We start from the raw sequence: 216546 nt of genomic DNA on the forward strand, positions 1-216546 counted from the left end.
TTGACTTGCTGCCCAACAAGAAAAGACTTACATTTTAATTGAGTCTTGCACTGTCTTAGGGTGTTACAAATCACCTTACACCAGAGAAGTGTTGGTGAAGTTTATTAAAGTTGTGTCCAGCCACCTGTTATAGAAACCAACACTTCCTTTCTCCCCCTTTTGCATTAATTTCCGAATTAGGTTGTTTCCAATTCAACAACATAGATTTTAACTTCTAGTCTGGGCATGAAACTATTAATATTTTCAGAAGACTCTTCTGTACCAGAAAGATCAGTGATTAAAGCCGCCTAAACACATTTTGGGGGGGGGGGGGGGGGGGGGGGGGGGGGGGGGCCATAGTGCACATGACTTTCAATAAATGGGTCATAGGCTCAAGGGTCAGCAGTGCCAGATATTCCCGATACAGTCCATCAAAGTGATAGCTTATCATTTTCACACCCACAAGATGCAAGCTGACTAGCCAGGGTGCCAGGAAGGATTTAAACATTTAAAATATCTTGAAACAGGAATTATTTTGTTTCAGTACGTATTATCGCAGGCACAAATGGCTTAAACTAGTAAGTATTTCCATAACTATTTCTATTACAAAACTTAAAACAAGGCTCACAGTAGTCTCAAATTCGCCCTTCAGATACATCTGGCGAGTTTATCGATGGGAGTCATATACAAACACGAACCTGGAACATTTACAGAAGAAAACTTGTCAGTGCCATCTTTTATTCAAAGAAAATAATTCACTCCTGTTTTGTTTTATTGTACCAGTGCATGGATCTTTGTACGGCTAGTTCCCAGTTTTCTACGGTGGGTTTATAGTGATGTAACACATCTTGTGGTTTGTAAATCTTTTCCACAGATCTTATAGTCTTCAGTTCTTCTCTGCTGCCCCAGTACCCTGCAACAAAATTAAACATTTTCTCTTAAATGTATCAAGAAATATACAAAACTTCATGAATAAAGATACAAATCCATCATGTATGAATATCCAAAGTTGTGCGTCAGAACAGTAAGAATGTGATCTGTGCTCATTGTCTCATCATCATAAGGGATAAATATAAGAACAAATGTCAAGAGAAACCTTAAGAATCTTAAATAATAATCAAGTTATTATCACGCATAGTTTCATTGCTAGACACAGTGTCCAGTTACCCACTTTGTAATAGATTGGTATTAAAGAGTCAGACGTACAGCGTGGAAACGAACTCTTTGGCCCAACTTGTCTATGCTGACCAGATATCATAAACTAATCTAGTCCCTTTTGCCAGCACCCAGCCCAGATCCCTCTAAACCCTTCCTATTCATATACCCATCCAGTTGCCATTTAAATGTTGTAATTGTACCATTACCTCTGGCAACTCATTCCATACACATAACACACTGCGTTAAAAAATTGTCCTTCAGGTCCCTCTTAAATCTTTCCCCTCTCACCTTCAACCTATGCCTTCTAGTGCTGGAGTCCCCCACCGAGGGGAAGATCTTAGCTATTTACCCTATCCATGCCCCTCATGATTTTATAAACCTCTAAAAAGGTTACCCTCTCAGCCTCTGATGCTCCAGGGAACAGCCCCAGGCAATACAGCCTCTCCCTATAGCTCAAACCCTCCAATCCTGGCAACATTAACTTAGAAAAGCTGCAACAACAATGAAGACAGACAATAAATTAAAAAGGCGAGGAAGAGGGAGGGATTGGGAAACATTAAAATAGATAAATTGGAGAGTGAGGGAATATATATTAAAAAGGTACTTACGTTCATAAAGTTGTTCCTAAAATCAAATATAATTTCAAACTTTGTTGTCACATTTAAGAACTCGCAACAGAAAGTCATGTTACAAAAAAACTGATTTCTGAAAATAATTGAAAGAATTTTCTCTAATGAAAGTGAACATTGAAAAGCCCCTTATTTCTGACATACCAATTGCAAGGCCAGCTAAAAAGGCTGCTCCGAGACTGGACATATCCACACGTTTCGGTTTCTCGATGTCACACATGAGCAGATCTGTAGTCAGCTGCATGACAAACCGATTGCTGCATATACCGCCATCTGCCCTGTACACAACAAACAGTTCACCAGCATCAACTACATAAACATAATCCAAAGTGCGTCAGGAAAACTTTGCCAACGATGAGCCATATCAATTTTTCCAACCCCAGCTATTTGCAATTTTCATTGGTTAATTATAAAATCCAGTCTTTTAATTAATGCAAAATACTTCACATAAATGAACGTTGTGATGATTAAGTGACAGATACCTGATGCATTTAATTGGAATATGGATTTCTTTCAGCATTGTGTCATAAAGTTGTTTGTTCCTAAATGAAACAAAATGTGATCAAAAATACTTGAAATACAAAGTGCTTAAATAAAAAAGTTACCTTGAACTTACAAACACAACAGTTGCAAATTTATGGAGTTCATACAGCTTGTGCTGCTCGGGATCAAAATTTATGAAGTACTTTTAATTCTAAAAAGAAACTTACAGAAGTCTTAGCGGTTACAAGAATACAGGTCAGAAACAGAAACAGAAATTACTAGAAAATCTCTGTAGGTCTAGCAGCATGTGTGGAGAGAAATCAGAATTAATCTTTCAGGTCCAGTGACCCTTCTGCAGAATTCATGGTAACTGAGAAAAAGTCTGTTTTTATGCAGAAGTTGTGGGGAGGTTGAGAAGCAAACAGTAGGTAAAGGTAGAGCCCAAAGAGTGAGAAGATCAGTTAAACAGACAAAGGAGTGGAGAAAGATCAACCAAAAGAGAATGAATAGCTGCTAATGAGGACTATTAGTGACTAACGATGGACAGTGTGTAATAGCAGACCATGTGATCACAAGGAATGAGGCTGGTGTGACAAGCAGGCTGAGATAAAAGGGTAGGGGGGAGGGAATATGATAAGTGGAAGGAGGAGAGGGTAAGGGTGATAGGCCGGAGAGGGGGTGGAGGCGGCGAGGTCGGGAAGACGACAGGGCAGCACGGTGGCACAGTGGTCAGTACTGCTGCCTCACAGTGCCAGAGACCCGGGTTCAATTCCCGACTCAGGCGACTGACTGTTAGGAGTTTGCACATTCTGCGTGGGTTTCCTTCGGGTGCTCCGGTTTCCTCCCACAGTCCAAAGATGTGCAGGTCAGGTGAATTGGCCATGCTAAATTGCCCGTAGTGCTAGGTAAAGGGGTAAATGTAGGGGAATGGGTGGGTTGCGCTTCGGCGGGTCGGTGTGGACTTGTTGGACTGAAGGGCCAGTTTCCACACTGTAGGTAATCTATTCTAATCTAAAAAAAGATTGCAGGTCAAGAGGGCGGTGCTGAATCCAGGGGTTGGGACTGAGATAAGGTGGGGGGAGGGAGAATGAGGAAGCTGGAGAAGTCTACATTCATCCAATGTGGTTGGAGGGTTCCTAGGCAGAAGATGGGCGCTCTTCCTCCAGGCTGTGTGTGGTCAGGGTCTGGTGATGGAGGCAGTCAAGGACCTGCATGTCCTTGGCGGAGTGGGAGGGGGAGTTAAAGTGTTCAGCCACGGGGGGGTTGGGTTGGTTGGTGTGGGTGTCCCAGAGGTGTTCCCTGCGAGTCTGTTTCAGGGGAACAGGGCAGAGGAGATGACCTTGGGGGGGGTTGCAGTGAGAGAGGGACTTACTGAGATCGTTGTAGAGGGAGGAGGAGAGCTTCTTCAAGGTAGGCACCCTTGCAAGAGGATTTGCAGTAGGTTAAGATCAACTAGGAGAAAGTGAGGACTGCAGATGCTGGAGGCCAGAGTTGAAAAATGTGGTCTCCAGCATCTGCAGTCTGTTTTTCCAGCACCACATTTTTCGACTCTGGTCTCCAGCATCTGCAGTCCTCACTTTCTCCATGTGATAACAAGGCCTGGAGCCTGGGGGTCAGGGTAAGGACATGGGAGAAGGTCACTCAAACCCTAATAATGTTGAACACGATGTTGAGTCCAGAAGGCTGTAAAGTTCCCAGATGAAAATGAGGTGCTGTTCTTTCAGCTTGTGCTAAGCTTCACTGGAGCACTGCGGCAAGCCCGAGACAGAGGTTAGTCAGTGAGCAGGGTGAGGTGTTGAAGTGACAGACCATTGGAAGCTCAGGGTCTTTTTCAAGGGCAGAATATAGGTGTTCTGCAAAACAGTCACCTTGTCTCCGCTTTGTTTCCCCCAGTGCGGAGGGGACCACATTGTGAGCAGCAAATGCAGGAGACCAGATTGTGGGACGTGCAGGTAAGGTGCTGCTGCATCTGAAAGGTGTGTTTGGGCCCTTGGATACAGAGGATGGAAGACGTAAACAGGAAGGTGTTACGCCATTGGTAGTTGTAGGGTGTGCGTGCCTGCGACTACAGAGCCGAGGAGTGGACCAGAGTAACCCGGATAGAAGGCAGACAAAGGAGGGGAGGGGAATGTGTCCCCGAGGATCGCATCTCACTGGAGGTGGCAAAAATAGTGGCTAATAGTCCTCTTGATGTGGATACCGATGGAATGGTAAGTAAGGACAAGGTTGACCCTATTGCTAACAGTGAGAGTTGGGAGGGAGGGAAGGTGGTGAGGGCTGAAGTGTGGTAGATGGTACGGATCCTGCTGAGGGCCCTGTCTACTGTGGTGCTGGGGAATGCTCGGTTGAGGCAGGAGGTCTGTTTGTGAAACATGCCAAAAAAATCACTGAAACCCCAAACTACAAAAAGGAACAAATGATTTAAGTGGTGTAGTGTGCATTTGTGCTTCAGGATGTATGGCCATTGGAACAACCACTGAGTGGTGGCTGGATATACTCATCTACTAGTCTGTTTGTTGCCTGCCCACTATTTATCTTTCCAGAAATACAGTTCACCATAAATACAAGCAAGTTCGCCAGCCATGAACAGACAAGGTGGCTTCAAGCTTACATTTGTTGGGTTTAGGAATGACTCTTATCAGCTAACCCCGATACCAGCAACAAGTCTAAACTGAAAATGCTCAAAACCAAAACCTAAAATTGATACACAAGAAAACTTTCACGTCTTGGCTACGTTTCTGTAAAGAGGCCCAACAAATGTAGGGGTATGGGTGGGTTGCGCTTCGGCGGGTCGGTGTGGACTTGTTGGGCCAAAGGGCCTGTTTCCACACTGTAAGTCTAATCTAATCTAATCTAATCTAATCTCTGTACAACTGTTTGCACAATTTGCATCAGTCTAGCTTCTTCTCCACAATCTGTTCATGTACACAACAGACTGAAGAGGGCAGACTCTCATGACACGGAGGTAGTAATGTTTTCATGCACGACATAGTATTCAAATAATATCTGTACCACACACCTGAAGGCAATGGACTCCAGTATTGCTCGCACCAGATGAATTTTGGTGGTTGAAGGTTTCAGTCCCAAAAATGATGCACAAGCATTTGGGTCATTTAAAGGAGCCTGACCAAAACAAAACATTTTTATTTCATTAGTAGAAATACACACTTCAATACTGTGCACATAAGGTATATTGGATTATTATATTTTTAAATATGACTTACAGAAGACGGTGAGAGGCAGCGTAAAAGGAGGAAAATGATGTCTTTTTGTAAAGGCTGTCACTTCTGTAATTGACAGGGTGGATCAGTTTACATTCTTACCGTGTGTTGAGAATTAAGGTGGCTTCATTTATACACAATCCACACATTATTAATTAGTTCTCAGCAATCTGCTTATAGTTAGCTGTGTAAACTACAATGAAGTATATGATTCAGTGGCAGAAGAAACTACAATGCAATGTTCCATAGCACTTTGGTGGGTAAATGGTTTACTTGATGTGGCACTGAGCAAGGTCAGCTTCAGACCTGACTACTGATCTAGGTCAAGCTCAGCCAGGGCAACATGTGGACCAGCACAATAGGCTGTGTTCACATGCTCACAGGGGAAGGAAAAGTGAAGCGAAGTATACTACGTTTGTCACGGATCAGAACCGAGTTCTTCTGTGGACATGCTTGTATATTACCCAAGATAGTGGTTATACTTCAAAAATCAAACAACAAATAGAAGCCGATAAATATCCATTTAATTATCATCAGTGGGTCCACACACTTTCAGATTCATTTTTTCTCCAAGTAAGAAAGTCAAAGAAGGTTTAAGAAAAGGATTATAAACTAAATGTCTAATAGACGTGCAATAAATGTTAGAATTGGTTCCAGCATGACTATGGGATTACATACACTGTTCAAACAGGTTAAAACTGAATGCTAAAAGTAATTTAATACTCTGCTGAAGTTACACAATCTCAAGACTGTGAGCTCAATTGCAGTTATCATGTAAAACAGATTGTAATTTCGCTTCAGATGTGAAGATGGGAGATTGGACAAACTGAACAACTGCTGAAACAAAACACCTCTGCCTGCTGCACACCCACAAACCATGATCCAGTTTAACGCTGATCAGACATTTAAATGCACCACAACTGGCCAAGGTTTTCGGTGGCTTTTGCAACCCAACTTTTGAAACTCAATAAATAGCATAAGCAAGTCAATTATTTGCTATTTTTATGAAGCCACCATTGCAAAGAAACATCAGTTATTTGATAAGTCAATTGTATTTAGTAAATAAATAATTCTCTGATTCTGAAGTCTGACTATAAACTGATGGCTAATGATCAGTTTTATTGGGTAAACTGTACGAGAAACATGACCTTGGAAGCAGCATTTTAATGCACAGTTTCCATGGAAGGCTGTAAATGTTCTTACTAAAATTTATGCACTTATAAAATTATCTTTTTCCATCCATTCATTTGGATCTCGATGTCCTTGTTAGTAAATATTAAGCAGAAACACATCCAATCCATGCAGAACATTTTAATATAGAGTCCTATCAGTTATTAAAGGGACTATAGTTGCTGTGTAAAACAGTTGAAAGTAATTCTTTAACCTACAGAAAATATATAAATCGTTTGGAATACGGATTTAAAAAGAAAAGCAGGTCCTGACTACCAGGCAGCAAAAATTAGGTTTACCAGGAAATCCACTTATACATTAGTGGGGGCATTAGTGAGCATCCATGCCCTAGTTGATTTTGAAAAAGGTAAACAAATAATTGCCATAAATGAAATACCATAAAAAGGTGGGCTCCTGCTTTCAGGCTATTATAAAGAAGTGCTAAGTAAAGGCATTGTAAAGACCAGAGACAAATAAAACGCATAGTTTTCATGATGCAAAGTTATTCATTCCTTAAAAGGATTAAAATACACTTGAAATACAGAAATGTTCTGGGTGGTTTCTGGTTGAATGACCCTTTGTCAGAACTCAGGTCACTGGACCCGAAATGTTAACTTCAATTTCTCTCCACAGATGTTACCAGACCTGCTGAGCTTTTCCAGCAATGTGTCTCTCAGATTTACAGTATCCAGTCTTTTTGGTTTTAATATAGCAAAGGTCCCACTGAACAGTTGAGTAATTTTACGACTGTATATTAAGCTCCTATTCTGACAGAGGGTCATTGGATCTGAAAAGGTAACTCTGTTTTCTCTCCACTGATGCTGCCAGCCCTAAGCTGACCAACAATGTTTGGTGATGGAGCTGCATTAATCATCTCTGCTGAAAGGAGGGAAAGAGGGGTACTGTAACTACTGAAGTCAGAGCACAGTAGTAAGTCACAAGTAAATCTGAGGCTTCATATTGATGAGCAGCTTTTGTTCCAAAAACATATGGCAAATAAAAAGAGAGTGAGACTCTCTTACACAATGCTTATAATGACCATCAGGTCTTCTGTGTTACAACCCAGAAGCAAACAGCTGAACCACATCAACCTTCCTACCTTGATATTTGCAACCCAGCCAAATTAAACCGAAGACCCCAAATAATTGCCGTGATGGTTTCTAACGGGATTGGATAACCAATCCAAGACTTTGTGAAAAAGTAATTTCCAGACACAGGTTTTGTATCTTAAATGAAAGATTGATTATTTATGAGATAGAAAATAACTTTTGCAGAAAGAATATTAACCAGCTTACCATTCCCTCCCTGGCACCCCCTTGTTAGGTCCACGCTCCCTCCCCACCCTCATCAATCCACACTCCACAATTACCCTCCACCTGCATCCACCTATCGCCTTCCCAGCCCCCTCCCCCCTCCACATTCCTGATGAAGGGTTTCTACCCAAAATGTCGACTCTCCTGCTCCTCAGATGCTGTCTGACCTGCTGTGTTTCTCCAGCACCACACTTTTCGACCCAGGTGACTTATATCTCCTTCACCATATAGTATTTCAAAGTCAGAAATGTGAACTCCTCAGTCCCTTTCCTGAAACATTGATCAGGGTCACTTTCTTAGTTCACCCAGGCAACAATATCTTTTACTCAGCTTTCTACTCTTTGGGATTCTGGAAGCCTGTGTTTCAGATTAGGCAGGGAGCTTTTACATCTTCATGATGTCTCAGCAGTAGCTCAGAACCATCTCTCAGAAAAGAATTAAAAAAAAACAACTTAAATCCGGCTCCACCCTGAGAGCCTCCTCCCAAGGCCCCAATTACCATCCAATAACAGCGGCTCCTCCAGACTTGCCGGATCCAATTTGCAGGCACTGACCTTGTTAATAGCCAACTTCTGCTATCTACTTAAAAATGCTCTTCCTGGGTTCATTGTTAGAACATTTTTAAATCAAGACCCAGCCTGCAATTAACCTCGAAGCCTCACCTCACAAACAAAGCTCGCTCATCTGGTCAGTTCTTTGCCTTTAACCACAGGCTGTCCCCAAGTCATTTTCAGCTCAATGCAAAACTGATCAAAGAATAAAAATAATGAAAATCAGTGGAAATTTAACACTTGGCTAATCAAAGCCCAATGTTTTACAAGGTGTTGTAGAGGTCCATCCAGGAACACAAAATATATCATTCTCCCACACTGGACTTGTCTCTTAATTCACAAAGTTCAACATTAATAAAAATAAGTTTCAGTTGCCAGTTATTAGCTAGTGATATTCAGCCTGCAGTTCAGAGGACTGCGTATTATGGTTTGTGTGAGGTAGCTATGTAGACCCAATGTTGTAAGTGTTCCTTTGAATGTTTTCTTTGAAAAGTGAGATTGTTAAAATAGTCTTCACTCTAAACTTTCCAAACCTTTGTGACAAAATAATTTGAGAGATTGGTAGTTGCTGAGTAGACATTTAAAATGACTGTTCTCTCTCTTTCAAAAGATGAAGGTGATGTGTTCGCAACTCAAAAAATGTCATTGTAATATAATCCTGATCCATAGAAGGGAGACATGAGCCTACCCAGCACATTCTGACATCAAACAGCACTTCTACAAAATTCCACTCTCTCCATCGTCAACATACAGTAGCAGCGTGTATCATTTACAGGATGCACTGCAGAAATGCATCAAGCATCCCGAGACTGCACTTTCTAAACCTATTGGCCAGAATGTCAACTGGACACATCACAAACACAGTGGCTACAAGAGCAGGTCAGAGGCTGGGAACGCTGCAGCAAGTAACTCACCTCCTGACTTCTCATAAACCATCCATCACCTACGAGGCACAAGTCAGGAGTGTGATGGAATATTCCCCATTTACCTGGATGGGTGCAGCTCCAACAACAGTCAAGAAGCTCAATACCATCCAGGAGAAAGCAGCCTGCTTGATTGGCACCACACCCACTCCCTCCATCACGAATGCTCAGTAGTAGCAGTGTGTATCATCTACAAGATGCACTGAGAAATGCACCAAAAGATCCTCAGACAGCACCTTCTAAACCTATGACCACTTCCATCTCAAAGGACAAGGGACAGAAACATGGGAACACCAGCACCACCAGAAAGTTCTCCTCCAAGCCGCTCACCATCCTACTTGGAAACATTGCACTTCCTTCAGGGTCACTGGGTCTAAACCCTGGAATTCCCTCCTGAACAGCATTGTGAATCTACCTATAGGACATGGACTGCAGAGGTTCAACATCACCACCTTCCCAATGGCAGCTCGGGATAGTCATTTAATGCTGGACCCAGTCAGAGATGCCCACATCCCATGAGTGAACGTTAAAAACAAAACACCACAGATGTGTAAAACACACAAAATAAATGTTGAAACAGGATGAGAAATATCAGATGGGGAAATCACGGTGTGGGTGAGATATCAGTGAACCAGCAATCAAGGAATAGGCTAATATTCTGTGGCGTGGGTTCAAATCCCAGTGAGATGGTGAAATTTGAAGTCAATAAAAATTTGGGATAAAAAGCTAGTGTAATGTCAATCTGTCTGGGTGAAAGTGAGGACTGTAGATGCTGGAGATCAGAGCTGAAAATGTGTTGCTGGAAAAACGCAGCAGGACAGGCAGCATCCAAGGAGCAGGAGAATCGACGTTTCGGACATGAGCCCTTCTTCAGGAATTCCTGAAGGGCTCATGCCTGAAACATCGATTCTCCTTCTCCTTGGATACTGCCTGACCCGCTGTGTTTTTCCAGCAACACATTTTCAGCTAATGTAAATCTGTGACTATCGAATGTTCGATAAACACATCTAGTGTACTAATGTCCCTTAGGAAAGGAAATCAAATGATTACAAATTCGCACTCATGTGGGAGACTCTCAACTACCTTCTGGGTAATTAGAGGAGGAATAAATGCTGGTGCAGCCAGTGATACCCGCATCTCATGAACAAACGGTTTAAAAACTAGATCGACTGACAAAAAGGCTGGTCAATAGACAGAGTTCTAAGGAGGTGATAACATAGCCACAGAGTCAGAGAGACATACAGCATGGAAACAGATCCTTCGGTCCAACCCGTCCATACGAACTAGATATCCCAACTAAATTGAGTCCCACCTGCCAACACCCAGCCCATATCCCTCCAAACCCTTCCTATTCATATACCCATCCAAATGCCTCTTAAATGTTGCAATTGTACCAGCCTCCACCACATCCTCTGGCAGCTCATTCCATACACGTACCACCCTCTGCATGAAAAAGTTGCTCCTTAGGTCTCTTTTATATCTTTCTCCTCTCACCCTAAACCTATGCCCTCTAGTTCTGGACTCCCCAACCCCAGGGGGGACTTTAACTATTTACTCTATCCATGCCCCTCATGATTTTGTAAACCTCTATAAAGGTCACCCCTCAGCCTCTGACGCTCCAGGGAAAACAGCCCCAGCCTGTTCAGCCTCTCCCTGTAGCTCAAATCCTCCAACCCTGGCAATATCCTTGTAAATCTTTTCTGAACCCTTTCAAGTTTCACAACATCTTTCCGAGAGGAAGGAGACCAGAACTGCACACAATATTCCAACAGTGGCCTAACCAATGTCCTGTACAGCCGCAACATGAACTCCCAATTCCTATACTCAATACTCTGACCAATAAAGGAAAGCATACCAAACCCCTTCTTCACTATCCTATCTACCTGTGATTCCACTTTCAAGGAGCTACAAACTTGCACTCCCAAGGTCTCTTTGTTCAGCAACACTCCCTAGGACCTGACCATTAAGTGTATAAATTCTGCTAAGATTTGCTTTCTCAAAATGCAGCACCTCGCATTTATCTGAATTAAACTCCATCTGCCACTTCTCAGCCCACTAGCCCATCTGGTCCAGATCCTGTTGTAATCTGAGGTAACCTTCTTCGCTGTTCACTATACCTCCAATTTTGGTCTCACCTGCAAACTTACTAATTGTACCTCTTATGCTCACATCCAAATCATTCATGTAAATGACAAAAAGTAGACGATCCAGCACCAATCCTTGTGGCACTCCACTGGTCACAGACATCCACATGAAAAACAACCTTCCTCCACCACCACCCTCTGTCTTCTACCTTTGAGCCAGTTCTGTATCCAAGTGGCTAGTTTTCCCTGTATTCCGTGAGATCTAACCTTGCTAACCAGTCTCCCATGGGGAACTTTGTCGAATGCCTTACTGAAGTCCATATAGATCACACCTACCGCTCTGCTCCCATCAATCCTCTTTGTTACTTCTTCAAAAAACTCAATCAAGTTTGTGAGACATGATTTCCCATGCACAAAACCATGTTGACTATCCCAAATCAGTCCTTGCCTTTCCAAATACATGTACATCCTGTCCCTCAGGATTTCCTCCAACAACTTGCCCACCAGCGTCAGGCTCACTGGTCTATAGTTCCCTGGCTTGTCCTGACCACTGTTCTTAAACAGTGGCACGTTTGCCAACCTCCAGTCTTCTGACACCTCACTTGTGACTATCAATGATACAAATATCTCAAGCAAGAGGCCCAGCAATCACTTCTCTAGCTTCCCACAGAGTTCTCTGGTACACCTGATCAGGTCCTGGGGATTTATCCACCTTTACCTGTTTCAAGACATCGAGCACTTCCTGTTCTGTAATATGCAGATTTTTCAAGGTGTCACCATCTATTTTCTTACATTCTATATCTTCCATGTCCTTTTCCACAGTAAATACTGATGCAAAATACTCATTTAGTATCTCCCCCATTTTCTGCGGCTCCACACAAAGGCCACCTTGCTGATCTTTGAGGGGCTGTATTCTCTCCCTAGTTACCCTTTTGTCCTTAGTGTATTTGTAAAAACCCTCTGGATTCTCCTTAATTCTATTTGCCAAAGCTATCACATGTCCCCTTTTTGCCCTCCTGATTTCCCTCTTCAGTATACTCCTACTTCCTTTATACTCTTCAGGATTCACTCAATCTATCCTGTCTACACCTGACACATGCTTCCTTCTCTCTCTTAACCAAACCCTCAATCTCCTTAGTCATCCAGCATTCCCTATACCATCCAGCCTTTCCTTTCACCCTAATAGGAACCTACTTTCTCTGAACTCTCGTTATCTCATTTCTGAAGGCTTCCCATTTTCCAGCCGTCCCTTTACCTGTGAACATCTGTCCCCAATCGGCTTTCCAAAGTTCTTGCCTAATACCGTCAAAATTGACCTTTCTCCAATTTAGAACTTCAACTTTTAGATCTGGTCTATCCTTTTCCATCATTATTTTAAAACAAATAGAATTATGGTCACTGGCCCCAAAGTGCTCCCCCACTGACACCTCAGTCACCTGCCCTGCCTTATTTCACAAGAGTAGGTCAAGTTTTGCATCTTCTCTAGTAGGTACATCCACATACTGAATCAGAAAATTGTCTTGTACACACTTAATAAATTCCTCTCCATCTCAACCCTTAACACGATGGCAGTCCCAGTCTACGTTTGGAAAGTCAAAGTACCCTACCATAGCCACCCTATTATTCTTACAGATAGCTGAGATCTCCTTACAAGTTTGTTTCTCAATTTCCCTCTGACTACTGGGGTCTATAATATAATCCGAATAAGGTGATCATCCCTTTCTTATTTCTCAGTTCCACCCAAATAACATCCCTGGATGTATTTCCATGAATATCCTCCCTCAGCACAGCTGTAATGCTATCCCTTATCAAAAACACCATCCCCCCCACCTCCCTTGCCTCCCTTTCTATCCTTCCTGTAGCATTTGTATCCTGGAACATTAAGCTGCCAGTCCTGTCCATCCCTGAGCCATGTTTCTGTAATTGCTATGATATCCCAGTTCCATGTTCCTAACCCTGCCCCGAGTTCAGCTGCCTTCCCTGTTAGGCCCCTTGCATTGAAATAAATGCAGTTTCCTGTATTAGTCCTACCTTGTCCCTGCCTGTTTGGTACAGTCGAGAACAGAAGCGAGTCAATCTCAGATTGATCCCTTTCCCCACTGTACTTCCTGGGTTCCACCGCCCCCCCATCTTACTAGTTTAAATCCTTCAGAGCAGCTCGAGCAAATATTTGGGTTTTGGGAGGAAATTAGGATTGAGTTTGATGGAAGACATGCCTGCATTTGGTGAGGCAAATGTAAGGAAGCAGATATACAAACAAGATTATTAGGAATTAGTGCTTGGTGGGAAACAGAGGTAAAGCGACCCTGGTAAACTTGTGACATGGAGGTATTGGTGTTGGACAAGGGTGGATAAGGTTAAAGATCACAACACCAAGTTTAGTCCAACAGGTTTATTTACTATAAATTCTCTGCCCTGCCATCCTGCCCCAACAGTACCAAAGCTAGTGCTTCCAAATAAACCTGCTGGGCTATAACCTGGTGTTGAGAGATTTTTAACCTTTTAAAGTTGATAGAAAGAACATATGAAAACTTATATTGCTGGAAAATGCACTTCAAACTCATTTGAGTAATGTTTAAAAGTCAGCTCTTGCCCATAGTGGTCTTATCATAGAATTCCTACAATGTGGAAACCGGCCCTTCAGCCCAATGAGTTCACACTGACCCTCCAAAGAGTAACCTACCCAGACCCATTCCCCAACTCTATTATCGTATATTTACCCCAGACTAATGCACCTAACCTACATATCCCTGAACACTACGGGCAATTTAACATGGCCAATTCACCTAAGCTGCACATCTTTGAATTGTGGGAGGAAGCTGGTGCACCCGGAGGAAACCCACACAGACACAGGGTGTGCAAACTCCACAGTCAGTCGCCAGAGGCTGGAATCAAACCTGGGACCCTGGCGCTGAGATGCAGCAGTGCTAACCACTAAGCCCCGTGGAGAAGGTCAGCAACAATCCCACTACCTCTTGTATCCTCAGCATGTGCTCCACCATTTGATCTTGTGAAAAGGACTGATCAGTTCCCAGAATGTGTCAAAATAAGTGAGAATTACCACACCCGTTATCTAAAATTACCATAAGTTCTGCATTTCTTCACTTTCTTTTTCCAATTTAGGACCAAAGTTTTATTTCTAATGAGATATAATCATTTGTAAACATAACTCCGGAGAGTGGAATGCTTTGGTGTACACACATTTTGAGAGTTGGATGGAGTTGGTTTTATAGCCCTCGGTCATCAGTTTAAGGCAGGGGTTTATTCAACGCAAAAAGTCCAGCTGGTCTATCGCCCAACTTACTACAGAGTCTTATCAATGGCAAGAATGGCATCTACTGGTTTGTTTGAGGGGTGGGGGTTAACCCACTGCCTGTGGGTTAATTGAGGATCTTCAATGAATGATGAACACCCATGTAACAGCCTCATTCCAGCAGACCCACATCAACATGACCAGCCTGGCAACTTTTCCAGCAATGATTGTTGGGGGCTCCCTGCTTACTGTGTGCCAACCATAACAGAAATTGCTGGAAAAACTCAGCAGGTCTGACAGCATCTGTGGAGAGAAAGCAGAGATAACACTGAGTTGAGTGACCCGTCCTTGGAACATCGATTATATCCATTTGACCTGTGAAATTGACCCTTCGAGAGTCCCTGCTGTATTACTGCTGAGGGTGCTCCTACAACAGTCCCTCGTAAGAAATTCGAGGATATTGACCCAGCAAGCCTCTCAGAGACGGGGGGGGGGGGGGGGGGGGGGGGGGAGGGAGGAGGAGAGAAGAGATGGGATTTTCAGGCCTTGCATGGTGTGCTAGCCAGTCACTCGGACTGGGAAGTTTCAGTGTTACACTGCAGATTTCACAGGAACAGACAGCTAAGAAGAAATGAATCAAGTGTGTAGATGTTTGCAAGTACAATTTCCCATCCTACCACTCCACACCACTGAGCGGTACACCTCCAAAGTATGGTACCTCAATACCAATCTATTGGGCTGGTTCCTTGCAAGTATCTATCATTTGAAGTACAATTTGAGGAACTGGAATTTTATTGACCACAATGATGACATGCTCCATTATCCCCTCTGAGTAAAGATAATTTGGCGTATTCAGACATTTAAATAGCTCCAAGGGTTCCCACACACCAACTGGAGTGTTGATGTGTTAGCTTCTCATTCTCAAAGCCATGGACCTCGGAGGCTCATGCAGTAGAAACAAAATGAGGGGGAATGTAGGTTAGAACATGTATCTCATGTCAGTACTGAGATTTGGCCACGCTAATCAAACAAAGGTAGCATAGCGTTTGCCAAAGGCAGACTCATGCAAGTTAGAAGCAAAGCCCATCGTCCTAGTCAATGATATTGAGAGAATTTGGTGTCAAAGTGAAGGAGGTATACACTAATCACATCGTGACAGTTGTAGTGTAAAAATGAACACACTTCTGAAATCAATCATTACATTTCGTTTCAATAAAACAGTGCAATGCTCACTAAACAAAGTTATGATAAAGGTATTGCACTGAATTAAATTAATCGCATGGATTTTGCGACTGTTGTCAGACAAAACACACAACATATCCATCGTGCACATTTACCTGTAATCCACTGAATGATGGGACAAAGAACACACCATCTGAACTGGGGACTTCTTGTGCTATCTTTTCAGTTTCAGCAACATCAGAGAATAAACCTGGAAAAGACCAGACCAAGTGAAGCAGGATGGATTGAGTGCTTTAGGACATTAAAAACATTGTCACTTAATTCACATTGTTCTTGCATCTTTTGCCAAAACCTTCAGCATCCCTTAGCTCTTGTACCACCTACCAAAAGAAACACTTTTTCTTCGTCTCTTTCTCCAAATCAAGACAGTCTTAGAAATCTCAACCTCAGCATAGAAACAGGCCCTTCAGCCAATTATAGACCAGTGAGCCTGACGTTGGTGGTGGGCAAGTTGTTGGAGGGAATCCTGAGGGACAGGATGTACATGTATTTGGAAAGGCAAGGACTGATTAGGGATAGTCAACATGACTTTGTGCGTGGGAAATCATGTCTCACAAACTTGATTGAGTTTTTTTGAAGTAACAAAGAGGATTGATGAGGGCAGAGCGGTAGATGTGATCTATATGGACTTCAGTAAGGCGTTCGACAAGGTTCCCCATGGGAGACTGATTAGCAAGGTTAGAAATCATGGAATACAGGGAGAACTAGCCATTTGGATACAGAACTGGCTCAAAGGTAGAAGACAGAGGGTGGTGGTGGAGGGTTGTTTTTCAGACTGGAGGCCTGTGACCAGTGGAGTGCTACAAGGATCGGTGCTGGGTCCTCTACTTTTTGTCATTTACATAACTGATTTGGATGTGAGCATAAGAGCTACAGTTAGTAAGTTTGCAGATGACACCAAAATTGGAGGGTGTAGTGGACAGCGAAGAGGGTTACCTCAGATTACAACAGGATCTGGACCAGATGGGCCAATGGGCTGAGAAGTGGCAGATGGAGTTTAATTCAGATAAATGCGAGGTGCTGCATTTTGAGAAAGCAAATCTTAGCAGGATTTATACACTTAATGGTAAGGTCCTAGGGAGTGATACTGAACAAAGAGACCTTGGAGTGCTGGTTCATAGCTCCTTGAAAGTGGAGTTGCAGGTATTGAGTACAGGAGTTGGGAGGTCATGTTGCAGCTAGACATTGGTTAGGCCACTGTTGAAATATTGCGTGCAATTCTGGTCTCCTTCCTATCAGAAGGACGTTGTGAAACTTGAAAGGGTTCAGAAAAAAAAAAGGATGTTGCCAGGGTTGGAGGATTTGAGCCATAGGGAGAGGCTGAACAGGCTGGGGCTGTTTTCCCTGGAGAGTCAGAGGCTGAGAGGTGACCTTATAGAGGTTTACAAAATTATGAGGGGCATGGATAGGGTAAATAGGCAAAGTCTTTTCCCTGGGGCCAGAGAGTCCAGAACTAGAGGGCATAGGTTTCGAGTGAGAGGGGAAAGACATGAGACCCCCAAGGGGCAACTTTTTCACACAGAGGGTGGTGCGTGTATGAAATTAGCTGCCCGAGGATGTGGTGGAGGCTGGTGCAATTACAGCATTTCAGAGGCATTTGGATGGGTATATTAATAGGAAGGGTTTGGAGGGATATGGGCCGGGTGCTGGCAGGTGGGACTAGATTGGGTTGGGATATCTGATTGGTATGGTTGAGTTAGACCGAAGGGTCTGTTTCCATGCTGTACATCTCTATGACTCTATATCTATGATGACTAACTGACACCAAATTACACTAATCCCATTTACCTGCACTTGGCATTTTAAGTGCTCATCCTGATGCTTCTTAAATGTTTGCGAGAGTACCTACGTTTAACACCCTTACGCAATACCTTCCATATAGCCACCACCCTCTGGGTGAACCAAAAATTCTCAAGATCTCTAAGCTGCTTGCTCCTCGCCTTAAAGCCATGCTGTCTGGTCTTAGACAGGTCTACCATGGGGAAGGAGATTCTCACAACCTACTGCCTATGACTCAGTTTTGTTCAAGAAAGAGATAGAGAGAGAGATGACTTTAAAACACATCAAGTGGTAAGGAGAGACAGTGGGAGTATGGTAATGAGATAGAGGATCACCTGTGACCACACTGAATGGAACAGCAGACTCAAAAGGGCCAAATGGCCTACTCCTGCTCCCAGTCTCTACGTTTCTAACAAGGATGGGGGTCCTGAAGGCAGATTTCAGGGAATTAGAAAGGAAATATTTAAAAAAGGCAGATCCTTAAGCAGTAATCTCAGAATTAGTCCCAGTGCCATGTGCCATGTGCCAGTTACAGGAAGAATAGAAGGATTGAGCGACTGAACATGTGGCTGGAGAACTGGCATGGGGACGGGGGTGGAAGGCTACCGAATCTGGAGGCATTAGGATCGGTTCTGGGGCGGGTGGTACATGTACAAACTGGATGGGTTACATCTCAACAGGAACTGGGACTGATATGCTCCCAGGGAGATTTGGGAGCGCTAAAGGATCTGGTTTAAACCAATTTGTTGGGGGAAATGGGAACCAGCAGGGTAACCGAAATTGGGTGGGAGCTTAGCTGGAAATAGAAAAGTGTGTAGGAGATGTGAAGACAGGTGAAACAAAATTAATCATGGAGCATGCCTCAAAATGAGGCATGATGTCAAAAAGACAAGCTTAGAGCTTTCTACTTGAGTACCGCATGGTCTAAACACAGAGATACTGGTGTATGATCCAAGTGTCATTACAGAAATACTGCTGCATGGTGGCCAGAACTGGGAACAGAACAGCCTTGAATATTCAAAGTTTAGGAAGGACAGACGAGAAAGGAGAAAGCAAGTGGAGTTGTGACGATAGTAAGAGATGGGATTAGCACGCCAGTAAGGGAGATCTCATATCTGAACAACAAGGTGCAGAATCAGCTTGGGTGAAACTAAAAACAGTAAGGGTCAGCAGACACTGTTTAGAGTGATTTATAAACCACCCGTGATTGTGTGGGGCATTAATCAGGAGATGAGGGAAGATTGTAGCACATGTAACATGTGCACCAGCTAGCATGGATCACTTTAATCCATATACAGACAGAGTAAGCCATTTAGGCATTAAAATGGAGGACAGGTTTCTGGAATGTGTTACAGATGGTTTTCTAGAGCAGGATATTGAAGACCGAATTAGAAGATATACTATTTTAGCTCAAATACGATGAAATTTTTTTTAAAAAGGCCTAATTAATAATCCTATAAAATAATCTTTAGGGATAAGACCATTATACAATACAATGTTAGAAAATGAGGGAATTTGATCTGAAAGATGGATTTTTAATTTGAAGAAAGCAAACTAAAAAAAGGCATGAGGCACAGATTGGCTGAGCTGGATTGAGAAGAATATTAAAATGTATAAACATACACAGGTCAATGGACAGTATTTTAAAACTATCATACAGTTTACAACAACTATATTTCTTCAAGGGGCAAAACATCAGAAAAGGAGAGTTAACAAAGGCGGCGAAGGAAAGTAGTAAAGTTAAAATCAGGCTTAAAAAAAGTGGGCAGAAAATAAGTCATAAATCTGAGGATTGGGAAGTTTATAGAGTAATATGAACAAAGACTAAGAAACTGACAAATAAAGGAAGCAACTGAATACAAGCACAATCTAGCAAAATACAGAAAAAACTGTAAAAGCTTCCAGAGATACAGAAAAGAGAAAAAAATTGTTAAACCGAATGTGGGTCCCCGCCCCCACCTTCATTCTGCTGACCCACCCCCCACAGATCCCATTGTCACCATCCCCACTCCCCCCCCAAACAGAGGGGAACACCACCCCTGCTCATGACTCCACCCCCATTCCCCCCCCCCACACCACACCCACTCCAGTTACAGGCCTGACCCCCACTCCCAGCTCCACACCCACACCAGGCCCCACCTCCCTGCCCTGCTGAGTTTTCACCATTCTCCCAGACCTCCCCCTCTCGGAGGACTAACGATCAGTCCTCAGCAAAGGACTCACCTTCATCCCCCTCCGCCCACGCGTCAATGAATTTAATACACGCCGTGACGTCGAACACTTCTTCCACTGCTTCCGAGCTTACTTTCACAATCAGGATTCCCGCCCACCTTCCGAGGACCCCTTCGCCCACCTCCAACACACTGCATCCACCTGGACACCCCGCACTGGCCTATTACCTGCCCTCGACCTCCATTTCCAACTGCCGCCGGGACATTAACCGCCTCAAACTGTCCAGCCCCCTCCCCCAATCCAACCTCTCACCCTCTATGCACTGCCCTCCACTCCCACTGCTCCAATCCCAACCTCACAACCAAGCCAGCAGATAAAGGGGACGCAGTGGTCATCTGGCGCACTGATCTCTACACCGCTGAAGCCAAATGCCAACTCGAAGACACCTCCTCCTCCCGCCCCCTCAACCATGACCCCACCCCCCCCATCACCAAACCTTCATCTCCCAGACCATACAGAACCTCATCACCTCAGGAGATCTCCCACCCATAACTAGTCCATCTTCCATAATTACAAAGGCACCACTCCCCTCCTCTTCCTCCGCTACATTGATGACTGCATTAGCGCCACCTCGTGCTCCCGCGAGGTGGTTGAGCAATTCATCAACTTCACCAACACATTCCACCCCGACCTTAAATTTACCTGGACCATCTATGACACCTCCCTCCCCTTCCTGGACCTCTCCATCTCCATTAATGATGACCAACTTGACACTGACATTTTCTACAAACCCACCAACTCCCATAGCTACCTGGATTACACCTCTTCCCACCCTACCTTCCTGCAAAAATGCCATCCCATATTCCCAATTCTCTGCTGTATCTGCTCCCAGGAGGACCAGTTCCAAAACACAACACACCAGATGGCCTCCTTCTTTAGACACCGCAATTTCCCTTCCCACGTAAAAATGCCCTCCAACACATCTCGTCCACATCCCACCCTCTGCCCTCAAACCCCACCTCTCCAACCGTAACAAGGACGGAACCCCCCGTGCTCACCTTCCACCCTACCAACCTTCGCCTCAACCAAATCATCCCGACGACATTTCCGCCACCTCCAAACGGACCCCAGCACCAGGGATATATTTCCCTCCCCAGCCCTTTCCGCCTTCCGCAAAGACCGTTCCCTCCGTGACTATCTAGTCAGGTCCATGCCCCCCCCTACAACCCACCCTCCCATCCTGGCACCTTCCCCTGCCACCGCAGGAACTGCAAAACCTGCGCCCACACCTCCTCCCTCACCTCCATCCAAGGCCCCAAAAGGAGCCTTCCACATCCATAAAAGTTTTACCTCCACATCCACCAACATCATTTATTGTGTCCGTTGCTCCCGATGCGGTCTCCTCTACATTGGGGAGACTGGATGCCTCCTAGCAGAGCGCTTCAGGGAACACCTCCAGGATACCAGCACCAATCAATCTCACTGCCCCGTGGCCCAACATTTCAATTCCTCCTCCCACTTTGCCGAGGACACGCAGGTGCTGGGCCTCCTCCACCACCACTCCCTCTCCACCCAACGCTCGGAGGAGGAACTCATCTTCCACCTCAGAACACCATGCCAGGGCATCAATGTGGATTTCCCCAGTTTCCTCACTTCCCCTTCTCCCACCTCACCCAAGCTCCAGCCTTCCAGCTCAGTGCCGTCCCCATGACCTGTCCTGATCCAAGATGGCGGCGACCTAGCAAGTCTGAGTCTGTAGTAATCCACCCAAAACTCGGACAAAGTGGGCTACCCCCCTTCATTACACCTTCCAAGCCTTTCAAAATAGCTTCTAATTTTTTTTTGATTACTTACAGTGTGGAAACAGGCCCTTCGGACCAACAGGTCCACACCAACCCGCCGAAGCGCACGCACCCAGACCCATTCCCCTACATTTACTCCTTCACCTAACACTACGGACAATTTAGCATGGCCCATTCACCCGACCTACACATTTTTGGACTGTGGGAAGAAACCGGGGCTGCAAAAGCACGACCGAGATATTGAAAAAAAAAATCGAACATCGCAATGGAGGTGCAGAGCTAAAGGCCGCGACCTCAGAAGCTGCTCCAGAGTTGGCCGTGGGCTGGGTCCGGACTCTCAAACACAGAGTCCGGGCCTTAGAAGAATACATCGATGACCTCGAGAATTGGGGTCGCCGAAAAATTATTAGTTTGCTAGGCCTTCCCAAACGGGAAGAGGAAGGCCAGATTGCAGTGGTTCCCTCAGATGTGAAAGCTGCAGGCTGGATCAGGCCAGGTGCGGGTAGAGTGGGCCCACCGGGTTGCTATACGCATGTCCGGATTGGACCAGCGCCCCCACCCTGTTCCGGCTTCAGTGTTACAGAAAGCAGCAAATGCTTCTGGAAGCCTCCAGAACCCTTGGGAAGGATCCGCAAGCCATGACATATAAGGAATCTAGGAATATGCTGTTCCAGGATTTCTCCACAGCTTTGGTCCACAAGAGGAGGGAATTTGATGAAAAGAAGCAGCGTCTAAGGGACTTAAGCATCCATATTCCTTACGTTTCCAAGCCTCGCTGCGTTTTAGTCACGAAGGATCTGTCTATAACTTTGGATCGCCGGAGAAGGCCAAAGAATGTTTGGACTCTCTCAAATAGACTAAGAATTAATCCGTGTGGTCAATGAGGCTGTTGTGACCCCCTTCCCCCAGTCTACCTTTTCTTTCTTATTTCCTTTATTGTTTAATATCATCTCGGGAGAGGGTGCTTATTTACTGTCCAGTATGCGATTTACTTTTTATTTATATAAGCCGGACGGTTTAGTTGGTGTGTGTGTGTGTATGTGTATGGGGGGGGGGAGGTGGCGTTGCTCTGTCCTACCTCATTTCTTTCTTCGAGCAGATTTTTCTTTTTCTGTTATCATACTTAGTTTTTATATGCTTATACTTGGTATTACTTTTAGTAAATGTATCTAGGCGTTGGTGTGGGTGGGGAGCTCCCTTTCAACTTTAGCTTTATAGCACACTTGATTTCTTTACTTTACTACGTGGTGCCTGGGTTGAGGGTGGGGTGCTGGTTGGGACAGGATACGATAGGTTTACTGATAGGAAGAGATTTCCCCCTGGGAGCAAGGGGAAAAGTCTCCTTTTAAAGGTGTTTTATATTTTTCTTATTTAGAAATAGTTTTTTACTATATTGTCATGAGTGCATTAAAGAACTTCTATTTTTGTGAATTTTCGACAGTCTATGCTCGGGGTATTTTGGGTGGGGTTCTTCCTCCTGGGTGGTCTTGGACTTGCCTGGGCGACTATGGTTAGTCATTCGATTAAGTGGCGCACCTGGAATGTCAAGGGGAGTAATTCACCAATCAATTGGAAGAAAATACTATCAAATCTCAAAAAAGGGTTGATATAGCTCTCTTACAGGAGACACATTTACTGGATAAAGAGCACTTGAAATTACAACAGGGAGGATTTGATCAGGCCTTCTTTTCATCTTTTAGTTCAAAAGGTAGGGGAGTAGTCATTCTCATTCAGGAGAACCTTCCTTTCAAAATCTTAAGTCAGATAAAGGATGAATCTGGATGGTATATACTGACCAAAGCCCTTATAAATGGAGAGGAGTATGGGATTTTTAATCTTTATTGTCCTCCAGCGCACACTTTCAAATTTATAACAGAAGCATTCTCCAAAGTGATAGCTTTCAGAGCTTGTTACACAATTATAGGAGGAGATTTCAACTGTATTATGTACCGGGAGGTAGACAGGATATCCAGGAGTACTGTGGGTATATCTCCTAGATCCAGACAATTTCCGAATTTGAATAAGGAGCAAGGATTAGTAGGTGTGTAGGTGCCTTCACCCGCGAGGCAGAGACTTTTCTTTTTATTCTAATCCACGTAAGTGTCACACTAGATTTGATATGTTTTTTGCTCCCTCTGTTTTTCTGAATTCCACACTATCCTGTAAAATAGGTTAATATAATAATCTCTGATCATGCTGCAGTGTAAATGGAAACCAAGACTAAGAACAATGAAACGACCCCCCGACATTGGCGTATGGATTCTTTTTTAATGAAGGATAGTAAATTCGTAAAATATTTTTCTCAAGAATTCAAAACCATTTTGGAAATTAACTCGGGTCGCCCAGTAACCCGTCGGTGATGTGGGAGACCATCAAGGCCGATGCGCGGGGTCTAATTATTTCATACATGGCGACCCAAAAAAAAGGGAGAACAGCAGCACCTACATGAGGCTCGCTTGGAGGCAGCTGAGGTAATGTATGTAGCGGAATTAATGGGCTGAAACTTGATAGTCTCCATCCCAGAGTGTGGCTGGAGTTGATGCATTGGTAACTATCTGCCAAAATCCCGTACAGCATGGATTTATTTGATTCTATTTACTACTGTTGCATGTAATACAGTGAAAAGTAATGTTTTGCATGCTGAATGGATTGATTCCTGCAGATTAGAAATTTACAAATGTTATCCCATAAGAAAGGAGCAAGGGGAAAGGTCAGGGAAGCAGATCCAGCCAGACTTGTCTCAGGTTGATGCAAGGAAGTTGATGAAGGACTGTTGACAGAGGTAGTATTTTTATATTTGCAAAGGGCTTTTTGGTTCCCCATAGGAGGTTGGTCATCAAAATGAAAGCACATTGCATAGGAGGTACCCTACTGACACAGATCAACGATCAGAGTCAAAATGAGAGTGGTGCTGGAAAAGCACAGGTCAGGCAGCATCCGAACAGGAAAATCGACGTTTCAGGCAGGGCAGGAACATTTCCTGATGAAGGACTCCTGCCCAAAACGTCGATTTTTCTGCTCCTTGGATACGTCTGACCTGCTGTGATTTTCCAGCACCACTCTAGTCTTAACTCTGATCTCCAGCATCTGCAGTCCTCACTTTTGCCACAGATCAACAAACAGTTAATGGACAGAAAAGGCAGCAGGAAGAAATGGGTCAGTCTCACACAGTCAAGCTGACTGGTGGGGTATCATAAGGAACAGTACTTTGGTCCCTGCTGTTCACACCACACTAATTTGGAACTGGGAAACAAACCAAATGTTCCAAAATTTGCAGATGGTACAAATCTCAGCTGGAATGTGCGTCATTAGGACGACAAAACATTCTAAGGAACATTTGGACGGGTTTCGAGAATCAGCAAGAACATGCAGATGGAATAGAATTTGGAAAAATGGGGTTACTTACTTTGGTAGGAGAGAAACAAATGTGCAAAATATTTCTTTGGCAGAAAGGTCTGACACTCAAATCCTTAAGTCAAACAGTAAGCACCTCAAGCACTGAACAGTTTTAGTCTCCTCATCTCAAGAAAGAGATCATTGCCACAGACAGAGTGCAACTAAAGTTCACCAGACTGGTTGTCAGGATGCTGGGCCTTTCTTATGGAGAGAGATTAGACAAACTGGACCTGTACTCTCGCGAGCTTCAAAGAACGAGAAGCGATGTTGAAAACTACAAAATACTTTGAAGGGATATAGATGCAGCTAAGACGTCTCCCCTGGTTGGGAGCCTGGAACCAGTGGGCACAGTTAAAAAATAAAGGGGATGCTATTTAGGGCTGAGAGAAGGAGAATTATCATAGAATCCTTACAGGCAGGCCACATAGCCCATTGAGTTCACATCGGCCCTCCGACAGCATCCCTCCCGCCTCACCCCAACCAACCCTATCCCTGTAACCTGGCAATTTTGCATGGCCGATCCACCTAACCCACACATCTTTGGGCTGTGAAACTGGAGCACCCGGAGGAAACCTACGCAGAGACCGGGAGAACGTGCAAACTCCACACCAACAGTTGCCCTCGGCTGGAATCGAACCTGGGTCCCCGGCACTGTGAGGCAGCAAATGCTAACCAGAGAGCCACCACGTTGCCCAATTATGTTCTTAATCTTAACGAAGGATAGAATTCTGAAAGATCTAGAAGATAATCAGAACAACCAAATGGAAATGAAGAATCAGATTGTGCCCAACAAACCAGGTAAGAGTTTGTTGAAAGAGGTAACTGGCGTGAATTAAGAAACAGAATATAATGTGACTTTTAAACCCATTGCCTGTGACACATATACATCCCATGAATGAATTTTAATAAAGACATTTGGGGTTTGGGATATAGATGTTAAAAACATCTCAATTTGATAAAACAACAAAGATGCTATAAAAAAGGGATCTATGGCCGGGGTATATGATATACAACATGAACATGCAATAAGAGCTTTATTTAGCTTCATTAAAAGTCCACGCTGGAGAATTATGACCAATTATAGAGTCATGCAGCTTGGAAACAGACTCTTTAGTCCAATTCCTCCATGCAGACCATAATCCCAAACTAAACTAGTCCACCTGCCTGAATGTCGACAATATCCCTCCAAACATTTTTTATTCACATACTTATCCAAACGCCTTTTACAATTTGTAACTGTACCTGCATCCACCACTTCCTCTGACAGTTAATTCCACACATGAACCACTGTGCAAAAAAGTTTCCTCCATGTCATTTTTAAATCCTTCTCATCACTTTAAAAATGTGTCCCCATCTTGAAATCCCCCACTCTAGGGAAAAGATACCTGCTATTCACCCTAACCATGTCCCTTAAGATTTTATAAACCCCTACAAGGTCACCCTTCAACCTCCTACATTCCAGTGAATGACATGTCCCAGTGTATCCAGCCTCTCCTTATAACTGAAACCATTCATTCCCAGCAACATTCTGGTTAATCTATTTTCAACTCTCCCCAGATTAATAACAACTGCTTTCTTAACAGTACACAGATAATACATCGCAAATTCATCAACATGATATGATCACATACAAACGTGATCAATGACTTGAAAAATTGGAAGGTACAATTCACAACACCAGGTGATAGTCCAACAGGTTGAATTGGAAGCACACCAGCTTTCAACACACTGTGCTTCCAATTAAACCTGTATCCAGACTATAACCTGGTGTTGTGTGATTTTTAACTTTGTACACCCCGTCCAACACTGGCATCTCCAAATCTGGATAAAACTGAACTATTTTTTGCTGAGTTGGGTTGATTTTGTGGAGGTGGAGTAGAAACACAAAGGTCAAAATGCAGTTGTGTTCACCTATTAACGTGGTGGCAGTTTATGAGTCAAAGGGTTGTAGAATTAAATCCGACTCCAGCTTTGATCATGAGCAGCACAGTACTGACAGCGTGCGGCATGGTCAGTGGTTTAGTCTTTAGGTCGGACATGTCTAGTGTAAAAACAAAAAGGGAGTTCTCACAGTACTGCTGGCAACCTTCTTCCCTGAAACAGAAAGGGATGCTAACCTGCTCATTGATTCTCCGAGCGTAGGAACTTGTGCACAGCTGTGTCTCACATCTATCTACATAATATTGACTCCACTAAAAACAAAATCCATTAGTCAGGAACTGCTTTAGGGCATCCTGTGCCTTAAAAATATCACTGCAAATTTGTTCTTTAGATTGAACAAAGGATAAGAAAGGGATCATGGCTCTGCTTTAACCCTTTCAATACTAGAAATGGGAATGCTTGATAACTAGAGGATGACGAAAAAATGGCCAGCACTTAAAATACCTTATCGTGCAAAAATGATTTCACAAAACAAAAAGTTGGTAAGGGAAACATAGTCTTGCATCACTTCATTAAAGAAAAGTTGTTTTTATTGACATCCAGGTTGTGCTGCTAAAACGCATGTTTCATTAACACAAATTTGCTCTAACACGACTGACAAATTGGGGACACTGTTTCTAAAGTGCAAAGTTTTAAAGCATGCATTGTTTATAACAAGATTCCAGCCCCATTAGTTTAAATGGTGATATTATGCAATTTTTTAATAACACTGGATTGTACAAGAACGGAATCACAGAATCCCTACAAAGTAGGAACAAGCTCTTCGGTCCAACAAGTCCATATTGACCCTCCAAAGAGTATCCCACCCAAACTCATTCCTCTATATTTACCCCTGACTAATGCACTTAAGCTACACATCTCTGAAGTCTATGGGCAATTACATAACTTGCACATCCTTGAATTGTGGGAGGAAACCCATGCAAATTCCACACAAACAAACAGTCACTAGAGGCTGGAATCGAACCCTGGTCCCTGGCACTGTGAGGCAGCTGTGCTAACCATTGAGCCACCACACCTTCCTGGAACTACTGCATTATAGCGGAACAGGAAGTGACTAACAGATATTGCTCAAACAGAGTGTGAACAAGAGGTAGTAATAGTGAACTCTAAAACAAGATTTAAAGATGTGTTCTCTAAAGACAGGAATAAAATGCACCTCAGTCCAAACCCTCCTTACCTAGCTGCTGGGCCCATTGGATTACTTTACCGGTATCAGAAGCATTGCCTTCTGCTATGTATGTAATTTCAGACCCAATCTTCCATCCAACCAATGGATAAAGGCCTGCATTAATAAAATTATACAATAAAAAGATTGATTCAATAACTGAACAATTCTCATTCTGTTGTGCTCCACATTTACATTTTACTTGAAGAGGTAATACAGCCGTTACCAAACTTCTAGCATTTGCTTCAACTAATACATTTTCCATCCTCACAGTCACTTCAATATCTGTCCACAATGGTCACCACTCTTATCAGTCTACACTGGCTTTGTCAAACTAAATGGTGTTATCATAGACTCTGGTGGAATTAAAGGTCAGTGAGTAACTGAAGCAAACAGCACAGGGTATGGAGGTGCTGGTGGGGAGGTCTCCTCGAGGAGGGCCCCTGGCTGTACCCTCACCCAGGCCGGGCCAGGCTGACGGCACAGCCTCTGGCTGTACCCTCACCCAGGCCGGGCCAGGCTGACGGCACAGCCTCTGGCTGTACCCTCACCCAGGCCGGGCCAGGCTACCAGGTCCTTTGGCACCCCAGCCTATTGGATGGCTGCCTTCAGGTACTAGACCTGCCCACATCAGAGCCACCTCGACTCCACCCCACAGCGGTGGCCTGGCTATTTGTTTTTGAGCGTGTTTTATTTTAAATGAGTGCTGTGATGATTGGGCATTTTGTTGGTGAGGTGTTCTCAGTGACTTTTACTAAAAACAGGTGCTGCTCTGAAGGTAGAAGGGCTCTGATTGGCTCTCCAGCCCCAACAACCTGCCAATTGTCACAGGTTTAAGGAGAGAGGAGAAAGATTTAAAAAAGGGACAACTTTTTCACACAGAGGGTGGTGCATTAATGGAATGAGCTGCCAAAGGAAGTGGAGGGTGCTGGTCTAATTATAACATTTAAAAGGCATCTGGAAGGGCATGAATGGGAAGGGTTTGGAGGGATATGGGCCAAATGCTGGCAAATGGGACTATATTTATCTAGGATATCTATTTGACATGGATGAGTTGGACTGAAGGGTCTGTTTCTGCGCTGTACATCTCTAGGGGTTGTGTGTCCATTAATTACTGAATCATTTATGTGGAGGTCTTGTCTTTAAGTTTCAGAAGAGGGAGGGAGGAGTGCTCCTGGCCACAAAACACGCCCGACTCCTGTCTTTCCCCTCTGTGGAGTGAGCTCAGCCCATTTTGCCAGTAGCATTTGTTGCTCCATCACAAATGTTATTTCTCATTACTGAAGACAGGATTAAGGCCAGGGTTTACCTCCTGGGCGTTGGAATGGAAAATCCCAGGTTAATATTCTTACCAAGCCTAGCACCCACTTTTGGAGGTTTGGCAGCCTACTTGGACCCACTTTGGCCAAACCAGGAATAAGGCTGGCTTCACATTGTGTCTTTGTTTGGAACTTCACACAGCATAGAATCTAAACATCACCACCAACATACAATGCCACAACTTCGACATGTTTGTAAATTACAAGGTTGTCCCTGAACGATTGAATGATGATAATAAAATAAAGAACTGCACAATTAACGATAGGTTGCTTGCTCTATATAACTGTCATACAATAACTTTCACACCAAAGGATTGCTGACTGATTCATGATAACATGACTGAGTCTGAGTTGATGTGATGAAAGAATTAAAACAGATTGCTGTACCTGTTACAGAAGCATGTGGCTTGGTTCCAGTATTGATAGACATGAAAGTGCCTGTTCCCATGGTGAGCTTCACATCTCCTGATTCAAAGCAGCACTCCCCAAACATGGCTGCCTGTTGATCTGCTGCCTGGATATAGTAAAAGAATGAGTGACACCAGGACTGACATACAACTGCTTGACAAATCCCTTTTATTTGCCTTGACAATTCAACTCTTTCACAATCCACACAGCTTCCTTATTCTTCGGCTGGAAAGCTCACATATCCCCTAAGATACCATCAAATCCATGGCACAGTGGCCTCTCAGCGCCAGGGACCCAAGTTCAATTCCACTCTTGGACGACTGCCTGTATGGAGACTGCACATTCTCTTCATGTCTGTGTGGATTTCCTCCCACATCCCAAAGATGTGCAGTTTAGGTGGATTGGCAATGCTATGTTGCTCACGGTGTCCAGGTTAGGTGGATTAGCCATAGGAAAACGCAGGATTAGGGGAATTGGATGGGTCTGGGTGGGATGCTGTTCAGAGGGTCTGTACAGACCCACTTGCCTGTTTCCACAGTACAGGGATTCCATGATTTTATCCTGTCTCAAAGCCAATTAATTTCTTTTCCATTCTCCTCTTGCCAACTTTAAATGTCCCCCAGTCACTGGCAGGAAGAGAGACAGGAAATACGAAGACCAGTGAGGAATGTTTGAGGACTCTTGGAGTATACTCGATGGAGTTTAGGAAGATAAGAGAGAGTATTTAATTGAAACATACACAATACTGAATGGCCTGGACAGAGTGGATGTTGGGTGGAGTGACCAGGACCCGAGAGTATAGCCTAAGAGTAAAAGGAAGATCTCTTAGAACGGAGATAAAGAGAAACTTCTTCAGCCAGAGAGTGGGGAATCCATAGACTTCACTGCCACAGAAGGCTGTGGAGGCCAGGTCACTGAGTATGTTTAAGACTGAGATAGATAGATTCTTGAGTATCAAGGGGATCAAGGGTTACAGGGAGAAATTGGGAGAATTGGGTTGAGAAACTTATCAGCCATGATTGAATGGCAGAGCAGAGTCAATGGGCCGAATGGCCTAATTTCTGCTCCTATGTCTTATGGAAATCCTACTCAATGGGATAATGACTTGGAACACAACAAGCACTAATACTCAAACAATGTGTGTGCCATCTGCAGTTTTCAGGTAAGCATTTCTGTCATGCAAAGAGACAAAACATTTAAGTTGCTAATTTCGAGACAGTTCCAAGATTGGGTGAAATGAGGAGGAATTTCAACTCAGATGGTTGAGCGCCTTTGGAACCCCTTACCACAGATAGTTGTGGAGGCAGAATCCTTGTGTATATTCAAAGCTGAGACAAATTCTTGATCTCAAGGGAATCAAGGGTTATGGGGAAAGGACAGAAAAATGGACAGGAGAAACATTGGATCAGCCGTCGTGCTATTGAATGGTGAAGCAGATTATACCAATTGACCATCACAACAAACAAACGTCACTTCAAAATCTATCCTTGGAAACATGGAGAATGCATGAAATTTTATTCATTTCTCTTGTCAAATGTCATAAGATTATATTCTACGCCTTTCCAATTTTTTAGGGCTCAGTAATAAATGCACAGCAGCTGCTGACCAGAAAACACATTCTATACACATCTGCAAAACTGCAATGAAAACAAAGAATCCAGAGCAGAGTCCTTAGATATTACACTATTTGGCACTCTGTACAAAATCATAAAATTATTTCAGAATATTTAATATTCTGCAGCACTTACCAAAGCCATTATCGGAATAGGGATTCCAAATATGCTTTCATCGGTGTATCCAAAATTGCAACTAAAATATTAGGAGAGAAAATACATTGCTTTAATTGCATTATTTTTTTTTAATGTACAAGAGTTTAAGTATCAAGTTAGTTACTGAAATGTCACTCAGTATCTTCTCATTTATTCAGTCATGGCACATGGGTGTCACTACCTGGGCCCAGCATTTACTGCCCATCCCTAGTTGCCCCCCTAGCCTTGCGATGGTGGAGATGAGCTGCCTTCTTGAACAACTGCAGTCCATGTGCTGTGGGTTGACCCACAATGCCTTTAGAGAGGGAATTCCAGGATTTTGACCCAGCAACACTGAAGAAACAATGATAAATGTACAAGGCAGGATGGTGAGTGGCTTGTTGGGGAACTTGCAGGTGGGTAGTGTTCACATGGATCCTTCGCCCCTGTCAGTCTAGACGGTTAGGGGCCATGGGTTTGGAAGGTGTTATTTAAAGAATATTTGGTGAATGTCTGCAGTGCATCTTATAGATAATACACACTGCAGCTACCGAGTGTCAGTGGTGGAGGTAGTAGATGCTGGTGGATGTGGTGCCAATCAAGGAGGCTGCTTTGTCCTGGATGGTGTCAAGCTTCTGGAGTGTTGTTGGAGCTGCCCCCATCCAGGCAAGTGGGGGAGCATTCCATCACACTACTGACTTGTGCCTTACAGATGATGGACAGTCTTTGGGGAGTCAGGAGGGGAGCTACTCTCCATTGGTATTCTGGGCCTCTGACCTGCTCTCATAGCCACTGTATTCAGATGGCTATTCCTGTTCAGTTTCTGGCCAATGGTAATCCCCAAAATCTCGATAATGACAGATTCAGTGATGGTAACACCACTGAATGTCAAGGGGTGGTGGCTGGATTTGAGATTGTTATTGCCTGGTGTTTGTAGAGCATGGTTATGGATACTGTCCATATCTCGCACCATTTGGACAGGGGCTGCTTCAGTATCTGAGGAGTCAGGAGCTGTGCCGAGACGTTTGACATGTAACATCCTAGGTTGGATGAAAGAGGACAATTGTAAATTACAATCACCTCAGGGGGAAAAAAAAAATCACAAAGGCACTAGTACACATTTGCCTAAACTCATGTCACTGATTTAAAATTATGGATGGCATGACATTCAGTGAGGTACAAAGAGGTGCAAAAAAAAAGAACTTATTTTTCCACTACAGGATGAAGTTTCTCCCATCTTATCCATGCCTCTTTAAAAATCAGGTATTTCTTCAATGCCATACTCTCTCCTTAAACCTCTCGATAGACACGCGAGGAGTACCTTAAGATACAGGGAGTACCACCGAATAGGATTTATTTTAATATCTTATCTATTGGCATCATCCTTTTATTTGATTGGAGACAACTGTATATTTATTCCATCTTAGAGCTACCAAGATAAACTGAGATACGGATACAAAAAATTAGTTTCTTCAATTTCTCCTATACACGTTGCTCAATTGCACAGAAATAGAGGAGTAGACCATTCGACCCCTCGTGACTACCTCTTTCTCAAACACAATGTATTGGCCTCAACCACTTTGTGGTATTGAATTCCACAGGTTTACTGCTATTGTACAGAAATTTGTCAGCTCAGTCCTAAAAGGTCCACCCTTGATCTTTAAAAGCATGACCCTTTTAAAAATCCTGTAACCCTTCTTCAGAGACCTTTTGAAGTATGGTCACTGGACTCAAAGCATTAACTCCGCTTTCTCTCTCCATAGACGCTACCAGAACTAGAGTTTGTCCAGGAATTTTTATTTTTGTTTCAGATAGTCACAGATGTACAGCATGGAAACAGACCCTTTGGTCCAACTCATCTAGATATTCTAATCTAATCTAGTCCCATTTACCAGCACTTGACCCACATCCCTTTAAATCCTTCCTATTCCTACGTCCACATGCCTTTTACATGCTGTAACGTACCAGCCTCCTCCACTTCCTCTGGAAGCACATTCCATACACACTCGCGAAGAAGTTGCCCCTTAGGTCCCTTTTAAATCTTTCCCCATGAGATTTGGGCTTGACTATCCTTGATCTTCTTCATCCAGTTCTTCATTTGAATTTCATGAAATAATCAAGTTCTGTGCTATCAACATCTATTTGCCCTTCACTCCGCATGCAGTTAATTTTGCAACTGCAACTTTTTAATTCCACTCAATTTTCAGTCAGAATCACAAAATCTGTCAAACGTCAGGCAATGATTTTAACTAGTCTGCAGTATAGCAGTAATACAACATTGGTGATACTTAGTTCAGGATTCTTACCTGGTGTCCTTCACTGGAGGGAGGATGGACACAGGCACAGAAAGAAGGTTTGCAAGGAATTTACTCCAACACAACTAAAATGATAAACACCAACTGTTATAATCTTGCATGTTGCCTTAAATTAGAGACTGTTTCTTCAGATGAAGAAATTTCGATGCAATGTACCTTTAAAAATAGCATAATTGAACACCTATAAACTGAAAATTATGTTCAAATTAGAAATATTCCTCATGAAATGAAAATGAATTTTTAGCTTAGAGAAAAAAAAAGTCAAAATACCTGATAAGGATCAAACAGTGCTGTAGTACTTGCATTGGAGTAATCTGTAGCATAAACAGCACCTACATATAAGGAACAGCACAAGGAATATAATTAAAATGGAAATAGTCAGCATATTAACTTTAACCTTTGATATTAAAGAAACATCTTATAATAACTCAATTATTTGTCATATAGGATGCGCACCGAAGCATAGATTCAGCTCAAAGGCTTTAACACAGCAACACTCTTGAGAAGGAGCTACAAACTGGTCATTATCAGAAGTTTATTATGGATTAAATAGTCTTTAGAAAGGACTGGAAATGGGGAGAGAGAAGGTTAACAACGATGAGAGAAATGATTACAGATGGATAAACGTAGACCAATAAGGATGAGCAGGCAGTGGAAATGTTCCAGTAAAATCAAGGAACAGAAAAAAGGGACTGCAACAGTTAAAGCACCAGCTCACCACCACCTCCTTCTCAAGAGCAACCAGAAATGGGCAATAAACCCACCATCACCCACATCATAAAGTGGTTTGTTTTTCAGATGTATCTTGTCTGACTAAATGTAGATTTTGAGGAAATCTCTAATAAGATAGATATTGATGTATTTTTATATATTATGGGAGGGATTGGTTACTTCAGTTGGCTGAATGACAGGTTTGTGATGTAGACCATCACTGGTGTGGGTTCAACGGATTTTTCACTGTATCACAGAACATGTGAAGTGTTGTTCTGGGTGCTACACGGACAGACTGTACCAAACAGACTGCTTCTGGGTGGCAGAACTGACTGCAGAATACCGTGTTATAGCTGCAGAAGGTGCAGAGACAGATCAACATTAACATTGGACAGGTCCATTCAAAAGTCTGATAACAGCAGGGAAGCAGCTCTTTGTACACTTATTCAAACATTTATATCTTCTGCCCGATGATTTAGGGTATAACTCGGGTGGCCGGCCCTGACAATGTTGGCCGCTTTCCCAAGACAATGGGAAATATAGATGGAGTCAGTGGATGGAAAAAGTTGGTTTGCACGAGGACTGGGCTGTGTTCACAACTCTCTGTAGTTTCTCACAGCCTTGGGAAGAACAGTTGCCAAACGAAACCATGATCCATTCAGACAGGATGGTTTCTATCGCACATCTATAAATATTGGTAAAAGTCTTTGTGGACATGCTGAATTTCCTTAGCGTCCTGAGGTGGTAGAGACATTGTTGTGTTTTCTTGACCAGTGTGTCAACATGGGTGGACCAGGGCAGATCAACGTTGGTGATGGTCATTCCCAGGAATTTGATGCTCTTGACCATCTTCACTTCAGCTTCATTGATACAGACAGGGGTGTGCCCTCCACTCTGCTTCTTCATTTTGGAGATTGTCATCATATACCGTGTGGCTAAGCATTCAATCTCTCCTGTATTCTGTTCTGTCATTGTTTCAGATCAACCCACAACAGTGTCATCAAACTTCTAAAGAGAGTTGGAATGGAATTTGGCCACACAGTACAAGGTGTATAGTAGGGGTCCGAGTACGCAGCCTTGTGGGGGGGCCCCCGGTGTCGAGGACGATGGTGGAGGAGGTATTGTCACCTATTCTCACTAATGGTGCTCGATAGGTCTGAAAGCTGAGGACCCAGTTAATAAGGGGAGGGCTGGATCCTGGTCGCAGAGTTTAGAGATGAGTTTGTTTGTAATTATTGTGTTGAAGGCAGAACTGTAGTCATTAAGTAGGAGCCTGATCTAGGTAGCCTTAATATCCAGATGTTGCAGGGATGAGTGTACAGAGAGGGAGATGGCTTCTGCGGACCTGCTGTGCTGTTGGCAAAGGATCAAGGCAACGCAAGAGGCTAGATGGATGTGAACCATGACGAACAGCACGAAGAACTTCATAATTATGGAGTCAGAGCCACTGGGTGATAGTCACTGAGGCACGTGCCTGATTTTTATTTTGACATCAGGATGATAGTGGTCTTTCTGAAGCAGGTTCAGACTTCCTGCATTGGCCTGAGGTTACCACGAAGGATTCTCCTTCTCAACCTCTTGCCGCATGTGAGTTGTGGTGACCCTTTGGTTAGATCACAATCAGTCATCCCTCCCTCATGAAAGAGCAGCCCTCTGGTCCACGAGGACGATGGTGACTTTATCTTTATTTTATGTATGAAAGCATGAGAGTGGTATAAAGGGTACTGTTCTAGGGTTTCAAGTTTTCATTATATGCATCGTGAATGTTGATAAAGATGGAACAAAAACTGTTGTACATTCAGGTGTGGAGTTGATAATAAGGATACAAAGTAATACAGATGGAAGCAGGAAATTGCAAAGGATTACTAATTTAAAACATCTTTACTTACTAATATTCCAATGAATAATAACTATTAGGCTTCAATATTGTTAGTACAATGGCCCACAGCCAAGAGCTGGGATGCTCAGTCGATCATTAGCACTGAAGATAAATTACCAGAGCTTAAGGATCAAACTTGAAAAACAAACTTTTTAAAAAGGTTCTAAAGAAAGAGAGAGGGAAGCAGTGTGGAAAGTTTAGAAGCTGTGCAAAGGGGACTTACTGGAAGATAGGAATAGGATTTTATTTTCCCTTTTCTTTGTTCAAAACTTGATTTGATTATCAATTTTACTTATAGATACTTAGAAAGTGGGTAAAGTAATAGGCCAATATAGGTGCTCTAAAGAACCGGAAAAACAGTACTCAAAAACAACTGTGTTATTTCTCAAAGAAAATATCCAAGTCATTTATGCATTCTAGGAACTATTTATGGCATGTTTCATCGGTTGCATTATAACATTGAGAAATGAGAATCAAATATGATGTCTTACACATCACAAACAGGCACACTCTCCCAATTGGTATGTATTAAGTGTTTGTGGATTGTATACAAAATTACAGAACATGCAATTCATAATTATGGCTTCAAGCAGATTTGAACAAATCATTGTATTGAATGTGCTGCTTCAATGCCCTTTAGAATAAGTTACTTTACATTTTGCCTTCAAGGAAAAGCTTACCTTTTGTCAATTTGTATAGCAACCATGTATCAATGGTACCAAAACAGCAGTTTTCTTCAATAACAGCATCTTGAACCTGTAAGGAGAGGTCTACAGTGAATATATAGCACTCTCAAAACAACATTCACTTGTGATATCAACCCTCTCTTCCTTTCCTGGGCTATTAAACACAGGAGGAACTTTCATGATGTTACGTGATATAGTTTCTGTCTTCAAAGAATTAATCAGCACAAAATAAAAAAAAGTACTGAGAATGCTGGAAATCAGAAACAAAAACAAATTATTGGAAAAGCTCAGCAGGTCTGGCAGTATCTGTGGAGAGAAATCAGAGTTAACGCTTTGGGTCCTGCTCTGATGAAGGGTCACTAGACCCAAAACGTTAATTCTGATTTCTCTCCACAGATACGGCCAGACCTGCTGAGCTTTTCCAGCAATTTCTGTTTTTGTTAAAGACAGCACAGTGTAACTCACCAAAATGATTCTCAAATACAAACACATATGGTGTTTAGGTAATTACAACCACAAAGTTGGATCCAGAGTCCTGTCCTGAGAAGAGCTATACCTTGAATTAAAAACGAGGACAGTGTGAGGTACGCCTCTGATCGACGCTGAACTGGGAGAAATGAGGACAGGGGTAGGCCATTCAGTCCCTTAAACCTCCTCTGCCATTCAATAAGATCATGGCTGATTGAACATTCCAAAAAGGATAAAGTCCCTTTCTGCAGTGGATGACAATCGGCATTTCAAACAAAATGCTAAATTTTCTCCCCCAATCGTAACCTCTACTATTTTTCCCCGAATTGGTAGCCATGCTGGAAGAGTATGATATTTCCATTTTAAGACAGGCCACAGAGTTTTGACAGGGGACAGCTAAATTATATTAGCACCTGTATAATATTATCCAGTAGAGGGGGAACATACCTCAAGGAGATCCATGACTTCAGGATGTGCACCCTCAACCCCAGGATTGGATACAGCAATTGGGCTGTGTGTTTGGAAAGAAATATCCCCCTCCCCCACCACAATACTGTGAAGAACCCTTAAAATGACTTCTTTACAGACAATACAGTTCACCTACTCAGAGCCAGAGAAGACAGGCCCTCCCTTTATTTAACAATGGCACAGAGATCAGGAAGTCAGGTCAAGTTATGTAATCCCACAAAAAGATTGATTTAAAATCTGCTTAGGGATTGAAATTTCAGCAGAATTTGAATATAAGGGACAGAACATTTAGAAAAGGTAAAAATCACCATAGCCCGACCAGACCATAGGGCTGCTGTCAGACAGAGATGACTGGTGGTGGTTTAACTCAAAGGTCACTACAACTCAAACGAGGGGAAGAGGTTGAGGAGGAGAGTCCTTCATGGTAACCTCAGTCGGCGCGGGAATTGAACCATGCTGTTGGCATCACAAACCAGACAACTGAGCTAACCCCACAAAACATTGAGATAAGATTACACTAAATATGCCACAGAGAATGTGAAGTGACACAATCCATTGTGCGATGGTCCAATCAGTCACATGACCATGCCCAACACCCACTGAGCTGCTGCCATTGTTGAAGTGGAAGAAACTGCAGGAACTGCTCGGTGTTGCCTGACAGAGGAAACCGGTTTCCTGGTCTAACTAAAAGGGACCCTTGCGGTTAATGACATCTAATTCACTGCAAGTTTCAGGTTACTTTGATATAATAGACATTATTAGACTTTTAGGAGGATCAGATACTTATCAGCTTCTGATTTGTTCTGCCCACAAAGTGGATGAAGTTTATGGCACTTCAATATCAACTCTCTCAGACTCAAATACAACACATTCCAGTCTCCTCCCATCTTTCATCACGTTAACCATCTTAACCATCTCTTCTGCTGAAAATGTGTTGCTGGTTAAAGCACAGCAGGTTAGGCAGCATCCAAGGAACAGGAAATTCGACGTTTCGGGCCAGAGCCCTTCATCAGGAATGATTTGTTCTACAACAAATCCAAAGCCTCCAGCACTACAACAAATCCGAAGCCTCCAGCAACGGACCTCCCTCCGGATCCTCCGCTCCACCCATTCATTCCTGAAGAAGGGCTCTGGCCCGAAACGTCGAATTTCCTGTTCCTTGGATGCTGCCTAACCTGCTGTGCTTTAACCAGCAACACATTTTCAGCTCTGATCTCCAGCATCTGCAGACCTCACTTTTTACACTAACCATCTCTTCTGACAGTGTTTATCCAGCTTCCCCCTTAAGATGTATCTATACTCTCCAATTCACTCATTAAATTCCACATTATTACCCCCCCCCCATATTGGAGATTCTACTCAACTGCCTGTTGGATTTCTTGCCAATCTTACATCTCTCTTTGCCCTGTAAAAGAAAATACTCTCTCCACAATCCACCATCGAAACCTTTCATCATGTCAATACTTCTAACTGGTCATCCCTCTGGTTAGGGGATTCTTTCTGATTATAAGGCTTGGGGTTGAAATCATCTTCACTTGAAAGAAATGGCAATTTGTTGGCGTAGCAGAAATGAGGGGCTGTTCACAAGTTTACTGTGGGAAAGCATTACTGAAGCCTCCATAACAGTGCATTGAAATTTTATAGATAACAAAGCAAGCTCATCTCAAAAGAGGTGAAATCTAATTTGGTCAAAACACTGACTGAAGAAGGAGAAAGCTTTGCACAAAATGTGCTCAGTTAGTGCAATTATACATGGTGTCAAAACTTGAAATAACTTCAAGAATGCTTGAAAAAAATTGAAAGCAATAATCAGAGGTTGCAGATAATCTGACAACATTTATAGAATTTTAAAATAAAATATGCAAATCCTTTATTAAGTAACTATTATATTCATGTAGAAAGGGGAATGCTATTTGCGGAGCCTGGGTTTGAGTAGGGGGCCTGTGGCACCGGATTCAGGGAGGGGGCCGGTGGAGACTGGGTTTGGGGAAGGGGGCCGGTGGAGACTGGGTTTGGGGAAGGGGGCCTGTGGCACCGGATTCAGGGAGGGGGCCGGTGGAGACTGGGTTCGGGGAGGGGGGCTGTGGAGACTGAGTTTGAGTAGGGGGTCTGTGGCACCGGATTCAGGGAGGGGGCCGGTGGAGACTGGGTTCGGGGAGGGGGGCTGTGGCCTGCAGAACACCAAAGCTTAAAATGTACATGTTCTTAAAGGGACATTAGCAGCATGGGTCAAAGGGCAAACTTGCAGAACAAACAGTGATATACTTGGAGCAACTTATTGCTCTATTCAGATTCCAGTTCAAAATTCTGAAAGGTTAATCTATTTTTGTTTTTTTCCATTGGCACTGTGCATCACTGGCTCATTCAGCATTTATTGCCCATCTACTCAGCAACACCTACATTTCATGAATGAATAAAAGAAGACAAATTCTTAATTGGCCAGAGGTGATCTCTTCAGCTTGGAGTCATGTGTAGGCCAGACCAGGTAAGGGTGGCAGCTGGTCTTCCCTGAAGGATATTATATGACCTTCAATAATGGTTTCACAATTGCTGTTAAATTATTATTTTCTTTCAGATTTCACCATTTGTCATAGTGGGATGTGAACCCACGTTCCCAGTACATTAACCTGACATTCTGATTTACAAATCCAGTCACATTAGCAATATGTCACTGCTTCCCCATTTATCTCAGTCTGTGATGAATTAGATGGCTCACATATTTAATTAACTCAATTGGACATAATTGCACAGTGGCAACAAGAGCAGGACAGAGACTAGGAACACTACGGTGAGTAACTCACGTCCTACCTCAAAGCCTGTCCACCAACTACAAGGTGCAAGTCAGGAGTATGATGGAGTACTCCCCACCTGCCTGGATGGGGGCAGCTCCAACACCATCCAGGATAAAGCAGCCCACATGATATCCCACCTCCATCGCCCCTCCCCCAAGTCCCTCCTCCCTACCTTTTATCTTAGCCTGCTTGGCTACTCTCTCTCATTCCTGATGAAGGGCTTATGCTCGAAACGTCGAATTCCCTATTCCTGAGATGCTGCCTGGCCTGCTGTGCTTTGACCAGCAACACATTTTCAGACATGATTGGAACCACATCCACTCTCCCCAAGACCGATGCTCAGTAGCAGCAGTGTGTACTATCCACAGGATGGACCGAGAAATTCACCAAAGATCCTTTGTCAGCAACTTCCAAACCCACAACCATTTCCATCAAGAAGAACAAGGGCAGCAGGCACATGGAAACACCACCACCTGCAAGTTCTCCTCCGAGCCACTCACCATCCCACCTTGGAAATAGATCACTGTTCCTTCATTGTCACTGGATCAAAATCCTGGAATTCCCTCCCTAAGGATATTGTGGTCAACCCATAGCAGGTGGACTGCAGGGGTTCAAGAAAGCAGCTGACCCCCACCCTATCAAGGGGCAACTAGGGACCGGCAATAAATGCTGGGCCCAGCCAGCGACAGTAATATCCCATCTCTGAATAAATAAAAAAAAACTTAGATTCTGCCACTTCTGACAAAAAAACGTACATGTATATCATGGAGGCTTTCTGGTTGTTTAGTTGCTGCCATCAAGATGTTGCTCACAGAACACAGCAGCTCAGAGACATGGACACAGCTGATAGGCTGAATGGCCTTTCCTTGTCCCATTCTTATACAGGCTGTTGGGTGAAATGTGAAGGATATGCAACGTGAGGTTGTAGTACTCATTCGTGCCACTGGAGAGCGGTACATTCATTCGTCACCTTACCCAGGCCCCACAATCTCAAAACATTGGAGGCTGAAGGAGGGTCAGTGAACTCTAAACATTAACTCTATTTCTCTCTGTCTTCCCCTCCCACAGATGCTGCCAGACCTGTTTGAGGCTCTCCAACAGTATGTGTTTGTTTCAGATATTTAGCATCTACAGTTCTTTATTTTATTTAAGGCTGTCACACGAGGGCATAGTTTTAGTTCAGGAGGCTGGACAGCTAGTTTGTGATGCAGAATAATGCTAAAACCATGGGTTCAATTCCCACACCAGCCGAGGTTATTATGAAGGACTCTCCTCAACCTATCCCCTTGCCCGAGGTGTGGTGACTGCCAAGTTAAAGTACAAATCATTGTCTCGAATAAGCAGGAACTCAATGGTCATCTGGTGACTTTGGTGACAGTAACAATGCTACAGGCTTTAAACTCAGAGGAAAACCTTTTTTGTTGCAATACCAGAGGAGGAAATTGAAACTGTAGCACTGAAAACATACACTACGTCACTAAATGTTTGAGATTAGAGTAACAAAGGGGTTAAACTAATACACAGATTAAACAATACGAACTGGCCCTGGACTGTGATCAGATGGATTATACGCAGATACAAGAGCAATGGAAGGAAATAAAGGGTCTGAGATCGTATGGGTAGGTCGAGTCTGACCTGCCTGCAAGAAATTAAAATGACAAAAACACAACCAGATTCTTGAGTGGATAGGAAATTTTCCAGACAAATAGTGAGCTAAATTACATGGAAATGTGTATGGTTTTTAAACATCCGCGTAATTTCCAATATCATCAAAAGGTAACACCACATCTGAAACAAAAAAAACAAAAATTGGAGAAACTCAGGTTGAACAGTACCTGTGGAGAGTGAAGTACAATTCGAGTTCAATGACCCTTCTTCAGAACTCAATGTCTGAAATAGTCAGTGTGTATAAAAAGGTGCTTTAGGATTCGAGATTTCAAAAGAGACTACTGAGATTCAGGCAGCAGGTGGCTCAGTGATTAGCACTGCTACCTCACACAGCGCCAGCAACTCAGGTTCGAATCCAGCCTCGGGCGACTGCGTGTGGAGTTTGCACATTCTCCCCGTGTCTGCGTGGACTGGCCATGCTAAATTGCCTACAGTGACCAGGGATGTGCAGGCTAGGTGGATTAGCTATGGGAAATGCAGGGTTACAGGAGTAGGTTGATGGTGGGGTCTGGGTGGGATACTCTGAGGGATGGCAAGGACTCAATAGGCCAAATAGCCTGCATTCTGGATTAGTGGTGCTGGAAGAGCACAAACATCCACACCGGAGAGATTCTATTAAGAAAATAGAAAGCTCTTTCATTTAAGACCTAACCATGATGCTTTGGCTTGGCCTACCACTTGGCTGTTTTTCACCACATACAATTCTATTACAGTAGACTGTGCATTGTTGCCTGGGGTATTCAATAGTTTTTTGTTAAAAAAGAACACAATACCACGAAGCAAAAATATCTTCAACACCCTTTTGCAGTGTAACAGCCGGGAGGGTGACCTCTCAGCAGCCACCAACACCAGGCACCATGTGCTCGTACCTGCTTGATATTTTGGAGAACCCAGGCTAGACGAATGGATACATGCTGGGTAGAGAAATGGACCACGCTTGCAGCTAGGAAGCGCTTCTTCCTGGTCAGAAAATGGAGTAATCCACTGGATTTATGAACCACCTGCAATGAAAGCAAGGAAGGAAAACAACCAATTACTTTCCAAAGATGTACGATTCATATACCCAATCAGATTTCTAAGTACGGCACGGTGGCACAGTGGTTAGCACTGCTGCCTCACAGCGCCAGAGACCCGGGTTCAATTCCCAACTCAGACGACTGACTGTGTGGAGTTTGCACATTCTCCCCATGTCTGTGTGGATTTCCTCCGGGTGTTCCGGTTTCCTCCCACAGTCACAATGTGCAGGTTAGGTGAATTGGTCGTGCTAAATTGCCCGTAATGTTAGGTAAGGGGTAAATGTAGGGGTATGGGTGGGTTGCGCTTCGGCGGGTTGGTGTGGACTTGTTGGGCCAAAGGGCCTGTTTCCACACTAAGTAATCTAATCCCACTTTTGATGGATGTTTAATATCATGGTATCCCAGAGCAGTAGGATTGTGCTAGTTCTGCGCTTTGAGCAGATTGTATTACGGAACATAGAACAATACAGCGCAGAACAGGCCCTCAGCCCTCGATGTTGCACTGACCTAGATTAGATTAGATTTGATTCCTTACAGTATGGAAACAGGCCCTTCGGCCCAACAAGTCCACACCGACCCGCCGAAGCGCAACCCACCCAGACCCATTCTCCTACATTCATCCCTTCACCTAACACTACAGGCAATTTTAGCATGGCCAATTCACTTAACCTGCACATTTTTGGATTGTGGGAGGAAACCAGAGCACCTGGAGGAAATCCACACAGACATGGGGAGAATGCGCAAACTCCACACAGTCGTCTGAGGTGGGAATTGAACCCCGATCTCTGGCGCTGTGAGGCAGCAGTGCTAACCACCGTGCTACCTACAAACTGCCGACCTGTGAACTATTCTCAGCTTGTTCCCCTACACTAATCCAAAATCATCCATGTGTTTATCAAAGGATTGTTTAAACCCCCCTAATGTGGCTGAATTAACTACATTGGCAGGTCAGAGTCAGAAATGTGCAGCATGGAAACAGACCCTTCGGTCCAACCTGCCCATGCCGACCAGATATCCCAACCCAATCTAGTCCCACCTGCCAGCACCTGACCCATATCCCTCCAAACCCTTCCTATTCATATACCCATCCAAATGCCTTTTAAATGCTGCAATTGTACCAGCCTCCACCACTTCCTCTGGCAGCTCATTCCATACACGTACCACCCTCCGAGTGAAAAAGTTGCCCCGTAGGTCTCTTTCATATCTTTCCTCTCTCACCCTAAAACAATGCCCTCTAGTTCTGGACTCCTCGACCCCAAGGAAAAGACTTTGCCTATTTACCCCATCCATACCCCTCAATTTTGTAAACCTCTATAAGGTCACCCCTTGGCCTCCAACGCTCCAGGGAAAACAGCCCCAGCCTGGTCAGCCTCTCCCTGTAGCTCAAATCCTCGAACCCTCGCAACATCCTTGTAAATCTTTTCTGAACCCTTTCAAGTTTCACAACATCTTTCTGATAGGAAGGAGACCAGGACTGTACGTAATATTCCAACAGTGGCCTAACCAATGTCCTGTACAGCCGCAACATGATCTCCCAACTCCTGTACTCAATACTCAGACCAATAAAGGAAAGCATACCAAACACCTCCTTCATTATCCTATCTACCTGTGACTCCACTTTCAAGGAGCTAAGAACCTGCACTTCAAGGTCTCTTTGTTCAGCAACACTCCCTAGGACCTTACCATTAAGTGTATAAGTCCTGCTAAGATTTCCTTTCCCAAAATGCAGCACCTCGCATTTATCCAAATTAAACACCATCTGCCACTCCTCAGCAAATTGGTCCATCTGGTCCAGATCCTATTGTAATCTTACCACTCTGAGTAAAGAATCTGCTCTGACACTTGTCTTAAATCTATCACCCCTCAATTTATAGTTATGCCCCCTTGTACAAGCTGATGTCATCCAAAGAAAAAGACTTTCACTGTCTACCCTATCTAATCCTCTGATCATCTTGTATGTCTCTACCAAATCCCCTCTTAACCTTCTTCTTTCCAATGAGAACAGATCCTCATAAGACCTTCCCTTCAGACCAGGCAACATCCTGGTAAATATCCTCTGCACCTTTTCCAATGCTTCCACATCCTTCCCAAAATATGGCAATCAGAACTGTACACAATATTCCAAGTGTGACTGCACTAACGTTTCGTATAGTTGCAGCATAATATTGCGGCTCCGGAACCTAATCCCTCTACCAATGAAACCTAACACACTGTATGCCGCCTTAGCAACATTATCAACCTGGGTGGCAACTTTCAGGGATCTCTGTACATGGACTCCAAGATCCCTCTGCACATCCACACTACCAAGAATCTTTCCATTTACCCAGTACTCTGCCTTCCTGTTATTCTTCCCAAAGTGCATCACCTCACATTTAGCTGCATTGAACTCCATTTGCCACCTCTCAGCCCAATTCTGCAGTTTATCCAAGTCCCCCTGCAACCTGTAACATTTTTCCACACTGTCCACTACTCCACTGACTTTAGTGTCATTGGCAAATTTACTAATCCATCCACCTACGCCTGCGTCTAAGTCATTTATAAAAATGACAAACAGCAGTGGTCCCAAAACAGATCCTTGTGCCACACCACTAGTAACCAGACTCCAGGCTGAATATTTTCCATCAACCGCCACTCGCTGCCTTCTTTCAGAAAGCCAGTTTCTAATCAAAACTACTCAACCCCCCACCTCTGCATTTTCTCCAACCGCCTACCACGTGGAACCTTATCAAAGGCTTTACTGAAGTCCATGTATATCACGTCAACTGCCCTACCCTCATCTACATACTCGGTCACCTTCTCAAAAAACTCTGAGGTTTGTGAGACACGACCTGCCCTTGAGGAAACCATGTTGACTATCTGAAATCAAACTGTTGCTTGCTAGATGATTATAAATCTCATCTCTTACAATCCTTACCTAAACCTTTCCTACAACAGAAGGAATGCTCACTGGTCTATAATTACTTGGGTAATCTCTACTTTCCTTCTTGAACAAGGGCACAACATTTACAATCCTCCAGTCCTCTGGTACCAAACCTGTAGACAATGATGACTCAAATATCAAAGCCAAAAGCTCTGCTATCTCCTCCCTAGCTTCCCACAGAATCCTGATAAATCCCATCTGGCCCAGGGGACGTGTCTACTTTCACTCCTCCTAGAATCGATAACTGGTTTGTAACTAGCTTTGATCCTTTCTAGTCTAATATCTCATACCTCATTCTTCTCCTCTACAATATTCACCTTTTCCTGAGTGAAAACCGATGAGAAATATTCTTTTAGTACCTCTCCGATCTGCATAGGGTCAACCTGCAACTTCCCACTTCTGTCTTTGACTGGCCCTATTCCTACCCTCGTCATCCTTTTTATTCCTCGCATGCCTATAGAAAGCTTTAGGGTTCTCCTTTATTCTATTTGCTAAAGACTGCTCATGACCTCTCTTTGCTCTTCTTAACTCTCTTTAAATCCTTCTGAGCTGATCTGTAACTCTCCATCGCCTCATCTCAACCATCTCATCTCATCAACACAAGCCTCTTTCTTCTTCTTCTTAACAAGAGATGCAATTTCTGTAGTAAACCATGGTTCCCTTACCTTATCACTTCCTCCCTGCCTGACCGGGATATACCTATCAAGGACACGCAATATCTGTTCCTTAAACCAGCTCCATTGTTTACATCCCTTGCATTTTGCTACCCCATTCTATGCATCCTAATTTTGCCTAATCGCTTTATAATTGCCCTTGCCCCATCAATAACTCTTGACCTATGGCATGTTCCTATCCCTTTCCATCGCTAAACTAAACGTAACTGAATTATGGTCACTCTCTCCAAAGTGCTCACGTACAACTAAATCAATCACCTGGCCTGGTTCATTACCAAGCACCAGATCCAGTGGGGCCTCCCCTCTTGTTGGCGCTTCGACATACTGTGTCAGGAAACCCTCCTGTACACATTGGACAAAAACGGATCCATCCGACGTTTGGTTTTCTCTTAGTGTCCTGCACCCCCAGCCCCCACCATCCCATAGATATTAAAGCTTCAACGTGTAGCACCAACAAATCTTATGTTTGGTTTTCAGTAATTTGTGCATGTTGGAACCAGCCACATAGGTCAGGGAAAGGAAGAGGTTCTGCAGACAGAATCCAGGAAATTAGATAGAAGGTTACTCTCAGTGCCATATGCTGGAGAGTGTAGGATAAAGCAGATGAATGTGAGATGGAAGGACTGGAGCAGGGGCAAGGATTCATATTTTTGGACCATTGGGATCTCTTCAAGGGGTAGAAATGACCTGGATAAGAGGAATGGTTTCCACCTGAACTGGAAGGGGACCAATATTTTTACAGGGAGATTTGCTGGTGCTACTTATGAGGCTTTAAAGTTAAAGTTAATGGGGGTGGGGGCTGGGGTGCAGGAGATAAGAGAAAAGAGCAGCATGTGGGCGGCAGGGTGGCACAGTGGTTAGCACTGCTGCCTCACAGCGCCAGAGACCCGGGTTCAATTCCCGACTCGGGCGACTGACTGTGTGGAGTTTGCACATTCTCCCCGTGTCTGCGTGGGTTTCCTCCGGGTGCTCCGGTTTCCTCCCATAGTCCAAAGATATGCAGGTTAGGTGAATTGGCCATGCTAAATTGCCCGTAGTGTTAGGTAAAGGGGTAAATGTAGGGGAATGGGTGGGTTGCGCTTCGGCTGGTTGGTGTGAACTTGTTGAGCTGAAGGGCCTGTTTCCACGCTGTAAGTAATCTAATCTAGAAATGGCTGAGGCTGGTAAAGGGAGCAAGTCAAATAGTCAAGACAGACAAGAGCTCAGCAAAGGACAAGGTAAGGAGAAAGCGGGGACTGCAGACGCTGAAGATCAGAGTCAAGAATGTGGTGCTGGAAAAACACAGGAGGTCAGGCAGCATTGAAGGAGCCGGAGAGTCGACATTTTGAGCATAAGACCTTCGTCAGGAAAAAAGTAAGACTGAAATTAAACTGCATCTACTTCAATGCAAAAGGTCTGATAGGTAAACTTAGGGCATGGTTGGGAAAATGGGACTGGGAGAACATCGCTCTTACAGAAACATGGCTCAGGGAGGGCCAGGAGCGGCATCTTAACTGTTCCAAGATGTAGATGCTAAAGGAAGGATAGAAAGGGAGGCAAGAGAGGAGAGGGAGTGACATTTTTGGTGAGGGAAAACATTACGTCTGCAGTTAGGCAGGTTATTCCTGGGAGATCATCCAGTGAAGTCTTTTGGTGGAATTGAGAAATAAAGGGATGTTGTTGCGATTGTACTATATGCCCCCGCGCCCCCAATAGTCAGTGGGAAATTTAGAAATCGATCTCCGGTTTCTGTAAGAAAAATAAGGTTGTAATGGTAGGGGATTGTATCGTCCCGAACACAGACTGGGACTGTCAGTGTTAAGGGCTCGGATAGGGAGGAATTTGTTAAGCATGTACAAAAATACTTTCTTATTCAGTATGTGAATGTACCTACTAGAGAAGGAGCAACATCTGACCTTCTGTTGGGAAGAAAGGCAGGGCAGGTGACTGAAGTGTCAGTGGTGGAGCAAATTAGGGTCAGCGATCGTACTATTTTAAAACTAAAAATTATGGAAATTGGTAGAACTGATCCAAAATTTAACTCAGAGTAAAGCCAATTTTCACGGTATTAGACAGGAACTTTCAAAAGTTGATTGGGGGAAGCTATTCACAGATAAAGGGATGATTGGAAAGTGGGAGACCATTGATAATGAGAATTCAGAGACAGTATGCTCCAGTTAGTGTGAAGGACAAGGTAGATAGGTGTAGGGAATGTTGGATGACCCAAGAAATTGAGGCTCTTGTCAAGAAAGAGGGATGCATTTATCAGATTTAGACAGCTGGGATTGAGCGAATTCCAGAGAGGAGTACAAGGGCAGTTGTATTTTAAGAAGGAAATCAGGAGGGCAAAAAGGGGACATGAGATAGCTTTAGCAAATAGGATTAAGGAGAATTCAAAGAGATTCTACAAATACATTAAAGAGCAAATGAGTAACTGGGGAGAAAACAGAGTCCCTTAAAGATCAACGAGGCAGATTGTGTGTGGAACCAAAGAAGAGGGGTGAGATACTAAACAATTGTTTCACATGAGTATTTACTATAGACAAGGACATGGAAATAAACAGTGATATCTTGAAAAGTATTCAAAATGCAGAAGAGAATGGGCTGGAGATCTTAAAACGTAGTGCTGGGACCAGATCAGGTGCTTCCCAGCCAAGGACTTTTTCCTAGGATAGGGGATATCCAAAATTAGAGGGTGTAGGTTTATAGTGAGGGGGGAAAGGTTAATAAAGGACTTGGCAGGAGGGTGGTCACTTTTTCACAAAGAGGGTGGTGCATGTATGGAATGAGCTGCCAGAGGAAGTGGAGGAGGTGGGTACAATTATGACATTTAAAAAGGCATCTGGATGGGTATATGAAGGGTTCAGAGGAATATGGGTCAAATGCTAGCAAATGGGACAAGGTCAGGTTGGATTTCTGGTTGGCATGGTCGAGTTGGACCGAAGAGTACGTTTCCATGTTGCATGATTCTATGGCTCTATAAACAGAGCTATAGTTTGAGGCTGACCAAAACACTTGACTGAAGAACTGTCAAGGTTCAGATTTCTGAACTGGCACTTGCTCATTCCCGTGCTCTCCTGTTCTCGTCAAACATACTAGAAATTTGCACAAAATTCCCACTCCAGGTGGGAGCCACATTACAGCAAAGATGCATCAGAGAGAATGCAGAAGTAATTTATGAGAACAATGCCAGGAATGAGAAACTACAGCTGAAGTTGGGACTGCCCTCTCTGGGGAGAAGATGGCAGACAGGAGATCGGATTGAGGTTTTCAAAAATCAACAACACTTTGGACAAAGTAGATCAGGAGCTGTTCCCACATGTAAAAGAAACAAGAACATGTGGGTGTAGATTTAATATACATACAAATGATGCAAGGGCGAGATGGTAGGATTGGATGATTATTTGGATAGGAATGGTGTGCAGGGATATGGGGAAATGCAGGAGATTGGTACTGGGTCATAGAACTGTCACAGGCACAATGGACCAAATGGCTTCTTTCTGCACCGTAATCAAAGCAGCATACAGTACAGGAGAGGCCCTTCAGCCCATCGAGTCTCCAACATCTATACAAATACTCTAAATCTACACTAGCCCCACGAGGTCCATAGCCTTGTGGTGACCCTTCAAGTGCTCATTCAAGTATTTTTTAAAAAGGTTCAGGTTTCCAGCCTCAACTCCCCCCTCAGGCATTCTAGATCCCTCCAAATCCTCTCCGTGAAACAATATTTCCTCAAATCCTTTCTAAACCTCCTGCCTTTCATGGTAAAATTATGCACCTGGTTATTGTCCCTTCAATAAAAGGGGAACAGCTGCTTCCTATCCACACCGTCCATGGCCATCAATCTTATCCTCCTCCATCAGGTCCTCTCTCAGCCTTGCCTGCTCCAAAGAAAACAACCTGAGCTTATCCAGCCTCTCCATCTCCGAAATGCTCCATCCAAGGCAACATCCTGGTAAATCTCCTCCGCACCCCCTACTGTGCAATCACTTCCTTCCTAGAGAGTAGAGTAGTGACCAGAACAGCGCACAGTACTCCAGCTGAGACCTAACACAGCTCCAGCACAACCTCCCTGCTCTGATGATTAAAATCTCGACTGACAAAGGCAAGTGCTCATACACCGTTTTAGTTACCACGTTAACATCTTCTCTGAATCACAGCAGGTTATCAAAAAAGGTGGTGACTATTATAAAACGTGCATGACATTGAACAAATTACCAAATAACCTCCTGAACAAAACTGCTAGTGTAAACAATTAAAAAAATGAACATGATTTGAAGATGCTGGTGTTGGACTGGGGTGTACAAAATTAAAAATCACACAACACCAGGTTATAGTCCAATAGGCTTATTTAGAAGCAGGAGCTTTCAGAGCACTGCTCCTTCAACCACCTGATGTTACTGTTTTGGAACAGTGAACTAGCAGTAGTTAACACACATATAATTTGGTTCAGCATTTCAACAGAGTTATATTAAGCTAATTATTTTATTTTTACACCGTGGTTAAATACATGGGTGTTCTACTTAACATTGAATAGTTTGACCAATCAAATTGCATCTGGAATGCAACGCCTTAGCGTTACTATTAAAACATGAAATGGTTAGGAACTAGATTATTTTCTGGAGATATTTTAAAGGGGTGGGTTGGGTTTGATCTGGTCTATAATGCCAAAGATCACTGTTGCAACTTGTTTTAAAAAAAAAATCAGAAAAACTGGCAAACCCAGCAGGTCTGGAGCACGCAAAGAGAGTACAAGAGTCGTAAAGTCTTACTGCAATTGTACAAGGTACTGGTGAGACCACAACTGGAACACTTTTAGTCACCTTACTTAAGAAAAGATGTTTTTTTTTATTGGAGGCAGTTCACTTGTAGACGCCTGGTATGAGGGATTATCTTACAAGCAAAGACTAAACAGGCTGGGACTGTACTGACTGGGGTTCAGAAAAATGAGGGGTGATCTCATTAAAATAAACAGATTCTTAAGCAGTTTTACAAGGTCAATACTGAGAGGATGTTTCTCTACCTGGGAGAGTTGCAGAATAAAAAGGGTACAATTTAAGACAGAGATGAGGAGGATTTTCTCGGAGGGTTGGATGTCTTTGGAACTCCTTGCCATAGAGTGCTGAGGGGTACAACACTTTTGCATATTTAAGGTAGAGATAGATTCTTGAAGGAGGTAAAAACAATGACTGCAGATGCTGGAAACCAGATTCTGGATTAGTGGTGCTGGAAGAGCACAGCAGTTCAGGCAGCATCCAAAGTGCAGCGAAATTGACGTTTCGGGCAAAAGCCCTTCATCAGGAAAGATTCTTGAATAGCAGGGAAACCAAGGGTTATGGGGAAATGGGAGTAAATGTTCGTGAGGAGTGTTGGTTCAGCCATGATCCTATTGAATGGCCAAACAGCATATTCCTGTTTCTATTTCTTAGTGACTTAAGGTTTTGACTCCAGTGATCTTTCTTCAGAACTTTACAAGCTGTTCCACATCATTATCAAAATGCAGAGGTTACAAAACATTATTTTGAAATACGCAAATCAAAATTAAAACAACAAATGTCATTCATCAATTTGCTGTCCAGTATCTAGTACGCCTTGTCCTCAAAATACAGCACTCAGTTTGTAACGCCCATGAATTATAACATGACTACATTACCCAAAGTAAAAATGACTTGTTCCACGATCTGACAAGGTCAACTGCGCGTAGGTCTTGCCAACAGATAAAGTTATGAAAGGGTCTTCCTGTTGTCCTAAAAAGAGATACAGAACATTTGGAAGAAGAATGTTACAGTTGCAATGATCTCAGTGAGACTTTCAATTCCCGTGCTCAACTGCAATGTGTTGGACAAGTATAAAGACATCACATTTTCCATAGATAATTTAAGAGATTTTTGGCTGAACAGTAACATATTGATCATACAACCATTTCTACATAGAATCCCATTTTAAAAATGGAGAGAAGTTAAGTTTGCAACATGGTACAATTGCCCCAGTTTTCTGATCCACATTCCCTGTAAGTATAGTTTTAAAGGTTGACTGATAGATCATGACATGACGGTTCAGTAAAAGAACAAGTAGTTTTCTGGGTATAGTAGCATATCACATATGTAAGAAAACAAAATAGTGCCAGAATTTCCTTCTGGGACTCTCCAATAAAGTGGAAATGAAAATTCTCTACTTTCAGAGTGTTTAGATATGCAGAAAACTTGAAAGACAAAGGGTTGATTAAAGGGACAATAAGCAACAGGAAGCTTTTGATTTTAAGACAGAGAAGAAGAAATCTCTTCTCTTGGAGGTTTGTCTCTCTTTGGAACTCCTTGCCACAGAGAACTGTGGGGCCAGAGCCCTTGTGTATGAGTCGCTGAAATAGATTGATCAAGCATCGATAGGGGATTCCAGGCAAATGGGGAAAGGGTAGGAGGAATATGGGATCAGCCATTGCACAGTAGAATAGGCTTGAGGGGCTGAATGGCCTACGCCTGTGCCTATATCTCATATCTATAACCCACACCTAGAACTAAACTTGCCAATGATAAACTAGAAAATGTATTCATACATGCCCAGCACATGACTCCAAAATTCCAAATACCATAAAATGAGCTTTTGATAAAAATAGCAGCAGCTGTGTTTCATATAACAGGAAATTAATTTGAAATATTGTTACTGCTGTCTTCCCACTGAAAGTGTTGCGATGACAAACACACCGAGTGCGGTGAGCAATTTTCACATATCATCAGCTATTTGTTAGCACAATAAATAAACGAAACTATTGCACCTCAATCCCACCAAATAAGCCATCTCACCAAAACAGGAACCATGATACTAAACATCTCTCAGGCAGCTGGAAAAGCTGCACTGATGAAATCTGTGAAGCCATCTTGAGTCAATAGGCCAAAAATAGGAACTGTTTGACAATTTCAATCTATATCTTTAGAACGAACAGCCCCACGTCATGTCCGATCTTTCTGGGGGGGGATTTTTGCAGCAACTTTACTGAACACTGGAAACCAACACTGGTTCCACACTAGATTGTGAGGGAACATGATTGAGATGTACAGTTTTATGAAAGGCATGGGTAGGAAGAAACTTGCCCCCTTGAGGGATGATCATGACTGGAGGTTAGAGATTTAAGGTGAAGGGCAGGAGGTTTGGAGAGAGTATGAGGGAAAACCTTTTTCACCCAGAGGTTAGTGGAATCTGGAACACACTGCCTGTCACTGTGGCAAAGACTGAAACCCTCATCACATTTAAGTATTCACACAGGCTATGGGCCAACTGCTGGAAAAATGGGACTGGAATAGTCAGGTGGTTGTTTTTTTAAACCAGTGCAGACTCAATGGGCCGAAGGGTCTTTTGTTGTGCAGTAGACATGTATGATTAAACTAGGAAAACTCACTCTTTATAGCCGAAATATGATATGTACTGCATTTGACTAAAAATCAGCACACTTAACACCTTTAATTAGTCACATCTACTAGAATATCTCATATCTTAATGATGATTTGTACAATCTCTCGAGGAAATGTTCAATGTGGCCCGGTGAGGTGAAGTACGGAATAAGGTATCTTTAACTTGGTCTGGCAATTACATTAATGATTTGGACAATTCTCCTTCACATCTTCATCACATACCAGATACTTGTGTGTGGGAATTATAACCCAATATTTAGGTTTGCTCACCGAGCTGTCGGTTTGAAATCCAGACGTTTCATTACCTGGCTAGGTAACATCATCAGTGGTGACCTCCAAGTGAAACGAAGCTGTTGTCTCCTGCTTTCTATTTATATCTTTCTCCTGGATGGGGTTCCTGGGGTTTGTGGTGATGTCACTTCCTGTTCATTTTCTGAGGGGTTGATAGATGGTATCTAGATCTATGTGTTTGTTTATGGCGTTGTGGTTGGAGTGCCAGGCCTCTAGGAATTCTCTGGCATGTCTTTACTTAGCCTGTCCCAGGATAGATGTGTTGCCCCAGTTGAAATGGTGGGTTTGTTTTAAACCGTGTGTAGGGCTACGAGGGAGAGAGGGTCGTGTCTTTTTGTGGCTAGCTGGTGTTCGTGTATCCTGGTGGCTAACTTTCTTCCTGTTTGTCCTGCGTAGTGTTTGTGGCAGTCCTTGCATGGAATTTTGTAGATGACGTTGTTTTGTCGATGGCTTGTACTGGGTCTTTTAAGTTTGTTAGTTTTTGTTCGAGTGTGTTGGTGGGTTTGTGCACTACTAGGATTCCAAGGGGTCTCAGTAGTCTGGCTGTCATTTCTGAAACTTCTTTGATGTATGGTAAGGTGGTTAGGGTTTCTGGCTGTGTTTTGTCTGCTTGTTGTCGTTTGTTCTTGAGGAATCTGCGCACTGTATTTTTTGAGTATCCGTTCTTCTTGAATATGTCGCATAGGTGGTTCTGCTCTGTTTTCCGAAGTTCGTCTGTGCTGCAGTGTGTGGTGGTTCGTTGGAATAGTGTTCAGATACAGCTTTGTTTGTGTGTGTTGGGATGGTTGCTAGTGTAGTTAAGTATTTGGTCAGTGTTTGTCCGTTTTCTGTATACACAGGTTTGTAATTCTCCCTTTCTTTCGATTGTGACGTCCAGGAATGCGAGTTTGTTGTTGGTTTCTTCCTCCTTGGTGAACTTTATGCCTGTGAGGGTGTTGTTGATGATGTTAAATGTCTCTTCTATCTTGTTTCGTTTTGTGATGACAAAAGGTGTCATCTACGTAGCAGACCCAGATTTTTGGTTTGGTGGTTGGTAGGGCTGTTTGTTCTAGTCTTTGCATTACTGCTTCTGCTATGAATTCTGATAACGGAGATCCCATGGGTGTGCTGTTGGTTTGTTTGTAGACTATGTTGTTGAAAGTGAAGTGGGTGGTGAGGCACAGTTCCACTAGCTTCATGATGTTTTCGTTGGTAATGTGATTGATGGTGGTTGGTGTGTGTGTGTGATGGTCTCTTCTAAAAGTGTGGTAAGTGTTTCCTTTGCCAGGTCGATGTTGATGGAGGTGAACAGTGCTGTTATGTCGAATGAGATCATTGTTTCGTCTTCCTCTATTTTGGTGTTTTTGATTTTCAGGAATTCTTCGGTGGAGTGGATGGAGTGCTGAGACTCTTCTACTAGGTATTTCAGATTTGTGTGTAGTTCTTTGGCCGGTCTTTAAGTTGGTGTTCCGGGTAGTGAGACTATGGGTCTGAGGGGGGCTCCTGGTTTATGGATTTTTGGTAGTCCATAGAATCATGGGAGGTTGGTCCCGTTGGGTTTCATTTTCTGGAATTCTGTCTTGTTTAATTGTCCGGAACTGTGCATAGATCTAGATGCCCTTCGTCAACCCCTCAGAAAACAAACAGGAAATGACATCACCACAAACCTCAGGAACCCTATCCAGGAGAAAGATATAAATAGAAAGCAGGAGACAACAGCTTCGCTTCACTTGGAGGTCACCACTGATGATGTTACCTAGCCAGGTAACGAAACGTCTGGATATCAAACCTACAGCTCAGTGAGCAAACCTACACCCTAAACCTCAACCTGAGCTACAAACCTTCACAAACCTTGCAACATGCTACAACTGGCCCGAAGATGGGAAAGGAATGCCATCTGAGAGAGTTCCACTCGTGAACAACTGTTTAAGAAAACAGGTACTGCCAAAATGTCTCCAAAATAAACCACCGATAAAAACACCTCAAGCCAAAAATTTAACAGAACAAAACGGCTGCAGAATGCTCCGAGAGCTAATCAATGACGCCCACCGTATTCCAAAAATACAACTGAGAAATCGCGCGCCAAAACCTGTTATTCAAACAAAGCAACACGTCAAGAATGGACAGACGCGGTAGAACGAGCCATAAACGCCAAACACAGATAAAGAAAAATCGGGACCTGAAGAAAAAAAACTTGACAAACTCACGAAAAAGACGAAACAGATAACACAGGGGCATGGATAACGAAATTATCAGACCGGACCTTATCAGACACAGAAAAAGCGGTTCTAGTCAAGGATTAAACTTCAGTTACCGAGACGCTGACCTGAAGGATTTCCTAGCGGCATTAGAAACCACATTGAAGGACAACAATCTCACGGAAGAAACACAACAAACGATCAGACAGACAGTTGCACCTACTCTGAGCCAAAAGAGGGAAGGAAACAAACTGAACACAAGAAAAGAAAGCCCGAGAAAACCCTTTGAAAAGACAAAAACATCGTTATATTACCTGCAGACAAAGGTCGGCTCACTGTCATCCTGAACAGAAGGGACTACATAGAGGAAGCCAATGCACTACTTGCAGACACCAACACCTACCAACAGGTGGCGCTAGACACGACCCCACAACAAGGAAACAAAATTACATATCTCCTTAAAAAATTACACAATTCCGGACAATTAAACAAGATGGAATTCCAGAAAATGAAACCCGACAAAACCAGCACCCCACGATTCTATGGACTACCAAAAATCCATAAACCAGGAGCCCCCCCCCTCAGACCCATAGTCCACTACCCAGAACACCAACTTACAGACTGGCCAAAGAACTCCACGCAAGACTGAAATACCTAGTAGAAGAGTCACAGCACTCCATCCAGGAATTCCTAAAAAATCATCAAAAACACCAAAATAGAGGAAGACGAAACAATGATCTCATTCGACGTAACAGCACTGTTCACCTTCATCAGCATCGACCTGGCAAAGGAAACACTCACCACACTTTTAGAAGAGACCATCACACACACCCCAACCACCATCAATCACATTACCAACAAAAACATCATGAAGCTAGTGGACCTGTGCCTCACCACCCACTTCACTTTCAACAACATAGTCTACAAACAAACCAACGGCACACCCATGGGATCTCCGCTATCAGGATTCATAGCAGAAGCAGTAATGCAAAGACTAGAACAAACAGCCCTACCAATCATCAAACCAAAAATCTGGGTCCGCTACGTAGATGACACCTTTGTTATCACAAAACGAAACGAGATAGAAGAGACATTTAACATCATCAACAACACCCTCACAGGCATAAAGTTCACCATGGAGGAAGAACTACAAACCTGCATATACATAAAACTGACACTGACCAAATACTTAACTACACCAGCAACCATCCCGACACACACAAACGAAGCTGTATCAGAACACTATTCCAACGAGCCACCACACACTACAGCACAGACGAACTTCGGAAAACAGAGAACCACCTATACGACGCATTCAAGAAGAACGGATACTCAAAAAAGTGTGCACAGATTCCTCAAGAACAAACCACGACAAGCAGACCAACATAGCCAGAAACCCTAACCACCTTACCATACATCAACGAAGTTTCAGAAAAGACAGCCAGACTGAGACCCCTCAGAATCCTAGTAGCACACAAACCCACCAACACTCTCGAACAAAAACTAACAAAAAGACCCAGTACAACCCATGGACAAAACCAACGTCATCTACAAAATTCCGTGCAAGGACTGCCACAAACACCACGTAGGACAAACAGGAAGAAAGTTAGCCACCAGGATACACGAACACCAGCTACCCACAAAAAGACACGACCCTCTCTCCCTCGTAGCCCTACACACGGATTTAAAAAAAACCACCATTTTGACTGGGAACAACACATCTATCCTGGGACAGGCTAAGCAAAGACATGCCAGAGAATTCCTAGAGGCCTGGCACTCCAACCACAACGCCATAAACAAACACATAGATCTAGATGCCATCTATCAACCCCTCAGAAAACGACCAGGAAATGACATCACCACAAACCTCAGGAACCCCATCCAGGAGAAAGATATAAATAGAAAGCAGGAGACAACAGCTTCGTTTCACTTGGAGGTCACCACTGATGATGTTACCTAGCCAGGTAATGAAATGTCTGGATATCAAACCTACAGCTCAGTGAGCAAACCTACACCCTAAACCTCAACCTGAGCTACAAACCTTCACAAACGTTGCCATTATAATAGGTGAATGCAAAATTCTCACAGCACTAGCAAAACTAAACCATAAGTACTGCTTCATGAGGAAACTTTCCAATAAAAATACTGAAGGTGGAACATTGCGTGTCTAGCCTTGTACATCACCTCAGTTCAGCTCTGGTACGGTCAATGTGAAGATCAGAATGTCATGTTTAACTTCCTTATTGTAAAGTGATCAAATAGTCAATACCAACAGTGCAGTTCCTTACTGCAGAACAGCAGTACTGTCCTGCCCACAAAGAGCTGCATCTCTATCTGGGCCATTATACAAGCAGATTTTAAAAGATTCAATGTAAAAAAATCCCAACAAAAAAAAACGGTTCACGCTCCTCCTTAAACCCAAAGGAACTCAACTAACCATCGTCATTTGGCTTTACCAACTCTCAATAATCACTCCACACCCAGAAGCAATGCATAACGATAGAACCAGAGTGCTCTGCTTCTACGATGCTGCACTGAAAGATACCAGGAGTTAGAGCGTTACATTATGTATCAAAGTTCCATTAAAAAGCTTGTAATTTCTTGAGTTTGGAGGAGTATTCAGAATGAGGTATTTAAATGACAAAGACAGGATCATACAATATTTGGGGAATGCAGTGAATTGCAGTCAAATATCTGAATATCGTATTGTCCAAACAAAATCTCAAGGTCCTGTAAAAACGCTATCCATTATCCGAACAATCCGTTATCTGAACTCTTAGTTTTCCAAACAAAATACTCCCCACCCGTGTCATTTGGATAACCAAGCTTGTTCTGTATTGGTTAAAAACTGCCTGTATAAGGAGCAGTAGAAGTCTGACACTCAATTCCCCCAAAACAACTTCGTTAATTGGAGCTTCAGAGACAGAAACCAGAAGACATTTATCAGTCAGGAGTTACAAAAGCAGGCAGGGAGAGTTCAGGTACAGACCAGCTGAATTAAAGAGCTGGCTGATGGGACTGAATGGTCAACTCCTTTGCTGACAACCACATTGTAAATACATGCTTTGCCTGTATGCAATTCTCAAGAAACTTCAAGTCCAAAAATATTATTGTTCTATATATCAATCACAGTGGATCTTGTATGGATGCAGTGCTGTCAATATTCTTAAAGCTACAGTCTACTGTAACCTCCCCACGATGGCATCCAGCCCCGATGGTTGTAACACAACCACTTGTGCCCCACAGGTTCACGAACAAAATTACTGGAGAAAGTAAATGCCATTTATTTAATTGATTGTCAGTAATATTTAGTGGGCACCAAGTGGACCAGGATAACTGTACACCACAGATTTGTTCTAAATATCATGTTACTCCATACCAAATTTCACTCAGATTGGTTCAAAAGGTAGAACATTAGGAAGTTTCTCTTTCAAAGAGAAAGATATGACCACTTGCAATTCATTTTGCAAGCTGCAGAATGTTTTGTTGATGAATCTGATTGATAATATCTTCCAGATGTGACCTCTCTTAAAGGTCAGGCAGAACTGATGAGCTATTGGATGAGCTGCTGTTTCAGTCCTGGCAAGTTTACATGACTGTGAAACAAGGTGGCTCATTGTTCTAAAATTATGTATTCTTTTTGCGAGAAGGGTGGAGGGATAAAAGTGCCTCTTTACATCTCCTGGATTACAGGACACAGAAAACCTTCTGGAAACAAGCAGAAATAAAAGAGTGTGATTTCGGTCTGGTTTTTATTCTCTCCGTGAAAATCCCTCTGCAATTCCTCAACAAAACAATTTCTTAGATGGCAATTGTAGATTTAAAGCTGGTTCCATTCCAATCAAAGCTTGCAGCTAAAGGTATGTTAATCTCTTCAAATACTTACTTGTCCCAAGTGACAAATGTTGCTCTCTGTGTTGAAATGCCAAGGGCCACCATCTGCTTAATGTTCAATCCAGAATCTAGAAGCACAAAAAAAAACACAGGTTTCTTTTTAATGGAATGCATGAACTAGGCTAGAAAAACTTTGCTCAGGTTTTAATTGACAGCTAATCTGAAGCAACGGGAAGGTCCAAAAGTGGCTCTGAGCTTAACGCTACGGAGGTATTCAGATAAGCTTGGCACACGTCCAGTTAGCACCCACCCTGTTTAACCAAGGATGAGAAACTACACTTGTGAGGGAGGGGAAGGTGATAACAATGGAACTGCACTTTCAAAAAATAATCTATCTTCAGTCAAGTCCTACTTCTGACTATGAAACTACAAACAGTCTCTACAAATGTGAAGAACAAATTGTATCAAGCTTCCTTCATCACCCAAGTAACCTGGGCCAGGATTCCAGGTAAGATCCCTGGCAGGCAAAAGTAAATTCGCCATGGTCCCTAAACACCATCGGGCGGGTCTCTTATGAGAGACAGACGCACAGAGTAGTTAATGAAACAGAGCACCAAAAGAGGTCAATGCGAATAGTTTACCACTTAGAAAGAAACTGCCCTGAATACAGAATATTGTATTAGAACAGCGACAGACAATTTCAGCCTTTAAATCTGCGCTGTATTAGCCTAACTCATTCATATGAAGTTCCTTTGTTCACTATTTACAACAGACATTAGTCTATTCAAATCGCTGAACAAAACTTCATACAATCCAGTTAAACATGTACGTCATTTCAAAGTCTGTTTGAGATGATATTGAAGGGTTAATTAAACAAAAAAAAACTAAAATTCTGTTTTGATATTCAAGCTATTTTTGAAGTAATTACAGCTATCCATATCTCTGAAATCTACTCAAACCCCACATTAAGATAGCTAAACTGGATAGTCAGGTCTAATGTGAAATGGTTCCACTATTGGGGGGCCACACCTTCTGTTGCCAAGGCTCTGAGCTCTGGAATTAACTCTCCCCCAGCCTCTGTCTCATGCTCTTCAAGACATTCCTTCAAACCTAGCACAGTCAGCAGGATCTTAATCATCTGACATATCTTCCTTTACCACATATTCTTTGTTCCATAATGTTCCTATGAACTATGTCTTTCAGTATTTAAGACAGCATGTAATCATCATCACTGATATTATCAAAACCAGCAGAACATCAGCTTTTAACTTTCTCACCCCATATTGGTAAAGTAATTTTTGCTTCACAGGGATAATATTTTTATCAAGATACAAACAATGCCACGCTGAACCAAATTAGTTATCAAATAAGCAATGAAAACAAATTTCAAATCCTCCAGGATCTTTTGGCATTTCACCTTGCAAATAGTTTCTGAAAGCCAAAACAAATTAGATTTGATTAAAGCAGGACTCTGAACATTAGCAGGCTAAGAAGTGTACAAATTTGATGAAAAGCAATTTCAGGACATCAGGAAATTTATACAAACCCGCTAAAAAGGGACAAATGTATAACAGAAATTGCTTTCCAGGTTAAATCGTGAATGGCATAAAAGTGGAGTAGGTCAAAACACAGTTTAAATAAAACGTGACTTTAAATGGAAGAATAAAACTGACAATCTAAATGGGTTCCATTCCTGTTAACTGATCCACAAAATGTCAATGTGACAGCTCTTGATTTTCTTGTAGCTTCAAATTAAGAAGTCTTTCTTCAGTTAACCTATAAAAGGATACCAGCTATTGTCAAGGATCATTTAAAAAATGGCTCAACATTTCCCTGGAGGCCGTCACTAGGGGCCTACAACAACAGTGGGAATCCCAATTTGAGGAATTCCATCCCATTTCTCAGCATCAGCCATTTTCTCTGGCACAGCATAGGGTCAAAGCTACATCGTACAATCCCAAAACGGTCAATTCCATTGACAAAGTAAACACATCCATCTTGCAATCTTCATGGAGGTACGCTAATGTCGAAGACACATGGTTTACCACAGTTAGAAGATTCTTGAGCCATAGTCTGGACTTGGGAAATTTTTGAAAGTCTGTTAAAAACACCTTGCCCACATTATCTCTAAAATAGTCCCAGCCCCAACCTCCATATCCGGCAATATCCTGGTAAATCTATTCTGAACCCTCTTCAATTTAATAATATCCTTCCTACAGGAGGAAGGCCAGAACTGTACACAGTACTTGAGAAGAGGCTTCACCAACATCCTGTACAACCCCAACATGACATCCTAACTTCTGTACTCAAAAGGGTCTGAGCTATGAAAGCAAATATGCTAAATACCTTAACCAGCCCATCTACCTGGGATGCACATTTCAAAGAATTATGTACCTGAACCCCAATTCCCTGTTCAACAACACCACGTTAAGTTCTTTTTCCTGAGATTCTTACACACTTGATGCAACTGCAATACACTGACTTCTGTGAACAACCAAAATTTTATTAGACAAGTACAAACTGGGGAGAAACCCTGAATACTCTTCGCCACGCTTGCAAAGCATGTCGAGAGGACTCCCTGAACAAAGGAAACAATCCTTCCTTTATACAAAATCTTTACATCACAATCACTCCCCCATAGTCACATGCCCCTCAAGACAACAGTGACAGCATTTCCAGAAACAACATAAATCACCCGGCTAAATCTGTTGCAAATCACCTTCAGCTACAAGAGTAGTCAAAACTCCAACTGCAATGGTCCTACTGATCTTGAATAGGGTGATGATGCAAATGTAAATTACCTCTGAATACCCAGGGATGGGAATGTAAGATCATTTACATTCTACATGCAGAACAGAGACATCCCACCCTAGCCTCAGGGCCTCCAATTTTCTGCAGATCAGATCAAATTAACTCTAGTATCACAACTAGCCCAACAATACTGCATGGGAGGGCCCCTTATATAGAGGCTGACAGGAAATTTCCAAGCTTTGACTTCTGTACAAAAACCTGGTCAATCATCCCTTTATTTTTAAACCTAATTTATTTACAGGAGTGGAATTTCCCTCCTACCCTTGCAACTAAGTGCAGCTCTAAATTGAAATGTGAGAGAGAGTAACTTGAAAATTTACATTGTACCATACTTTATAAATCCTCGTTTAAGCTAACAATTCCGGCCAAGGAAACTGAAAAGGAAAATCGGATAAGTTTGAACAGACACTTTTTTGACCTCAAGTTGGAGCAGAGTGTGCTGCTGTGGGTACTACATTTTGTAAAAGGCGTAGCATTGTACATAGTGTAGTAGGGGGTTACAGCAACAGTTCTGGGAATGAGAAACTTCAAATAATGAGAACAGATTGATGAGGTTGGCACTGTTCTGCTCAGAGAAGGTGACTGAGAGGATATTTGTTAGAAGTTTACAAAATCATGAAAGGGATGGGTGGAGTAGACAGTGAGAAGCTGTTCCTGATTGTAAAAAAGAAGAGGGCAGAGATTTAAAAAAAAAAGTGATATGCAGACAGATCAAAAGTGATGAGGGAAAAATCATTTTTCACTGAGTAGTTAGGGTCTGGAATGCACTGCGTGGAAATGCAGAGAAGGCAGGTTCCTTTGGGGCATTTGAGAGAATACTGGACAAAGATGGTATGTGGGGTGGGGGGCTGAAAGCGAGATGCTCTTGGAATGGTCAGTGTGGACTCGATAGGGCAAATGGCCTGCTTCCACATTGGAGATATCCTACGGTTAGATTACATTCCTCACGGTGTGGAAACAGGCCCTTCGGCCCAACAAGCCCACACCGAAAAGTAACTCACCACCCTGACTAATGCACCTAAACAGCTATGGACAATTTAGCAAGGCCAATTCACTGGACTTGCACATCTTTTTGAATGTGGGCAGAAATTGGAGCACCCAGAGGAAACCCACACAGACACGGGGAGAACATACAAACTCCACACAGACAGTCGCCAGAGGCTGGAATCAAACCTGGGAACCTGCTGCTTTGAGGTGGCAGTGCTAACCACTGAGCCACTGTGTCACCCTGTTAATTCTAAGCGGATTTGCACTATCCATTGATTTGCTTCGAGTGTGCTTCAACTTTAAAAAAAATTCTGATTACACAAGCCACCGCCTCAAGTTCTCTGCCCTCAAAGTTTCCTGGAACCACACCCAAGTTTCCTCCACATGGAGAGCCTCAGACTTTCCCTGGGCCATCAAGCATCATTACCAAAGACCAGCATTACTCAATAGGAAAGAAAGGCAGTACAGACTTGGCTGTTGCAAAATAGTCTGCTCTTTGTGTTACTTGAATTAGACAACAGGAAACACTGATGTGGAAGAAAACTTGTGAAACTAAGTTCGAGTTCTTTTGACACTGCCCGAGTTCAGGTTCCAGCTCAGCTCATATTTTACTGAAATCTTTATTCAGGTCTCCCTTCCATCAGGGCTCAACCGTGCCAACACACTCCTGACTGGTTTTGAATAGGCTATCATCCATATGTACTGGAGTCAAGATTAGAGCGGTGCTGGAAAAGCACAGCAGGTCAGGCAGCATCCGAGGAGTGGGAAAATCAACGTTTTGGGTAAAGGCCCTTCATCAGGAATGAGGCTGGGAGTCTCAGGAGTGGAGAGATAAATGGGAGAGTGTGGGGAGGGGGGGCTCGAAGGTGGGTGGAGGTGGGGTTGAAAGCGACAGGTCAGAGAGGAGGGTGCAGCAGATAGGTGAGAAGATCGACAGATGGGGCAGGTCATGGGGACGGTGCTGAGCTGGCAGGTTGGAACTGAGGTGAGGTGGGGGAAGGAGAAATGAGGAAACTGCTGAAGTCCACATTGATGCCCTGGGGTTGAAGTGTTCCGAGGCGGAAGATGAGGCATTCTTCCTCCAGGTGTCGGGTGGTGAGGCAGTGGCGGTGGAGGAGGCCCATGACCTGTATGTCCTTGGCAGAATGGGAGGGGGAGTTGAAATGTTGGGCCACAGAGCGGTGGGGTTGATTGGTGTGGGTGTCCCGGAGATGTTCTCGGAAGCGCTCTGCAAGTAGATGGCCAGTCTCCCCAATGTAGAGGAGACCGCATTGGGAGCAATGGATACAATAAATAACATTGGTGGATGTGCAAGTCGCGGAGGGAAGAGTCTTTACGGAAAGTGGAAATGGGTGGGGAGGGAAATATATTGTTGTGGTTCTGTTCGCCGAGCTGGGAATTTGTGTTGCAGACGTTTCGTCCCCTGTCTAGGTGACATGCTCAGTGCTTGGGGGCCTCCTGTGAAGCGCTTCTGTGATCTTTCCTCCGCCATTTATAGTGGTTTGTCTCTGCCGCTTCCGGTTGTCAGTTCCAGCTGTCCGCTGCAGTGGCCGGTATATTGGGTCCAGGTCGATGTTCTTAATGATTGAATCTGTGGATGAGTGCCATGCCTCTAGGAATTCCCTGGCTGTTCAGGGAATAAGCACATTGACCTGGACCCAATATACCGGCCACTGCAGCGGACAGCTGGAACTGACAACTGGAAGCGGCAGATTCAAACCACTACAAATGCCAGAGGAAACATCACAGAAGCACTTCACAGGAGGCTCCCAAGCACTGAGGATGTCACCTAGACAGGGGACGAAACGTCTGCAACACAAATTCCCAGCTCGACGAAAAGAACCACAACAACGAGCACCCGAGCTACAAATCTTCTCCCAAACTTTGAGGGAAATATATCCTTGGTGGTGGGATCAGTTTGTAGGTGGTGCAAATGTCAGCAGAAGATGCGATGTATTCAGAGGCTGGTGGGGTGAAATGTGAGGACCAGGGGGGTTCTGTTTTTGTGGCAGTCCGAGGGGTTGGGTTTGAGGGCAGAGGTGTGGGACATGCATGAGTTGCATTGGAGGGCATCTTCAACCACGTGAAAGGGGAAATTGCAGTCTTTAAAGAAGGAGGCCATCTGGTGTGTCCTGTGGTGGAACTGGTCCTCCTGGGAGCAGATGCGGCAGAGGCGGAGGAATTGGGAATACGGGATAGCATTTTTGCAGAAGGTAGGGTGAACTGGAGGTCGATCTCTGGATTCCATGGCTTCACATGCAGCAAGTCCCATTCCCTATCAGCCCTGTGTTCTCTCACTTATAATGACCAACTCAAACAACACCCTGACTAAGAAATTCCCTTTCTTGGTTTCAAATCTCTCAATTGCATAGTTGTAACGTCGCTGAGTCTATAATCCAAAATCCCAAGCCAATGCTCTGGAAATATGGGCTCAATTCCCACCACAGCAGCTGGTGGAATTGAAAATCAGTTGGTTTAAAACAAAAAAAACTGAAACCGGGAGCTACTGCCAGTCATGGTAATTGTGAAAGCATTGCCAACTGCCAAAACCAATTCACCCACTAACATCTTTTTAACCAATCTGTTTAGGCACGTATTACACATTTCTAGAGCTGGCCAGACTTGAACCCTGGCATGCTAGTCCAGAGGTAGGGAGATAAAACTGCTCCACATAGCCCTCAGATTCACGCATACACTTTATAGGAAGGAAATCGACCTGGTCTGGATTACATGTGACTCTCAGCCACAACAGTATGGTTGACCCAATTGTCTTGAGAAATGACTGAGCAAACAACTCCGTTCAATGGCAATTACGAATGGGCACAGATGACCACCTCACCAATGATGCCCATATCCTTCGAGAAAGTCTGAAGTCTCTCTCTCAAATCTTAGCTCAACCCACAAAGACATCTCCATTCTCGTATTCTGACCTTGTGCATTCCAAGTTATCAGGTGACCATTGGCTGCTGTGCCTTGAGGTGCCCCCACTCAGTTTGTGAAGTTCCTCCAAATTGTGTAATGAGAAAAGGATAAATTAACCACCTTGTTGCAAAGAGTCCATAAGGAAAAGTGACCACAAAATGACAATCATTCATTCATTAACACGGAAAACAAGTTAAATTGAAAACAACGTTCCTGAATCAAAATAAGAAGGGAACTACGAGGGTATGGGATTGGAGTTGATGACAATGGATTAATTACTAAAAAAAGAGATGGAAGTGGATAGGCAGTGGCTAATATTAAAAGGAGCTAATGTATGAATACAATTATTCAAATCTTAGCTGGTGCAAAAGTAAACAAGGAGGCTCAATTAAGGCTTACAAAAGAAATTAGTGATCGTATCAGACTAGATATATAAAATTGCCAGATAAAGTAGCAAACCTGAGGACTGGGAGCAGTTTAGAATTCAACAAGAGATCAAAAAAGTTTGATGAAGAGGGGCAAAAGAGAGTATAAAGTTGTAAGGAACATAAAAATGGACAGTAAAAACTTATTTAAATATGCAAAGTGAAAAAGATTAGTGAAGGAAAATGTATGTCCCTTACAGTCGAGAATGGAGAAATCCGACAGGGAACAAAGAAATGGCAGAAGAATTGAGTAGATATTTTGCTCTTTGATTCACAAGGACAATTTCTCATAAAATGTTAAGGGACAAAGCCAGTTTTTTTGGACCTCCAATATGGGGTATAGATTAGATTCCCTACAGTGTGGAAACAGGCCCTTCGGTGCAACCAGTCCACACCGACCCTCCAAAAGGAGTAACCCACCCAGACCCAATTCCCTCTCACTAATGCACCTAACACTATGGGCAATTTAGCATGGCCAATTCACCTGACCTGCACATCTTTGTGACTGTGAGGGGAGACATGGGGGAGAATGTGCAAACTCCACACAAACAGTCGCCCAAGACTGGGATTGAACCTGGGACCCTGGTGCTGAGAGGCAGTAGTGCTAACCACTGAGCCACCATGCCGCCCCACTATACCACTAAAAACAAACAAATTTCCCCCCCTTACCTTCAACCGCCTCCTTAACAACAGCAACAAATTGTTCAAACATCTCTTCTGGATTCACTTCCACCCAACCAGGCTTGGGATACAACATGTTTATCTGTTTGGCAAAATTGATAGCAACAATCTAAGTTAAAAAAGACTTAAAAAAATTTCACACAGCATCAATTGTTACATGACCAGAATCCAACAGTGCAGAACAAACTTCAGATATTCAAAAACTAAATCAAAGACCAATCAGTTAAAAGATCAATCAACTTTAACAAATCACTAAACACAATCAACAAGACCTGATAAAATTTTAACATATGTAAATCATTTAATGCTCATTTTCCAGTGTTTGACACTTGAACACCAGCAATTGTGAAATATGGATATGTAGAATTAAGAAAAAGCTCATGGGTGCATCTGCACCAACTGCAATGACGTAAAGAAAAATGGGAGCAAAATCTGATTGGGGGTTGGGAGCTAAACAAAAGGGAGTTCCCAAGAAACTGGCCTCATAAGCTGCACTTGACTCCATCTACACCTCCCACTGCTGAAGGAAAGGAGCCAAAGACCCCTCCAAACCTGGTTATATAAACTCTTCTCCTCCCTCCCCCCCATCCCCACCCCCGGGCAGAAGATACAAATGTTTGAATACACACACACAAGCAGATTTAAGAACAGCTTCTCAGCAGACTTACAATTAGACTTCTCAAATATTAAGTTGATTTTTCTCTGCACCTTCTCTGTAGCTGCAACACTATGTACTGCATTGGGTTCTACTCCCCTGATGTAATAATGGAAAGGTAAGATTTGTCTGGATAGCATGCAATACTTCTCACTATCTCCGAACATGTCATAATAAATAAATCAAACCAAAACCTTTCAGTGTTTTGCATCAAGTTTACACTTCATAGTGTATGCAGACTAACCAATATTGGCTCTGTAAGAATAAAGCTGAAAATGTGTTGCTGGAAAAGTGCAGCAGGTCAGGCAGCATCCAAGGAACAGGAGATTTTTGCTGCCTGACCTGCTGCACTTTTCCAGCAACACATTTTCAGCTCTGATCTCCAGCAGACCTCACTTTCTCCTTCTGTAAGAATAAAGGGTTAGTCAGTTAACTTGGTTGGCTGAATGGTGGATTTGTGATGCAGAGCAACACCATCGTGGGTTCAATTCCCACACTGGCTGCGTTAGCAAGGAGGACTCCGATCTCAACTTCTCCCCTAGTCTGTGGCGTGGTGATCCTCAGGTTCAACTCACCACCATTCACCTCTCTCTAATGGGATCTCTACCTTTTCCTGGAGGAATGCACTGTAATATCCATTTTCGTCAGTGTTACCATTAACTTAATGAAGAAACAAATTATAGATTTATGGAAGAAATAATATGTTTGACAAATTGTCAGAGGTTTCTGAGGCTGCAACTAGTGAGATAGATAAGGGAGAAACTAAGGGATGCAGTGAAAAATTAAAATCTGCATATGCATTTTACTTCAGTATTCCAGTAGTGCACACCGCCTAGGAAAGATACAGAACATTTTAAAAGGTAGTTCTCAATTCCGCACTTGCAGCAGAACAATGGAATGTGGGTATTCTGCATGCTTCTCATGTTTAGGCTGGAAGACTTACTTTCAGAGTTGGATTTAGTTTCTCTGATGCTAGTGATGTTTTTTAGTTTAAGTTTGTCACATTGACGCGAATATTTCCTTATACAAATCTGTTTAATGTCTTGGAAAAAAATCACAGATGGAAAGATTTGTAACAAAAAAAAAATCACCGTGCACTTCTTAAAATAACTGCATAATTAGCACAGTATTTCATAAACTGTTATTGGTCAGAATTATTCATCCAAGGTCATTAAGACTCTACATTTGATAACTGCATTCAAACTAAAACATGCCTTTAGCAGAGTCTCAATCCTGACCCTCTGGTGACCATTATAAAATCTCTCTAATCTAGATTGAAGAGACCAGGCATTTGTGCAAATGAATAGGGTCATTATTATTTTAAACAAAAACTCCCACAGAAGTGGGAGTTCAACCTCATTTGGAAACTTTTTGAAAAACAATTCAAATTAGTTTACAAAACAGTGGAGAGAACTCCATACAAGATCAGATTTGAAAAGAACCGTACATATATTGTAACCATAGAATGTGTTATAAAACTGCATTAAGTTCCATTCAGAGTAATCGACTTTGACTGTCACCCAGTTTACACACAATTGTTCCAAACACACCCCCCTCGCAATTCTAGAGATTTAAGGGTTAGCTGAAACAAACAACTTTGTAAAGTTTGAAGTCACATGACAGCAGATTCTAGTCCAATCGGTTTATTTGAAATCACAAGCTCTCAGAATGTTCCTCCTTCATCAGGAGGAACTCACTTCACATGAAGAGGCAGCATTCCGAAAGCCTGTGATTTCATATAAACCGATTGGACTATAACCTGGCATCACGTGACTTCTGATTTTGTTCATCATTTGTGGAATTTTATTGAACCTTTCTTTTCAAATCAAAGTAATTCATGGCAGGTGTGCATCACTGGCTAGACCAGCATTTCCGGCTCATCCCTAATTGCCACTGGAGTGGGGGAATTCAACAATGATAGCGCTATTGAACCTCATGGGGTAACAGTTAAAATTGTGTTTTGTTGGAGATGGCCATAGCCTGGTATCTGTCCGGTGTGAATATTGCTAGCCAATTGTCAGCTCAAGCCAGGATATTAGCCAGAGCTTGCATTTTGAGCATGGACTGCTTCAGTATCTGAGGAGTTGCGAATGGTGATGAACACTGTGCAATCATTGGCAAACATCCCCACTTTCGACCTTACAATGGAGAGAAGGTCATTGATGAAGTGCCTGAAGATGGTTGGGCCTAGGACACTACCTCGAGGAACTCCTACAGTGACACCTGGAGCTGAGATGACTGACCACCTTACTTTGGTATGACTCCTTTGGGCAGAAATGGTTTTCTTGATCCTCACTGAAACCCGTTGGGCTCCTTGTTGTTACACTCTGCCAAGTATGGCCTTGACATCCAGGATCTGTGACATCATGAGCATCGCAGTCTGGGTCATCAAGACCAAAGCTGTGAGGTTATAAAGGATGGCTACTGATCACAAGAGAGCAATTGAAGCTAACAGCCCAGTGCAATGAGAAGAATGAAGATCTAAAGTTCCAGGTATATGCATTCCCTGGGTTGTGAACAGGTTTTGTTGAGGAGTCTCAAGTTGATTGGTACACAATGCACCAGAGTGGAATGCAGCTGCTCCTTAGGACAGGAAATGTCCACCTGTTAGGTCTTTAACATTACATCCCTGTATGAGATTGCATTTGCAAGGATGAGCATTTGGGACTCAAAGGTATTCAGTAGCATCTACTTATCCCAGCTGGAACAATTATAAGGCTTGGACTAGTCATTCTGCACCTACTAAAGAGATCTGCAACCCTTGGTAGGCCACCAAACCAACAACTGCTGAACAAATCCTACAGAAGTTGAAGGATATTTTCACAGGTCTTGGATATCTCCCTGCTGAACATCACCCCAAAACCATGAGAGACCATATCAACATGCGTTGAGGAGCTGCCCTGAAGACAAGTGTGAAAGATCAGGATCAGTGGTGGCAATGAAAATCCTGGGAAGTTGGGAATGCGCAATGATCCATAAGGACATCCGTAAAGCTTTTTAGTGATCTCACCACCCTGATGAAATTTTGCCACAACTTGCCAGGTAAAAAAAGGGTCTTTCTGACCCTCAAATGAGGAGTATGTCTGCCATCAGCTGGACAGGGTGAACGTACTTTACTGACTGTATTCTGGACTGTTTGTGTTACCAACCATTTCACATTTCCATTGCTCCAAACAGTATAAATGCACATAACGCAAGATTATACCAGAGTGGAAGTGATTGTGGACCATCTACAAATGTGCAGTGTGATGGAACAAGACACAAGACACCATAGGCTGTAGAAACAGAATTACGTTATTCAGCCCAGCAAGTCTGCTCTAATTCACTGCATCAGGTGCTCCCGATATGGTCTTCTCTCCATCAGGGAGACTGACCGTAAACTTAGGGAATGGCTCACCAAAGCATCTCAGCTGCGCGTGCAGACCTCCCAATCACCGCACACTTCAATTCCCCCAACCACACACTTTCCAACAAGACCACCCTTGGCCTCCTCCATTGCCAAAACAAACTACAGCTCCTATTGGAAGAACAAAACCGTGTCCTCTGCCAGCCTACTCTCCAGCCCAGAGGACTCAACATTGAGTTCTCCAATTTCAATAACCTCCCTCCCAACTCCCAACTCCTTTCCCAAACCCCCCTCCTCCCTACCACCAACCCGATTCATTCCTGTCTGTGTTCAGTTTGCAGACAGACGTTCTCCCTGTGTCTGTGTGGGTTTCCTCCGGGTGCTCCAGTTTCCTTCCACAGACCAAAAATGTGCAGGTTAGGTGAAGAGGCCATGCTAAATTGCCCATAGTGTTAGGGTGAAGGGGTAAATGTGGGGAAATGGGTCTGGGTGGGTTGCGCTTCGGAGGGTCGGTGTGGACTTGTTGGTCCAAAAGGGCCTGTTACCACACTAAGTAATCTAATCAACAGGACAAGGGCGCAGGACACCATATTACATCAGGGTAACAGGACAGAGTGCACAATACAGCTTTACATCAATGTAACAGAACAGAGCGCAGGATAAAGTGTTACATTAGGCTACCAGAACAGGGCGCAGGATACAGCGTTACTTCAGGGTACCAGAACAGGGCGCAGGATACAGCGTTACTTCAGGGTACCAGAACAGGGCGCAGGATACAGCGTTACTTCAGGGTAACAGAACAGGGCGCAGGATACAGCGTTACTTCAGGGTAACAGAACAGGGCGCAGGATACAGCGTTACTTCAGGGTAACAGAACAGGGCGCAGGATACAGCGTTACTTCAGGGTAACAGAACAGGGCGCAGGATACAGCGTTACTTCAGGGTAACAGAACAGGGCGCAGGATACAGCGTTACTTCAGGGTAACAGAACAGGGCGCAGGATACAGCGTTACTTCAGGGTAACAGAACAGGGCGCAGGATACAGCGTTACTTCAGGGTAACAGAACAGGGCGCAGGATACAGCGTTACTTCAGGGTAACAGAACAGGGCGCAGGATACAGCGTTACTTCAGGGTAACAGAACAGGGCGCAGGATACAGCGTTACTTCAGGGTAACAGAACAGGGCGCAGGATACAGCATTACTTCAGGGTAACAGAACAGGGCGCAGGATACAGCATTACTTCAGGGTAACAGAACAGGGCGCAGGATACAGCATTACTTCAGGGTAACAGAACAGGGCGCAGGATACAGCATTACTTCAGGGTAACAGAACAGGGCGCAGGATACAGCATTACTTCAGGGTAACAGAACAGGGCGCAGGATACAGCATTACTTCAGGGTAACAGAACAGGGCGCAGGATACAGCATTACTTCAGGGTAACAGAACAGGGCGCAGGATACAGCATTACTTCAGGGTAACAGAACAGGGCGCAGGATACAGCATTACTTCAGGGTAACAGAACAGGGCGCAGGATACAGCATTACTTCAGGGTAACAGAACAGGGCGCAGGATACAGCATTACTTCAGGGTAACAGAACAGGGCGCAGGATACAGCATTACTTCAGGGTAACAGAACAGGGCGCAGGATACAGCATTACTTCAGGGTAACAGAACAGGGCGCAGGATACAGCATTACTTCAGGGTAACAGAACAGGGCGCAGGATACAGCATTACTTCAGGGTAACAGAACAGGGCGCAGGATACAGCATTACTTCAGGGTAACAGAACAGGGCGCAGGATACAGCATTACTTCAGGGTAACAGAACAGGGCGCAGGATACAGCATTACTTCAGGGTAACAGAACAGGGCGCAGGATACAGCATTACATCAGGGTAACAGAACAGGGCGCAGGATACAGCATTACATCAGGGTAACAGAACAGGGCGCAGGATACAGCATTACATCAGGGTAACAGAACAGGGCGCAGGATACAGCATTACATCAGGGTAACAGAACAGGGCGCAGGATACAGCATTACATCAGGGTAACAGAACAGGGCGCAGGATACAGCATTACATCAGGGTAACAGAACAGGGCGCAGGATACAGCATTACATCAGGGTAACAGAACAGGGCGCAGGATACAGCATTACATCAGGGTAACAGAACAGGGCGCAGGATACAGCATTACATCAGGGTAACAGAACAGGGCGCAGGATACAGCATTACATCAGGGTAACAGAACAGGGCGCAGGATACAGCATTACATCAGGGTAACAGAACAGGGCGCAGGATACAGCATTACATCAGGGTAACAGAACAGGGCGCAGGATACAGCATTACATCAGGGTAACAGAACAGGGCGCAGGATACAGCATTACATCAGGGTAACAGAACAGGGCGCAGGATACAGCATTACATCAGGGTAACAGAACAGGGCGCAGGATACAGCATTACATCAGGGTAACAGAACAGGGCGCAGGATACAGCATTACATCAGGGTAACAGAACAGGGCGCAGGATACAGCATTACATCAGGGTAACAGAACAGGGCGCAGGATACAGCAATACATCAGGGTAACAGAACAGGGCGCAGGATACAGCAATACATCAGGGTAACAGAACAGGGCGCAGGATACAGTAATACATCAGGGTAACAGAACAGGGCGCAGGATACAGTAATACATCAGGGTAACAGAACAGGGCGCAGGATACAGTAATACATCAGGGTAACAGAACAGGGCGCAGGATACAGTAATACATCAGGGTAACAGAACAGGGCGCAGGATACAGTAATACATCAGGGTAACAGAACAGGGCGCAGGATACAGTAATACATCGGGGTATGCCACTATCCTTCTGACCAAAGTGCACAATCTCACGTTTTCCCAGATTCTAATCCATCTGCTACTTTTTTGCCCACATGTCAAGGTCCTTCTGCAACCTCCCCATCATGGGTAGTGAATCAAGTGACCCTCTGGAAATTAGCTTAATGGTCAGCTGTCAAGTTTAAAAAAAATACAAATGAAGTTGACAATTAAAATCCATAGAAACATGGCAAATGAGATAAGTTTATCTGCTGGCCCTTCAATACTATCCAAGTAGTGAACTGTGGGATGTCAAGGCATTGTCATTAACTATATTCAAGGCTGAGTTAGTGATCTTTAACCATGTAAGGAATCAAGAGTTATAGGGAAAAGGCAGAAACGTGGAGTTGAGGATTATCAAATCACCCACCAGCTCACTGAATGGCAGAAGGGACAAAATGAGGTGAATGGCCTGCTTCTCATGATTTTACACAACAGTGCAGAAGCACCACCTGAACAGCGATTGAGAATGGTTCATCAATGCTGATCCAGCCAGTGACACACACATCCTGATAGAGAATAAAGCAAGGCATTTGTTACAAGGTCAAGTTAATACTTCTGAATCTCAAATCCAATGACCATCCTTTGCAGTGAGTTTGTGGAAAAGTTTGTACTTTGACAAATTAAGCTGAACCTTGAGACACTTCATGACCCGAACAAATCATTGCACCAGGTTTATGTCTGTTGGCCATGGTCTCCCCATTTACAACTCTGGGCTTATCACATCCTGATCAGAACAAAGTCCTTTCATCGTCAGGATGTGACCTGTGGACTACCACAGAAGGAAATGGAGGCCAAAACAGTGAATGCTTTCAAGCAGACGACCAGTATAGGCTGTTGAGTTAAAGGGACCAAAAGGGTTTGGGGAGACGCAGGTAGATGATTGAATGGTGGAGGAGATTCAAGGTGATTATTTGGCCTTCTCCTATTCCAGGTTTCAAATAAGACAATCCCTCCATACCCAGTGTTAACCTAATGAAGCTTTCCTGAATCATCTCCAGTATTTCTTTCTTATAAGCAGACCAAAGATGTTCACTGCATTCCAACTATTATCAGGTGAACTTGGACATTAGTATTTTGCGATGCACAGACAAGGATCCCAAATCCCACTGTTCTGCGGATTTCTCCATTGACATAATATATAATTCAGCTCTTGTACTTTTCCTGCTAAAGTGCATAACCTCACACTTGGGGGCAGCATGGTAGTTCAGTGGTTAGCACAGTTGCCTCACAGCACCAGGGACCTGGGTTCGATTCTAGCCTCGGACACCTATCCACATGGAGTTTGAATGTTCTTGTGTCTGTGTGGGTTTCCTCCCACAGTCTAAAGGTGTGCAGGTTGTGTGGATTAGCGATGGGAAATATAGGGTTACAGGGGTAGGGTAGTTGGGTCTGGGTGGGATGCTTTTTGAAGGGTCAGTGTGGATTTGTTGGGCCAAATGGCCTGCTTCCAAACTGTAGGGATTCTACAAATATAGCCCATTTGTCAACTTTTTGTCCACTTAATTAACCAATAAACATCTCTCTAAACTGTATGTATCCCCTTCACAACCCACCTTTTCAGCTAATTGCGTGTCACCTGCAGGCTTGGCTGTAGTCCATTCCTCAGCCAAATCATTCATTGACATTGTAAATAACAGCGACCCCAATGATCCCTCTGGCAGCACCCCACCGTCCTGAAAACATCCTCCTCATCCCAACTCTCCGATTTCTACTGGACTGTTCCACCATTCAGGAGGATCACAGCCGATCCGACATTCCTCAACTCCACTTTCCTGACTTTTCCACATAGCCCTTGATTTCCCAACTGATCAAGAATCTATCAATCATAGCATTAAATATATACAAGGACACTGCCCCTTAAGAAACCTGTGAGTTTCAAAGAGATCGCTTTGCATTCTTAACTCTAGTGAGTGGAGTCCCAATCATTTTAACTTATGCTCATAAGACAATCAGGGATCATCTAGTGAACTTTCTCTAAGCTACCTCCAATGCAATGATCTCTTTCCTTTAATAAAGTGCTATAACTGCCCACAGGATTCCAGATGTGGTCTCATTGGCACCTTCTACGGTTGCAGTAAAACCTCCATATACATGATATGGAGCTGCTGGTGTTAGAGTGGGGTGGACAAAGTTTTAAAAAAAAATCACAACACCAGGTTATAGTCAAACAGGTTTATGTGGAAGCATTAGCTTTCAGAGCGCTGCTCCTTCGTCAGGTGGCTGTGGAGTATAAGATCATAAAACACCGAATGTAACTGTATAAGACTCTGGTGCGGCCTCATCTGGAGTATTGTGTGCAGTTTTGGTCGCCATACTATAGGAAGGATGTGGAGGCATTGGAACGAGTGCAGAGGAGGTTTACCAGGATGTTGCCTGGCATGGTAGGAAAATCTTATGAGGAAAGGCTGAGGCACTTGGGGCTGTTCTCATTGGAGAAGAGAAGGTTTAGGGGAGATTTGATAGAGGTGTATAAGATGATTAGGGGTTTAGATAGGGTCGACACTGAGAACCTTTTACCGCTAATGGAGTCAGGTGTTACTAGGGGACACAGCTTTAAATTAAGGGGTGGTAGGTATAGGACAGATGTTAGGGGTAGATTCTTTACACAGTGGGTTGAGTGTTCATGGAATGCCCTGCCAGTAGCAGTGGTGAACTCTCCTTCTTTATGGTCATTTAAGCGGGCATTGGATAGGCATTTGGAAGTTATTGGGCTAGTGTAGGTTAGGTAGGATTCGGTCGGCGCAACATCGAGGGCCGAAGGGCCTGTACTGCGCTGTATCTTTCTGTGTTCTGTGTTCTATGTAACTGAAATTATTCATTGAAAAAGAACTGGGTAGTTTGTGAATTCTCTCATCTTTCACAATGACCATGCTGGACCATGATATAAATCCCAGAACTTTTTTATGAAGTTACATTTTCAAATAAACTTCAACAATAGGTGCCACATCAGCTGATAATGCATTGAAGATGTGAGCTTAAAGTCAATCTCTCTGTACTCCAACGTTCAAACTGAATCTCTCTAAAACAGGGATTTACATAATCTTACACAGATCCATGCAGTTTTTGAGCAAAATAAACTGTAATCCTGCAGTACAAATTCACCCCACAAACAGTCCGCCTTGGAGAATGGTTGCTACACACTCCTGCAGACTCATATGCAAGCTCTCTCTCAGCCCACAAACTGCACACTCAGTCACACATGCATCCTCTCACAGGCTTACACCCCTTTACACACAGACACAGACACACTCGCAAACCAGCACCCCCCCCACCCCCAATACACACACAAACCCACATGCGTGCACAGACAACTTTGTGGGGTGAATTTATACTTGCAGAATTACATTTTATTTTGTTCAAAAGCTGCATGAATCCATGTAAGATTCTGTAAATCCCTTTTGCAGAAATAGAATCAGTCTGACCATTGGGGCACAGACAGACAGACAGACTTTAACCTCACACCTTCAATACATTATCTGAGTTGACATGGCACCAATTGTTAAAGTTCACTTGAGAATGTAACTTTCAAAAAAATTCTGGAATTTACATATGAAAGAACTGAAACCAGCATAGTTATTCTGAAAGACGAGAGACTTAAACAATCTAGGTCTTTTTCAATCTATCATTTCAGTTGATTCACACTGTAAACTTTTGTTATAAATTCTGTGTCTTATGATCTTTTACTCCACAACCACCTGAAGGAGCAGCACTCTGAAAAGCTAACATTCCCAAATAATCCTGTTCAAACATAACCTGGTGTTGAGAGATTTTTCAATTTTGTCTTCCTTCATCTTATACTCCTTGTAATAAAGGACCAACACCCCATTAGCCTTCCTGATTCCCTGCTGTCCCTGGGTGCTAGCTTTCACATACAAAAGTCCCTTTGTGTTGCAACTTTATGAAATTTTTCTCCATCTGAATAATATTGTTCTTTTGTTCTCACTTCCAAAATAAGCAACTTGGCATTTTCCCACATTTCAGAGGAACCTCGATTATCTGGATTACACAGGTGGAGAGGATTTTGTTCGGTTTATCAAATTCCGGATAATTGAATGCCAGATAACAGTTTCGCTGAGCTTTGGGACCTTGCTGGATAATCCAATATTCAGATAATCGAGGTTCCTCTGTTGGCTGAGGAGCTGGTGTATGGGAGAAGGATTCACATTTTCGGATCATTGGAATCTCTTTTGGGGTAGAAGTGACAAGAAGGATGGATTGCACCAAAATTGAAAGGGGACTAATACACTGGCAGGGAAACTTGCTGGAGATAATCGGGAGGATTTAAACTAATAAAGGGAGGGGGTGGGATCCAGGGAGATAGCGAGGAAAGAGATCAATCTGAGACTGGTACAGTTGAGAACAGAAGCAAGTCAAACAGTCAGGGCAGGCAGGGACATGGTAGGACGAATAAATTAAACTGCATTTATTTCAATGCAAGGGGCCTAACAGGGAAGGCAGATGAACTCAGGGCATGGTTAAGAACATGGGACCGGGATGTCATAGCAATTATGGAAACATGGCTCAGGGATGGGCAGGACTGGCAGCTTAATGTTCCAGGATACAAATGCTACAGGAAGGATAGAAAGGGAGGCGAGAGAGGAGGGGGAGTGGCATTTTTGATAAGGGATAGCATTACAGCTGTGCTGAGGAAGGATATTCCTGGAAATACATCCAGGGACGTTATTTGGGTGGAACTCAGAACTAAGAAAGGGATGATCACCTTATTGGGATTATATTATAGACTCCAAATAGTCAGAGGGAAATTGAGAAACAAACTTGTAAGGAGATCTCGGCTATCTGTAAGAATAATAGGGTGGCTATGGTCGGGTACTTTGACTTTCCAAACACAGACTGGGACTGCCATCGTGTTAAGGGTTTAGATGGAGAGGAATTTATTAAGTGTGTACAAGACAATTTTCTGATTCAGTATGTGGATGTACCTACTAGAGAAGGTGCAAAACTTGACCTACTCTTGGGAAATAAGGCAGGGCAGGTGACTGAGGTGTCAGTGGGGGAGCACTTTGGGGCCAGTAACCATAATTCTATTAGATTTAAAATAGTGATGGAAAAGGATAGACCAGATCTAAAAGTTGAAGTTCTAAATTGGAGAAAGGCCAAATTTGACGGTATTAGGCAAAAACTTTCAAAAGCTGATTGGAGGCAGATGTTCGCAGGTAAAGGGACGGCTGGAAAATGGAAGCCTTCAGAAATGAGATAACGAGAATCCAGAGAAAGTATATTCTTGTTGGGGTGAAAGGAAAGGCTGGTAGGTGTAGGGAAAGCTGGATGACTAAAGAAATTGAGGGTTTGGTTAAGAAAAAGAAGGAAGCAAATGTCAGGTGTAGACAGGATAGATCGACTGAATCCTTAGAAGAGTATAAAGGAAGTAGGAGTATACTTAAGAGGGAAATCAGGAGGGCAAAACGGGGACATGATAGCTTTGGCAAATAGAATTAAGGAGAATCCAATGAGCTTTTACAAATACATAAAAGGACAAAAGGGTAACTAGGGAGAGAATAGGACCCCTCAAAGATCAGCAAGGTGGCCTGTGTGTGGAGCCGCAGAAAATGGGTGAAGATACTAAATGAGTATTTTGCATCAGTATTTACTGTGGAAAAGGATATGGAAGATATAGACTGTAGGGAAATAGATGGTGACATCTTGCAAAATGTCCATATTACAGAGGAGCAAGTGCTGGATGTCTTGAAATGGGTAAAGGTGGATAGCCGAAGGGTCTGTTTCCATGCTGTATATTTCTATGACTCTAAATCCCCAGGACCTGATCAAGTGTACCAGAGAACTCTGTGGGAAGTTAGAGAAGTGATTGCTGGGCCTCTTGTGAGATATTTGTATCAACAATGGTCACAGGTGAGGTGTCAGAAGACTGGAGGTTGGCCACTGTTTAAGAAGGGTGGTAAGGACAAGCCAGGAAACTATAGACCAGTGTGACGTTAGTGGTGGGTAAGTTGTTGGAGGGAATCCTGAGGGACAGGATGTACATGTATTTGGAAAGGCAAGGACTGATTAGGGATAGTCTGTGCGCGTGGGTGTGATCTATATGGACTTCAGTAAGGCGTTCGACAAGGTTGCCCATGGAACTGATTAGCAAGGTTAGATCTCATGGAATACAGGGAGAACTAGCCATTAGGATACAGAACTGGCTCAAAAGGTAGAAGACAGAGGGTGGTGGTGGTGGAGGGTTGTTTTTCAGACGGGAGGCCTGTGACCAGTGGAGTGCCACAAGGATCGATGCTGGGCCCTCTACTTTTTGTCATTTACATAACTGATTTGGATGTGAGCATAAGAGCTACAGTTAGTAAGTTTGCAGGAGAGACCAAAATTGGAGGTGTAGTGGACAGTGAAGAGGGTTACCTCAGATTATAACAGGATCTGGACCAGATGGGCCAATGGACTGAGAAGTGGCAGATGGAGTTTAATTCAGATAAATGTGAGGTGCTGCATTTTGGGAAAGCAAATCTTAGCAGGATTTATACACTTAATGGTCAGGTCATAGGGAGTGTTGCTGAACAAAGAGACCTTGGAGCGCAGGTTCATAGCTCCTTGAAAGTGGAATCGCAGGCAGATAGGATAGTGAAGGTGGCATTTGGTATGCTTTCCTTGATTCGTCAGAATAATGAGTACAGGAGTTGGGAGGTCATGTTGTGGCTGTACAGGAATATTGTGTCCTATCAGAAGGACTTTGTGAAACTTGAAAGGATTCAGAAAAGATTTACAATGATGTTGCCAGGGTCAGAGGATTTGAGCTACAGGGAGGGGCTTAACAGGCTGGGGCTGTTTTCCCTGGAGTTTTGGAGGCTGCGAGGTGACCTTGTAGAGGTTTACAAAATTATGAGAGGCGTAGATAGGGTACACAGGCAAACTCTTTTCCCTGGGTTGGGGGAGTGCAGAACTAGAGGGCATAGGTTTTGAGTGAGCGGGGAAAGATATAAAAGAAACCTACGGGGCAACGTTTTCATGCAGAGGGTGGTACATGTGTGGAATGAGCTGCCAGAGGAAGTGGTGGAGGCTGGTATAATTGCAACATTTAAGAGGCATTTGGATGGGTATATGAATAGGAAGGGTTTGGAGGGTTATGGGCCAGGTGCTGGCAGGTGGAATTAGATTGGGTTGGGATATCTGGTTGGTATGGACTGAAGGGTCTGTTTCCATGCTGTACATCTGTGACTCTATAAAGGAAAACTTCTCATTTGTGAGTTCATTCCAGCACAGCCATGATGGGCCAAATGGCCTCCTTCTGCACTGCATTCCATAATTCGATGAGTCAGGAAATTTCTTTACTGGCCACAGAAATAAGGGGACTTGCAGCTGCAAAAATTATAGTGTGTGAAATTATTTTTTGAAAAAGGGAACATGAGGAGAGATCCTGTATACCAGTCCTACTCTAGTCACGGTCCTGAGTTGAGAGAGAAAAACATTAAAGCCAGCACAAGGTACACATCACATTGCAATAGTTGCAGATTAGACTTTACTCGGCTCGCTGACACAGAGCCAGGAATATCATACTTACAGCTGCTCTCTTCAAATTACTGCCTGCATTAATACAAATAGTCTGTCCTAGTTTATCAAAGATTGCATTACATTTGAAATATCAATTCAAATACCCTGAGATTAACTAGGCAACTGTAAATCGTGGGTGTAAATTGAGGGGTGCGTGGGTGAGTAAACCATGAAGGTAAAAATTCACCACTTTCTGAGTGAGTGTGAGAGTGTGTGTGTGTGAGAGAGAGAGAGAGAGAAAGGGAAAGAGAGATAACTTGGAGGTGGTTTAACTGGAGGCCTCATCTAGCCTGGAAGCGAGATCTCGAGGTCAGTGCTTCATAGTAACTTCAGCCAGTGCAATATCCTGCCCACCACAAGATACTCTAACATTGTCAACAGTGAACATTGCTGTCCATCCCAAATAGAACACCGAAGTTAAATAAAATCTGAATTAACTTTAGTTTTTACAAAGTTGGCGCCCTTCACAACCGCCGAGGAGGTGCCCACAATTTTAATGAAGCTAAACTTTAAAAATCAAGCTAAATTATGGCATGAACGCATCCCAACCCTCCCTAAAAAACGACACAACGGGCTGAGGTTGCCTGGAGGCGGGCAGGTCTCACTGAGAACCGTCTCCGTGAATCGGAGAACCCAGGTTACCGTTTCAGACTCAGATATCACCCTCACCCCCTTCACCCCGGTCAATCTTACCGGCCGACTACTCGACCCTTTGATCTTGGCGGCGGGGTCATACACGTGGCACCTGACCGACGTGGAGCCAACATCGACGGCCAGAACGTACGTGTCACTCTGGCGAAGGCCATTTCGGACAGACCCCATCCCGGGGGCTAGGGGGGAAGAGAGAGAGAGAGAAAAGACCGAGCCGGGACACTTTCCCCCAAAACCCGCGGGAGGGACGACTCAGACACACAGGAGGCGGGGAGCCATGAAACAAGGCTGGCTGATTAAAAATTAAAAAAAACACCGGGGCGTGTGAGAGAGGAAACACTGACAAAACAACAAGACAGGTGCTTTAAAAGGAAAATCTAAGGTTGGAGCCACAAGAGAAGCGAGAAGTCTCCAGCGCAAAGTAGCAACAACCGGGGAGTTTGTTACTTTGTATCAAAGGAAATGTATCCAAGTGAAACACTCGCATCCTCGCGCTGGGTCTGTCCACAGCGGCATCCCCCGGCCACTGAATAGCATCGTGACTCCGCTCAGGCTGCCGTGCCCCGGACAAGCTGATCGTTTGGAGCCCCTCCCCACGCAAGGGAAGGGAAGGGAAGGGACGGCTGCTTCCTCCACCACCCCCCTCGCCCCGCCCCCCTGTGACGCAGCCGCATCAGCCCATGTGAAAGGGGAGGTCCCCGGAGCAGAGCCAGAGCTGATGTTTTAGCTGTTTACAGTCGGTGGTGAAACACAGCAGGTTATCGGGGCAGCGCCTCCATGGCTGGGTGCTTCCAAATAAACCGGTTGTAATATAACCTGGTGTTGTGATTTTTAACTAAATTAATTAGTCCCATTTGCCATCGATGGGCCGAATGGCCTTACTTCCACTCCTATGTCTTATGGTCTTATAAACCCTCCCTTGTTCACGAACCCATCCGGATGCCTGTTAAATGTTAAACATGATGTGGAGGTGCTGGTTTTGGAGTGGGGTGCACAAGGTCAGACGTCACATGACACCGGGTTGACTTAAAATCACAAGCTTTCGGAGTGCTGCTTCTTTTCTGGTGATGTCCGTCCACCTCAGGAGCAGCACTCCGAAAGCTTGTGATTTCAAATCAATCTGTTGCATGATTTGGAGATGCCAGTGTTGGACTGGGGTGTACAAAGTTAAAAATTTGCTAGTGTGTTCCAATTAAACCTGTTGGACTATAATCTGGTATTGTGATTTTTAACTGTTGCACTACAACCTGATGTCAATGCTCTGAAAGCTTGTGATTTCAAATAAACTTATATTGGACTATAATCCAGTGCCATGTGACTTAAATATTGCAATTGTATCCAACTCCACCACTTCCTCTGGCAGCTAGTTCCACACACGCACCATAGGGTCCCTCTTCAATCTTGCCCCCTCACCTTAAATGTTCGCCTCTAGTTTTGGACCACACCCTGTCCCAGGGGGAAAAACCTTCTCTATTTACCCTATCCATGCCCCTCATGATTTTACAAACCCCTAATAAGGTCACCCCTCAGCCTCTGACGCTCCAGGGAAAATTTAGTTTTGTGTCAATGGCTCCCTCACTGAAAAAATTCCAAACTTACAACACTCCACAAATGGACACCATTGGCTTGAAAGCACACCAGGACTCGTCCCTTGGTGCTACTTAAACGCGCCCTGCTTTCTCCCAACAGATGGTGCCAGATCTGCTGAGATTTTCCAGCAATTTCTGATTTTGTTTCTACTTCTATGCAAGTCTTCCCATGAATAATGCATTTCTGTGGATCTAAATCCTCACAGAATAAGGAACAGTCATCATCTCAAATGCAGCAAAATACTATGGATGCTGGAAATCTAGAACAAAAACATAAATTGCTGGAGAAACTCAGGTCTGACAGCATCTGTGGAGATTTAAATGCAGAGGTCTTTTTCCCAGGGTAAGGGAGTCCAAAACTAGAGGGAATAGGTTTAAGGTGAAAGATTTATAAGGGACAACTTTTTCAAACAGTGAGTGTGTGTCTGGAATGAACTGCCAAAGGAAGTGGTGGAGACTGGCACAATTACAATATTTAAAGGCATCTGGATGGGTATATGAATAGGAAGGGTTTAGAGGGATATGGGCCAAGTGCTGGCAAATGGGATTAGATCAGTTTAGGATAAGTGGTCAGCACGGATGAGTTGGACCGAAGGGTTCGTTTCCGTGCTGTATAACTCTAGGTCTCTTCTTCAGAAGAGGATTAGAAATGCTGCCAGTTTTCAAATTCAATTATCTAGATTAGATTAGATTTTCTACAGTGTGGAAACAGGCCCATTGACCCAAACCAGTCCACACCGACCCTCCGAAGAGTAACCCAACCAGACCCATTTCCCTGGGTCTGCACCAAACACTATGGGCAATTTAACATTGCCAATTCACCTGACCTGCACAACACTAGCATTTCATTAACTCAATCTATCTCATAGGGATTCCCACATGCTCACCATCCATATCTTTTCCAACATCTCCTTTCCAGACCTTCCTCTGGCAAATCCACTTTAAAATTCCACTTCTCACCATTATATCAATATTGTTTAAAGTGATCAAAGAAGTTGACAGTGATGGAAGTAAATTATGTCCTCTGGTTGGAAGGTCAGAACAAAAGACGTCACCTAACTTAAACTACACCAACTTAAACTTCCCCACAAAACCAAAAAACTGTGAATGACTACAAAAAGCTGCTATAACTGGGTCAACTGAAGATGATATCTGACAAGATTTTTTTTCCAGTATCAATTGACAGAGCAGGTTAAAGGGGCCGAATGACCTACTCCTGTTCCAATTTCTTATGATTCTAAGGGTTAAGAAACCACGTAAAGACAAAGCTCTGAGAAAGAGACCAAGATCAATGGTCTTCTATGCATTTTCCATTTTGATGTGTCACCTTTGGCTGTTTATTCCTAACCAGGCATTTTTCCTCAATTTATTCATATTTTAATTTATTGCATCTTCACAGCTGTTGAGCCTAGGGATGTCTCCAATCAAAATAGTAATTTCTCCCTCTTCATAATACTGTGTTGTGGTATTCACTGGATACTTCAACAGGATACATTTGTTGGAGGTAAAAAGACAGAAAAATAAAGTGCCCCATTCCCCTCAACACACACACACACACACAGCAAATATTAGGATTGGTAGAAAAAAAATGATTTTTTAAAAGTTCAAATGTACAACATGAAAGTCATCAATGCAAAGTAAACTGGCATGAGTTCCAACATTCCAGGATGACTTACTGTCCTTGATCTGTGGTTTTGCAATAATAACCTTGGTGATAATGAAAATATAAAAAATGGAACACTAATCTGGTCATTAAGTGCAAGATTAGATTAGCTATCTCTTGTGGCAGGAAAGATGAGTGTTTAACATGAAGTTCAAATGTAGAAAAAAACCCATAAAATCTGCATTGATGGTATAGATTGGCTTGATTGCAAAAGTATTGTGTATTTTCACTAATATGTAGCTGGTTATTTTTAAATCATGTCGACTGGCAAATTGGAATACTGTATTATGAATTGTTGGGTGGAACTTGTGAACAGGAGTAGGCCATTCTTTCCCTCTAGCCTATTTGACCATTGTTAGGTCACTGATGATTTGTATCTCAACACCACAAACCTGCTGTACTTTTACAACCCTTGCCAACAATATTTAAGTTGGCATTATAATTTGTAAAGGTATAAGTTTTTTTTGAGGGGGTGCAAGGATTCCAAGTTTCTATGATGCTTCAGTTGAAGTGCTTTCTAACATCACCCCTGAATGGCTAACTGCAATTTTAAGTGATAAAACAGAATTGCTTAAAATTCTGAGTAGAATTGGCAGCATTTGTGGGGGAGAACAAAACACAGCCAATATTTCTGGTCAATGAGCTTTCTAACTTTTAAGGTTTTTGGGCCTGTGAGTTGAGGGCATGGAGAAAGAGTTCATGTGCTTTAACTGCAGATATAGATTAATCCAGTCATTATATTGTTTGTAAAGAGAAAAATAAAAGTTCCCATTTAATTGGTAAATTAATCTCCCTTTACCTCCTGGGGATCCATTGTACCTTTCTTCAAACACGGGAATAAACATTTCAACATTCTTACTGTTTACATCACTTCAACTGGTTGCCACATTGACGACATACCTAGCGATGATTTTGTTTTCCACCGTTTCAGTTTCTGTAGATTAGAAATTACAAATTGGAGTGTAGAAACAGGGAAACAGACATTAGGTGAACCACACAATTTGTAAAATAACTTTGTGAAATAGTAACACAGAATTTATAATCAACCATCCCGGCAGAGTTCAGTACTCATATTAGATTCTGAGGTTAAATTACACCCTGCACAATAAGTAAATGCACAGAGTTCAGATAAAATTTCCATGCACTCAGTAAAAGAACATGAGACTTCTTTTAACCCTACACTTCCCAAGTTGTTACAAATTACTAAATAACAGAATGTCAGTAACACATTTTGAACACTTGTAACAAAATGCTTTATTTGTAATATTAAGCTTGCCTTTACACGTCAGCAGAAAGTGCAACATTAAATTGTACTGTTATTAGCCAGTAATATCTCCATTGTTTAATACATAAAATGTAAAAAGTCCACATTTGTCAATAAATATGATTCATGTGTCACCAATGTCTGTTCACTGTACATTTTTCTTAGTCCAATGTGATTCATGTGAAAAGGCTTTAATACAATGTTAAGAATACTCATAAAAGCAAAATAATTTTAACATTGATAAACATTAAAATGTTTTTGTGTCATAAAGTTAAAATTCTTAAAGTATTCTAAAACAAAAAGATTACAAGTAAATGCATAGAACCTACAAATCAGGCAGTAGATTTGAAATTTTCAGGTTTCTATAAAACAATCTTGAAAGCACTTTCTACAACATCTACAGCAGCAGATGAATTTTTCTTTAGTCATATAAAATATATTGTTTTACATGAACACAATCAGGCTTTTGGTGTTTTAACTGTACACTGGACATAATTGATTACATTGAATAAAAATGAAAATTACTTGAAATTTATATAAATGAAAATGATCACACATGTTGAGATGAGATATTGCAGTAGGAGATTCAGATGATCCCTGGATGACGGATGGTAGTTTCACAAGGTATCAGATGTGGACAAACGTGGGGCATCGGATGACACTAAATATGGATCTGGAGTACCTTTTAAAAGATTGAACACAATTAAAATTTAATGCCCATTTTCAATTACAGTATTTACACCATTTCAGTACAGCTATGGACATTTCTAGAAAATATTTCAACATTTCAAAGCACTGGTTTTAGCATGAGTCATAACTCATTTTAACAAACTGGGTATTAAAACAAAAGCATTTCAACAAACACTAAGGCATTTAAATTTCTGGATCTTAAACAATAAATTACACCACTTTAACACAACATTCAAAGTACCTGGACTCAATAATTACATTAAAACAAAGAACTGTGGGTGCTGGTAATCAAATGGAAACAGAAATTATTGGAGACACACAGCACATCTGGTACCATTCGTGCAGAGAGAACACAGTAACATTTCAAGTCCAATAACCCTTCTTCAGAACACATGCTAAAGACATCATTCCAAATTCAAAACATTAACTTTGTAAACAGAGGATGCCAGACTCGCTAAATTTCTCCAGCAATTTCTGTTTTTGAAATCAACAATTACAAGACAAGACAAAGAATAGGAACGGAATATCGGTACGAAATAATATATAACACACTATTCTGGTTGGACCTATATTTCCAATACATAAAATGTGACCATTAACTAAACCAGAAGATGAATATGATCTTCTACATAAAGGAAAGGAAAAGTGACACAAAATAAAGTAGTACCGATCTTAATGTGGATTTATAGAACTGCAGTATTAATGGGTCATTGCTTTGACAAAATAAAATTAACCATGTATTTCCAAAAAGAAATTCTGAATGATTTTGTTTAGTCAAACAGGGACATCACTGGGAACCCTGAGAAATTCATTCAGACCAACAATTTCTAAGTGGACAGGCAGAGTGTGATGCTTTCAATCATTGCTGTAATTAATAAGCAAAGAGCTTTATCCAAATGATCAAGCAATTTTCAAACTTTAGCAAGTTGGTTGAGTAGGTTAATAAGGAATAACCTTCCAAGGAAATGAGAACTACAAACATTAATTTTAAAAGTGAACCATCCACAAGCTTCAGAATACTATATGTAGTCTTTCATTCTACATTTTAAGCTGTAACTTACTAAAAGAAATAAATTCAAAACTAAGTCATAATTTGTTACATCACAGTGTAGACCATAAACTGGAATCAATTAAATTCAGAATTAGAGTTTGTGCCCACTTACAATGGAAGGGTAGAAATGTCAAGGTACAGATCTCAAGCTGAATTCAAAACCAAAATTGTTGTAACAAAAATTAAATAATTACTATTTAAATGTTTGGAGCTCACATGAGAACTAATATTAAAAATGACCAAGATGTGACTACACTTCTCATAGTTGAGACTTATCTACCAGTACAGGGAAGTTATGATCAGTCTCAGAAGTGAAAATCAGAGATTTCTAGCTGGATCATGTATGAGATCAGCATTGCTGAGGCTAGAAAAATGGCAAGATGACAGGTGATATCATGCTTTTGCAATTAAGTACAGTGCACAATCCATACTGAAAGAAAGGCAACAAACAGTAAATATCTATCAACTGCCAGTCATCATTAATCCACAAGAAATGCCACAGAAACAGGGAAATAATCATTTATACTGTACAAAAGGAGAATTTGGCAAGTAAACTCTGGCAAACGTCTCAGTTAATGATGACTGATAGTTAACTATCAAGCTTTAAATTTTACACCAGGCAGGTTGACTGATTGGTCATGATATTAGCCTGTGAACTGAGCCAGAGAATGGTGTCACATATTTTAGTGACTTGAAACAGGCAGAGAAGGTGTGCACATTCTTCTTGTCTGCAAAAACATGGCCCTTGTATTAACGTATGTAACTTCTAACAATGCTATACATCCGACTCATGATTCTAAATGGTTTGTTTGTGTAATCTGTCACACACTTGGCATTACAGAGCAAGTGGCATCCAATCTCTGAATCACATTTAATGTTAGACAGTGTTGAGTGTTTTGCAAGCGCAAGTTGGTTGAGTACGATCATATTTTGCTTTTTACTAACAGCCAACTGGATATCCTGTTTGTATGCGCTGCCAGTTTTTGGAATACTAGGCCGACATACCTATCATCACAATGGTAAAGAAATTCATATCACCACATTACTTGTTTATGAGATAGGCAGAATTTCTTTTTGGCTTGATATTTGATTTGATTTCTTGTAGTCATATGTACCTTGTACAGAAAGGCTTTATTTGCGAGCAATACAGGTAGATCACAGTAAGCAAGGAGAGAGAGAGAGAGATCATGGGGTGGTTAGACAAACTGAGGCATACACATTTACACTGCACAGGAGGTAAATGAAGAAAGATCAGCATAAAATGATCAACAGTATTAGAAGTTAGAGAGTCCATTCATCAGTCCAATAAGAGCCAGGAAGAAGCTGTTGCTGAACCTATTGCTGTGTCAGTTCAAGCTTCTGTATCTTCTGTCTGATAAGAGAGGTTGTAAGAGAGCATTACCGGGATGGGATGGGTCTTTGACGATGTTGACAACTTTTCCATGGCAGTAAGAGGTGTAAATGGAGTCTGTGGAATGAAGCTGAAAATGTGTTGCTGGAAAAGCGCAGCAGGTCAGGCAGCATCCAAGGAGCAGGAGAATCGACACTTCAGGCATGGGCCCTTCTTCAGAAATGAGGAAGGTGTGCCAAGCAGGCTAAGATAAAAGGTAGGGAGGAGGGACTTGGGGGAGGGGCATTGGAAATGCGATAGGTGGAAGGAGGTTAAGGTGAGGATGATAGGCCAGAGTGGGGTGGGGGCGGAGAGGTCAAGAAGAAGATTGCACGTTAGGAAGGTGATGCTGAGTTCGAGGGTTGGGACTGAGACAAGGTGGGGGAGGGGAAATGAGGAAGCTGGAGAAATCGGAGTTCATCCCTTGTGGTTGAAGGGTTCCTAGGCGGAAGATGAGGCACTCTTCCTCCAACCGTCGTGTTGCTATGGTCTGGCGATGGAGGAGTCCAAGGACCTGCATGTCCTTGGTGAGAGTGGGAGGGGGAGTTGAAGTGTTGAGCCACGGGGTGGTTGGGTTGATTGGTCCAGGTGTCCCAGAGGTGTTCTCTGAAACATTCCGCAAGTAGGCGGCCTGTCTCCCCAATATAGAGGAGGCCACATCGGGTGCAGCGGATGCAGTAAATGATGTGTGTGGAGGTGCAGGTGAATTTGTGGCGGGTATGGAAGGATCCCTTGGGGCCTTGGAGGGAAGTAAGGGGGGAGGTGTGGGCGCAAGTTTTGCATTTCTTGCGGTTGCAGGGGAAGGTGCCTGGAGTGAAGGTTGGGTTGGTGGGGGGTGGGAACCTGATGAGGGAGTCACGGAGGGAGTGGTCTTTTTGGAACGCTGATAGGGGAGGAGAGGGAAATATATCCCTTGTGGTGGTTCTGCTCCCAGGAGGACCTGTTCCAATACTGAACAACCCAGATGGCTTCCCTCTTCAAAGACCGCAATTTCCCCCCAAGACGTGATCGACGATACTCTCCACCGCATCTCCTCCACTTCCCGCTCCTCCGCCCTTGAGCCCCGCCCCTCCAATCTCCACCAGGACAGAACCCCACTGGTTCTCACCTACCACCCCACCAACCTCCATATACATCGTATCATCTGTCGTCATTTCCGCCACCTCCAAACGGACCCCACCACCAGGGATATATTTCCCTTCCCTCCCCTATCAGCATTCCAAAAAGACCACTCCCTCCGTGACTCCCTCATCAGGTCCACACCCCCCACCAACCCAACCTCCACTCCCGGCACCTTCCCCTGCAACCGCAAGAAATGCAAAACTTGCGCCCACACCTCCTCACTTACTTCCCTCCAAGGCCCCAAGGGATCCTTCCATATCCACCACAAATTCACCTGTACCTCCACACACATCATTTATTGCATCCGCTGCACCCGATGTGGCCTCCTCTATATTGGGGAGACAGGCCGCCTACTTGCGGAACGTTTCAGAGAACACCTCTGGGACACCTGGACCAATCAACCCAACCACCCCGTGGCTCAACACTTCAACTCCCCCTCCCATTCTACCAAGGACATGCAGGTCCTTGGACTCCTCCATCGCCAGACCATAGCAACACGACGGCTGGAGGAAGAGCGCCTCATCTTCCGCCTAGGAACCCTCCAACCACAAGGGATGAACTCAGATTTCTCCAGTTTCCTCATTTCCCCTCCCCCCACCTTGTCTCAGTCCCAATCCTCGAACTCAGCACCACCTTCATAACCTTCAATCTTCTTCTTGACCTCTCTGCCCCCACCCCCATTCTGGACTATCACCCTCACCTTAATCTCCTTCCACCTATCGCATTTCCAACGCCTCTCCCCCAAGTCCCTCCTCCCTACCTTTTATCTTAGCCTGCTGGGCACACTTTCCTCATTCCTGAAGAAGGGCTCATGCCCGAAACGTCGATTCTCCTGCTCCTTGGATGCTGCCTGACTTGCTGTGCTTTTCCAGCAACACATTTTCAACTGTGATCTCCAACATCTGCCGTCCTCACTTATTCCTCTGTGGAATGGAGGTTGGCTCCTGTGATGGTCTGGGCTGTGCACACAACCTTCTGTAGTTTCTTACGGTCCTGGGCAGAGCAGTTGCCGTACCAGATCATTATGCACCCAGACAGTATACTTTCTATGTTGTGCCTGTAAAATGTGGCAAAAGTTCCTTTTGCACATGCCCAATTTCCTAAGCCACCTGAGCAAGAAGAGCCTTGTTGTGCCTTCCTGACTGTCACATCTATGTAGCAAGTCAAGGAGAGGTTATCGGTTATCGATTATCGAACTGACCTAGGAATTGATGTTCTCAACTCTCTCAACCACTGCTCCGTTGGTGGTGGGGGCACGGTCTCCACCTTTGTCTCTGAAATCAGTGACCAGTTCTTTTATTTTGCTGACACTGAGACAGAGATTGTTATCATTGCACCATGACACGTAGAGCAAAGTATGGCAAGCAAGACAGAAAAGCATACTGGAAACAGAAAAAATATATAATTCAGATCAACAGAAACTGCAGGCAGTTTATGGCCTATTCCAGCAGCTGGTCACTGCTGGAGAAAATTTTATTTAAATGTGAAAATGTATTAGTACACCACTCAAACTGACTTAGGATAAAAGGTAGAATATTTCACAAAAAATGCTTGTTTCAAATACATGGAATGGAAGAACAATCGTGGATGGTAGAATACTCCATAAGTGCCACTTTTCAGTGGAGACAATTTCCACCCTTTAACAACATTAATGAAGATCATCTGGAAATTAGGAAAGCTCATGATTGCATGAAAACAAAATCAACAAATGAACATTAAGACTAATTTTCAAAAAATTACTGTGAATGAAGCTAAAGTTCAGAAACAGTGTAATGAGATTCACCTTAGCTACTGTGGCAGGCGGGATGCTCCAAAATTGACTGCCAGTTTCCTGTGCTTGCGTTTACCAGTTGAACCTGCCATTGGCCTTTGCTGCCCTTGGGGTTGAACAGGGGTCTGTACAATTGCTTTATTCTGGGGTTCAAGGGTTGTTCGACCAGGCTGAAAAAAATTTCTTGAGGTGCTAGCAGAAGGATACCCATGTGATGATGTATTTGAAAAGTCCATCATGGGTGGTGGTTGACTGAATTTTTGCTGAACTGAATGATTATAGTCCTTGTCATCATGTGTTTTATTAAAGCTGGTCCTCCTCTTGGTCACCTTTGAAAGAAGAAAAACACACACGGTGATAACTACAACAAATGTTTCAGTGAAATAACAAAATATTTAGACTATAGGGTCTTTACTTTTACAAGGCAACAAATCACACATCAAACTCAGGTCACCAAATGAAAGAATTGTACAAGATGACATCATTTTGCATTTTTGACATGAGATCTACAACAATCTATGCTCAAAACGTCGATTCTCCTGCTCCTTGGATGCTGCCTGACCTGCTGGGCTTTTCCAGCAACACATTTTTCAGCTCTGATCTCCAGCATCTGCAGTCCTCACTTTCTCATACTCTGTCTGGCAACCCATATTTTAAAATCAACTAGGAGAATGTTTATTTTACTTCTTTCGTTTTATTAGGATAATTAAACTGCTCAGTTATGAACTATTTTTGACTTACTTATCATTTGTTTCTAATTTGCAAGGAAATCTGCCATTTAAAAAAATTAGGTAATTATCCACAAACCTGTTTTAGTTGTGGTATCTGAGAAATAATTATTATTCAAGTCACTCGAAGATCTAATATGCTCTTCTTTGCCACAAGTCTTTTACAACCATACGTAGAAGCCCTTAACCCAACGACTGTCACCAATTACACTGCAGCATTTCCTCAGTACTGCACTGAAATGTCAACTTTGAACGATAAATTTTTGGTCTTTTTGGGGAATCAAGGGACGTGGAGGGTGACAGGAGGGAAAATGGAGTTCAGCATTGGCCAGGAACACAGGAGCAGGTTCAAGAGGTCATATGGGCTACTCCCACTTCTAATGATCTTTTACCATCAGGATGGAGGAGAGCTTAAACTCAAAACTCAGAGTCTGAAATAAGAATGACATTACTGAACCAACAAGTGTCTTCTCTTCGTTCCCAGAAAAGAAGCACTTCATACCTCAAGAAGTTTTATATATAGAGTCATAGAGATGTACAGCATGGAAACAGACCCTTCTGTCCAATCCGTCCATGCCAACCAGCTATCCCAACCCAATCTAGTCCCACCTGCCAGTACTTGACCCATATCCCTCCAAACCCTTCCTATTCATATACCCATCCAAATACCTCTTAAATGTTGCAATTGTACCAGCCTCCACCACTTCCTCCGGCAGCTCATTCCATACCCATACCACCGTGTGTGTGAAAAAGTTGCCCTTTAGGTCTCTTTTACATCTTTCCCCTCTCCACCTAAACCTAAGCCCTCTGGTTCTGGACTCCCCGACCCCAGTGAAAAGACTTTGCCTATTTACCCTATCCATGGAATTACATTTCCTACGCCTTAAACATGAAATCTAAGCTGAAAATTCAGTGCAGGATTAAAAATAAAGTGTGCTGTGTGTCTGAAATGTTAAAATAGTATCCTGTCTACTTGCTCAAGTGAACACTAAATAATCTTAAAGCATTATTTCAAGAAGAGTGTTGTTCCAGTATTCTGGTCAATGTTGTTCCCTAAAATACCATGAAAAGAATTGTAGATGGTTATCTGCTTTTTGTTCATAGATTGGTTGCCTTGTCCAATGAACACCACAAATTTCTACAAGTTGAAGTAGTTAATAAGAGGGATTACATTAATAAGTGTTCTTGGATTTTAAAAAACATTTAAAGCATCATGCAGTGAGAGTTCTGAGACTTGATGGAATGTTTATTCTCCACACCCTAACGCAACAGAAACCAAATGGGCATCAGTTTAAAAAAGTAGCCAATCAATCGATTGCTCCATTCCCACCAGCTGAGGACTTAAACACAAACTAATTCAAAGCCAATAATTAGTTCAGATGGTTGGATGGCGGGTTTGTGATGCAGAGTGATGCCAACATTATGGGATCAATTTCTGCACTGCCTGAGGTTACAATGAAGGATTTTCCTGTTCAACATCTCCCCTCCCCTTATGTGTGCTGACCTCAGGTTAGACCACCACCCAGTCATCTCTCTCTCTCTAATGAAAGAATAAACCTATGATCTGCAGGACTATGCGATTAATGTTCCTCCCAAAATGAGGCATCATGTTATGTAAATTGGGATCTTACCTGCACTTGAGTACACAAATACAACAAGATGACTTATCAAGACATTGTTTGGATATCAAGTAAAAGACTATGTTTTCATCTGTGATCTGTCTCATATTTCAAAACACCTCTTGCTTCAGTTATTCTCAATGGCAGGGAACACGTTTTTAACACAAAAAGCCATGGAAACCTACCTGCAAAGGCACAAATTGATTGTGAGTACCAATAAGCACTCCTCCAGGACAGATGTTTCCTGAATATGGGATCTGAAAGCTATTGTACAGTGGGGGAGGAATCAAAGTTGTCCAAGGCATAGGACCATATCCATTAGGAGCTGTGGACATCATACCGCCTGAGGATTGAAAGACATTCAAATATTATAAGATTATTTCACATTTGGGAATGTTTTAAAAATGGACTGTTCCCATCCTCTTATATTCATTTATAACTTTAATTTTTAACAGTTCCAATTTCCATTTCACAAAATTTCTCACTCTGGAGTGATTTGACATGCTGAGTTTCATTTCCATATCTTTCCCTGCTTGCTATATTTTAACCTCATTTCCTGGATGTTATTAAAAAATTAATTGATATTTTTCTGGAGCGATAGCACAACCTCAGCAAAGTTACATGGGAGACAAGACCAACCTGCACCCAGTGACTACGATGGTATTAAAGTACCCTTAACCATTTTGGATAACAGCTTTCCTTGGAACAAGATAATTATAAAAAATAATACAAAATTTGTTGTTAAATTACATTTCTAATTCAATAATTTACTAAACACATCTAAAATTTCAATATAGTAGTCATGGCAAACATGGAAAAACAACAGAAACTGAATGATGTTGCCTGTGTTAAAGTACCCCAAAACTCAAGAAAATAGCAATGCTAAGGAGTACATGTAGACATAAATGGATATTAACAAAGGCTTTTTTTGCATTATTTCATAAATTTCTAGGGCCTACTTAACATTTTCCTAAAACAAAGACATCAATACCTCACTACTTCTGTACCACAGGTTACTCAAAACTGAACTGGAAAGGCTACAATTATTAATGTATGCTAAGATTTTAATTATCAGATATTTCTTACCAGGGGTCTGACCAAAGGATGGTGGAATGATAGGTGGTGGTACAGCTCCTGTGACTGGTTGATAACCGGAAAACATATTTGGAGGGAGGGGAACATTTTGTCCCGTGGCATGCTGTATGAGCAGAAGTTAAAATAGCAAATAAATACTGCAACTGAAATGAGATAGCAACAGATATGTTTCTTTGTAAAATACTAGATTAAGTAAGCTGAAATCTCAACTGCCATATTAGCAAGTTGAAAATAGCAAAGGATGTTGTTTGTACCAATCGTTGTAATGCAAACGCTGCAGCCTTTTCCTGTGCTTCACTGTCTGACTGGCATTGAGGTCCGTGCACAAGCAAACCATTTGCTAACTTTACTTGACAAACAGTCAGGCCCTAGAGAAAACAAGAGCATTTTATTAACAACCAGTGGTTGAATTGTGTATATAATAGTGGATAAATAGTTGCAATTATAAAGAGACATTTTGTAAACATAAGATGAAAAAAGATAACCAGAATAACCAGATCAAAACATAAAATGTGCTCTTAAGAATAAATAAAACAAAGAATTGTAGATGCTCGAGATCTGAAATATAAACACAAAGTGCTGGAGAAACTCAGCATGTCTGGCAGCATCTGTCGAGAGAAAAACTGTCCAGCAACGTCCTGGTGAACTGTCACTGAATTTAAAATGTTAATTCTTTTGTTCTCTACAGATACTGCCAGACCTGCTGACTCTGTTAAGAATATCTAATTTCCCACTAGCTGAAATCATTTCAATATCGGTGCTACTTCAATGGAAGAATCTGCATTTTTTTTTATGAACAATAAATTTCTCTTCCAATTTACCGCATAACATAAATTATTTTGTCTATTATTGTAGCAAACCATATGTTCGTTCCAAAGAAAGGATTATTACCTTCCACAACCATTAAAAAGTATGGTTTCTCCAAATATTCAGCACCTCTACCACTATGCACAGTATCAGTTAGTCATTAGAGATATCAGGATCATACAGCATTATTGAGGAGCGAGCAGTTTATTATTAGTGGTATTTGAACAAATTTTTCAAATCTCTTATTCCGAATTATTTTGCTCAACATCCATAATCATGAATTGCTGTATTTATCAATTATTTAAAATAATATTTACTCCTTTGATACATCCCCCCCAGGCCGAAATATAGCTTAAAGTATATAATAGTTAAAATTAATACTTCAAATACATTGATCCAACAAGCAAGTCTTCATTACTATTCGTAAGTAACAGCAGTGCAGTACAGATCAGCACCCACTTCCATTCTGCTATTGGAAACACCTTAAGGGGAGGTGGAAGACTCACAATCCAGAAGGCCAGGCTTATGTACTGGGATTCAAATCCCACCATGCAGAAGGTTACATATAAAATAAGTATCTGGAATTTAAAAAACGGACTTTATGGGAACTACATAACCATTGCTATTTGTCATAACAGAACGATCCTTTTCATTGTTAAAAATCACACAACACCAGATTAAAGTCCAACAGGTTTATGTGGAAGCACCATCTTCAACCACCTGATGAAGGAGCGTCGCTCCGAAAGCTAGTGTGCTTCCAATTAAACCTGTTGGACTATAACCTGGTGTTGTGTGATTTTTAACTTTGTACACCCCAGTCCAACACTGGCATTTCCAAATCACGATCTTTCTCATTGCAACTGAATAATAGGGACCATTTCTGGGGAAGGTGGGATCTGTTCAAGAGGGACAGGGCCAATATTCTTGCAGGTGGACTTTAAACTAGGTTGGCAGGTGGATAGAAATCCAAGGGGAGGCTCTGAGTTAGTGGGTGTGTGTGAGGGCTTAAGGAAAAAGAGAATCAAGATTGTAAATAAAAAGTAACAAACACTGAGCAATGTAGCACTCAGATGAGTGGAAACTAGGTAGTGACAGAAAAATTGAGCATGTTTCAAAATAAAGGTTCTTCTGGTAGAGGTGTTAAGAATCAAAAAGGAAGGTATAAAAACTGACATAAGGGCACTTTACCTGAATGTTTGCAACTTTCGAAACAAGGTAAACAAATTGATGACACAAATCATCATGAATGAGTATGATTTAGTGGCCATTACAGAAATATAGTTGCAGGGTAGTCACTACTGGGAGTTAAATATCCAGGGGTATCAGACTATTTGGAAGGACAGACAGGAAGGAAAGGGAGGTGGTTTAGATCTGATATTTAAGCCTGACCTCAGGGCAGTATTGACAAATGATATAGATTCTATGGAGAAAAAGGTTGAACCAATGAGGATAGAAATTGCAAATGGTAAAGGGAAATACTCACTGAAAGACAGTCTATATGTCAGCAAATAATAACATCCCAGGATGGTAGGCAAATAACAAAGAAATAACTAAACCATGCTAAAATGGAACAGCACTTTTTATGGGGGATTTTAATCGACAGATTGACTGGTCAAACCATGTTAATCAAGGCATCCTTGAGGAGAAATTCATTGAATATATTGATGATAGTTTCCTTGAACAGTATGCAATAGAACCTATAAGGGAACAAGCAATCTGAGATCTGGTCCTGTGTAATGATGTTACAGTCAGGGAGGAGCGATCACAGTATGACTGAATCGCAATAGAGATGGAGGGTCAGAAGGTAAAACCCAATACCAGTCTCTTGTTCTTCAACAAAAGAGACTACAATGGGATGAGGGAGGAGTTGGCTAAGGTAGACTGAGAGCAAAGACTACATGATGGGATAACTGAGGAACAGAGGAGGATTTTCAAAGTGAGTTTTCAGTGCTCAACAGAAGTATATTCCAGCCAAGGGGAAGGACTGTAGGAAAAGGGATAATCAGCCGTGGATAACTAAGGAAATAAAGGAGAGTATCATATTGAAAGTTAATGCACACAAAGTGGCAAAGATCAGTGGGAAACTACAGGATTACATGAGAGAGGAGTATGGCATTGAGGTAGAGGACGAATCATGATGTTGTTGAATGGTGGAAAAGGTTTGATAGGCCAAACGGCCAACCCCTATTTCTATTTTCCAAATTCCCATGGTTGAATTGACCAATCAAAACAATTCCCACCTAGATGTGAGTGACAATATGGATAAGGATGGCACGATGGCTCAGTGGTTAGCACTGCTGCCTCACAGCACTAGGATCCCAGGTTCGATTCTAGCCTCGGGTAACTGTCTGTGTGGAGTTTGCACATTTTCCCTCTGGGTGCACCAGTTTCCTCCCACAGTCCAAGGATGTGCAGGTCAGGTGAATTGGCCATGCTAAATTGCCTATTGTGTTAGGTGCATTAGTCAGAGGGAAATGGGTCTGGGTGGGATAGTCTTCGAAGGGTTGCTGTGGACCTGTTGGGCCAAAGGGCATGTATCTACACTGGAGGCAATCTAAAAGGATTACCACTTCTTGTTGACACCAAACGATTTTAATGCTGCACTGGGGTCTGCTAACAGCAACATTCATGGTGCTTGAAGCCATTTCTTTGCACCAGAATTCCAGTTTAAATTGTTAATAATCTGTTCCAACAAATACAAACCCAGATCACTAAAACCAGAGAAACCCACCTCAGCTCTGCCCAGCACAACGACAACACAGCCTGCTCGGAAGTTACTTTTAGGTTTAGTATCTCTCATTTACTTACAATTTCTTTGATTTGTTAAAATAATTGAGTCTTATAGCCTAAGAGTTCACTGATTTTTTTTTATTTTAACTCTCAAAGCAAAGGAAAATAACTCCACAGAGTTGGTATCCCATCACTGAGTCACCCTTTATTTACATGTGGATGTCCTTGACACTGACCCAGCTGGCTCAGAGTCAGCTCTCACTGTAAACAGAACTTCTGACAAGTCTCTTTATACATGTCAGCCAGGGCTCCCTGACTGGAATGGAATTACAGCCCTAATCAGGGAACTCATATTCTATGAGGTCCACCTGGCTGACCTCATTGCAATCACTACCCAAACGCACACTGCTTATACAAATAACAATCCAATGCAGACAGCATGTCTTTAGCTGAGCAAACCCACTTACTGTTTCTGATCCTACCTTTCTGATTGTTCACCTCTTAAAGCAACATGACCCCAACATTTTAAGTGTTACACATTACCATCTGCTTCAATTGCTCCTGAATCCCATTTTCCACAGTTCAAATTTAATTTTAAAACTAAAATGACATTCTACTTAGAATATGTGGACCATGGACTACATAATCACATCACTGGACACAGGCTACTCTTGATCAACATTCTAAAGTACTTGAATGCTGAGTAATTTAAATATCTGCAAATATCCTTCATTGCTTAAAATCTTTTTATAAACACAATCTAAGCCGAAGTTGATAACAATCAATGAAAATAACTAAATTCATCAAATTTCCATTAGCACCTAGTCAGCAACTTTGGCTTTAATTCAGATGGCGCACTTACATCCATTACTAGATTTCAAAATGGCTCATTTAGGTCAAACACTGAACTCTGGTACAATTCCAAAGACTTTGGCATATCATTAAGGCTGACATTTCAGTGCAGTGTTGTGGAGGTGCTACATTTTCGGAGGTGCTGTTTTTCAGATGAGAAATGAAATACTCTCAACTGGACATGAATGATTCCAGGCACTCAAAGAAGAACAAGGGGAATTAATTCCCCTGGTGTCCTGGCTACAATTTATCCTTCAACAAATATCCAACAGAATGTTACGATTTGTGGGACTTAATTGTATGTAAATTGCTGATATTTTCTAACATTACAATGTTTGAAACACATTCTATTGCCTGTAAAGCACCTCAGATTATCCTGAAGTTCTATAAGATGCTGTATAAGTGCAAATTAATTTCTGATGTTAAAAAAAATCCAAAATAACAAAACGTTCCTTTGCTGACAAATTCTCATGAGAAAATACATTTTGCATAATTAAGGATAATAAATTATTTACAGCATAGATTTGAACCTTGGCCAATCTTATGGACAGCAAAAATCTGGAAATACACGGAAGATTTGAAGCTAAATATCCTTTTTGAGGGGGAGATGACAGAGTAGATATTGAGAAGACGGTTTCACGGGAGAGGTAATCTTAAAACTACAGGACACAGTTACAGAATAAAGGACATTTAAAACTGAAATGCAAATAAACTACTTTGCCCATAAAGTCAAGAATGTCTGAAATTCTCTACCACAAGAGAATGGTGGAGACTAAATTACTGAAAAGTATTTAAAGAGAAGGGTAATAGATTTTTGAAACAACAGCTGAGTTCATCGCTATCCTGAGTTCATCGCTATCCTGAGCTGGTGTGAAAGAATAGTGAGGTCTGGGACAGATCAGCCATGATCATCGTGAATAGCAAAGCAGGACTGAGGCACCAAACAGCTGACAGCTGCACCGACTTCTTATGCCTTATGTCCACCGGACCGTTAAAAACTTCAATATACACATTTCTTAAAAAGTTGTAAAGTTTCCAAAATGTCTGTTTTACCAGACTGATTTACTAGCCTATTTACCATAAATAAAATTGGCTGAAATCCTAACTGCCTTGCATTGGACTAGCTGATGACAATCCAGGAGCTCCAATCAATAGAGGCAGCATCAGTATCAACATTAACAAGAATGGAACTTGCTAGAATGAGATAACACAGATAAATTCAACACTTGTTTAAACAGTTCAAACTGGAATTCTATGAGCAATTGATTTTACTGTGGAATAAATCGTGATTGTGAATAGATTTATAAAGATCATTAAAATAATGTGTCCTTGAATAGCAGTGATTTGGACAAATGTTTGCCTGGCAATTTGATCTTAATTACCATAACTATGTTTTAGTACTGGTGAGAAATGCAACAAGAAATTCTTTAGCCCCAGCCAAATCAATTCAAAGAGTAAAACTTGAAATAGTGAACTGATCATCAGTGGAAGAACACAGGTAATCCCTGCATTGTGAACAGATTCCATTCTCGCATCCATTCACAACTCGAATTGTATGCAAGTTGGAACACAGTGCAGGATAATATAAAATAGCCATTTGTAAGTAAGAAGAAATGGTCATGTCAGATGTTTAAAATCAATATTAATACACCTGTGTGGGATTGTATTAGTCACCACCATTGCTCCTAAGTGAGACATTTGGAAATCGGGCTCTGTCTTTTTTTGCAAGTTGCTTTCCGATTCACAAGACTGTAGCCGATTGGTAAATTGTAAATTCATATTTGTTCCAACCTGTGGGCTCTTGATGAAGCTAAAATCTGGATGTGGTAGACCAATTCTAGCACAAATGGTGATCAACTCGGCCACTGAAGTGGATAAAGGAGGTTGCTGTCGTCCTTGATAATGCCCTGACAGTTCTCCACTCTGCAAACCGTGAGGTTTGTTCATTTGTGCAGCTGGGGAATAAAAGACAAGATACAGTTTAAGCTATTTTCCACAGAGACAGAGATAAGAATTTTGCCAACAATAGGAATTGAATATAAAATCCAACCCTGTACACACATCAAATCTAATACTATAGTTACTTAAAGTTTTTTAGATTAGATTTCCTACAGTGTGGAAGCAGACCTTTTGGCCCAACCAGTCCACACCGACCCTCCGAACAGTAACCCACCCAGACCTAACACTACAGGCAATTTAGCATCGCCAATTCATCTGACCTGCACATCTTTGGACTGTGGGAAGAAACCGGAGCACCTGGGGGAAACCCACGCAGACACAGGGAGAATGTGCAAACTCCACACAGACACAGTCACCCAAGGCTGGAATTGAACCTGGGATCCTGGTGCTGTGAGGCAGCAGTGCTAACCACTGAGCCACCATTCCTTTTTAAAAATAACTTACTTTTTAATGATATGCCAGTGGGATAAAAGGACTACCTTTGATTCAAAAGAGCATCAAAAGTGTCAGTGATGAACAACTTCTGTCTTTGTTTTTGATTTCAGTAATTTAACAAACTCAACTTGACAACAACAAAAACATTCAGAATAAACTGAACATAAATTGATGTCAAATCATTGATAATTGATTTCCAGTATGAGTGGTTACTCTTGTTTAAGTTAACCCATTTTCTCAAAACAACCTGGTCAGAGATGTTATTACACACCTCTGGAACAGATGGGATTTGAACTCCGGTTTCTTGGTCCAGGGGCTAGGACACTACCACTGTGCCACAAGAGTCTTAACAATTGCATATGTGTGACAACAGTTAAACTGGAAGATGAGATTTACTCAATTAACCTTTCTGGGTAACAGAAACTTCTGCAAAATAGTTCTTTAGGTAATCAAAAGATTGAATAAGGCACATGATCTGTGGCAAGAATTTGCCTCATGGCACCAATAGAAATATAATGAAACAGATAATAGGAGGAATAGGCAATTCAGTCCTTTGGGCCTGCTCCACTATTCAATATGATCATGGCTGACTATCCAAGTCAGTAACCTCTTCGTGCTTTCTTCCCCTACCCTTTAATCTCTTTAGCCCCAAAAATTATACGTAAATCCTTTCTGAAAATATTCAATGTTTTGGTACCAATTACTTTCGGTGGTTGAGAATTCCACTGGCTCACCACTCTCTGGGTGAAGAAATTTCTCTTCCTCTCATTCCTAAATTGCTTACCCCGTATCTTTAAGACTGCAACCCCCTGGTTCTGGGCTCCCTAGTTATTGGGAACATCCATCCTGCATTTACCTGGACTTGCCTTGCTGGAGTTTTGTAGGTTTCTGTGAGACACCTCCCCCTACCCCTCATTCTTCTAAACTCCAGTGAATATAGTCCTAACTGATCCAGTCCCTCTTCCTACAGCAGTCCAGGCATCCCAAGAAACAACTAGGAGAAAGTAAGACCTGCAGATGCTGGAGATCAGAGCTGAAAAATGTGCTGCTGGAAAAGCGCAGCAGGTCAGGCAGCATCCAAGGAGCAGGAGAATCGACGTTTCAGGCATAAGCCCTTCTTCAGGAATCTTCAAGAAGGGCTTATGCTCGAAACGTCAATTCTCCTGCTCCTTGGATGCTGCCTGACCTGCTGCACTTTTCCAGCAACACATTTTTCATCCCAGGAATCAGTCTGGTAAACATTAATTACACGCCCTCCATCATCAGAACATCCTCCCTCAGATAAGGAGACAAAACTGCAGATAATACTCCAGGTATGATCTCATCAAGGCCCTGTACAATTACAGCAAGACATCCCTGCTCCAGCACTTAAACAGTCTAGCTATGAAGGCCAAAGTGCCATTTGCCTTCTTTACAAGCTGCGGCACATATCCTTTCAGTGACTGGTGAACGAGGACGTCAAGATTTTGTTGCATTTCTCCCTCTCCCAATCTGTTGGCATTCAGATAAAAATCCTATTTTTGCTACCTCACATTTATCCACATTATCTATTGTGCCATAATCACTCAACTTGCCCAAGTTACAATGAAGTTACAATCCTGGCATCCTGCTCACATTCCACCCTCTCACCCAGTTTTGTGTTATTGGTGGCAGGGTGAACTGGACGGATTATCATGTCTCACTGTGACGCCTGTTTGAAATGCATGCATGAGGATGGTTGTAAGATAAGAATAAATTTAATCTGATACCAATTCCTGCATTTTCAAAGCCTGTTATCATTTACTGTCATCAAGTTACCCGCATAAACATTGCCAAACTGCACAAAGTGCACACAGGCATTTAGGGGAGAGGGAGAAGGCAGGAATGGAAGCAGGAGACAGTGGGAGCAGGAGAGAAGAGCTAGCGGGAGGGAGAGCGCGAGAGCTGGAGAGAGGGCGCAAGAGAGAAAGTATGTGAGAGTGCGGGAGAAAGTGAGTGCAATAGTGAGACAGCAGGAGACAGAGAAAGACAGCATGAGAGCAGGAGAGAGATATAGGCAGCGTGAGGTGGTGGTGGGGAGAGCATGAGAAGGTATAGCAGTGGATGTGGTGTACTCAGATTTTAACTAAGTGTTTGATAAGGTTCCCCGTGGTAGGCCCATTCAGAAAGTAAGCAGGCCTGGGATAAAAGGAAACCTGGCTGTCTGGATGCAGAATTGGCTGCTCCTAGAAAAACAGAGGATAGTGGTAGATGGAAAATATTCAGCCTGGAGCTTGGTGATCAGTGGTGTTCCGCAGGGATCGATTCTGGGACCTTTGCTCTTTGTGATTTTTATAAATGACTTGGATGAGGAAGTGGAAGAGTTGGTTAGTAAGTTTGCTGATGATATGAAAGTTGGTGGAGTTGTGGATAGTGTGGAGGACTGTTGTAGGTTGCAACAGGACATTGACAGGATGCAGAACTGAGCTGATAAGTCGCAGATGGAGGTCAACCTGGAGACATGCGAAGTGATTAATTGTGGAAGGTTGAATTTGAATGCTGAATACAGGATTAAAGGCAGGATTCTTGGCAGTCTGGAGGAACAGAGGGGTCTTGGGGTCCATGTCCATAGATCCCTCAAACTTGCCCCCAAGTTGATAGGGTTGTGAAGAAGGAATAATGCTATGTTGGCTTTCATTAACGGGGATTGAGTTTAACAGCCCCGAGGTCATGCTGCAACTCTATACAGCCCTGGTTTGACCATACTTGGAATATTGTGTTCAGTTTTAGTTGCCTCATTATAGGAAAGATGTGGCAGCTTTAGATAGGTACAGAGGAGATTTACCAGGAGTGCTGCCTGGACTGGAGAGCATGTCTTATGAAGAAAGGTTGAAGGAGGTGAAGCCTTTCTCAGCAGGGCAAAGGAGGATGAGAGGTGACTTAATAGAGGTGTACAAGATAATGAAGCATAAGTAATATGGATAAACAGAGACCTTTTTCTCATGGTGGAAATGTCTATTATGAGGGGGCATAATTTTAAGATAATTGAAGGTGCGTCTTGGGGGGGGGGGGGGGGGGGGGGAGGGTATCAAATGCAGGTGTGTGGAATGTACTGCCAGCGATGATAGTAGAGTCAGATACATTAGGGACATTTAAGCGATTCTTGGATAGGCAGATGGAAGATAGCACAATGAAGGGTATATAGATTGGTCTGATCACAGAGAAGGGTAAGAGGTTGGCACAACATCGAAGGCTGAAGGGCCTGTACTGTTCTATGTTGCATGAGAGAGTGTGAAAGCGGCAGGGGCAGGGGGTGTGAGAGAGAATGAAAGAGAGCGCGGGGGAGAGAAAGCGTGCAACTGCAAAGGAAAGAAGGGGGTGGGGGATGGGGAGACGGGAAGGGGGCGGGGGGGTGGGGTGGGGGTAAGGTGGCAGACTCTCTCAATTATTTCATGCTTGATTACTTAACACTATATTATCTTGGTCACTGATGATAAAATTAATTTCACATTGTCATCCACTCCTCATGATTGTAGGTATATGCAACAAATTCAATATAACCCTGGAACTAGTTAATAATAGATAGGCATAAATGGTCTACAGACGATAGAGTCATAGATCCTACAGCACAGAAACAGACCCTTCGGTCCATCCAATCCATTCTGACCATAATCCCAAACTAAGCGAGTCCCATCTGCCTGTGCTTAGCTCACACCTCTCCAAACATTTTGTATTCATTATCTAAATATCTTTTAAACATTGTAACTGTATCCATACCCACCACTTCCTCGGAAAGTTTAATCCATACATGAACTACTCAGTGTAAAAAAACTGTTTCTAGTCTTTTTAAAAATTTTCTCCTCTCAACTTAAAAAAATATGCCCCATAGTCTTGAAATCACCACCCTTGGGATAAAGTTACCTGCCATTCACCTTAATGATATCTCTCAAGATTTTATTAAGTTCTCGTGGGTCATCCCTCAACTTAATGCTCCCGAGTGAAAAAAGGTCCCAGCCTATCCAGCCTCTTCTTATACCTCAAATCCTCCATCCCAGCAGCATCATGGTAAATCTTTTCTCAATCTTCTCCAGCTTAATAATATTCTTTCTCTAACAGGGGAACCAAACTGGACATAGTGCTCCAGAAGTGGCCTCATCAATGTCCTGTACAATCTCAACATAATGTCCCAGTTACTATGCTCAAAGATCTGAGCAATGTACGCAAGTATGCTAAATGCCTTCTTAACCACCTTGTCTGTGAGAGGCAAACTTCAGAAGAATTATATACCTGAATGCCCACGCCTCTCTGTTCTACAACACTAGCTAGGGCCCAACTTTTAATTGTAGAAGTCCTGCCCTTGCTTGTTTTACCCAAATGTAATACCTTGCATTTACCCTACATAAATCCCACCCATTCCTACTCCTAATATATTTCACTGCAGAGCTTTCAATCATCACTTCAAAAGTACAAGGGCACAATGGTTTGTGTAGATGGATGGCAAAGCAGGATTTCCCACTGCCAAGCAAAAAAGTTTGAATGTAAATTGAGACTGGGAATCAAATTCACACACATCTTTGGGAATCAAATTCACACACATTTTTGGAAGTTACTGGTAATTCTGCACTAGTTTTGTAATTACCAGAAAAGGCCACATATATAAAATTATGTGTTTGGTCTTTGGTAGAATGAAACTAAAAATGTGTCCAGCACACAGTCATTTCAAATGGGATGTATTACTTACCAAGTTTTTTCACTGGACGTTGGTGTGGGGTGTATCCTGGTTTCTCACGAAGGACAGTGGACATCGGAGAGCTCTCTTGCTTAATATTGGAGGATATATTTGTTTCTTTCTGAGGGGCTGCACTTGCACCATCGATCTTCAGAATTTCCTTCAACATCTGTGTTCCTTTCTAAGAGAAAAATTAAAATATTTATTACATTGATGAGAAAAAAAATGAATCGATTCTACATGGTTTCTCCTGCATCCATAAAATCAAGATGTGAAGAAAACATCCAAATTATTAATTGAATATGTGACAATGCTGCTCCTTTAACAAGGTTATGTTGTCCTTGGTTTTTTTTTACAAAAGGGGTTGTAAAAGGCAGAGGTTCTGATTTGTCTGGGCTTAGGTCACTGATTATGGCTAACAGATACTGCCTAAAGCAACAATCAAGGAAAAGGGCTTTCAGGTGTTGTTTTTAATTAAACACTTATACAATGAAAGGGGAGTGGCCACTTCTTCCAGTCAAGGGATTTTTCTCGTTGGCTTTAGTTTTAGCTGGGGACAGAGAGAAACAGCTGCTGAAGTAGAAAAGCTAGGGTCTGGGCTAACTTCTTCAAACATTTTGAGGGGGTCTGGCCTTGTCCATAACAATGACAAATAGAAGACCACATCTGCAGCAAGTGCTCCTGCTGAAGGAACCTCAGCTCAGAATTGATGAGCTGGAATCCCAAGCATTGAACACTGCCACACATCCGGGGGGGGGGGGGAGAGAGAGTTACCTGGACACTCTGTTTCAGGTGGCAGTTACACCTGGTAGATTAAGTATCACAAATTCGGCCAGTGGCCAGGGACAACAGGGTGTGGACTACAAGTGAGGCAGGTGGAAGGACCCCCTATTCAGGAACAGAGGAGCCACATTCTTGACCTGTCCAACACGTAAGAGGTACTTGCTTTCTATGTGGATGAGGAACAGGGCTAAAATGAGGATGAGCCAGCTGACCACAGCACCGTGGCACAGGAGGCCTTTCAAGAGGGGTAGCAAAAAGACAGGGGGTAGTTGTGTAAGGGATTCTATCATTAGGAGAATACACAGCATCCTTCGTAAACAGGATAGAGTGTCCCACATGCAATATTGCCTGCCCGGTGCCAGGGTGAAGGATATCTCTGGCCGGCTTGAAAGGATATTGGAGCAGGAGGGAGTGGATCTAGGTGTTGTGGTCCACATCTGGATAAACATAGGCAAGACTAGAAAGGAGGACCTGTTCAGGGATTATCAGGAACTAGGTCCTCAAGGGTTATAATCTCCAGATTACTGCCTGAGCCGTGTGTAAATTGGCATAGGGATGCGAGAATAAGGGAAGTAAACACGTGGCTAGAGGAGTGGTGTGGGAAAGAGGGGATCCTTTTCATGGGACACTGGCATCAGTATTAGAACAGGAGGGATCTGTACTGTTGGGACAGGCTCCACCTGAAATGAGCTGGGACCAACGTTCTAACGGAAAGGGTAAATAGGAATGGCCAACAGGAAACAAAGCAGCACATTTTCAGCTGTGGGGTTGGATTCAACTGCATGGAAAAATATGCAAAAAGGTGAAATGAAAGGAGAACTCAGGAGAGGTTATTAAACTCTCTAGCACACAAAGTAGGACAACATTTGGAAATGGTCAGGAATCAAACTTCAAGCACACTGGACAAATAAGTGACAATCAATACAGTACTGAAGGTATTCAGTTGAAATGCACGCAGTATACAGAATAAGGTAAAAAAGCTTGTGACGCAGAACCGAATTGGCAGGTATGATGTGGTGAACATCACGGAGATATGGCTGCAGGGGGATCAGGACTACAAGGATACACATCCTATCAAAAAGGCAGGCAAATGGGCAGAAGGGATGGGGTTGCCACATTAGTAAGAAATGAAATTAAAATCAATAGCAAGAAACGAAGTAAGATCAGATGATGCAGAATCTGTGGGTATAGTTGAGAAACTGCATAGGTAAAAAATATCCCTAATAGGAATTATGTCCAGGCCTCCAAACTGTAGTCAGGATTTGCAGCACAAGATACACCTGGAGATAGAAAGGGTGTGTAAGAAAAGCAAAGTTACAGTGATCATGGGGAACTTCCATATGCAGGTGGACTGGGAAAATCAGATTGGTAGTGGATTGCAAGAAAATAAATTTGTGAATGTCAATGAGATGGCCTTTTGGAGCAGCTTGCGGTGGAGCCTACGAGGGACAGGCAATGCTGGATTTAGTATTGTGCAATATGGCAGATTTGATAAGGGAGCTTAAGGTGAAGGGACCCTTAGGAGGCAGTGATCATAATATGATAGAATTTACTGCGCAATTTGAGAGGGGAAAGGTGAAATTAGATGTAATGGTATTACAGTTGAATAAAGACAACTACACAGGCATGAGGGAGGAGCTGGGCGGAATTGATAGGAAAAGAGCCAAGTGGAAAAGAAAGTAGAACAGCAAAGGCAGGAGTTTCTGGGAGTAATTCAGGAGACCCAGTAAAAATTCAGCCTGAGGAAAAAGAAGCATGGCACAGGGAGGATGAGGCAACCATGGCTGACAAGGGAAGTCAGGGACAGCATAAAAGCAAAAGAGAAAGCATGTAATGTAGTGAAGAGCAATGGGAAGCTAGAGGAGCATGGTGGCCTTTACCAAGGAGAAGGTGCTAGAAAAACTGAAAGGCATGAAGGTGGATAAGTCACCTGGACTAGACTACACGCCAGAGTTCTGAAGGAGATAGCTGAAGCGATAGTTAAGGCATTAGTGATGATCTTTCAGGAATCACTGGAATCAGGCAGGGTCCCAGAGGACTGCAAAATCACTAATGTAACCGTGCCCCCCAGTTTAAGAAGGGAGTAAGGCAAAAGATGGGAAATTACAGCCAATTAGCCTGACTTCGGTTGTTGGTAAGATGCTGGAATTCATTGTGAAGGATGAGATTTCTGAATACTTGGAAGTGCATGGTAAAATAGGGCCAAGTCAGCATGGTTTCATCAAGGGGAGGTCATGCCTGACAAATCTGTTATGACTTCCACGAAGAGGTAATGAGCAGGTTAGACCAAGGAGAACCAATGGATGCTATCTAACTGGACTTCTAGAAGGCCTTTGATAAGTGCTGCACAGGAGGCTGCTGAATAAGATAAGGGTCCATCGCGTTAGAGGCAAGGTACGAGCATGGATAGAAGACTGGGTCCTTCTCAGGATAGCAACTGGTGACTACTGGTGTTCCACAAGGGTCAGTGCTGGGACAACTTTTCACTTTATACATTAATGACCTAGATAAAGGAACGGAGGACATTCGGGCTAAATTTGCAGATGATACAAAAGGGCAAATAATACTGAGGAGGTAGAGAGGCTGCAGAAAAATTTGGACAGGCTAGGAGAGTGGGCAAAAAAGAGGGCAGATAGAATACAACACGGGAAAGTATGAGGTCATACATTTTGATAGGAAGAATAGACACATGAACTTTTTTTTAAATTGGGGAGAAAATTCAGATGTCTGAAGTGCAAAGAGACCTAAAGTTCTAGCCCAGGATTTTCCTAAGGTGAATTTACAGGTTGAATCAGTAGTTAGGAAAGCAAATGCAAAGGTGGCATTTATTTTGAAAGGACTAGAATGTAAAATCAGTGATGTAGTTTGGAGGCCTGATAAAGATCTGGTCGGACCAGATTTAGAGAATCGCGAGCAATTTTGGGCCCCATACCTCAGGAGGATGTACTGACCCTTGAGTGGTTCCACAGGTGGCTCACAAGAATGATCCCAGGAATGAAAGGCTTAACAGGTGAGGAACGTTTCAGGACTCTGGGCCTATACTTGCTCACCAGAGCCCTGGTGAAACTGCATCTGGAGTATTGTGTGCAGTTTTGGTCTCAAAATTTGAGGGGGAACATTCTGGCTATTGAGGGAGTGCAGCGTAGGTTCACAAGGTCAATTCCCAGAATGGCAGGAAGGATGAGAGGGGATCTGATTGAGGCGTATAAAATTATTCATGGATTGGACACACTGGAGGCAGGAAGCACGTTTCCACTGATGAGTGAGTTCCGAACCAGAGGACACAGTTTAAAAATAAGGGGTAGGCCATTTAGAACAGAGTTGAGGAGAAACCTCTACACCCAGAGAGTAGTGGATTTATGGAATGATCTACCCCAGAAGGCAGTGGAGGCCAAGTCTCTGGATTCTTTCAAGAAACAGTTGGATAGAGCTCTTGGAGACAGTGGAATCAAGGATTATGGGGATAAGGCAGGAACAGGATACTGATTGTAGATGATCAGCCAGATCATAATGAATGGTGGTACTGGGTCAAAGTGACGAATGGCCTACTCCTGCACCTATTGTCTATTGTCTTACAGAATACTGAACGGCCTGGACAGAGTGAACACTGTGAAGATGTTTCCATTAACAGGAGAGACGAGACCACGAGGGCACAGCCTCACAGTAAAGTGAAGATCCTTCAGAAGGGAGAGAAGGAGAACCTTCTTCAACCAGAGTGTGGTAAATCTACTGCCACCGAATGTCGGGAAGGCCAGGTCATTGAGTATACTTAAGACAGAGATAGACAAATTCTTGATTGTCAAAGGGATCAAGGGTTATGCGGAGAAAGCAGAAGAATGGGGTCGAGAAACTTATCAACCATGATGAATGGTGAAGCTGACTCAATAGGCTGAATACCCGAATTTCTGCTCCTAGATCTTATGTTCTTAACTCACCATGGGAGCAGAACATTATTTCGATACAACTGGAATAGAATGCCCTAGTAATTAATATGGATAAACACAAGAATATTTTAAACCAATAGATGGGTTAATAAGATAACTCTTTGAGAATGTATTGAAGATTATATTCTGTTTCTCACAATGGATTGAAAATACTTTGCATCTATTATAAAATAATCAACATTAAACTGGTTCCTTTAATACTAAGTGCTATTGTTGAAGATACTTCTAAGTCACACAACAGTCTTCAGTTTGAATTATCCCAAGAAAAATGCAAGGAGTTGTTAGTAACAACTGTCTCAAATCTATACAAGTTAAGCCAAAACACAACACACCCGTTCAGTTTTGGCTTCCAGGGCTTATATATGGATGAAACCACCAGGTTTTTCCAACGTGAAGGTGACTTGCAGTATCATGTTAGTCGCCATGATCCTACTGAACCACTTGAGAGACACAACTGGTAAAGGTTTAAATGGAGGGTCACCAAGTCTCCAGCAAGGAGCAATGTTAAGATGATGATGATAACTTCAACAATATATAGATCTTACAATGAGATTTTAATACAATAGCCCTAACGTCTGGAGTGGAATACTATGGTAGAAGTCTGTTTGACTGACAGGGTCTGCGTTGCCATTGCCACTAATCTCTTTCAATCAAAACACCATTGCAGTTTATGATCCTCACTGGCACTGTTTTTGTTAAGTTCGAGCTTATATTATTTCAAGGGTAGATACGAGACATACATTACACAAGGGATTCAGGGAGTTTGCCAATTCATAGAATCAGATTCCCGACAGTGGGGAATCAGGCCATTCGGCCCATTGAGTCTACACCCACCCTCTGAAGAACATGCTACCCAAACCCTTACCCTATCCCTTTAACACTGCATTTACCAGGGCTAATCCACCTAGCCAGCATGTCCCTGGAAAATCTAGCATGGCCAACCTACCGAACCAGAGAGATATTACCCTCCTCACCACAATCAGCATTCCGCAGAGGCCATTCCCTCCACAACTCCCTTGTTAGGTCCACGCCCTGACTAACTCTCCCTCCATACCCGGCACCTTCCCCATGCCATCGCAAGAGGTGTAAAACCTGCACCCACACCTGCCCCCACCTCCATCCAAGGCCCTAAAGGATCATTCCGCATCTGACAGAGATTTTCCTGCATATCCAAACACCTCCCCTACTGTGTCCATTGCTCTCGTTATGGTCTCCTCTACATTGGGAAAGATAGGACGCCAACTCGCGGAATGTTTCAGGGAACACTGGGACATATGCACCAAACAACCCCACTGTCCTGTAGCTGACCTCGTTAACCTCCCCTCCCACTCAGCCAAGGACATGCAAGTCCAGGGCCTCCTCTATCACCAAATCCAAGCCACCTGTGCCTGGAGGTAGAACGCCTCATCTTTCGCCTTGGGACCCTCCAACCTGCACAGCATCAACGTTGATTTCACCAGTTTCCTGATCTACCTTCTTCCCACTGATCCTGGATCCCCCCTCCAACTTGGCACCACCCTTTTGACATGATCTTACCTGTCCATCTTCCTTCCCACCTATCCACTCCACCCTCCGCTCCAAGCTATCACCATCAACATCCCCCCCCCAACCTGAACCTACCAAATGCCTTGCCAGCTATCTTCCCCCAGCCCCATGTCCACCCTCCTACTTATCTCTCAGCCCCCTTCCCTCCTCGCCACCCCATTCCTGATGGATGGCTCAGGTACGAAACATTGTTTCTTCTGCTCCCTGGATGCTGCCTGACGTGCTGTGCTTTTCCAGCGCCATAGTTTTTGACAATCTATCTAACATTGTATTTTTGGACTGTGGGAGGAAATTGGAGCACCCAGAGAAAACTCAGAAAACTCATGCTGACACAGAAAGAGCATGTAAACTCCACACAGACAGTTACCCAAATGTGGAATTGAACCAGAGTTCCTGGCGCTGTGAGGCAGCGGTGCTAACCATCATTGTGCCACCCTATTGAATTGGATACAAAACTGGCTTGATGGCAGGAGACAAGAGGGTGGTAGTGGAGGGTTGTTTTCTGGACAGGAGGCCGGTGATCAGCAGTGTGCTGCAGTGATCATTGCTGGGTCCACTATTGTTTGTCATTTACCTAAACAATTTGGATGAGAATTTAAGAGGCATGGTTACTGTGCTTGCACATGACATCAAAATTAGTGGTATCACAGACAGTGAAGAAAGTTATCTAAGATTACAAAGGGATCTTGATCAATGGGCTGAGGAGTGACAGATGGAGTTTACGCTGGATAAATGTGAGCTATTGCATTTTGGTAAAATTAACAAAGGCAGGACTTACACAATTAATGGTAGGGCCCTGGATAGTTTTGTCAAACAGAGACACCTAGGGACTTCAGGGACAGAGTTCTTTGAAAATTGCATCAGAGTTAGACAGGGCGGTTAAGGTGGTGTTTAGCACGCTTACTTTCATTGCTCAGACCACTGAGTATAGATGATGGGACACAGCTGTACAGCATTTTGGTGAGGCCACTTATGGAGCACTGTGTACAGTTCTGATTACCTTGCTTTGCAAGGATACTATTAATTTGAAGAAGGTTCAGAAAAGATTTATATGGATATTGCCAGGGCTGGAGAGTTTGAGTTATAAAGGAGAGGCTAGATAGGATGGGTCATTTTTCACTGGAGCATAAGAAATTGAGGGGTGACATTATAGAGGATTATACAACCATGAGGGGCATAGGAAATGTGAATAGCAAAAGGTATTTTCCCTAGGGTAGAGGAGTTCTAAACCAGAAGGCATAATTTTAAAACGAGGGGAGAAAGACTTAAAAGGGACCCGACAGGTAACTCTTTCACACACAGAGGGTGGTTCATAAGCGGACTGATCTGCCAGAAGTAGTGGTGGATGCAGGTACAGTTACAACTTTTCAAAGATATTTGGACAGGTAAATGAATAGGAAAGGTTTAGAGGGATATGGACCAAACACAGGCAAATGGGATTAGTTTAGTTTGGGAAACTAGGTCGACATGGACAAATTGGAACAAAGAGTCTGTTTCCATGTTGTTGGACTTGATGACTCTATAAATAATTCAGTTACATTTGTGAAATTTTTCCAAAGATGCTGGTAGAAACATTTTTGATTTGTTCAGGCAAACAATTTCCTCACCAACTGCAGACACATTAAATCATAGCTATGTAAATGGATCTCTGCAGGTAATCTGACATTGCTTATTTTTTGATTAGTCACCCAATTTTTATTATTAGAAAGACCAAACAACATCTAAAAGGTAGTTTAAAACTTTCTTGATTTAAACTACATTCAACATCTCTACAATACCTGCTTGCAAGATATTTCCAATTAGGCAAGTGGTAAGTGGAGTTGAAATGCCCATCAGCCATGGACTCGATGGGCCGAATGGCCTTACTTCCACTCCTATGTCTTACGGTCTTAGGCACTTTACTTCAGACTCCCTTCAATTGTTATAGCAGTACAGCCCACGCAGGCAACTCTATTGTTTATGTCTCAAAACAACTATTATGTATACAAGCACAAGACATTCTGCTGCTGTAACATATTGGTACATATTACAAAAATCAAAAAAAGACCAGCTATAAGTTATTCTGCACCCTCTGACATTTTTCTCAGTTTTATCAGATACTGTACAGCACATTATTATTTTGTTTTACTTGTTGTTCTCCCAAGCAACCAGCATGGACATGATTTACTAAATAAAATCTTTCTGTGCCATAATTTATGATTTTATAATTCTATTTCCAGTTACTTAAAAAAAATACTGATGGTAACAGTTTGGGTGGAGACCAATTGTCCATCTTGCAGACTTTCAAACCTCATATTATTTTTACAAATCTTATTTTCATCTGACACTCTAGTAACTAAAGTTTCATATCTGCGAAAATGTTAAAGATCATGATCTAACTTACCACTCCTGTTTTTCCTTAGGTGACTGACACATAGACATAGAAACAAAGAATATAGCAGAGGAACAGGCCATTTGGCCTTTCAAGCCTGCACTCTCAATCAATATGCTCGTGGTTGATCATGCAACTCGCGTCCCCTGCTCCTGCTTTCTTCCCTTACTCTTTGAACTATTTCACCCTAAGAACTATATCTAATTACTTCTTGAAAACATACAATATTTTAGTCTCAACTATTTTCACTGGCAGAGAAATTCATACACTTCCCACTCTCTTGGTGAACAAATTTCTTCTAATTTCAGTCCTACATGGCTTACCCATATCCTTCGACTGTGACCCCCCAGTTCAGGTCTCCATGGTCATCAGGAACGTTCATCCTGTATTTATCTTTTCTAGTCATAGAGTGGGCAATCTTTCCTTGAAAATCAAGCTTATTGAATTTAAGAATTGTCTTTGTGGGAAACTTTTGATTCCCTCCAATAATTATACAACATTTCCTAATAAAAGAAACAATAAAAATCTCCAGAAACAGCTTCACAAAGACCACAAGTTCAATAACACAGCCTTAGATCTATAAGTAATCCCCTCAGCTACTAACGTAACATTCTATTTGTCCTCTTCATTCACTTGAGAAGTGAGCTGACAGTGCATCCAACAAAATCCCCAGAACTCTAAGTGATTACTTCAAGTACCTTGCTATTTATTATGTTCACTTCTCCTAACTAATTCCATCACTTCACTTTTATCAGTGTTGAACTCCATATTTCACCTCACTGGTGATTAATTGAGCTTGTTTATAGACATTTGGAATATTGTCATCAATTTGGTTCACCAACATTTTGTCAAAGAGACAGTCCATATTGCTTGTAAAGAAATAGCATCCCAGATGCTTTTCATTCAAGTCACATTTGAGCAGTGGGATTTATAGAAGGCAGGACTATTTGACTAGTTAACTGAACTAAGCATGCACATTGCAAACACTAACCATTCACCCTATAAAGTTTAGGCTTCTGGCACTGACAGACTTCTGACAGCAAATGTAACAAATAGACAAACTTTTACTGTATACGCCAATATAATCAGTGTTTATCTATTTATTATCTTAAAAGTGTAATTCTAGACCAAGTATACAGTATAATGCAGGACCCAAAATAGATAATACTGCACACACTGATTAGCTTTTTGTTGAAAAAAAAACTTTGGTTGTGAAGATATTTAGTTGGGGAAGAATTCCTATTAAACCAGTACTATTTTTAAAACTAAAATATCCTGTGTAACTGAGAAATTGCTTATAGAACAGATTGATGCTGGGACTGTGATGGACAAATCACGTGCATGTCGCACCACAGAAAAAAAGTAGCAGCTTGCATTTAGCAAGTGCATAACATAGTCTGGATGCAAAATAGTCTTAATTTAAACAAAACTGGCAGAAAACCAATACTGAATTTCTTTGTCTGGATGCCAGAAATGTACAAACTGATAGAATTAATCTTCCAGCAAATTGCTGAGAAATGTCTTTACTTTTTATGTGGGCAGCACACTGGTTCAGTGGTTAGCACTGCTGCCTCACAGCACCAGGGATCCAGGTTCAATTCCAGCCTCGGGCAACTGTCTCTGTAGAGTTTGCACCTTCTCCCTGTATCTACAAAAGTTTCCTCCATGTGTTCCGGTTACCTTCCAGATGTACAGGTTAGGTGGATTGGCCGTGCTAAGTTGACACTTGGTGTCCAGGGACACACAGACATACAGGCTATGTGGATTAGTTGGTAAAAGTGGGGTTACAGAGATAAGCTGGAGGGGGGTGGGGGTGGTGGTGGTGAGAGAGTCTTCAGAGGGTCGGTGTGGAAATGTGCACAATTACCCTTTCAGCAAAACGATAAGTAGCCATAATTGCTGAGAAATGTCTTTGCCTTTTGAATGGTCAGCATGCTGATTCAGTGGTTAGTGCTGCTGCCTCACGGCACCAGGGACCTGGATTCAATTTCAGCCTCAGGCAACTGTCTGTGTGGGTTTCCTCCAGGTATTCTGGTTCCCTCCCACATTACAAAGATGTGCAGGATAGGTGGATTAGCCATGCTAAATTGCTCTAGTGTCTGGGGATGTACAGGTTAGGCGGATTAGCAATGGGAGTTGCAGGGATAGGTTAGGAGGGTGAAACTGGGATGGTCTTCAAAGAGTTAGTGTGGACTTGTTGGGCCGAATGGCCTGTTGCCACCCTGTAGGGATTTTATGGATTCTTAAACAGCTCTCTGGGCAATTAGGGATGGGCAATAAATGCTAGGCTAGCGATCAAGCCCACAGTCTGAGTGTGAACAAAAAAAAATTTTGATAGTTACACTAACATAGCAGTTATAGCTCTCTTCCTGAAATGTTTTTAAGTCCAAACAAAAAGCTGCCAACATGCGATTGGAAAGATGACAATGCCTACCATGGCAAAAGATTGTGGGGATAGAGGTTCTCCAGTGATTCTCTCACTTTCTTTGGACTGTGAGCCTTGTACATCTTCTCCAACTTGTTCACCAGGGCATTTTACAGAAACTAATGGTTCCTCAAACTCGGATGGTACCTGTTAATATATTACATAACATTCAATGCAATTTCAACTAAAACAGTAGAATTATAAAGAATGGCTTGAATTGTTAAGGAATTTTTGAATCAAAATTAAATGAAAAAATGTTTAAAATACGTTTTAAAATTACAGTACAGTAAGATAAATAAGAGACTAGGAAGTATACAGCATAGTTTGCCATGTCTAAATGGACAATATCAGCAAAACAATTTTTTTGTTGCAAACAATGCATTTTCATAATTGAAGTATGAACAGGAGGGCGACATCAGAAAAACAACCAGCATTGCTATAGAAAAAGCTTCACTGTGACAGCTCAGTTTGTCAAACTGTTTCAAAACAAAGCTTAAGTACACCTTGTTAAAAATCACACAACACCAGGTTATAGCCCAACAGGTTTATTTGGAAGCATTAGCCTTCAGAGCGCTGCTCCTTCATCAGGTGGTTCCAAAAGCTAGTGCTTCCAAATAAAGCTGTTGAACCATAACCAGGTGTGTGATTTTTAACTTTGCACATCCCCAGTCCAAACCAGCACCTCGGAAGAGAAAAACTTTTGATGTTAACTTTTAACAAGTGGCTTAAAAGCTAAACTAAAATGTACATAAGACAATGACAAAAACACACAGACACATGTAAATTAAGATAATCAAAAAAATTAAAATTCAAAGACGAGTACAAGTTTCCGTGCATTGTGTCTGGAAAATTGTTGGGGAATGGTTGGGTCAAAGAAAAACAGAAAACTCTATTTAAATAGGAAACCAGAAGAACTGAAGATGTTTGAAATCAGAAACAAAAACAGAATAACAAATGTGTAATAATGTCTCTGAACAGGCTGATTAGAAAAATAGATTAAACAAAACTTTAAAAATTAAGGAACAGAAGTAGGGCCTTCTTGTGGCACCACAGAGTGTCCTTGCCCCTGCCTTAGGGGCCCTGCTCGAGCTTGGTGATCATTCGTTGTGGTTCTGTTCGCCGAGCTGGGAGTCTTTGTTGCAAACGTTTTGTCCCCTTTCTAGGTGACATCTTCAGTGCTTGGGAGCCTCCTGTGAAGCGCTTCTGTGCCGATTCCTCCAGCACTTATACTGGTTTGAATCTGCCGCTTTCAGTTTGCAACAAAAACTCCCAGCTCGGCGAACAGAACCACAACAACGAGCACCCGAGCTACAAATCTTCTCACAAACTTTGGTGATAATTTCTCTGAACAGGCTAATTTGGAAAACAAGTTAAGGCACAGAAGTCTATTCACTTCCTTTGACATGTTCCGTCATTAAATTTGATTATAATTGATCATCATTTCTACTCTAGTAACTCACTTAGGTGATGCTATTGGTGAAACCAAAGAAAAAAATGATCAACCATTGTACATTTACAATTGACCGAGCCTTAACTGCTGGGTTGGGGTTGGGGAGATGTTCAGTCGAGGCAAGAAAAGCAGAGGGAAACTTGTGATTTCATGTATCAATTATGTGAAAAATCAGATTCTGACAACACTGTCAAACAGCTTAGTTCTACTTTTGACATAATTATGCTCTCCTTATCTTATAGTTCCCCCACCAGAAGGAATGGATTCTCTTGATGCAGCCTGCATAATAGTTCAATCATTCCATGCTTTATCACAATTCCTTCCCAAGATCAGAGCTGCCTTACGTTCTTCCGGCACAATGCTATAGATCAACTATAGATGACCGAGGGATAAATAGCTGATTTTCTTTTATGCTGCCCTTCCACCTCTATTTCAGTTTACCACACTTAATGTTCAGTGCCTTCTTTAAGCCGAGAGAGCAAGGGGGTGCTTACCTTATTCCTTTCTAATGATGCAGACTGTTGACAATTTATTAATGCAGATTTCTGTTCTTTTGAGTCTTCATTCCGTCTTAGAATCTTCATACTTGGTTTACTATTGCTAGCACATGCCTGCAATGTTTCACAACAAGTTTGTGCTTGTCAACTCAAATACAGCTTGCCTAAATTAAAAATCTTATTAAGATCAAGATTTATGCCTTCTCTACCTAAAAGAAAACTAAACAAGTAAAAGTTTATATCTTCAGCCTTTGGCTAATTTAATGGAAAAGTGAACACAAAGACCATTTGTTGTAAAGTACGGTAACATCCCTTCAGACTTTGGTCTGATAAATGCTGAAATGTATACATGCTAAATCTAGACTTCAGAACATCACATTGCCAAGTTAAAATTCTAATATTTGAATATTACCTGATTACTTTGTAGTTTGGAAACAGATAGCTGTGTCTGGCCAAAGTTTTCAGGTCCGTGAGTTCTGGCCTTGAAACTTTCAGAGTTATCCTCTTTTGCTGGAAAAAAACAAGATGAAGAGTTTTAACTCTGAAGTACAAAATAAATTAATATTTCAAGTATAGAACTGTGTCAGAATGAAGACAAAAATACATATAAATATTTAGTAAGAGTAAAGTGAAATTAAACAGATGAGGCAGTAGAATGGCTTGTAAAATACTAACTAAAGAAAAAAAAAGGGAATTTGTTAATGTTACTAAATCTTCTGAAGGGTCACTAAACCCAAAAGGTTAACTCGGTTTTCTTTCCACAGAATATACCAGACCTGTTGAATTTCTTGAGAAATTTCTTATTTTGTTTCAGATTTCCAGCATCCGAAGTTCCTTGCTTTATGATGGGAATTTGTGTTTGTGAATACAAAATTTGTTCACTGGGCTCTTTAGAGATGAGTTACCCTCTAGTACAGGTCACAGCACTTCATCTACTTAAGAGTATTTTGTGTGCTGTCTTACCCGTCTACAATTCTATATAGAAATGAACTGCAGGAAGCGACCACATGTTCTGCTTGCTGGGAGTGCTGATATAGTGATAGTAATGAGGTCAACCAGATGACTTCATAGAATGAGCTCCCTGGAAAAGGCTGTTAATCTGGTCTATCAGAAAACCCTGGCTGACACATACAACCATGAGTGTCAGAGGCTCTGTTCACTCTGAGGCCTGGCTCGCAGAGAGCTAGATCTGTATCGCGGACAATGTAAATAAAGGGTGACTTGGTGATGAGATACTGACCTCTGTGGAGCTATTTCAGGTGACACACTGTTGAAAATGCAAGGAAGCAACAAAGACAGATATGGAAACTGAGAAAGTTCACAAAGTGAAATTGGCTCCTGCAGAGCTGAAGTTATTGTCTATACTTGTCGTATTTAAAACCTTCATTACAAGTGGCCTTTTAGAATTTCAGGTCACCTCAGATTTGTCTAAACAAGCTCCCTCCAGTCCATGACCTTGACAATAAGGGAATTCCAGTCAATAGCGGGGAAGTAAAAACCGTCCACTTGAACTACCCCGTTGTTTTTACATCTTTCCATAAAAGTGCTCACATACCTGCTCCTTCATCATCTGCTGGTTGTTGAGAGGTCTGTAGTATAATCCCATCAAAGTGATTGCACCCTTCTTATTCCTGAGCTATACCCATGTGGCCTCACTGGAAGAGCCCTCCAAGGTGTCCTCCCTCAGTACAGCAGTGAAATTCTCAATAATGCTGGGAAATATCTAAATCCTAAAATGTTGAGCTGTCAGTCTTGACCCTCTCTCAACCAAGTCTCTGTAACAGCTACAACACCATAGTTATATGTTATTAAGCCAAGCTCGAAGTTTATTTGCCTTATTTGTCATACTTCTCACATTGAAACAAATATACCTCAGACTACCAGTCCTACCATGATCAGTAACCCCATCAGCTTAGCCCTACCAGCCTCTGTTTCGGACTCCTCCTCGGTCATTTCACTTACTGCCCACCTGCCACACTAGTTTAAACACTCTTGAATGGCACTAGTAAATCTCCCTGCCAGGATATTGGTGCTCCCTCCAATTGAGGTGCAATCCATTCTTCTTGTCCCTTATGCCCTGAAGGAGACTTCAATGATTCACATACCCTCTTACACAAGCTCTTTAACCATATATTTAACTGTATTATCTTCCTATTCCTAACCTCACTCGTCACAGGACATCTTAATAAGGTGTTTCCTCTCATTAGAACAAGAACATCCTATATTCTTAGTAACACACATATGAAGTATTAACATATAATGTGCTAGCTCAAATTTCAAACATTACCTCTTAGAAAGTATAAGCAACAACTTAAAACAAAATACTGATTCAGAACTCTTGATACATTAAACTATCATGCCCATATCAATTTATTCCATATTATTCATCACTTTCACAAGAGTACTTTAATAATGTCAAAGTCCATTTCATTGTCATTCAAAATGGAGTATTTTAAATAATCATAAAGGTGAAGAATTTGAAATTGTACTTGTGAACTTCACCCTATTTAAGATTTGCGTTAAAAGTTAATCATATGAACACAAAAGTTCACCCCTTAAGCCTGCTCTGCCAGTTCATGAGGTCATAGCTGATCTGATTGCAGCCTCAAATCCAGGTTCCTACATATTCCTGACACGCTTCACTAACAAAGAAATCAATCTACTTGTGCCTTAGAGATATTCAAGGATCCTGAAAGACAGCTTCCCCTGATGTAGACTATTCAACAGCAAATATTTCTCCTCAACTGTCTTAAATGTGAGACACTATTTGAAACTATACCTCCTAGCTCTAGACTCTCCGACAAAGGGAAACATCCTTTCGGCATTTGCTCAGCCCCCTCAGGAACTAACATGTTTCAATAAGCTCACCCCCATCTCTCTAAACACTGAGGGATAGGGCCCAACCTGTTCAACCTTTCCATTTAAGATAACGCCTTCTTCCGAGTAATGAGTCAAGTGAACCTTTTTTGAATAGCTTCTAAGTAAAAAATGAGGTCTGCAGATGCTGGAGATCACAGCTGAAAATGTGTTGCTGGTCAAAGCACAGCAGGCCAGGCAGCATCTCAGGAATAGAGAATTCGACGTTTCGAGCATAAGCCCTTCATCAGGAATGAGAGAGAGTAGCCACGCAGGCTAAGATAAAAGGTAGGCCCTTGCTTAGATAAGAAAGCTCAAATTATACACAATACTCTGGACAATGCTCTCACTTTAGAAAAATATCTGTGCATTTCTTTTTAACAATAAAAGACCATTACCACTATTAGAATTATGAGTAGCTCACTCATCTGAAACACTATTTCTCTCATGCACAATAACAGGAATTGTTGGAAAAGCTCAGCAGGTCTGGCAGCATTTGTGGACAGAAATCAGAATTCATGTTTCGGGTCTAGCAACCCTTCCTCAGAACTAAGGAATGGTCACTCGAGTCGAAACCTTACCTCTAATTTCTCTCCACAGATGCTGCTAGACCTGCTGAGCTTTTCAAACAATTTCAGTTTTTGTTTCTGATTTACAGCATCCTCAGTTCTTTCTGTTTTACACTGTTTCTCTCCACTGTTGCTGCTGGCCTGCTGAATGTTTTCAGATGATTCTGTTTTTATGACAAATAACAGATGTTTTGAGATCAGGGAATAATGAGCAATTTCGAAAGAAACAAACGTATATAATGAAAGACCAAATTGTTTCAATGAATCTGGCCAAAATTTGTAGGACAAAACATTGTTGGATAATCTCAAATCCTAAACTATTGGTGAAAGGTGAGAGATTAAATCCTACATTTATTTCCACTCCTATCCACAGGTTTTACAGTGTAATGCACCCACAATCACCATCTTCACCGAATTTCATCATTCAAACAGAGCCAGAACAAACAATACTGGGAACTTCACCTAATAGATTAGTACCTCTAACACGAAGGTAGTAACTCCAGCCATGGAAACTATCATTGAGGGTTAGAAATTTCAAATTGCTTTATTATTTGAAAACAGGCCCTTCACTAGTTGATGATCTCAAAACTAAACAAAGACATGTCAAAACGTACTAATTCATCACAGCGAAGTAACAAGATTTATTCAAATAAATAACATTATCAACATTAATTTAAATTAGAAAATTTTCAAAATAGAGGAGAGTTGCCAATAGTTTCTGAAACATTAAATCACCTACCATTCAACTGGAGTTATTTCATCTAATAATTTTTGCCATTGTCACATTGTTTCAATGAGAACTGGATATATATTTGAAAGTGATGCATTCAGAAAGCTATGAGGTAGGGCTAGAGAATAGGGCTCTTTTGGGATCTGGTACATACAGAAGGGGTTGAAATGGTCTCCTTCTGTACTGTAAGTTCAATGATTTTATAAGCCCATTTGCAATGGTTACCTTTTCTGGTACATGCCTGCTGCTCTGATGATCCCCATTTCTGTTTCTGCTGGACATCGATTTTGAATGGTCGCATTTTATTTTCTGTTAGATGGGGATTTTTGAACTGAAACCCTGAAATAGATGCTGGCTCAGTCACAGCCTGGAAGGGCAGATAGAAGAGTAAAAATAAGCATATACACTGAATCCAAAATAACATACTGCACAATTTAATGTACATTGTATCACAATGCCTCCCAGTTTGATGGACTTTTTGCGAGCCAGCACAAAAATGGTTTGGATATTATAAAAATTTTAAAACTTTGGTAATCTTTCTAATACAATGGATTTTATGATTTTCGTATTTTGATTTCAACAAGTTTCATGATTCTGTCAACTCCATATAAGATATTTTACCCTGTACATCAAAAGTACGAATGTGCTGTAGCCTCCATTCAGAAACAGTACCCCCTTTAGTAAACAACTTGTATTTATATAGCACCTTTTAATAAAAGGAAACATCTAAAACTTCATTAAAGCGTCATAAAACAAAGTATGACACTAAATCACATAAGATTTTAGGTCAAATGGCCAAAAATGCAAGTCAGAGACGTAGATTTTGAGGAGGAACAAAGTAAGGGTAAAGTAGTGTAATAAAAGAACTGCAGAGCTTGAAGTAGAGGCCATTGAAAATGGAGCAAGTATAATTCAGAATGTGAAAGAGGTTAACATTGGAGGAGCTCAGATATTTCAGGTAGTTCTAGGGTTTGAAAAGATTACAGAGATAGTGGGGGAACAAGGCCCTTTGAATTAAAAACAAGACTAAAGAACTGTAGATGCTAGAAATTCAACAGACAAAATCCAAAACTGCTGGTAAAACTCTGGCAGCAACTGCGGAGGGAAAGCAGAGTTCACATTTCGGATCTGGTGACTCTTCTTTGGATCAGAAAATGTTAACTCCTCTTTCTCACCACAGATGCTGCCGGGCCTGCTGAGATTTTCCAGCAATTCCTGATTTTGTCAGTTGAATTCAAAACAAGAATGGAAATTTTAAAATCAAGGTGTAGCTTAAACACAAACCAAAATGGATCAGCAAGCTCGGAGTGATAGGGAAAACAGGATTTGCTACAAATGAGAAAAGGGAACAAAGATTCAGATAATTACAAGTTTAAGGACGGTAGAATGTGAGACAGCAATCAAATGTGCCTTGGTATTAGTTGATTCTAGTGGAAACAAAGGCACAGATGAGTATGCCAGCAGCAGATGTGCTTAAACAGGGAAAGAAGTCAAGCAATGTTACAGAGGGGAATCTATGCGGTATTAATTATTGTGCAACTATGAGATTAGAAGCTCATCTCAGGTTATGATATAGCACCAGATTGACTTCAAAACAGACTGTTATGGAGAAAGGGATGCAGCCACAAGGGAGGGAATGAAGTTTGGAAAGGGTACTGAAAACAGTGATTTGAGACATTCTAATATTTAATTGGAGGAAATTTGCTCTAGCATACAAAATATATTGGATGCAATTTGTAACTTGGATTATTCATTTTAACACTGTTCTAAACTTCTTCAGAAGCATATTGAATGAACTATTGTTGAATCATGTCAAATGTTAGTGATTTGGACTTGACTTGAGAACTATGTTTACCTTTTCTTGCAAAGCCGAAGAGTGTTTACTGGGTAAATCTGTAGTGCGGGAATTGCTCTGTATGGAGTGTGGAGTAGTTCCAAAATTGCTATGCAAGGACTGCCATACAGTGGAGAATTCGTCTTCTGGCTTTACATCAAGAAAACATATTTCAGTTCAAGTAGTAAATCAGTTGCCATAAGAAAAGGAATCAGTGTTAATTTTGGAATTCCACTCAACATTTAAAAGTACAGTACAAAATAATGCTATAATAAGAATGCTGAATTATAATGTTCTATGAACAAAAAGGCTCAGAACAACTACAACATTAGCTGACTGTCTTAATAAGAGGTTGTGTTGCCTTCTAATACACCAGAGTGACATTTTCATTTCTCATACCCATCAGGGACTTTCAATAAGATCACCAGTAAATGGCAAATTAATGGCTATTTGCTACTAAGAGCATAACTAGCATGGAAACAAACCTCAATTCACTTACAGGAACAAGAACTGTTAATTCAGCAAATCAACATTTATCATCAGTGACCATTAGACTAGAAGGTTTAATGTGACTACATAGCAAAAATATTCTATTCTCCCTACTTGGGGCAAATGCAGAACTTTTTTGATACATGACATGCATAATCAGGGTAGGCGTATGGAAACAGAGGCATTAGCAGTGCAAAACTCATTAATCTATTCTTTTTTAAAAAGTTTATTAACTACAAAACAACAGCTTCAAATAATTAATATCTTCCCTACCAGCTTAGCAAATCCTCCTTGGTGCTGGTTTTCAACATTTTGATGAAAATTAGATGGTCCATTTGCTTTTTGATGGTTAACATGATTCTTCTGATTTTCTGCCCTGAGGTATAGTTGTCTTCCACTCAGCTGCTAAATAATAATATTCACACGTGTACAGCACCCCTTAAAATTCTTTATATAAAACCTCTGTCCAAATTTGGACTATATAATTCTACACCAACATATTAAACATTAATATGTTTAAGATTCATTCCAGTGACCTTCATAACCGGCAACAGTCAATTAAAATCTTGAGAGTTCATAGCAACTGAGGTCTACATGACCTTTGTAAACAAACTTTCTGACAAAAATTAAAGAGTACATTCATGCTGACTTAATATAAGGTTACCAACTCCAAAACAAATTCAGACCCATTTTACTCTTTATTTTCATGGCATAGCTAATTCAGATGAGGGATCACCCGACTGTCATCAAGATTATGGAAGTGTTTATTAGGGTAGTCAGAGAAAATGCTTCCAGTTTTGGGGAAGACCAAAACTAGAGGTCATAGATATAAGTTGGGCAGTCATAACTAACAAATTCAGGACAAATGTCTTTAGCCAGAATATAGTTAGAATGTGGAACTTGGAATCACAGAGAACTGAGGCAAATAAATGAACATGAAGGACAAGAGAACTAAAGGTTACACTAACAGAGGGAAGTGCAGATTGTGAACACTCAGTTACAGTAACTGATAAATGCTGATACAAACTGACTTCTACTGAACTGTGGCTGAGCATGTCAGTGTAATGTTTCTTCCACTCAAGTAATGTTTCTTCCAGCATGGTGAGTAAATCTCAACACAATTCCATCAACTGTATGTCACTAAATCAAGAGGTTTGTGGATTCACAAAAGGCTGTAACCACTCAATGAAGGCAAAGGAGATTTGTTCAAATGATGGGTGAGTCAAACATTTCCATGTAGATTATTAATCAAAATCTTCACTAATTCCTGTAATGAACCATCTATCTACACTTACAAATTCACTTTTTCCCTGCAACAAAACAGCTCGCCAGTTGAGTGTTTCCAGCATTTCAGATTTGACTTGATTTGATTTACAGTGCAGTACTGTCCTACATGCTTTACAGGCAGATCAGATTTCCAGCATCTGCAGTATTTTTTGGTTCTTGGTCAAATCAGTTCATTAACATCTATTAAGAAAGTGAAATACTGCATACGATGGACATCTTGAAATTTTATTAAAAATGACAGAAGTTCTGAAGAAAGGTTATCAGACTCAAAACATTAACTGTTTCTCTTCCCACATATGTTGCCAGACCTGGTGAGCTTTTCTAGCACTTTATTTTTATTTCATTAATATTCATGTTTCTTCACCTGTGTTGGTACAAAGAGGGAGCGTGGGGAGTGGTTCAGGCCTCCTGTTGACACTTTCTGAGCACCAGACTGTGAGGAAGGATACACAGCATGTTGAGGTATAGGTGCTGGTTGAGGCTTCAATAATGTTGTTGCTTTCTGGCCTCCAAACTCCAGGCGGTTCCCATAACTGAGATTGATTAAGGCACACTTTGGGAGTCTATAACCTCTGCCAGGAGAGCATCTAAAAGCAAATGTAATACATCAATGGTTTCAAATTTGAACTAGCCTAAATCTTATTTCGAGTCACACATCCAATTTCTCAAAGTGCTAACAAACTTTGACAATAAATGAAATAACACCAGCACTGTTACGACACAGGGTAAACCCTTCTGCTTAATTTAAATCAGCAACACAGAAAAGATTTATCCCGTGAAGTAATCTGTGAAAATTCGAGAGGCCAAGAACTATTTAAAGTACAAATTAACTTTAAGAAACCAAGTATAACAGAGAATAATTAACTAACAACTATTTACAGCTCCTTCCTCTAACTTACCTTTTACTTTCTATAGTACTAACCCGATCAAACAGCCCCCCCGCCCGAGTAAGATTTACTGAAAAATTCAAATTTCAAAACCAGCCAGCTGTCCAATCTTCTTTTAGCAATTTGCTCTCCAGATCGGTGTTGATATTCTTCTCTGAGCAAAATCCTCTCGACAGATACCTCTCAGTCAGTGGAGACAGTGAGGTCTGCAGGTCAGAGTAGAGTGTGTGTGTTGCTGGAAAAGCACAGCAGGTCAGGCAGCATCTGAGGAGCAGGAAAATCCATGTTTTGAGCTGGAGCCCTCCATTAGGAAACACTGATTCCTGATGAAGGGCTCCGGCACAAAATGGCGATTTGCCTGCTCTTTGGATGCTGCCTGTCATGCTGTGCTTTTCTAGCAACACACATTCACATCTCAGACAGTCTACATCTGCTGGTCTTTTGGCAGTTCTCTCCCAACTGTTCAATTTTCCCCGCCTTAGACCCCCCCCAAAGCATCGGATTGCGTCACTGGCTTTTAAGATTGTCAATATAATCAATTCAAACTTGATTGCAGATTAGTTTGTGTTTTGGGGTATGATTTAAACTGGCTTAATTCAAATTTGTTTTTGTCTCCAAGCAACCAGCTATACTAGCTGCTGGACCACATGTTACACTGTGTCTTGTTCAGAACACTTGGTGCTGTCAGGTAGTTCTGCGAGCTGTTAACTCTCTTAAAAAGTACAGTACACCCACATCTTCATAACAAGCGCCCCCACATTTTATTTTAAAAAAATCAGAAAACAAACTTACTCCATGTTGAATTATATTAATCAAAAAGGCAAAGTCAATTTTCACTTATATTTTCATTAAAGAAATCAATTTCTTAGTAAAAGCTTTTAATAAAACCCTAAATGTATTACTAATCACTTGTACAAAGAAAATAGTATGCGTTTCCCTAAAAAATCAACAGTGTTAGTAAATACAAACCTTATAGTAAGTCCACTTGGAAATTCCTCATCGAATAACACTTCAAAAGATTCATCAGATTCTCTCTCAGCTACATAACAGAGCAGACAAGTTCAAAACATTTATGAAAAGAATGGTTACACACCTCAAATGAATACATTAACAACCTGGCAAAATATGTCTGCATTTTAGTTACTCAATAAATAAAGGTACATTTAGTTTTAGTCTCAAATGAGGATGGTTTTGAATCGAACTTGTTCAAGACAATTCTAACAGAACGTTATCAAATCTTGACCACTACAAAGCACAAAAATGGTGGCAGGAGCAGTGGGTGGAGGATGTGGGAAAACAGGTACTTTGACAATGAAAGCAGAAAATACTGCAAGAACTCAGCAGGTCTGGTACCATCTTTGGAGACAAAAATAGAATTAATATTTCAAGTCCAATGTGACCTTTTTGGAACACCACTGAGCATCTCTCCAAAGATACTGCCAGATCTGAAGAGTTTCTCCAGTATTTTCTGCTTTTACCTCAGATTTCCAGCAGCCACAGTATTTTGCTTTTATTTGAGGTACTTTGATAAGATTGTCTGATCCTAACCAAAAATTACAGTAGTCCCGTTGTTTGTTATTAATTTTTTTTTAAAACGCCAATTCAATCAATAAACAAAATTCCCAAAATTTAAGACATATTAAATGATTACTCTATGTTGTTACTCTGAATCAAGAAAAAAATACACAGGAAAGAGGGTTAAGAATTCCAGAAGATGGCAATTTAAAAACTAAATTTATGTAGGATGCTGAAAAGTAACATCTATAGCAAGATGATCATATGAATGTCTGATCATCGTATAAAAACCAGCAAAAGTACAATGTTGTTAGGATCAGGTGTGAATAAATAATGGAAGGAACAGCTTGAGGCAAGAGTTAAAATAAAGCAGGCAAGAGAAGGGGACCAGGAAGGGATAAAATGTATAAACCTATGGGATACCACATTTAGAAAGCTTCAGCATATGTCTGGATGAATTCTCTAATAACAATTGGAGCATTTAACACCAATTGGGAATGATATTTTATGGCCATAGCCAGAGGGAGGAAAAAATGTTTGAAAGAGGATCCACTGGAAACAGCAAGGAACAGGAGAGAAAATAAAAATGTACTGCAAAGATGTGAAAAGAAAGAGAAATTAATCATTGAGAATTCCAATTAACAGGGAGAGAATGACCTAATGGTATTATTGCTAGACTATTAATCCAGAGTCCCAGGGAATGTCTAGAAAACCCAGATATAACAAGGCAATGAAATTTGAACTCAATGAAAATATTAAGGTTTTAATGACGACTATATCAACAGTTGTAAAAACCCATCTGTTTCACTAATGTCTGATAGGGAAGGAATCTGTTATCCTTACCATGTCTGGCCAACATGGAACTCCTGAGCTACAGCAATGTGGTTGCCTCTTAACTGCCCACTGAAATAGCCTAGCAAGCCAGTTGTAATTACCACTAGAAAGTGTCCAAAAAGCAATAAAATGGGCTGGACCACCTGGAACCAATTGGAAATGCCACGCCCTGTTGATCCTGCAAAGGTCTTCTTCTTCTTCTTACTAATAGCTGGGGGCTAATGCCAAACTTGAGAGATAGGGTGTAGGTTTGCTCACTGAGCTGTAGGTTTGATATCCAAACGTTTCATTACCTGGCTAGGTAACATCATCAGTGGTGACCTCCAAGTGAAGCGAAGCTGTTGTCTCCGACTTTCTATTGATATGTTTGCCCTGGATGGGGTTCCTGGGGTTTGTGGTGATGTCATTTCCTGTTCGTTTTCTGAGGGGTTGATAGATGGCATCTAGATCTATGTGTTTGTTTATGGCGTTGTGGTTGGAGTGCCAGGCCTCTAGGAATTCTCAGGCATGTCTTTACTTAGCCTGTCCCAGGATAGATGTGTTGTCCCAGTCGAAATGGTGGTTTTTTTTAATCCGTGTGTAGGGCTACGAGGGAGAGAGGGTCGTGTCTTTTTGTGGCTAGCTGGTGTTCGTGTATCCTGGTGGCTAACTTTCTTCCTGTTTGTCCTGCGTAGTGTTTGTGGCAGTCCTTGCATGGAATTTTGTAGATGATGTTGATTTTGTCCATGGGTTGTACTGGTCTTTTAAGTTTGTTAGTTTTTATTTGAGAGTGTTGGTGGGTTTGTGTGCTACTAGGATTCCGAGGGGTCTCAGTAGTCTGGCTGTCGTTTCTGAAACTTCTTTGATGTATGGTAAGGTGGTTAGGGTTTCTGGCTGTGTTTGGTCTGCTTGTTGTGGCTTGTTCTTGAGGAATCTGCACACTGTATGTTTTTTTGCAGATTCCTCAAGAACAAGCCAGGACAAGCAGACCAAACACAGCCAGAAACCCTAACCACCTTACCATACATCTAAAGAAGTTTCAGAAACAACAGCCAGACTACTAAAACCCCTCGGAATCCTAGTAGTAAACAAACCCACCAACACACTCAAACAAAAACTAACAAACTTAAAAGACCCAGTACAACCCATGGACAAAATCAACATCATCTACAAAATTCCATGCAAGGTCTGCCACAAACACTACGCAGGACAAACAGGAAGAAAGTTAGCCACCAGGATACACGAACACCAGCTAGCCACAAAAAGACACGACCCTCTCTCCCTCGTAGCCCTACACACGGATTTTAAAAAACCACCATTTCGACTGGGACAACACATCTCTCCTGGGACAGGCTAAGCAAAGACATGCCAGAGAATTCCTAAAGGCCTGGCACTCCAACCACAAATCCATAAACAAACACAGATCTAGATGCCATCTATCAACCCCTCAGAAAACGAACAGGAAATAACATCACCACAAACCCCAGGAACCCCATCCAGGGCAAACATATAAATAGAAAGCAGGAGACAACAGCTTCGCTTCACTTGGAGGTCACCACTGATGATGTTACCTAGCCAGGTAATGAAACGTCTGGATATCAAACCTACAGCTCAGCGAGCAAACCTACACCCTAAACCTCAACCTGAGCTACAAACCTTCACAAACCTTGCAAACTTGAGAAAGTTCTGTCACAGACTAGTCAATCAACACCCTGACATTGTCTGTAAGCTCTGATTCTATCAGTGTGACTGTGACCTAAACACCACCATCACCATCCCTAAGTATGCCTTATCCCAACAGCAAGACTGACCAAACACAGGTGGCAGCACAGTGATATACAGTCAGGACAGAATTGTGATGGTAGACCAACAATAACTCTGAACAACACATTACTCTTGTTTCACTTGGTTAAATCTCGGCAAGGAAATTTCCTGATTACCAATTACTGCTCTCCATCGGCTGATCCATCAGTGTGCTTCAATGTTGAACAACACTTGGAGGAAGCACTGAGGGTGGCAAGGGCACATAATGTACTCTGGGTGGAGATTTCAATGTCCATCACCAAGAGTCACTTGGCAGCAATACCACTCATTGAACCAATCAAGTCCTAAATAACATATTTCTAGACTGGATCTGTGGCTGGTGGTGAGGCAACCAACAAGAAGGAAAAACAAATTTGGCCTCATCCTCACCAACTTGCCTGCCAGAGATACATCTGTCCATGACAGTATCAGTAAGAGTGACAACCGCACAGTCCTTTCAGACAGGAAGTCAAGACGTGGATGTGAAGATGATGTTTCCACTGGTAGCAGAAACTAGGACCCAAGGGCACAGCCTCTGAGTAAAGGGACTTAGATGAGGAGGAATTTCTATGGCCAGAGGGTGGTGCATCTATAGTACTCATGGCCTCCACAGCTTTGTTGGCAAAGCCAATAAGCGTATTTAAAATGGAGATAGATAGGTTCATAATTTGCAAAGGGATCAAGAGTTAGAGGAAAAAGGCAGGAGATTGGGGTTTGAGAAATATATCAGCCATGACTGAACAGCAGAGCAGACTTGATTAGTCGAATGGCCTGATTCTGCTCCTAAGTCATGCTCTCACATAGAGAATACCCTCCATCACGTTGTGTGCTGAATCGGACAGATTTTGAATAGATTTAGCTTATGATTATCTACAAGGAGTTTTGAGCTATCAGCAGCAGCTGAATCATACTCCAACCCAATCTGCAATCTCATAGCCTGGCATATTCCCAATCTACCATTACCATCAAACCAGGGATCAACTGTGATCAAATGAAGAGTGCCAGAAGGCATGCCAGGAGCAGCATCAGGCATACCTAAAAATGAGGGGTCAACCTGGTGAAGCTACAAAACAGGACTATTTGCATGTCAAACAGCTTAAGCAACGATAGTCAAGCTAAATCATTCCGTAATCAATGGATCATATCTCAGCTCTGCAGTCTTGCCAAATCCAGTCATGAACAGTGGTGGAAAATTAAACAACTCACTGGAGGAGGAGCCTCCACAAATAAACCCATCTTCAATGATGGGGGAGGCCACCATATCAGAAAGACTGAAGCATTGCAAACAACCTTCAGCCAGAAATGCCAAGTGGATGATCCATCTCAGTCTTCTCCAGTGGCTCTCAGCATCAGAGATGCCAGTTTTCAGTCAATTCAATTCACTTCATGTGACACCAAGAAACAGCTGTCGGCACTAGATACGGTTAAGGCTATGGGCCCTAATAACATTCTGACAATAGTACTGAAGACGAGTGCTCCAGAACTTGCTGCAACCTAGACAGGCTGTTCCAGTACAGTTACAACACTTTGCCTGACAATGTGGAAAGTTGCCCAGGTACATCCTGTACGCAAAACGCAGGACACATCTAACCCGACCAATTACCATCCCATCAGTCCAGTCTCGATCATCAGTAAGGTGATGCAAGATGTCATCAACAGTGCTATGTCGAGCAGCACCTGCTCAGCAATAGCCAGCTTACTAATGCAGATTTTGGTTTCTGCCAGGGTCACTCAGCCCCGATTCAAATGAGTGCTAGTGAAATTGGAGTCAATAGGAATCAAGGGGGAAACTCTCCACTGATTGATATCAACCTGGCACATGGAAAGATGGTTGTAGTTATCGCTGGTCAATCATTTCAGGTGCAGGACATTATTACAGGGAGTTCATCAGAGTCTTGGCCCAACTATCTACAGCTGCTTCAATGACCTTCATAAGATCAGATGTGGGGATGTTCACCGATGATTGGTTTGTGACTCCTTAGATACTGAAGCAGTGAACCTCCAAACGCAGCAAGATCTGGCTTGGCCTTAGAAGTGACATGCAGCTTACAAATCACACTAATGCCAGATGTGACTGTCTCCAACATGAGAGAATCTCTCCATTATCCCTTGACATTCAATGGGATTACCATTCCTGAAATCTTCAAATAAACCTTTTGTACTATAACTTCTGACTTTGTCCTTTCCTGACAGCATTGCTAGTCCACCTACAGCACATGGACTGCAGAGGTTCAAGGCAGCAGCTCATCAGCACCTTCTCAAGAGCATCTAGGAATGGGCAATAATTGCTGGACCAGCCAGCAACACCCACATTCCATGAATAAATAAAAGCAAATATTGCTTGATCAAATGAATTCTGTATATAGTTTGGCCAAAACGTTGTTCCTCATCTAAGGCATGCAGTAAATATAATTGTGAATTTAAAGGAAGTCAGAAAGAAAAATATTTAAAGGTAGATAAAATGTTTAATTTTGGTTTCAAAATGACTTAAAGCAATAGACACCATCTCTATAAAGAGAATCATTATGAATTACAATGGAGAAGATGATGATATACTGTATTAGAAATAGATAGGCCCAGGCTAATGCTTTGGGACAGAGATTTAAATCACGCCACAGGAGCTGGCAGCATTTGAAAGTGAAAACTAGTTCATTAAACTATTATCAATTGTTATAAAAATTGTTTCACTGATGTCCTTCACAGAAGGAAATTGCCATTGATACCTGATCTGGTCTACATATGACCCTAGACCCACAGGAATGTCACTGACTCTTAACTGTTTCTCTGGAGTGGTCTCACAAGCCATTCAAGTCAAGGGCATTGGGGAATGGGCAACAAATGCTGCCTTTACTGTAGACAACCACATCTCAAAACAATAAGTCAGTCTTAGAGTGGCATGTGGTTACAACAACTTGTTTCCCATAAACACAACCTCGAGTGAAGAGAACCCATCTCTGGCCTGAACAAATTGAACTTGGAACAGATCAAAAACAGCTGAGCCTAAAACATGCTCAGTACAATAAATCAAGGCAAGCATTCTTTCATCTGAACTCATGCCCTTTTAACTTTCTTTAAATGTAATGCTTCTTAAAATTCACCTCCTTTCATTCCTATGATGGTTCCTCGAAGACCAACAGGAACAGAGAAGTCCTCCCTCACATTCACAACACGATCAAATAAAAGGTACTCTGCATCTTTGTCTGGCACTATACCATGCTGCTGCTCCAGAGGCTGTGTAGGGAAATAAAAACTTAGAAAGAAAAGAAAACCTTGAAAATTCCCAGATGTTTAAATGCTATTTAATTTATATAAAGGAAAAGCAAATCCAACACATTTTATTCAGGAATATAATAAAGCTGCAAACTTCCAAAAATCCAGGAAGATTCCAGTATATTCTACTTCAGTGCTTGCATATTTTGGTCATCAAGTTTTGTTCAAGTCATTCACCTCCGTCTGAATTTATCCCAGGCGCAAGCTTGTTCCTTCTAACTCATGTTTATTTCCCACTTCCTGCCTCCTTGTCACTTTTCATAAGCCTGTTGATGGTGGGTGTTCACCAGTTTCAGAAGAAAACATTTTGACACAGTTAAGGGTTGCACAGTCCTTACATTTGCAGTAATATGGACATTGGAGAAGGCCCAGTGGTAAACAACTGGCTGGCAGGCACGAGCTACAATCATAGTCATATCAACAGATATACATGAAGTAGGGATTGGCCACCTGGTAAATTCAAAGATAAGCGAGAACACTGATTTAGGTTTCCTATTAGGTGATTATCCCACCAAGAGAATGGACTGGAGACCACATTTCAGGCCTCTACCAGTGCTCCAAATATGCTCGTCACAAGAACAGTGAAGGCAAATAACCCATGAGGCTGACCATTACTTATTATGACGACATCTCCACAGTAACCCCTCGCCATATTAGTCAAAAGGTATGGTGCCGGAAAAGCACAGCTGGTCAGGCAGCATCCAAGGAGCAGGAGAGTTAATGTTTCGAGCATATGCTCTTCATAATTTCTGATACGACCTGACCGGTTGAGCCTCTCCAGCACACGTTTTGATTCTGATCTTCGGCATCTGCTGTCCTCACATTCTCCTCCTCCATCTTAGCAAGACTAATCATAGAATCCCTAGAGTGTGGAAGCAGGGCATTCAGCCCAATGAGTCCACACAAACCCCTCAAAGAGCATTCTCCACTCAGTATCACCCCCTAATCCATAACCCTGCATTTCCCATGTCTAATTCACCTAACCTGCACATCCCTGGACACTGTGGAGTAATTTAGCACGGCCAGTCATCTAACCTGCACATCCTTGGACTATTGGAGGAAACCCATGCAAAAACAGGGAGAATGTGAAAACTCCACACAGACAGTCGATGCTGGAAGTGGACCAGGCCCCTGGTACTGCGAGGCGGTACTGCTAACTGCTGATCCCGCCCCTGGTCATTATATGGGAATTTCTGACTAGAGATCTCTACAATACTTAATACATCTTGATAGGCTACTTGTACAAACAGCTCTGTATCAAGACATTGCATGGTACCAGAGATCTCAGAGAAATATAAGGATATATTGTTGTTTTATGCTACCCCGCTCCCGCCAATCCTTATTGTGAATGGAACCCTTAAGTTTCTGGAAGCCATATCAATTAAACCAACTAGTCATTTTATCTCCCCTGACAACTGCTACCTGAACGAGTGGTTCTCCTATTTATGCTTTTCATTCCACCTGTAGTTGTCTGCTTGTAACTCAACATGCCAACTTTGATCTGTTGCTAACTTTACCTTGCCCATTCACTCTTATTCTTAGTGTAAAATCTGTGAAACATCCATTTACAGAGATGCCTAAGTTCAGACTGGAATTTATCAGTGGCTCGTATTTTTAAAAATTCATTTGGAAGCACATTGCTGGTTTCGCCTTCGATGAGAAGCAAATAGCAAAATATGGAAATATGCCAAAGGAAACATAACTTCGCAGTGTACATTTCCATGAGGTTTAATTGCAGGATAATATTGAAAAGTGTCCCAGCCATGTTGAGTAAATACTTCTCCACAGTCATTAAATACCATCCAAAAGCACATAACAACTGAAATGATTACCCTTGCCTGTTTTTCCCTACCATTGCTTCAAATAGCTAATCCATTTTTCAAGTATTTAGCAAAATCTTACTTATTAAGGGGAGAATTTCCATTGTCCAGTACTTATAGCACAAGCATTATGTAATCATCACATGCATTACTTTATTATTAATAGCAGACAAAATAAATCTTCCCATGGTCAAAATTTTGGTCAGTAATTGTCAAGTGTCAGTTTACAAGAATTCATTGACATGGACATCAAGTTTGTACATAGTTAAAGCTCAGTTACAAAACCTCTCCTCGGATGTCATATTGCAATCTTTTCAAACATTGGAGTAGACTTTGATTAAACAGGAGAGCTCAACTTACCCGGTATAACAAATGTGGTTTCACAGTCACTCTTACTTTCTTGTTACTTCTTCTTTGCTAAGAATAGTAAAGAAAATACTGACATCAAGTTCAGGGCATTCAACTTTTGAGCACTGCTGTTTTATTAAAAATATCCACAATAAACCCACTTGATTTTTGCTCAATAAACACATCTGCTCTTTAAATCCAACATTTAAATATAAACTGTGGATTATGAGTTTTGTGACAAAAGGGAATAGGTTATTGTCCATTGATTTTAATAATAGATTTCAGGACAAACAACACAGAAACCAGATAATGATGAGCACTGGTGAGCTTACCCTACACAGAACAGCGTGCATCTTGGGGGCATAAAAAAAAGGAAACTGTTCTTCCCAGGCAATCAGTTCCATCGTTTACCTGAACGCAGGTATCTAATCTGGGATAATCCTAAAAAATTGGAGGGTAAAATCGAAGTTTTTAGGTGTACTCCTATTTACATTTTAGCAGCTGGTTTCCCAGCAGTGACTGACAGAACTGGGAACAGAACAGCTCTATTCTTGATCAGGCAAGTGACTGCAAGTCCATGGGACGAAGAGAAAATAGCAGACAATCAGAAATCCTGCTTGGTTTCTCTGAAATGAGATTAATATCAGTTTAAAGTTCCATTTCTGCCTTATGCTACTTGACTGGGGCAACAAGTAGATTCCAACAACTGATAGGGAAAGAACTGAAAATAACCAGGATTTTTAAAATTCTTGTCACTGTCCAGTTGTACTGTGGAATGTACATCTGATCAAAGATCAAACTGCAACTGGACTCGGCTCAGTCGCCCAAAAATGATAGGAGAAAAGAATTAAAGTCACAAAACCAAAAATTAGACCTTTTTGATCCGTTTATTTGTTTTACAAATCAAAAGGAAATACCTTGCATCTTTCCACCTCTTCTTCAATCTTTTCAATAATTGCTGCATCAAGTAGGTTCAAGTCACATGATGCTCTTGATAGACTACTGACAGGATGCATTTTCAACCAGGCTCCAATTTCTTGAACTTTCTCAGCGCTGTTTAAAATTTAAATGCAATTTTACTGTTATACTTAGTTTTATGCAGAGTATAAAAGTTTCACGCCTAAAATCAACAGACTAGGGAGTTGAAAGTTGCAGGGTGGGATTAGGGTATTGAAGCCATAATCATACTGAAAGATGAAGCAGACTCAAGGTGCTGAATGGCCTCCTCCTGCTTCAATTGAGGGGTTATACAGTCAACTCCTGTTACAATGGCATTGATCTTGAGCATGGCAAGAAGAATATTGGAAATTTTGGAGACTAAGATGATTAAACCTTCAATCGTATAGGCCTCAAAGATCATGTTTAAAATACTTGAAAGGTTAGGGGAAGTATTAAATCCATTGAATTATTTGCAGCTATATCAAAATTGATTTTTAAAGGAAAAAGTGAAGCCTGCAGATACTGGAGACCAGAGTCAAAAAGTGTGGCACTGGAAAAGCACAGCCGGTCAGGCAGCATCTGAGGAGCAGGCGAAGAGCTTATTCACAAAACGTCGAATCTCATGCTCTCGGGTATTTTTAAAGCGCAAAGTAAAATATCTCACCCATTTATATCCTCTCCAGACCAAATGTTATCCTCATAGTACAAATCTTCTTGACTGTTGTTGGCAATGTAGCTTATTAATTCTGGGAATCTAAAATGTAAAGCACCATTTACATGGTTATTTTGCTACTACAACTTAAAATGTATTCAACACACAGTTGGCTTAACCACAGGATGAACCCAGAGGGAAGAAACCTAAGAATTAGAGAAGGGAGTACGGTACATTGATGAACTTACAGTACAGAAACATGAATTTAGAATTAAAATTGGTCTTTATTGTCATATATACTCAATGAGCACAGTGCAAAGTTTAGGCGTCGCCAATTACAGCGCCAACTTAGAAACAAAGGTATCTACGCACAGCTTCTTCAGTTACAAGATCTTAGACAATAGAAAAATTAAACGTCCAGCATTTCAGAAATAAAAGTTAGTAACTCAAAGCAAAAAAAAACTTCCCCCACCCTGCTTCATTCATTTAATGTTAATCATTATTCTTATGTCCCAGTTAGTATAACGAGAACGGTATAAAATGTGTTCATGTGTTGGGTAATTGTGTGTTGTGTTGACCAAGAACAGGCAGCAATAATCTAGCATTATCATCCCTGGACTATTAATATATAGAACCATGTAACGTGATGGGGGCCTGGGTTCAAATCCTATCACAGAACTTGATTTGAATAAAACCATGAAATTAAACAAGTGTGATGAGAACCATGAAACTGTTGTTGATCGTCAAAAAATCCATCTGGTGCACTAATGAAAGAAACAGCCATCCTTACCTGGTCTGGCCTACATGTGACTCCAGACCCACAGCAACATGCCTGACTCTTAACATTTAGGGATGGGTGATACAAATGCTGGCCTGGCCAGTGATGTGCACATTCTCTGAATGAATAAAAAGATCCAAACTCTCAAATCAATTGATTGGGTGTTCACAAAAAGTTACTTCTGAAATGTCAATGCAGGACATACATAAGAAATCTGCATACATCAAGGGCAATGAGATATCTATCAGATAATATGATTTAACAATGTTGTTCAGAGAAAAACATTGAACATAGAACATTACAGCACATTACAGGCCCTTCAGTCCTCGATGTTGCACTGACCTGCGAAACTAATCTGAAGCCTAGCTAACCTACACTATTCCATTATAATCCATATGTTTATCCAATGGCCATTTAAATGCTCTTAAATTTGGCGAGTCTACTACTGTTGCAGGCAGGGCATTCTACGCCCTTACTACTCACTGAGTAAAGCAAGTACCTCTAACATCTGCCCTATATCTAGCAATTTAAAGCTATGTCCCCTCGTGTTAGCCATCACCATCCAAGGAAAAAGGCTCTCACTATCTAATCCTCTGATCAGCTTGTATGTCTCGATTAGCTTTCAACCCTCTTCTCTCTAACGAAAACAACCTCAAGTCCCTCAGCCTTTCTTCCACACCAGGCAACATCCTGGTAAATCTCCTCTGAAACCTTTCACATCATTCCTATAATGCAATGACCAGAACTGTACACAATACTCCAAGTGAGGCCGCACCAGAGTTTTGTAATGTTGCAACATGACCTCATGGCTCTGAAATTCAATCCCTCTACGAATAAAAGTTAACACACCTCATCAACCTGGGTGGCAACTTTCAGGGATCTATGGATATGGACATCGAGATCTCTCTGCTCATCCACACTACCAAGAATCTTACCATTGGCCCAGTACTCTGTATTTCCAGTTCTTCCTTCCAAAGTGAATCAACTCTCACTTTTCCGCACTAAACTCCATTTGCCACCTCTCAGCCCAGCTCTGCAGTTTATCTATGTCCACCTGTAACCTGCAACATCTTTTAGCACTACCCACAACTCTACCAAACTTAGTGCCACCTGCAAATTTGTTAACCAATTCTTCTGTGCCCTCATCCAGGTTATTTATAAAGATGACCAACAACAGTGGCCCCAAAACAGATCCTAACAGTACACTACTAGTAAATGAACTTCAGGATGAACATTTCCCATCAACCTCCACCCTTTGTCTTCTTTCAGCTCGTCAATTTCTGATCCAAACCACTAAATCACCCTCAATCCCATGCCTCTGTATAGGGAACCCCATCAAACGCTTTAATGAAATCCATATGCACCACACCAACCCTCACCCACCTGTTTGATCACCTTCTCAAAGAACTCAGTAAGGTTTGTGAGGCACGACCTACCCTTCAAAAGAATACTGGTCGCTACCCTGCACTTATTTCAAATGGTGACTTGAGTTTGAGTCCACAGCTAATGTGAATTTGAAATTTTAGCATTGTGAGGTTTTAAGCATTTTAGCCAGTTGTAGTAACAATCCTGATAATACCAGCAGTGGTAAACCCTTCAGTCAAGGTCATAATAAAAGGTACATATGTACAGACCAAATCCTCCATGGGGTGGAATACTTAAGAACGAATGAATCCTGCCACATTTTAGAAGATGAGGTTTGGATTCAATGTTGTAACTGGGTGCCAAGATAGTTTCAGTTCTACAAAAGCACACTTTCGTTTACAAGAAGCAGTTTGCACCAGATAAATAAGGTAAAACTGAAGATTGGAAACGATACGCTGGTTAGTCTGACCTCTGTCATTGGGACGATTTCAGAGTCCATTTGTAAGGATGGGATTGCAGAGTACTTGGAAGTGCATGGTAAAGTAGGGCTGAATCAAGAGGAGGTCATGCCTGACAAATCTGTCAGAATTCTTTGAGGAAGTAACATGCAAGTTAGACAAAGGAGAGCCAGGGGACTTGATCTATTTGGATTTCCAGAAGGGCTTTTGACAAAGTGCCACCCAAGAGGTTGCTAAGTACGATCAGAACCCATGGTGTGAGGGGCAAGTTACTGGCATGGATACAGGATTGTCATAGAGTCACAGAAATGTAAAGCATGGAAACAGACCCTTCGGTCCAACCTGTCCATGCCGACCAGACATCCCAACCCAATCTAGTCCCACCTGCCAGCATCCGGCCCATATCCCTCCAAACCCTTCCTATTCATATACCCATCCAAATGCCTCTTAAATGTTGAAATTGTACCAGCCTCCACCACTTCCTCTGGCAGCTCATTCCATACATGTACCACCCTCTGCATGAAAAAGTTGCCCCTTAGGTCTCTTTTATATCTTTCCCCTCTCACCCTAAACGTATGCCCTCTAGTTCTGGACTCCCTGACCCCAGGGAAAAGAATTTGTCTATTTACCCTATCCATGCCCCTCATAATTTTGTAAACCTTGATAAGGCCACCCCTCAGCCTCCGAGGCTCCAGGGAAAACAGCCCCAGCCTGTTCAGCCTCTCCCTGTAGCTCAAATCCTCCAACCCTGGCAACATCCTTGTAAATCTTTTCTGAACCCTTTCAAGTTTCATAACATCTTTCCGATAAGGAGGAGACGAGAATTGCATACAATATTCCAACAGTGGCCTAACCAATGTCCTGTACAGCTGCAACATGACCTCCCAACTCCTGTATTCAATACTCTGACCAATAAAGGAAAGCATACCAAACGCTTTCTTCACTATCCTATCTACCTTCGACTCCACTTTCAAGGAGCTATGAACCTGCACTCCAAGGTCTCTTTGTTCAGCAACACTCCCTAGGACACTTAAGTGTAGAAGTCCTGCTAAGATTTGCTTTCCCAAAATGCAGCACCTCGCATTTATCTGAATTAAACTCCATCTGCCACTTCTCAGCCCATTGGCCCATCTGGTCAAGATCCTGTTATAATCTGAGGTAACCCTCTTCGCTGTCCACTACGCCTCCAATTTTGGCGTCATCTGCAAACTTACTAACTGTATCTCTTATGCTCGCATCTAAATTAGTTATGTAAATGACAGAATGCAGACAGTAAAGGGTTTGTTTTCAGACTGGCAACCAGTGACTAGTGGAGTTCCACAGGGGTCCGTGTTGCAACCACAACTATTCACATCATATATTAAGAAGTGAATGAAGAAACTGAGGGCATTTGTTGCTAAGTTTGCAGTTGACATAAAGATAGGTGGAGGGAAGGCAATGTTGTGGAGGTTAGGAGGCTGCAGAAGGACTTGAACAGGCTGGAAGAGTGGGTAAAGATGTGGAAATGGAAATACAATGTGGCAAAGTGTAAGGTCATGCACTTTGGTAGGAATAATCGAGAGAAAGGCTTTGGAAATCTGAAGGACAGAGTGAGTTAGGAGTCCTAGTTCAGGATTCTCTTCAGGTTAACATGCAGGTTCAGTTGGCAGTTAGGAAGGCAAATGCAATGTTAGCACTGATTGCAAGAGGGCTAAAACACAATAGCAGAAGAGATGTGCTGCTGAGGTTGTATAAGGCTCTGGCCAGACAGGGTTTGGAATATTGTGAGCAGTATTGTGGATCCTGTATCAAAGGAAGGGTGTACTGGCTTTGGAGGGGACCTAGAGGAGGTTTACAAGAATGATCCCGGGCTGAAGGACTTCTCATATCGTGAGTGGTTGATGACTCTGGGTTTGAACTCAATGGAGTTTAGAAGGATGATGGGCGATGCAATTGAAACTTACACAATGGGGAGGGATCGGGATAGAGTGGATGTAGATAAAATGTTCCCAGTAGTTGGAGAGCCTAGGATCCAAGGGCACAACTTCAAAACTGAAACAAGAAGGAATTTCTTCACCAGAGGGTGGCTAATGTATGGAGCTCATTGCTGCAGAGGGCTGTGGAGGCCAAGTCACCAAGTGTGTTTAAGACAGAGGTAGACAGGTTCTTGATTGGTAAGGGGATCAAGGGTTACAGAGAGAGGCAGGAGAATGGGGTTGAACAATGTATCAGCCATGATCAAACGATGGAGCAGACTCAATAGGCTGAATGGCTTAATTCTGCTCTTATGTTTTATGTAATTACAATTAATAAAACAATTAATTGCATACAATTTAATTTACCTTTCTAGGTATTCATTCAGAATTTCTTCAACTGCAGAAGAATACTGCCATTCATTCCCAACTTTTTTTGTATAACCAGGTACTTCTTCATTCTTTTTATTAAACTTCAGATTCAGGCCAACATTTATTTTCTGCTCTCCAAGAGGACTGGGAAAATGAAGGTATTACATTGATTAAACCAAGTAGCATTTACATATTGCAATTCCACCCGAAGGATTCATTTCACATTTGACTGGTATTGTCATTTGTGCTCTGGATGAGACAGGTCCTAGGCACATTGATGACATTTCAACCTCAGGAATTTTACCGGCCCTTAACCTGTTAATGAACCCAAATCAAAATTTATCTTGATCCCAACCTGCAGACTTACTAGCCTAAAATGACAGCTGTAGCACATTTTATGTGCAGAAAATACGTTTAACAAAACTTCCATCTCCTCAACAAAGTTTAAATCAGAAAGCCGAATTACTAACTAGTATTTTGTGATGCAAGTCTTGAATAGAGTATTCTTGAGTGTACAATCACAGACCATGATGATTAATCCAATTCTGTCACGTGGACACAGCCAATATTGCTATCATTATATAATTTACATGCAAATATTTTGCAGCGATAGAAAATCAACGGAAAGCACATAGGAAGTATCAAAGGAGGCGTGCTTACTTTTGCTTTGATCCTCTCCCAATAAATAAACTTCCTGTTAACCTTGAAACAAGATACCCAGTAACTCCAAGTCGACTGGCCAAAACGTATCCAGGGTTATATTTTGTGGAATATTTCTGGAACAAAGTAAAATATTCTTAGATATGAAACGGCTTGTTTGAAATAGAATTAATTTATTAATTATAGTTCTCATTGTGAAAATTCCTGAAATAAATAGTTCTGCTTCAATGTTTAAGAATGCTTAGAATACAACCAAAGAAACGATTAAAGAATTAGTCCATGGACAATTAGGTTTGACATTTACTCAGAGTGGCATAATCTCCATGTAAAGTGGAAGAGATAGGAGATCCAGAGCAGGTGATGAAGGAGGCAAATGGTATGCTCAGCTCCACAGCAAGAGGATTTGAGCACAGGGGCAGGGATGTCTTATTGCAATTATACAGAGCCTTGGTGGGATCACACCTGGAGTACTATACACAGGTATGGTCTCCTCATCTCAGGAAGGATGTTCTGGGAGTAGAGGGAGTGAAACACAAGTTTACCAAACTGATTCTTGGATGGTAAGACTGATATATAAATAGAGACAGGATCAGTTAGGAGTATCTTCAGTGGAGTTTAGAAGGAGAAGAGGTATCACATAGAAACTTATAAAATTCTAACAGTACAAAACAAGGTAATGCAGGAAGGATGTTCCCGATGACCAGGGAATCCAAAATCTACGGTCAAGTCTATGGCAAAGATAGTGATTTAAGACTGAGGTGAGGAGAAATTTCTTCACCCAGACTGTGGTGAGTATCTGGAATTCTATGCCACAGAAACTGGTTGTGGTCAAAGCATTAAATGTATTTAATAAAGAGACGAATACAATTTTTCGGGCTAAAGGGATCAAAAGGCTTGGGGAGAAAGCGGGAACAGGGAACTGAACTGGATAATCAATCATGATCATACTGAATGGTGGAGCAGGCTCGAAGAGCCAAATGGCCTACTTCTGTTCGTCATAGCTATCTTTTGGTCTAGGTGTGGCACATAATTGTCTCTTGCAAATTGCTGTGAAAATTTACATATGCTTACGATGCAAGTATGCAACTTTTAAATGAACAATACAATAGGTGAACAAGACTCAGATGGAATCCACAAGATATTAAACCCCATTGTGGGAAAGAATGTAGAGTGTTTTAACTGTTGTGTCTGTAAAGTACCTATGTAGAAATTTCAGGTCAACCAACTTTGCTAAAAGACTTATTGACAGCGGGTTTTATGGACAGTCAACAAATGAATGTTTTGTACTTACGTGCTGGTTTTGTATGATTCCATCTAGCTGTGGCTCACATGGAACAGTGAAAACCACACGGATTCGGCCATCTTTCACAACATCAGAAGAGTCTTGAACCTATTAAAATACTCAAGTTATAGCTTCAGATGTTACTTTTGATTTAGAATGTTACAAGCATGTTCTTGACCTGATGTGTCTCATTTTACTGCCTTACAATCCATCTAAGAAAATGATTATAAACAGTAACAGTTATAGGAAGAAGATTAAAAAGCTTGTATTTAAAACGAATGCAATGTGCATCAAATTAATGACTTCCTGAGATGTCATCACTGCTCTCGAGTTTAATAGTACAGTCAATTCACACAGAGCAAGATTCTACAAATGGCAATGTGAGAAATGATGAGCAAAATCTGTCAGGTGGTATTGGGCAAGAGATTTGAAAAATGGCCCTCTACAATAATGTAGCAGCCCATCAGTACTGTAATGAAGTTTTCCTTGATTATGCATTCAAGTCTTGGAATGAAGGTTGAATCTCAATCATTTCACTCAGCTGAGAGTCTTGCCACCTGACTAAACTAACATAGAACTGAAAATAGATTCACTCATGCTTAAAGCAGAATGTCAAGTAGGCTCGTTTAAAGCATCCTTGTTTTGTTATCAAAATATTACAGGCTTCATGATCTACTTCTAACACATTATAGCACATCAATACATCTTAGTGAATGCTGTACTGTCAGCAATGTCAACCTAGCAATGTGACATTAAACCGAATCACAAATTCCTGTTCAACTGAATGCTGAAGACTGATTAGCACTATCTATGCTTGCTGGGTTGGGTTTTGTTAAGTAGAATATGGCTGTCACATATGCCTATCCAAGTCAAGTAATTCATTTGAAGTACGGTGCTTTGATATATTTATGTAATAATATCCTAAACATACTGACGCAGTTCCCATCTGTTTGCTCATGCGCAAACTCAATTTCATCAATGCATGTAAAGCTAATACAGAATGCAAACTACCCAAGTTCATGTGTTTATAAATAGACTGGCATATTACGATTGGAGTCTATTGCTAAAATACAGCCCTATGGGTAAGGATTCCATATCAATACCGTACTGAAATGATCACTATTCACATAGGAGTACGTCAGTGAGTATTGGCAGGCTTTATTTAAATGGGGACACCACAACCGATCACTATCCTTTTCTCCAGTTCCATGCCAGAGTTTCAACACAGTGATCAGGAACCTGATAAATGTATCCTCATTCCAGCCCCACTCCATGATTCCAAAAGTGGAGTTGTTTTCTGCTGCACATATGCTAGTATTCCAGTCAAGATCAAAAGGTTGGTAAATGAAACTAGGACCTCTCAGGGTTTTAAGATGCCTATGGGCATCGGTTTAGGTCAGTTGGCTGGATGGCTGGTTTGCAATGCAGAGTGATGGCGTGGGTTCAATTCTTGCAGTAGTTGAGTTTACCGCGAAGGACTCTCCTACTCAACTTCTAAGCCACTGTGGGGCGGCATGGTGGCTCAGTGGTTAGCACTGCTGCCTCACAGCACCAGGGTCCCAGATTTGATTCCAGCCTCGGGTGACTGTCTGTGTGGAGTTTGCACATTCTCCCCGTGTCTGCGTGGGTTTCCTCCGGGTGCTCCAGTTCCCAAAAGATGTGCAGGTCAGCTGAATTGGCCATGCTAAATTGCCCATAGTGTGAGGTGCATTGGTCAGAGGGAAATGGGTCTGGTTGGGTTACTGTTCAGAGGATCAGTGTGGACTGATTGGCCCAAAGGGCCTGTTTCCACACTGTAGGGAATCTAATCTAATCCAATCTTCCCTTGCCTAAGATGTGTTGATCCTCAGGTTAAATCACCAGCAGTTGTCTCTCTCAAATGAGAGAGAAGCCCTATGGTCAGGTAAGACCTAATTTTTATTCACCCTGTATATCCACTGAAGCACTGAAAGAAGAAAGTAAAACTTTTTTTTTTAAGTAAAGCTAGAAAGCTTAATCATGGAATTTCCAAACAATTTTAAACAGTCTTATTTCTGAAGTAAGTACATCTTCATTATAACAACAAATAACCCACACAATGTTAGAATTCCTGTTCCAAAATTAACTGACCTCTCCCATACAGCCATAGTAGGGTGTTCCCATCATGAACACCTTAATCCGGGGTGGAAACAATTCGTCCAATGAACTGAAGTGAGAGAAACTGGAATCAAATGATTTAAGGTTCTGAAAAAAAAGTTCATTTAGAAATTATTAAATCACTTTCAGACAATTCATAAGTTTCACAATCAGAATTATAACCTATCAATAAAACACAAGAATGAGGAGTACATCATATGGCCCCTCAAACCTATTCCATTATTCATTATGATCATGACCTCCTACTCTCTCGTCATAACCCTTCATTCTTTCAATGTCTGTCTTCAACAGGCTCAGCAAGTGAGCATCTACAGATCTTTGCGCTAGAGAATCCAAAGATTCAACCCTCACAATATAGAGATGATTACACATTTCAGTCTTAAATGGTCAACTTCCCTCCCCTGTGATTATAATTCAAGATTCCGGACACTCCAACCAGGGAAGATAGACTCTTAGCTATTCTGCCAAAGCTTTAAGAATTTTATATGTTTAAATGAGTCAGTTCTCATACTAAGAGTTTAAATTTTGGCCCAATCTTTACAATCCAATGAACCACTGTTGCACTAATCCAAAAAGAATATTCCAAAAGTAATACGCCAAAACTATATACAATACCCCATGTAAGTCTTGCCAAAGTCTTATTTAATTGCAGTAAGACTTTCTTAATCTCCAAAGTCCTTTGCAATAAAAACTAACATTTCATTTGTCCATCTGTATGAGAGGGCACACACAAATCACTTTGCCATTCTTTAAGAAATATTCCACTTTTCCAATTTCACTCAAAAGATCCCAACTTACATTCTTTCCCAGTCATTTGAATCATCTCATTATCCTTACAGCTTTTTAGCTTTCTAGCTCATCTCATTATCCTTATATCTCCTCCTTATAACTTACATTCCCACCTAGCTTTGGGACTTGAATACATTACAATATATTCCTTCACTTAAGTCATTTCTATGTAATTTATCTTATCTACATCAATTAATTCCAGTTTATCTATTCGGCTCGTTACATTTTCTGCATTCAACACCACTGTGGCCACCTCCTAAGACTCTCAGATGTAGGTCATCAGAAACTTAAACATGTCAGATTTTAGTCAGAAAAACTTCACTAAAACTAATTACTCTAAGTTTCTCTCTTAATAGATCCATGGTTTCTCAATTTCTGCTATTTTGTGTGCTTTTTCTTGTGACACAGAACAAAGTATATGCGTTGAACACAGAAAATTAGAAACTAGGAGGAACAGACTTTTCATTATGCTCCACTATTCAATATGATCATGGTTGAGTCTCTTTCTCAACGCCAAAAACCCACTTTCTCTCCAAAGCCCTTGATGCCTTTAATATTTAAAACCTATCAAATCTTTTTCTTGAGTATACTTAGTGGCCCAGCCTCCACAGATTCTTGTGGTGGCAAGTTCCACAGACTGATCATTTGCTGAGTGAAGTAATGTTTCCTCATCTCAGTCCTAAATGGCCTCCTCTATATCCTAAAACTGTGTCTCCTGGTTGGAGATTCTCCAACCAGGGGGATCATCTTCCCAACATCCAAGCTGTCCAGTCCTATGAAAACCTGACATATCTGAATCAGATCTCCTCTCATCCTTCCAAACTCTGGTAAACACAGTCCCAATTGAACTAATCTCTTCTCACTGGATAATTCTACCTTCCCCAGTTTCAACCGAGTGAGCACGCACTGTACTCCCTCTCTAGCAAATATATCCTTTTTTATGTAGGGAGACCAATACTGCACACGTTAATCCATATGCAGTCTCAATGGCTCTGTTTAACTGCAGCAAGACATCCCTACTTCTGAACACTCCACCTCTCGCAAAGAAGGCCAACATACCATTTGCCACCCTAATTGTTCACCCAGATCCCTATGTCCATTCATACTTGCCAAGTTATCACTATTTAAATGTCTGTTTTTCACACTGAAGTGCATCATTTCACATTTAACCATGTTATACCACATCTGCCATGCCTTAGGCCACTTATTCTGCTATTTTCTTATTCCCCCATATAATTTCTCTACCTTTGCCTCCAAGAGAGACATTCTTGAAATCTGCTTTAATAAATTTCACTAGTTTAGATTCAACTTCTAATTTGTCCTTCCTGATCAATTTAGTCATTTTTTTAAAACAAAAAATAAACTCTTCTAATCTTCGGGCTTCTAACTTTGGAAGCTGCTTCTTTTAACCTAATGCAAACCTTAACTTCTCTAGTAATTGTTGTACATACCAAAATAAGATTATATTTAAAGAACCAATAAAACCACAGCAAGGTGTTAAAACACCACACTGACAAACAAAGCAAAATATTATTTGATTAGCAACACTGAACTCTTTATTTTTGAATCCGTACCCTCACAATGGTCTGGTGAGCAAATGGTAGTACTTGCTTTGACCATTCCTTCTCTAAGGTAACTTCACCATCATGGCCAAATACGTATCGACGCCCAGTGAGAAGCTGTGCATACACAAGCACCGACGTTTCATTGATGAGGATTCCTTTCCTTTTGTGGTAACTGAAAAGTTTTTGTTTTAAAAAGACATGGATTTAAAAATCTTCAAAAAATAGTAAATAAATTTAGCTGATGTGGATAGAGGCCTTAAGAAAGTTAATTAATCAATCATGCCATGCAGCAGGGTTGCTGTGATACCAGAACAATGTACACAAGCCACCATGGCATGTAGTTACGCAGCAAGTTTTATAATTAGTGCATGAGTTTATTTGGCTATTCAAAACATAATATATCTGATAATTTACATTCCAAGTAAAGGTTCAAACATATTCTGCATGTCTGCTATTATTGTTTACCCTCAATAATGGGAGGAAACATCAAAGTGAAAGTGAAGTACTCTATGAGCCTTCTCAATAGCTAGTTTTACCTCGTACTATATACTGTGCATCATTTTCCTCAAACTAAAACCTTTCTACAGCTATGTTAAAAGATATATGTAGTGCTGCCAGTACTTCAATATACTGTTCATATGCACTTTATAACCTGCAGTGCCGCTCAGCTCCTGCTGGTGGAGACAAAAGGCTCAAATTCTGCATTCTCTACACATGGAATTTACATACAATTTCACAGCACAGAAACAGCCCACTTAGCCCAACAGGTCAATACTCTGGGTAAGCTTCTCTCCAACTTTGTTTCAACCTGTCAATAAATATTTTACTAACCTCGGTTGAGAAAGTGCTTCAATTATATCACTATATCTGCCCATGCTGCATTTTGCTGTCCCAACCAAACACTGTAATGAATGACAGTGATTTACCTTATTGCACTAACAGATGGCAATGAGCCCCCATGAGTAAGGTGCAATTAGCCCTTTAACACTGACTGGATAATTCCAGAAGGACAGAATAAAGTGAAAGCAAGGGGAATGTGAAAAAAGAGACATTCTACTTACTTGATTCTTACTGGTCAGGTTTATCCTTATCTGAGCGACACTGCTTCCCTTTGTAAACTTTCTGGCTAAAATGTATGTATTTAAATAATATGAAAAATAATCTGACATGCGTATATATACTTACAATTCAGTTACATTATGTACTTCTTTGTGCCACATGCTTTGTTCAGTGCCTCCAAGGTAAACCACTTTAGTAGGTGGCGGAGATTTTTCAGTGTATACCTTCTGAACACCTGCAGGTTCTTCTAAATAATATCTATAAAGTCAGTCAGATAATTAGGGTTAGCTCAGCTGGCTGGTTTACAATGCAGAGTAATGTCAACAGCATGGGTTCAATTCCCACACCAGCTAAGGTTACCATGAAGGACTCTCCTTTTCAACCTCTCTCCTCACCTGAGGTATGGTGACCCCCAAGTTAAACCAGCACCAGTCCTCTTTCTCTCTAATGAGAGAGCAACACAATGATCTGATAGTAAAAGTGACATAGTTCCTATTCATTCCAGTTCTTGATCGAAAGAAACATTTCCTGGGAAATACATTAACATGTGACATTCCAAAAAGCTTGTGAGTGCTGCAGTTACTCAGATGTGGACTAGTTGCAAAGACATAGCAGTATCTTCTGGTCAATGTTTGTTTGCCAACATTTAAAGCCAAAAAGATAACTAAGTGAGCAACAGCATGAACAGAACAAATTTTAATAGGAGAGCTTTGGTTCATATTGTTGTTGAAATGCTCTTCCAAGCTTTTGTGTAGTTCGTGATTCCGCCTTAATGCAATGACGTATTTGGACTTATGAATTTAAAGTGCCTTAAAATTGCATTAAACAACATAACAGACTTACAAGACTAAAGGATACAGGAGTAAAAGTAGACTGTTTGGTCCCTCATTTGGTCACGGCTGTTTCTCAACCCATTCTCCTGTCTTCTCCTTGTAACTCTTGATTTCCTGACTAATCAAGAGCTGTTATAAATGCATTCAATAGCTTGGCCTCCACAGCCCTCTACAGCAATAAGTTCCACAGATTCACCACCCTCTGGCTGAAGAAATTCCTCAAGGTCTCAGTTCTAAAGGGTCATCTCTTTACTCTGAAGTTGAGTCCTCGGCTCCTAATCTTTCCTACTTGTGGAAACATCTTCTCCATGTCCACTCTATCCAGGCCTTTCAATATTCAGTAAGTTTCCGTCAGATTTACTCTTCAGGTTTCTAAACTCCATCGGGTACAGACCCAGGGTCCTCAACCGCTCCTCATATGACAAGCCCTTCATCCCTGGAATTATTATTATGAATCTCATCTGGACCCTCCTGCTGCTGTTAGTCAGCTGAATGGACATCTCTAACTTCAAATAACATTGATCTTGCTTTGTGTCCCTCCTGTGCATCCATAACCTTGTACGCCTCGCTCTGACGAAGCATCATATAATCTGTATGTTCTTGTTTGCTAAGATCTGCCTGTACTGCTCGCAATACATAACTTTTCACTGTACTTAATGTGACTACAATAATTCAAATCAAAAACAAAATGCCAACCTATGATGGAAGTTAGTACGATGAAGGGATGTAGATTAGTCTGATCTTGGATTACGATAGAAGGCCGGCACAACATCAAGGACCAAAGGTCCAGTACTGCACTGTACTGTTCTATGTTCTATTCATCCTATACAGGGTCCAAAACTATTCTCAATATTCCAAGTGCAGTCTGACCACAGTCTTACACAGCCTCAGCAATACATCGCTGCTGTTGTATTTTAGCCCTCTTGAAACAAATGCTAATATCGCATTAACTTCCTAAATGCCAACTGAACCTGCACGTTAACCTTAAGGGAGTCGGACTCCCAAATCCTTTGTGCTTCAGATTTCTGAAGATATTCCCCATTTAGAAAATACTCGAAACCTCTATTCTTCCTAACAAAGTGTCTCCATAATCTCACACGTTTCCACATTGTATTCCCTTTGCCCACTCTCCTAGCCAAATACTTCTGCAGTCTCCTCACTTCAATGAAACCTGCCCCTTCAGCTATCCATGAGTCATTTGAAAACTTAGCAACAATATAAGGTTGTCTGTCCAGATCGTTGATGTACAATATGAACAGTTTGTGGCTCAACACTGACCTCTGCAGGACTTCATTAGTCACTAGCTGCCATTTTGAAAAAAAGCTCTTTTTCCCCATTGCTGAAAATGTGTTGCTGGTCAAAGCACAGCAGGCCAGGCAGCATCTCAGGAATAGATCTGCTGTGCTTTGACCAGCAACACATTTTCAGCTGTGATCTCCAGCATCTGCAGACCTCATTTTTTAACTTTTTCCCCATTGTCAGCCTTCTGAACAAAAGAACTGGATGATGGAAATCGAAAATAAAATCAGAAATTGCAGGAAAAATTCAGCAAGTCTAGCAGTATATAACAGAACATAACCGCACAGTACAGGCCCTTCAGCCCTCAATACTGCGCTGACCTGTGGATTCAATCTCAAGCCCATCTAACCTACACTATTCATATGTTTATCCAATGATCACTTGAGTACCTTTAAAGTTGGTGAGTCTACTACAGTTACAGTAGGGCGTTCCACGTCCTTATTGGTTTCTGAATAAATAAACTACCTCTAATATCTGTCCAGTATCTATCACCCCTCAATTTTAAGCTACGTCCCCTCGTGCTAGCCATCACCATCCAAGGAAAAAGGCTCTCACTGTCCACCCTATCTAACCCTTTGATTACCTTATATGCCCTCTAAGTCATCTCTCAACCTTCTTCTAATAAAAACAGCCTCAAGTCTCTCAGCCTTTCCTCATCAGACCTTCCCTCCACACCAGGCAACATCCTAGTAAATCTCATCTGAACCCTTTCCAAAGCTTCCACATCCTTCCTATAATGCGGTGACCAGAGCTGTATGCAATACTCCAAGTGTAGCCGCACCAGAGTTTTGTCCAGCTGCAGTATGACCTCATGGCCCTGAAACTCAATTCCTCCACCAATAAAAGTGAACACACCATTTGCCTTCTGAACAACCCTATCAACTTTGGTGGCAACTTTCAGGGATCTATGCTCATGGACACAAAGGTCTTTCTGCTCATCCACGCTACCAAGAATCTTACCATTAGTCCAGTAATCTGTATCCCTGTTACTCCTTTCAGACTGAATCACCTCACACCTTTTCGCATTAAACTCCATTTGCCACCTCACAGCCCAGCTCTGCAGCTCTTCTATATCTCTCTGTAACCTGCAACATCCTTCGGTACTATCCACAACTCCACCGACCTTAATGTCATTCGCAAATTTACTAACCCATCCTCCTACACCCTCATCTCAGTCATCTATAAAAATGACAAACAGCATGGCCCCAAAACTGATCCTTGTGGCACATCACTAGTAACTGAACTCCAGGATGATCATTTCCCATCAATCACGACCCTCTGTCTTCTTACAGCTAGCCAATTTCTGATCCAAACAACTAAATCACCCTCAATCCCGTGCCTCTGTATTTCGTGCAATAGCCTATCATGGGGAACCTTATCAAAAGCCTGACTGAAATCCATACACACCACTTCAATCACTTTACCCTCATCCACTTGTTTGGTCACCATCTCAAAGAACTCAATAAGGTTTGTGAGGCACGACCTACCCTTCGCAAAACCATGTTGACCATCCCTAATCAACTTATTCCTCTCCAGATGATGATAAATCCCATCTCTTATAAATTTTTCCAACACTTTACCAACAACCGAAGTAAGGCTCACTGGTCTATAATTACCAAGGTTGTCTCTACTCCCCTTCTTGAACAAGGGGACAACATTTGCTATCCCCCAGTCTTCTGGCACTATTCAGTAGACAATGACGACATAACGATCTAAGCCAAAAGCTGTGTAATCTCCTCTCTGGTTTCCCAGAGAATCTTAGTATAAATCCCATCCAACTCACACTTTCCAGAATTGCTAACACCTCCTCTTTGTGAACCTCAATCCCGTCCAGTCTAATAGCCCTTATCTCAGTATTCTTCTCGACAACATTGTCTTTTCCCAGTGTGAATACTGATTAAAAAAAATTCCTTTAGCTTCTGCTATCTCCTCCACTTCTGTTCTTAATTGGCCCTCATCTTACTCTAGTAATTCTTTTATTGCTGATATACCTACAGAAAGCTTTAGGGTTTTCCTTGATCCTATTTGCCAACGACTTCTCCTGTCCTCTGCTGGCTCTTAGCTCTCTCTTTAGGTCTTTCCTGGCTAACGTATTACTCTCAAGCACTCTAACTGAACCTTCACATCTCATCCTTACATAAGCCTTCTTCTTCCTCTTGACAAGAGCATGTGGTGAGAAAGCAGGGTTAATATTTCGAGTCCTGTGATCCTTCTCCAGAACTGACAGTAGCGAGGTGATGATATCAACTTCAACAAAAGGACCTTCAAAATGTCCCATCTTCTTCCTCAACTGAGGATTCCCCACCATGGTTGACAGAGCTCTCAGCTGAGTCTGACCAAACTCTCGCATTTCAACCCTCACCGATTTCCCTCCCACAATGATAGGATTCCCCTTGTTCTGACCTACCATCCCACCAGCATCCACATCCAAAGGAATATTAACTGCCATTTCTGCCATGTCCAGCAGTATGCCACCACCAGACACATGCTCCCTTCCTCTCCCCTCATCAGTGCGCAAGGACAGCCCTCTCTGGAACAACATGGTCCACTCTTCCACTCCCAGCAACCCCCCCGCCCCCCCACAGCCACATGGTACTTTCCCATGCCATTGCACAATACCTGAGGGAAAGTGAGGACTACAGATGCTGGAGATCAGAGTCAAAAACTGTGTTGCTGGAAAAGCACAGTCAGTTAGACAGCATCCAACAGGAGAGTCAATGCTTCGAGCATTAAGACTTCATCAGCAATTTGATCGCAGAATACCGGTGTGTTTACTCCCCCTCTCCTCACTAACCAAGTCCCAGACAAACTTTCCAGGTGAAGTAGTGCTTTATCTGTAGTTCACTCAATCTAGTCCACTGTATTCACTGCTCATAATGTGGTTTCTTCTGCATTAGGAAGATGAAATGCAGACTGGGCGATCACTTTACAGAACACTTGTGTTTTTTCCGCAAAAATGACCCTGGGCTTTTGTTTCCGGCCATTTCGACATATGACCATAATTCTGGTAAATATCTCAGTCTCTGGCTCACTGCAGAACAACACTTTATTTTCCACTTGGGAACTCTTCAACCTTCTGGACTCAATAAAGAGTTCAATAATTTTGGCACCTGAGCACCTTCTTCCATCTCCTTACCCCAACCCCCACACACCAGGCCACGTCATCCATGCACTGCTACCACAAGCAACAGTTCTCATTGGCAGCTAATCATTCTCTCAGGCTTACCTTGACCCATTTCTTTGTCTGCCCAACAGTTGTTCTCTTTCTCTTTGTGCTCCATCTCCACCTATCGTTTAATCTTTTCTTCTCCCCCCATCCCTCCTCTGGCATATGAACCAACCTTTTCCCCAATTAGAATCAGTTCTGAAGAGGAGTCAGTGGACCCAAAATGTTGATTCTGTTTTCTCTCTCCACACAATCTTCAAGACCTGCTGAGTTTTCCTAACAATTTTTGATTTTGTTTCTTTTCTTAGCAACCTCCCATGTGGAACCGTGCCAAAAGCCTTCAGGAAATCCAACTAGATTACATCCACTGGCTCTCCTCTGTCTAACTTGATTGTTACCTCCTCAAAGAATTCTAACAGATTTGTCAGGCATGACCTCCCCTTGACCATGCCATGCTGTCGCCTCCCTATTTTATCATGCAGTTGTACGCACTCCACAATATCATCATTAACAAACTCTAAAATCTTATCAATGATCAAGGTCAGGCTAAATGCCTAATCATTTCCTGTCTTCTGCTTCCTTCACCTCTTAAACAGTGGTGTTGTATTAGACATTTTCCAGTCCTCTGTGATCCTCTCTGACTCCAGTGATTCCTGAAAGATCACCACCAACGCTTCTACAATCTCCTCAGCTATCCCCTTCAGAGCTCTGGGTTGGGGCTGGCTCTCTTCCACAAAGGTGGTTTTCTCAGGTCAGGGTGAATCCTCTCATAGGTCTTCTTCGCTTGCCACAGGGTCTGCTGCCACAAGTCAAGCTGTCAGTCTTTCCTGCCAGTCTTCATTGGACTCAAATTTTCAATGCACAATCTGGCTTTAATTTGGTTCTTGAAATTCAACGGAGAACTTGATTCACAAATGGCCTTGTAGCAAAAAGTGTAAATGTGCAAAACAGTCTCCAAAAAGTTTGAGAAAACTGGGACGATGAACGAGCATTAACCTGAAGTGTTAACTTTGTTCCTCTCCACAGATCACCTGTCTCCCGTTCTTTTTGTTCTGACTATAACACACAGTTGCTGATTTTAACAATTCTTCAGCTTCCTTGATGTTGTTTCCTGTGCTCAGAGCTGACATATGCAACCAACTGAGCCAAATTCCAACTCACAACACAGCCCTATCCTGAGTAAGAGGTCGACCAGCACAAATCCAGTCAATCCTGTAATCAGCAGAGCTTTGAAAGAGAACTTGAGTTTGTTTAATCCAATTGTGAGGATTTTGTCAGGGACAAACAGCCCAAGAAAATTTCACTTTTATGGCACAAAAGAGTTCATGTCTCAAATCATGACCTTTTAAAGGAATAACCAAAATGTTAACTATATCCTCTCCCCAAAATGTTGTTCCATCTGTGGAATATTTCCAATTTTTAATTTCAGATTTCTAGCAGCTGCACATTTTGCTTTCTGGTCAAAATAAGGGAAATAGTTAGAACAGAATTGGGGTAAACCAACAGATTAAGATTAGGTTTGTTCCGCTTTTGTTACACTTTTGAGTCATAAAGTTAAGAGTAAAAGAATGTTGCGGTGAGGCCACACTTGGGGTATTGTGTTCAGTTTTAGTTACCTTGCAATAGGAAGGATGTTATTTAACTGGAAAAAAAAAGTGCGGAAGAAATGTACAAAGACGATGCCAGGACTCAAAGGTCTGAGTTACAGGGAGAGATTGGATAAGCTAGGACCTTTTTTTTTTACAGCATCGGAGACTGAGGGGGGATCTTATAGAAGTGTATAAGATCATGACAGGGATGGTTAGGGTGAATGCACTCAGTCTTTTTCCTAGAATTGGAGAATCAAGGACTAGAGAGCAACAGTTTAAGGTTAGAGGGGAAATAAAAAAAGGGAACCTGAGGGGCAACGTTTTTTTAAACAAAGAGGGTGGTATGCGTATGGAATGAGCTGCCAGTTAAAGTAATTGAGATGGGTACATTAATGGCATTTTAAAAGGCATTTAGACAAATACATGGATAGGAAAGGTTTAGAAGGATATGAGCCAAGTGCAGGGAAATGAGGTTAGTGTGGATAGACATTTTGGCCAGCATGGACCAGTTTGGGCCAAAGGGCCTGTCTCTGTGCTGTAGGACTCTAACTACAAGTGACAAATGGCAAATTGCTCACATCCTTTCCACGATAGTCAAATGTTGTATTCCAAGAAACAGTGAATATCACAGCCTACCCATTCCCTCCTACTCTTAACTCTCGTTATGTCTTATTCAGCCTCTTGTCTATCTTAGTTTATTACCAATAATCTTCTTGTCTGCCAACCCATTTCATATCTCTCTCTCTTTGGATTTGGTTCATATGAAAATAATAAATCAAATCAAATAATCCAATCAAATCTCGTTGGGAATACTTACTTCATTTCTTGATCTGACACAGCAACAACTCGAGCTTCCTCAAGATAAGGCCAATTCAAATAAACAGACCTTCCAAGCTCCTGGTTAGCAACATCATCCACATTCTGAAACTGAAAGGGTTATTTATACATTAGTCTTAAATATCAGGCTTTTCAAAACTATTTTACCCCCTTTCAATAATCTCTCATAATTCACCAGGGAAAAGAATAACAAATCTAATTTCTAACATGGTGCAGAAATCCAGAAGAAATTCCTGAAATTTGACACTAATAAGATACACACTTTGGAATTCAAATCTAATCTTTTGCAAGATTAGGGAAAACAGGAGTTAATTAATTTGCATGTAAAACTAAATGATAAGCAACATTATTTAAGTAGATACAACTTGTTCTGAAAAGTTCAAATAGTTTGGAAGTCAAATGAAATGTTGTTTTCAGTTTTAGTTATAAATTTAGTTATATTCCAGTCTTGGTGAACTAGTACATGGTTTATGATCTAGTACATACTTCCCCTTCCGTAGGCAATAACTCCAAAAGCATATTTTCTCCACGACTTGGCTGTTGGAAGACTTGAACTCCACTTTTCACTAAGTAGAACTGCAAAAATAACAAAGTTGCATTTTCCTTATACAGATTTGCTTAAAAATAAATATAAGGTGCAAAAAGAAAAGCTGAGTTTGGGAACCAGCATAGCTGGCTGGGCAGAAGGGTCTGTTTCCATGGTATATGACTCTGTGTAACTGGCTCTCAAGTTTCTGTTACCTCGCTCACCTTTCTATAATGGTGAGACTATACTTGCTACCTTCCAAATCATGGGGTCTGCTCTAGAATCTAGGAATTGAGGGTGATCAAAATCAATGGATTTGTTACCTCTGCAGCCACAGTTTAAGAAACTTTAGGCTATAGGTCATCACATTCAGTGGATTTGTCAGTTTTGAGACTCATGAATGTCACTAGGAGTTATTCTTATGTTATTTTTATAACAAGTCCCTCATTCTTCCTAAAACCGTTTCTCCTCACTTCTTTTCTAATATTGTGTCTCCTACAATGAAGACAGACATAAAGTATGAAACATTTGCACTATTTCTCCATTATGAGTTCTCCTGTTTAGACCTTAAAGGGATCCAAATTTACTTTCATCAATTTCTTCATTTTAATTCACTAGAGAAATTGCAGCAACTTGAATTTTTTTAATAGAATTCCCACAGTGTGGAAACAGGCCAGTCACCCCACCAAGTTAACACTGTCACCCCCAGACTCACCCTACCCTATCCCTGTAACCCTACATTTCCCCGTGGTTAACCCACCTAGCCTGCACATCCCTGGATAATATGGGCAATTTAGAATGGCCAATCCACCTAGCCTGCATATCTAAGGACTGTGGGAGGAAACTGGAGCACTTGGGAGGAAACCCATGTAGACACGGGGAGACTCTACACCGTCGTCTGAGGCTGGAATCGAACCTGGGTCCCTGCCACTGTGAGGTAGCCGAGCTAACCACTGAGCCACTGGGCCACCCCCTTTGCTTTTATGCTTGTGTTTTTTTCTATTCCATTTTCTCTATTAATTTCTTTGAGAGTCTTTGCTGAATGCCAAGATTCTCCAAATCCTCAAGCTTATTATTCTTTTGGCCAGCATGATAAATACTCCACAACTTTCTCTAGCTTCTCATCCATAATGGTGAGATCATGTTTCATATGGGTGTTTTGATCCTAAACAAAATGGATGATCATTGGGAATCATAAATTATTTCCTTTAAATGTTTTCCATTGTGAAATTTGATTTAAAAATATGATCAATGTCTCCAAGTGAACTCATGACGCATACCTACACAATTTCTTTGCTCAATTCAAGACCATTAGTTTGGACTTAGCTAAATTACTCTCAGACTCAACAGAAAATATAAAAAATATTATGCAACAGAAATGTTGGCATGAGAACACAGTCATGTGTTGAAATGGCATATGACTGGAAGCTCAGGGTCATTTTTTACCAACAGAATGTGGGTAAAAGCAGTTATCCAGCCCGCATTTCGACTCCCCAGTGTACAGCAGACCACACTGTAAACAATAAATACAGTAAACTGGAGTGAATGAAGTACAGGTGAATCACTACTTCTCCTGGAAGGTATGTCTGGGGCCTTGGATGTTGAGAAGGGAGGAGGAAAACAAGCAGGCATTACCACTTTATGCAATTACACAGGAAGGTGCTGTGGGGAGACATTGGGAATGGAAGAGGAGTGGAAATAGTGTCTTGGAAGGAATGGTTCCTCTGGAATGCTGATGAGGGATGAGAGTGAATGTGTGTCGAGTCATGGCAGCCCCTTGGAAGTGACAAAGAAATCCTTTGAAATGGAGGCGGGTAGGGTGGTAAGTGAGCACCTTATTGCTGCTGTGGGAGGGAAGAGAAGGGGAGTGGGAGATGGGTAAACATGGCTGAGGACCCTGTCAATCATGGTAGCATGGACTCCTCAGTTGAGGAAGAAGGCGACCGTTTCTGAGACTTCCATGTGGCAGGTGGCATCATCAGAACTGATGCAACGGTGATGAAGGAACTGGGAGAATGGATTGTGAATCCTTACAGAAAGCAGGGTGTGAGGATGTATAGTCCAGGCAATTGTGGGAGTGGGTATGTTTGCAGTGGATATTGGTGGCCAGCCTATCCCCAGAAATGGAAACAGATGTCAATGAAATGAAGGGAGGAGTTGGAAATAGACCAGATAAAGGTGAAAGCAGTGTGGAAATTGGAAGTGAAATTTAAAAATGTTTCCAGTTCGGAATGAAAAAGGCAAGCAGCACTCGAGAGTGTCCATCGAGGTATCAGAGGAGGAGTTGTGGGTGAGGTCTTGAATAGCATTGGAACAAGGAATGTTCGTGTATCCCACAAAGAGACAGGCATAACTGGGGCCAGTGCAGGAACCCAGAGCTGGAAATGTCACTAGACATTCTCACCTGACCTCCTTTGTCAGCATTCCCTCTGGGACAGCCTGGTCCAGTCCTATCCATTCACAATATGCCCCCACACTGACATGGCATCTGCCCGTGTAATCACGTGAGGTTTGACACCTGCCCACTTACTTCCTCCCTTCTCACCATCCAAGGCCCCAAATATACCTTTCAGGTGAAGCAACAAGTTACCTGTATTCATTCACTATTCACAGAGTGGTCTGCTCTACACTGGGGAGAAAAACAGACAGGGATTCATTTCGGAGATCACCTATACTGCATCTGTGACAAGGACGAGTGCTTCCTGTCACCTGCCACTTCAACAGATCCTTGTTCCTAAACCAAAATTTCTGTTGCTGGTCTGCTGTGGTGTTCCAGTGACCTTCAGAGCAAGCTCAAAGAACAGCATCCAATTTTCCTTGGGGACCCTGCAGCCTCTGGGCCTTCACATTGAGTTCAATTATTTTAGTGATAAAAACAAAAAGGCTGGAAAAGCTTAGCAGATCTGGCAGCATCTGTGGAGAGAAATCAGTTAACGTTTCAGGTTAAGTGACCCTTTGTCAGGAAACTCAGCCTGAAACATTAACCCTGATTTCTCTCCACAGATGCTGCCAGACCTGCTGAATTTCACCAGCAATTTGTTTCTGCTTCACATCTTGTTTTATTTTAATAAACATGCTGGATCTAGCTTTACAAGATGCAAGATATCTGTATTCTGAAGTATCGAGTATTTCAGCCTTAGGCTAGTTAAACATAGTCACAATCCAAGCACATGCTTTGGGTCTTCTAAGTGAGCATAATGACAAACTTACAACAGTAGTGAAACACATACATAACAGACAATGTACGTTTGGAGAATCCTTTATATTTTATCAATTTCTCTTAACAAGTGCGGTGATGGATTTCTATACAGCTATACAGTCCACCTGCCCACCCACAACAAAATACCTCCTGATCAAGTTAACCTCTGCATTGCATTCTAAATTCAATGCAATCGAGATCAGATTAGTGACTGATTTGGACTGGCAACACTAGTAACCTCTCAAAGCAGTAAGAGTCGAGTGTGTGGTGCTGGAAAAGCACAGCAGGACAGGCAGCATCCAAGGAGCAGGGGAATCAACGTTTCAGGCCTAAGTCTTTCATCAGGAATAGCAGTAACCCTCACACAGCCATGGAGAAGGAGCACACTGTATGGATACAAATGCTTCAAGCCCAACCGAAAACAATTTAAGAAAAATATACATGCATTCCTCTCGGATTTCCCACCCCCATAGTAAAAGGCCCGAAGGTCCACTGAGTCTGAAAGCAGAGTGGCCGCATGTACTTTAAGCAGTTAGTCACCAAGGAAGCAACCCGCAGTCATCCACAACAGGGTGATACACCTACTTTGCTTTGAAATTACGAATTTCTGTTACATTCTCACCATTTATGTGTGCACTGTTGCTGATCTATCAAAACCTGCTAAATCACAAATACAATGTTTAAAGTCTGGTTGAAGATTTGTAGCTCGGGTGTCCGTTGTTGTGGTTCTGTTCGCCGAGCTGGAAGTTTTTGCTGCAAACGTTTCGTTCCCTGGCTAGGGAACATCAGTGCTATTGGAGCCTCCTGTGAAGCGCTGCTTTGATGTTTCTTCCGGTATTTATAAATACCGGAAGAAACATCAAAGCAGCGCTTCACAGGAGGCTCCAATAGCACTGATGATGTTCCCTAGCCAGGGAACGAAACGTTTGCAGCAAAAACTTCCAGCTCGGCGAACAGAACCACAACAACAAATACAATTGCAGCAAGGATAGAAATTAAAACAAATGCAACAAACAGAAATTTCACATCAGAGGGCAAGTTTACCTTATGCTTAATATGTCTCAGAGTTGGAAACCCACAGAAGTATAAAGATCCCTTCTCTGTGACATGCTTCTTAGTGCACTTGAGATCTACTTTCCATGCATCCATGGGAATCTCTTCATGTCTGAAAGAAATGCCCAACAAACTAAATTAAAATATGCTACCAATGAAGTAAACTAGCAATAACCTAATCCACAGAACAATCCTTCAGGAAACAATGTAAAATTTGTTATTACATGTAAAGTAACTACCTTGCATGACACTGCTCCACATCTGGAAATTTTTCTGGCCATGGTGATGAATATTTGAAGACAATTTTTTCATCCCACCAAAACTTGACACAATTACTGTGTCTATTACGTTGTTTTTCTTCCTCTGAAAGATCACTATTACAAGGTTCCATTGCTGTCAGTAATCGTTTCTGAAAAGTTTAGGTAGCATTTACAAATGAATAAAATGCTATGAAAAGTGTTAAAACGATTGTAGACAGAGATAAAGTGCTTAAAATTCATTAAGGGGATGCAAGTGTTTTCCTTGACCAGCAATTGCTCCTGTCTCTAATTAACATCTACAAGTGTACCTTGAGTGCATCTCAGGAGGTTTGCTGGGCTAATTCAGAGTTTACGTTCTTATATAAGCACATACTGGGTGAATAGGAGAGATTTTCTTCCCAAATTAAAATTAAAGAACCATTTGATTGTTTTTGTTTACAACAGTCTGATTATTTGTTTTTTTAAAATTCACTCATGGGACACAGGTGTCACTGCTGACCAATATTTTTGCCTGTCCCTAGTTGCCCTTTGAGAAGATGGGAGTGAGCTGCCTTCTTGAACCGCTGCAGTCCATGTGCTGTAGGTTGACCCACAATGCCTTTAGGGAGGGATTCCAGAATTTTGACCCAGTGACAGTGAAGGAATGGTGATATTTTTCCAAGTCAGGATTGGAGGGGAAATTGCAGGTGGTGGTGTTCTCATATATTTGCTGCCCTTGTTTTTAAGTCGGTTTGGAAGTTACCGTCTAAGGATCTTTAATGAATTTCTGCAATGCATTTTGTACGTAGCACACACTGCTGCCATACAATCTGAAAATGCATGATGCTACTCACCTCATCAATAAATGGAATCAGAACAACCGCTTCCCACTCCTGTTGTTTGCCATTAAGGTCGGTTTTGAAATCTGGAGGATAGTACTCAATGATTGGTGAAGCTTCATCAGTCATTAAAAACTGAGAATAGAAAAATAAAAATTATATAGTTATTTTATGCATTCCATGCATGAAGGTTATCTTCTAACTTGATATTCATTTCTCCTTCTGTCTTGTCATCAGGTCATTTTTAACTGCAGTTCCTGACAAAGAATGTGAATCTGCAATTTACGACTCCATAGTCTGGTGGATGCAATGAGATTTTCATTCATCTCATATAAATGTCATACAGAGACAGGGTAGAAAGAGAGAGAAAATGGAGGAGGAAAGACAGCACAAAATCTGAGATGGAGTGAAAAAGGAAGATGGTCCACAGAGTAGTGGAGGTAGAGGAAGAAAAGAATGAGGGGCAAGGGAGAGAGCAAGAGTGAACAAACTCACACGTGGGTGTGCATGAGTAGAGGGTGGAGCAAGGAAGTGCAGCCAACACTGAGGGGAGCTGAAAGTGAGAGTCAGGATAGTTGAGCACAAGCAAGGGGAGGGTGGCTGAGAGTGACAGCGGTCAAGAGCTTAAAAGAGAATGAATCTGTGGAATTCGTTACTCTAGAGTCTGGTGGATACCACAATACTGAATAAACTGAAGGAGGCATGGACAGATTTTTTTAATTGGTAATGGGTGAAAGAGTCATGGGGAGCAGGCAAGCAAAATGGAGTTGAGGCCAGGATGAGGCTAACCATGACCATATTTAGTGGTGGAGCAGACTCAAGGGTGGATTACCTACTCCTGCTCCTTGCTCTTACATTCTTATGAGGGATAGGGAGAACAAAAGAAGGTAAAGACAGACTAACAATGGCCACATCAAATAACCAAACACTGAATATACTGCTTGAGCTCTGATCGTACTGTGTCCATGAGATAAATAATTATCAGCAGCAGTCTGAGGATCACATCCACTCAAAAAGCCTTAAGTTTTGTCTTAAGTCTTAATATGGGTAAACAAGTTGTTCTTCAAATGAAAATAGAAAATGCTGGAGAAACTCAGGTCTGGCAGCAACGATGAGGAGAGAAACAGAGTTAACGTTTCAAGCACAATATGACTCTTCGCAATCATATTTGACTCCATTTTTCTCTCCATAGATACCGCCAGGTCAGAGTTTCTGCAGAACTTTTTATGACTGTTTCAGATTTCCAGCATCCCCAGTATTCTGCCTTTGCTCGTTGTTTTCTCAACCCACAGGGTATTTGGGTACATTCTCAAGTGGATTGCAGAATTGTATTCTTTGTCTGCCATTTCTCTGCCTATTACTAAGGCAAAGGGACTCAAAACATGCTGTTCGATGGAAAAGTTGTCATCATTCTGTGTGATTGGTAGCCCAATCATTAAAGTCAATGCCAGTGTGCTTCAACAAGAGTTTCAGAGTGTCTCTGAAACATCATCTTTTACCTCCCTAAGAACACGGGCCATTTCAGAGTTAAAGCACAGAACCTGGTGGGGAGATTTCAGTCATCTGGACTTGGTGTGTATCAAAATTGAGTTTGCAAGAGGTTTAACTGAATGCTTGTGACCTGGTCTGAGGATTTTGTTCAGGGTCCTCCCATCGTTTTTAAGAGGATGAAGTGACAACATGTTTGGTGAAATTTCTCTCGTGCCCTAATGTGTCACGGATACACAATCCAAGTTTTACTACGGTACATACACATGATGATTGTGTTTATTCTGTAAACTCAATCTTTTGCTAACAAACACTTGCTGGTGTAGTTTTGAGAAGTCTGAACTGGTGCAACTGATCCAGTGGTTTAGATTTTATTGTCATATGTACTCGAGTACAATACAATAATTCGGGATAGTCAACATGGTTTTGTGCGTGGGAAATCTTGTCTCATGAACTTGATCGAGTTTGTTGAAGTAGTAACAAAGAGGAGTGATGAGGGCAGAGCGGTGAACGTGATCTGTATGGACGTCAGTAAGGCGTTCGACAAGGTTCCGCATGGGAGACTGGTTAGCAAGGTTAGATCTCATGGAATACAGGGAGAACTAGCCATTCGGATACAGAACTGGATCAAAGGTAGAAGACAGAGGGTGGTGGTGGAGGGTTGTTTTTCAGACTGGAGGTCTGTGGCCAGCAGTGTGTCGCAAGGATCAGTTCTGGGTCCACTGCTTTACATTATTTATACAAATGATTTGGATGTGAACATAGGAGGTATAGTTAGTAAGTTTGCAGATGTCACCAAAACTAGAAGTGTAGTTGCCAGTGAAGAAAGTTACCTCAGATTACAACGGGATCTTGATCAGATGGGCCAATCGGCCAAGGAATGGCAGATGGAGTTTAATTTAGATCAACGTGAGGTGCTGCATTTTGGAAAAGCAAATATTAGCAGGACTTATACACTTAATAGTAAGGTCGTGGGGAGTGTTGCTGAACCAAGAGGCCTTGAAATGCAGGTTCATTGCTCTTTGAAAGTAGAGTTGCAGGTAGATAGGATAGTGAAAGCAGCGTTTGGTATGCTTTCCTTTATTGGTCAGAATATTGAGTATAGGAGTATGGAGGTCATGTTGTGTTAAGAGCGTGGTGCTGGGAAAGCACCGCAGATCGGCAGCATCCAAGGAGCAGGGAAATCGACATTTCAGGCAAAAGCCCTTCATCAGGAATGAAGCTGGGAGCCTGGGGATGGAGAGATAAATGGGAGGGGGTAGGGCTGGGAGGAAAGGTAGCTGAGTGCGCAATAGGTGGATGGAGGTGGGGGTGAAGGTGAAAGGTCAGAGAGGGGGGTGGACAGATAGGTGGGAAGAAAGATTGACAGATGGGACACGTCATGAGGATGGTGCTGAGCTGGAAGGTTGGAACTGGGGTAAGGTGGGGAAGGGGAAATGAAGAAACTGGTGAAATCCACATAGATGACATGGCCCAAGGCAGAAGATGAAGCGTTTTACCTCCAGTCGTCAGGTGATAAGGGAGTGGCGATGGAGGAGGACCAGGACCTGCATGTCCTCGATGGAGTGGGAGGGGGATTTGAAGTGTTCGGCCACGGGGCAGTGGGGTTGATTGGTGCGCGTGTCACGGAGATGTTCTCTGAAGCAATTCAATGTGAAGTTAGCGTTTGTACTGCAGAATTACATTTTACTTTGTTCAAAACTACATGAATCCATGTAAAGTTCTGTGAATCTGTTTTTTAGGTTAGAATCAGTCTGACCATTGTGGCACAGACAGCCTCACAGGGAAGCTAATACCTTCAATACATTATCTGGGCTGACATGACACCAATTGTTAAAAGTTCACTTGAGAATTTAACTTTAAAATATTTTTGCGATTTACAGATGAAAGAACTGAAACCAACATGGTCATTCTAAAAGATGAGAGACTTAACAAACAATTCAGGTCATTTTCAATATATAATTTCAGTTACATCACACTGTAAACTTCTGCTATAAATGCTGTGTCTTACAATCTTATTCTCCACAACCACCTGATGAAAGAGCAGCGCTCCGAAGGCAGTGCTTTCAAATAAACCTGTTGGACTATAACCTGGTGTTGTGCGATTTTTAACATATTCCACAGTTGCTTGTTAAACAGGTTGTGTAGGTAGGGAAGCTTGTTTGGTTGACTGGGTATTTTAACAATACTTGAGAAATGGTTGAACTTCTTGTATGCAGAAGAGATCAAGAATGGTTTGAAAAACAGTACAATAATAACAAATTGGTATCTGTGGAGCCGAGTTTAGCTTTGGCATGGAGACAACTGAGGCTCAAGGTTTTCCATGTTGACTGTGTTCAATACTTTCAGAGGGCAGTTCATCTTTGGTTAGATGAGTAGCCATGGTCAATAGTTCAAATAGTGCATGGTGAAAAACACTGAAGGCAACTGCCATCAATGTGAAAACCTTCTAAGGAGTCCTCTTACCTGATAGCAGTTGGGTAGTAGATCTTTGCTGGCTGCTGGAAGAACAGCCAGAAGCTGCTCAAATGGCTTGAATGGTTTCCCTATATCAAACTTTATCTTCAACTTGCTGATATGACGGATGTCAGATAGGTAAGGTGCATAATGAAAAGGATAGTACCTAAACAGGGAAACAAGGATCCGATGACATACACTGTCCAATTGTGAAACACAGAATCACCAGCCTATTATCTTTAGGGCTACCTTTAGAATTAATTTATATTTTAAAGGGAACTCAAATTAGCTGGTAGATCTCTAATAGTACGTATTAATGATGAAATATATTTCAACTAAGGCTGTCCAAGAACTTCAAAGAAAATTGCTACACAGCGGTGGTGGGGGGGCGGTTCTGCTGAAATTAGAGCAGGCTTTTAATCCTCTAACTTTTATTGAGTAACTATTAAGCTTAAGTGAGTCAGGTGTCACCAAATTGTTACAGAATGCTGTGGTGGCCATATCATTGAGTGTATTTTAGAGATAGATAAGTTCTTGATTAAGAAGGGATCAAAGGTTAGAAGGAGAAGGCAGGAGAATGGGCTTGAATGATGGACCATCCTAAATGGGCCCAATTCTGCTCCTGTATCGTATGGTCTAAATTCTCGGTCCTTAAGGAATATTTTCAAATGCAGGGTTATTGACCCAAGGAAATTTCAATTCCTCAGATCATTCTCATAGAATCAGCTATAGGAAAATTTCCGTACGCACAACTTCAATATACTCTGCAAAAACAGCAAACCAGCCACTGGAAGTTCTGGGCCATGTCCTCACCCATGTAATCTTATTGTTTAAAACATTAATATCAGATCAGAAAGTTATTATGCTTTATTACAAATTTGAAATGCTTCACACTTCAGAACTAGAGCCTCATTAATACATTGTAACATGCAAAGTTATCTGATTGAACCAGGGACAGCATTTTTAAGTTGATAACATTAACACCTACAACTCAAAAGGTTGAGATTTCAAATCTCACTATGAACATCATATTAAAAGATGAAATATTAGCAGCTTGATTTTATTTTCGCGAATTAATACAACGGGAATATGGTTTCCATAACTGGGGTAGTTATGCATGAACATGAAGTACTGAAAGTCCAAAAGATGTGCAGGTTAGGTGGATTGGCCATACTAAATTGCCCATAGTGTCTAGGGATGTGCAGGCTAGGTGGATTAGCCATTGGAAATGCAGGATGATAGGGATAGGGCAGGGGTGTGGGATGCTCTCCAGAGAGTTGGTGTGAACTCAGTGGGCTGAATAACTTGCTTCCACCTGCTTCTAAGAAATGTATAAGTCACATTACCCTTTCTCATTTCAAATTTGGAAACAACAATAAGACAGAGAGCAATTTTTCATTACAGTTCGGATGAAAAGATCAGTGAAATAAATTGCAGTTTGTACGATTCATTAGAAATTCTATTCTTAGTAAACCCTTCCAAGACCCTGAAACTCATTTGATATTTGGGCACAAATTTCAGTGTACATCTCATACCCAAGAATAAATCTCTATAGTCCAGGAAATAGAAGGTTGGTGTTTAATACAACAAAAGGTAAGAAACAGATTCAATGCAAACCATGAGTAAAAAGTTATATTGAAAGATATCCATGCAAATACCTACCAGCTCCAGGACTGCACACCATGGTAATAATAGTGCAAAATCCATTGTATTGCTTGAACATAACATTCTGCTTGCTGAGCGAGAAATTCACTATTGGAAAACAACAGAAAATTAATAAATTTTGACAAACAATAGAAATATCTGAATTCTGCTATTTCATTGAGGAAGAATTTGGGTGGAGGCACTAATTTCTGCATATTCGGAATCAGATTTTTCAGCAGATAGATGTTTTTATCCTTCTGTTAGATGCTTCTCAGTGCCTTGCCCACCTCATAATTCTTCATTTGTGAGTTTCAACAGCAAGTGACAGTGACTTATTTTGCCATTCATGTCAAGCTCAATTCTTTTCTCAATGAAGATCCATGTGTACTGTGTGAACAGTAACAATGTTTGTGGCACTAGACTAGCAGTATAGAAACGGATCAATACAAACACCAGCTGTAGCCAAGCTGCCCACTATTTAAGTGGAGTTTAACAACAGGTGTACCAATTCTCTGTTACACCTCTGTAGGCAGATCATAAGATGAGAATGGACTCTCAATTTGATTGTAATTTTGATTGTATTTACTGTTGTTAAATTATCTAAGTACAGTGAAAAGCTTTGATTTGTGAGCAGTACAGGCAGATTGTTGAAAACAGGGACATACAGATCATTGGGTGCTCAGACAGAGTGAGGCATACAAGATTACGGCTGCACAGGAGGTGTGCAAAGCAAGATCAACATTATTTGATGTTGGGGAGGTCCATTCAGCAGTTTAATATGGCAGGGAAGAAGCTGTTCTTGAACCTGTTGGTGGATGTGTTCAAGCTTCTGTACTCAAGGGTACATTCAAACCCTCTGGAGAGATTTCCCTCGAACTTTTGAGGTGGAGACAACTGCTTGCCACCTCACCTCTTAGTGCATCTAGACTTCTGCAGTCAACAAAGAGGCAATCCACATACTCCTTTTCCAAAACATTTCCCCTTATGTGTTCTCTGTTCCCACTTGAGTGGAACACTAGTGTCCAACACATGGGCCGTCTTCAACCTAAAACCTGCACTCTCTGTTTAGAAAACATTTTTAATTCCAAATAGGGTATAATCATATGAAAAAACACTATTTCGAGGGAAAACAAAATTCACCTACTCAGAAACAACTTCTACACCCATCTTCGTCATGTAATAAACTCTCTTGTATTGCCTGAATTCTGTTTCAAACAAATCATTCTCATCTTCATTGTCATCATCTTTGTTGTCCTCCAATAGCTCTGAAATGATTGAAATACACCATGTGTAAGACATTGAATAAAATGAGATCGGAAATCAATTTAAATTCATTACACGGACTGTAAAAACTGAATATATTATCTCAAAAGAAAAAGCCATTATAGTTAACTGAAAATAAATCTAAGTATTAAGATAGAACAGAAGCTGGAAAAAATATCAATGAGGTGACACTTACTAGGTATAAGCAAATTCAAAAATGAATACTGAAAATTAATGAGAGAGAAACTGATATAATTGGAGAATGTCACACATCCGCGTCCTCCCACTCTGACATAACCCATTTTCAAAGGGCCCTCTCCCTGATTCCACTCTTGCAGGTTTCAGAGAGGAGTTGCAACAATTTTCAAGCTTCAAAATGGGGTCATAACGGGAAAAGATTGGTTACTACTGCTACACAAGGCTATGTAGATTGTGGTGCATGGTGTTCACTTTCCTCAGGAAACTGAGGTAGATCTGCACAGATTCCTCTTCCAAAATGCTTCACTGAGATCCTAAGAAACACGGCTATATAATAATTGTCAGCATTTCAAAGTGTCAAATGCTTATTTGTGTCTCATGTTTACCATCGTGACTGAATTCAGTCTTGTGGTTTGAACTGGCTGTTGTCTCATTTCCACTTTCATCTAATACAGCTAAACACATGTCTTCACGAACCTGGAAATAAAACAAAAACATAACCTGTATTTTTCCACTCTCAGTAAAAAGGTGAAATGCGACCAACTTCACCTTAAATATAGAGGCTTAACCCCTTCACAAGTTGTCAACAGACACAACAATATTAGATTGAATCAATGCTCAATGGTACCATTTTCCACTTATGCAGCGATTACACTTACCATTCATTATATATCAAATTAAAATCACTCAAAATAGCTACAGATGAAGGAATAAATTGCAACTTTCAAACCAAATGTCTGCACTTGAGCAGTTTTCTGAACTTGCATTTTAAACCTCAATAGCTGACCCTCTAATAAAAAAAAATTAATAATGTAATGTTCAAACACATTATTGGTGACTTTGGACAGATTTGAAAACAAACTCAAGTCAGAACAATTTATATTTCCCTGCTGAATCATTTAAACCATGGTCATCATCCTGCAAGCAGTTTAATGATCAAGGAAGGATGAGTTTGAGAAATCGACTGTTCAGATCAAATCAATTATGTGGATTAAATTTCAAGCTAGTGATACCCCTGAATTCGAGTCAGATTATCCTATGGCTCTTACTTATCTCTGAGCTAGGAGGAGTGGGTTCAAGTTCCATCTGCACGAGAGGTACGTCATAACACATCTAAACGGTTTGATTAATAATATAGCCCTTCTGACTCTCTGCATTAGCAATGCCTGCCTCATACTATATCAACAGACTGAAGCAATTGAATAAATAGTTAACGCAGCACAGGTTCCATGCTGTGATTGAGTAGCGAGTGAGGGAGGGCATTAGACAGCGTATCATGCTAAGCCTGAATGATATGAATTAAATTATGGACAGATATTCTGGGATTTGCTGGACACAATGAATAATTCCACCTTTTCAAACCTTATCCCTTTTGCAGTACTCAAATACCAGAGACAATGCCCTTCTCTGTCACATCTGTCTCTGATCTAACCATTGCTTTTAATTCCCAGTGCTGAGAGTCTGATAGCCTCTTCTTTAAGTATTCACACTATTATGTGGCAGATCAAACTCCTTCAGAATATATCAAGGAGATGGCCTCGACCCGACATTTTAACTTATTTAAAGGCAAGTGTGAGGTGCAGAATTCCAGATGTGATTCAACTGAGACAGGCAAGAAGGGGTAAGATTAAGGAGCCTTGGATGACGAGAACAAAGGATCTTCTCTCCAAAAGGAAGAAGGCAGCTTATGTAAGGTGGAGAAAGCAAGGATCTAGCACAGCTTTACAGGATTACAGGCTTGCTCGAAAGGAGCTCAGAAATGGACTGAGGAGAGCCAGGAGGGGGCACGAAAAAGGATTAGGGAGAACCCAAAGGCATTTTACTCACATGTGAGGAACGAGAGAATGATCAGGGAGAAGGTAGGGCCAGTCAAGGATAACATAGGGAACCTGTGCATGGAGTCGGATCAGATAGGGAAAGTCCTAAATGAGTTTTTTGCTTTGGTTTTCACTAAGGGACCTCATTGAGAATGAGACCTTTGAGGAGCTGGGAAACAGGTTTGAACAGATCAAGATTGATGAAATTGATGTGCTGGAAATTTTGGCAAACATTAAGATTGTCAAGTCTCCAGGGCCAGACCAAATTTATCCTAGGTTTTTCCGAGAAGCGAGAAAGCAGGTTGCTAAGTCACTGACGAAGATCTTTGCTTCCCCATTCTCCACGGGGGACATTCTGGAGGATTGGAGGGAGGAGAACGTTGTTCCTCTTTTCAAGATGGGGAAGAGGGAAATCCCTGGCAATTACAGACCAGACAGTCTTACATCTGTGGCCAGCAAAGTGTTGGAAAGAATTCTGAGGGATAAGATTTATGACTATTTGGAAAAGCATAGCGTGATTAAAGGCAGTCAGCATGGTGTGTGAGGGGCAGGTCATGGCTCACAAATCTTATTAAGTTCTTTGAGGTGGTGACGAGACAGGTCGACGAAGGTCAAGCAGTGGATGTGGTGTACTTGGACTTCAGCAAGGCATTTGATAAGGTTCCCAACGGTAGGCTCATTCATAAAGTCAGGAAGTATGGGATACAGGGAGATTTGGCTATCTGGATTCAGAATTGGTGGCTGACAGAAGGCAGAGACTGATCATAAAGGGAAAATCTTCTGCTGAGAGGTCAGCGGTGAGTGGTGTTCCACGGGGCTTTGTACTTGGGCCCCTGCGCTTTGTAGTTTTTATAAATGACTCGGATGAGGAGGTTGAGGAGTGGGTGAATAAATTTGCAGATGACACAAAGGTTAGAGGTGCCATTGATAGTATTGAGGGCTGTTGCAGGCTGCAGCATGACATAGACAGGACAGAAAGCTGGGCTGAGAAATGGCAGATGGAGTTCAATCTGGATAAATGTGAAGTGATGCATTTTGGAAAGTCGAACTTGAATGCTGAACATATAATTAAAGACAGGATTATTGGCAGAATGGAAGAACAGAGGGATTTTGGTGTTCAAATGCATAGATCCCTCAAAGTTGCCAACCAAGTGGATAGGGTTGTTAAGAAAGCAGGTGTTTTGACTTTCATTAACAGGGAGATCAGGATTAAGAACCATGACGTTTTGCTACAGCTCTACAAAGACCCTGGTGAGACCACACTTGGAATATTGTGTCCAGTTCTGGTTGCCCTATTACAGGAAAAATATGGAGGCTTTGGGGAGGGTTCAAAGAAGGTTTCCCAGGATGCTGCTTGGACTGGGGGGCTTGTCTTACAACGGCCTGTTGACTAAGCTCAGACTTTTCTTTCTGGCATTTGGTATGCTTTCCTTTATTGGTCAGAGTATTGAGTAAAGAAGTTGGGATGACATGTTGCGGCTGTACAGGACATTGGTTAGGCCACTGTTGGAATATTGCGTGCAATTTTGGTCTCCTTCTTATTGAAAAAATGTTGTGAAACTTGAAAGGATTCAGAAAAGATTTGCAAGGATGTTACCAGGGTTGCAGCTATGGTGAGAGGCTGAACAGACTGGGCTGTTTTCCCTGGAGCGTCATAAGTTTACAAAATATGGCATGAATAGGATAAATAGACAAAGTCTTTTCCCTGGGGTAGGGGAGTCCAGAACTAGAGGGCATAGGTTGAGGGTGAAAGGACAAAGATATAAAAGGGACCTAAGGGGTAACTTTTTGACGCAGAGGAACGTGTATGGAATGAGCTGCCAGAGGAAGTGGTGGAGGCTGGTACAATTGCAACATTTAAAAGGCATATGGATGGGTACATGAATAGGAAAGGTTTGGAGGGATCTGGGCTAGGTGCGAGCAGATGGGACTAGATTAGGTTAGGATATCTGGTCGGCATGGACTGCGTCCAAAGGGTCTGTTTCCGTGCTGTACATCTCTATAACTCTATGATTACAGAGAGAAGGAGGAACAGAGGTGACCTGATCGAGGTATACAAGGTAGTGTGAGGAATGGATAGTCAATAACCAAAGATATTTTCCTAGGGCAGGATTAACTGGCATGAGGGGTCATAGTGTTAAGATATTAGGAGGAAGGTATAGAGGAGATGTCAGAGGTATGTTCTTTACGCAGAGAGTTGTGAATGCATGGAATGTATTGCCAGTAGGGTTGGTGGCAGCAGAGTCATTAGGGACATTTAAGCAACTGCTGGATACGCACATGGACAGCAGTGAATTGAGAGGTGCGCAGGTTAGGTTATTTTATTTTAGATTAGGAATAATCCTTGGCACAACATCGTGGGCCAAAGGGCCTGTTCTGTACTGTACTTTTCTATATTATGTTCTATGTTCTAACTGGTCGAGGCTTTACTCAATACACACCACAGTTCAAAAGCAAATAAAATGAGAACTGGCATAACAATAACTCTAAAGAAAAACTTTTAAATGGCAGCCGGTGACGAGCGGTGTCCCGCAGGGTTCAGTGTTGGGGCCACAGCTGTTCGCATTATATATTAATGATCTGGATGAAGGGTCTGGGGGCATTCTAGCGAAGTTTGCCGATGATACGAAGTTAGGTGGACAGGCAGGTAGTACTGAGGAAGTGGGGAAGCTGCAGAAGGATCTAGACAGTTTGGGAAAGTGGTCCAGGAAATGGCTGATGGAATTCAACGTGAGCAAATGCGAGGTCTTGCACTTTGGCAAAAAGAATAAAAGCGTAGACTACTTTCTAAATGGTGAGAAAATTCGTAAAGCCAAAGTACAAAGGGATCTGGGAGTGCTAGTCGAGGATTCTCTAAAGGTAAACATGCAGGTTGAGTCCGTGATTAAGAAAGCGAATGCAATGTTGTCACTTATCTCAAGAGGGTTGGAATATAAAAGCACCGTTGTGCTACTGAGACTTTATAAAGCTCTGGTTAGGCCCTATTTGGAGTACTGTGTCCAGTTTTGGTCCCCACACCTCAGGAAGGACATACTGGCACTGGAACGTGTCCAGCGGAGATTCACACAGATGATCCCTGGAATGGCAGGTCTAACATAAGAGGAACGGCTGAGGATCCTGGGATTGTATTCGCTGGAGTTTAGAAGATTAAGGGGAGACTTAATAGAGACATACAAGATAATACATGGCTTGGAAAGGGTGGACGCTAGGAAATTGTTTCCGTTAGGCGAGGAGACTAGGACCCGTGGATGCAGCCTTAGAATTAGAGGGGGTCAATTCAGAACAGAAATGCGGAGACATTTCTTCAGCCAGAGAGTGGTGGGCCTGTGGAATTCATTGCCGCAGAGTGCAGTGGAGGTTGGGACGCTAGGTGTCTTCAAGGCAGAGATTGATAGATTCTTGTTGTCTCGAGGAATTAAGGGCTACGGGGAGAATGTGGGTAAGTGGAGTTGAAATGCCCATCGAGTAAAAAATGAGGTCTGCAGATGCTGGAAATCACAGCTGCAAATGTGTTGCTGGTCAAAGCACAGCAGGCCAGGCAGCATCTCAGGAATAGAGAATTCGACGTTTCGAGCATAAGCCCATCAGCCATGATTGAATGGCGGAGTGGACTCGATGGACCGAATGGCCTTACTTCCACTCCTAATTAACTACTAATCATGAACTGTTTCAACATAGCATCATTCCATAAAAACCTCAGCAAAGGCAAATTCAGCAAAACAGACCTACCTCACGTTATCTCTTCTGCATTCCAGGAGAAAGAAACACTAAAAGTAACAATCGTGCAGCAGAGAGAGAGCTATATCAACTCTCTTCCACAGCCAACTCTAAATCCCAACATAGAGCAAAACTAAAACCACGGGTCCGAGAGAGCCAGACTCTACCCACTCATGGTTCATTTATCTAATTTAAGAAAAAACAACGAATGAGCTCAAAGCTGTTCCCCCACTGCTTCTGACATAGACATTTCAGCACCACTGTGACAACATCTCTCTGCAAGAGAAACAGAACGAGAACACCTTTTAAAGGGCATAGTATCCTCATCACACAACTGAGGTTAAGTTTTTACAGCTTCAAATAACTTCTTCAGAGTTCTAACCAAACATACCTGCTCTGGAAATTTTATAATAGAACCCTAACACTATAGTAACATATTTCCTAACAGTTGCAAACTAACTCCTTTAACTAGGATAAATGGTTTCATACATCCAACCTCAGCAAAGAGGTTGCAAACCGAAACCAAATGTTTCCCCTGAGCAAAACAAAAATAATTTTCAGATCCTTTTATGTTTACTCTGTTTGCAAAACCTTCCCAATTCAAGTAAACTCCAATTCGCACTCCATAAACTCACTTTTGCGTGCATTTTTGTAAAACATTCCTGGGACGCTATCAAGTTAAGCATTAAACCCCCTTATACAGACACACCAAAACCCACATGCCATGTGTTCAAAACTAGTTTTAAAGTTCAAAACTCAAAAAAAACATAGATCACATACCGCCTGTTACAGAAGTATTTCATTTCCTTTACAAAATAACAATTACTTGAAAGGTTCAGTTGTAAAGAGTACCTGAAGAGGTGGAAGATGATATATACCTTGTTTTTCTTTTTACGTCGTTTTGCTTCCTCCGCTGCAATGCCTGCTGCCTCATTTAGGTATTTTTTACCCACTTTACTTTCAAACCACTTTAAGTCCACAAAAACTTCACTAAAATGCTCACGATCAAACTGTAATCAAACAATTATATCATGTTTAATTAGGAACGAAAATGCTCAAATAGTATTTATAGAAATGTTTCACTTGCTAAAACATACAAAGTGAATCCAGTTAAGATTAAACACCCTCATGAGTGCTGAAGAGGAATCATATTGAACTTAAAACACTGTTTCTCTCTCAAGACATTGCTGGACATGCTGAGTTTATTCAGCATTAGCTGTTTTTAATGGAAAATGCCAGCAACTGAATTTCATACCAATATGCTGTTATTTCTGGAAAATATTATGAGAGCAAAGTCAGGTTTGGAAGTGTAGAAACTGGTATTATTGTGCCAAACGTGTTTTTTTTAAACTATCAAGCCAAGTGGACCCAACTATAAGTTGCACATAGAGTCATATAGTTAGGAAACAGTACTTTGATCCAATCAGTCCATGTTGAACATAATTCCAAATTAAACTAGTCCCTCCCACCTGCCTGCTCTTGGCCCATATTCCTCTAAACCTTTTCTATTCATGTATCTATCCAACGTTGTAATTGTACCACATTCATCACTTTCTCATACCTGCCTTTATTACTGAATCATCGCTGATTATATTTTTGAGTTATTTCAGGCACATTTTCAGGCTAAGTTAGACAAAGTGCACAAATATTTCAACAAAAAATGTACAAGCAATCCATGCTTACCTCTGACAGTTTTACAAGATACTTCTCAAAGTGTTCCAAATTTAATGTTCCACCTTCGTTAATATATCCTGATCAAAAGAAAACAGTTTTTCACAACAAAGCTTTTCTTTGCCTATGAATCAATAAGTTTGGAATTATTTGTTTTATTTACTGTCGAGTATATTGCTAAATGCACTCACCTCCAAGACTTGGTAGGACCTCAGTGTACGTCTTGTATAGCAAAGGCAGTGCATCATGATTGATGTGTAAATGAGGTAGATGAGGAATAAAATCATTACCAACAAGAAACCCCATCAATATCCAGTCATCAATTATTCTCTCAATGTCATATTCAAAACAAATCTTGTCCTGTTAATGGAAGTCAAGAACAAACAATTTATTTAAGGGAAGTCAAAGTTCTGAAGAAGTTGTAACAACACATAGTACTGGGTTGAATTGGCAAATTTCTGCAAGTAGAAAAATTGTTCATTCTTAGGAAGGCCAACTCTAAAGGCCAATTATTTAATGGTACACTTACCACAACAATTGAACAACTAACATGAAGAAGTGCTGTAATGCTGGTAAGAGTACCATCTCAATGGTCTTGGCTTATTATTAACTTCAGCAATATAATCATCATCATTGCCAATTCTTGAAAACTCTAAAACCCAGAACTAGCAAGCAGCAAGAACCAGCTGTTTCTCCAGTGATGAAGGGAAGAAACAAAGTTCTCTGAGTTATCCTGAGATCAATCTCATACCCCAAGGAGTTGGCTTGTTACAACTTGTGGAAAGGTTTTAGGAGTACTGAAATGGCTGTGTTTCCTGACACACAGGTACATGTGTAACAGCAACAAAGTCTCTGAAAAGGTTTAAATAAAGAATGATAAAACCCCTAACAAATCATTAAAAATGAAAAATTAATAAAATATATAGGTGAAAATTAAGAACAGTTACAGTAGAATTTTAATTTATTTTTAAAATGTCACCTCTATATTGCTAAATCAATCAGAGGTGAGTATTCAGAGTCAGAATTTATCATCAGATATTTGGAGTCAGCAGACACTTTCCATTGAAATAGACAAGTTAGCCTCACAGCTATGAATAATCCGTGAACTGGGTGATCAAAATAGGCAATGCTCAAACAGGAAAACAGACCACATTTTAGGAAGGATATAAAGGCATTACAATGGATGCAGAAATAATTTCCAAGAATCGACTGAAGACGGAGAGGTTTCAGTTACTTGGATGGGTTTGACAAGCTAGAACTGTTCTACTTAGAAGAGGGAAAGAAAAACCCGGAGGAGAAATTTGATAAAGATGCTCAAAGTTGTGATAGGTTCTGGATGTAGGTTTGCTCTTTGAGCTGGAAGGTTCGTTTCCAGGTGTTTCGTCACCCTACTATGTAACATCTTCAGTGACCTCCAGACGAAGCACTGTTGATGATTCCTGCTTTCTATTTATATGTTTGGGTTTCATCACCCTACCTGGTCTGGAAATTAACCTTCCAGCTCAGCGAGCAAACCTACAGCCAGAACCTGAGCTACAAATCTTCTCAAAACTCACCAATCATGATAGGTCTCGACTGAGTAGATAGGAAGAAATTATTCTTATTGGCAAAAGGGTTGATAATCAGTGGACACTGATTTAAGGTGAATGGCAAAGAGTAAAAGGAGACATGAGGAAACCAGTGAGTAGCTAGAATCTGGAATTCTCTGCCTCAGAGTGTGGTGGATAGAGATTAAATTGCAGCAAAGGAAATCCATTAAAAACCTGTTAAAAATTTGTAGGAGTTCAAATTGAGGAATTAATTCAAAAAATTTCCTTTGAAAAATGCACAAAACACTAACTAATATTATGCCCAAAGAATAACCACCTTTTATCATTCACATATATTGAAAAATTAATCAATTTTTCACTGCTGTGTTATCACTCATTAAAAGTAATGACCAATGATATACCTGAACACACACATTAACAAAAAACACAATTAGTAGAATTATGACAAGGTACACGAGGTTCATAGTCCCATTTTCAGCCCACAACATGGACCCAAAGCACTTTATAAATTAAAGGTCAACCTAAATTCGGCTTGTGCAAATGGTAATGCACAGCTGTAGAGTAGCAGTGGCAGAAGATATTGTCAAGTTGTAAATAATTCAGTTCCTTTAAAAATAAATGTTTAATATCATTCATATTCACAGTCCATCACATTTTAAATGAGATAAGGTGAACAGAATCATTCACGTGCCAGTTCTTCGCGCATCTTATTGCAAGGTGTATTTACTTGCATACTCCCGTCTCTCAGTTCACTTTTGTTCCCCACCTTTGTCATCACAATGCTGCTCAGAGAAAATTTGTATAGAATTTTAGTTGAAGCACTTCTCGGAAGGTATTAGGAAATAGCCATGGACTGCAGGTACCAGAGGTTATAAGTAGCAAACTAAGTTCCTAATACCACCAGAAAGAATCATGACACATCATGCCTCTTAACCTCTCTGGTCAACAGTATGGCAACTTAATGATACATGTAGAGGGAAGATAACAGCAAAACTAATTACCACATCATTGACCCTTACACCACATATGACTAAAAATCACACAACACCAGGTTATAGTCCAACAGGTTTAATTGGAAGCACTAGCTTTTGGAGCGCTGCTCCTTCATCAGGTAATTGTCAGAGTTGAAGCGGTCTGAAAGCTAGTGCTTCCAATTAAACCCATTGAACTATAACCAGGAGTTGTGTGATTTTTAACATTGTACATCCAGTCCAACACCGGCATCTCCAAATCATGACCATATATGGCAATCCAACACTGATGTTTTCTTGAAAAAAACATTCAATTTCCATATACTGACCCGTACAGATGAAAACTCATAGTCAATGTACTCTCTCATTAGGGAAAGGTGCAACAAGTGAAACGTAGTTTCTTCAACGGCAGTAATCCTGAAGCAAACATAAATGTAATTAACAATTTTAAAAAATAAAACTCAACATCATGAAGAATGAATTAGCACTTGCAATATCAGGAATATGAAAGTACACAAAGCTTTTTTGTAAGTTTTAGCCACACAGTAATAGGAAAGCATCCAGCAGAATCCAACGATTTTTTTCTCAGAAAGGAAAGGGCTGGTGAGCCCAGAATACTGCTACATTCCCCATTGTCAGAAGAGTATTAAACACACTTTGATAAGTAATATGTGCTGATAAAGAAAACACCAATGAAGAGAAGAAGAAGAAAAAAAATTAAGAAATTGTACTTTCTAAAAACAGGAACAGAATGATCTTTATTACAAGTCTAAAGGACTTTATTAAATAAAAGAAAAAAAACCTACCTTTTCTGTGATTTTCTGCCACCAAATCGAACTTCTTCCCTCAAAAGGGAAAAATTTGGTTCATGGCTTGTTAATCCAAGCATAATCTTCATTAAACACAAATATTATTAATTTATCTGCACAATTATTTCTTTAAAACTGCTTGTAATCATGATCAAAAACTTTATCCAGATTGCAGTGAAATTATGCAAAAACAGAAAGTGTTCAATAACCATGTATTCTTGCAAAGAAACACGATCAAAAATTAGTACAAAGATTTTATACCATTGTATAAAATAAAAGCTATTATTAAAAAGTAATAATAATAATAATAAGTTGTTTCTCTTGAAGTCCTAAAGATATGACAGCAGAACACCAACTTTATCAGACATTATCAGTCATATTACTGTGGACAGATAGCAAATAGGAGACCACATGCTTCAATCTTAAAATGATGCAACACTTTAGCTGATTACTTCAGCTACATGATGGTTATGGAGATCCCAATAACAGAGAAATCAAGAGAAAAAAAAAGTCATCTCAGGAAAATTAACAGAGCAAATGTAATTTCTGCAGTAAAATAATATGAATAACTGAAATTCTCTTTATCTTGTCAATATCACAATTTAGAAAGAGCTTTTCAAGGATTTTGTTCATAATATAATCATTCAGGAAAAACAGAACTGTACAGGGCATGGTCTGCAGTTTTGCAAATTCAGAGTTAACATCAAATGTAATCTTCAAGTGAAGTGGGTTAAAGACAGAAAGAAAGTTAGACTGGAGGGTAAGAGAGGTTGGGAGAGACATACTGTGCTCTTTAAAAATAGACATAAGATTAAATAACATTTTTCCTTCTGAAGAATATTTTGTCATACATACTAAATCAGCATCCAGTCCATATAGACAGTGTCTTGTATTGGGATCATGATCAGGTTTTCTTGTTTCAGCTCTAATAAATTCCATAATTTTGTGTTCTCCCTCGCCTGGGGTCTAACAGTAAAAACAGGATATTAGAATGCCGAAATAGATATTGAAATGAATAGTCACATACTTTAATTCTAGTTATTAATCCTATTTGCTGTTTGGAAAAATAACTGCTGATAAACTTAAACATTTAACAAGAAAACCCAAAGGACTGAATGTCATAAAATATTGATTGTCTGACCAACATATGAGAAGTAAAGTATTGAGCCCAAAAATACAAAACAATGAGCACCTACTAATATATTCATGAACATCGGTTAACATTTTATACCAAGAAACAGAATAGCAAATAAATATATTTCTGAACACAAAATTATTTTCACAAAACACACTGACACCAATGATATTATTCATTAAATCTGCTCCTCAAATTTATAATTAATTGAAATCCTGTTTACAAGTGCACAAGAAATGGAAGTCATCAGGAAGTTGTAATGATGAGAAATCCATTGCATCCATTTGTTCATCTTTCCAGTATCATTTTGGGCATTATATTTTCTGATTCCTAATGCATTTTTAAGCAAAGCTGCACTCTGACAAGGTTCTGACAGAAATTAGGGCCTGCCAGTCTATTCTCATGTCAATTTAGAAGAGTTTGTTTTTTTCTCCATTCATTGGAAAAATCAATTTAAGGAAAGAAACAATTTTAAGGTACTGTCTATACTTGAGTAATTGTCGATCTCTTGTAAAAGTCGACCCTAGTTCTTCATGGATAACAGATCAACATTTATGAGTCAGTGTTCCAGCTGTCACGTCCCGCTCCAGCTCTCCAGTATGCCAGTTGTTCCTCTCCACGCCTGGTCTTCCAGTCCACTGGCTGCTGCATTTCACTCTGGGTTTTCAGAATTATCATAATTCATTGTTTTTTTTATTCTTCATTCATTTAGAGAATCAATTGAGCTTCTGCTAATGCTATGGTATGAATTTAGTCGGGGCATGAATTTCAGCCCCTCAAATGCAGTTCCCATGTAACAGTCAACCCCATAAATATAACCTTAAAAAGTTAAAAAATTCGACTATCACTCGAGTATTTACAGTAGTTTGTTTTTAATTACCTCATGACCCGACAGGTACACAGCCACACCTTCCCAGGATTTATCTATTGAAATCTTCAAGTTTATAAAATACTTTAATTGCTCATGTAATCTGGCCATGAAAGCAGTACCTAAAATAGAACGTATGGAAAAAGATTAAAAGTCCTATTTTGCATAACCAGGCAAGGGACAAGAAAAAAAATCTCAATCATTCCAGAGTTACAGCTCCATGACTCTCACTAATACAACCAGTAGCAGAACAAAAGTAAGGTATTATAATTCATTTTGAAGAGTAAGAGGCGGAACAAGAGCTAACAACAAATCTTAGGGTCCATAAGAGGAACCATAAAAAAAACCCATTGTTTCAATGTAACTGAAGCAAGAAGTCCTCATCTCAACTTGCCCCTCTTTCAGTAAAGAAAGCAAACGCGATGGCCACACGAGTCTAAAGTGGGAAAATACAGACATAAAACAGATATAGTTTTAACATCTGCTTATACATGTTTTCAACCTAATGTGGTACAGTGGCACATGAATCTTAAACATGCACCTTTCACAGCTCTTATCTGTAGGCTGTCACTGAAGTAGTACTCCTGAAATAGTATCACATATGAATTGTACATGAACCACTCATTATTAACGGAAACCGATGAAGAGTCTAATAGTGGAATTCTACTGTCATGGAGTCAAGTTGAATATTGATACTTCAGTGTTAAGACTCTTATTTTAAAATAAGACAACCACATTTGATGCCACAAATATTGTCACAGTAAAGACTAGAAATGCTCAGCAGGAGTAGCAGTATCCATGAAGAGACAAGAGTGTGAGCTGAAAATGTGTTGCTGGAAAAGCGCAGCAGGTCAGGTGGCATCCAAGGAGCAGGAGAGTCTACGTTTCGGGCATGAGCCCTTCTTCCACAGAAGAATCCATACACTAAAACTCCACAGAAGAATCCATACACTAAAATTCCACAGAAGAATCCATACACTAAAATTCCACAGAAGAGAGACCGTGTGTGTTCAGGTTAATAAATGTTATTTGTTTATACCATGACAATAAAGAATATTTTACTCTATTCTATTCATAGCTGATTGGAAATTCCTGCATAATGGCTTTAATGAAACAGGCTTACAAGGCGTGAGCTGAAAATGTGTTGCTGGAAAAGCGTAGCAGGTCAGGCTGCATCCAAGGAGCAGGAGAATCAACGGTTCGGGCATGAGCCCTTCTTCAGGAATGAGGAAAGTGCGTCCAGCAGGCTAAGATAAAAGGTAGGGAGGAGGGACTTGGGGGAGGGGCGTTGGAAATGCAATAGGTGGAAGGAGGTCAAGGTGAAGGTGATAGGCTGGAGTGGGGATGGGGGTGGAGAGTCAGGAAGAAGATTGCAGGTTAGGAAGGCAGTGCTGAGTTCGAGGGATTTGACTGAGACAAGGTGGGGGAGGGGAAATGAGGAAACTGGAGAAATCTGAGTTCATCCGTTGTGGTTGGAGGGTTCCTAGGCGGAAGATGAGGCGCTCTTCCTCCAGCCGTCGTGTTGCTATGGTCTGACAATGGAGGAGGCCAAGAACCTGCATGTCCTTGGTGGAGTGGGAGGGGGAGTTGAAGTGTTGAGCCACGGGGTGGTTGGGTTGGTTGGTCCAGGTGTCCCAGAGGTGTTCTCTGAAACGTTCCGCAAGTAGGCGGCCGGTCTCCTCAATATAGAGGAGGCCACACCGGGTGCAGTGGATGCAGTAAATGATGTGTGTGGAGGTGCAGGTGAATTTGTGGCGGATATGGAAGGATCCATTGGGGCCATGGAGGGAAGTAAGGGGGGGTGGTGGTGTGGACGCAAGTTTTGCATTTCTTGAGGTTGCAGGGGAAGGTACCAGGAGTGGAGGTTGGGTTGGTGGGGGGTGTGGACCTGATGAAGGAGTCACGGAGGGAGTGGTCTTTTCGGAACACTGATAGAGGAGGGGAGGGAAATATATCTCTGGTGGTGGGGTCTGTTTGGAGGTGGCGGAAATGACGACGGATGATGTGATGTATATGGAGGTTGGTGGGGTGGTAGGTGAGGACCAGTGGGGTTCTGTCCTGGTGGCGATTGGAGAGGCAGGACTCAAGGGCGGAGGAGCAGGAAGTGGAGGAGATGCAGTGGAGGGCATCGTCGATCACATCTGGGGGGAAATTGCGGTCTTTGAAGAAGGAGGCCATCTGGGTTGTCCAGTATTGGATTTGGTCCTCCTAGCAGATGCGGCGGAGACAAAAGAATTGGGAATATGGGATGGCGTTTTTACAGGGGCAGGGTGGGAGGAGGTGTAGTCCAGGTAGCTGTGGGACTCGGTCGGTTTATAGTAAATGTCCATGTTGATTCTGTCGCTCGAGATAGAAATGGAAAGGTCTAGGAAGGGGAGGGAGGAGTCTGAGACAGTCCAGGTCAATTTGAGGTCGGGGTGGAAGGTGTTGGTAAAGTGGATGAACTGTTCAACCTCCTCGTGGAAGCACGAGGCAGCGCCGATACAGTCATCGATGTAGCGGAGGAAAAGGTGGGGGGTGGTGCCAGTGTAGCTGCGGAAGATGGACTATTCCATATATCCTACAAAGAGGCAGGCATAGCTGGGGCCCATGCGGGTGCCCATGGCTACTCCTTTGGTTTGGAGGAAGTGGGAGGATTGGAAAGAGTTGTTCAGGGCGAGGACCAGTTCAGTCAGTCGAAGGAGGGTGCCAATGGAATGGTACTGGATGGTACGGCAGGAAAGGAAGAAGCGAAGGGCTTTGAGTCCTTCGTGATGGGGGATGGTGGTGTACAGGGACTGGATGCCCATGGTGATGATAAGGCGTTGGGGTCCCCTTTGGGATGGAGAACACTTCTGAGACACCTGGACCAACCACCCCGTGGCTCAACTTCAACTCCCCCTCCCACTCCACCAAGGACATACAGGTCCTTGGACTCCTCCATCGCCAGACCATAGCAACAAGACGGCTGGAGGAAGAGCGCCTCATCTTCCACCTAGGAACCCTCCAACCACAAGGGATGAAATTAGATTTCTCCAGTTTCCTCATTTCCCTTCCCCCCCACCTCGTCTCAGTCAAATCCCTCGAACTCAGCACCGCCTTCCTAACCTGCAGTCTTCTTCCTGACCTCTCCACCCCCCACCCTCACTCCGGCCTATCACCCTCACCTTGACCTCCTTCCACCTATCGCATTTCAAACGCCCCGCCCTCCTACCCTTTATCTTAGCCTGCTTGGACACACTTTCCTCATTCCTGAAGAAGGGCTCATGCCCGAAACGTCGATTCTCCTGCTCCTTGGATGCTGCCTGACCTGCTGCGCTTTCCCAGCAACCCAGTTTCAGCTCTGATCTCCAGCATCTGCAGTCCTCACTTTCTCCTTACAAGGTGTGAGACAGGGGAAGCAAAGACTTAACTAATAACGTTGGGCTATTATTCCAGAGACACAGGTACGCTTTGGGGATCTCAATTTGAAACCTGCCATGGCAAATGGGACTCTGAGTTCAATAAAAGAAAACATGGAAGAGTCTAAGGATGACATCATTGATTGTAGGTAAAACCTGTCTGGTTCAGTAACATCTTTTAGGGAAGGAAACTGCTTCATTACTTGGTGTGGCCTGTCTGTGACTCCAGACCACTGCAATGTTGAATACTCTGAACTGCCCACTGGGCAATAAATACTGGCCAAGCCAACAATGGTCACACCCTCCCTGAATGAATAATCAATGAAAAGAAACATTAACTCTGTTTCTGACACCAACAAGTATTTCCAGAATTTTCTTGTTTTAATCGCACACCCAGAATCTATTTGTTTCTCAGTTTCAAAACCTATAGTCTTCAACTTTTTGAATTCCATAACTTTTGATAAACCTTCTGGCCATTTCAACATCTGTTAGAAATTACAACGTTGCATATTAGTTTAAAACTCTTATTACAATGTTTTTCTCATCTCTAAAGAACATGATACATTTAGAATTAGAACATGAGTTTAGAAGATTAAGGGGAGATCTAATAGAAACTTACAAGATAATACATGGCTTGCAAAGGGTGGACGCTAGGAAATTGTTTCTGTTAGGCGAGGAGACTAGGACATGTGGACACAGCCTTAGAATTAGAGGGGATAAAGTCAGAACAGAAATGTGGAGACATTTCTTCAGTCAGAGTGTGGTGGGCCTGTGGAATTCATTGCAGCAGAGTGCAGTGGAGGCCGGGACGCTAAATGTCTTCAAGGCAGAGACTGATAATTCCTTGTGACATCAAGAGTTTAAGGGCTACGGGGAGAATGCGGGTAAGTGGATTTGAAATGCCCATCAGCCATGATTGAATGTCGGAGTGGACTCGATGGGCCGAATGGCCTTACTTCCACTCTTATGCCTTATGGTCTTATAGAATACATCAGAACTTTGTTCCTAAAAATCAAAAAGCCAAATAAAAGCACTGCATTGACTCATGCAGAAATAGTTTCTTCTATATTTGCAGTTCACTACCACCTTTCCAAAAAAAGTTGCTTTACTTCTATTTGAGCTTTGACGTTAAGTTGAAGGTCTATTATATGAAAGAAAGCCTCAATTTAAGCTCAAAATTCTCATTAATTGGTACCGGTCCAGGAAAAACTGACCAATGCTTATTTTCCTACGTCCAAAGGTTAGAAAGGACAAGGTAATCTTTCTATCTTGATCGTTGTGTCGGATGAAATCAGAAACACAATGCCGTTGGGGAAATCAATCCAATAAAACAGGGTTATCATTAGACCAGAAACTCAGCTCATGTTCTGGGGACCTGAATTTAAATCCTGCCATGGCAGATGATGGAACTGCGGCTGTACAGGACATTGGTTAGGCCACTGTTGGAATATTGCGTGCAATTCTGGTCTCCTTCTTATTGGAAAGATGTTGTGAAACTTGAAAGAGTTCAGAAAGGATTTACAAGGATGTTGCCATGGTTGCAGGATTTGAGCTACAGGGAGAGGCTGAACAGGCTGGGGCTGTTTTCCCTGGAGCATTGGAGGCTGAGGGGTGACCTTATATAGGTTTACAAAATCATGAGGGGCATGGATAGGGTGAATAGACAAAATCTTTTCCCTGGGTCGGGTATTCCAGAACTATAGGGTATAGGTTTAGGGTGAGAGGGGAAAAATATAAAAGAGACCTAAGTGGCAACTTTTTCACACAGAGGGTGGTACGTATATGGAATGAGCTGCCAGAGGATGTGGTGGAGGCTGGTACAATTGCAACATTTAAGAGGCATTTGGATGGGTATATGAATAGGAAGGGTTTGGAGGGATATGGGTTGGGTGCTGGCAGGTGGGACGAGATTGGGTTGGGATATCTGGTCGGCATGGACGGGGTGGACCGAAGGGTCTGTTTCCATGCTGTACATCTCTATGACTCTATAATTAAGAATCTGGAAATAAAGAGGGTAAACGATGACCACAAAGCCAATGCCAATTTTCGGAAAAACATAAGCGGTTCACTAAACTTCTTTAGAGAAGGAAACTGCCATCTTTAGCTGCTCTGGCCTACATGTGACTCCAGGTTGTCAACTGCCCTCTACGTAATGAGGGAGGAGCAATATATTCTGGCCTGGCCAGAGATGTACATGTTACAAGAGTAAATTTTTTTTTAAAACTTGACCGCTGCACAAGATGAAGTTATCAAATTTCCACAATACAGATAATAAATACTCAAACTGTGGAAAACTATGATTATGGGAAAGAAATTCATGCCATTACGTTTCCATGAGTGGCATGTTATAATCTATAATGGATGTATTTATCCTGAAGAATAAGTAAATATAATTGAGAAAAAGTAATTATAATGGACCATTACCTGGGGTGATACAGTTGGAGTCAAATCTGGCTTCTGTTGGAAGGGTTTCTCCTTTCTCTAATGCTTTTTTAATTTTCTCTTCTGCTTCTTTTGCTGATCTACATTTAAGAATATTATTACATTACAATGAATCATATAGAGCAGAAGACAGACTTATTCATATATGGTGGCAGTGAGATCAAGCACAGTGAGCATCAACAATTAGTATGCTTCCCCCTTCTCCAATAACTATCATGGGCGGAGAGAGGATTATAAAGAAGGAGGAGGCGAGTTGACATTTTACCCAAAACATTGACTCTCCTGCCCCTCAGATTCTGCCTGATCTGCTGTGCTTTCCAGTGCCGCACGTTTTGATTCATATCTCCAGCCCTCACTTTCTCCATAGGCAATTATATATCTACCATGCACATGTACACAAGACGTCAAAATTAATTTTTCACATGATGCATTTCCTAATTTCAACACCTTGACTAATTCCGTGATAAGCAGGAAGCTGGACTCCTTGCTTTCTAACCCACACAGCGAAAACACGACACAACATTAATAAATTACAACCAGTTGCTAGGTCCCTCAAGTCGAGAGAGTGGGGCGATGGGAGGCTGACATTTGCAGGCATATTCATATAGGCAGCACTGGACAATCCAAGCAACATAATATCATATAGAGCAGAAGACAAACTTATTCAAATATGGTGGGAGAGAGATCAAGCACAGTGAGCATCAACAATTAGTATCCATAATCGTAACTGCAGTTACTGATCCTTTCTAAAGCATACCCTATCATCCCCTATTGTACCCATTACACAGGAATTTCCTTTCCAGTATGGCATAGCCCAATAATAAATGCCTAATTTGTCTAATTTTGCCTCATAATCTGGCCCCAGAAAATATCATAAACCTGCATTCAACTCCCTTCAGGGCTGAAACATCCTTTCTGGGATGTGGTGCCCAGACCTGCTCACAGTACTTTCAGTGGGGACTAACCAGCTTTTTGCTTAACTGGAGCATCCTTTTCCTCCCGCCCATGAGATATGGAGGGTAGCATTCCATTAGCCATCTTGACCATTTTCTGCATCTGTTCATGGTATTTTAAAGGAGATATATATCTGAACCCCCAAATCTCATTAGTTATCCACTTTATTTAACATTGCGATTTCTTAAAAAAAAAACCCTGCCCTTCCTTTTTTGGTCTGAATAACCTCACACTTGTTTATATAAAAGTCCATTGCCACAGCTTTGCCCATTTACCTAATCTATCACATCCTGCTGTTTTGTTATGCTGTCGTCAACATTGTCCACAATGCTGCCCAATTTTGCATCATATGCAAATTCAGATATTTGACTTTTTAAAGCTATAATCAAGTTATTAATGAATATTGTGAATAATTGAACCCCCAACACAGATCCCTGTGCGACACCATTAATCGCAGTCTGCCAATTTGAGCACTTACCCATTATTCCAATTCTCTGTTTCCTGTCACTCAACCAATGTCCGATTCATGTCAGTACTTTGCCCTCAATTCCTTTGGCTTGCACCTTAGCTCATAGTCTTTTGTGTGGGACTTTATCAAAAGCCTTCTGGAGATTCATTTAAACAGCATTCATCAACTTATCTCCATCGCCTCTTCAAAAAAAAACTCAGGTTTGTCAGGTTATGATCTACCCTTCGTGAATCAATGTCAAGAGTGTGGTGCTGGAAAAGCACAGCGGGTCAGGCAGTATCTGAGGAGCAGGAGAATCGATGCTTCGGGCATTAACCCTTCATCAGGCATTCTCGAAATGCCGATTCTCTTACTTCTCAAATGCTGCCTGACCTGCTATGCTTTTCCAGCACCACACGCTCTACTCTGATCTCCAGCATCTGCAATCCTCACCTTCTCTTTCATGAATCTATGTTGACTTTCATTGATTAGCTGAAATTTTCTGAGATGATCCTTCAGTACTGACTCCAATAATTTTCTCACCACAGATGTCAGGCTAAATGTCTATAAATCCCTGGTTTCCCTCTGTCACCCTTCTTAAAGGGCAGAGTGACATGAGAAAATTTCCAATGGAGAGGTACAATTCTTGAATCCAGGGAACTTTGAAAGATTATGGTCAGGACAACGGTAATGTGTTCTCCCATCTTCTTTAATACCCCATGGATGGAAACCATGAGGTTCCAGAGATGTGTAACTCTCATTTACATCAATTTCTCATTATTGAGGACATATTTCAGTTAATTTTATTTAAACCCTGCCCCTGATCCTCTGTTAATTTCTTCGGGACTGCGTCCTTTCCTGCTGTGAATACTGAAGCAAAATAACCATTCAACAGATCAGCCATTTCCTCATGGTCATTGATAATATCCCCACTCTCAGCCTTCATTAGGTCAGTCGGACTCTTAACCACTGCTTTCCCTTCATATAGCTATAAAGTCTCTGCTTATTGTCTCTTATGTATCTTATAGGCCACTCTATTCCCCATTGTTGGTCTTTGTATTTGTCCCATTCTGTGGATTTTGTACTGTTCTTTGCATTTTAATAAGTCCTTCCTTTTCATTTTATGCTGTCCCTCAATACTCAAATGTCAATGGCTGTTTTCGTTTTGACTGATGGAGCTTTTACTTCTCATGGATACAAACTCCTTCTGAATGTTTCATGCACTGTTCCCGAGTTGTTTTATTCATTAGCAATACTTCCCAGTTTACTGTGGACAGTCACTGTTTTATCCCATTAATATCTGCCTTCCTTACATCCAAAATTTTAGTGTCCAATTTTTGCTTATTTCTTACAGATGCTACATGAAACACCATCATTTTATGATCATTATATGACAAATGCTCACAAATAGGTCACTGAATTAAATCAGGTCCATTACTAGGTACAATATGGCTTGTCCCTTCGTCACATCCAAGACAAGGATGTCTTAACTGTTCATGGGATGTGGGTGACCAGTCGCTCGGCCAGCACTGATCGCCCATCTCTAGCTGTCCTTGAGATGGCAGTGGAGAGCTGAAATCCATTCTTGTCAAAAATAAGCTTCCCTGCGATGTGGTATCTATGAGATGGATGAAAAACTTTTCAACCTCAACCAGTTAAACCCAAGAAGAAAACAACACTGACATCAGTCATGGAACTTCAGTACGTGCATGACAATGTCATCTCCACTCAAAGGAGAATCTCCACTTCAAGCATCACTTAACACCTTCACATAAATATACGGACTAATTGGTCTCAGTCTCAACCTCAAGAATGACAATGATTTACTAAACCTTCCCAGGACAAGTTTCAATCTCTCCCTCTACTAAGATCAACACAGAAATGTTTCCAAACATGGAAGATTTCCTCCAACCGAGGCTTCACCTCTCATCTAAAGGTTGAAACTGACATGGCGAACCATTCTGTGATTGCCACCTTTGGTTGTCCAAGGCTGGATGGCTTCAACGACTGAAATCCGTGCTGATGCCAAGATTCTGTGTATAGAGGCAGTCAGTCATCGTTCCAACTCTTCTATATTGCTCCCAAACTTGGAATATGTATCGATGGCACCTAAAGGCCACCTTGAGAAGTAACAGCAACAGTCTGAGACAGTCTGGAAGTACAGGCATACTAACATCAGTGTCCTTGAAGGAGCCAATAGCACTAACATCAAGGCCCTAACCAAGCGAAACCAACTCCGCTGGCTGGCTATGTGTTTCTGTTACAGAGTTCAGACTGCCTGAGCAGGTCTTCTTCACCCACCTCAGGCAAGGCACTCAGCTGACAGGAAAACCAAGGAAGCTCTTCAAGGATTCCCTGAAGGTTTACATAAGAAATGCAACAGACATCATAACCTGGAAACCACTGTTCAGAAGAAACTGACTGAGAGGGACACAGTTCTTTGAGAACAACCATCCATGAGAGGAGTTACAGTAAAGGAACCAGAGAAAGGAATGTCAGCAACCTTGAGAACAAGGATCAATTCCACCTCCTGGAAACACCTGCCAAATGTGTGGTAGGAGACGCTGTTCTAGGATTAGACTCATCAGCCACAGAAGAAACCACAGAACCCATGAGTACTGACACGGAATTAGGCAGAGAACCATACAGGTAAGCCACACGATTGCTGACAAATTGCTCCAAATACATTCCCTGCATCAATAATGGGACAGCCGGGCACATCAAAGTAAAAGACAAGTTTGAAGCATTTGTCACCATCTTCAAGAAGCGCTGAGTGAACATTTCACCTCAGGCTCCTCCTGAGGTCCTCACCCTCATAGACGTCAGTCTTCAGGCAATTTGACTCGCTCCATATGCTCTAAAGCAAAAGCTGAAGTCAGTAAATACAGCAAAACTCAGAACTTTACAACATTTCAACTGTTTGTATTCCCAAAGGACACTCAACATCTATCGAAACCTGGGGAAAAGAGTTGAATTTCTGAGTTGAAAGCAACAGCCCTTTACAGAATATAACATTGATAAACCCTATCAACATTAAAACTGATTGCATTTAAAAGGAAAACTCTTCACTGATTAGAGTCACCACAAAGGAAGATAGCTTCCAACTGAAGATCTCAACTCCCCAGAAGGGGTCTCTCAATTCCACAATTGGTCATAAAACAACAGGAGTATGGCCTGCTACAGCAAGATTCCACACTTTAAGAGTAATGGCTGGGCACAGGTTTGTCCAGCAACACAGAGGTTAAAAGCTTCGGTGTTCCTTTGAGAAACTATGCAATTCATTTGGGACAAAGGCAATTTTTATATGTTTCTTAAGAAATATAATAGCTTTAAGTGCAGAGTAAATCCAATAAATGTGCAATATAATGACATAATGGACAGCAGATTAACCCAATGATATCTCTTCCCACCTGCATTTCAAGGTTAGCTAGTACGGTCAGTAATGTCCTATTTAGCTTAGTTAATTCTATACTTGAAGGGTCCATTGTTCTGCTCTATCTTTGATTCTGTTAGTTCAGCAAGGCAGGAATACAGCCTTTAGCAAGGTGAGAAGTCAATTTAAAAGTAGTGTTAATTTGCAGCCTGAAGTCATTTTATTAATTTACTTTATGCTACTTGCATTGAGAAGCCATTTTGTAGTTAGTAAAAGCATGCATTAAATGGTTGCTCCTGACAACAGCTTAAATCCAGATTTTAGATCCTCACAACAACCGCCATCAATCAACTCAACTCCAGCACATCACTGCAAAAGTTTCTCAGGATAGCGTCCTATGCCCAGCCAGCTGCAGCTGCTTCCTCAATGACACTCCCTTCATAACATCAGTTAAGTTATGACTGCACAAGGTTCATTCAGCACAGTTTCAGTTCCTCAGTTAGTGAAGCAGTCCATGTCTGGATACAACAAGAGCTGAACAAGATCCATGCCACACATGTAATGCAACAACCAATAAGACAAATTCTAACCATTTCATTCAATGGCATCACCATTGTTCAATCCCATGCCAAGCAGTTCAGATGAAAATTCAATCTGAAATGTTAACCTCGTTTCTCTCTGCCTGACTGCTGAATTTTTCCAGCATCTTCAGTTTTCATTTTGGATATCCAGCACCTGCAGTATTTTGTTTTTGGATATCTTTTTTGGACTGACACCCTTCCTAAATGCGTGAATTAGTGCCTTATAAAGTGGCATCAGTTCTGAAGCAGGGTCACTGGACCCAAAAAGTAGCTCTGATTTCTCTCCGCAGATACTTCCAGACCTGTTGCACTTTGCCAGCAATTTCTGTTTTTGTTTCTGATGTCCAGCATCTGCAGTTCTTTGTTTTTTTTTGCCAATCCCAATATTCACATGGGATCTGATACACTAAAGAAGTCACAGGAGGCATTAGAGTTGATCTCAATTCTTGTCCTCAGTGTGCACGGAAGCACACTGCAGCAGTGGTCACTGGATATTAACTGGGAGGAAGAATTCCATATGCTTTCATTCCTTCGCCCAGGGTTAATGACTTACCCATTAATAGCAAACTAACTAACTGGATATTCCTAGGTTTTATGACTCAGCTACTTAAGAAATAAATGTGCAAAGCATCGCACAAGTGCCTTGACCGGTTTTAACTGCCCACAAAACAATTTACCTAAAACGTCTGCCACGTTGTTGATTCATTTTTGCTCTTGGAGCCACACCATCAACTGCCATGAAGAAGATCTTCTTTGGTTTGATGATGCGAAATAAGACTTCCACATAGTGGAAAATATCAGCGATAATTTTTTCTTCAGAGATTCGAAAGTGCACATCTTCATCATTTGGGTGAGAACATTGATGAATAATTCCATTCATATCCAGATAGAGATTGTCGAATTCCGGAATCTGCAAAATTGAAGTCGGGAGTGTATAATCAATGATTGAATCATCTAGTTTTAATAACAATAATTAACAAAGTTTCATATTCCAAATTGAAAGTACACTATTCCACAGCCTTAGTAAATAAAGTTACCTTATTATTTGTTACATTTTATATCATTCAATTAATCTTCGAGTAGTCATTTTTGGTTTGTGGCAAAGAACTGGTAAAATCCTTATACATTCAACACAAAATATTTAACAAACAGGACAGAAAATAACATCCACATTCGATATTGTGCAAATGTCAGCTGCATTGACCAGAAAGGTAGAGAAATCGACAAGTTATTATCTCGGTTGCTTATTTTAGCTTGGATAGAGTGAGATTTTTACATTAGCCATGACATACAAGACCTAGAATCTGTAGTCTCCTATCCCGCACTTTCAATCCTGGACTTAACAGCAAGGCAACCAGAAATTAGTCAGACCCCGAGTTTTGGGCAAGCTTTCTCTCAGTTGTACAGCAATGCGGTTTACAAATTAAATTTAAAGTGGCCTCACATGGTTTGTAAATTTTTTTTTAAAAATGGGTCATTCTGTAGCAACATGCACCACAGAGCATAAAAGTACCAGCTCTGGAATGTCAGATACACTTGATGACAATTAATTTCTGCCAAGCTGTTTTCCACAATATATGAATATTGACGACAGTATATTAAAAAATCTTACAACTGAACTAGTCAACTGCTTCCATCATAATTTCTTATACACTGTCCCCACATTCGCACTGGAAATGAAGTGACCTCCGTGTTGCAACCAGACACACTCAACAGCAGTGGTGTTCTCCAGACAAGAGAGCAGTGACCACCAAACAATATGCAGATTGCATAGAGTTTGAATAGGAAGCTAGAATGGAAGAAAAAAAAATCCACGTGCAGATAGAACAACTATAGCAATAATACTAAGTTTCCATCTTTCTGAACTGTTTAGATTGGTTTGTTTAAGGGCCTGTTCCTGGGCAGACCCCAGAGCTATTAAGACCACAGGAGCAGAAACAGGCCATTTAGCCCAATGAATTTATTCCGTCATTCAATGAGATCATGGCTCACCTGACAATCCTTAATTCCACTTTCCTGCCTTTGCCCCATAATGCTCGATTCCTTCCCTGATTTAAAAAGAGTCTATCTACCTCAACCTCGAATATACCTAATAATCCAGCCTCAAAATCCCTCTACCACCAGTTGTCATCCAGCAACAGGATATGGGGGCTGGCAAAAAAAAGCAAGGTAAAAATAGCTCAACAAAAGACGCTCTGCGGTTAAGAGATGGTTCCCATGAACAACAAACTGTGATTATTGAGTGGGATGGAATGGAATGGCATGGGGCAGGTGGATGAGATGATGAAATTAGTCAAGTGTGACAAAATAGCAGGGCAATTGATTTTAATTTGTACGTGGGACATAGTGTCGCTGGCTTGATATTGCTCATCTCTAGCTGCCCTTGAGAAGGTGGTGTCGAGATGCCCTCTTGACCTTCTGCAGCCCATGTGCAGTAGGTTGACCCACAATGCCTTTAGGGAGGGAATCCCAGTGGACATTGAGGGTATGTTTATAGACTTCCAATTCAAGATGGTGAATGGCTTGGAGAGGAACTTGCAAGTGGTAGTATTCCAACATTTCTGCTGTTCTTGTCCTTCTAGATGGTAGCGGTATTGGGTTTGGAAAGGACTGTCACGGATCTTTGGTGAATTTCCGCAGTGCGTCATGCTATACACTGCTGCTACTGAATGTCTATGGTGGAGTGACTGAAGGTTTATGGATACAGGGCCAATGAAGCAGGCAGCTCGGTCCTAGATGGTGTCAAGTTTCTTCAGTCTTGTTGGAGCTGCCCGTATCTAGGCAAGTGTGGAACATTCCATCACACTCCTGACTTGTGCCTAGTGGATGGTGAATAAGCATCGGTGAGTCAGGAGGTGAATTATATCCTTCAGCAATCCTAGCCTCTGTAGCCACTTCATTCATATGGCGAGTCCAGTTCAGTTTCTGGTCAATGATAAGGTCAAGAATGTTGACAATGAGGAATTCAGTTACGGTCACATAACAATGTAAAGGAGCAACAGTCAGATTATCTGTTATTGGAGATGGTCATTGTCTGGCATTCGTGTAGTCCACCTTTCGGCATAAGCCTGGATATTGTCCAGATCTTATTGCGTTTGTACATGAACTGCTTTGGTATCTTAGGAGTTGCGAATGGTGCTGAACATTGGTAATGTATTATTGCGCAATTCCCACTTCTGACCTTATCTCGGAGTAAGGCAGCTGAGGATGGTTGGACCAAACAGCAGAGATGACTGACCTCCAACAACCATAACCACCTTCCATAACCAGGTATGACTCCAACCATTGACAAATTTTCCCTGAATCCCATTGATTCCAGTTTTGCTTGGGCTCCTCGATGCCACATCAGTCAAGTGTGGCTTTGATGTCAAGGGCTGTCATTCTCACCTCTTGAATTCAGCTCTTGGGTCCATGTTTGAGATTGTAATGAGGTCAGGAGTTGTGTGGCCCTGGCTGAACCCAAACTGGGCATCACTGATCAGGTTATTGCTCAGCAACTACTGCTTGATAGCACTGTTGATGATATCTTCCATCAATTCACTGATGATTGAGAGTAAGTTGATGGAATGGCCATTGGCCAGTTGGATCTGTCCTACTTTTTGTCTACAGGATATACCTGTCAATATTCTACATTGCTGGGTAGACTCTAGTGGCAAGGAGCACCTTAGCAAGCAGTACAGCAGATCTTGGAGCATAAGTCTTCAGAACTATTTCTAGAATGTTGTCAGGACTCACAGCCTCTGTAGTATCCAATATCTCCAATGGTTTCTTGAAATCGTGTGGAATGAATTTAATTTGGTGATGACTGGCATCTGGGGGAGGCAGAGATGGATCATCCACGTGACACTTCTGGCTTAATGATTTGATTCAAGTTATCATTCAAAAGCTATGTTTTACAATTAGAATTAAGATCAACCGCATTTTAGAATGTTTTCAAAAATGATTTTGTCATACATATTAAAAGAATACACCAGCACTGATTCGAGAGAAGATGTTGACAACAGTCCATACCTTCTGGAATTTCTATATAACCTAATTTCAAAAGATAAACCACGAAAAAAATTGAGTCTCAAAAGAAACAGTGATTTCAATATTGCAATGAAACGTGAATTTGATTCAAGGATGGTGTCATAGAACAAAATAAGTTGTGAGGCAACTGTTATCTTCAATGATAGACACTTAAATTATAATAGGCAGACCACAAAGAAAGAGAGTCATTCCTCAATTAGTATTAAGGCATTTGTAAATCTGCCTTTTCAATCAGCAGCAAACATGTCATCAATCAGACTTCAAAACTTCCTGACAGTGAAGAACGTTAGCTAAGATTTTAAAGGGATCTTGATCAAGTTGGTCAATGGGCCAAGGAATGGAAGATGGAATTTAATTTGGATAAATATGAGGTGTTGCATTTTGTTAAGACAAACAAAGGCAGAACTTATACAATTAATGGTAGGACCCTAGGCAGTGTTATCAATCAGAGAGCTGGGGTTCAGGTACATAGCTCTTTGAAAGGTGCATCACAGGTAGATAGGGTGGTTTAGAAGGCATTTGACATGCTGCATTTCATTGTACAGACCATTGAATAATGGAACTGGACGTCACGTTGAGGTTGTACAGGATGTTGGCGATACCACTTTTGGAGTACTGTGTATAGTTCTGTTTGCCCTGCTATAGGAAGAATGTTATTAAATTGGAATGGTTCAGAAAAGATTTACAAGGATGTTACCAGCCTGGAGGACTGGAGTTGTAAGAACAGACTGAATAGGCTGGGACTTTTTTTTTCACAAAAGTGTAGAAGGTTGAGGGATGACCTTACACAAGTTTATAAAAGCACAAGGGGCATAGAAAGGTGAATAGCAAAGCTCTTTTCTCTAGCGTAGGGGTGTTCAAAATTAGACAGCATAGGTTTAAGGTGAGAGGAGAAAGATTCTATTCCTGATGAAGGGCTCTTGCCAGAAACGTCGATTTTCCTGCTCCCCAGATGCTGCCTGAGCTGCTGTGCTTTGCTAGCACATCTAATCTCTGGTTTCCAGCATCTGCAGTCCTTCTTTTTAACCTAGATTTAGAAGGGATCCGAGTGGCAACTTTTTAAACACAGAGGGTGGTGTGTACATAAAATGAATTGCCAGAGGAAGTGGTGGATGCAGGTAGTTATCTCTAAAAGAGATTTGCAAAGGTACATTAAAAGGAAAGGTTTAAGAGTGCTATGGGCCAAACGCAGGCAAATAAGACTAGATTAGTTTGGGAAACTTGGTTGGCATGGATGAGTTGGACCAAAGGGTCTGTTTCCGTGCTCATGACTCTCACTGTAACAAGTCACAAGCACAGTCTATTGATATTTGTCTTTATATTCCTGGACTTGCTTTGACACACAATCACCTTTACATAACTTTTTCCAACATGAGAACTTTTGATTCTGTTAACTTTATTTTATAAAAATACAACTCAAAATCCTTTATTTCCAGAAGTACTGTTGCATTAAAAGTATTGATTCGACCAAAAGTGTTTTGAAGGCTGCTGTTCATTTGAAATATATTGTGGAATGATACCTGGTACACCATCACTTAGAGAAGGACAAAAATTACCGTGAAAACAACAGAACATAGCTAGTTTAGAAACGCTGCCCAATAAGCAAACAGATTGTGACAATTAATGATGATCAAGTATCAATAAAGTAATATCTTCTTGTCTAATGTTCCCAAAACTAAACATCCTGTTATTGACCAAAAAAAACACATTGCCAGCTTTTCACAGCTTAATGTATGAGGATGACATTAATCTAGCTCAGCCATATAAACAGGAAAAACTAAGGTTGAAATTCTCTAACTGTGCTGAGTTAGCCGATTTCAACCGAACACGAAGTAAAAAAAAAATTGGCCCCTGTATTCTGGACTAGATAGAGTTGAGCAATTAGAATATGAACATTTTGTCAAAAATCACTTTTATATTGCCCATCTGTGAAGTGTGGTTTGTTAAAGTAGATATTAAATGCACGAACTATCAATGGCAATGCTTTGCAGAGATGGACTGGAGGAGCAAAACTATTTCTCAATTTTAAAAAACCCATCAAAACAGAATTCTTAATGGTAGCAACAGCAATAAAAAAAAACTGCCACAACAGTACAAGATACAAACTATTTGTGAACATGTACAAACAGCTGTTATTTTGGGAACTTTGCCAATTACGTAACCAAGCTGCATCCTGATAACTTCTGATCTGATCCAATCCAGCTGATTTGATTGCCATATATTTCAACAACTATTTCACTGTCTTGCATCAGATTGTACATGAATAAATTGCACACCCCTCGAGTGGTGCTTTAATCAAACTTAAAAAAAAATGATGTAACAGATATTTTATCAGAAACTTTCTTGCTTCAATTGTAATTTTTGACAATTAATGGCTTGGATTCAAAGGCAGTATCAATGGTGAAGCTGTCAATGGTTTCCATCATTATTACAACAGCAACTTCTGGAGTCTGCATACACAGAATAATGCAAAACTCCAGAAGTTATCATCAGTGATTATAAATTTCCCAGGGTGCACTGCTGAAACACTGCTCCCAGACAATAAGTAATTTAAAATCACTGAACTAAAAGTAATTCCCCATTTACACTATTTGTCTCATTGTAAAAATCCTCGGAAAGTTACACCTTGTTGAATGAGGCGTAATGCTTTAACAGCAGTAATAATAACCTTAGAATACTAAAGAATTTGTATGACCTTGGAAAACAAATGATGCGTTTATGGAACAACACATTTTTCCATTATGACAAAAATTTGAGTTTTTAAAAAATGTCTTGGACATTTCAGTTTCTATATAATCCCATGTTTATGTCTGATTTATTTTGTTCCTTATAAAATGTAAGCAGAAGTGAATGGTTTTTGCTCCCAGGGTTGATGTCCATGAAAATTTTTTCAGGCGAATGGCTGTTTAGAATGCTTGATACTATCACTATTGTTAGATGCTTGGAGAGATTAGTGCCAAATTAAAATTAACATCAGGAAAGAGGAAATCTATGCCACATGCCATCAGTAGAAATTTCAAGATGCAGTTATGCTCCACAAAGCAACCAATTCGCACTAGCTTCTCCAGAACCAAACCATCACCTCTTTGGAAAGGCATTTAGTTCTGAGGTAAGTAAATGTCAGCGGTATTATGTAATTATGCAGAAAACAGCAAACATAGAATAAAATACTAACAATTAATACTGAAAGGGTTCAAGTTTCTTTTTATAAATTTCTCTGGAGAAAGTCATTACAAGAACTAAATTAAGAGATCTGAAAAAGTGTCTTTGGCACAAAGACTGACTCAGAGCTACCCTGCAAAAGTAAAGACCAATGTTGCACTTGGATATTGCAGCCCACGTTCAAACACTCAACTTCCAGATTTCCTCTAAAATTCTCATTACAAGGGAAATAACTAATTCGACAATTCAACAAATTTCAGCAAAACACATGGTGCTGACATTTATGATCAGATTATAATTTCCTGAGCATAACTGATAAGAATAAGTTATATGTGCATTCGCTTTCTGTCACTGGAATGTGTTCATATATTAAGTGCAGTTTGTGCCCTGAGGATTTCACAGTCTTGCATTAAATTTGAACATTGAAAATGTTGAATTTAAGACCAAAGCTCAAACACTAGCTCAAGGTGTATTTGGCAATTATGTAAAATAGTTTTTTTGGTCCTACAGGCAGTTTAGATAATTAAAATACTGAATAGAAAGTACTAAGTGTTTGGCTCTCCTAAACTTAAACTGGGAATAATAAATTCAGTATTCTAGGAACAGGAAAAGACTCTTTTCCTCAAAACCAAAACCTTTGAAATAGTAAAAAAAATGCTGCAAATATTTAGCAGGTTTGGCTGTTTCTCACTCTCTACAGAAACTGAGTTAATGTTTCAGTTTATTATCTCTATCAGAACATTCAGACCTGAAATGTTATCTCTGTTTCTTTCTTCACAGAAAATGAGGTCTGCTAAGTACTTCCACCTTTTCTGTCATTATTTCTGATTTTCAGCATCTGTAGTATTTTATTGTTGTCAACATTCCTGTTTAGATTTGGGAAAAAATATAAGTTGACAAGATAATTGACAAGGTGATGCAGTTTGCAAGTAGTAACAAGAAAAGAGAGCTCTCAATGAACAGCAGGACACTTGAAAGCTCTGGGGTACGCAGGGGTTTGGGATAGTTGTCCCTGAAAGGGCATGTTAATAGGATGATTAAGACGACATTTGTCTTTATCAATTGAAGCACAGATTATAAGAGCAAGGAGGTCATGAAGAACCTGAATGGGACTTTGGTTAGGCTACAACTACAGTGCTGGTTACTGCAGAAGGATGTGATTGCACTGGAGATACATACAGGGGATTAACCGGGACATTGCCTGGGATGGAGCATTTTAGCTCTGAAGAGAGGTTGGAAAAACTCAGGTTATTTTCTTTGGAGCAGATGAGTTTGAGGGGGTGCTGATAGGGACATGTAAGATTATGAGGGGCATTGACAGGGTGAACAGAAAGCAACCATTCCCCTCAGTTGAAGGGTCAGTAAGAAGGCAGAAAGTTCAGAGGGGAAATAGATTAGATTATCTACAGTATGGAAACAGGCCCTTTGGCCCAACAAGTCCACAGTGACCCTCCGAAGAGTAACCCACTCAGACTCATTCCCCTACCCTATATTTACCCCTGACGAATTTAATACGGCCAATTCACCTAATCTGCACACCTTTTGATTGTGGGAGGAAATCGGAGCACCCAGAGAAAACCCAAGCAGACATGGGGAGAATGTGCAAACTCCATATAATCGCCTGAGGTGGGAATCGAACTTGGATCCCTGGTGCTGTGAGGCAATAAGCCACTGGGCTGCCCTACTAAGGAAACAATTATCTTTTACTTCCAGAAGTTAGTCGGCATTTGGAATGGACTGCCTGGGAGGGTAGTTGAGGAGAGTAACCTTGCAACCTTTAAAAATGTATTTGGATGAGCACTTGAAGGGTCATAACATTCAAGGCTATGGACCTCGTGCTGGAAAGTGGAACTTGTGTAGATTTAGTGTTTTTTTTATTTATGGTGGTCCAAACTTGATGGGGCACAGAGCCTCTAATAACGTGGCCCATCGTTCCCAACAAATCAGATGCCACTGACTCTGGATGATTAGGCAGAAATAAACTGGTAGATATTATTACACCTCTGTAGAAATGAGATTTAGCAAAATACAAACTATGACAAAATTACATCACAAAGCACTTTCCTGGGCTACAAAACATTGCTATTTCATCAGCGAAAACATCTAACTAAACTGCTGACGTCTGCATGATTATACCTCTGTCTGAAGTTAGCAAGGCTGATGTACATTCATTGATGAAAATAGATGTATAAACAACTTCAAACATTAGTACACGGCACTGGTAGCTCAGATAACTAAATAGCAAAGACGACCCCATTCAGGTTAAAAAGCAAGCTGACTAAAAATGAGAAAAGCATGTAACATTTCATGGAGATAAGACTAATTCCCTCACAATTGTACAAGAAAGCTTACAATATAATGGAACATAGATTCTTTGACAGCCATAGCAACAAGTACAAAGAGAAAAACAACAGGGAACAGGAGAAAGAAATATTAAATTCCAAAAGAATCATTCAGTTATGAGTGTACATTTGAATTGAGACAGTTTGGATCATTGACAATGTACAATGGTTCACTTAGAAACAAAATACTTAAACAAAAATAATGAACTCAGACCTTCCTCCATACTTGCTAATTTACTTACTTCATAAAATTTTCACATGAAATAACTGAAGTACAAAACACAAAAACTGGAAATGTCATTTTAAACTATAATAATGTTGTTGAATGCTTAGTTCTAGCCAAAGCCTGGAAATTGGATGAGAAGGTTTGAAGGCAGGTTTCTGGTTTGAGTGGAGTTCTGGGTAGATGAGGAGGGGGAGGGGTAAGTTTAACATGAGTCTCTCTGTTGAAGAAGTGAGACTCCAGGTTGAGAAGGGGGTTTTTAAGGTGAGACTCTGGGTTGAGGAGAACATTGAAGGTGAGGCTCTGGGTTCAGGGTGGTAGGGATAAGAAATATTATTCAAACTTACAGTGTCTGTGAGGCTATCTCTGTCTTACCTGATGCTCCTTCACCACTTGGCTCAGGCACGGATACCGTTCGCTTATCCAGCGGTAAAACTTGGGGACACCCATTGTTGGAGCTGTTTAAAATGGAGCAAGAAAGAGGGAGTCTAAGTGTTGCAGTGGCAACAGTTGTGTGAAGAGAGTCCAGCACTGCCTTGAGCTCTCTATTTCTTCCCTCTCTCTCTCCATTCCTCTTTCTACTCCTCCCCTTTGATGTTTTTTCACGCCACCTCACTACCTCTCTCAGTGCTCCATCTGTCCATCTTTCTCCTCCTCCCTGTCTCCTCTCTCTCCGTCTCTCACTCCATTCTCCCTGCCTCTTTCTCCCACCACACAGTCCCTCTCTCATCCCATCTCCCTTCCCCGTTTCTCCCTCTCTCTCCCTCTTTCCACGTCTTCTTGTCTCAATCTCTCAGCCTCTTCCCTGTTCCCTTTCTCTCCTCCGACCCTCTCTGATTCTCTGTCTTGAATCTGTCTTCATCTCTCTATCCCCCTTTTCCGATCCTTCAGTCTCTCTCTGTCCCACTCTCCATTTCACTTGTTTCTCTCCCTCTATACCCCACTTCCTGTTCTTCAGTCTCTCATGTCCCTCAATCAGTCTCTCTCTCCCGCTCAGTCACCCACCCTCCCTATCTTCTCTGTCTGTCCCCCTCTCTCTCCTTCTCGCCCCACTTCTGTCTCTCCCGCTGTCTCAGTCTTTCTCCACCTTCTCTCCATTCTTCCCTCCGCCCCATTCTTTCCTTCCTTCTCTCTCCCCACGCCTCTCTCCCCCTGTCTTGGTTCCCTCCTTCTTCCCCCCTCGTCTCCCTATTTCCTCTCACCATGTGTTTCTCTCTCTCTCTCCCTTTTGCCTTCTGTGTCTGTTTCTGTTGCCCTCTATTCCCCTTTTCTTTCTCTTTCCGTCTGTCTTTCTCTCTTTCCCCTTCTTCCTCTCTCCTGACTTCCCTTTTTCTCTGTTTCCCTTTTCTCTCTCTCCCCACTCAATTACCCTTTTATCTCCCCACTCTATTTCGCCTTTTTCTCTCCCCCCATCTCTCTATATACACCCCTTTCCCCTCTCCCTATTTCCCTTTGCCCTCTCCAGCTCTATTTCCCTTTTCCCACTCTTTCTCTGAATTTTCCTTTTCCCTAGCCCCACTTTCCCTCTCTCTCTATTTCCCTTCCCCCCACTTTCCCTCTCTTTCCCTCCCCCCACTTTCCCTCTCTCTACTTCCCTTCCCCCACTTTCTCTCTCTCTATTTCCCTTCCCCCCACTTTCCCTCTCTTTCCCTTCCCCCACTTTCTCTCTCTCTATTTCCCTTCCCCCCACTTTCCCTCTCTCTATTTCCCTTCCCCCCACTTTCCCTCTCTTTCCTTCCCCCCACTTTCTCTCTCTCTATTTCCCTTCCCCCCACTTTCCCTCTCTTTCCCTCCCCCCACTTTCTCTCTCTCTATTTCCCTCCCCCCACTTTCCCTCTCTCTATTTCCCTCCCCCCACTTTCCCTCTCTCTATTTCCCTTCCCCCCACTTTCCCTCTCTTTCCCTTCCCCCACTTTCTCTCTCTCTATTTCCCTTCCCCCCACTTTCCCTCTCTCTATTTCCCTTCCCCCCACTTTCCCTCTCTTTCCTTCCCCCCACTTTCTCTCTCTCTATTTCCCTTCCCCCCACTTTCCCTCTCTTTCCCTCCCCCCACTTTCTCTCTCTCTATTTCCCTTCCCCCCACTTTCCCTCTCTCTATTTCCCTTCCCCCACTTTCCCTCTCTCTATTTCCCTTCCCCCACTTTCTCTCTCTCTATTTCCCTTCCCCCACTTTCTCTCTCTCTATTTCCCTTCCCCCCGCTCTCCCTCTCCCTGTTCTGTCTCTCTCTCCCTCCCTGTTCCCCCTCCCCGCTCTCCCTCTCCCTGTGTCCCGGGGCCTACGGGAAGCGGTGGCCCCTCTCCGCCGCCGCTGACGCCGCTCCGGTCCGCGGTCACAAAGCGGCGGGGAGCCGCTCGCTGACGGCACACCGCCATCAGTATTTACAGAGAGATCCCGCCTCACTGCCCACTCCACTTCACCTTGTTTTTAAAACAAAATTAATCCGTTTCTAATCCCTGGTCGGGACCCGGTGTCACCCTTGGATCAGTCCGGGCTGCTTGTGTCCCTGCCTTGTCAGTCCCCCCTCGATGCTCCAGTTGGCGGAGTCAGACCTTTCGGTCCGGCCTCCTGTTCCTCTCCAAAACCTCTCAACAATTTACCAAACCTGCAAAATATCTTGCTGTTTCTCCACACTGACTGTGATAAATTCGTGTTTGAAGTTCGTACTGTTGCTGCAAAATAATATGTTCATTGAACATTTTAATATATCGAACAATGACTATTTTTTGCAATAATTCTTTCATGAGATGTGGACATGACTAGCAAAATCAACATGTGTTACCCATCCGTATTTGGGGAATTGAACAAAAACCATCTCCAATAAAATAAATTTTAAACACTTTGCCTTGACATTCACTGGCATTACCATTTGGTTTTGGTTGGTGGGCCATGTTAAGCGAAGACTTTAGTTGAAGAGGGGGAGTTGGGGAATAAGAGAGATTCTGTTGGACTGCCTATTACTTACCTGATGCTTCTCCACTTGGTTCAGGCCCAGACAGTGTTTACTAATCCAGAGGTAAAACTTGGGACCACCCATCACTATCAGTAATGCATCAGTCACCTTGCGTGAGAGAAGGGTTGGTAAAGGGAACTTGAAGGTGGTGTTCCCAAGCACATGCTGCTCTTGTCTTTTCTCGATAATAGGGGTTACAATTTTAGAAGATGCTGTTGAAGGGGCCTTGCTGAGTTGGTACTGTTCCTCATAGAAGTTCATCACATTAGAGAGATTGAGTACTTAAAGTGGTGGGATGACTGCCAATTAAGACAGCTGTCTTTTATTTCCACTTGATTGCTTTAGAGATTCTTAAATGTTGTTAGAGCGACACTCATCCTGGCATATTCTTTTGATTCTGGACTTATGATTAGCTCAACGCCTTTCCACCAAGCACATCAGAATTGAGAGTCTTAGCTCAGCTCTTGGACCCACAGTATTTGTATTGTTAATTCAGTTTTGATTCTGGCCAATAGGAAGCAATTACACGATGGTTGAATTTATATTACAGATGGAGAGTATGAAGATAAAATCCAATACCAGCATCCTGTGCTTAAACAAGAGATACTACAATAGAATGAGGGAAGACTTAACTAAAGTAGACAGTCACCAAGCAGTGGGGGACTTTGAAAAATTGCTTTGAAAGTGCTCAGCAAAAGTATCTTCCAGTGAAAAGGAAGAACTGTAAGAAAATTGGTAATCTGCCCAGGGTGTCTAAGGAAATAAGGGAGACTATCCAAATGAAAGAGAACGCATACAAAGGGGCCAAAAATAGCATGAAACTAGAAGACTGGGAAAACTTCAAAGATCAACAGAAAGCCACAAAAAGAGCTGTAAAGAAAAGTAAGAACATGAGAAAAAAAAGCACAGAAATATAAACACAGATAGCAATATCCAAAATGAAAAAGAGTAGCTAACATAAATGTTGGTCCTTTAGAGGATGAGAAGGGGTATTTAGTTGTGGGATGTGATGAAACAGTCAAGGCATTGATTAGGTATTTTGTGTTGGTCTTCACAGTGGAGGGCGTTAATAACATGCCAGTAATTGACAAAGAGATGAAGATTGGTGAGGACCTGGAAAGTCATTGTCACAAAAGGGATTGTGTTTGGCAAGCTGATGGAGCGAAGGATAGACAAGTCTCCTGGCCCTAATGGATGCAAACCAGGGTGCGAGATGGTAAGAGAAATAGCAAGGGCACTGATGGTTAATTTTCCAAAATTCACTGGACTCTGGGCAGTCCCAGCAGATTGGAAAACAGCAAATGTGACGGCACTGTTTAAAAAAGGGAGGTGGACAAAAGATGGGAAATTATAGACCGGTTTGCATAACCCCTGTAGTGGGAAAGATGTTTGAGTCTATTATCAAGGAAGAAATAGCAAGGCATCTCGATAAAAGTTGTCCCATTGGGCAGATGCCGCATGGGTTCACGAAGGGCAGGTTGTGCTTGACAAATCTTTCGGAAATCTATGAAGACATTACGAGCAAGATGGACAACAAGGATGTGGTGTACCTAGATTTCCAAAGGGCCTTCGACAAGGAGATGCACAAGAGGCTGCTGCATAACAAAGATGCATAGCATTTCGGGTAAAGTATTAGCATGGATAGAGGATTGGTTGACTAACAGGAAGCAAAGAGTGGGAATAAATGAGTGCTATTCTGGCTAGCCATCAGTAACTAGTAGAGTGCCTCAGGGATTGGTGTTGGGACCACAATTATTCACAATTTACATAGATGATTTGGCATTGGGGACTACGTATAGTGTGTCAACATTGGCAGATGATACTAAGATGAATGGCAGAGCAAAGTGTACAGAGGACTGTGAAACTTTGCCCACTCAATTAAAGTATCTATGTTCCTCTGCATAGATCTGGCAGATGGAATACAGTGTTAATAAATGTGAAGTCATCCCATTTTGGTAGGAGTAACAGTAAAAAGGACCATTATCTGAATGTTAAAATGTTGCAGCATGCTGCTATGCAGAGGGACCTGGGTGTCCTTGTGCATGAATCACAGAGGGTTGGTCTGCAGGGACAAGTAATTAGGAAGGCAAATGGAATTTTGTCCTTCATTGCTAAAGGGATTGAGTTTAAAAGCAGGGATGTTATGTTGCAACTTTACAGGGTGTTGTTGAGGCCACAGCTGGAGTACTGTGTGCAGTTTTGGTCATCTTACTTGAGAAAGGATGTACTGGCACTAGAGGAGTTTCACTAGGTTGATTCCGGAGTTGAGGGAGTTACGTTATGAGGAAGGACTGAGCAGACTGGGATTATATTCATTGGAATTCAGAAGAATGAGGGGGCATCTTGTAGAAACATATAAAATTATGAAGGGAATAGATAAGATAGAAGTAGAAAGGATCTTTCCACTTGCAGGTGAAACTCGGACATGAGGGCCTCAAGATTAGAGGGAGCAGATTTAGGAATTGAAAGGAATCTTCTTCACCCAGAGGGTTGTAAATCTATGGAATTCCCTGCCCTGTAAAGTATTTGATACTAATTCAGTAAACATTTTTAAAGCCAAGATATTTTTTTTTGAACAATAAAGAAATTAAGGGATACAGTGAGAGGGCAGGTAAGTGGATCTGAGTTCAGAAAAAGATCACCCGTGATCTTATTGAATGGCGGAGCAGGCTCAAAGGGCCAGATGGCCTACTCCTGCTCCTGGTTCTTATGTTCTAAGATGTTGACAACAGAGGAGTTCAGTGATAGTAATGCCAGCGAGTGTCAAGTCAAGATGATTCAAATCAATTTTATTGGAGATAGACTTTAATTTCTAACTGAAAAGTTGCAGAATGTACAAAATGTTGTGCAATCATCAGCAAACATCCGCATTTATGATGGAGAGACGGTCACTGATAAAGCAGCTGAGGATTGTTAAGCTGAGGACACTTCCCTGAGGAAGGCCTAAGGATATCCTGGGGCAGAGATGATTTAGCTTCCAAAAATTGTACCTATTTTACATGTGTATCTATCAAACAAAATCAACAGTACCATAAGATCTTGTTTACAAAAATAAGATGACAACTCATGCATGGTACACATGAGTTGATGGTGTGATGTCATGTGTATATCAGGGATGAGGATTCTTGTATTCCGCTGTGTGACCATGGCTGTGGTATTCTGTGTTGGTAATGCACTTATTGGGCCAGATCATGATCACCTGGAGACCCTCGCTATCACACTGTGCAGACCACTGCACTAAACAAAAATAAATTCAGTATAGTTAGCTAAAGAATTGGAGACATATGGGGGGAACCGATCCCTCTCTCATCACTGAGTTGTTCTGACCTGACACAACGCCACTGAAAATAGGTTCAGGGTATCTTTGGAATTAGATATAAAGTTGAATGGGAAAATCAGAGGAGAAAGCAGTGGATGGCTTTAAATGGATAACCTTCAAAAAGTTGGCTCCAGCACAATGAGGTAAACAGCCTTATTCTGTGCTGTATCATTCTATGACTTTTATCATGAAACAAAATATGTTTTATTGTTTTTAATTTGTGATGTAGACAAATTATAACAACGTGGTTCAAGATAATGAGACAGAAGAAAAGCACAAATACCAAAGTAATAGACTGGAGCCTATTCCAACTGAGGGAATGAGGATGCAGTTAAGGAAAAATATTTCATTTCAAATTAAGTCTTTATTCTATTTTTCCCCTCATTGATGCTGCCTGACCAACTTCGTATTTATTTGCATTTTCTAATTCTTAAATTAAGAAAAATACTGACAGATAGAGGTAAAACAATAATGTATTGTTTAATGGAAAGACCAATAAAGAGAATTATGTTGCTTTTCAAGAAAAAACATCTAGCAGAAAGTTTAACTCCATGAGAAAGTCGAGGTTAACATTTAATCTAAGAAAAATGTGCAAATAATAAGGGAGAGCATCATAAAGGGAATGGCGAAGAATTTGCTGGGAAAATATGTGAATGATGCATGTCAGAAAGGTACAAATTAGTCAGCAACTTGTGATGGGGAAAAGATAACTGCATCTAGCCTTGCAAAATTTGTTGCATTTGGATATTTGTTATCCATTAAACTTACTACAGAAAGTTAAATCTTAATAATGAACAATATATGAACAAAAAGGAATCTAACCACCTCTCCATGACATTCAATGACATCACAATTGCTGAATTTCCACACCCCCCACACTTCTATCAATTGTGATGATGCTGCTCCTTTAACGAGGTTATACTGTCCTTGCTGAAAATTTGTTGCTGGTTAAAGCACAGCAGGTCAGGCAGCATCCAAGGAACAGGAAATTCGACGTTTCGGGCCAGAGCCCTTCATCAGGAATATACTGTCCTTGGCCTTTTTCCCCCCAGAGGTCATAAAAGCAGCAAATCCAAAAAGTCTAGGTTTGTAGGGTTTTAGGGCCAGTTTGATAATAGTTTTTGCTGCAAACGTTTCGTTCCCTGGCTAGGGAACATCATCAGTGCTATTGGAGCCTCCTGTGAAGCGCTGCTTTGATGTTTCTTCCGGTATTTATAGTGGTTTGTTCTTGCCGCTTCCGGGTGTCAGTTTCAGCTGTAGTAGTTTGTATGTGGGGTCCGGGTTGATGTGTCTGTTGATGGATCTTCTTGCCGTTTCCGGGTGTCAGTTTCAGCTGTAGTGGTTTGTATATGGGGTCCAAGTCTATGTGTCTGTTAATGGAGTTTGTGGCATGGCATTCATCCACAAACTCCATTAACAGACACATAGACTTGGACCCCATATACAAACCACTACAGCTGAAACTGACACCCGGAAACGGCAAGAAGATCCATCAACAGACACATCAACCCGGACCCCACATACAAACTACTACAGCTGAAACTGACACCCGGAAGCGGCAAGAACAAACCACTATAAATACCGGAAGAAACA

General features: G+C 41.8%; 2 protein-coding genes across 6 annotated transcripts; both read right to left on the reverse strand.

Moving 5' to 3' along the window:
- Positions 1–324: 324 nt before the first annotated feature.
- On the reverse strand, positions 325–84475 carry gk5 (glycerol kinase 5). 3 transcript variants are annotated; one of them, XM_060834505.1, is made up of 16 exons: positions 84334–84475; positions 68835–68928; positions 61073–61148; positions 52966–53059; positions 43593–43724; positions 37322–37397; positions 34322–34383; positions 34043–34116; positions 31737–31797; positions 29968–30094; positions 28274–28378; positions 16102–16196; positions 5269–5372; positions 2249–2308; positions 1911–2044; positions 325–892 (listed from the first exon to the last, which is right to left on the reverse strand). In XM_060834505.1, the coding sequence occupies exons 2-16, from the start codon at positions 68920–68922 to the stop codon at positions 735–737; spliced, it is 1446 nt and encodes a 481-aa protein (XP_060690488.1). In that variant the 5' UTR covers positions 68923–68928; positions 84334–84475; the 3' UTR covers positions 325–734. The 3 variants fall into 3 exon arrangements, with proteins under 3 accessions (XP_060690488.1, XP_060690487.1, XP_060690489.1); XM_060834504.1 differs by having other exon boundaries at positions 83929–84475; XM_060834506.1 differs by lacking the exons at positions 68835–68928; positions 84334–84475 and adding an exon at positions 83929–84009.
- Positions 84476–88367: 3892 nt separating this feature from the next.
- On the reverse strand, positions 88368–211187 carry xrn1 (5'-3' exoribonuclease 1). Of its 3 annotated transcripts, none has more exons than XM_060834508.1 (45): positions 211102–211187; positions 209059–209141; positions 199605–199837; positions 193554–193651; positions 187762–187871; positions 186602–186712; positions 185744–185829; positions 185267–185354; positions 182608–182776; positions 182429–182496; positions 181624–181755; positions 175598–175688; positions 174895–175015; positions 173769–173858; positions 172116–172272; positions 168177–168296; positions 167323–167492; positions 167075–167195; positions 162792–162881; positions 162286–162395; positions 154708–154839; positions 153532–153694; positions 151142–151255; positions 149042–149140; positions 147751–147866; positions 147088–147234; positions 142178–142267; positions 141492–141627; positions 140587–140643; positions 138235–138367; positions 131975–132044; positions 130483–130705; positions 129105–129233; positions 128364–128492; positions 126734–126875; positions 122766–122863; positions 122351–122467; positions 120416–120553; positions 109351–109519; positions 104049–104212; positions 98123–98236; positions 97860–97971; positions 96959–97116; positions 94439–94755; positions 88368–89084 (listed from the first exon to the last, which is right to left on the reverse strand). In XM_060834508.1, exons 2-44 carry the CDS (start codon positions 209131–209133, stop codon positions 94444–94446), a joined length of 5502 nt encoding a protein of 1833 aa, XP_060690491.1. In that variant the 5' UTR covers positions 209134–209141; positions 211102–211187; the 3' UTR covers positions 88368–89084; positions 94439–94443. The 3 variants fall into 3 exon arrangements, with proteins under 3 accessions (XP_060690491.1, XP_060690490.1, XP_060690493.1); XM_060834507.1 differs by having other exon boundaries at positions 129105–129236; XM_060834510.1 differs by lacking the exon at positions 122351–122467 and having other exon boundaries at positions 129105–129236.
- Between the last annotated feature and the right edge of the window lie 5359 nt (positions 211188–216546).

Source organism: Hemiscyllium ocellatum, chromosome 13 (assembly GCF_020745735.1).
Source record: "Hemiscyllium ocellatum isolate sHemOce1 chromosome 13, sHemOce1.pat.X.cur, whole genome shotgun sequence".
Lineage (NCBI taxonomy): Eukaryota > Metazoa > Chordata > Chondrichthyes > Orectolobiformes > Hemiscylliidae > Hemiscyllium > Hemiscyllium ocellatum.

Excerpts from the sequence above, each read along its gene's own strand:
- xrn1 (XM_060834507.1), bottom strand. The coding sequence starts at position 209,133 with ATGGGTGTCCCCAAGTTTTACCGCTGGATAAGCGAACGGTATCCGTGC. Across the intron at positions 167,493-168,176 it reads TGATTCCATTTATTGATGAG|AAACGATTACTGACAGCAAT; the intron begins GTGAGTAGCATC and ends TAAACTTTTCAG. Across the intron at positions 120,554-122,350 it reads CATCATTAGAAAGGAATAAG|GTACCATCCGAGTTTGAGGA; the intron begins GTAAGCACCCCC and ends ATATATTAACAG.
- gk5 (XM_060834504.1), bottom strand. The coding sequence starts at position 84,057 with ATGGGGTCTGTCCGAAATGGCCTTCGCCAGAGTGACACGTACGTTCTG. Across the intron at positions 34,384-37,321 it reads GCTATACAAATTGACAAAAG|GTGCTGTTTATGCTACAGAT; the intron begins GTAAGCTTTTCC and ends CCTTATATGTAG. Across the intron at positions 5,373-16,101 it reads CATCATTCAGTGGATTACAG|GCTCCTTTAAATGACCCAAA; the intron begins GTAAATGTGCAC and ends TGTTTTGGTCAG.